We start from the raw sequence: 288,358 nt of genomic DNA on the forward strand, positions 1-288,358 counted from the left end.
GCAGACTGGATGAACCATCTGGTCCTTTTCTGCCATCATTACCATGTTACTGTGTTATGAAAGAGTGATTGAATTATGAATGTTCATGAAGGGCACACAAACAGTTGAAGCCTCAGTGGTTGACGCTACTACTCATAAGTTTCAGACTGGAGCTACTTGAACCCATTTCCATGTGCTACTGTGAGTCCCATCTACGTATGTGCTATGATAGCAGAATCAGTAAGTTAAATAAGAACATATAAAAGGTGCCACGCAGAGACAGACCAATGGTCCATTGAGCCCAGCATCTCGTTTTAGACACTGGCCAGTTTGGGCTACCTGGTAAAACCTGGCACATCCTAATAGGACAGCCCATTCCCTATTGCTCTCTCCCAGAGCTATGAAGTGGAGACTCCCAATTCTATCTGGCCAATAATTGTAGGCCAAAATCACATCATTTTGGAATCAAGGTTCATCAGTAGTCGACAACAGGGAATTTTAAAGTTACACTCTTCGGTGCAGCTTATCAAACTTAGAGACCAACAAGTAGTGATAAGATCACCAAAATATTACATTATTAGTAAAATGATTATTTATTTGATTTCATTATATTTGCCTTTTGGCACTTCAAAGTGGATTACATTCAGGTATTGTAGGCATTTTCCTATCCCTAGAGGGCTCACAATCTAATACTAATTTCTGGCAAATTAATAGTATCCCATATATTTCACAGCACTGCATTAGACACACAGAATTCTACCGTAGATGATATTAGTAGGTAAGCATTTTTTTTTCTACGTTGGTAATCACAGTTATGAAGTCATGCAGCAGAGTCTGGTTACTAAAAGCTGCTGCCCTTGTAATATTTTATACATGTGTTCTGCTTTGATTTCCTATCATGCAGCACATTCAAGTTCTTATCTAATATTTAAAGTCCTGAATTATAATTGGACAATCTTATCTGAGGAAACGTCCAAACCTACACCTTCCTGGCTACTCAAACCTATATATGGAGAGGACTACTAGCTGTCCTGTGTTTTCATTCAGTTAGACTGCACGGCAGGGCCTTCTCTGGGGTTTTGTTGTTTTTTTCTGCCTCTGGGCCTTCACCCTCTAGACTAGAGATCAGAACTTGTATTTTTCTGCTCTCCCAAAGATCCTAGGCAAAACACCATAACTAAGTTGTCTGTTCCTTTTTAAGTTTGCTGCAATTTTTTTTAAACAGTTTTACCAAGACTAATTAATAATCCTATAATAGGTGCTGAAATGGAGATTGACTGCCAGCAGATGCACACAACATGACAGCAATGGCATGGATTTCCAAAATCAACCAAATTCTTCAGACACACTGTAAGACCTCCTGGCAGCTGTTAAGAAAAACAAACAAATCATGAACTAGTGTACTAACAGGACCATCAAAATGCTGTGCCATGTTGAGTAAAATGACGGGATATTTTTCTGCTTGTGCAGGCAATCAAAGCTGGGCTGAACAGTACAGGAAATATCTGTTAATGCTTCTTCCCTTAGAGTCACATTGTACAGCAACTATCTATAGCTGTTTTGCAACTGCACCAATGCAGTGGTCCGCTAACTCTAAAGAAAGTAATACCTAGTAAAAGAACTAAAGATTTGGAAACCTTTAGTCTTGAGGGTAACCAAGACTAAATTGTTTTTGTAACAATTGTGCTATAGGTGCAGAACAAGGAGAAAATTTTAAAACAGATCTTTGTACCAGCGGAACATCCTCAAAAATGAAACCTACCAAGTCTAATATTAGAAGTGGTTCTCAATATAAGTTTTGCATTTAAAGACAAGTGCTGACAAAAAAAACCAGACAAGCGAATCCCTATCAAAATACACATACCCAGGAAAGCGACCACATCTTTTTCCATCCGAGACAGGATTGATCACATGCTTGCAGCTAGAATGTGGATGCTTGCTGCTCCCTGCTATAGAAAGACATTCCAATGTGGTACATCACATTCAGAAGCAGCGTTGCAAGTGAGTCGGAATAATCAGAATCAGTGTTCCTATACTATACTTGTCCAACTTTTTTCTGACTTGAACTGTCTTGACGTAACCGGTGGTCCCATTGGTGGCACTACCATTGATCTCTGGTTGTTGCCATTACAACATACATTCAAGAGACGCAGTGGGCTGACCGGACGCGATGGGGACACTAATCGAACTGGTCGCATTGGTGCAAACCTTGTGAGTATGTTTTAATCGCAGGATTTGCACCAATAAATCGAAGCAATTTTGCACAAGTAGTTTTGCTTTGATTATAGGCCCTGGAGAAAATGCCTGCAAAGGTTTACGTCTGCTTTTGCTGGCCAAAACAACATGCCTAACCCCATCCATGGGAATACCTCCACAGAATGCAGATATAAGTGCACATAGGATGGAAAAATCTGTCATTTTACCTGACTAGAGAATGGGCAATTTTCAAAAATTACTTTTCTATAGGTAAGCTTTTTTTAATTGCTACTGGCCTGACTTCCAGATTTGTTGCTATCCTATAGGCAGACAATGATGGTGGCAAACCTGATTAAAAAAAAAAAAAGGAAGAACAGCTGTTCATATGCACAGCTTATTGCAGGGCCAGCAGAAAGGAAGAGAGGCATGCGGAGACAGCAACTCAGGAGGTAATGCTAGAAACACATGGAGGAGTAGGGGGCTGAAGCATGGTTCTTGCCTGCAGCAGAGGCCAAGGGGATCCCACCGCCAGGCCTCTGGTGCAGAAAAGAGCCACTAATCCGGCATAGTATACAAAAAAAAAAAAAGATTTGCCTACCCTTACAATGAGGCGCAAGATACTAATGGGCATCATCCAAGAGAAAGACCTTGGGATGATCATATCCGATGATCTGAAGGTAGCAAAATAATATGCTAAGGCAGTGGCCAGAGCCAGAGGAATGTTAGGGAGCATAGAGAGAGCTACAACTAGCAAAAAATAAAAATGACAGCAAAGCTGGTGGCATCTTGCAGACTAACAGATTTATTGAGGCATAAACGTTCAAGGACATGAGTCCATTTAAGCAGATACATCTGACAAAGTGAACTCTTGTCCACAAAAGCTTACGCTTCAATAAATCTGTTAGTTATAAGGTACCATCCTTGTTGTCATTATTGCTATTATAGACTAGCATGGCCACCCCTCTGGAAGTTTTGTCAACAGAAAAAAGGAGGAGATGAGGCCTCTGTACAGGTAGCTGGTGAGACTTGACCTAGATATTATGCCCAAAATTTCCAAAAGGATATAGACAGGCTGGAGATGGTTCAGAGAAAGGCTACCAAAATGGTGCAGGGTCAAAACCAAGAGTCATACGAGATGAGACATAGGGATCTAAAGATGGATTCCCTAAAAGAGAAGAGAGACAAGGGAATATGAGAGAGACATTCCATAGTGAGGTGTTGTCATCTGTTTCGTTTCATGCACACGAATGTCTATAGTACACAGTACACCAAGGATCCCTAGTCTCAAAAAAAATAAAAAATCAAAGCAAAGGGAAAGCCAGAGATCCACTGAGGTTCATGGCATTGCGCTAGGAATCAGACTGGGCAGACTAGGTGGGTCCAACCACCCTTATCTGCCATTAGCCAGATCTCAGAGAGAGCCAGTGTTTGAGTCTCACAGCCCAGGTCTGGTGCTGCAATGTCTAGGCTGAGCTGGGTTTGGGGGGGCAAAGAAAGAATGAATTGGGGGGAAAACCCTTCTGGGTAGTTGTGAACAAAGGGTTACGGAGCCTTTCCCGATACAGGTTGGTTCCAACTGATCTGGACACCCAAAAAGGAGTAGAAAACTGCCGGGCAAAAACAAACCAAAACAAAACAGAGTTGTGGGTATGTTGGCAAAGCTATAAATAGAATGTAAATTTTGATGTTATTTTTGCACTTAAAAGCGGTCTCCAAAAAAACAGCAGGCGCCCTATCTGTGACCATCTCATCCTATACACCTCTGACTAGCAGACAATATCTGCAAACACAGATCCCATTCGGTCTAAATAGTACTGCTGTCTGTGTCTTCTAGGCTTTCCTGAGACACAGTCTGCTCTCCTCAAAAGGCAGCCGATGTTCTCATTCTTTATTCTTGGCATGAATGTATCCAGCTGTGCACTAGAAGGGGAGGGAAGAAGGCGGCGGATTCCTCGTGGATAGTTTCATGAGAATTCGTGCACCTTCATTTAATTTATTGGTAAAGTCAGAGTACATCATGGGTCTTTTGCACTTTTTTTTTTTTCGGGAGGGATGGGATGTTTTGTACATGATTTGCAAAGCTTTCATCAATAACCAAAGCTTCGGGACAGAGATCATTATGTACCATATGCCATCTTTATGGCTCTCTTAAACGGCTTCTTAACATTCCATTGTGCTGCAGTGGTCAGTTACAGCACGCATAGCATTCTCTGCATTACTGAGCAATAAGGTAACCAGAGCTCCACGTTTGGAGCTTCAAAACAGCTATGTAATGCTATCTGAGCCTATCTGCTCCCAAGGTAAGGTCTCGTGTGCAGAGCAAAGCTCTTCGGCATTTCATGCTCATGTCATGCAAACATGTCGTGGTGTCTCTCATACATCATTCCAGAAAAGTGCCACAGGCCTTATCAAAATTTCTATTTTCTATTGCTGAAAAGCATACATCCCCTGCCAGAACATGCAAGAGCCATGCCATACATCTGGTATGTTACACAGCAAGGCTCATCCTCCCCATCTTTGTCAGAGTTCTACTGAGCTTCCACACAGTGACTTCACAGACATCTGGGCTACATTCATTTCTTATGCAGGTTTCCAAATACTAGAGAGGAGAGGGACCTTTGCAAAAGTGAAAAAAAATACATTTCAGCTAAGTGAAGATCTAAATCTTAGATGTCTGTCGCCGCAGGTCTACGCTGGTCAAGATGAACGCGTTCTGCATCCAGTTTTAGAAAGATTACTTCACAGTCATCTGAGCTGTCACTGTCTTCTCTCTCCCTTCAGCTCCTCTCATGCAGCAAACCAGGAACAAAGCAAGAAATATCTGGTAACATGCTTCGCTGGCCGTGCTTTAAATATGCTGCAAATAACAGCTTGCTGCTACTGTGAAGAATGACCTTTATAAACCAGAGATACGGATTCGTTTTTTGAGGGGGGAGAGGGGAACTTGCCTTTTACAAATGGCATAATTATGTTTTCTGATGAAACCAAAACTTTATCTATGTAAATAAGGAGGTTAAAAAAACTCCCAGAAACACAAGTAATAATTGTAGTTACAGGGAGGGTCATTTTCCAACAAATGGATTTATCTGCATAAATCCACTTTAAAAATCTGTGGGCGTGGGCAAAAGCCTGCGTAGAGTAGGTGCAGAAAGCACACGCGTAAATCTCAAGCCTGCCGTAGATCTACCCTTCCTACCAATAACGCCTATTTACTATGCATGTAAAAGTATGCGCATAATTGCGTCTGCGCACAAAACTAGCTTTCATGTATGCACATTAACTCTATAGGTCTATTAGGTGGAGTAAACCGATTGCTATCAATCAGTAATTTTGACTGATGAACAAATGATCTTGTTTAATGTGCTTGTTATTTATTTATATTGAACTTTTATATACCGACGTTCGTGTAAAAAATACAAATCACACCGGTTTACAATGAAACTAATTGTCGCATGAGAGCATTACAAAGCTTTTCTCTTGTCATTGTAGACTAACTGAAGTGTTATGTATGTTATTTTTTTCTGCCTGTTTCTTTTCCTTGTATTAATGTTTATATAAATACTTCTATTTCCATTTCAAGATTTTCTGACTTATAGTTTAATTGAAACAAAAAAAAAAAAAAAAAAAAGGTGTAAGCCTGGCAAATGCAGAGATGCAAACCAAACCGATAGAAACATGGAAACGTGATGGCAGAAAGAGACCGCTTCTTGTCTACCCACCCACAAAAACAATGCATCTCTACCACGCCCTCAGAGATCCCCTGTGCTTGTCAGAGTGTAAGTCCTTTGGGCTGTGGCGAGATTGGTACTCTTTGGCTGGTGAACCAGCTAGGCCCTCACCGACAGCAGGCAGCCATGCTCAGGCAGGGGCAAGCACTAGGCTTCACCTTGTACTGATTCAGCCTCTTCCTCTGCAGGCTGAGCCCTTGGGTTCTGAGGCTGGCAGGAGTTAGGAGAGGGTCCCGTAGAGCATGGACTTGGTTGGTCAATTATTATTATTAATTGGCCTTGGTTGGCCAATTATTAATTGGCCAACCAAGGCCAATTTAATTTAATCTCACAACAGCATTCTGCACCAATTGAATAATATGCAATAAACTGGCAGCCCCACATACAGGCCATTACGATAGTAACCAAGGCCAAGGTCAGTGCAGGCAAAGTCAGAATCCAGGCCAGGATCAGGTAACCCAGAAGATAGTCTGAGGGGGCAGGGGCAAGAGCTGGGAGAGACAAGTACTGGAACAGGGCAAGGTAAGGAGCAGGACATGAACAAGCGGCACTGTACTGAGAAATACCAGCATCGCTGGCCATGGTGGGGACATTGGTGTGTACTGGTTGGTAGAAGAAGCTACCGTTTGGAGCCAGGAGAGGCTGGAAAGTGCATCCAAAACCACAGGATGATATAACAACTTTAAATAAAGTTATCGGGCCTACAGTTGAGTTGGAAAACTTTCAGACTACTTGGGGGCTTACTTCTGGATAGTTTGATGATATGAACACTAAGGAGGCTGTGGAATGGTAGGTACAAGACATTTGCTGCTGTTTATTACAGGGTTGCTAAGAACATAAGAACATGCCATACTGGGTCAGACCAAGGGTCCATCAAGTCCAGAATCCTGTTTCCAACAGTGGCCAATCCAGACCATAAGAACCTGGCAAGTACCCAAAAAATCCACTTAAAACTGTTGCCATTAGAAATAAATGTAAATTAGTCTCATGGTTTAAGCACAATTTAATTCAGCAAAGACAAACTCTCTCTGGGAAGAATGGAAAAACAACTGGTGTAAACATCTTGATGATAGTAAGAAAGATTTATATCTGATGGTGTTAAAAAAACAAACAAACTATAAAAACTGTTTCCAATAAGGTAGAATTAAGTGTACTAATAAGGTCCAAGGGTCACTCGGTTGGCTCCAAGAATTGTTTCACACTTTAAAAAAAAAAAAGAATCTAGTGAAGAAAACAGAAATAATCAATAGTGCAACTGGGGGAGGTAATCATTTATTTTGAAGAGAAGATAGCTCAACTGCAATCTGTGTTTGTGAAATATAATCGTGTTTTTGAAGTAGAATCAAAAATCATGGATTTAGCTATCGTTTAGTGCCACCTCAAACCGATGTCTTGGGAGGATATTAAAAAAGCAGTTAACTCATTTACAATTATATCCTTGCCCTTTCTGGGCAATACTTGGACTAAAAGATACTTTATGCGGATTGATAGCTCAAATTATAGTTAAATTATTCGATCAAAGAATTAAAAATGGACAACAGATCCATATAAAAGAATCCTACACTTTTGGGCATTGTTAAGAGTCACTGCCCTATATCAAACCTCCTCTTGTTGGGCAAACTTCTGGAGAAATGTGTAACTTCTCAAATGGCTTGAGGAGTATCTGGAAGACAAAAACATTTTGGATGTCCAACAGCAGGAATTTGGAAAGGACCATTGGACAGAAACCTTATTAATATCACTGTAGGATTCTTTACATCGCAGCATGGGCAGAAGTGAATCCAGTATCCTTGCTTAGTTAAGAGATATCCTTGGCTTTTGATGCAGTTTGTTATGAAATTATGCTTAGGCGTCTTTGGTTTTGCAGAACGGGTGGATCTACACTTGCGTGGTTTTACTTCCTTTCTAACAGAAAGTTAACGGAGGATTCAGATTGGAGGTAAGGGTTCATCCTGGAAGGCAATAGTCTTCAGGGGCTCCCCAGGCGTCTGCTTTATCATCTGTTTCGCAATATCTATCTTCAACCCCTTGGAGGGTTGCTGGCTTTGTTAAGCATACTTTATTTAATCTATGTAGATGATATACAGATTTTTCATTCCTTGTTACTCTGATGGAACACTTCCAGTAGTTCTGTTTAGGAACTGTTTTCAAACCATAAATAACTGGGTGTTTGAAAATGAACGTGTTTTCAATACTCAGAAAACAGTTATTCTCTGGATTGGAAGGAATGCCCTGCCAGGGAATGTAACTTAAGTAGCTCTTGCTGATGACTTATGAGGGGAGATTGAAGAATCTAAATATGTATACCCTGGAGGAAAGGAGGAGCAGAGGTGATATGATACAGACTTTCAGATACTTAAAAGGTTTTAATGATCCAAAGACAACGACAAACCTTTTCTGTTGCAAAAAGATCAGCAGAACCAGGAGTCACGATTTAAAACTCCAGGGAGGAAGACTCAGAATCAATGTCAGGAAGTATTTCTTCACGGAGAGGGTGGTGGATGCCTGGAACGCCCTTCCGGAGGAAGTGGTGAAGACCAAAACTGTAAAGGATTTCAAAGAGGCATGTGATAAACACTGTGGATCCATAAAGTCTAGAGGATGTGAATGAAGAGAAGAGGCATGGGGGTGGCTTGCGGGAATGATGGCTACTACCTGGAGATGAATATCCATATTCAATAAACATACACACGGTTAATGCGACTCCAACATTGCTCTATGCTTCAACGGCAAGAGGAAATGTGAAAAAAAAAAAAAGGATTTGCATCCACAAAAAAGCAGGGGAGTAGCTTGCTTGATACGGCAGTTACTACCCCAAACCAAATAAGCCTGATACTTCACTTTCAATGATATCCAGCATAGTTCTCTGCTTCAATGGCAGGGGGAATGATGAAAAGATTATTTATATTCGGACAACCACCAACAAGGACTGAGTTGCACAGGCTGGATAAACATGCGTGGGAGTAACTTGCTATGACGGCGGTTACTACCCCTAAACAATTAGCTAGATACTTCACTTAGATGCAGCTCCAGCACTGCTAACTACATCGATGGCGGGGGTGGAAGGGAAATAGAACAAAAAAGTCACTTACAAGGGACAAAAGTAACATAAGTATGGGGAAGAAAAAAAAAGTGAAAGCTTGCTAGGCAGACTGGATGGACCGTTTGGTCTTCTTCTGCCGTCATTTCTATATTTCTATGTTATTTTACCTATTACAGTTGAAACTAGAAATCTAGTTAAGACAGTGTTTTTAAAGCTATACATGTAGGTGATTAAAATATTTAACTACTGAAGATTTTAGAACAGTCTTGCAAGTGTTAGTAATTAGTCAACTAGACTATCGTAATGGCCTATATGTGGGGCTGCCAGTTTATTGCATATTATTCAATTGGTGCAGAATGCTGTTGTGAGATTTCTTCCTGGCACTAGAATAAGAGACAGTATCACACCAAAGCTGGGAGAACTTCACTGGCTCCTGATACAGTGGCGAGTTCAATTTAAGGTACTTGTGTCGATTCACAACCTCTTTATAGTTTGAGTAAGCTATTAGGCAAAGCTCAGATCATTTGCTGAGATCACCTGACCAAAGCCCCCGCTTAGAACTCTGGATTGGTGAGTTATACATTTTTTAAAATATATAAGCTTCAGGAGACAAGGTCTAGAGCATTATGTTGGGCCTGTCTTTTAGAATACGCTACTGATTGAGCTTAGAGAGGAAGTGGACTTGAAAAGCTTTACAAAAAGGTTAAAAGCATTCTACTTCAGGCAGGCAGATCAGTAATAGTATTGGTTTTGATAATTTTTAATTGTGCTGCTTATTAATGTTTTTGCTAGTTTTATATTTGGTAGTTTTATTATGTTATTGACTGATTGTGTTTTATGTTGTATTTCACGTGAATTATGAATGTTATCTTTGAAATCTACTTTGAACAATTTATTGGAGGTAGTGGAATATAAAAAAAAACAAATACAAAAACCAGCAACTTCAGCTCTGCAGGTATGAGTCACAGCAGCAGTGTCCTGCATTTTATCTGCAGCAGGGGTGAGAGAAATGGGGCAAGGAAAAGAACGGTGGATGAGGTGAGAAAGCAGGGGGGAAAGGGAGGAGGGTGGGGAGAAAGGGGTGAGAAAAGAGAGGGAAGGAATGAAAGTGTCTGGAGGGTATCTGAGTGGGAGAGAGTGTGCCACCCCGTTTCCCAGCATTTGAAATAACCGAAAGGGCCAGGCATGGCCCCTACTCAGCACACTCTTAGGGGTACCCATCTTGGGTGATTTGAAATGACCCATGTAACCTTTTTCGATGAAAGGTTTGGGGACACTGGTGTAATGGACGTCAGCACCTGAAGGAATCTTCATGATTTGATATTTTTACTATACTAAGTGTGATTTTAACCAGTAAACTGAGTTGATACAAAACCACCTCATAAAAGCAATAAGATGATCTCCCATTTTACGTGACTTAGCTAAGAAAGGCCTGTTTAAACACATTGTGTAAATGCCTATAACGTCACATGTACAAACCATTTGCAACCAAAAGGTACCTGTCTCCTCTTTAAGTTTACAAATCCAATACAGTTGGGATACTAGGATGCTTCCTGCAGATGAAATGAGGACATAGATTACTTTATTCCTGTTTCAGAAGTGACCTGTGTGTCTGATCTGCATCTGAAGGGTGAGTGAAGAACACTGCTTGGGTGTGAACCAGTTCATCACAGGAAAAGATGTGCTACCTTCTCCTTTCCCCAATTACACCATATACGATGTCACCATCATCTGCTCTGAGCATTAATCTTCTGAAGTATATGCACCTGACTGAATGGCAGCAAAAGGTGTCCGTGCGCAGACAGCAGCAGATACATATCTTACTAAACACTGCAATACTGCTTTATTTGTACAATTGATGAAGGACTAAAAATCATGGTTATTTCCTGCACCACATTAATTTAACAAGAATTTTCTCATAGTAAGAGAAACCCTTCAGTCAGTAGGGCCACAACCCTGTTGGTGGTCAATTTTCAAAGGGTTTAGTCAGCTGACATTCGGGCTGATACAGAAAACTTCGCGGGAGAGCCGGCGAGCACCCAGACCACTCTCCTGAGCGAGCGATTCAGGAAGCCCCGGTATGCAAATTAGGTCCTGTGGTAAAAAGGAGGTGCTAGGGACACTAGCGCGCCCCTAGTGCCTTTTTGACAGATGTGGTGGCTGTCAGCGGGTTTGACAGCCGACACTTAATTTTACCAGTTTTGGTTGTCGAACCCGCTGACAGCCATGGGTTCGGAAAATGGACGCCGGCAAAATTGAGCGCCAGACTTCCAACCCGCGGGCAGATTTTTTATTTTATCATCATCTTTGGGGCCTCCGACTTAATATCACTATGATAGTAAGTTGGAGGGTGTACAGAAAAGCAGTTTTTTCTTTTCTGTACACTTTCCCGGTGCCGGTCGAAATTAACTCCTGCCTTTGGCAGGCATTAATTTCTGAAAGTAAAATGTGCGGCTTGCATGTTGCGAGCGCTATTAGTTTCGGGGGTGTTGGACGTGAGTTTTCCATGCGCTATTATCCCTTACTGTATAAGGGGTAAAAGTAGCGCGTGGAGAACGCGCATCCAAATGGGGGCTAACGGTGCGCTCGGCCTGAGCGCACTTTACTGCATCGGCCCGTTTGGGAGGTAGGCACCTAAATTTGCCCCTTTGAAAACTGACTGGGGATGAGCTAATTCAGGAGCATATTTTCACTAGCCCCCTAGATTTAGGTACCTAGAAAGTGGGCAGTTGTAAGGATGGAGTTAGAGCCAGGAGAAAATGGTAGATGCTTAGCACTGGCTTTCAGCATAGGCACCTAACTTGGGATAGTAAATCGTGACAAATTAATTGCATTTCTAAATTTTGGTTCCTAAATATGACTGAAAATTCTTCTAAATTTAGGAAGTCAGTATATTTTGAAAACTAACTCCCTTGAATATGAAAGTTCTACCATATGGAGGAGTAGCTGAGTGGTTAGAGCAGTGCGTGGTAAACCAGTGAAGTGAGAATTCAGATCCCACTATCTCAAATACAAACATCATGTGCCCTCTGGAAATAGTGAAATGCCTTGAATCTATTCTGCTCTGAAGTGCCAGAAAGCAGAATAATAATTATTTGGCAACTCTATTATTGGACTAGAAGTTATTTAAATCTGAGAAATTATCCTAGGATATGAAAGTTATTCATGGCCTTTGCAAAAATGCCTACCCAGCTGCAGAAATAAAAAGCAAATAATTAAAATGCGTAAAGCATAGCACAAAATATTTATTACAAGATTTGGACTGAATTCACAAAGTTAGTGTGAGCAACATTTCCCCAAATCTATTATGATTTCAGCTCATTTTACTTAGCAAACAGCTCCAGAGGCCACTAAAAAAAAATCAAATCCTGCCTCTGCGCGTCAGTAAACTAAATAACAAAGTGAAAAAAAAAATCACTTACAACATACTTTGATCCATTGCTGAGAATGAGTTCTCTCTCTCATCTTAGATTTTATATCCATTTTAAACATTTCTTGGGACTGTTCCAAATATTGTGAAAGATGATTAGCAAAAAGTACCTGACAACTATTGTTTTGGGATAACCTTTCCGGTGAACATACAATCTCTGCTACGAGTGCTGTGTATGCTTGCTAGAACTTTCCGGATGATGGCAGGGGTATTTGTTTGGTGAGGGAGTTATGTGTCAGGGCACATCTTCCAGTGAAATATAAACAACAATAATATCCCCCTTTAGGATCTAGCACTATCTTTTATCCAAACAGGATCCCAGAGTTATTTACAACAATTTTCTCCAAGGAAGATGCACACACCTGCTTCTAGGGTGGACACCAGGATAGTTTTTCCTTTGTATGGTAGATAATATTTGAAGTGAGGATGACCACTGTATGCATTTGAGAAAGACCTGGAGCTCCTGGTTCAGCTTTTAAATACCTGAAGACATGATTTTAACTGAAATTTAGCCAGAATACAACTGGGCTGTTGCTTAGCTTTTATTTTGCAAGTAGAGAGTGGAGTTTTAGTAGGCTGAGATACGCAGCAGAAATTTGCATTAAGGAGACTTTGGGGGATTTTGTAAGCTTTGTTACCCTAAAGAGACAGATTATAGAGCCCTCCCTATCTTTTTCAATGTAATTAGCTACCAAGCATGCAAAGAGAACTCTGATAATCCCTATCCATGCCCTCACTTGGATAGCATCAAAGCACAAGCAAATGCTTATACATCTACACTGTCATTTTCAAAGCCATTTCCAGGGGTAAAACTGTGCTTTATCCATGGAAATGGGCTTTTGAAAATTGCCTGTTGCATCTCTGCATTAGCTTTCAGCTGCAGTAGGGGGAGGTATTCCCAGGGAAGTGGCTGGGGTCTGCACTTACGCTTGTGCTTTTTGCATTTCCAAAAGCATGCATGTAATTTTTCTCAGAAGAATGACTCGAACAAATTAGCAGGTGTCAATGCGTGTGGGTGGTTTTTATGGGATATTTTCAGAAGGGAAAAAGGTACACGTGCTTTCACTTTTACACCAACGCAGGCACTTTTAGAATTCTTCCCTGCACCCCCTACTGAAGGAAACATGACATGTTTGAATACGTAATACAGTGGGGATAGGAGGTCAGATTTCTTTTTTTTAATTATTTTAATGGTCATTACGTCCCCTCTTCAGCTTAGATAAGTTGATGCAGGCAAGAACCATAAGCAGACTGCGTATCTTGTCTGCTATGCAGAAGGATTTGAATAGCATTCAATATGTCTGACACCATGCTTTACTTTTGTGTACCCCTATTCAATCCTCTTTGGAAGATGAGATAAAAGGGCATGGTAAGCACAGCAAACCATGAGAGATTGAAATAACTGTATTAGAAGCCTCAGAGAAGTACATCAATCAACATACTTCCCTTGTTACTGTCTTCGACACACCACATATCTAATGTTATTTATTGTTTCTTGCTATTATTTATGCTTATTCCTTTTATTAATACTGATGACAGATTATTGCCATTAACACTGTTTATACTCATTACTGTTATTCTGTTATGTTACATTTCTCTAATCGTTCTCTGTACCTGACAAAAGGAAATGCCTTGCTTCCTGCACCTTCAAGTTACAATGTAAACTGATGCGATATGTAAATCAAACACCGGTATATAAAAATAAATAAATATTAGATGACATTATCTGCTTTATCCACAAAGGCTGTCAGTAAAGAACATTAACAAACAATTGTAAAGAATGAAGACCATGTGTAGGGTAAAATATCTTTGAAAATAAGAGCATGAGGACCATATTATTTAGGGTCCATTCTCTCTCTATGGGGCGGGGAGAAGGAAAAGCTTAGTAAATCTGGCTATTATGCTGTATATACACTGCTTAGTCCAATTTTAGTTGTAACTTGTGGTTTATAACTTTTTAACAAATAATAAGTTATTAGTGTCTGAAATGAAACAGGGTTTGTTGGATGAGATAGTGACACTATTTTAGTGGGTTCACCATGTTCAGGTTTTACTGGCTTGCTCATCTTTGGACTTGATAATATTTAAAAGTTGATCAATACCCTACAATCACCAGATCAGTTTCTATGCATCCGTTTTAACCATAACCCTAACGTATGTTCCCAAAAAAGTCAGATTTATTAAGGGACCTGGATATTTCCTTTTTATTGTAAACCTCTTGAAAATCCTGTTTCTTCTTATGGTCTTTTAATGTCCAGTTAATTCTTCTCAGCCAGAGAGGTAAGTGCAGGGCTCCGGCCGTTACTTTAGAATGATAGCACATGAGCTAAACAGCCTGGAATGAGTTAACTTGCACACATGGGAGGAAGGGCTGGGCACTGGGAAACAGTGGGTGGGTGGTATTAAGCTCCTATAGTTTGAATGTTCCTAAAAACTGGGAGTGACATCAGCTGACATGATATAAGAGCTTCCTCGTTCTCTCCCAGGGGGTATATATTAAAGGTGCAAGTAAGGAGGCTCGTAAACAATTCTATTCATTGGCAAACAGTGTCAGCTGCTGAGAAATACAAAGTGGGACTTAAACTATAAAGCAATACTTGGTGAGTACAATATTATTCATTAGGTTTTCTACATATATGCATGAGAAAATGGCTTTACTAGCATTTGATAACTCATGCAATTAAGTTTAGTTATTAATAATTTGTCTCTCTATATATAAATGAACAAGTTTAAGGTTAATGAACCAGGCTGTGCTATTATTTTATAATATAAAAAGCATCCTATTACAAATGATAAATGGAATCGCCTTCAAACCCTTTTTCACTTGTTTCTAACAATTATTATGACTATGTACGAACAGCAAAATCAACCGTGCATGTATAGAGCAAGCCAAACAAAGCTAAACATGCTGGGTAACAGAATAAAAAAAAGACCTAAGAAACCGGGATGGACAATACCTTTTTGGACAAACTACTGTCAACTATGTAAAAGCTGAAAAACCAAAATGTGTATGGGGGAAAAAAAGAAACTTTGTTAACCTCAACCTCTTTCCTCTGACAACATATTATATCATTTCTTTTTCTACAGCTACCATGATATTCAGAAGTGATATTGCAAAGCTTGCAGTCATCTTCTGTGGTGTGTGTTTCTTTGCAACATGTGTGGGAAAGCCAGTCAGGTGAGTACACTAATTCACGCTCATTTTTAGAATGGCTTGATCGTCTGGATGGATGTACCTTGATTTTCCTTGCTTCCCTACAGGAAAAGATCAGTAAGTGAAATGCAGTTCATGCACAATCTGGGGAAGCACAGACATGCTGCAGAGAGGCAAGAATGGCTGGAGCGGAAACTGCTGGATGTGCGCCCTGCCTCGGCCAGGGCCCCAGTGGGCGCACAGACTGAAGCCTTGGATAGCAAGACCCAGAGACCCAAACGGAAGGAGGAGAAGTGGAGGGAAATTAAAACCAGGAGGTTATTCCCAGAACAAATGCAAGGACTTCAGAAGAAATTCCTCCGAGACCTTGACAAGGTTTATATAGGTATACCTTCAAAAGGGAGTTCTCACTGAAAAGAGGTACACTGTGTGTCTGCCTGCTTGCCAGTTTATTTTGATGAGTGCTTTCATTAACAAGGCCTATTATTTTTAGTTTTTAAGAATTCTTGGGTTCTCAAAATTTTAGTTTTGAATTTGTATTAAATATTTGCCTGGAATCCAAATGTACCAATACCTTAAAGGTTTTGTTGCTGGCTGTTAAACAGCTGCTTTAAAAGAACTTAAACATGCATCCCTGTTAATGCCAGATCATTGTTATTTGCAGAGTGTGTTTATACACCCTGCACTAGACAATGGGGCCAGTTTAAAATCCATGCAAGTGCTCTCTCGGCTGAATTTATTGAAAATGAGAATACAGCCGAGATGCCCTAGCTGCACATCGGCAATGTCTACAATTAGCACTAGCAGTGCATGACCTCCGTTAGTCTGATGTGGATATCTTCATTCCGATGCAATGCCGCATCAAAAATGAAAATCTGTGCTTGATCTTCTGCTCCTATTAATTTCCATCCTTGCAGAAAAAGCAATCAGAACAATTACTTTAAAAGATTTTTCACCTGGATTTCAGAGTTCAAAACGAGCTCTAGGAATTCAAAAATAAAACAATGCAGTTTATTTTATTTTGAATGTTTATAAAGCACGCTTATAGGAGGAGCAAAAAAAACAAACAACTCATAGTCAAGTACACATTATCAGTGTGAGGTTTCCAAGAATGGAGATCAAAATATGAGGCTGAGGTCAAAGAACTGGGAGGACCAAAAAAAAAAGAAAGGAGGGAGAAATCAAGTAAATGGTTTAAAAAAAAAAAGGGGGGGGGGAATAGTGCAGGTGGAAGGTAGAAGCTGTTTCAATAGGGATTGAAGGAAGCGGAGATGAAATTTAGCTTGATGATGGGGGGGGGGGGGGGGGGGGGGGGGGGGGGAACAGAGCGGAGATGCTAAGAGGCAGTACACAGAGAAGAATGAATGAAAGAAGATAGGAAAGAGCAGACCCTATAAGAATGGAGAAGGTAATAAGAAATGTTAGCTGGACGTGGAGGTCAAGAAGCCATCCCAAAATTGTGAAGGAGGGAGTGAGTAAAGAGCTGACAGGAAGTTGTGCAGAAATAAGGAAGATCAGCAATGTGTGTTGGAAAGAAAAAGGCATTAGCCAGCAAAAGAGAGGAAAAGGAGGAGAAATGTTAAAATACAGAAAATACTCATAAAATGAAAACACTAAGATGTGGCAACAGATAGAACTGTGCGACAGAAAGGACAAAAGGAATCATCATGACAATGTCCACGTTTTTGACAGACAAGAAGCAGGTACTGTAAAGTAGGCTGAAGATTAGAGGCGACAAAATGGGAGAGGAACAACCCTGCAAAGTAGATGAGATTGGTCTTAGCCAGGATCAGTCAGAGGTGCGATCAGACAACCAAGTGAAGGGACAGGGGAGGCAAGGAGAGATCTGAGAAGTGCACAGGAACGAGGAAGGGCAGGACCAAGAAGAGTGAGGTGCCAGAGTAACAATGACATGAAAAATCATAGAGCAATTAGCTGAGGAAGAGAGTATAAGGGGGGACCTAAAAATTGAATTATGAGGAATTCTAACCAAGAAGGAATAGGAGGAAGGTGATGTTGAAGGACATACGGAAAGGGAGGTGCGGTTTGCATTGAACCAGACTAAAGGAAAGCCACGTAATCTAAGTGGTGTTCAAACTGGTCCTCAGCACCCTCCTAACCAGATAGGTTTTCAGGATATTCCTAATAAATATGCATGATCTATAGTCGCATGCATGGCCTCCAACATATGGAAATATATTTCATATATATTCATTAGGGCAGTGGTTCTCAATCCAGTCCTCAGGACACACCTAGCCAGTTAGGCTTTCAAGATATCCACAATGAATATGCATGAGGTATATTTGTGTGTACTGCCTCTATTGTATGCAAATCTGTCTTATGCATATTCATTGTGGATAAATCTGATTTGCTAGGTGTGTCCCGAGGACTGGATTGAGAACCCCTGCATTAGGGATGTCCTTAAAATCAGACTGGCTCTGGGCAGGACCGTGGGCCATTTGAGCATCACTTCTAATCAAAAGGGAAGCGATAGAGCAAGTGAGATGGAGCAAGAGGAAATTTGCATGTGAACAGCTTTTTCAAATATTTTAGACACAAGTTAGGTGAGAGATAGCTTCATAGCTAACAGAACAGCAGGGCCAAGACAGAGTTACTATAAAGTTTAGGGCTTGTTTAAAAATATCAGGAAATTTTCCAGAGAGTGAAAGGAATTGAGACGTGTAATAGGTAGGAATTAGATGTAAGAAGGAGAGGGGGGGAAACGATAGGTGGTCAAAAGTCAAGGGCACAGGCATTATCGTGTGAGGAGGTGATTAAGAGGATAATCTAGAGAAGTTAAACAAAATGTACCACCCAGTGTCAGTGTTCCCATGTCCTCCTCCGCCCCCCCCCCCCCCTCACCTGGACATGTCCTGAAACTTTGGTGTGGACAGGATGCCAAACACAAGTTATGAGATCTGTGCCTGTCTCCCTAATATCATAAGCCTTTTTTTCCTTCAGAAACTAACTCTCCTGTAAGCACACATGGGGAGATTGGTAAATGAACAGAAAATGAGGCCCCTTGTTCTGTTAACAAGGAAAGTACGTCACCTGTGGCTGAAATGCTGCTAATTTATGATTTATCTATTTAAAAATTTTCAAAGCACATATATTTATTTTAAAAACACTGTAAAATTAAAATGTAAAACAAATGACTTTGTTTTACAGAATTGTATTTTAACTACTTCTGCTAGTTTAAAAAGCACTTTTAATATGTATTTTGTTAGTATATTTTTGTACATAATTTATAATTTTGTAAAACCTCTTTTTATTGCCTTTGTCCCAGTCACATGTTTATTAATAAAATGAAAGTATAGATTTCTTTGGAATTGCAGTAAAAATTGAACTGTTTAGCTCCTTGATCTGCCTGTCATGGTTTACAAATGAAATTTTTGATTAGCAGTATCATAACAGCAACAAATAAACAAATATTGTAAACTATATATATGAAATTAACTGTTTTCCTTCCTTCTGTTTCCAATAAAATGTCCCCCATTCCCCACCTTGGTAGGCGGTGTGAAAATGATTTTTTTTCTTGTGGCATTTTGCCTGCATTGTGCTTATTTTGTTTCTTAAGCTGTGCTTGACCCTTGTTTCAGGCAGGATTCCTGCAATAATAATTTGATTTTTGAAATGAATAGAAATATCCACCCATGATATGGGTACTACCCTGTGAAACAGAGGTTTCCTGGATTGTTGCCACAGATCAAGAATGCACAATCCAAAAAAAGAGAATTAAACTGTACAAAGCCCCTGTGAACAGAATCATGAAAGTGCCACCCAATTGATAATGTTTTTGCCCACCTCTGACTTGATCCATTTACGGATGATGTGCAACTAGCCGACTGCTTGCACCCTTCTAAGCAGGCACCTATCATTGCCCATGTCCAACTTTTTCTCAATCATTGCACCAAAAGTGATTGTCTCAAATACTCTGTCCAAAATTCATAGGGGCTTTTATTTTGAAAGGATTCATTGTCTACCCTATTACCAGACAATCTGTTCAAGGCAGATAACAATCAAATAAAATACACAACAGCAAAACAATCAATATAATTAATAAGACATTCAAAAAAAATCAATAATTAAAAGCCTTGCCATATAACTGAGCCTTTAAAGCTTTCCTAAAGCACTTATAGTCTGCTTGTAGCCGCAAATTCCCAGAAGACTGAAGGAAGGCATGAGAACGTGAACATTGAAACCTAGCTGATATGACTGCAGGAAGAATCAGAAGTTGCTGCTTGGGCTTATAGTGGCTGATGAAATAAGGCACACTTGGCACGGTGCATTGGCTTGCCTGCACTTGTGCACAAATGTTGTTGCCAATGCGGTAAGGAGTTTTGCGCACACATCAATGTGTGTGCAGGTTAGCACCCTGCGCTGTAAATTTAATAGTAACGAGGGCATTAGCTATCACCTCATTACAGAGAGGTGTGTAGGCTTAACTCATGTTCCGTTTATGCTGGAAATTTTATTCCTGCTCAGTGATGGAATAAAGTTTCCAGCACTAGTATAAGGGGTTGAGCGATGGGTGGCCAGAGCATCTCTGATGTGTGTGAATCCATGTGCTCCCTCTCTCTTATTTTCTTTTCTTGCAAGAGTAGAAACAAAAACATCACTAAAAAAGGAGAAGAGAAAGCATGGTTTGCAAAGAGCAGAAGGAAATAAGCGGTGTGGGGAAGTGGCAGCTCGGGCATGGTGGCCTCTTTATAAGGATCTCTGGTCCCAGGGAGAGCCGCCCCTCGGCCGCGATAGCTACGGCTGGTGGTGCTCATGCTCCAGTGCTCCTCCTCTCAGAGCTTTTGCAATGCACACCAGGTGCCGTTGCAGGATCTCAGGTACCATTTTTTCCTCCACTAGCTCCAAGGGGAAGGCATTCCACCCTTTCCATGAAAAAAAAAAAGATTTTCTGAAGTTGGTCCTGTCTCCAGCCCCTTGGAGCTTCATACCTCGCCCCCACCTAGTTCCTAATCCACTTCCCAGAGGTGAAGTGAAATTTTTGTAACAGGCCAACACATATTATGGGGGAACAGGATCACATGAGCTCATTTGTTGCTATTTTGAATTTGGCGCCTCCTCCTGCACCCCACCCCCCGCTTCCTATTGGTAACATTGGATGGTGCAGGCTAACAAACCTGCAGGGGAAAGGGGGAGGGAGTTAGTGAAGGGTGATGGATCAGGACACTGAGGCCCCTTGAGGTTGGACTGGGTGTAATTGAAGCATGAAGTCTGCTTGATGTGGGACTCGGCGTGCGGGAAGGATCAGGGCCCTTGATTTTAAACTTGGGAAGAGGGAAATAACAGAAATTTTCAACTCTGCATTTAATGCACATTCATATTTGCATTATGTTAACATGCTTTATTTAGTACATTAACCAATACGGGGGTCATTTACTAAGCATTTTCCCCATAGACATAGAATGGAAGAAAAGCCTTAGTCAATAACCCCGTGTTTGCTATTCTCTACCTTCCTATTGCTCACGTTATTTATAAATTACCCATAAGTATAAATTTCCTTAGTCTTTATGAGGAAATAAGAATTATATCAGAATTAGGCTGATGGCACAAAATCAGTAGCTCCTAAACTTTTTTCCATTAAGGTCCCTCTTTGTGTCCAACAAAACTTTCTGGATACCTATCAGTTTTCCCCATAGGGGGGTCCACAGAGTCTATGGGGACTGCAAAATTCAGGCTTCCAATGGCAACTGCTCCCCCTTGCCTTTCTAAATTTCCATTGGGCTCCCTACTCACCAAGCATATGAAGAAGCTTCTATTGTTTGAGGCATGGCGAAGTTTCTTTTTCCATTGTTGCACTATAAAGGATTTGTTGAGGTTGCTGCTTCAGTTTTTGTCTGTGCATTTCAATTTGTACTTTATGGTCTTTTTATTCTGTATTTGGTGACAGTCTGTCTATGCTCTGCATGAATGACTGAGGTGAGGTATTTAGTTAATATGCAGTTTCTGCATAGCGATTTATAGCAACCTGACTTGTTTTGTTTTCCTAATAGGATGTGCATTGGTGTTTTAAGGCCTGGAGCCAAATTTGCAGTGTTGCATTTTCATGGTTAGGATTCTTATTGTTTTTAAGGATGGCAGTTACTGTTTCAGCATGGGAGGTTTGTACTGGAATTGTAGTTCGGTTTATTTATGGCTTTCTGAGGGCCAAGAACCAAATCCAACACACTTTACAGAAGGTCTGATAACATATGGGCTCCAAGTGTCTTTTGCAGGGGTTCCTCATTGCATCACAGCAGTAGTATGCACATCTATCTCATGCATATTCATTGTGAATAGCCTGAAACCCTGACTGATTAGGAGTGCCCCGAGGACTGGGTTGAGAAGCTCTGTCTACAATTAGGATGAAATGTTTTCTAGTAGCAAGAAACATTACAGATGTCTTAGCCATCCCATTAGCATGTATGTCTCTTGAAAAGGTTTGTAACCATAACTGGCACTTCCCTCAGGTCACACCCAGTCCCAGCCCCACTCCCTTCCACTCTGATTCACCTATCCCCACCCCTATGCACTCCACTATTCCACTTCCTTTTTGTTTACAAATTAAGCCCTGGCTATTCCAAGTTGGGTCATAAACAGGAACCAAAGATTTGTGCACCTTAGGTTCAAAGTAAGGGAGTAGCCCAGATGTAAACGGCTGCAAAATGAACACAATACAAAGATGGTAAATTATAGCTTGTAAGAAAAGGTAAGCAGGAATATAAAGCTGTTGAAATCTAATAGTTTACTAACATGTTCCTTACAGATGACTATTCAGTTAGTAAGAAATTTTGCATCTATGTGCATTGCTTCAGTGAAGAAGCAAAACTACCACTACTTAAAAATAATTTTTTTTTTAAACCTTTATTTATCAAAATGCTGGGGGCAGTCTTTATTAACAGCACACACTAGTGAGGATTAAGAGTATTGGCTACTATGGAATACCAAATATTGCCAGAAACACAAATTAGTAAAGGCTGGAAGATATGATAGGACCTATTTCAAAACTGTTTTTTTTTTTGTTTTTTTTTAAAGAAAGGTTTATGATGGGACTTGCTTTCACTTAACAGAATGGAGGAATAGCCAAGTGGTTAGAGCAGCAAGCTGAGAACCAGACAAGTCAGGATAACACTCCTTAAAACCTTGGGTACAAACATATGGCATCATTTACTAAAGGTTTTCTCCCATTTTGTGTCTCTGGGAAAAATGGGTAGTAAATAGGGCCCTTCGAATGTAAGCCTTTTGTGAACAGGGAAATACCTGCAGTACCTGGTACATGAATTGTCACAAAAGGTGGAATATAAATTAAACGATCTCACAATGCAAATTTGGAAATATTTCCATCTACAAATGTAAATATAAGTTCCTCCAGGGGGCACTTTTTCCTATTATTTTTTGTAAAATGCACGGTCTTCCATTTCAGAAAGCTATAACACAGCCTCCGCTACTACTGATCATACTATATTTATTTATTTAACAGCTTTTCTATATCGACATTAAAGTACACATCATATCGGTTTACATAATAACAAAAGGTGGAAACTACAATTAACAGGGGATTGGGGAGGGACAACTGAAAGAAATCCAATGGCGGAAGCTGTATAAGCTAAGAGAAGGAGAGAAATGGGATAGAGTTAACAAGAATAACTAGTTTAAAAATTTGCTTGATTTACAGATGGGCTGGGGAGATAACAGGGCTATAGGGTAGTTTATAAGGGTTTAGCGGGTTTACTGTGTATTTAGTTTGAAAGGGCTAGAGAAGGGCAGAAGGGAGGGTGAAAAGGTGTTAATCCGGGCAGGCCTGGTGAAAAAGCCAGGTTTTTATACGTATAAGAGAGAGCCCTTTCTCAAGAGAGCTTACAGTCCTGCTAAGGCGCACAGACAATTTTTTTTCCAAACGTGAAATACTTTTAAAAGGAAGCTTAAGTAAAACCTGGCCATAAACATTCTTGGCACCCTCCCCCTGTTTTTCTGGTGCTACGGGTTGAGCCTGCCTCAGAGACGCGGGAGGTGCAGCAGACCCACCCCGGCCTGTTAGCAGCTGTCATACCTCGCGGAACAGCAGAAAGTAACAGACGAGGTGTGCAAAGTAACCACAAACAACCCCCCCCCCCCGCCAAAAAAATAATACAAGCGCCAAGCAAACCCACAACTTCTTTGTTGACCTTTTTAATGACTCCCCCCGCCGGCGACTATGGCGCCCCTTCCTCGCCTCTGTCCGTTGGCCGCTGGGCGGCGTAGCTGCCAAGCCTGACTCTGTCCACGCGCGCCACCAGGGGCAGGTCTTCTCGCGAGAGCCGGCGCGCGCCGGGCCTGAGAGGGAGCGTCGCAGGCGGCGCAGCGTGTCAGTGCGTGCGTGCGGCGGCGGGGACGGTTGGACGTTGCGCGTACGCGCTTCGGCGGTTTTCTCTTATGCCGTAGGTTGAGGAGGAGGTAAGGCGTCGCCCCCGCCCCCCCCCCACGCCGGAGCTGTTTTTGTTTTCTCATTGTTCGGTTTCCGCTGCGGACCGGGGTTGGTCGGTCGATGTCAGCTCTCGGCATAAGAGCTAGAGGTGGAGGTTGAACGTCCGTTTAACCACTTCCCCCTCCCAATCCTTGTCTCGGGTGCTGTTTAGTGCCCTTCCCGGGGACGGGGTGGGGGGTGAAGTGGATCTGCTTCTAAGGCTAGGCCCCTTTGGGGATTGAGGCTTGTTTCCGTTTCTGAACGGATGTGTGCGGAGTTGCAGCAGGAAGTGGCTCATGTCAATGGTATGGAGAGAGTGGGAGGCCTGTTTTGGGAGTGGGGAACTGCTGGGTTGTCTGTTACTATCTTCGATGTACAGTTTTCTGATTGGGGGGGGGCCTAGGGTTCGACGCTGTTACTTTAAGTAGATTTCTAATGAGGTTCTTAAGAAACGAATGCATAAGCATCAGCTACATCTAGAAAAAAGATGTCCTCTCCTCTTGCTATGATGATTAACAAAAAAGGAGTTTGTGCGGGGTGCGTAATGTTTTGCTCTCTTCAAATTAACTTTCAGCCCCAATTCATAGAGTTTTGACTTCAAAAGGTGTTGCATATGCTGCCTGCGGTAAACATCTTTTGACGTTAGGACCCTTATGTCAGTTAAAACATGTCTGTACATGTTTTAGTGATACATTTGGCCTTATTTTTAGTCAACTGTAGTGATGTCTGAGTTGTCACCATTAGCTATTATTGTCCAATGAATTGTTGAAAAGCACTTTTAGAAATTATCAAAACATTTTTTCTTTAAGCCTGAAACTATAATACATTTTGGTTGATTTAGATCCTGTATGATGATCATTCAGTAGATGCATTGACTGTATTTAAGATAATTTAGAATTTAAGGTATTCTTAATTCTTTGTCTGACCCACATACACCATATGTCTTCTGATTTGATAATCTCTTTTTTACCTTATGACCATGGTCATATGATGCTGTTTCTGAACAGGAAGTGCTAGCAGTAATACATTCATATAACAGATGTGGGGGGAGTACCATTCTAAATGTATACCTAAAATCAGCCATAATGACCTAATAGATATAGTCCCAGGTTGGAGAAAAAATGATGCAATCATAGAACTCCTCCTAAAAAAAAATTGTCAAAACTAATAGTATCTCTAATCTCAAAAAAGATATAGTGCGATGGAGAAGGTACAGAGAAGGGCAACCAAAATGATAAAGGGGATGGAACAGCTCCCCTATGAGGAAAGGCTGAAGAGGTTAGGGCTGTTCAGCTTGGAGAAGAGACGGTTGAGGGGGGGATATGATAGAGGTCTTTAAGATCATGAGAAGTCTTGAACGAGTAGATGTGAATCGGTTATTTACACTTTCAGATAATAGAAGGACCAGGGAGCATTCCATGAAGTTAGCAAGAAGCACATTTAAGACTAATCGGAGAAAATTCTTTTTTCACTCAACGCACAATAAAGCTCTGGAATTTGTTGCCAGAGGTTAGTGGTTAGTGTAGCTGGGTTCAAAAAAAGGTTTGGATATGTTCTTGGAGGAGAAGTCCATTAACAGCTAATCAAGTTTAGTTAGGGAATAGCTACTGCTATTAATTGCATCAGTAGCATGGGATCTTCTTAGTGTTTGGGTAATTGCCAGGTTCTTGTGGCCTGGTTTGGCCTCTGTTGGAAACAGGATGCTGGGCTTGATGGACCTTTGGTCTGACCCAGCATGGCAATTTCTTATTTTCTTATATTAGACACTTGCAGATGTGTGTAGCCTGCCAAGGTATAGTTGGCATTTACATTTGTGGTGGCCACTTTGTATCCTGAATGTAATCTACTTGAAATTCACGAAAGATGGAATATAAATCAAAGAAATGAACTAATTAGGACTTCATCCAAGCAAGTAGCTGCAGTGTTTATGGTAAGAAGTTTCCTGTGGCTAAGACAGTGGGTGGCAGACTCGCTCTGCCAAGATTCTTTTAAGCAGGCTACTCTTTATATTATGGTTGTACACTGAGCCGGTAGCGGGAGGAAACTGATGCTGATATTGAGCGTCCATTTCCTAACCCACCCTGACAGCCACATTTCCTGGGCGCCTAATGCCAAACAGGTTCTAGGGACGCACAATTTCCCCCAGTACATTGTTTTTACCACGGCAGCTCATTTTAATATTAAATCGCAAGCCCAGGAGAACTGAATGAGCGCCCGCTCTCCTAATGCGCACCGAATCATGAATGCCCATTTTACGCATGCTGATATTGCATTGGCTTGATAGTCATTATTTGTAATTATCAAAGTATGCAGCCCTATTCTAGCAACCCCCATCTGTCGTCGTTGGCCAGGTTTTGCAGTTTCTACTGGAACCTGGTGTTACGGAGTCCTTTTATCTGCCAACTTGGATGTGCGAAGAGGGGTGAAAGCGGTTTTATCTGTAACAGCATATTTTGAAGTAGTTTTCTTATTTACATAGTTGTACAATAATATACCAATGAATTGTTAATCAGTATTCTTTAAAGAAGAAGGTGTCCTAGTTTCCAAAAATTTCTGTATCTTGCAGTAGTCCTTTCAAAGTGTCTTTGTGGTGATTTATGATTGCAAAAGAGGAAGAAGTCTTCTCTTATACCTGTATGTGAATGCTTTGTGACACTAAATCAAGACATTTAAGATGTAGTAGATGCATTTTAATCATACTAAAGTTGCATCACCTGCGGCTTAGATTTTTACACTTTCAATACCGTTAATTTATTTGATCTTTCATATACTTTTTGTGAGAGTGTTAACTATGGGTTTAGTGAAAATTGCAACAGTTTTCTTTGCTTTTTATTTTAAAATCTGTTTGAAATGGAAATGATCTCTTTTTAGATAGCTGCTAGAGAGGTAGTTGTGTCCCAGTGTTTATTCTTTCTCTTACATTATAGCATATCTTATGTTCTTATGCTGTTTTTGGTCAGACCAAGGGCCCATCAAGCCCAGTATCCTGTCTCCAACAGTGGTCAATTCAAGTTGCAAGTACCAAACATTAAATAGATCCCATGCTACTAATATCAGCAACAAGTAATGGCTTATTATATTAGTTTATGGACTTCTCCTCCAGGAACTTATCTAAACTTTTTTTAAACCCAGCTACACTAGCTGCCTTAACCAAATCCTCTGACAACGAATTCCAGAGCTTAATTGTGCATTGAGTGTGAAAGAAATTTCTTTGATTTATTTAAAATATGCTATTGCCAACTTCATGGAGTGCCCCCCCCCCCCCCCCCGTCGTATTATCCGAAAAAGTAAATAACTGTTTCACATATACCTGTTCAAGTCCTTTCATGATTTTGTAGATCTCTGTCATATCCCTCTCTCAGCCGTCTCCAAGCTGAACAGCCCTAACCTCTTTAGTCTTTCCTCATAGGGGAGCCATTCCATGCCCATTATTATTTTGGTCACTCTTCTCTGTACTTTCTCCAGTGCAGCTATATCCTTTTTGAGATGCAATGACCAGAACTGCACACAGTATTCAAAGTGTGGTCTAACCATGGAGTGATACAGGGGCATTATGACATCCTCCTTTTTACTTGCCATTCCCTTCCTAATAATTCTTGCACATCGCCTGTGTGCCATTCAGTACCATGTTTAGTGTTCTTAAAGTTGAAACCATGAAAAGATTGCTTAAAGCTTCCTAATATAATTGTAGATATGTGTGAGAGCTAAACTTAAATAGTGGTTTAAAATGACTTTTATACTTATCGCCCACTACCGATTATCCCTGTCCCTCTCTATGAACATAGAATACTTAAATAGACAAGGTCCTAGTGTTTGCTCACTATATATTGCACTATACTATAACAATTTTTTATGATTATCATTTCTTTATTTGTATTCTTTTCTTCATTATTACAAATTTCTTTAATCCTTAATACTATATAATAACCTCATTTCACCACAATACCTAAAAAACCCCCCCACATACTCGTTCATCCAGATCATTCCCCATTCATACTCCCTCTAACCCCTTAAAAATTCACAAAATCCTTAATATCACAAATTCAGAGAACCATTCTTATCCTATTTATCACCACTTTCAATACACAGTCGTGAACTATTGAGAACTATATTGTTTTTATCACTGTAAGTAAATACATTTCTTAAATTGATATTTGCAAATATCACCAAACATGCACTTTTCTTACATTCTCAAACCACAATAGAGATTTTATTTCTTCTTTTGTAGAATTTATATGAAATCCAAATTCTTTTACTCTTCTTCACAATTTAATGTCCCAGCAGTAAGTTCACTTTTCATTTGTCCGTGTACACAAAGGATTTATCTTTTTTTTTTTTTTAGTATCAAATGGAGTCCATTTTCCTTTTTAGCTTCTTTCAACCCCAATCTTCTTCACCAGTGGACAACTCTATTAAAACATACCCGACGCCATGGCGTTCCTTGCCACCTGCAGCAGGGGGTCAATTCACAATGATGCTCTCAACGTCACCAATGAACACCAATTCCAAAGCGTCTCTCAGCAGCCCTTATAACTGTTTCTCCGCAGCAGTTATGATTGAATTTCACAAATGGTAAATCCAGCCGCCGTTAGCAGAGAGCCTTTGAAATGCAGAGAGCAGAAATGAAGTTAATTTGGGATTTACCCATTTGTGAATTTAAATCATAACTGCTGCGGAGAAACAGTTATAAGGGCTGCTGAGAGACGCTTTGAAATTGGTGTTCATTGGTGACATTGAGAGCATCATTATGAGTTGACCCCTGCTGCGGGTGGCAAGGAGCCGCCGAAACGCCATGGCATCGGGTATGTTTTAATAGGGTTGTCCATTGGTGAAGAAGATTGGGGTTGAAAGAAGCTAAGAAGGAAAATGGACTCCATTTGATACTAAAAAAAAAAGATAAATCCTTTGTATACACAGACAAATGAACAGTGAACTTGCTGGGACATTAAATTGTGAAGAAGAGTAAAAGAATTTGGATTTCATATAAATTCTAAAAAAGAAGAAATATAATCTCTATTGTGGTTTGAGAATGTAAGAAAAGTGCACGATTGGTGATATTTGCAAATATCAATTTAAGAAATGTATTTACTTACATTGATAAAAACAATATAGTTCTCAATAGTTCACGACTGTGTATTGAAAGTGGTGATAGATAAATAGGATAAGAATGGTTCTCTGAATTTGTGATATTAAGGATTGTGTGAATTTTTAAGGGGTTAGAGGGCTTATGAATGTGGAATGATCTGGATGAACGAGTGTGTGGTTTTTTTTTAGGTATTGTGGTGGAATGAGGTTATATAGTATTAAAGAAATTTGTAATAATGAAGAAAATAATACAAATAAAAAAAATATCAAACCAATGTGATACACTTTGAGTGTCTATATAAACATCTTTAAACAAATAAAAAATTGTTGTGGTATAGTGAGCAAACACTAGGACCTTGTCTATTTAAGTATTCTATATTTTAAAATGACTTTTGCCAGTGACCATTGAGAGTGATAGTTGTAATATCAAATTAGTAGTAATTCAAAATTGAATTCTATTTCTTCTATTTTTGCATGGCATTATATATAAAACTTGATACTGTTCTTTTATGTAGGTTATGTTGCTTCCGGAGCAGTAGTTTGAGGAAGCTTGGCATGGGATGGCAGGACGGCCTCATTCTTATGACAGTAACTCCAGTGATCCAGAGAACTGGGATTGGAAATTGCATAATAGACCTCGTAAACTTTATAAACATTCAAGGTATGTATATGCTTTAGAACTAAAAGACATATTAGGCTCGTCTTTAGATTAAAGATAGAAATTATTAATAACTGGATTTCTGAATTTAAGCAGGATTAGAAAGTGCTAGACAATCTTTTCATAAAGCTGTTTTCCTAGCATGAAGACAGATGGACTCAGGACCAGTGGGTTTATGCTCCCCCACCAGCAGATGGGGTATTCATAAGGACTGTGCATAAAATAGATTTGCATACCTGAATCTCCAGTGTATACAAATGCATCATGTATTTTCATTGTACCATCCTGAAAACCAGTTTGATTAGGTGTGCCTTCAGCACTGGATTAAGAACTAGTGCATTAAGAGAATCTATAAATGTTCACCCATGCCACTGATTATTCTCATTAAACACAAATAACGGGTAATATGGCAATTCTAGTGTTGTTGCTTAGTTGAATGCAATAGTTCTTTGATATAAGGAGAGGCGAGCAAGAATTAGTTTCAGTAGTGACACATTTAATGTGCTTGTAGACAGCATGTGTTATGCTCCTGGCTGGAATTTTTATATCTTGTTTGGACCAGTCAACTGGAAACTGTCTAAATAATGTAAGAATATAGTATTCCTAATACCAAAATATCCTAATTACATTTTATTGTGATACCATTTTTTAGAGGTCTTAATATATGTATAAATCAGTGAGAATATGTTCAGATTTCATACTGTTTTGAAAATATAAACCTACTCTAAATCAAAGTTAAGTCATGTTTGTTTGTTTGTTTGTTTTTTTCCTGTGTTTAAATCACATGGGGTAAAAGCTTTGAATTTGGTGTGTATTGTTACTCTGTGTGTAAAATTCAGGGTCTGATTTACTAAGTTCTTTTTTTTTTCCCATAGACAGAATGGGGAACAAGCCTTAGTAAATCAAGCTCTTACAGGCTAATGTACTAACTTGCAGTATTTTCCAAGAAGCTCATGTGGTCAGCGAGCCGGCACTATTTTGAAACTTGGGGGGCAGGAGCAAGTGGGGATTACTCCTGCATCTAGAAGACCCCTGCTGCTATGGGGTAAGCAGAATGTAGAGGGGGGGGGGGGGGGGGCGCGGTAGTGATGGTTGAATTTTGATGCATTCCTTAGGGCTAACTTTTTTGGGTATCTTTACTGCATGCAAAAGTTGCAACACTTATGTCCACAAGGGGATCAGGGGTCGTGGTGGGATTGTCTTATAGGGCCAGGTATTAAAGTGGGAAGGAAAATGGGCTGTATGGCCCCTTTTAAATCTGTGTGGCAGTTCAGGTAGATCACTGCTTGACCAGGCCAGCCTGAAAAATAACAACCTCATTTGAAGTGTGATTTTTTTTTGCAAAAACAGGTCTGTGAAGTCTTTATTGTATATCCATTTTCACAAAATTATCCAGTAATGAGCTGCTTTGCATGATTTTACATCACAACAGCAAACTGGGGAATCTAAAACTTTGGCATGTGGTAGACCTATATGCAAAAGTTTACTACAGTGTGCAGTTTTGCAAAATTTTTTATAAAAAGGGTTATTGTACAAAACATATTTTAGTGTTTTTATGTATTCTTAGGCATGTGCTATTTTTTTGCATGTAAACCTCATTTGTGAAAATATTGGTACATCAGCCTCATAGTGTTTTATTGCCTCCTCTACTCTTCCCTTTTTATTATTTACTTATAGCAGCTATAATTTTTGAAAAAGAAATATATAAAAATGTGTATTAAATTATGCTTTGGCTGCAAGAGTTGGAGTGCCAATAATCTTTTACTTTTGGGCACCACAATTCTATTTTTCAATAATGCCTAACAAAAATCTAGTGTAAAATTGTCATTCTTTGCGAAATGGTGATTTTCTAAGGGATTATTTCACAAACTTATTTTTCTATGCCTTGAACTCACTTTCCAGGCATTCTCTGTTTAGATACATCTTCAGCTGTGCTCCAAGCCACTAGTTACTGTAGTAGAGAGTTGATGTGTGGTGCTTACAAGCCCCCATCATATTGAACTCCAACATAATAACCTATTGTTTTTCATTTCTATCACTGACAGAAGTGTAGAGGAGTCTATTTCATATTTACTTTTCTTTTACAAGAGATACCAGTACCTTTATCTCAAATCTTTTTAAATTCTACTGCATATATGCATTGTACTTGCAGTGGAAAATGTCTATTGCCAATTTTTTTATATTGAAAGTTTTGTTTTTTTTATTGGATATCAACATAAAAGCAATACAGTGGTGAACAGTCATCCAAACATTTTTTCCCAATATAACCCCCAAACCCACCCTCCCCCTGTTCCATTTGAAATAAAAATTGAAAGTAAATTCCTTTAAACAAAATGCATATAAAATCAAACCAAATCATACAAACTCAAAACAAAATAAATTGTATATACATATATTAGAAGTAAGACTGCTCTGATACAATGACACATCAAATAGTTCTCTCCCTTTATTTTTTGTTTTAATTGCAGTCCCCTCCCCTTTCCCAAGTATTTTGTTCCTTCCGTTCGATGTAAACCGATATGATGTAACCACTAATATCGGTATAAAAAAGTTTCTAAATAAATAGAAGGGCATTCAGAAAAAACTCACCCAACTTGCCTATAGAAAGCACTAAGATAAGACTCAGGTTGATTACCATCCATCCACTGGGAACGTCTCCATTGCACAAAGGGGTCCCAAATAGCCCCTAAAGGACTTTAAACGATTATGGCAAAAAGCCGTTATGTGGGATAAACAGTAAGTATATAAACAACATATTATCCTTTGAATAGAGGGAGTATCTGTATGTTTCCATAACAGGCCAATCTCACTCAGAGTTGCTATAAATATCTGTTGGCAAAGATGATGTTGTATATTGCCATTTAAATAGTGATGTCATAAAAAAAATAACTACTTAGATATTGATAACTATATTAAGTTACCTATTTATAGATAATATAATTATTAGATCTTTATTGTCTCTATTTAGGTTGGGATGAAGGATACTTAATGTACAGTTAAAAAAAAAATCAATCATTTGATATGAATGATTAAGACAAACATCACTTGTTGAATATATCTTAAATAATTTTAAATACAGTTTATCCTTTGTGTGGTCTTTTTCAGACTTTTCAATGTATCTATCTACATTCTAGGTTTTGTAATGGAAAACATTTTTGTGCCTCATTAAGATTGATTGATCGATTTGACTAATCAGTGGGGTCTATTTATAAACTGTTGATGTTTATTATTTACTGCAGCTGATATTATTTTGCAGTAGGGCTGAATGACATGCACTACCACTACAAGGTGCTCCCCTTTGGCCTCTCGGCAGCCCTGAGAGTGTTCACAAAATGCCAAATATTCCATACTTGGGATGATTGATTGGTGACAGGTCCATCACAATTGGGAGGTCTAGAGTCCCTGTAAATCCATTCAGCTTATCCAATCCCTGGGTTTCCAGGTCAGCTTCACCCAGTCAAAACTGATTCTGAGAATTATTCATAGGAGCCTGGATAAGCTCACTTCAAGAAAAAAATGTTTCTCCATGTTGAAGGAACCACATTGATGATGGGCCTTGTAAGGGCTTTACTTCAGCAAGATTGGCCAAGAAGGGCTATGGCCGCATGGCAGCTGTAGTACATGTGGTGCTCTTGACTCATCTGTATATGTGGGACTTCCAGTAAGTCTCTGAAGCCAATGGGATAAGCTCTATCGACCATTATTTCATCAAATATCTGTGACCTCCAGTATGAGAGCAGCCCTTCAGTGGTGAAGGAAGGTGGAAATTCTACAGATACGTTTCTTGCTGTATGTCCCACCACATCAAAAGATTTTCTGCTGACACCTCCAACAAGGCATGGGGGCACACCCTGGTGTGACTTGGACACAAGGACTGTGGTCCCCCAGTAGAGAATCATCTGCAAGCCATTCACTAAGCTCTGAGGACTTTCTCTCAACTCCTCTCAGGAAAGAGAATCTTAATCCAGACTGACAATGAAGTGGAAATGTTCTACATAAATAAGCAGGGAGGTACAGACTCTTACATCCTTTTGCCAGGAGGCCATCCAAAACAATTTGGTCGTAGGCAGAGCATCACAATGTCCATTTCCAGGCCAGCTACCTTTAGGGAATCTAGAATACTTTGGCAGATTGTCAGAGTGTTGCTACTGCATGAGTGATCCTTGAGTCAAAAAATAGATTTGTTGCAAGGGAAAGCTGGTGATCCATCTATTCACCTCTGAGGCCAACAGGAAGGTGTGTGTGTGTGATCGTATATTCCACCTTTCAGCCACTTCAAAGCAGATTACATTCTGGTACTGTAGAAGTTTTCCTGTTTCCAGAGGCTCACGGGCTGTTTGTACCTGGGGCAATGGAGGGTGAAGTGACTTGCCCAAGTGACATAAGCAAATTTGCAGATGACACAAAATTGTTCAGAGTAGTTAAATCACAAGCAGATTGTGATAAATTGCAGGAAGACCTTGTGAGACTGGAAAATTGGGCATCCAAATGGCAGATGAAATTTAATGTGGATAAGTGCAAGGTGATGCATATAGGAAAAAATAACCCATGCTATAATTACACAATGTTGGGTTCCATATTAGGTGCTACAACCCAAGAAAGAGATCTAGGTGTCATAGTGGATAACACATTGAAATCGTCGGTGCAGTGTGCTGCGGCAGTCAAAAAAGCAAACAGAATGTTGGGAATTATTAGAAAAGGAATGGTGAATAAAACGGAAAATGTCATAATGCCTCTGTATTGCTCCATGGTGAGACCGCACCTTGAATACTGTGTACAATTCTGGTCGCCACATCTCAAAAAAGATATAATTGCGATGGAGAAGGTACAGAGAAGGGCTACCAAAATGATAAGGGGAATGGAACAACTCCCCTATGAGGAAAGACTAAAGAGGTTAGGACTTTTCAGCTTGGAGAAGAGACGGCTGAGGGGGGATATGATAGAGGTGTTTAAAATCATGAGAGGTCTAGAACGGGTAGATGTGAATCGGTTATTTACTCTTTCGGATAGTAGAAAGACTAGGGGGCACTCCATGAAGTTAGCATGGGGCACATTTAAAACTAATCGGAGAAAGTTCTTTTTTACTCAACGCACAATTAAACTCTGGAATTTGTTGCCAGAGAATGTGGTTAGTGCAGTTAGTATAGCTGTGTTTAAAAAAGGATTGGATAAGTTCTTGGAGGAGAAGTCCATTACCTGCTATTAAGTTCACTTAGAGAATAGCCACTGCCATTAGCAATGGTTACATGGAATAAACTTAGTTTTTGGGTACTTGCCAGGTTCTTATGGCCTGGATTGGCCACTGTTGGAAACAGGATGCTGGGCTTGATGGACCCTTGGTCTGACCCAGTATGGCATTTTCTTATGTTCTTATAAGGAGTGGCAGTGGGACTTGAACCCTGGTTCACCTCCTGCTGCTCTAACTACCAGGCTACTCCACTCATTTGAAGTTCTGCTTTATGCATCTAAGCAGCTACACATCTGCTCCTGACACTTCTCTACTAAGCTTGAACATCGATCTACTCTGTGTACTCACTGATTCCCCTTATGGCCAGGATTGTCCAGTAGATCCTTTGGGGCAAGGTGAGGATACTCCTTAGCCTGTCCTTGACATATATGGTATCCATATCTCATCTATCTGTCATTTCAGTCTCTAGTTCAACTGGAGATATCTTAGACATTCATCTCTCAGGAGGATGTCAGACTCTGCCATCTAGATTTGCATTGCCGGCCCTTATGGCATGGATGTTTAGTGCAGTGGTCTTCTCCTTACATCTTCCAAAGGAGGTGGATATACTCATTTTGGCTAGAAATCCTTCGACCACAAGTTCCTATAACTTTAAATTGAAAGATTCTCAAATTGGTGTAGGACCGGCAATTTGGATCCTTTTTCCTGTGGCCCAAGGGACTGACTTCAGTATGTATTCCTCTTGTCCTCAGACTTCTGTCCCTCTTCAGTCAAAGTTCATCTTGCTATTATTGCGGTGTATGCCCGGTAGGTGGGAAGATTTTCAATCTCTCTCCATCCTTTGGTATCCAGTTTCATGAAAGGACTGTAGCATTCCAAACTCCTAGTCAGTAAACCTTCTGTGCCTTGGTACCTCTGTGTAGTTCCAGCTCACCTTAATCTACAGGTTTATTTATACCTTAATATTCTAAAAGATTGTTAAATCAAGTAAACTTTCCCCCTGTAAGCCATGTCTATATGGCCAGTGATTTTTATTTTTAATAATGGCGTCTTTCATTTTGCGTGGCACAGACGTTAGTCTCTCCAGTCTACTGGATCAGCGCAGAGCCCTTTTTAAAAATCAACATCACATTGGCCACCTTCCAGTCTTCAGGAATCATGGCTGTTTTAAATGAAAAGGTTACAGGTTAGCAATTTCATGTTTTAGCCATTTTGGAACTCTGGGGTGGATGTCATCTAGTCCTGGTGATTTGTCAGTCTGATCTATTACACCCTCCATTGTCACAGGTATTTTGTTTTAGTTGCTCAGAATCTCCACTATTAAAGAAGTTTCAGGTGCAGGAAGGTTCCCAACATCCTCCTCCGTAAAGGCAGAGGCAAAGAATTCAGTTTTTCTACTATTTCCTCATCCTCTCTGAGCCCTCTCTTGCCCTTCAGTCATCTAGTGGCCCATCTGACTCCCTCACAAATATTTTGCTCTGAATATACTTGGAAAAGATTAAAAAAAAAAAAGGTTTTTTTTTGCCTTGCTGGCAAGTTTTTCTCAGTCTGTCTTGACCTATCTAAATACTGTTTTCCATCTAACTTGCCTGCCCTTATGCTCTTGCCTATTCAGATATTGTCCTCGTTTCCACCACTTCCATTAGGAGGCTGTTCCATGCTGCTGGTTAGACAGAGAAGTATAGTGAGTTGCTGGAGTGCAAAATATGTAGAACAGGAAACAGAGATAGCTAGAAACTGGTTTGTGAGGGACTTATTTTTAACCGATATTCTATTTCCCATAACTTAGAAAAAACCCTTAAGAATATAAGAAATTGCCATGCTGGGTCAGACCAAAGGTCCATCAAGCCCAGCATCCTGTTTCCAACAGAGGCCAAACCAGGCCACAAGAACCTGGCAATTACCCAAACACTAAGAAGATCCCATGCTACTTCAAGCCAGCAGATATGTTTGCCAATAGGAAGCACTTCCTATTGGCAAACAGGACCTCCTTTATGAAGCTCCGGTTGTAATTATGTATTTTTTCCTGTTTCAGTTACAGCCATTTTTTGGGCTCCATTAGGACGGTATATCTTATTTCATACAGTAAATCAGCATGCTAGAAAGCAAGATGCCTGTAGTTTGATTAAAAAGGCCTTTGTTAAACACTGTCAAAGGAGATAAATTCTGACTTCTGGAAATGTGTTTATGAAGTTTCTTCTCATATTTTGTTGTAACTTATATGCTAAAAACAACAGTTCTCAAAGAGCTGTAGCTGGTTCACATCTTCATGGCTTTTTTTTTTTTTTGATTCAGCAATTTCCTCCTCCTTTATACTTCTGGACTGGGATCTGGCACCACGAGCCTTCATTCTTCAATGTTGTGTTAATAGATATGCAAACGCATGCTTTTCTTTTTTTTAAATCATATATCTTACAAAAAGATATACACACGGACATTTTAGAATAGGTGAAAATTGTTGCAGCTTCATATAACAAACAACCACATGATGGCACCATAGTATATAAAATAGAAGTGCACTGCTCGTAGTCGTAATTCATTATAGTTGGACAAATTGTCTGTTTTCAAAATTTAAATAAGAAAAGCAGTTGAGTAATTAAAGAAAAATCAGCTTTTCTTATTTACATAAGTGAACGCAAAACATTCAGAGGTCCCAGAAATGGGAAATAATGACCCAGTTAGGGAACATCAGTGCCATACTGGATCAGACAGAGTTCCATCAAGCCCACTATCCTGTTTCCAACAGTGGCAAATCCAGGTCACAGGTAATTGGCAAGATCCCAAATAGTAAATAGATTCCATGCTACTATCCACAGTGATAAATAGTGAATTTTTCCTAAGTTTTTTTAATTCTTTATTTATTGAATTTTTCAATATTAAGATACATTTCACAGTCAGAGTAATAAACAAAACGTAACATAATACTTCCTTCAAAGTTTAGATGTATATCTGTGAATTTTTATCTAAAATATACATGGTCATAAGAAAAAGAGAATATGATATGGCTTACTTAACTTCAGAAGCAGTTATTCTAGGAAACTTACAATAAAGATTTATCAATCTCACCATAGTATATACTAATTCCCAGCTCATTAGAGTTTTTAGGGTTGGGCATTCAGGTACGATCTTAACTGGATAGGTTGATTAAAGATAAATTTTTCCCCTTGATTTATAATAATACAGGAACATGGAAATCTTAAAATAAATTTAATCCCTTTTTGTTGAGCTTGCTCTCTCATTGTTAAAAATTCTTTCCTCCTAGTTTGTGACTCTCGTGATATATCAGGAAACATCTTTATACACTGACCATAAAATTTGGCTTTCTGGCTTCTGAAATATATCCTAAGTAACAAGTATCTTTCAGAAATAAAAGAAAATTGCACAATGAGAGTAGCTCTAGTCTTTATATCCATCTCAAAAGACTTTTCCAATAGATCGGATAAATCCAGATCTACTTGATTGTCCTGTTTTAGATCATCTAGTGCCTGTTTTTGAGGTATATAATAGATCCTTGCAATTGCAGGTATTGCTTCATTTGTATATTTTAACACATTAACAAGATAACTTTTAAATTAATCTGTTGCAGACATTAAATGAGTTTTGGGAAAATTAAGCAACCTTAACTTTTTCTCCCTCATTTGATTTTCTATAATTTCCAATTTGTCAGTATGTATTTTCTCAGACTTAATTAAGTTTCCTTGTATTTTATCTCTTTCCTTCACTTTAGTTTCTACAGAGTGTACAGAACCTTCTATTTTATCTGTCTTCATCTGATGGGTTACATGCTTGTTCAAAACTTCCTGCAATGTTTTTGCCATACTATTAATAGATTTTTGCATTGATAATAGTAAAGTTCCTATTTCTTCAAGGGTAAAATTCCTCGGGGTGATTACGGTTATTCCAGACACTGATCCTCCTTGAATGACTCCATCTCCTCCCTCTAATGGGGCCTGGGCGGGTACAGGCTGTTGTAAAAACTACCATTTTGATCCCTAGAGTCCATTACTGGACTCTCCGAGGAGCAGGTTAAAGTACCTGCTCCTCTCTGGTCTCGCAGTGGAGTATAGTTTAGGTTGAGTCTTGGATCCTCCAAGGAATCAATCCTTACTCTGATCCCACTTGGTGGCTCCGGTGTTACTGGTGCTCCCGGGGTCAAAGATGTTTCTTGGGTCTGGAGGGAAATCCCCTGCTCCTGGTCATATCCCTCAGCGACCACCCCTCCTGGGATTTCTATGGGAGTTTTCACAAAGCAATCCTCTATTTTGGGTTGATTACCAATTACAGGTGTAGAGGATAAATCCCTTAGCTTTGCCTTTCTCTTTGTATGCGGCATTACAAAGAGGAGGCTCAGCCAGAGTAGATTTTATTTACCCAAAGTAAGGAAGACTGAAGAAAAGAAAAAAAAATCTCACCTAGGATCCTTTGCCTTAGTCCAAATATGAAGTCAGTTCCATACCATAAACTCCTGGCTGCAGAATCGATTAACCAAAAATTTCCTGCCGAAGCCGAGCAAAGCCGTGCACCCCTTAGGCATGCTCGGCTTTGGCAGTGCTCCGGCGGCTGCGATGCGCCGATAGGACGCTGTTCTTGTAGGCGTCCTAGTCAGCTCCTCCCCCGACATCCGGGTCACGCTAGGCAGGCAGGATCAGGTGAGAAGGAAATTCGCTGGCAGGCTATGCAAAGGCAAAGAATCAAAGCTGCAGCAGCTGGGAGCTGTGTGAATGCCGTCAGCTCCTCCCCCGACGTCCGGGTCACGCTAGGCAGGCAGGATCAGGTGAGAAGGAAATTCGCTGGCAGGCTATACAAAGGCAAAGAATCAAAGCTGCAGCAGCTGGGAGCTGTGTGAACGCTGTTCTTGTAGGCGTCCTAGTCAGCTCCTCCCCCGACGTCCGGGTCACGCTAGGCAGGCAGGATCAGGTGAGAAGGAAATTCGCTGGCAGGCTGTGCAAAGGCAAAGAATCAAAGCTGCAGCCAAATTTTTCCTAAGTTTAATAACAGTTTATGGACTTCTCTGGGAATTTGTCCAAACCTTTTGTAAACCCAGCTACACTAACTGTCTTAACCACATCCTTCAGAAATAAATTCCAGAACTTAATTGTGTATTAAGTAAAAACAATTTTCCCCAGTTTGTTTTGAATGTGCTACTTACTAACTTCATGGCATGTCTCTTAGTCTTTGTATTTTTTTTTTTTTTTTTTTTGAAAGAGTAAATAACCGATTTGCATTTACCCATTTTATTCCATTCAGGATTTTGTAGACCTCTATCATATCCCCCATTAGCCATTCTCCAAATTGAACAGCCTTAACCTCTTTAGGCTTTTCTCATAAGGCAGTCATTCCATCCCCCTTTATTTTGGTCTCCCTTCTCTCTCCCTTTATTATTTTGGTCTCCCTTTTGCCACTGCAACTATCTTTATTCAGATGTAATGACCAGAACAGCTCCAGCTGCGGCCTCATCATGGAGCAATACAGAGGCATTATGATATTCTCTGTTTTATTTTCCATTCTTTACCTAAAAATTCCTAACATTTTGTTTGCTTTTTTGACTGCCATTTGACTGCCATTGCACATTGAGCCCAGAATTTCAAAGTATTGTTCACAATGATGCCCATATCCTTTTCCTGTGAGGTAGCTCCTAATATGGAATCTGTAACTAGTTAAATTTTCCCTGTTCTCTGTAAGACATTATTCTACATTCTGTCAATTTTATTGTTACAATGTAAACCGAATTGATTAGTAACTTTGTTGCTAGAACTTCGGTATATAAAACTGTTAAATAAATAACTACTATGTGCGTTACTTTTTCCCATATACATCACTTTGCACTTCTACATATTTCATATGCCATTTGAATGCCCAGTTTTCCAGTCTCACAAGGTCCTCTTGCAGTTTTTCACAATGCCCTTATTCTTTAACAAATTGGATTAATTTTGTGTCATCTGCAAATTTGATCACCTCACTCGTTCCCTTTCCAGATCGTTTATAAATATATTAAAGTACAGATCCCTGAGGCACTACCCTTCTCCACTGAGAAAACTGATCATTTAGTCCTGCTTTTTATTTTCTATCTTTTAATCAATTTGCAATATACAATAGGACATTTGCCTCCTATCCCATAACGTTTTAAATTCTCTCAGTAATCACTCATGGGGCACTTTGTCAAATACCTTCTGAAAATCCAAATACACTACATCCATGAGCTCACCATTATTAAACTTGTTCATTGTACCTGAAGACCTGATCATGGCTTTTAATGCTTTGTTTTAGAGTTTGTACATACAGTGGAATATATTGTTTTAATAGCAGAAATCTCTTCCTTTACATATTTGCTGAAGGAGGAAAAGGAATTCAGGAGGTTGCCCTCTTCCACCCTCCCTTCTTTATACACATTTTGAGGTGAATTTGTCACCACTAAGGTGAGGCTATGAAAATAATCTTCCCTGGAAGATTGATATATCTGGCATTCATATCTCGCAAACATTGAGGAGCTTGTCTTTTTCTCATGACCTCTGAAATTTATAATGTCAGTTTTATAGAGTCTCCATTGGCTGCTTAATTGTCCCTATCCTCAACCCTGCTTTGCTGGAGGGGGTGTGGGGAGGCGGGTTCCTACTTTCATGTATGGTGGGGTTGATGTAGAGCTTCCGGAAGTGGGTGGAACTAAAGATTATAGGCATATTGGGACACCATGTAGGTCTTAAGCCAGTAACATGCCTCCTTGGGTGCTGGGTCAATGTATCCTTAGGCTGGCAGTGTAAGTTGTGCGATCATCTTGTTCATGTGGCTAGATTCACTATAGCAACCTTCTAGAAATCGAAGCTGCCAACTCCCATTGGTACAAGCAGGTACGTGATATTGCGGTTGTTGAAAAGATGACTTTTTCCTGGGGAGCACTGTTGACATTAATCAAGATGGCAGCTTGATTTTGTTGTTCCTTCTCACCGCGCTGTGATTTCAGCCCCTATCACTTTCAGACCCAACCGGTTGCCTACAGTGGTGACCAGCAAGAACGTCAAGCCTGAGATGCAATATGCGATTTCCTCCAGTACTTAAATGATCTAAGACCGACCCACCCACGCTGGAGAAAGTTAGGCCACCACGAGACTCAGTGCTCGCAGAAATTCAGAGTTTGCGAGAACTCATGGAAGCCTACTTTTTTTTTGCAGCCCGGGAGATTATAACTGATGTTGATTGACTGGTCGGTCAGCCTACCTCTTGAAAACAGAGGTGAGTCAGTGCAAAGAGCAACTTGAATCTCTCAATAAAATCCTGGAGCAAATGTGTCACCAGGCCTCCGCTATTGCTGAAATAAAAACAGCGATTGAGGATCGTTCCAATTGCAATAGGAGAAGCAACATTCACATTTTGGGCATCAGAAGGATCGGCAGGCTGATATAAATTTCCTGGAGTCTTTTTACTTCCGAAACTCCTGCATATTCATTTTGCTAAGCCCTTCGAAATAGAGAGGGTGCATAGGGTACTGTCTCAGCCTCTAGTGAATGCAAAATATCCACGGCTTATTGTCGAAAAGAATCTGCGGTAATCCCAAGTCCTAGCTATCTTTGCAGCGGCAAAAACTAAAGCCCTATTGCTCCATGGTTTCAAGAAGGTACTTTTTGTTCCTGATCTGGTGAAAATGACGCAGCATTGGGGTGGATTTTTGGTGCTCGTCCACAGTTGAGGGATAACTGGGCTAAATATGGACTGCTTTATCCAACTCAAATTCGCATCCCTTACAATAAACACACTACCTTCTACGATGATCCTGGCTCCCTGGAAGAATACATCACCACGGTGAAAGAGAGCAACGTGATGACATGAATGCATCCTCTACCTCCAAGGACCTCCTTATATAATAATGTCTTCATCACCAGATTGGCATTGTGAGTCTCTGCATATATATTATAATCATTTTTTTTGGACCCTGTTACTGAAGTCAAGCTGGTGACTTTTCATTTCCTCCCTAGGTAATCAATGCAGTGCTCAATTTATTTTTTTTCTTTTGCTTTTGTGTCTCCTTTATCTTTGCCTGTATCACGCTGTGTAGTACTATGGTTTATAACGCACGATGTCCAAAGTGTAACTTTTCTATTTTCTTAGTATTTCAACTAAATTGATACTGTAGGGCTGGATGCCTGGGATGCTTATGTTGTTGACTCAATTTTTTATGTGCGCAGTGGGAGTTGGACATTAAGCGCTGCCAACTGTTTATTCATAGAACCTCTTTTTGTTCTTTCTATTGTAATCCCTCCGGTCTTTTGTTTTCCTAGACCTGTTTTTGGGTGTATGTGTCTGTCTGTTCTCTTCTGAGGGAATATTTCTGTTTTCTCTTTTCCTTGTGTCTTCCACTGGTCTGTTATTTCTTTGTCATAGCAATGTTTGATATACTCAGTCTGATTTATCAGTAAGATGCCTCATGCTATCTTATGAACCAGTACCCCTCCTATGGTTAATTCTTCTCCTGTAAAGATCCTTATCCTAAATTTTAAAGGACTTAACCACCCGATTAAAAGGAAAAAAGTGCTTGGATTACCTTAAAAAAAACAAAAACAAAAAACTCCAAGGCTGATATTTGTTTCAGGAAACACATTTGTCTGGGAGAGAAGCCTTAAAACATAAACCAAAATGGATAGGGGAGTGCTGCTATTCTGCTTCTCTTAAGAAGAAGAATGGGGTAGAAACCCTTTTTAGAAAGTCTCTTTATGCCAGAATATTGTCTCAGGAAGTGGATTTGGAAGGAAGGTGGGTGAAATCAGAAGTCCTTATTAACCAGGTGTGTCGTTTATTGTTAAACATTTTATGCCCCTAATGTTGACCATCCAGAATTTTTTTAAGGTGCTGGTGACTAAACTGATGCATGGTGGCAATAATTCTTTTGTCATGGGTGGGGATTTCAGTCAGCTATTGGACAGGCAATCCATTTTAAAACCAGTCAGAACCAAAACATTGAATGTCCTTAAAGATTGGCAAGTGGAACTAGGTCTCCTAGATCTCTGGTGTTAATCTTTCACTATTATACTTTCTTCTCCTCCCCTCACAAGACATACTCTCAGATTATTTTTTAATTTCGAAATCTCTGATGCCTGAAATCACAAGTGCAGAGATTTTGCCCATATTGATCTCTGACCATGCGGGCATCGCTCTGTATCTCTTACTGTTTCCTCCACAATGTACATCTCCTATATGGCGCTTCAATTCTGCTTTACTGGAGGACCCGTCTTTTCGAGCACAGCTGCGTACCTCTATTTTGGAATATTTTAATAACAATACGGATGTTCTTACTGCGTTTATAATCTAAGATGCATTCAAGGCAGCTGTTAGAGATACAACATATACATACAGGCTTCACAGACTGCCTGCTCCAACTTAAGTTGAAATACCAATATAATTCCCTGCTTAGCCAACAGGCTGGTCACCAAATTTTCCTCAAAAAAGCTAAATATTTTTCCGATAATAAATCAAGTAGACTCTTGGCACAGTACCTAGCTATAGAGAAAAATAGGACCGAAATCCATGCTATCAAATCAACCCAGAACCAGGTGCCTACCCATGATGATGAGATCAGGAAATAGTTTAAACAATACTACACCTCCCTTTACTCCTCAGAGGTTTCCAATGTGCGCTGCCAGCAGGAGTCTTTCCTTTCCTATTTGCATCATCCAAACCTGAGCATGGCTGACACAACTTTTTTTTTTTTTTTTTTTTTTGGATTTGTCAAAACAAATTAAGGAGATTGATGGGGCAATGAACTCCCTTCCCACTTGCAAGTCACCTGGTTATGGTGTGACAGTTGAGTTCTATAGAGCATTTTGGGATATACTGTCCCCTAGACTTTTGAAGCTATAGCTCCTTTTTTTTTTTCCTTTGGAAAGGCAGAGGGCAGCTTCTCTGAAGCCAATATTGTTTTATTGGAAAAGCTTGGCAGGGGACCCCTTTCTTGGTTCAAAAGTACAGACCATTTTCACTCCTAAATGTGAAGTAAAATCTATTCTAAAGTCCTAGCCACGCGCCTGAATTCAGTCCTTGGGGATTTGGTTTTCTAAACAGAAGGGATATCTTTGCCAGTGCACATTGTTCATAGAATCTGCCCATTCTTGCTATGTCGATAGATCAGGTAGAATGGGTGCCCATTCTTGCTATGTCGATAGATCAGGTAGAATGGGTATATGTTTAGCGTTTTAGACTGGTTTATAGTAATGCTGCCTCACGATTGATGGCAAAGAGCACCCCCTGAGAGTTTCAGACTTACAAGGGGCAAACACCAGGGTTGTCCATTTTCTCCCCTTCTTTTCAGTCTTTCTTTGGAACTCCTCATTCTGGCTTTATGTCAAAATGCAGATGTTCAGGTAATCACACATGGTCTGCACGTTATCTTCCCTTTCTAATCGCTTAACGTTGTCTTCAAATTTTTCTGTCTTTTTTTTTTTTTTTCCCCAGGTATAAGGTAGACTGGGACAAAATGGAATTAATGCTGTAGAACATTTATAGCACACCTCTGGTATTACCTGGATTTGAGTGCAAGTGGCCCCTAGATGGGTTTAAATACCTTGGTATGCACCCCCCCCCCCCCCCCATACTGACCCTTGATGGCTGAAATTAAGTCTTGCCTGTCACACCTTGTTGAGGACACTGCCAGCACATAGTCCCCCCCTTCACATCTCTTGGTGGGGAAGATTAGAATCCATTAAGATGGTCCTTGCTCCACAGATTAAATATATTTTGAGTATGGCACCGGAACCTCTTCCCCAAACCTTTTACAACTCCTTAGATAAGATGCTATCTGATTTTTCTGTGGGCTGGTAAATCCCCCCCCCTCCGAATTGCTATGTGGAAATTGAAACTGACTAAGGAATGTGGTGGGGTAGGATTCCCTGACTTTCACTATTACCAGAAGGCCTTATTGATTCACTATGGTATTAAATGCAAGATCTTGCAGTAATCAATGTACGTTTGTGTGACTTTGTAAATAAAATAATTTTCTTAGATGCATTGACTGGTGATTTATGTCCAGCCACACATTACTTACATTGGATTTTGTTCTATGTGTGTGTGTGTTTGATTAAATGGGTGGTCCCAGAAGAGAAACTCTCTATTTTATCTAATTGGTTACAATTGGAACGGGAGTTTAGCTTGTCTTTCTCATTACGATTACTCTCGGGCGGGGAATTCCCACAGTTGCAGCCACTCATAATGCTTTGCGCATTCTTGATTCCTTGGTAGAAAAGAAATGGAACTTGAGCCACTATGCTTGCCTTTGGGACAACCCTGCTCTTTAATTGATAACTTACTGCTTAATTGGCCCATTTTGGTGGAAATGTAGGATTTGGATGCTCGGACATACATTAGATGAGACTGGTATAGCCTCATTCTCTACTTTAGTGAGTAAGTACAATTTATCCTCCTCCCAGTTTTTCCCTTGGCTCCAGCTGACCCACTGTTTGCACCACTGTGAAATTTCAGTGACAAATTTGATTGAAACCCTAGGTCTCCTGATGTTGTGCTCAAACGTTTGTTGTGCCTCTCATGTATACAGAGAGCTTAGAGATTTTTCTTCCTCCTGAGACTCTTAACTGGCGTGAATACTGGTTGAGTATTATGAACATTTCTTTATCTGCTAGTTTCACCCAATCTTTATACTTCTTTACTCGCTGCACCACATGGACCCCATTGAAATTATATAAGGCCGGGCTAACCTCTAAATCGTGTTGGCATTGTTCCTCTCAAGATGGCACGTTGGAGCATATGTTGTTTGCTTGTAGCAAAATCTTTCCTTTTTGGTCTCAAGGTGGGATTGTGTTAGTAAAATCTTGTCTCTCCCTAATGATGTATCTTATTCGATCATTGTGCTCCATTTACAGTAATTTGTAGGTACTTTATCTAACTCATCAGGTAAACTTTTGGATATTCTTTTAGCAAAGCAGTAGTATCTGTTTTAAGGAATTGGAAGGATCCTCTCCCTTTAAATGTCCATTTTTGGTGGAATACGGTTTGATTTTCAGATATGAAATGTTTGCAATGAGTAAATTTCAGTACAAAGCTAAAATTAATGCTAATTGGAAACCTGTAACTTAGTTGTTAGTGCTTTAATGTTTCGACTAGCATATCTGTTGTATATATGGCAATGTAAACTTCCTTCTTTTGTATTTGTTTTTCTTTCTGTTTTTGTTTTATATGAAAATGCAATAAACAGTTTTGGAAAAAAAAAAAAGACTTCCCTTTGCAAGAAGTCGTATATGTAATGACAGAATTTGGGGGTCCTGTTGGAGCTTGGGCTCAACAAGATAAGTCTACCGGCTTAATTTTTGTGGGGAACAGAGATGACTTGTTCTTCACTTACCGCGTGACACACATGATCTGTATGAATATGCAACCTTTGGAATGTTGATTGCTGACATTACTATATATATATCTGTTAGTATCTATCCCTTGTTAAAATGGAGCCATTTGGTAAAATGGGTATTATCAATTTAAGCAAGTGTTTGTTTTTGGCTTCATTCTTTTTCTCCGTGTTGACCTCAGAGTCTGAGCATGCTCGATGTGCTGCTTCTACGCCTATTCCAAATTTGCATGATGTCATCCAGGATAGTAGTGTAAAACCAAAAACAGATGAGTGGAGGAGACATTAGAATAAAAATGGTAATTATATTATGTGCCTTATGGTAATACATAGCAGAGGCCATCCACAAGCCCTTCAGAAACCCTATGTATGCCAGCACTTCCCAGGGTTGTGCTCACTCTGGCCAGCTTTTTTTTTTTTTAAAGCAGATATTTTTATGCACTCATATTGGCAAATATTTGACTGTAAATTCTTCAAGATCCTGAATTTGGATGGATTGAGTACAATAGAAACAAACAGATTGGGCCTATTTACTCTCCTTTTGCTAGAATAGCTTGTATTTTGTGGTGCTCACAGTGACGTGACTTCCAGTGTGTAGATACTCTTAGCTTCTCAACGAACAACCATGTAAAAGCTTTTTTATTTTATGATACTTTAACATTGTGTACACTTTTTTTTTTATAGGTACTTAGCAAACCTTTGATTATTGTTGGTGGTTTGACTTCTTGTTTTTGAGTAGAAATCCATCTTTATAGTATTACAATATTTATAATGCATGATATTTATATACCAACTTTCTTCTAACTAAATTAATCTAATATTTCATTCATATACTGCTAGGGTGAATGCCTTTCTGAATCCAAAACTATTACAGATCTCACAAAAGGGATAGGTAGAACAGTTTCACCAAATTACTTAATAGATATTTAAACCGTGTGTAAGGAGATGAAGTAACTTGCTCAGGAATCCGTGGCTGATGCAGATACATGTTCCAGGATTTCTCCTAGTTTGTAGGAAGTGGGCTGTTTTTGCTTTATCAGACTTCCTATCTGTTGGCAATGGTGTAACTCATTTACAGGGTCATTTTTCAAAATGCGATGGGCTGTCGGTCATGGTTTATTAAATCTTACAGTTAGCATCATTGGTGTTGACTACAAAAGAGTAGGTAACACATGAAATGCTTCCCTGGTGAGTTTTAGCTGTCTTTTTACAGTCCTGGGCTGATTTTTCTTAATGCAGCAACCCTACAGAAATGGTTTGACTGGTTAATATTCACTAAACACAATTGTATAGCCACAAACAACTTACTTTTGTAGGCCCCTTACTCTAAGGGTCTGAACATAACAGACTCTAATGTGGTATAGGGTCACCTTGCTTTAATTTTTATTTTAAACACCTCTCATATATTTTTATGAATTTTTTCACTTTTAATAAGATCGATGTCCTCACTTTACTGGTAGACTCCCAGCTCTTTATATATTATCGGCTCTCAAGTTACTCAAAACACTCAGATGGCTCAAATTGCTCCAATGCAAATCTATGTGAACAAAAGTATGAATACTCATCCATTGAGTGTCCCAATCCCGACACGATCGCATTTCGGACAAAGTCGTGCCTTAGGGGATAAGTTCCGTTTTTACATAGCAACCGATGAAGTCCGACCATTTCAACCCAGCAGCCGACATCTATGGCTTCTATTTTCTTTTTTCAATCTTCAACCATTTCTGTAGGGTTGTTGCATACATATTGAGGTGACTGGAATACACTGTTGTGTTTTGGGGTATTGTTTTCTGATTTTTCTTAATACATTGACATACCAGGGCTCTATGATGCTGGATTAAAATTTAAGCCTGCCCAAATCTCTGCATGCATCCATTGGTCTGTGAATATGGTTAAACCATTTTTAATCCTGTGATGCTGTATTTGTTTGAAAACTAAAGAAGGCGGAATATAGATTAGATTTCAGCAAGCAATCTGAAAAGGTTTCTCACCAGTGATGATGTAGCTTTTATTAGTGCACAGCATGTTAGCAGGTGACACATGATGGAACACAAGGCTCTTTGGGGGGGGGGGCTGGCAGTTTCCTCCTGCCCCTGTGGGCTTCCAGCTCAGTCTGAACTAGGTCAGGGATCCAGTGCCATAATCATCATTTCAAGCTTCCTGTGGACTCTGCCTCCCCACTAGTTTGTATCTTCAGTTGCTTGTAGCCCAGTTATCTCAGCCAGCAGATTTAGAAAATTTGTCAGAAAAAGTGGTGGCTTTTTTTTGTCCTTTACTCTTTGATTCTATGTGTGTCACAGATGTGTATTAAGTACAGTACAGCTTAATCTGAGGCTTCATATCATGGAGAAGCATGTATTTAAAAGGAAGAACAAGTAAGGAGACTGTATAATAGGCTTAACATGAAAGATAAAGTTACAGATGTGATCAGTTTAAAAATACAATTGCACTCAGACTGCTACAAAGATTTTGAGACAGTCTGGGACAAATTTTGTCTCATCTGAGATTGTATATAAATGGAATAATCCCACTTTTATAGAGATTGCGAAAGATGTTTGCCTAGCCACCTGGCAGCAAGATAAGCTTGACATTCTGGCAAATTTTAGTGTTGAATACAGAGGCATGTATTAAAATGAGTCTTCCTTGTGATGGAAGAAGGTAGCTGTCAACTTTTGAAATGTTGTATTGCAGTCTGCTAAAAACTGACAAGCTCATTGGCCTGGAAATAGCTTCAGAAGATGGTATTTGGCAGTATACCCACGAGCTCTCCCCACACCCAGCTTCCTGGCTGTTTGCCTTGTCTGTCATTTGTATTATCCAATAGCCGTTTGCAGGCAGTGAAAAAGCTGTAGCTGTGCTAACAAACAGGAGGCTGTGAGGTTGGAGACGTCAGCACCGCACTACGCACATTAGAGTAAATGACTGTGAAACGATCATTTGTATTAATCTCTGGAACTGGAAGGTTGTGTTGCCTGAGCACGAAATGCCCTGACTAGCTACAATGGAATTATTATCCTCAGGAGAGAGAGAAAAGAGATCGTACAGCAGATTAATGGTGCAGTGGAATACTGAAAAGATGATGGCAATATTAGATATGCTGAACTTGGCAAGTAATGCCCAAGGATGCTGAACTGGCTTTGAAAGCTGCATTATTTGCAGGAGCACAGTTCCTTTGTACTCTAATTCCAAAGATATTGCCATGCCTTTGTGTTTCTGCCCTGTCGCTGACAAGGAGGAGGTGAGTATTGATTAAGGACTTTTACTAACACAAAGCAGTACATTAGAGTAGAATACATGGGGTTGGTACTCTCCCTTTTTTTGGCTTGCTGGCTTAAATTTCTGGTGAAAAATTTAAATTCTTTAAACTATTTGCTATCCAATATTGAATGAATAATTGTCCTTGGGTTGACTGGCGTTTTATAGATTGGGTGCAGGGGTAGCGGATGGCAGTAGGGTTAAAATGTTTCATAAATTGTTTTTTTGACTGTATCTATCTGTGAATAGTACTTTTCTGCAAGCACAAATATTGCAGTTACTAATGAAAGTGTGGATTTTTGAGAGCATGGGAAAAAATCTCAACTGAATAACTTTTTTTCTAACTTGGGTAACTTCTATCTTTTATGTAAATCAATGATTTTCTCATGAATTTTTAGTAAATCAAGGAATTAAACTAAAGCACTATTTTCAGTCTTTCTAAAGACTGGAGCTTTGTGCTGATCATAAATACAGAACAAGAAAAATTGTATAAATTCAGATGACTATAGTTAGGTATAATGAACCAGCAAATGAATGAACAAGAGTGCTTACTGCTGATACCGCTTGAGACCCATCGTGTGGCGAGAGGCGGTGGATTAAAACTTTAAAGCATTACAGAGATGATCTGATGCCAAGTTCATGATTGGCACATTTAAATAAGAGAGACATTTTGGACATTTGGAATTTTATTATATTTATACACCTTCTCCTTGGATGTAAAGACATAAATACAAGCCATTCTTGGCAGGTTTCTCTTGAATATTCATTGCAAATGTCAGGAAAACCTGATCCCCTTTTTTGACTGCAGATGAATGTATGCATGTTTAAGATATTTAACTTGGAAATCTATACTTTGAAAGCCACAAACCTGTATATTGACTGTTAATGTTCTATTAATTTCCTGCTTGAGTATTTTTATGTGTTAGAAATATTATAAGTAATGTCTTCTTTTGTTAAACACAAAATCAGCATTTTCAGGTTGGAAATATAAAAAAAAAAAAAAAAGTGTTGATGCTATCTTGTATTCTCAAAACCCTATTGGTGCCAGAAAATGGGTTTTGTTAATGCTAAGAACTCTTGTCCTTAGTGATCAGCAGTCAGAGCATTGCTAGTATTATTCGGGCCAATTGGCCGCCTCATTCTAGTTTCTGCTTTCAGCTATGGAATGTTGCTTTAGCATCTTTCCCTGTTCATTATATTTTTAACACTTCCAGTGACTAAATTTATGCTAATTTGATGCTAATCAAGTCATCACTTAGCACCTTCAGAAGATTTCTACAGTTCTATAACACTTTCTCAAGTTTATATATGCTTCCTTCTTTCAGCCTTGCAGACACATCTGAAGATGGGATCTATATAATATCAAATGCTTATCTATTACAGTATCTTTGGATTATTATTTTGTTGTCCAATAAACTATTACAGCCTACAAAGAATGTTGTTAAATGATAATGTAATTGTGTTTGTTTTTTGTTTATAGTACTCCATCTCGTTGTAGCAAAGGAGGAACAGGCCACACCAAAATGAGTCTTCATGGTGCTAGTGGTGGTCATGAGCGTTCAAGAGACAGGCGCCGATCAAGTGACAGGTCCCGTGATTCATCCCATGAAAGGACAGAGAGCCAGCTAACGCCATGTATCAGGAATGTTACTTCACCAACAAGACAGCATCATAGTGGTATGTTGGGTTAGAACTTTCAAATATATTTGTTGGCCAAGAAAAAATTGTCTACCTTGGAACTTTGTAATTCCTATTTGGGTCTGATGAAAAAAATAGAATATACAAATATTCTTTCTGTTTTTTTTCTTTTACATGTAATGTGTATGATTGAATATGTACGTTATTTTCCTACCTACAAAATGCATTTCTTTTCCTAGGTTCTGTTTGTATACTTTTTCCTATATTGCCAACATATAGAGGTCAATAATATTGAGTCATTATCATAACAAAAAGTGAAACCAGTATTTTTGAGGTTCTGATTCAGGAAATAAATGTAAGGTATATCCCAAGCTCTTGCGTACTTGCTATTAAAAAAAAAAAAAAATCTGTATTATGCAAGGAACATCTAAAAAAAAATCAAGCTAGCCTTGTACAGTTATAGGTAGATATCTTAGAGCAAACTTCTTGGTTCTTCCTTTCATTATTCAGATCATAGATGATTATTTGTCCTCCTTGCAAAAAGGCATATAAACCCATAGAGTGGACTTGTGCAGAATCTGCGAAAATATATTACTAGGTATGAGAGGAAAGAGTAAGAGGAGGATTGATCTGCAAGCTGGACAAAGTAAATTGGATTCTCTTCCTAGCACCACTGCAGGACCTGAGGTCTAGAACGGGTAGATGTGAATCAGTTATTTACTCTTTCGAATAATAGGACTAGGGGACACTCTATGAAGTTAGCAAGTAGCACATTTAAAACTAATCAGAGAAAATTCTTTTTCACGCAACACATAATTAAGCTCTGGAATTTGTTGCCAGAGGATGTGGTTAGTGTAGCTGGGTTTAAAAAAGATTTGGAGAAGTTCATTAACTGCTATTAATCAAGTTGACTTAGGGAATAGCCACTGCTATTTATTGCATCAGTAGCATGGTATATACTTAGTTTTTGGGTATTTGCCAGGTACTTGCAGCCTGGATTGGCCACTGCTGGAAACAGGATGCTGGGCTTGATGGACCCTTGGTCTGACTCAGTATGGCAATTCCTTATGTTCTTACCTACTTCTTTAGGATAATGATAGGGTGTGTTGGTTTCGAGTTGGAGGCTTGAAGGTTCAGATTCCAAGATGAGTACCTAGCAAGTGTGGAACAGCCACACCAAGTAATAAAAAAGCTTATTTGCTACTTTAATAGTAAGTGCAGAATCAGGAGAAATGAGAATTAAATTAGTGCCATTGCATTATAATAATCTCAACTTGCACGCCCTGCATTTACACTCCTCCTCAGTCGCCATCACTTCACCACTTTCTCTGGCCCAGCTGTTTAGCATCCTGTTTTCTTATCACCTGTGCTTTCAAGGGGGTGGAGGATGTGATTGCAGTACTGCAATCTCCCAACCTTATTCTTACACCTAAAGATGCTTAAATTCTGTCACAGTACTGGTTTCTACCAGTAGCTTTTGAACTATTGATCATAAGTGATTGAAGAGTAGTAGAGAGGTTTGTATTTCCAGTGGAGTATGTAGATATATCCTTACTAAAAATATATTAAGATATTGTGTCTGAGAGCTTGATAGCCAAATAAGCCATTATATCTGAAATTCTAAAACTAAGCGTTCTGAGCAAATAAAAAAAAAGTGAAATTACAAACACTTAGACTGTTTAGTTTAGGACAGGGGGAGGGGTTCTTGGAGCAGATTTTGCCCTCTTTTTGAGTAGGGTTGGGTGAAGTTTCATTTTTATTTGTTTAAAACTGGAAGTAAAAGGTTGTAGAAGTGTTTTTCTTTGAGTCTGTGCTGTCTGAAAAGAAGACCGTCGGCTTTTAATGCGAGGAGCCGGAGGAATTTTTAAAAAGGTAAGGCCTATCTTTTTTGCTTGAATTATCTAGAGCATTGCTTTACACGGGATGTTCTAATGTAAAACTTTCAAAATATGAAGAAATGTTTCATTTGCATCTGTATATTAATCTTATTGAGACATTTTATAGTAAATTCTACGGAATATGACCAATTGTTTGTTACGTTATCAAGATATTACATGTTTCAGCAAATCAAGGAAGCCAGAGTTGTATTTTTTTTCTGTCTATTTTCATATCTAAAAAAATGAAATTTGAATAGTGCATGAAGGTCTGGGCATTCTTTCTTTTTATCATAACCAGTTGGATGCAAACTATCATGGTTCATCCCATAGATGACCATGGGATGTATGCAAGACAATCCCAGCTTGCATCAAAAGTCATTTCTGTTTTTGTATAAAATATTTAATGCAATTAAACCTGTAATTGAGTCATAGAGCGCTTAAATCCTTCCTTTCTCCAGAGACATCACATAACTTGTTCTTCTTCGTGTAGCATCCTTTCTCTAACAGACTTCATCAGGTAGCATTTGGCCAATGAATTTGCTGCCATGCCTCTTATTGTTGATCTCCATGTTTCCCCTTTTATACACGCCAGTGGCAAACCCTCGCCAGTCGAGAGGGATAAGGGAAGTCACTTTCTATTAGCTGATTACATTGGTTGGCAAGGCCAATTTAATCCCTCCTGGGATTAAATGCTTCACATCTATGGCACATTTGACCCCCAGCTTGCCCTGTCAGGAGAATGTCATGCTCTGGGTCTTCAGCCACAGGTCTGACTCTTCCTACTCCGCTCCCCCTACTGTATGTTTTAAAATGAAGAAAAAAATGTAGCTTATGATAAATCTAAAATTCATGTGTATGTTTTAATAATAAATTTATACTTTTGGGTTTATCTTAGAGTGCTATTATCAAGTCTGCTTCTTTGAGAGAAGGTACTTTCAGAGTATATCCTATAGAGTTTCCTAGAACACTGTTAAGATATGTTTATCGGTCACATCTTCACTGCCCATGGAGATGAAACAATCATACTAACCTGAAGGTGCTTTTTGCAAGATCTGGTTATTGGAATCAGGAAGGTATCTGCAGCTGGGATTTGCTTGCAGAATACAACTTACTTGTCCCAGTGATATTTAACTGGTTAACACCTGGTTGCAGCTAATCAAACCTCATGATTTACAAATTCAGTTTTTCTTTTTTTGGAATATTCTTATTTCACGTAACCCATGTTGATTCTTGTTTTTTAGATCGCGAGAAGGAGCACAGTTCATCTCGGCCAAGCAGTCCCCGTCCTCAGAAAACTTCCCCGAATGGCTCCAGTAGTAGTGTTGGGCTAAGTAGCAGGAATAGTAGCCAGTCAAGTACAGATGGGAACTGTAAAGCTGCTGGGGAGATGGTATTTGTTTACGAGAATGCAAAAGATGGAGCTCGAAGTGTGAGAACTTCTGAACGAGTGACACTGATAGTGGACAACACCAGATTTGTTGTAGATCCATCTATTTTTACTGCACAGCCAAACACTATGTTGGGCAGGTTTGTAATGCATTTCATTTCTTATTGCAATTGAGGGTAAAAAGAATGCAGTAGTTTATTTTCAGTCGTGTGAATGTTTCCTCCCTTTTTAAACATGTTTCAGAAATGATCTTTGTCTCGGTGTTTGTTTCTTTGTCATCATCCTCAAGTGGCTGTAACGGTTTTAGTGTTGGCTGTTTCTGTCATGAGTTTTCAGACTTTTTTTTTTTTTTTTTTAAATATTTTGTTTTCTGAAGGGAAGGATAATCTGACCAGGTGACTATTCTGATATCTGCCCAGCTCTCCAAGGAGAGCCATCCGGCAAGCGTTTTTTTGGCTAGTGTGGAGTAAGGACTTGGTTCATTTACTAGTGGACCTGTATCCACGTTTGTGAAAAAAAAAATGGTCCCCACAATTTGGTCCTAGCTGTCATCATTTATAGACTCTCACAGCAGAAAGGCCAAGGATTTAAAATGCATGGAGAACGAATTGCTCTCATCTTCAGAGCAAGGTTGAGTCACTTTGGCCGAAGTTGGGGGTTAACTTTCACGAGCACTTTTGGTCCTGAACCTATTCTGCAGATAAATGGAGAGCTGTAGTCTTTAGTGCAATCGGTGTTGCATCTTTCACAAACACAGTCATCAACAGAAGGAAAAAAATTGGAAAAAGCCTCCCAGTTACTGCTTAATTTAGTGCTCATGAAAAGTGCCAGCAACAATGCTGAAAACTAAAGTCCGTCATTTAAGCACGGAGCATGTACAGCATGTGCAGTGACGATGCACACCATCTCCCACTGCCCTGCCAGTGCGTCTCAATCCTGTTCTGGAGGCACAACCTCTAAGCATCTCCTGGCATTTTTAACATTTGGCCTCTGTTATGATCACAAGCATCCCATTTCTTTTTATTATGTTTGCAGTTTCTATATTTTTAAATAATTGCATGGATACTTGGATTTTTAATTACATTTTTACAATAAGTATGTTGAGCCATAAAGGTTTCATTTTGCTGTAATAGGAAAGTGTTATTCTTCTCGAGCTTGTGATAAATGTTTGGGGATTGAAGGGGGAATTGCTGGCATTGCAGCAGGATCCGCCTCTGATTCATGAGTTGTTTTCCCAAACCTCCACCACTGGAAGCATATGAGCCCTGCGCCATGGTCCTCAAGGGCTGCAAACTAGTCGGGTTTTCAGGATATCTCTAACGAATCTGGATTATGAGAGATGTGCTTGCATACTGCCTCAAAAGTATACAAATCAATCTCATTGGGGATATCCTGAGAACCCAATCTTCTGCCATGGACTAACCAGAGAGTATTCTATGACCAATTTCTGGAATCAAAGTGTAACTTCTTGAATTTCCATCCATGCTAGGGTTTAGAAATTTCTCTCACATCCCCTGTCTGATTTGAACTTAGATTCAGCAAGGCTGTCCATCTTCTCTCCTTATCATGTACTATGGAGAAATGTTTTGGAATTGAAGATACAGGATTTAACTATAGGTTTAACTGAGAAATTTAAAAACCATAATACTACAGCTGTTTTTGGAGTAATTCTGCCATCCATTACAACAAACTGAATCTTTGTGTATCCCTTTCTCTCTTTGATATTTTGAGAGCAGCATAAATCCAAGCATGTGAGGTTATTTGGAGGTAATATAGCTGCGTTAAAATTAAATAGGCTGAATCCCGAGCCTAGCTTTTGCTACTTGACCTCGCCAAGGTTGGGAGTGCTGCAGAGACAGTGTTCCTAGCCTCCTTGAGTGGTGTGGGGAATGGAAAGTCATCTACTGCCCAGAAGCACCACCCCTCCCTGGCCACACTTGGTGTGAACATGCACCAAGTTTCAAGGAAAGTGCTCTGACCAGGAGTTGTTGCTACGATGGTTGGGCTAGATGGGGAGGGAAGGACCAGGTATTTGTGAATAAGGCTTATGCATCATAAACTGCCTCTGAGCTAAAAGGAGCAGGTTGAAACATCTGGGCCAAAAAAAGTGAACATTTTTTTTTTAGTTTTTAGGGTGAAAGAGGTCAGAAAAATCCGTTTGTTAGTGGAGTGCATTAAAACAGCAGCTAATAGCGGCATTACAGTACCTCAGAACATACAGGATTGAAGTTTTAAACTACCAACATAAGAAATTTTGACTTGACTAGTGCTTTATTCCATCTTTAAACTACACCACTGAGATATTCAGCTTCCCTTCGAAGGACAGTAGTATGCCTCTCCATTCAACTATCCTTTGTCTGGGGTGTCATATGCTCGTAAAAGATGACTGGCAGAGTAGAAAATATTAATTTATTATAGTGAATTTCAGTTTACCATTTGGAGAAGAATGATAGAAGGGAGCCAACAATCTTACCTTGTATTGGTATCAGAAATATGAGAAAAACATCATATGATGTAGAATAAACATGTATTAAAATAACCTTTAGCTGTTTTTTATAACTACAAATTAATAATTTTTAAAGTGCTACTGTATATGTGTAGCAATGTACAGATACATAAAAGAGAGTCCCTGTTTCATGGATCTTCCGAGCTAGTGAAGACAAACATACACGACAGTTAAGAGGGTGTGGGAAGTGTATTTTTTGTAGAGAAGTGTTTAGAATTTATAAGCAGATGAATTTTTAGGTTGGGCTTGAATACGGCCAGAGAGGGAGCATGATGCACTGACTCAGGAAGTCTATTCTATGCATAATGCACAGCAAGATGAGCAGTGCAGAATTGGGAGTTTATGGTGAAGGAGAAAGGAACAGAAACGAGCAACTTGCCTGATGAATGGATTTCATGAGGGGTATAGAGAGGAAGAAGAGAAGATGAGGAACAGTAGCGTGAATGCATTTATAGGAGAGAATGAGAAGCTTGAACTGTATGCAGAAGCAGACAGGGAACCAATGTAGCAACCTGAGAAGAGAGCTTATATGATCATAGTGATGTTGAAGATAAATAGCACAGCTGAAATTTGAATAGATTGTGGTGGAAAACAATGGTTAAATAGGAGGCCTGCTGAGCAAGTTGTAGATTTAGTGAGAGAATGTTAAGAGTGGGTGAGTGTTGTAGTATGTTTAGAAAAGAAGGGGATGGATTTTAGCAGTGTTACAGGATAGTAGTTCCCAATCTGAGGTCCATGAAGCCATCATGGGGCAATCAAGGGGGTAGATTTTCAGAGCCCTGCTCGCCTAAATCCGCCCAAAACCGGGCGGATTTAGGCGAGCAGGGCCCTGCGCGCCGGGAAGCCTATTTTACATAGGCCTCCCGGCGCGCGCAGAGCCCCGGGACTCGCGTAAGTCCCGGGGTTCTCGGAGGGGGGCGTGTCGGGGGGCGGGCCCGGTCGTCGCGGCGTTCCGGGGGCGTGTCGGCAGCGTTTTGGGGGCGGGTACGGGGCGTGGCTACGGCCCGGGGGCGTGACCGCGCCCTCCGTACCCGCCCCCAGGTCGCTGCCCTGCGCGCAGCAGGCCCGCTGGCGCGCGGGGATTTACGTCTCCCTCCGGGAGGCGTAAATCCCCCGACAAAGGTAAGGGGGGGGTGTAGACAGGGCCGGGCGGGTGGGTAAGGGAGGGGAAGGTGAGGGGAGGGCAAAGGAAAGTTCCCTCCAAGGCCGCTCCGATTTCGGAGCGGCCTTGGAGGGAACGGGGGGAGGCAGCGCGGCTCGGCGCGCGCAGGCTATACAAAATCGATAGCCTTGCGCGCGCCGATCCAGGATTTTAGTAGATACGCGCGGCTCCGCGCGTATCTACTAAAATCCAGCGTACTTTTGCTTGAGTCTGATGCGCAAGCAAAAGTAGGCTGATCGCGCTTCTTTTAAAATCTACCCCAAAGTGTACAGCTTTGGAGAAGAACAGCTCTGCTCCTTAGCAGGGAAGGCAGCCTTACACTTCCATGTCAAGAGGAGCAAAAAATTGCAGTCTCAAGAAGCAGAAAATTGTAAAAATGTACCTATTAGGGTGCACGATCCAAGGAAAGAGGAGAATTATAGACAAGATATACAAGAAGAATTCGGCAGTTCTTTCAAAATCACTTCTAAAAGGCAGCATTCACAGTGCCTTGGAAGGAATCACTGTCATCGCTCAGTGTTGACACCTAATGACCGAACATAGGACCCAAATCAGCTGGGTCTAGGGGAGCTGTGGTTTGTGGTCACCGTGATGGCTAGGCTGAGTTGGGTGATGGGAGTTGGTAGTTGTGAATGAAGACTTATGGCATTTTAGTGTAACAGAGGCCAGTTCTAATTGAGCTGAAGGCCTAAAGAAGCAGGAGAACTGTTGGCCCAAAAAAATACAAACCTGTTTCCTGTAGACTGGTTTGGTTGAAGCTGTAGTGTCATGGAAAACATTTTTCTACTTTATAAATGCTTTGTTTTCTCTTCCTCCTATACTGTCATTAAATTATTTAGTTGTTCATTTTTTTTATCCATGTGATTACACAGTTTTAAAGAGATACCCGCCACTGTTCCATGTTTACCTTGTGTATATCATTTGTGTGTCTCTTCTTAATGCACGTATGGGATCAAAAACTAGATTGATGGTGTTTCATGGAGCAGGTACTTAGCATCCTTTAGCCCTCTAGATTACTGTAATTCTGTGGGTTGGGACTTCATTGGATTTATTTATTTATTTTTTTTTAAGAAATTCTTAATGATAGTTTCCCCTTTTGTAAACTAATACAGTATGTTGCTGTTATATCTTGTTTGGCATGAGAATTTTATTCTCAGCATTTTCCCATAGCTCCTTCTCTATATTGTTTTTGGATTATTTCAGTGAAGGTATTGAGCAGGTTTATTTTCCCGATTTGTTAACATTTGGGTTATGAGTGCACAGACAATAGCCTAAACTTGGAGTATAATGAGAATGCTAGGTTTGGGCATCTGTGTTCTGGATAGAGTCAGAAAATGGCATTGATGACCAGGAAATATCTGCCGTCTTCTATAATGTAGCTTAGAACTAAGAAGAGCTAACAGTTTTTGTGTGTGTGTGTAATACTTTATTTTTTTTTAAATAACTTATAGCAGTAATAATCTTGAGGTTGAATATTGCCTGCCTGCTGAGGCTTTGGAACATAAATAGCCTGCTTTAGCCAGCAGTGGCCTTTTGTGTAGGTTGTCATACCTCAGTTAAATTGGCAATACTGTATACTTTGAATCTACAGAAAGTCCATGGTTGTTTCCAGAATCAGGGACAGTAGAACAGCATATGTGATGAGGGCTATGACATTGTTAATAGACTAAACTTGCAGTTAATGCACACTCATTTCACTTTGATTCTGTGGTATTAAGAAAAACCTTTTTTGGTTGGTGTGCATCCTTCAGTCTGAAGGAGCTACATGTATCAGAAAAGGTAGCATTGACTAATTGAAGAGGCCAATTTTGCCATTACCAGCACATGAGGACTCTTGTGCTAGGGCAGCATACACCAGTGACAAAGATCTGAATCTATCCTTGTTAATATCCTTAAAAGGGGATTTCTTTGTGTTCAGAAGTTCCCGTGGTGAGTGCTCACGATGGTTTTGTTGTACAGGATGTTTGGATCAGGAAGAGAACATAATTTCACACGACCCAATGACAAGGGAGAATTTGAAGTTGCAGATGGAATCAGCTCTACTGTGTTCCGTGCAATTCTGGTGAGCTTTCCTTTCCCATTATTATTATTTTTTTTAATTTGTGTAATTAGATTAATGCAGCTCTACTAGGGATAGTGACCCCTGGATCCCAAATGCCTTAAAGGCTGGCTATCGGGATTTCCACAGTGAACATGTATTATTAGGATGTATATTTACATGCATTTGGACCAAGAGCCAGACTTAATTGTATTGAAATAAAGATCATCAATAATGGTGTTTTTATTGTATATTGTATATTTTATTGTATATTGTATAATCTTATTTTAATGTATAAAATAAAGCAGGAAAATGCTACATATGAAAGCTCTGTCATTTACAGAATGGGAGGAATCCTTGATGAAATAAAATGTAGTGACTATTCTTGCTTGCACTATTGAAAGAAAGCATAAACACTAAACATGCACAATTAAGTGACGCGTAACCCATATAACAAGTAAATTGCTGTTTACATACTCATAACTTTTTAAATGCCACCTCACTGGTCTGGTTTTCAGGATACCCACCCAGAAGATTCATGAGAGTACTGGCAAACTTTAGAATGCAAGGATGGTCCATATGTAGTTGCTAAAGAATTTTTGTTTCAATTGCATGCTCTGCTTACCCATAGATGTATTTGTACTTCATTTTGTATACCTTTTTTTAAAATTTTCATAAGGATTACTACAAGACTGGAACAATCCGCTGTCCTGATGGAATATCTATTCCTGAACTCCGAGAAGCCTGTGACTATCTGTGCATCTCATTTGAATATAGCACTATCAAATGTAGAGATCTCAGTAAGTATGGCATTTGGTGAGAGAGACTGAATCATAGCTATGAAGAGAGAACTCATGGGAGACTTCTTATTTAAAAAAAACCACCAGGTGTATGTGGTGAAAATGCTTGCCATTTAATATTTCTACCTATACTGTCCCTTAAAGAACTCCTAAGAACAGATGGGGTGGGTGTTTTTAAACACCATAGTAGTGGAAGACTTACATATTAAAGACAATGTAAAAATCTGCAGAGGGGAATCCTTTATTTTTTGATTGGTCCCATACGCAAAGCTGAAAGGGTGCTTGGATCACTCTTCTGGCAAGTACTCTTTGGGTACTTGCCAGGTTCTTATGGCCTGGATTGGCCACTGTTGGAAACAGGATGCTGGGCTTGATGGACCCTTGGTCTGACCCAGTATGGCATTTTCTTATGTTCTTATGTTCACGCATGGTTTCATTTTCTGTGATAAATCTGAGAAGGGAGTGTAGAGGGTTTACTTATATTGTAACTTTTGGCATATCCAGAAGTATTGAATCTCCAAAATCCTTTAAATACTGTTTTATTTCACCACTTAAAATAATGTTGTCACATCTCTGCTTAATAAGCCCATCTGTGCTGTGAAGAATGGGTATTGTTTGAGCCCTGAAGGTTATAACCTGGGGCAGTGCTTGGGCTGTATGCATGATGCTTTTCCTGTTTAAAGTGGTGAAATACAATACTATTTTTATGGACTCTAGAAATGAAATGCTGGGAAGCACAAGCCCAGAAGCACTGATGTGAATCCCCATCGCGTTCCCATTGCAAACATTTTAACTTTTATTAGTCAGAAAAAGGCTCATTTGCTTTGAAATTTTGGGATTTTTCTACAGTGTTTATTTGTGAAGATTGGTTGTTTCCACCCTCTTACGTATGAGGGCTCGGGAAGATTTAAAAAAACAAACCAAAAACCAGCCTACATATTGAGAATAATTGAATTGCTGGAATTGTTTTTGCCAGTTTTAGTTTACTTCCTTGATTGTGTACACAACAAGAAGGTTTCCAACAGTCATTTTTTCACTGGTGTATATATGTTTTTTTAATTCTCAGGGAAAATAAAAACTGAAAACAAAAGTTCTTAACAATGCTAATAAATTGACTGATAAGTTTTTACAAAGTAAATAGATTTAGAACTTTATATTTTTTATTGTACATTTGAATTGATAGAGCGACTGCATCTTCGCATTGCTTTATATTCCTATCTACAGTTTATAAATATCAGCAATTGAATAATATAGATGTATTCTGGCATGGTAAACCAATAATCTGATACTTTGACACTTATTAAAATGTTTTGCCTTTTTTAGTCTTATTGATATATTATAGTACAAAAATTTGTAAGCCTTTTTAAAACATCACATTCCATATTTTACATTGTTGCACATGTACACAGGCAAAGAGAGGAAAAAGCCCTCTAAAAAAAGTGTATAAAAATCCATACAATGGTTAAGGGTTAATATATTTTAAGTCTGACCCAAGCTTTGTAAAGCCATTTACCTGTTCACTATTCTAAGGCTATATACAAATTCTTAACCATTTCCAACCATACAAAAGTACATATGCAAACCAAACCACCTCTAAGAAGCTAGCACTCTGCCCACTGCCACCCTCTACTCCTCAAGGACCCCTCCTGGGCCTAATCCTAAACTCAACAGCATCAAAAGCCAACCTTGCTGCCCTCCCCCCACCGAGATCTGGGAAGGAAACAAATGGGCCTTTAAGCAATTTACAAAATTTCATATAGTTCAGTTCATTTCTAGCCAACATTGTTCTACTGTTCCAAGGCAGAGGAGCTGCTGCTGCTGTAAAGGCATATTTAGAATTGCTGCTAGCTCTATGAGGATTCTAGGCAGGCCTCCTGAGATGCTGTAAGTGCTCATCCCAGTAAATGGAGGCTAGTAACCACAACAGTTACTGTTTAAAATGTCGAAGATTAACCAAGATAGTATACGGGGCACATTTTCAATGCACAAAGTCTGTGTTTAAATGTGCTGAACAGATGATGATCCATTGCCTTTACCAGCAAGAACAGCTTGACAGTGAACATGGCAAAATTATGAAAAGGTTTGTCCAGCCAGGTGGAAGTACTGACGTAGCTTGAAACTAATCCAGCCTAGATTCAAGGTCTCCAACAGTCTTTCTAGAAATGTGAGACACTGCTGTTGAGAGCAGCCATTTTGTAGCAGCATTTGCTACTCTATTGATTTCTGCTCTCTTCACTCTAGAGTAGACCACATTTTATATCACATTTTGAGCAGTATTTTGGAGCACTTGTGGTAAAGAGAATAATAAATTCAAGAGCCATTGAAATGCATTTGAACACATTTTTGCAGAAGTGAATGAAAGAAATGTAATTGTATCAAACTGTGGTACTATCCTAATGCCAGAAGAGCTGGCCTCCGAGTTCTTGCCATTCATGGGGGCAAAATCACCGCAGTTTCTGGTAGAAATTGAAGATTTCAAATAGTAATCAAGTTCTCACTGTTAAGGTATGGTTGCTGGAGGATGGCGACTAAAGCTTGTTGTTCAGCTTTCACTTGGACACTAAGCCGTTTCATGATTTTGACATAATTGTTTTTAAAACCCCTTGGATGTTGAGTTGGGATTTCATGGTGATGTTATCCGTCACTCAGCTAGAGTTGAGAGCACTAGTGCTTTTCATGTATAGACCTTTAGGCAAGGTGCCATGTATTTCTGTGAAGGAGGGTTCAAAGAAATGTTCAAATCCGTGCTTTTTTTTTTTTTTAATTATTCTGATATAGTTTTAGAAATCAACTTTCTAAAGCTGCTTTCAGATTTTTTTTTTTTTTTTGTGGTTCCCCCAAATCTTTGTCTTGATTTTGTTTCAGGTGCCCTTATGCATGAGCTGTCAAATGATGGTGCTCGAAGGCAATTTGAATTTTACCTGGAAGAAATGATCCTACCACTCATGGTAGCCAGTGCCCATAGTGGGGAAAGGGAGTGCCACATTGTGGTGCTTACTGATGATGATGTGGTTGACTGGGATGAAGAGTATCCTCCCCAGATGGGAGAGGAGTATTCACAAAGTAAGTCGCGTTTTTATTGCCACTTTAAGCATTTATCACCAACTTACCAGTAGCATTTGGGCTGAGCCTCAAAACTGCTGCATGCATAGCAGGGACCTCTTTTTATGACTGAATAGAATAGACCCCCATGCTTATATTTTAAGGTATGGATGTTTCACGTGGGGTTCCTTGGGAATGTACAATATAAATGCATGATACTGGGTAGCCGTAAAGCTCCATGTCTAAGAAGCTGAGCTAACTTTCATTTCACCCCATTGCAGGCAGGGTAATATAGCATTGATTTCTCTCGGAAAAACATGCCTGCAACTCCATGCATGCAGTGAGATGAAATCAAGACTGGTTCACCGTGTATAGCTGGACACGGGAGGCTATATGGTCACCCTAAGCATGAAGAATCCTTTAAAAGAAAGGAAAACTTTATTTTGGGGTAGAGTTTATAGTGTTCCTTTCCTTGGGAGGGTGATAACTGTCAGAAGAAGCTGAAATGGTAAAAGATGTGACTCTTAGATTTCTTACTGTTAAGAGGCTCAGTGAGGGATACAACTTATGTACAACTGATCAGAAGGTGATCCTCTGCAGAATGAGATTCATACTTTAACTTGAATTGAAGAAGAAGCCTGAACAGTAGATTTTGTATTAATTAAATGAACATATCGCAGGTCACTAAGGCATCTGCAGTCACATAGCAGCAGTATATTAAGTGTCCAGCAATAACGATTTTAAATGGCATTATCATTTTCTTCAAAGCTTTTCACAGTTTTGTTACCCATCTCTTCCCATTTTGTAAATATGTTGGCTCTGTGTAAGTATCCACTTTCTCTTAGGCTGCCCAGTAAATGTTGAAGAGGCATGTGTGCATACAGTCTTTCGATGGAAGAGGAGATTGGGAGCAATGGGCAGAAACTAATAAAGTAGCCTTATACTTTCACAAGCATGAAAACTTCTCAGTTTCTCTAGCTGAGCCTGAGGTCCTGTTATAGGAGGGGGTATCCTTGGCAAAGTGGAATTCTGATGGGAACGCAGAAGAAAATAAATGTCAAAAATGCATTTTCTCCTGCAAAAGGCTAAAGTGCTACCTCGCTGTGCAAAGGCAAACCAAATTTCCATTTGACCTTTTCCTAAAACTGTTTTAGACGAAGATGGTTTCTTTTTTTAAAGAATAGAAATAAAGAAATAGGGTGGCTTCTGTTATACCTAAAATTAACATTTCGGTGTGGGATAATCTGCATAGAGCATCAGTTTTTACCCTAAACAACTTGCTGGGCAGACTGGAGGTTTTTTATATTTAAAAGAAATTTTGGATATTTTCAAATTGTTTATATATCTTGAGCATATATGGAGAAGTAAGAAATACAAAATTTTTATTATAAGACATCAGCACTGAACAGTTGCAAGCCTTGTTTGAATATAGTTTTGTTTTGTTTTGTTTTTTTTAAATAAAAATGGAACCAGTGTTTAAATTTTGTTATTTTCTTACAAACCAGACCTGTATGGAATGGAACTGGTTAGTTCTAAGTTAAGATAAACTACTGGACAGTATTGTAGTTTATTTTGCATTTTAGATATGCTTGAAACCAGATCCAAATTAGAGGCCACAAGGAGGGACCTGGATTTGATTCCCCGCTCAGGTGGTCTGCTCCCCAGACCATCTCTGAAAGCTGAGGAAGCCGCATTCAGAGTCCCAGTCATCAGGCGAGCCAGATTTAGGCCCCATAATTGCAGTTTCAGAGGGAGCCCTGCCACATGGCCGCTGGCTGAGAACTGAGTTGAAATGTCCTCAGCCCTAGATTTGATTAGAGCTGGAAGGCAAAAGAAGCAGCAGGAAAAGGCTGGGGTAAAAATTCTTGTTGAATGAATATTTGCTTGCTTAACCTTATGACACCAGTGTGCATGCAAAATACATTTTTTCTAGATAATTGTTGTGTCAATATGAACTACCATACTCTGGTTAAGCTGCAGTGTCATAATTAATATTTGGTATTTAAATAATTCTATTGATGCTGCATTTTTTTCAGTTATTTACAGCACAAAATTATATAGATTTTTCAAGTATATCGAAAACAGGGATGTTGCCAAATCTGTTTTGAAGGAGAGGGGCCTTAAAAAGATTCGACTGGGTATTGAAGGTAAGCTACATTCTTTTGATTCTAATTTAGATGTTGACAGTGGTGTATGTTTTGCTTGTATTAAATTTGCGGTATAATATTAAGAACATAAGAAATTGCCATGCTGGGTCAGACCAAGGATCCATCAATCCCAGGATCTAGATATTAGTTCTTGCGTTTACCTTTATTTTCTTAAAATTGTAGTTGCCTCTGAGTTGGTATGCTTTTAAGTCCCAGCCTACCCTTATTGAATTTTCTGGAGTTACAAATTATCCATCCTCACTTTTGTACTATTGTGTGATTTCAGAGCAGTTGAGTGCTGATTCCTTCCACGAGGTTTGGTTTGAGCCCATAGCATGTCCCTTGTGGTTAAAAAAAAAAAAAAAAAGGCATACCAGGCAAGGAGCATTGTTTTTATATTTCTCAGAACAAGCAGGATGGCAGTCCTCGCGCATGGATGACATCATCCAATGGAGCCTGGCAAGGACAAAACTGTTTCCCTGGGCACCTTAATTCCCTTTCTTCAAAAAGGGGATTGGCTAATCTCTCTCAAGCTGAAGGATGCCTATACCGACATAGGTACTTCTGGCAACCAGGAAATATCTCCAATATGTATCTCCAATCTGTTGTTGGGGCTAGCATCTGCCCCATCTGTCTTCACAAAATGGCTTGCTATGATGGCAGTGCACCTACGCAAGCTGGAGGTGCATGTGTTTCCCTACCTGGATGATTGGCTGGGCAAGAGTGCTGTCAGGCTGGAGCTGTGGAATCGATGCACAAGACCATCTGGGTGTTGAAGTTTCTAGGGTTTGTTATTAACTATCCCAAGTCTTACCTCAGCCCGCCATTACCTCATTTAAAGTTTATTGGAGCTCTGCTAGACACAACTCAAGCCAGAACCTTCCTTCTGCAACAAATGTCTGCAGCCTTGATTACCAGAGCAGTGGAAATTAAAGAGTCCTACATCAGCGTGGCACATGGTGAGGTTGTTGGGCTTCATGCCGTCAACGGTGCCTGTGACTCCCATGGCACGTCTTTACATAATGAACCTTGAGATCTCAGTGGCTTCAGGCCACTCAAGATCTGAGAGAGCGCATCCGAATCACCCAGCTGCTAAGGGACTCTGTACTGGTGGCAGGACAATTCCAATTTGGAAAGAGATGCCCTTGATCAAATTGGCCTCACGATGGATGTGTCCATCCTGGACTGGGGAACTCATGTAGATCTTTGTATACAGGGCTTTTACTCCACCTAGGAGCGGTTGCATCAGATCATTCTCCTAGAGCTCTACAGGTTTTTCCATATCAGTTTTCCAGCAGAGATTGTGTCCAAATGTACACTCAGGTGGAGATTATATTACATAAGCAAGCAGGGAGGTATGTGTATGTACCTTCTATGTACAGAGGCTGTCCAGCTGTGGAGGTGGGCTTTCTCTCACAGGATGGTTCTCAGAGCCATTTCCCTGGATGATATAGAGAATGTGTTAGCGGACAGACTGAGTTGGTTCTTATTACCACATGATTGGTCCCTGAAGCAGGGAGTGGTGAAACAGATTTTCCGCTGTTGGCTAGACTTCTGCAGCGGATCTATTAATATCTCCTTGCAATAGGAAGGTCCCACACTTCTGGTTCAGGCAGAGGGCATATGGCAAGCTAGCCTCAGATGTCTTTGCTTCCATTGGGGTAAGGGTGTTTTGTATGTGTATCCTTTGCTTCTGCTGGTAGCGAAAGCCTTGTTGAAACTCAAAGAAGACAGAGGGATCATGATATAGACCCCTTTTGGCTGAGATAGATCTGATTTCCACTCTTATGGGAGATGTCCATCTGGGGAATTTCCCAGATCTCATTACTCATCCCAATTTCATCCCCGTCATTTACAGCTTGGATGTTGAGAGGTTGATTCTACAATTCCTTGATTGGTTGGAGGATATGTGTCATGTTCTTTTAGCTTCAAAGAAGGATTCCATTAGTAAGACTGAAGTGGAGGATGGCTTAAGGCATGATATGAGCAAAAGGCCTGCGCCACACAAACTGCTTGCATACCTCCTGAAGTTGTCCAGGTACTGTCTCAAGACCAACTCTGTTAGAGTCCACCTTAGTTCAGTTGGCACTTACCATTACTATGTAGTAGGTAAGCTATCTCTGTATAACCCCTAATTGTCCGTTTTCATGCAAGGTGTGCTTCATTTGAAGCCTTCTGCTGTGTCGAGGGACCTCAGTGTGGTGATGTCCCAGCTGATGAAAGCTCCCTGTGAGCCACTGTGCTCCTGTGACCTGAGATACCTTACCTGGAAGGTTGTATTTTTTGGTGGCGGTCATTTAGTGTGCAGTGTTGGTAAGCTTCACAGCCACCTTCTACCAAGTATTACTATAATAGCTGGACCTGCATATCCAGCCTAAGGTGGTCTCGAATTCCATCTTAAACAGACAATTGCCCTATTTTCCCCTAGACCACATGTCCACCAAGGTGAACAAGCACTGCCCAGTTTAGACTGCAAGAGACCCAACTTTCTTTTGATCCAAACAAGCTGGGACTCGCCAGTGCCAAACTGTCTTCATTTGGCTAGCAGATTGCATCTCCTGTTATGCTCATGTGGGATTGAATCTGGTGGGCCATGTCAGGGCTTATTCTGTCTGCCATGGTAGCATTGGTGGCTCATCTGGGATCAGTCCCCATAGAGGAGACCTGTAAGGCTGTGATGTAGAGTTCTCTCCACTCATTCACATTGCATTATTTGTCTGGACAGGGATGACTGATGTTTGGCCAATCTGTCCTTTGGAATTTGTTTGAGGTGTAGAACCCAACTCTTAGGGCCTGTTTTAGCTCCAGGCTGCCCCTCCTTTCCTTTAGGTTTCGCATAAAGTACAAAAAAAGGTTTGTTGCCAACAAAAATATTGTTGTGCTCATTAGCATTAGTTTTGTTGTTGTTCCTTTTACTGGGGAGAAGCCTGTAGCTAGGAATGACCCATGTGTAAGGAATGCCATTCTACTTGTCCTCAGAGAAAGCAGAGTTGACTACCTCTAGCAGGTGTTCTCAGAGGACAGCAGGATGGCAGTCATGAAACCCCATCCACCTCTCCATGAAGTTAGGTGGTTGTTCCTTCTTTTTCTCATTTGCTTAGAGACTGAAGGGACCTTGTGTGGATGCATAATATAATGGCATATTGTGAACATTCCCAGTGAGGCTCAAAGTTCTAGAAATGTTGAGTTTTTCCTTGCTGGGCTTGATCAGATAATGTCATCTATGTTCTCCTCTGAGAACACCCATTACAATAACTCAGCTTGGTTGCACTGTTCACATTAGCAGGTTTGTGTACAATCCACCAGGAAGGACCAAATATGATTCAGTCAACCCTTTGTAATAGAGATAAGTTATCTCTATGAGATGGTGAAATGATCAGTGGAGCACCTGCATTTAATGCCTATTTAAAGGTTAAAATAAGACATTGTTGCATATCTAGTTTTGATTGCTGGATGTTTTCAGTTTAATTTGGTTCTTTTGACTGGTGACTAGAGAGATTCACTTTTGTTTTAGCCAATGGGTGAATTGTAACCCTACTTACAAACAAGTCTACCATTCAGAAATGTTGTTGGGGGATCTTAGATTTTTTGCAAGATACGAGGAAAATCAAAAAGGACAACCTAGTGCAACAGTGTGAATCAAACATAGCTATTGTTATTACAAAAATAAAACCTTGTTTTTTATGCTTTGTCAGGTTATCCCACGTACAAAGAAAAAGTAAAGAAAAGACCAGGTGGCAGGCCAGAGGTGATCTACAATTATGTCCAAAGACCATTCATTAGGATGTCATGGGAAAAAGAGGAAGGGAAGAGCAGGCATGTCGACTTCCAGTGTGTGAAGAGCAAGTCTATCACAAACCTAGCAGCTGCTGCAGCAGACATTCCCCAGGACCAGCTGGTGGTAATGCACCCAACACCACAAGTGGATGAGCTTGATATTTTGCCTAATCATCCACCACTGGGTAACAATGAAATGGATGCTGAGGGCCAGAACCCATCGCTCTGATTCAGACTTGGTCAACAAATGGCATGCTTATCATTGCACTGCAGTTACTACTTTCCTTGGTCATGTGTTGAGCGTAACCAGACATCTTAAGGAATTGCAGTGTGGACTTTTTTAAAGACCAAAGGAGTAAAACTATCAAATACTATGGTTCGTTTATGTATTCCTTTACTAGTGGGTTTGTGATGTTGGTTCTTTGAATACGGGACTGTTTTCCTCACTCATTAAACCTCTCAGCCCCTATCCATCTAAAACTATGGGAGTTGATGACTATTTAAAGTGGGGTTTTGTGTTTGTTTTTCCTGTTACACAGTAAACTAAATGCAGATTGACATTGATAGTAGCACTTTATACTTGGTTGGGAGTTTGTAAAGCCATTTTATAGTTTTAATGCACAATACAACCTTGAAAGAAAGTGCTTCTATCAAATCTTTGCTCTCAATGTAATTAAAGGTGGAGTTAAAACCTTAAAGTGATTTATTCTATAAGGATGAGCACAAAATGAACTTTTCCTACCACAGGTGTATTCTAAGTTATCATTCAGCTATCCATTTTGACATCCTGTACAACTCTGCTTTAAGCTATCATATGTTTGCATTTATTTCAAACTATGATATATGGTTAAGGATTGTGAACAAGTGATGTCTAGCTGAATTTTTGGCCTTCTATCACCTATTCCTTAAAGCATTTATTTATTAAAGTTCTCCATAACTGAGCTAGGATAGGGAGGTGAGAATTGTTCACTCTTCATTTATTAAAGGATTGCAAGTTTTTCATTGAAATAAAGTTCCATTATTTTAATATTTGGCTCCCGTCTTAAAAAAAAAAAATAAAGCTAAAATCTTTTCAGCTGTAGTAAGTGGTGTGGTTATCATCAATGGATTCATTTCCCAGTATTATGAGTTTTGAGAAATTGATTACTGCCAAGAGATGGAATATGAACACAGAGCTGCTCCTGTACAAGCAATGGTGTAAGACTGCTGCAGTTGTATTTTGAGAAGCTTTTAACCCTAAGAACAGCAGCTCTGTGGGGCAAACACAACACTACCATGTTCTTTAACTTTTGGCTCTTGGCTTATTCTGCTGTTTTTCATCTCTTGTTCTGAACTAATTTACAGAAAACATCCTTTGTAGGGAATAATCTGTGCTTTGCCCTATATACTGTTATTAGCAAACAGTACTAAGACCTTGCTTTACTCAGTCCATTCTTTAAAAAAAAAATAAAAAAAAAAAATCCAGTAGCCATAGGGCTGTTTTATAGCCTCTAACCTAAGCCCCAGCTTTCATTAGGAAGCCAACTGTCCACCGAGCTTAAAGGAGTTCTGATTAGATCTGTAGCAATTAGCGTGGTTAAATATAGAAATTAAATTTCTCCTTCATGCCTGCTGTGAAAAACACAAGTATAAAAAGACTTGAGCTGATTCTGTCTCAAGATAAATGGGATTTCCAAAGTGGGGTGCTGGTGGTATCAAATTTATTTTATCCAAAAAATACAGCATTATAGAATAAAGGAAACATTTTATTTTAAAAATATTTAACTAATACATTACACTTTTTACCATATTTATAGTAAAGAATTCTTACAAGAGAATAAACTGCTTTATGATACAAGTAGTATAAGAAATATCCACATGGAGACCTTTTTTTGTAGTGTAAAAACACCATTACATCTGAAATGACCATTGCATATAAAAACTACTGCTTCCAGTCCTTATTTGCACATGATTTAAAAAAAAAAAAAAAAAAATTCAACACAAGAACATAAACCAAAATATACAATTAATGCCAGCTATACACAACTAACCAAATCAATGATGCAAGAACACTGTAGCAGAATGATTTCCACTTTGTCTGAAATTACGCATGGTACCTTGACTTGTGTGCTCCAATATGGCTTTTATGAGATTTGTACATAAAAGCAGTTCATCTTGTAATCCAGTAATTTTCATGTACTGAAGAACTCCACCAAGTAATGCACTTTGATGCTGGAAACCCTGCCGAAGCAAGGTATCGTGCTCACAGGGGCCATGGTAAGTCACTGAAATCAACAGGGCCACCAAGACCTGCATCAGCCTCCAACAGACTCATTATAACTGCCATGGCAGCTTCATCGTTGCTGGGACTGCTGGAACCTGGATCATTGTCAATCATGTCTATACCCATATGGGAGTTCTCACCTGTAAGTAGAATAAGGAAAGTTTGGATGTTGCAATTAATGCAAATTAATGCAAAGTGCTTTTGAAATTACTTTTATATCTAACCATTTATAGTTTAGGGTTGATTTTCAAAAGGGGTTAGGTCAATACCTATATACTTTAAGAATTAAGATTTTTGTTCAAATATTTAAGTAGGATGATATTACACAATCTGTCCCTAAGGATCTATGGAGTTAACAGTTAATTTGATACTTTGTAAACTCCTGTTCCTTAGTAAAATTTTTTTTTTTAAATGGAACCCATAAGCTACTAAGAGTATTAATGCAGTGGCTAGTTTTCAGCAGGGGGATATAAGTAGTATGTAGAAAAATGACCCTGCTGTCTGGTTCAACTGTTTTTGCCTTTCGCCAAGACATGATTCATCTCATGCTGTAGAAAAGGAAATGATCAGGTACGTAGTAATTTCTCATTATAGTACATGAGTATATAGCCCCATAGTTGGTTGGTTTTCTTTCCCACTACCTACAGTTGCAGCTCCAGCATGCTCTATACTGTAGTATCCCACCTTTATTTTTCCTTCTGGTCTTAGTTAAAATTCTCTATCCCCTTACCCTATTTTTCTTTGTCATGATCAGCGATTGATGGGTTTCATGTGCTCTTAGGATAAACTAAAGCAGCTAGTCTGCCTTTTGCATCAAATCATGGAAGCAAAGTAAAATAAAAAGGAAAAAGGGTTAAGATTAGAGAGACCCACCCACCTACTGTAAAGAGACTGTCTACCAAAGAAATGCTAGAGAGGGTGTTCTGCTTGGTGCCATTCATGATCGTGGGCTGAACTGTCTTTAAAGAACCTCTGGTACAGGGAAGCAGTTTAAGGGTACAACATTCCCACGCTGTACATGCATCTTGTAATGGTTTGCCATAAAAGGGATAAAAAAATAACCTGTTACTCCTAATCCCTATCCTGCATTATTAACTCAACTCCAAAAAGATGGGATTTTAAACTTCACTTAAAGGTAGAGAATTAGTTACCAAGCATAGAGGAGCTATCTGAATATGGATAACCGGGATTATCTGGAATCTGCCCAGCCATGGAACCAGCTGAAGAAATGTCCGGTGTTCCTCCATTTAAAATCTGAACAAAAGGTTAAAAAGAAAAAAAAAGAGTCATTAATACTTTGTCACCTTGGAGCAAAGGAGTAGCCTATGAACCATGGAACAATCAGAATCCAAATCCTACTGCTGCTCTCTGTTTAGTGTAGGCAAGTCACTTTATTCTACTCTTCCTTGCCTCAGGGTGAAACAGATTGTAAGCCCTCGGAGGATAGGGGCAATACCTATAGTACCTGAATGGAATCTGGTTTGAAGTGCTGAAAAGTGGAATATAAATAATGTTATTTTATTATCTAGACTTAAAGCAGATCACAGTATTACCTCACAAGCTCCTCGTACTATTCCTTCAGACTAGATGTAAATACAAGTTGGTAGGTTAAAAGCAGCACTCCCACCCTTCTCGGGATTTTACTAGAGGAAGTTCATGTCAAATGAATCTGATGCATGATTGGGTGACAGGATCAAGGGTAAACACTGCTTTAGCTAGATTTCAGCAAAGAAAAGCTGTCCTGCATCCGAGGCTCCTGAGAAGGGTGGGAGTGGGCCCTAGAGGGCAGAACAGATTACAGCTTGGGTGACTGACTGACATGACAGGAAGGGCTTGCAAATGGAACCCAGTCTGAGGACAGAAGCATGGAATGCCTTGATTGGTTCTGGGGCTAGGTATGTTCAATAACTCTTTGCAGCCAGACAACACAGTCACTCACACAGACAAGTGTTTGCTTCTAACCTTTCTAATATCTGCACCTGAATGGACATGCCTGAAGGAGTAGAAAGAATGAGAGGTGACCTAGCGAACGTTGAAGAATGGTCAACGGGGTTGGCAGCTGGGATTCAATGCCAACAAGGGCAGACGTGCAGCAATCCAAAGGAACGCTGATAGTAAAAAATTGATGTGCATGGATGAGGCAAGAGACCTCAGCGTGGTGGTGTCGGATGGCTCTGAAGATAGCAAAACACTGACAAGGGGGTGGTTAAGACCAGAGGGATACTGGGCTGCAGGAAAAGGAGATGGTAATGTCCCCTGATGAGGCCACACCTGAACTACTGTATCTCCAAAAGGGCAAGATGGCAGCAGGCCACAGAAAGGCAGCCACGATGGTCTGTCTCAAAAGACTTACCCCTATGAGATATAAATATGGATGCCCTGGAGGAGGGACAGGGCAGCTGCTGCCACAGACGTTTAAATGGGAATTGAGCCTTTTTCAGTGGAAAGGAAGATTTAGAACTAGGGAACATAATAGGAGGGGTGATGGAGACAGGGCAGACCCTCTCGGAAAAGGTAGCGTGAGCAAGAAGGGGCATGGGATAAACAGAGTGGACATGAAAAAGGGTAACCTGCACCGAGTGGCAGTTACTACCCTTAACAGAAGGCACAGGGGTAACCTGTAAGAACAGCACCCCCCCCCCCCCCCCAACACACACAACAAAAGTGCTGGGCAGACTGGATGGACCATTAGTTCTTTTTCTGCTGTCATTTACTATGGTTCAATGAGTTACGAGTAGCAAACTTTAGTATGTAGCAAGGATGAAGAACTGTTTTGGTATTTTTTTTATTTCTCAAATGATCCTCTCGCCTACTTCTAGGTTCAGTGGAATAATAATTTTTTTTCCCTATTCTATCACCATTATGTGTTGTCAGCCTATCCACCATGTGTCAGATTTGGCGGAAGTCTGACTGAAGACAAAAGCCTTTACTGTGCCACATTAAAACAAACAAACAAAAAAATCTTTCTGGATTATGCCGAGGACAACCCACGCAGGAGCCAAAACAACTGAGATGCTGCTGCTTGCCTCAATAAATATTAAATATAATATAATGACTTGGTCAAAGCCAAAGCTTTTCTGATGCTGAAGGTAATAAAAGTCAATGGAGGATAACTAGTTGTAGTCCAACCTGACTGCACAAAGCTATGTTTAAGCCAATGTATTTTGATGTTGCTGTATTTATAGAGGATGTACAGGCCGAGAGTGGTGGTGATAGAATCCTTTGCCGGTAAATCTTTTTATGTGGCAAATGCATACTTGTCCTAAAGAGCTAATGCTGGTTGAAAAACTTGTGTGTGTGTGCCTGGAGTTGTACAGGTGGTAAAGTATGCCTATATGTTTATGTGCGCAAAAAGAGAAAGTTGCACACGATGGTTACTATAATAATCATGTAGCTCCTGGCTCTCTACGGTTTATCAGCACAGAAATGAACAAATTCTTACCTTCTTGCCTCCAGGAGAAGATGTATCAGGAGGTGGTGTACTGGTAATATTCAAGGGACTAGAACCACAGCTTGAAGGGGATGACCCTCTTATCCTATCAGACAGGGTACAAACAATAAAGCAGATTACTAAATCGCAATGTCAGCAGGACTTTATATTGTAAATCTACAGAATTATTTACAGTTATAGTATAACATGATGCAGAGTAGTTTATAATGGTTGGGTCTCTATAAGGCTTTCTGCAAATACCCCCAGTAGTAAATTAGACTAGGATACCATTTTTCTAGTCTTTCTCCCCCCCCCCCCCCCCCAAAATAAGTTGTGCAGAGTAGACGCTTTACCGTCTCTAACACATCTGCTGTGCCAGGGTTCCTGTATCTTTTTCACCACTTTATCCACTGCCTGCTCTACGGCAGCAGCAGATTGTGCCATCAGATGAGATATCGAATGTAGTAATATCAAAGAATGCAGCATTGTCTGTTGTAAATCACCGTTGCAATCTTACTCAAAATATATCCTGGAAAATGGGATGTGCAGCCCTTAACTTTGAAGTCGAAGTTAAGAGCTGCATGGAGGAAGACAGAGTTGGTCTCTGTACATCGGTGCTCAGAAATTACTATCTCCACCTTTAAATTCAACACGTACAAAATGGTTTTTTTATATACATTTTTCTTTTGCAAATAAACTCTTGAAAAATGTCATTATTGGTGGCCTACAATATCAATAGAGGGTTTTTACACTGTGACTGATGATTATACTCCAGCCCATTTATTTATCAGGAAATCAGAAGTCTCCATGCCTGAGAAGTGCTATAGGATGGTCACCCACAACCTTGACATCATGGAGCTTATAAATAGTCATTTAGGACTCCCTCGCATGTCCCGATATGACATTTACCCAATCAATGCTGGAGTAATTGAAATCTCCCGCTATTTTGATGCCAATTTGTTAGCATTTCATAGTCTTCAACCTGGCTAGGTAGATGGGCAAATACCCCCATCACACATGGGATTTTCTATTCGTGCTTTTTGTCTCCTGCAGGATTTTAATCCTGTTTGATACTATGCCATACTTAACATAGCTCCTCCTCTTGAACTGGCCTGTTTTGATATAATTTCTAGCCTGGTATCAATGTCCCATTGGTTTTCCTCCTTCCATCTATGGCTTTTATAACTTTTTTCATTCAGTACCATACAGCCCAACTTTCCAATTTTAAGTTTTAAGACTTCTGGCATGCACACTGAATTCTCTCTGTGTTTAATTGTATTCACAAACTGCCTAGCAGTTTGAAATATATCTGGGTATTCTCTATTTAAATGCACCTGGCCTACTTCTGCTTCTATCACAACCTATCAGGATATTCTAATTTTCCCGTTTTGCCAGTGTCCTTTGAAGGCATCTCATTTCGAACCATAAACTTCTCAGCAATTGTCGGCTTTCCTCATGATCTACTTTAAAAAAAAAAAAAAAAGTTGCTCTCCTTGTTAAGCATTGGCAGCTGGATTCCACTCTTGTTAAGGTTTTTCCCCGAAATGTTGCCACTTCCTAGCAAGGCTAAAGCCCTCCATTCTCTGCAGCATCACTTCATTCCCACATTGACAAGCCAGAGCTCTGCCTGCATGTGGAACAGGGAGCATGTCTGAGAATGCGACCCTGGCTGTTCTGGATTTCAACGGTCAGCCTTACTGTGGCTTCCAGAGCCTCCTTCCTGCCCCTTTTTTTGTGTCATCGCTGCCCACGTGTACTGCCACAACAGCCAGATCCTCCGCAGGCACTGTCTAAAATAAAGTGTGAGGTCTGCCATCTTTGCAGCAGGCAGACAAGTTACCAAGCAATCCTCATGACCACCAGTCTCCCATCTAACTAGATTTCTAGCGACTGAATTGCTAACTGTAACAGGTGGCCTAACCCTTCCCTCCTGAGCATATGTCCCTGTAGAAGGAAGGCAGCTTGAACCTTGTCCTCAGGAGTTGCACTACGCTATGATTTCCTACTACACCAGCATGATGCTCTCCAGCCACTACCAGAGCAAGTAGGACCACTCTACTATGACACTGAAGGTCTTTCTCTACATACTTATCTCTCAGCTTCTCCAAGTCTGTCACCCTAGCTTCCAAGAGAGATTGGACTCGTTCTCACAGAGCCAGGAGCAATTTCCACCAGGTGCACACATGCAAGTTTCTCCCCACCAACGAGTGGATAATCCTATCATACATGTGACACACTGGATCGCCCTCGTCTTGCTGCTGAATTACTGTCTGCATTTTCTTAGGGAGTTAATTATGTAAGGTTGCTAAGGGAACAGGGATGCTTAATCTAATGTAAAGTCTCTCAACCAGGAGACCAGTGTTCAAGTCCCACTGTGACCTTGTGACCTTGGGCAAGTCACTTTACCCTCCATTGCCTTAGGTACATACTTAGAGTGTGAGCCCTCTGGGGATAGGGAAATACCTACAGTACCTGAATATAATCCACTTTAAAGCGCTGAAAAAAGTGCAAAAAGCAGAATACAAATCTAAATAAATAAATACAATGTATTTGTTATATTTTATATTAGTTTGTTAATGACCAGTTTGAAATATGTCATCAATGGATGGCTGGTCTCTCCTGGGTGCCAAGTTATCTGCAGTGCAGAGTTTGCTCAAAAGTCATTGCTGAGTGCATTCATCTTGTCTTTTGTTCACACTGATGTTGTTATTTCATCATCTTATACTATTGCAAATCTGGATTTTCATTTTAAATTTAGAGACGGGGAGAAAGGCGGAATTTAACGTCCCACTCTCCATCCGTCCTCACTTTCCCCAAACTGGTTGCCCCGTCGTCAACATTGTAAGTCAGCAGCTGCAGACGATCATAATTTAACCTCACGACATAAGAGGTTTTGTTAGACGCAGAGCTGGTTTTCTTCTCCATTTGCTAAAAAAATGGATCTTTTTGTCCCTGTACGAGAAGCGGGCGGAGACCGGTGTGAATCGCTTCTTTACCTCTGAATCTCCATGATTTCTTCTGCTATCATTCTTCCTATCTTCCCAGCTCCTGCTCTTGTACCCCCTGGAATACCAGGCACAGTAGGATGGGGTCTTTTGGTACCGCCTACAATATTAAACAAATTGTTTGTCGGACAAGATCGACGAGGCAAAGGCACCACATCTGCAATATGTTTGTCTATTTACAGCATGAAAAGGACTTGGGGGGGTGGAGAACTGTACAGTGTCAACAGTTCTTTTCTCTGCATGAACGTCAAGTGGGAACACAAAATACAGCTCTTGCAAGATTGGTAATAAGGTATTTTTACAGCTCTGAGAGCAACAATGCTACATGCTATTAAAGGGAGGGAAAGCATTTGAGAACCTGTAAAAGAGAAAAATATTTTTGGTTATCCTTAGACACTGGCTATAGCTCTGTCTTTATTTTATACTGTAAATTCTCGCTCATTTTCTGGGTCGGTCTCTCACGTACAGGGCTCCTTAGTTAAACCTTATGTTGTTTTATGTTCTGCCTTTCCCCGATGAATCAATTGCATTCTCTCATTCTGCTCAGAATGTCTGCACTGTTTCCGCCTTGGTTCTCTTTGACGCAGTAGAAGTCATTGGGCAGACGATCATGTAAAGCCGCTCTCTCAAATACAGAGGTTACGGCAACAGAGCCTCTTGCTCAAAGTTCCCGTAACATACTTTGAATTTAAGAAATTCATCTGCTAATGCATTTTAAAAAGGAACGGACCATTCGAGCTGCATTCTCTCGCTACATTAATGTGTGGATGAAGCATTCCATTCTAGAATCTGATTGAAAATCAACTTCAGTGTCTTAGATCTTAACTGACTCCTAAGAGATATATCTATTAACAATTACGAGACTGTTTATTCCTGAATTGGTATAATCATAAATTACCTTCTCCAGGCTGCAAGACGCTGCTGTCCATACTATGCGGAGAACCTGCTAGTTGAGGAAACGTAGGGTCCCCACCATCAAGTATATTGGCACTGTAGGTGAAACAGTGAGGTCACCATTAGAAGAATAATACAATCCCTATTTTAAAGAACATAAGAAAATGCCATACTGGGTCAGACCAAGGGTCCATCAAGCCCAGCATCCTGTCTCCAACAGTGGCCAATCCAGGCCATAAGAACCTGGCAAGTACCCAAAAACTAAGTCTATTCCATGTAACCATTGCTAATGGCAGTGGCTATTCTCTAAGTGAACTTAACAGCAGGTAATGGACTTCTCCTCCAAGAACTTATCCAATCCTTTTTTAAACACAGCTATACTAACTGCACTAACCACACTAACCACATCCTCTGGCACCAAATTCTGGAGTTTAATTGTGTGCTGAGTAAAAAAAGAACTTTCTCTGATTAGTTTTAAATGTGCCCCATGCTAACTTCATGGAGTGCCCCCTAGTCTTTCTGAAGCTCTGAATAGGATAACACTTTCAAGTATTAATTTGCGTGTGTAAGTGACCCTCTAGATTAGAAAAAACAAACAAACAATATATTCCCAACACAAGGGACTGCAAATCTGAACCCAGGGTCAAGTCCTAATAGAATTATCGAGAGGCTTAATTCTTCTCCTCTACGCAGCAAGTGCACACGTAATGACTTCCAGATGTTCCCTTGTTCGGCTCCTGGACCAGGTCTTCTGCACCCTGAATTGGCTGGGGCTGGGAATGCCAGGGAGGGCATTCACGGCCCCTTGGCAAAGGGGGTGTGTGTGTGTGGGGGGGGGGGGGGGGAGGGTTCATCCTGTCCATAAAAAGTAACACCTGGTGGCTGGATTTAGAGGTCAAGGTGCAGGATTCTGGAAGGTGTCCTGGATGCATAACTTGCTGGCCTTAGGACCATTGCTGCAAAGACCAGGCTAGAACAGGGGAAAGGTCTATTTAAAAAAAAAAAAAAAAAGGGGGAGAAAGGTCCAGGCCAATTGCAAATGAGAGCCCATAGCACCAGAATCCCTGCACTGGTTCTGACTGAGGAACTAGCAAGCCAAACAAGACTTATGCATCACAAAAAGCGAGCCTTCCATAGATAAAGGTCTCAGGTTACTGCTGGAATCTGTCCTGCCTCCAGGAGATCGTGATGAAAGGAAACGGATCCTTTTAGGCCTTTTTTTTTTTTAATATGCAAACATTTTTTTTCAAAATGTTTCCCCCCTTTTTATGTCCAATCAGCTTTTAAAGACAGTTGCATAAAATTAAAACGGAACTGAAATGTCACTTTAGCAGATGGAAATGGCACTTACGAAACAACTGTGTTGGTTGAAACAATATATTCTACTTCTTTGGTCCATGGGTTCATGAAACTGAACCATCGACTACTCAGCGTTATAAAAGAACCATCTTTAATTTTAAACTTGTAGCAATTGGTTGTTATTTTTTCTCTGGTCTGTAAAACTGAAAGAGAGAGACAAAGGGCATTGGATTTCGATCTTCTACAGTCCCAGCTGATACGTCCATTTTTTTTAAACTGGAAGCTAGATTATAAATCAGTAGTCTTTGGAAGTTAGAGAGGCATTTAGAGTCCTGAAGTCTATAAATCAGGCATGAAAGAATAATGAAAGCTAATTACCCAACATCTTGAGCACACAGCTTGCAGCAAGCAGAAAAATAAAAACCGCTATGAATGAACAGGCTAAAATTAGCCAGCCTGAAAAAAGATGTTTAAGCATCTGCACAATCCCTGCGGTTAGTACCTTGCCATACGAAACATAAAAATCTCTAACACCGGACCTTTCAAAGTCTGAAATTTAACATAAAAATATTTAAGACAAAATAAATAGGCTTTACGTAAAACACATTTACCACCCTATAGGCGGCTGAACTTATGCATGCAGGGCCTGTATGTGTATCGCTTTATCCCCGGCAGGAGGTGGGGACAGAGCTCACAACTATACAATAGTGAGCTCCATATTCAAAAGCCATTTAGAAGGACATCTTGAAAGTTATCCGTCTAAATGGCAAATCTGGCATATTCAGTCACTTATCCAGCTAAATTACAGCCAAATAAGTGGTTACCCGGCTATAGTTTAGCCGGATTAAAAGAGAGGCGTTCCGGGAGGGGCTGGATATCAGGTATATCCGGCTAATGTAGCAGACCTAACGTTATCTGGCCTTGGGTGACCGGATGACACGCTTCTCGCCTGGATATCTCGGACGACATCTGGGTAAGTAGGAAAAGGTATAACACAACCCCCCCCCCCCCAATCCTCATACCACCCGCTGGCCCGGGACCCCCAAACCATAGAAATGTTCTCTTAACGCATGCCCATGAGCGAGCTGCCGGGCCCAGGCCCCCACGTCTAAATATCACCTTCTCACCCCCTCCCCCTTCCCACTCACCGCCACCTCATGCTGCAACCTTCACCCCTCTCTGTGCCATGCAATCCCGGCCGCTCCCCTGCCTTACTCCAGCGATAAGGCTGCAAGTAGACGCTCACAGTAAATGTCGCTGGAGTAAGGCAGGGGAGCGGCCAGGATAGCAACGCGCAGAGATCCCAGCATTGGGAGGAGGGGGGGAGGACTGGAGGCCCGGGCCCAGTGGTGCTGATGTGCATGCATTAGGGAAACATTTCTAGGAATTCGAGGGGGGGGGGGGCAATGGGGTCAGGAGGCCCGGCATTTTTTTTAGGGGACACTACTTACCCAGCTATTTTTCCATTTTTGAAGATATCCGGATAACTTTACGGGCTGTATTCCTACAATGGCCGATTAGGGGTAAGTTGTCTGGCTACATGTATTCAGAAGGCCTTTCAGCCCGCTGAATGTAAGGATTAGGTTATCTGGTTAATTTTACCTGGAAAAATTGTCTGCCACCTGGCGTACTGGATATGACCCCCCTCATACTTTTGAATTTTCAAAAAGTGTGCATAGTTTTGTGTTTTTTTGTTTTTTTTAAGAAAAAAGTATGCAAACCCATTAGCCACTGTAAATGGCTGGGAGTAATTTTTATGGGATAATTTTCAAACAGAAAAAGTGCAGTGTAAAGGCTGCAGGTAAAAAACACCCACAGAATTTATGCCAACATGGAGAGTTACAAAATTGCATCCGATAGGCCTGATTTTCAAACGCATTTACATGCCTAAAACTGGGTTTTACATATTTAAGGGGGCTTTGGAAAATGTGCTGCAGTGGATGCCATTGAAGTGTCAATAGGTTTTACCTGCATTATGTGCACTTTACCTGGGCAATTTTCAAAAGCTATTTACCCATGTTTAGTTCATTTACACACAATGCCTCTGAAAATTCACCTGTATATATCTCCTTATTTAGGCAAAGCAGCAATATTTCAAGAGTACAGAGCTGCCAAAGTGTTAAATGATGAGACACTAAGGAGTGGAAAAAGAATGGTTTCTTGCCCTTGACTGCTGGGGAAGGGTTTACAAGCAGACGTTTGTGTTTTGTTTAAATAGAACTGGAGGTGGAAGGCTAAGGGGGGGGCATAAATCTGTACCGCTCACAGGTCCGCCGCAGTTTCATGACACGAGAGAAGTTCTGCCTAGCCAAAGTGATACCAAAGCAAAAAAACGGAGTCACTGGGAGCAGACAAGAAGCAAGACCTCATATCAAGGAGGGAATCTTAATAGAGCAGGCAATACCTACTTCAGTGTCTGAAATTCTTATAGGCTCTGTCATCTTGTTTTGCTTTTTATGTAAACATTTAGTGATACATAAACTCCCCCTTCCTGAGACCTTCAGGTACATGCAACTCATCATAGGATCAGCCACTCCAGTGGGCCGCTAGGTAGGCATTCCCCACCGTCCTATGGGATGGTAACTTTTAAACAGCCGTGCAGGTGCACACGTGTGTGCGTATGCTGGCTCACGCTAATGGATGCAGCCACTTTTATAAAACACACGCGTGCATATGCGCGCGTGATATAAAATAGGCAGTATGCACACTTTTATATGGACACGTGCAAGTGTGTGCACATACTGCCTCTACTGTTTAAGTGGTGGTGGGGGGGGTGGGGGGAGGCTTCTGATACATGTTCACACTGACACAGTCACCAGTTTGCCCAGTTAAATGATAGGACTTCTAATAAACATCCCTTTTACCCCATTTGGTCCCAAAGCTTAATATGTCGCTAACTAGCCTTTTTTTTTTTTTTTTTTTTTTAGAGCACCATCCATAGCAGAAGTAAAGCTATGTGGTAGGGGACCGGGCACGGGCTTGTGTGCATTAACACGTACGTGCAGATTTCACTGAGAAATCTAGGAACGTCCATGCCCCACCCAGGCCATGCCCACTTCTTGTGCACGTGCCAGGAGATACGTGCATACTCATGCGGTTTTTAAAATCTGTGTGCCGTGCGCCGGCCTGACTTCTGAGCATATCTCCTGGTGCGCGTAGGGCTTTTAAAATTCGCCTTTAAATGTTTAAAGCGAGAGGTTTTAAAGGAAAATATGTTTTAATGTTTTCCCCCCATCAAGGATTCAGGCCCATCTTAAATTGATAAGTGCTAAGTAGTAGGGGTTAAGGAAAGACATCCTGAATCCATATTGTGACAACCTTTCCAGCACACTGCATGAAATAGTACATCAAAGCCCAAAAGCTCTTAAATACAGACCCTTTAACAATTGCTTTCCTAAACATGTTCATACTTCCAAATACATGAAAACAAATTGTTTGGTTTTTTTTTTTTACCTTGCTTATGACATTCTGCAAGATGCCCTATATCATCTTGGTGAAAATATTCATAACAAGATGTGCCTAAAAGTTCTTGTGGTAAATATCCCAAAATAGCTGTAGCCCTGAATAAAAAAAAAAAAAAATGTAAAATCGGTTATGAAATTAAAAGTATATATATATATAAATTATGTTTACTATAAAACATCCTACAGCAAGTTTTATAAGGAAAGAATATAAAATAAAATGTTTGGAGAATCTTACCTCTGATCTACAAATACAAACTTCCCATCTATTGCGTGCCGAGAAACGTACTCGGTAGCTTTAACTCTAATTTCGCCGTTGATGGGTTGTGGAACTATGTGGGGATGCAGGCGTCCGATGGCAACCAGGCAGCTCAGATTGCAGCCTTCGCTGTCTGGTTCGTTGTCTTCATCTAACCCCATCTTCGTAGGCGGCCAGCTTTTCAAATACCCGGTGCTATGGATTGTGCAGAAGCTTTTGCGGTCTGCTGCAAAGCAGAGGGCAAGCATAAATCAGCAGAGCTTTCAAAGCATGCAACGCTGTGCAAGGTCGCTCCCTGACGTTTGTGGGAAGAGAAGAGCTGGTTCTGGCTCTACAAATGCATATAATGGATTTAATACACCACCACCGCCAACTCCTGCTCGTCGCACACATCATGAATTTATCACTTTAAAAAGGGTCGTTTCTGCACCTCCATTCTAAGTAAATTGTTTTTCTTGGAATGTGTCTACAGTCAAAATGAATCCCAGGGCAGCACAGTCTTTATTAGAACTGCTTTGAGTAACTCATAACCCTTCACACTTAAGACAAGAAATTGTACCATACTAAATAAAACAAAACAAAACCAACCCCAGAAGATTTGCTCTCCAGAAATGTTCAGTCTATATTTACCCATATAGTTGGGGAAAAGAATATTTTTTTAGAACACAACTGTGTGCACATTGGTAACTTGAGTCAGCAGTTCGGGATTTCCTGTCTTAATTTAAGAATAGTTAGCCTGCTTTTGTTTGGAAAGGAGACTCATATGTTATTGTAGTATATTAAATGTTACCCCTGTATATATATTCCTGATGTGTGTGTGTGTGTGTGTGTGTGTGGGTGGGTGGCGGGCGAGGGGTTAACACGACATTATTATAAACCAGATAGGTCACTCTTTCTGAAGCATGGATGCTACACCACGTTACGTAACATCCTGAAGTATTAGCTGGTACTTTCCTTTTCAGTATTTACTTGATTTTTCCTGGGAATTTCAATGTTACAAGAACAACAACAACAACAAAAAAAACCCCAAAAACTAAAAAAATGGTTATAACATACAGTAGGAAAAAAAAAAAAATCAGAAAAGTCGTTTTCCCACGGATTTGTTTTCGTTACGATGTTGAAATTCCCAGTAAAAATCAACTGAAGACTGAAAACGAAAGAGCCTAAGTGTTCAGCTCGTGGCACATTGGAAACAGGTCAAAGTAACCCCACACACGAAATGTTATGCATAGGAGCTCACGAGGCAGGTAACCAGGCGCAGCGTTTATCAAACGCGAGGGTGCGGACGGACGGCTCCCCCGCGCCTCCCTAAACCCAGCTGCTGTTTTGGGGGGGGGGGGGGGGGAGGAGGAGGGTTCCCCACCCCCCGGGTCTTCCCACTTGCGCAGTTTCCTGCAAGCTCGGGCGGCTTCAACTTTTGGGGGGGGGGGGGATGGACAGAGCTTACCTTTCTTCTTAGAGCAGGTGGAGGAAAAGTCCTTCTCCTCCACCTTCACCGCCGGCCGATTGCATTTCATCCTGCAGAAAAAGGAACGCCTCGCGCCGGAGCACAGCCGAGTCGGCCCTGGTGCGATGTCGGTCTTAACCGGCAGGCCAGCTGCACAAAGCGGAAAACAATCTTATGCAGGCGTGATCCGAAAGCGAGGGCAAACTCAACTGCGCTGAACTTTTCAAAAGTGAGGGAAAAAACAATTATATACACACACACATACACATACATACATACATACATGTACCTGCGTAAATTGTATTATATGGATGTTTAGTGGAAAAAAAATTATATATATACACAAACACACACACACACACACATACATGTACCTGCTTAAATTGTATTATATGGATGTTCGCTGAAAAAAAAAATTCTATACATTAGAGAGAGAGAGAGATTCAGAGAACATCCATATAATACAAACAAAAAAGGGGAATTACATTAAAAGCATGATATTACACGGCGAGAAGGAAGTCATTACATTACTGGCAAATTCACATGTACTGCGTAGCTACATTAAAGTCTTTAGACAGGTCAGATTCTACGCGTCTTCTTCCTAGGTTTTGAGGGTTAGTTTCTTTGCAATTGGTCAATATTAATCGGGGGGGGGGGGGGGGGGTCAGCCATATTTGTAATGGGTACCAGAAGTCTAAGTAGTCACGGATTCCTTGTAGGCAGGAGGAAAGGGTATTCCACACAAATCTGGTGCCGCGTCTCCGAAGGCACCAGATCTAGTTTTTTTCCAGTCGGGCTATTTTAAGGGGCAGGGTGGTTAGCTGTTGACTTGAGTGGAAGTGTTTTGCTGGGCGATACCCTTTCACCTCTTCAGTCAGATACAGGGAGACCCAATGTCTTTCAGTGCCTCGAATGCAACTTTGCAAAAAAAAAATTCACAATTCAGCAGTGCGACTGTTGCTAGACTTTCGCTCATGAAACTGTCTTTCTGGTCCTGAAATCTCTGCACTGCTTCCCAGTAGCATTCTAAGGCCAATTTAAAATCCTGTCATTGGTCTTTAGCCATGGATTGAATTTTAATGGTAATATATATCAAAATAGTATTATACTTAATTGATATTAGTATCTAATTTGCTTGATTATTTTATTAGTTGTATGGTTTGTTTATTGGTTATGTTGTCCTTATACATTTATGTACCCTTTTGATATGAACATTTTCTGTTAATTTGTACTCGCCTTAAGCTACGGGGAAGACGATTTATACAATAATAAAAATTCTGCCCTAATTCTACAACAGGCAGTGTACAAGCTATGGCCAGCACTTAGCATTCTTAAATTACATTTTGCCATAGAAGCACACAGTGATCCATTACTGTCATAACCCTACTCATGCCATTTATAAATGATACTTAAGCAGAAAAATAAACACAAAAAAGGAGAGTAAAATGCCCTAATACTTCAAAAATGAAGCACTTCTCACTTTTAGCATCTATGAGTCTTTCCCGAGGCGCAGTGTCCGACGAAGAGAGCTGTTCCTTCACTTTGGCAATATCTTTAGGATGCAGGTAGTCAAACAAACTCTGACCAATCAGATCATTCTGTAAAAAGAAACAAAAAAAAAATTAGTTTTTCAAATCCTGCAATACAAAAAAAAAAAAATTCATCACAATGTGAGAGAGATTTTAGAGCAGCAGTTTGCTACCAATCACCTCTCTCTGTGAAAGGGTGGGAAAGACAGCAAAATACCAGGAAATATCAGAGCATGCAGTCAGCAAGAAGAAAAATAATTAGAGCAGTAAGACTGAATTTTATGAAAATGTAACCAGCAATTAATGAAAGAAAATATTTACAGCTGGTTTTCAAACCATTTTAGAGAACCGAAAAGTCTCCAGCAGTCAGAAGCCCTGAACCTCACAGCTGAAACAGTATTGCGTTTAAACAGGAGGTTGAATCCTATTTTGGCAATGGGGATTACATCCTGCCCTCAGTGTGGCTGCTACTGTACAGAGGGAACCTTCCTCCAGTAGCTAAGTCTCTGTGCAACAAGCAGGTTGGCCATGCGCCTTCCTGATAGGGTTGTGCCCACATTTGAAAGAAAGTGAAAAATGAACAAAAAAAGTCATTTGTAAAGTATTTTGTGTACCATTTTAGAACACCAGGCTGGGGGGGGGGGGAGGGGTTTATCCCCCCCTCCTGCATAGACACCCTTCTTAACCTATCTGCCATTTAAATAGGACAGGGGTGACATCCCCAGGGTCTCCTGTCACACTGCTGCTGGTTTTCCAAATGGCTCCAGCCCGAGATCACCTGCTGCTCCTAAGCGTGAACTGCCAATATTATACAGCCATTGAAATCTGCTGCAATAGATGTATCCAGTGTAGAAAATTAGCCCCTTTAGCACAAAGTTACCATCATTTCCTATACTCTAAGGGGAAACAAAGCGTGAAGTCGCTCGTGATAGTCACGTGTTGCAGTCTGTAATCTAGAAAAGACCGCAGAGCCTTACCTGACTGTAGTTGAGGATCTTGAAAACAGATTCAGAAACAAATAATATCTTCCCTCTGTCACAGCCCACAACAAAGAGGAATCCGTCTGCTGCCTAGCGAGGAAAGACGTGTCAGTTACTGGAGAAGTCACAATAAAACTTACTGGTCTATACAAAAGGTGCATTGCAGGAAGAGCAAACGTAGGCGTGTGCCTTGCCCTTATTCTGAAGGGCCCACCTGTCACTAACTGGAGTGCAGTTCAACTTCCACGCCGTTCGGATCTCCGGCCCTTCTTTAGTGTGCAGTAAAGCGCAATGGCCAGACCAGGCAGCCCAAGTGGGTCCGGCCTGCTCCAATGAGTGCATTTTCAAAGGGGTTCCACGGGAACAATCAGCACAGATGCGCGTACGTAGCCTGCGTTCGCGCAATTTTATAAAACATCAGAAGTACACACGAATTTTCGGTTTCGCGGTTCAGACATTTTAAAATGAGCAAGGTTTAAAGTTCTACTTGACAGGGTTCTTCTAAGATGAACGTTTTGACCTTCACACAAAAGTTTATTATTCAAGCATTTAACTCTCTGGCGAGTTTGTGTCATCAGGAACTCAGCATCATCTTGCCTTTTGTGATTTATCTTGAATTTTTTTTTTTTTTTTTGCATGCCACAAGTCGAAATGCATTAAGTGCCAGAAAAGGCAAAAATGAGCTAATCTGTTTGGCCAACGCATGCCGTTTGGTCAAGTCAAGTCCTAACTTGCAACCACATAAAAGACTTTTTATTTAAACACATATAAGCTTGATTTACTGAGCATTTTTCTCAAAGACCCACAATAATGAATCTGTCTTGGTAGATATTGACCAAGTAAAGCTCTGGATGGTTCTCATCACAGAAAACAGCATGAATTACTGCCGAATGAGCTGAAATTTAAAAAAAGTATACATAGTATTTTGCTTTGATGAGCCATTCAGAGTTGTTACAGGAATTCCAGCTATAAGTCCATCAAAGAAAAAAAAATAAATAAAGCTACATACCCTGAGGATAAGATGCTTTAGTTCATCATCTGACAGAAAAGCAGGCTTGTAGTTTGCTTCTGTGTAAGGGTTTGTGGCACCTTAAAGAAACAAAGAGACACAGTAGTTCACCAGTGCACACGGACAGGTTTTGTATCATTTTTTTTCATTGATCGGGATCAGGTGAATTTCAAGGGGGTAAACTTCAGGACCGCACGCAGCCTTCACATGAAGTCTGTGCCTGATCGGTTCACTTGAAAGCAAGTTACTGTGCTCCTGGATAGAAAGATCGAACCATTAAGGATTATTCAGATGCGGTGAAAAATGCTAAAAAAACAAAGAGAGCCTTTAAAAGGTTTCTGAACTTGTGGCAGCAGATCCCCCAGTGTGTCTGGCAATGCATTCCTTCTGGCCCACAGTTCTGCCTCCATCTTCCAGCTCGGGTCAGAACCAGTCCCGGGATTCTGGCCCACCAGCCTTCATTTACAACTACCCGGGGATTTTCCCCTTGATTTCAATAAGGCCCTGCCAGGTCTGAACACCGCAATAATGCGTCTGAGAATAGGGGTTTATGTACCGGGGCAGCTTCCAGAACACCTCTATCCTGGGCCCTTCGATCCAGCCACCAAATGTCAACCTCAACGAGGATCACAAATCCCTTATGCCGCAGGGGCTGGGAACGCTGCCTCCACAGCGTCCCCAGCCAAGCTGGAAGACCTGACCTCGGAATTAAACCGGAGACGTGACCAGCAAGCCAGCAGGTCGGCCCCTGGAAATGCACTCTTAATTGTACTCCCAAGGTCCTGCGACTCCCTTTCAGCTAGGCCTGGCTTTAGAAAAGTGCCACGGGAAGTACGTCACCGACAGCACCCCCAAGACTATGTTCCCCTCCCCCTGCCCCAGAAAGAAAAATAAAATAACTGCAGAAGATAATGTTTCCAAAGAGAAATTATTAAAATAAAAAAAAAATACAATAAATACAGCTCAGGAAATTAATTTGCACCAAAATATACACAAATTAATTTAAACTTAATAAGCTTAATTTATTAATTGAGCTTTTATGACTTAGTTTATGGTTCATTAAATTTAGCGAGTTTCAAAAGGTCTGGATATCAGGGGAAAACAAACGAACCTCTCTCACCATATGATAAACGGAGTGTAAAATCACTCATCTCCCACCCTTTATAAACACATTGACAAAAGAGCATGCAAAGCTCCTTAGCAATGGCCTGGCAGTATGGCTTATCCAGCAGCACAGCAGCTCTCAAATGAAAGCACTTTACCAAGGGTTATTAATGAAATATTGTTCCCAAAATAAAATGATCCCCACATCTGGAAACCAAGTGCACTCTTCTGCAAAATTAGAAGGCCACGAAGGGAAAATCTCTCTCTCGGGATTAATGGTGGCATCCAGTTTAAGCAACAAGAGCAGTATATTCTTTCAAAAGACTACAATCGGGAGAAAAATCCCAGTTGGATTCATGTACAACTTACCGCGTAATGTTTTCATATGCTGAACAGCCATTCTGAGTACAGTAAGTTTATCCAGCTTTCGAGACATAGCGTTGCATGTTGGGACTAAGGAAGCCAATTCATCAATGAAACTATTCATCTTATCTCTCCGCCTTTTTTCAATCTGACTGTGAGCCTCCCTGAACAAGAAAAGATTTTCTTAGGAAACAGATTCAACTTTATAAACCAATTCAGCCACGATAGGTGACAGCAGACAAAAACCAAAAGGAGGCCTCCAGTCTACCCGCTTATAATGAGAATTACTTACAGGAGACTCGCATTACTGATAGATCTAATACAACCATATACCCCACGGCAGCAAAGGTAGTACCAAGGTCCAGTTTGATTTCAACAAGATGTGGTTGCAGCACAGACCCTCCACTATACAATTCCCCCTACACCAATATAAAATATGCCCAAACTAGAAAAAAATAAATGCACAACTGCTAGTGAAACTTTTCAGATAGCTAGGCGATAAACTCAAGAGCTTTCAGTTCTCAAAAGAACAGGATTTGTTTGGTGCAGGTAGTTGTAAAATGTTTCCGGCTGGTCCATGGAACTAAAGCATAGAAGAGGGATTTCTGCATGAAAGAGCACAGGTGTCCTATGACAAGTCACGATAAATGGAGGGTAGCATTTTACATGCAGAGAAGGCTGAGGGTAAGCAACAGTCAGAAAAAAAATCATAATCCAGCATTTAATAAAATTAGGAAAAAACTGCTCACCGAGCATTTTTGATTCTACCCTGTTGGTCGGTATATTCCAATCTAAAGAAGGAGAAAAAAAAAAAAAGTACATAATTATATGATCATCTCCTCCATAATTTCAAGTGCTATATTGCACTCTTAGTAGTCAATATGTTGTATGCATGCGCTTCCTTTCTCTATGTTTCAGTGTCATATAATAGTTATACGTGGGCAGGAAATACCATAAAATAAAAGGATTATACTTGAGCTCCTTATAAAGGGAACAAAATGTTTGTAGCCATATTATTCCAAGAAAAATTTGAGATTTTTGTTTTTTTTTTCAAACAGGGATACTTGATACTGAACCAGCATGAAACATAGCTCAAAAAGGAAACCTATAGACCACTTTGGGGTTTTTTTTTGTTTAGTTTGCATTTTAAAATAAGTACACAAATAAAAGTGCATTTTCAGAGAGCATAAACACAGTTTAAATTCATCGTATTTATTCGACTCCCCCTCATAAATTGAACCACTTTGAAGAATTACTACTAAGGGCAGAACTAGTACAATTTATTTATTTACTGGGATTTATAAAAAATTATCTATTTCCAATGGAATTCCAGGCAGAGTACAACAAAAAAGAATACATCATACAATATTAAATATAGCTTGAATAAATGAAAAAAAATATTCAACTCCTTTAACCATTCAAAAACACAGTTTCCACAACGGACCAACGGCAGAGAAATACAAGGGACCTGGGTTTGATTCCCAGATACTGGCTCTGCTTTTCGGGTCAGTAGAGCTGGAGGATCCTGCAAAGGCATTACTCACAGCAACCCTCCCCACTATGGGGTGGATGCAAGGGATCCCGATTATACAGCACCAGCATCTACAGCTGGAATTCAAGGATTGAAGGCAGAGGGAGAGGGGAAGGAACTATTAGGGGAAAATTAGACAGATGTGATGGCCTCCGCTTCAGACCCTGCCCCTAAGCCAGTCAATGTGCAGTGGAGTGGGGCTGAGACAGGGTCTTAGTGAGCTGGCAAGCCAAGTGTGCAGGAATGTGAGCCAGGGCCAACACACGCAGCCCATCATTGCAACCATTTAGTTTATTAGTCCAGAAACTGTGCCTGAAAGTATCTGCATCAACTTTAGAAATTCTATTTCTTCAGATTGTATCATCTTATACTGGCCCAGCCTAAGAATTATATGAGCTTTGGAGACTAAACGGGTCTTGTACTCAGATAAAAAAAAAAAGGACCTATTTGGTCTTGAAAGTTCATGCACCTCATCTTTGGCAAAATTTTTTTATTTTTATTTTTTATAAAATATCCCTGGCTGCCACGTAACTGATGAAGTGGGCTCTTGTCCTTGAAAGCTTATGCCTCAATAATCTGCCTCAGTAGCATTTTCACAAAGAATACAGTTTGTCGCCTCTACACAGTTGGCGGGTCATTCATCAAACCGCGATGTGTCGGAAATCGCGTCGTGGTGATACGATGCAAAATTAGGGGAAGGGGGAGGAGTGTGAGCGGGGTTTGGGCGGAGTTATGTCCCGGCAGCGCCGCGGGCGATAATGCTTTCTATATTAAATCGCCGGCAGCACCGTGGGAAGCAACTACGCCTTTTCCCGTGGCGCTATGGATGCGAAACTGTGCGGCCGGTGAAGACACACCGCCGCGATGCGGCCGGCTGCACAGTTTCCCCCCCCCCCCCCCCCCCCCCCCCCCTTTTTGTTCGCGCGGCTCCTCATTCTGCTAGAAATATAGCAGAATGATGAAATGTAGGCCTTGGATTTTGTACACTCCTGTACCTTCCATGTGGGTCATCTTTGTCAGTGTCCATACCTTCACTGCAAAAAGAAAAAAAAAAAGAATTCTGTTAACCGGTGCTCTACTGGAGTCCATGTTTGGTTTACCAACGATTTCAAAAGCGAGTTTGTAAGAGAGAGAATGTCTCTCATCCTAAAACTAAGGGCTTTAGAAGGTGAAAATAATTAGTGTCCATAGTAGAAAACGCCGATTCTTAAGACAATCTATCCTTTTTTTTGGCTCTGCAGCTTCCTACTGCTCTATTAGACTTCCAGCTCTAAAAATAGAGGCTATGACACCATGAGCCTTCATTCAGAGCTACCTGGGAATTTTTCACTCTTTCCCATAATACCCAGTCACTGCAGTAACAATCCCCAGTAAGAGACCACATAGCATTGCTCCCATCAGAACCTACCGCATATAGAGCCTGAAATCCCATCCATAGATATCACTATTGCGATGTGGCTGGGATTCGTCTATCACCTCCCCACCCCAAACTACCTTATTACACCTTCTGCAAGGGCTATGAATGCCGTCTTTCAGATTTGCTCAGCCCGGGATCAGCCTGAGTGACAGAAGCTGGGTCCAGCAACTGAAACCAGTTTTCTAGTGTGGCGACAGATATGACTGCTACTAATCAAGCTCTCTTAAAATCCAAAATATTCTCACCCACTGTACTTTTTTTTTTTGTTTTTTTAAATGACTTGAATCAATTCATAAAGAGGTATATGGGGGTATTTTATATTTATTCTAATATTGGCTGATCTGAAAGTATGGGACACGAGTTATTTTTGGTAGTGTGCTATTGCAAAATTTGCTGGCACAATAAACTCCGGAAATGTGCAGCTTGCCCATTGCAATGATCTCTTAGCCCTAAACAGCCCATGTGTCCACAGGAGGAATAGCAATACAATTTCCATGACGACATCTAACAAAAAATGCAGACTGTGAAGCAGGACAAGTGGTTGTTGTTTTTTCTTTAATTTAAATTAATATTTTAATAATATCACATACTTGTATGCACCACACTGGAAACTCTTTATCCTATTTAAGTTGCATATAAGGCTGCATCAAACTGGTGAAATGTGTTTGAATAAAAGCATATTAGGGCGGGAGAGAGCAAGATGCCAGCATGAAGTGGGATGTTGAGAGACGCTGTCCACAATTTTTTTGTGTACTTTAAAAAAAAATAAAATTGTATGGCTCCCAAGCATAAGGGGAAGGTGAGGGTTTACCTCCTCAAAGCATCTCACCTCGCTGGACAGCCTTTGATTGCTTCCTTCATGTCCCCGGCTCCTGATATTAGTACGGGCAGTGATGACCCCATTGTGGAGTTTCGCCAGGGGAAGAGGTTTCCCTCAGCCCCTCCCCCCCCCATGATCAAGTTCCTTGCTGGTGTTCAGACGCGACTCCACCCAGCCGGTCACTGCGGCGTAGGAAGATGACAAACTCCCGCTATCCGCGTGGGAAGGGGCCCACGGAGGTATCAGCGACCCGCGGGTGTGGCTCTCATGAAGGTGGATATTTTCCAGCATTTCCCCCCCCCCCCCCATCTTTTTGTGATTTCTGAGACAGGAATGGCCGAGGCTACCATGATTCAAGACCCTCTTTCTAGGAGGGTCGAGTCACTGGAGACTGCTTCAAGGTGTTTCAATCTTTGAATTTCCCCAAGGTTATGGGGGGAACTCCCAATTATGACTTTTTAGAAGATATTTCATGGACATTTTGCATATATCTACAGAGACTATTCCCTCAATTGATAAGGCTAATCTTTTTACAGTCTTCTCCCTGCTCCAGTGTTTAAACGAACCGGGGTGTCTCAGATCATCCTGCTTCGTTACATTTATCTCAATTTTTTGGAAATGTCTATCTATGAGATTAATAAAACATGCTAAGTTGCTTCATTTATAACTGATTCTGATCAAAGTAAAGTTATGTCTTTGACCTTCAAATTATGAAAGCATAATTTTCATGGCGAGGCTGTGAGAATATATATATTTATTTATTTAAAACTTTTATAACCCGACATTCATTTGCACATCACATCGGTTTGGTAGTTAAACGAAGACTTGGAAAGGGAGAGGAAATTAGAAATTTAGGAAAGTTACATAATAACAACATTTCGGGGGGGGGGATAGGTTATAGGTGCAGGGTGCTTCTGATACAACAACGATGCATTTTTAGATATGTGGTGTCTTAACATTGGGTAGAGATAGGAGAACAACTTTGTACAGGAGTTAGTGACTTGTGAAGACTGGATTGGGGGTGCTTGATTGGGGTGGCGATGGAAAGGCCTTTGTGAACAGCCAAGGGATCTATCTGGGATTACTCAGAAGAGGAGGCAGGATGCTTTGGCTCTTGCAAGCTTCCTTCATCTTGTGCTATTCCCTGTAAATGTTTTTATCAAAAACTTTGTTCAGAAAGTTATATTTTCTTCTCTCCTGAACAGTTTAAATCCTTTATAGATGTCAGAAGAGTTCTAACATCGTCGCCAGCTCCCACTTAGAACCAGCAGGCTTGATTTTATAATTGATGCAAGAGATCTGTTTTCTTGCTAAGGTCTTTTCTTTTATATATATATATATTTCTTGGGGAGTTCTTTTTCTTTGCTCTCTCCATCATGTTGTTTTTTTTTTTTTTTTTGGGGGGGGGGGGGTAATGGGATAATATGATTAAATGCATTATTGTTAATTTCTGTACTTATAATAATTTCCTCTATTATTCCCCATTCATATTACCATGCAAAGTGTCTTTGCTTTGTTACATATAAATGCTGAATAAAAATAAAGTTAAAAAAAAAAAAAAAGCATATTAGGCTGTGGATTTGCTCTAAAATAAATCACATGCCCTGGTTCCTACAACCATTCGGGACGTCACTTATACCAAATCAATAGTCCCAACATGGATAATGTTAGATTGTCTTTCAACTCAAGATGTCCAATTTCTCCAATCCACTGGGGAAGCTCATATACATATCCCATTACTGAAGCCCTGTATTAGAGCAAAAAAGTATTACAGCTGGCCTTGTTCTGGGATCTGCTAGGTTCTGGAGGGCTTTCAGTATCAAACACGTTCAATGACCCACTTGTGTGACTAAGGTGGATTGCTCGTCTTTAGACAAAAATATTTTGTCTCCACCTATGTACGGTCACACACATGGCGACTTCTTTTGGAACTAATTCTATAATTACTTACATTGCTAAACACAAACACTCATGGCCACTCATGAATTCCTAAGCAATGACTCTTCACCAAACCACTATTTTTTATAAGAGGAAATGTAACGCTCTTCCCTCAGTAAGACAGGCAACTGGCTGGAATTCTGCCAAAGTCGGTGGAAATGCTGAATGCACCAAGGATCAGACCCAAAGTGCTTTTGTTTCTGTAAGACGTTGTTCTTATGATCTGCCCCATGGGACAGGGCAATATGGCCCTTTATGTATATCTCCCTCAATTATTTTCTTGGATTACTTTAAACTGTGACAAAGTAGTTAGAACATTTATATTTGAACTAAAATATAGAAAATGCATGCATGTTTACTTGTGTGGGGTCTGAAAATGTATTTCCTCCCCGTTCATCTGACAGTAAACAACACGCAAAACAAAATACAAAATGCAAGGACTTGGTTGCATCAGCCCATGTCAAAATCATGGAAATTAAGGGGGGTGGGGAGAGTGTATTTAAGTGAATTTGCACTGGTGTGCCAGAATATTAATTTGCTGATCAGCACTTCCTCCTCAAAGAGGTGTCATGTTCTCATCGCAACAGGTGTCTCTGTGAAACGACTACTGAAATGCTCTATAATAAAACAACAACAAAAGAGAACGTAGATAAAGCCTACGCTGCTATATATCTCCTAAATAAAGGATAATGAAGCGTGAGAGTGTACACACACACACATCTGTAATATACTAATCTCCTCCAAAGGCTTGTAATGCAAACAGGATCCATTTTCTGTAAAAGGCACCAAGTACATGATATTCAAACAAAATAAATATTAAAGACAAAAAAAAACAACAAACTTAAACAAGGAAACTTTTTCAAGGTATGATAAAACTAGAACCATGATTACATGCTCTGCAATTTCATTAATTGCATTCACTGTACACAAATGAAACAAAGCAAATGTAATTTTCCTGGTCAAACAGGACTTCCATTTTATGCCAACTGATTTTGATAGAAAGATAAAAGCGATCACAAGGCAATAAAAGGACAGCTATATTTTATAAAAAAAAAAATAAAAAGAGGGACGGAGAAAGTTAAAAAGCGGTTTACGTATTTATCTACTTACTCAAAAGAAAAGCCATCAAGTCTGAAAAGGAAAGAAAAGAACAAAATTAAAATACAAAAAAAGTACAAAAATATTCTGCCAACATACATTTATCACCGATTTAGGACTCCGCTTTTCTTCCCTGTTTAATTAAAGAAAAAGTGATCTCTGTATTTTCTGGGAAATACAAGGTAAAAATAAGGAAAATATAAAGGAAGGCAAGCTGATTCATGCCCAGCCTTCTGGTAAGAGTTTAATTAGGGATGGCTGAATCACCAGAGGACACAATTCCAGTAACCATGGCTGGGACGGAGCTCCCTCGCAGGAAGATTACCATGTGCTAGCAAAAGTGGAAATGGCCAGTCATGTTACCGGTGTGGCTTTTCCCAGCTCTTATGTCTGAGTCCCAGAGTGCCCATAAGCTAGGCGACCACGACTACCAACTGCAGGGAGGGAGGTCTCCACCTTGATATTAAACAACTGATTATCGGGACTTGGGAATAGAATAATAATGGACACAGCCTTATTGGACTGGTGGATAACCAACAATCAAATTCCTACCTGAGCCACAACAGAGCCCTAACACATTAGCGAAAGAGAACCAAGAAGGCAGGACAAAAACGAGGGTCAGTGCATCGCCTCTGAACTTTCAAACCCGCTACTGTCGAGCACAGGCCTGGTCGTTCCAAAAAGGCAATTATAGTGAGGGGTTATCGGTCAGCCCGCAGCCTCCACGCCAGGCTGACCGCCCATCTTGCAGATGAGATAACTGGGTCTGTGGCCTCACCAGGGCAAACTCAGTACGCCACCAATCACGTCTAACGTGGTAACCACCATGCTGTGCAGTGAAATCAGCCACTTGCTTATTGCGCTTGGCAACCGACACAGTCCATAGACGTGAGCACCGGAACCAGCGACGAGGAATGAACTCGGGCCATAAAACATCAGTGCCGGGCATTATCGACATGAGAGAGGGGGAGGGGGAGTTCAGGGCGAAGCACTAGGAGGGTCTCAATGAGAGGGAGATGAACTGGTGGTTTCAAGTACCCACCCATATTTAAAAAAAAATAAATATATACCTACTTCTGCACGGAAATCAGTTTTTTTACACAAAGAATCTTTATTGTGGGTAAAAAATGCACGCGGGTTGATAAAAACAGGTAGAAGTGCACGCTTTCAATGCACGGCTGAAACTTGCATGCCTGTATTGGGGGTGGACGCGCGTATTTTTCATAACCTGCGTAGACCAGATACGCTCAGGCTGTAGGGACACGGCAGTAGATCCCTGCACGTATACGGGGCCATGCGGAGTTCTTTGAAAGTTATCCTCCTCAGGGGCTGTAAGGCGGTGCAGGACCCAGGGCCTTCAGCTGCTCTGCTCCCAAGACCTGGAATGAGGTTTCACTCCCCATCCGCCTGGAACCGCACCACCTCACGTTCCAAAAGAAAGCGAAAAGCGCGGCTGTTCAGCCAGGCCTTCCCTCACTTAGCCCATTAGGGAGTTACAATTCCTTCCCTAGCCCTGGACACTGCCGCTGCTGCTGGAAACTCAAAAAGAGCAGCAGAGAAGACTACCAGGCCAAAATAAATGTTAAAATGTGCACTGCGACGAACAGTTTTAACTGGATGTTTAAAACTGCATATATTTAGAGATAAGAGACGAAACAAAAGCTGGTTTTGGTTGACTAAAAAGTTCTGTGTTCTGCATTTGTTCTTTCGAGTTGAAAGAACTGGCAATGCACAGGTTTATCAGGAAACAAAGACCAAACCAGGCCATTTCATTACAGCAAAACACTGTATTGTGACAAATTTGTGCACTTTGTGCTCTGCTACACTTGTAAAACGCCTGGAAAGCACGCACTTACTGATAGTCTGTGGAGCTTCCTTTTCTCTTCCGGTTACACTCCATCCCAGTCGTTCCAAGAGAGGTAGAAAGGAGGTCAGTGGGACCCGGCGACATAAAATCGTTAATTGTAGAAGAAATGTCCATCCTCTGGTCAGCCATCGGATCATCTGCAAATTGCCAAAGAACATGGATTCGCTCAAAAAAGACTTTCCAGCTGAAGTCAAATCTAGAGCAGGTAATACGAACCCTGCACACACTCACCTCCTTCTGTAAACCTGCTAGCAGGATAATTGCATCGTTATAAAACCAGTTGTCTTTATGAAACGTTATAGCTTGTGCCACTTAAAAATTTCCATTATCCAACAATGTAACAGTACAGTATTAAAGACTACACTACTGCGGCACATAAACAAGATGAAGTGTCTTGAACGAAAGCCACACGTTGCATAAAAAGGTAACTATTTCCAGTCAAACAACCAGCTGCCTTTGTGCTGTATTAAGGTTAAATTGCAAAAAAAACTGCTCAGGTCACCCAAATTTGGGAATGAGAAATATTTTTTTGGCAGAAAGGTGTTGGTTGATTTAGGACTCTGAATATTTTAAATCACCACCGGTAAAACACACAGGACTCCAAGGCCTTGCATGTGTCAGAAATACTGAACAAACACTAAACTCGCACACAAAGAGGTCGGCCCCTCTTGGATTTGTGTAGCATTAGCAGCTTCATTGCCATAGGCAATGCTCAGTCGCTCTTCTGACATCCTTAGTATCTGGAATTAAGCAGAGGACAAGCTCTGAGCATACTCCATCTGGAGAAGGGAACCTGTGATATCTTTTAAAGCTCCTACACAACTTTTACATTTTCTGTTGGTCTTGAAAAGATACCGCAACCTGCTAGCATAGGGTTCGGCAGCTCCAGTCCTGGAGTGCCGCAAATATGGATATCCTGAACACAAGACCTAACCAAAAAATATGCACAAGATATCTGTACGCACTGTCTCCATTATATGCAGATATTTCTCTCGTGCATATTCATTATGGCAATCCTGAAAACCAGACCCATTTGTCGTTCTCCAGGACCGGAGTTGCCTCTCTCCGTATTGACTCCAAATTTTCACTGTCTGTGACAGTTGCTCAAAACTAAAAAGGCAAAACAAATACCCATGCAGGCTCCTTTAAACTGCATAAAAATCATTAGGGAAACCGATATAGAAACGAAAATTTCATTTATAATGCAAAATGTTATTTACGTTTAACTCGAAAAAAGTACCCAGGAATGGACAGAGGAGTTGGAGAAGCATCTCAGGTACGCTGAAAACAGAAAAAGGGTCTTGCAAGCAAAAGTCTGTGGCAAAAAGCCTGCAGTGTGGGCCTCATAGTTAAAGCGGGTTTTCAATAAACCAAAACATGCAATCGTGGGCTTATGGGCTCTACTGCAGTTTTCTATGCAGCCAGCAGATGAGTGTAGAAATAAAGTTAAACCACCAGGGAAAGAAGGGGAATCTTGCTACCACCTACAAAAACACACATCAGATCATGCATGCCACACCTCTAGCACAATTTGTTTCCATGCCACTGCTGCCCATCAAGACTTCACGGATTACAAGGGCAAAAGAAAGCCACGCAGGGTGCTCTGCCCTAGCTTCATACATGGGTACCAAGGTGGGACTCAGCAAACTTGGCTAGCACACTTTTCTGGTATTGCCTAGGTCTGTACGCTAGCTTGAGCAACTGAGAAGTGTGCATCCACAGTCCCAAGGATGTCCACTGCCTGTTTCAGTAGAGAAGAATTTGCATGCACGCACAAGTGTATGGAGTGCAAGGCTTATAATAGGATAAGAGATATAGACTGTATATACATATTATAAAGAATCATGTAGGCATAAGGGCAGGACGTCTTTTTAAAAAGCTATTAAACAGCATAATCCCTGGTGAGAAAAAAAAAAAAAAAAAAGCACATGCCCTTTTAAAAACAAACAATGGTCGCAGCATTCAGAGCTTCCTTCCCCCAAGGGAGAAGCAGAGTTAAAGCCAGTGTGGGTCTGGATTTAGGACACACGGCTGCAGAGTCCCAGAAGGAGCTCTGGTGCATGGCGCCCAGCTGGTTGCACATAAGAGGTTCGGGATGCCAGATCCTAGCCCTGGTAGCCCAAAAGGAGCAGGAGGAGACTGCTGAGGCAAAACGACATTTACAAGGGAAATTAGATCCACTTTATAAAACCAAGGGAAGGCTGCTAAATACGATTCAGTGCGTTCAAGAGGAAGAGATTTGCTGCAGTCAACGTTCCTATTTTCCCCCCACAAAACGTACAAATGTTTTAAGCGCGCCAAACATTGTTTGCAGAGACACAGATAGGAGCTGCATGGCTTGTTGTAGGCGCCTAACCTGAGCTTGTGCCAATCTGCAGCAGGAGTAAATGGTCCAAGGACTCCAGAAAACATGTAAAAGGCATAAATATATTTAGGTGAATAAAGCTTTGCACACATGCCTGTGGGTGGAGTGGAACAGTTTTAACTGGAATATCTATGGCAACATCTCCTGGGTGCTCTGAATGGCTTTTTTTTTTTTTTCAGGCCTTGACCAGTATTTTCTTTTTTGTCATCTCTCTCTCCCTAGCAGTATAAGCAGAACTATGATAACAGATGGGCAAGAGCTGAACTGGCAGCATGAGCTCTTCTTACCTGAAGACTATTTGAAATCCTACATCCACCAGTATGGAAGGACAAGCCTACTGATGAGGCAGATGCATCCAGTCACCTTAAAACTTCTTTCATGCCCGGTTGTTGTGTTAGTCGAGTTCTTTCAAAGCCTAGACATTAGGAAAAAAAAAATGTCATGTAGGCCACTCCAAAAACTATTTTCTGTTCCTATGTTCCCAATAAGTCAACAGGTCATCCCCAAAATTACAAGCTCGTCTGGGTACTTTTCAGCACTACAACGGCAGTCAAACTACACTGGAAAACCAAAGTCAATTTATTTATATACCAATAGGCTGGCAAGACATTTCAGTTAACATTGCCCTTAATTCGTTTTAAATGGAAGTAATGCCAAGATTAGTGGACCTTGCCTCACCGAATCCAGATTTCAAGGCAAGAAAATGGACCTTTTGAGCTGTACTAGAAAAAAAACCAAAACCAAAACCCAACCCACATGTTGAGGTAAAATAGTGAAGATGTTTAAGACAAGACAATGGACATTACTTAACTTCATACAAAGCACAAATGTAGAAGACCAATTCTGAACATGGTCAAACCTCACCACTTAAAACTACAGCATCAGAGTAAGGAAGCAGAAACTGGAGTTAGCATTGCTTCTTCCTCAAAGAATCATCAGTTGACAGCTTTTTTAAGATGTTGTACCAAGTTATAATCTGCTCAACAGCCTAGGTTGTTCTTTTGCATCTCTTTGGGCACTATAGTGTACATAGCGCAATACCAAAATACGGGGTATATTTACTAAGCTGCAATAAGCATTTAACATGCAAAAACAGCGGTTCTTGTGCAATATATGCAGATCGCGATATTTTCCTTAAAAAAAAAAATTCCTATATTTAAATGAGTTGCTTTGCATTCATAAAGTTTGCAAATACATACTAGACACCTCATACGTACCTAATTGTAATGCAAATAAACATGGCTTGCCTCGAATAACGCAAGCCATTGTATTTCCTGAAAGGTTAGCTACAACTCAGGAGCTGGAGCTAACTTTTCTCGAAGGTATTGGGAGGCTAATGTACATTCTGATGCCTCTCTCCTGAAACACCCCCCACCCAAGGCCAGCTGGTGCCATTTTCAAAGATGGTCCAAAGTCTAAGGCTGTGATGGCGAACTCCAGTCCTCAAGTGCCACAAAGAGGCCAGGTTTTCAGGATACCCGCAAAGAATATGCATGAGACAGAGAGATTTGCATACATGTAAATCTCTCTCTTGCATATTCACTGTGGACAGGTGGCCTGTTCGTGGCACTCGAGGACCCAAGTTTGCCATCTCTGGCCTGAAGCAGTGCTCCAGGTCCCACTAGACTTCCAGGGAGCTATTGTAAGCTATGGGAAGAGGGGGCAGAAGGGTGACCTTTTGTGAAATGGGAAGAGGGTAGGGCGTTGGCACACAACTTTGCTATTATTTTTTATTTATTTTGCTTTTGGGATTGCCTCTAGAGGCATCAGGGGAGGGGAGAAGGGGGGGGGGGTTTGCTTAGAACCGCTGCTGGCCCATTTACACGATGGCTGCCCCAGGCAGAATGGGGTTGCAATTTGTTTCCCTTTCCCCGTGAGATTTTTCTCATTGAAAAAATAAAAACACGGACATTCTGCAGGGAAGCCGCCACGGTATTTTGCCACGGAGGGGAATGACCCCCCCGTATGGCGTTTTACCATGGACCCTGGTATTCGGCCCCTCCCGCGGTAAAACGAGGAGCCTCTAAGCTCGTCTCCATAGTTTGGGACTTGGTATCAGTAAGAGAACTCCAGCAACCCCACCACTTCCAGCCCCGATGGGCCCTACACTGCCACGAGAGGCTCAGAGAAAGTTATCAGAAGAAGATTGTTTAATAAATTCTCTTCTCCTTCGGTGGGTCTATGTTTTAGAGTGGCACAGCTGTGGAGAGCATTTCAACCTAGCTGGCAAACATTTTTTTTTGACGCTGCTAGACTAAAGTGCTCTAATATATTTTGCAAGAATCAATATAATCATGTTATTTGAACTCATTTCATTATCTCTGTGCTCAACCCTGCTTATGATAAAAATGAAACAGCTTCGTAACAGTAAGCAAACAATTTAAAAACTAGACCACAAATGCTATAAAACTACATATGAAAAAGGAGAGAGGGCGCGGCAAGCCAGATGGCATTTTGCTGTGCAGTGTAACAAAATAAAAAGCAGGTAGTCCACAGTAAAAGTGCGATAGCTAATTTAATCAGAGCTCCAGCCGAAGATTTCATAGAGAGTATAACTGATCTATAAAAGCAAGACAAGGTCCCATCACTGAACCTGACATAAGCTGCGTTTTGTAACAACGCTGTTTCAGGTGGGAGGTAACCACTCAGCAAAAAATCACACCAGTAAACTCTTTGCATAAAGAGAGTGTCAGCTACAAAATACCACATTTTCCTGCGTTCTCCCCAGAGACTCTCCATCCCCACACAGACAAAACAAGCCCAAATTCTATTAGCAGGACAGAGCCCAGGAGTTGGGTCTAGAGCTACAAATCAACTAATAGTGCCACTCGCATATGCTTTAGAGGCGAAAAAGACCTCGAAGTCCTGAGAAAATTACAAGCAGCCCCATGCAATGGTGGCTCTCTCTCTCCATGGCAGGGAGCCGCAGTCACTGAGCGTATTTGCCAAGCTTGGTTTGGCTTTGCCATGCCAGACTTCTGCCCTAGTTTTGGCTTGGTGCTACCTCTAAAGTTCCTATTTTTATGACAGCGAGTAAAGATATGGAACGAGCAAATAGGAAACTCCTTGGGTAGAAAATTAACAGATTCACATCAAGAAACATGATCATCTTAGTTAAATATACTTCTAGAAGATCCAAGATGGCGGCATGTTAGATCTGGATCACTGTATCTTTCCCACATGCCTTTTCTTTTTTTTGACCTTGAAGAGTTTCCATTTCTAGCTGGTCTATAGGAAAGGAAAGGAAGACTAGAGCACAGGTTTTTCCACATCATCACCTGTTGGTCCTATGGATTCCTTTCTAGTTGCAGCATTAACTCAGGCTTCTACTCGCCTTACTCCCAGGGGCTGGGTCACCTAGACAGGACTCCTCTTTTATTTATTTATATTCTGCTTTTCACACTTTTTTTCAGCGCTTCAAAGTGGATTACATTCAGGTACTGTAGGTATTTCCCTATCCCCAAGAGGGCCTACAATCGAAGTGGTGTTGAACTATCACCAGAGTTTGACATGTCATTTATTTCAGAGGGGAGTAGGCTGTGCCGAGCAGCTTCGCCCTCCTGGGTATTGCGGTGCAGTCTGATGATCTGGCCAGCAGTCATGAGGTGACAGTGCCATCTGGAGCCAGTTCAATGAGAGAGGAAGATCATCCGCCAGCCAACTTACAAATATCAAAAGTAAGAGATCTAGGAGTATCCATAGACAACAGACTAAACCTAAAAGCATTTATTAAGCAAACAACTAAAGACTGCTTCCACAAACTACACACATTAAAAAGAATAAAACCCCTATTTCATTTCCATGATTATAGAACAGTGCTCCAAGCAATAATCTTTGCGAAAATAGATTATTGCAACGCTATACTACTAGGCCTCCCATCATCCCATACCAAACCTCTCCAAATGATTCAAAACACGGCAGCAAGAATCCTAACTAACAAGAAAAGAAGAGATCACATCACGCCGGTCCTTAAAGACCTTCACTGGCTGCCAATCCACTTCAGGATAATCCATAAATCCCTAACCACAATCTTCAAAAATATCCATGGACTAGCTCCACTCCATCTACAAATAGCACTTAAAAAACACTCCTCCAACAGACCCACTAGAGAAGTGTACAGAGAACTTCTACAGGTACCACACGCCAATACCACCCAACACATAACCCTGAGAGACAGGGCCTTCTCTACAGCAGGCCCCTCACTATGGAACTCAATCCCCTTAGAATTACGACAGGAACCATGTCTTCCAACCTTCAGAAAGAGACTTAAGACATGGCTGTTCAAGAAAGCCTTTCCGGACTCTGACTGATGATCTCACCAAATACAGAAAGACGGTCTATCTCCCACTAAACTGATTCGGACATACCAAACACTACACATTCTTATTCTTGTTAAATTTCTATCGTCTTATTCTTCTTCTTTTCCCAGTTAGAACCATCCTTGTTTTATTGTAACTGATTTTTTCTGCGCACTGTTATAACTTGTTATAATTTGTAAATATATAAAATGTATACTCATGTTATATTTATACACGTTTATAATGTATTGATCACCCCTGTTTTATGTAAACCGACATGATACGAATCTCCGTGAATGCCGGTATAGAAAAACTCAAATAAATAAATAAAAATCCTAGTGGAGTACTGCAAGATCTAGTGATGGCTAGCTGGCTCAGGGACTCTGAGAAGCTGACGTTTCAAGCAATGCTTTTAAGCCTGTTTCTTCAGGTATGCGTTCAAGTTTGAATTTTCCTGGAACTTTCCAGCTTGAAAAGCTTCCTATAAAAGTCACTTTGGATGAAATCTGGAAAGCCATTTCCACTATGAGGAAACAGCTGTCAAGACAGATTTCTCAATTTATGGTACAGATTGAATTAAAAAGTCAAGGAGAGGCATATGAAGATCAGTGCAATGTCAGATCAAGAGAGAAGAAGTGGAGAATAATTGCAAGAAACTAAGAGTTTGGAACTGCTATTTAAAATAAATAAATAAATAAAATAAATCAGCCAACCATTGTGTAAAAAGGTTGATAAACTTGAGATAGCATGGATTTTTCCTTATTGAGTAAAAGAGACAATCAAGTATCATCTTGACCTTGGTTGTTAACTTTGCTTTGGATTCAGATGCAGAGCTTATCCTGCAAACAAACCTTAGAGGTCCCATTACAATTGTTAAGCGAATCTATAGTCCGCATGGAAGGATGCATTTACTATATTTAAGGATAGAGATATTCTAGAATTGAAAAATAGCTTACGTGTCTTTCTGGATTTACCTAGAAAGAAAAACAGGATTTTTCATTGCATAGATCGAAGGTTTTGCAGATTGGTGCTTCCTTATTCATAAAATAGCCTGCAAATGTCTTGTAAATCATCAAGGGGCGAGATGCATATTTTTTGAACTCGGTCAGCTTTTTGTGTTTCTCTGTGGTAAGCCATTATCCCTCATCTCTGATGTAACTTGATTTTGATGACATATTAATATGGAGTCTTCCTTAACCCTGCCTTTATTTCCTCAAATTGTATTTCCTTTTGGATTATAGTAAACGCATCCTTCCATGTGGACTATAGATTTGTAATGGTATTTGCAATTGTAATGGTAATCGTAATGGTATTTGCAATTCTAATGGTATTTGGGACCTCTAAGGTAGTGATGGGAATTATAAAAGCTAAATTAATTGCGTAGATGGGCCATAGGGTCTTTTTCTGCTGTCACATTTCTATATACAGTTTGTTTCCTTATTTATATTGGTTAAATTGTGCTTTTCCGTTCAAGATTATTTTATTTACTAATTATAATATTTATCATCCGCCTATAAAAGTCATATTCAGCGAAGTATAGTAATTCATATATATTTTGCAAAATATTAAACTGAACCTGCTTCTAGAAATTGTCTGGTTAGCCTACAAAGAGTTGAGCACATTAATGTTCAGTGTTCTAAATGTCAATACCTAAAGGGATTTTTCTTTTTTTAAAAGTTACTTGGTCACCCCCTCTTCTCCACGTACCTGCCACCCACTTTAAGCTTTGAGAAAAAGTTGACAATTTTCCTCCCAGCATCTGTATTGCTTACAACCGAGACTGTGTCCCTGGGAAAACTTTTTTTTTCCCTTCGTCACAAGTTAATAGCTATATTTACTGCCATGAAATAGTGCAGGGAGCTATAGTGATAATCGTAGAGTAATACAGTTGAACATGCTGACCCGTGGCTTGTAGCTAGCATGCTAATACAGTCCAATCAAGCAAAGACTATAATTTAACCTTTTCAGCATGGGCTTCTGAGATGCAAACAGTTGCTCTACTCTTGTGGTGTTGAGCAAACACAGTATTCCAAAGTACACGTTTGTTTTGTGGTTGAGGATTTTCACAACTTAAAGTAGGAATTGCACATGAGCCAAAAACACCCCACAACTATTTAAAGAAACAATGCAACCATGATTAGCTTTATTAAATGTCTTACATGGTTCTAAAAATAGAAGACAAAGGTTTAACAACATTTTTACAAAACCAGTACCTTTTGTGGATGAGACCTTCATGGCCATGGAAGTGTATGGACAGCACCATCGCCAGATAATTCTTACATTGGTCCTATGAAATGACGTCAACATGCAAAGAATCCAGTTTGACAGGACTGGTGTAACTTCGCATTACATTTTCATGAACAGATGTTTTACAAAAAGTCCTTTCATCACTTCAGCAGGAAACTAGTCCCATTTTGAGTCCTGGTACTCTGCATTACTATTAAATCAGAACTCTTAATAGCCAAACCCATTTCTTGCATTGCTCGATTCATTACAGGAAAAAAAAAAAAAAAAGACAAGATAGGCAATGCATGAATGGAATATTGTTGCAAGCATCAATGAACAAGAATAAACCTTGTATGGCAAATCAATGCAAGAACTATGATTTCTGATAAAACTTAAGTACTTACAACTGGTTTTAGCAGGGACTTGTCAACCTGTATTTAATAGGCATGAACTAGGCTACTGTAAATAAGCAAACACTGACTCCTTCCTTAAGAAGTGAGATCTCTTGGTTGCAATATAACCGTCCTCTTATTGGATCAGATGCACTAAAGGGCTTTTCCCATCTTATATCTATGGGAAGAATGCTTGGTACATCTGTCCCACTGATTCTTTTTTTGAATCAATAGCTTTTATGCATTACTCCTGGGGGAATTCTGCACACAATTCTTTTAAAATGCTGCAGATTTTGTTTAAATAATCATTGTCCAAATAATAATTTATAATGCAATAAGAAAAAAAAGTTCTCACTCAAGGATGCATAGCTTTATATATATATATATATATATATATATATTTATTTTTTTTTAGCAAATTTTACATAAGAAATTAAGATATGCCATGCTGAGTCAGACCGAGGGTCCATCAAGCCCAACATCCTGTTTCCAATAGTGACCAATCCAGGCTTCAAGTACCTAGGCAAGTACCCAAACATTAAATAAATCTCAAGCTACTATTACTTATTAATTAATAGCAGTTTATGGATATTTCCTCTAGGAACTTATCCAAAAACATTTTTTTAAACCCAGTTACACTAACTGCTGCAACCAAATTCTCTGGCAATGAATTCCAGAGCATAATTATGCGCTGAGAGAAAAATAATTTTCTTCGATTTGTTTTAAATGTGCTACTTGCTAACTTCATGGAGTGCCCCATAGTCCTTCTATTATCTGAGTACATAACCGATTTACATTAACTTGTTCTTTTCATGATTTTATAGACTTCTATCATATCCCCCCCCTCAGCCGTCTCTTCTCCAAACTGAACAGCCCTAACGTCTTTAGCCTTTCCTCACAGGGCAGCCTTCCATGCCCCTTCTCTGCACTTTCTCCAGTGCAGCTATATCCTTTTTTAGATGCAGTGACCAGAATTGTACACAGTACTCAAGGTGCGATCTCACCATGGAGCGATACAGAGGCATTATGACATCCATCCTTTTATTTGCCATTCCCTTTCCCATCATAAAAACTTGCCTCCCTCCCCCAGGTTTTCGTCCTGATTTGCTTTGAATCCCTCCCCATGCTTGATCTCTCCCTCCCCTTTGGGTCAATCCCCAGCTTTGCTCCCTCCTCCCAACTTTCTCTCCCTGTCCCCAGGCTGAAACACCCCTCCCACAACAAGACTCTGCTTTCTCTCCACCCACTAATCTTTAACTCCCTCCCCTCAATTATCTCGCACCCTCCACCCACCAACAAAAACCCTGCTTTCTTTCTGTCTCCTCCCCAACTTTCTTTACCCTGCCAGGCTCCCAGTTCTCACAGCTTTCCCATCCCCCAGCTCCCTCTGCCCCAGGATTAAACCCCACTCTCCACCTTCTTCCCAACTCCAAGCAAGGCCTCCAGCTTTCTCACTGCCCCTCCCCAACAGCCTCGGTCCCCTCCTCAACTCTCTCTCTCTTTCTGCCCCATCAGGCTCAAAAAACAAACAAACAAAACAAACCACAACTTTCCCTCCCAGTAAGACTGCCCCCAGCTTTCTCTCTTTCTGTTTTCCCTCCCAGCAAGGATCCCAACTTTGTCTGCTCCTTCCTTCCCTAGGCTTGACCCCTCCCCTCCCCTCCCCCTTTCTCCAGCTCTCTCTCTCCTGCCCCCAAACTCCTCTCTCCTTGTCTTTAGTCATACAGGGAAGCCAAACTTGTGTACACTAACACCTCGGTGAGCAAATCAAGGTCAGAACTAAAAAGTAAAAAGTGAAAAAAAAACAAAACAAAACAAAAAACTGTGCCTCTAGCATCCTTTAGAAGTGTTGAATTCAATATCAAAATATTTTTTTACATTCTTTAACAAACCTAGACATGGCCATTTTTTAAACTCCCATTTTGCTGCATTACCCAGAAAAATAACAAAAAAAAAAATTACTCTTGCTTTAAAAAAGCAAAGAAAACTGGATAACATCTGAGATTATTCTCGTGTAGATTTGCAGCAGTCTAAAATATATTTTGACAGTAATGATTCCTGATGAGTGACTTAGCCTCTGTGTTCCTCGGCTACAAAGTGCATTGATGCCGCAAGGTCTCTCTCCTAATGCAGTGCACAGAAAACGTAAAGGCACAAGCTTCTTTGGAAAAAGAACACTAGGCCTGCCCAGCGCGTGGGTACGTGAAGCTTGCTCTGGGAGGAAGAGCTGCTGGAGTCGCAGGACGCATGCGTGCCCAAGTCTCGACTCTGCACCGGTGCCTAAGCAAAGCCAGTTGACCTACTTTTTCGCTCTGACCTTGATTTGCTCACCGAGGTGTTAGTGTACACATGGTTGGCTTCCCTGTATGACTAAGCTAATCATGTGACATGATGCAGTAAAAAAAAAAAGGATGAGCCATAGGCATTTCTCTTGGGGTTTTAAAGAAGAATTAGTGTTTTGTAAACAAGAGGGAAAAAAAAAAAAAAAAAACAGTGAAAGGTGTAGGTACAGAATGGAGCTGCAAGAATGAGATGCACGTGACTGGCACAGTTTTGCATCTGCTTTGTTTCCCAGGGCAGCTTAATGAGGAAATGGCCTACCTGGCAGTCTTTCAAGTAGGCCCTTGAAGCGTCTTGGCAAGGGACTCCGGGCCATAATTGGAAGATGTTAGCTGTATTTACATCTGTGGGTGTTAATGGTGTGCGACTGAACTAGTGTTGCTTTATTTCATGAAGGTGTACACTGTATGTTGCAGTTTATAGGAAAAACGACATTTTGTACTTTTAAAAGCACCAAGAAAGAATTTGACTGCAAAGTGAGGACATGGCTAAAATTTAGAGACAATATGAAAGCTCTTTCCACCTAGAAAAGGGATTTAAAAAAACAAACAAACCCAAAGCTCATCTGTGATGCTGAGCTTGTCGACAAGGAAATTATATTTCACTTATTACTGGAATATATTCTTCCTTCCACTGAAGGCAGTGCTCTCGAACCCAAGTTATTGAAATGGATACCGTACAGACTCAGCAGGCCATCCCCCGAGGGGTTCACCCCTCCCCCCTTATTTCACAGGGATGAGGAAATGTATTCTCTAGGACTGCCAGCTTTCTGGATCCACGAGTGTCAACGCCCTCCAAAATCCATATTTCCTGCTTGCAGTGGAAGTCATTAACAATTCAACACTAACCAGGTAAAGAATTATTGTAAACATGCAGCAGTCCTTTGATAGGACTAGAGATGCAGTAGATAAGCTGAAAATTAGAAGCAAAGAGTTGTATTGGTTTGGGGCCAAAATCACTGCTCAGATGAATGTAGAATGCAATCTTTACTCCCATAACTAAAAAAAAAAAAAGATAAGATTTATAAATGTCTAGCATAAGAGGATTAAGATATTGCATGCACCATCCCTACAGTAAAATACAGAATGGTGTTCAGCAACGCTGCTATCAAGACTTTTAATTGTATCATGTGTATTACCAGAAAAAAAAAACGTGATTACATTTCTTGGCAGCCCAAGAAATGCTGCAGTAAATGGCAATCATGGAGGAAACTTTTTTATCTGGGAAACATTCTGGATCTGAAAGCAGTATGCTGGCATTAACCATCCATGGTTGTGCATGGCAGTGCTTCATACACCAAGTTATTTTATCCTAGAGTTACCAGGGTTCTTTCAAAACCTCCTTCTTACAAACAAGAGAACTATAAAATAAAACAGCATGAAACTATAAAGTATAGTCCACCCCAACCAGTGTCCCTATCTGGATCAGATTCTCTGGACCACATTTCAGAACTGTGAAAGGCTGGTGCGTCCATTTTCAAAATATTTATTTTATTTTTTTGTTGTTTTTATTTACTATAACTGACAACCTACCAGAAGGATTACAATGCCAGAGTCGGAGTTTACCATAGCCATATGCTGGAAACAATCCCTTCTGCTGATCAGCAGTGTCAGCTACATCTCACCCCTTCCCAGGAGTTAATGGAAAAAGCCCTGGTTTTGCTGCTTCATGGCACAGATGCCCCATATTCCAGGAATGATTAGTGGAAATCCTGGAGTCTGACAATACCCAGCCATTTCCTATCAAATCTTCCTCTGAACACAAAAGTTGTCCTTTAAATAAAGTACCTAAATACAACTCAAGAGGCCAGATCTAAGACTAAACCCACAACTGATCCCTGACTAGTAATAATAATGACAGAAAAGGTCTAGCACTTAAAACAATGCATGTCTAGGGATAAGTTATGCAAGGTGCCCAGAGTAATTAGCGGATACTGCTGGGTTAAGGATTTGGTGAAGGCAAATCACAAGTCAGGGTGCAAATCTCATGGAGAGAGGGCAAGGGGGTGAGAAAGTTAGTCGGAAAGTATGGAAGTAGTAGGTTTTGCTTAAAAAGCAGATCTTTGAGAAAAAAACAGTAGAGAAATAAGATAGGGAGAAAAGAAAAAAAAAGGCGACTGTGATGGCAAACAAAACCAGAGAGTGCTGCAGGTCTATGGGCCGCATAGAAAATCCTGTGCATGCCTGGAAAGAGTTCTTCCTCAAACGCGGAGACAAAACGGTCACCAATATGCTCATCAGAGAAAAGGAGCGAGGAATGGCATCTTTTTATATCTCTCGTCAAAATAAAGAGACGTCATCACCCTCAGGGCATTAATTTGCATCAACAGCATAGCTTTCAAATACCTGCATTTTGAAGGGAAATATGAAGGAGTAAAAAAAAAAAAAATGGAAATCCTAACATTGTTCAATATTGAACTATGAAAATAAGAATGTCAAATGCCACAATTATTAGTAATAGATGAGAAAAAGGACAACTTCCTCCAGGTAACAGAACCCAGATGTTATTGAAGGAAAGCTTGAAAAAGCAGGGAAGACAAGGGAGGAACCTCCATGAAGAAACAAGTATCTTCCTTCAGGAGTGGCCAAACTGAACTGGATGTCAGGATCTCCACGATGAACTGGATTTCAGGATCTCCACGATGAATATCCAAGAGATAAGATTTGCATTCAGTGGGAGGTAGTGCATGAAGATCTCTCTTGGACATTCATCGTGGAGATCCTGAAATCCAGTGCCGTTTCTGGCTATTGAGGACTGGGGCTGGTCACCCCCTGAAGGAGATACTTGTTTCTTCATGGAGGTTCCTGAAAACCAGCGTCACTTGTGGTTCTTAAGGACTGGAGTTTGCTATCTCTGTCCTAGGGAGTCGGCGACCGATGGCCAAAGCAGAAAACTCAAGGTGGAGCAGAGGCCTCTGTCAAGCCTTCTACTGACCGAGGACCTAAGATGGTTGCTCTTCTTTCACAGTAGATTTTGGGACCTAACAGAATCTGATAAAAGTAAAAAAAAAAAAACCCAACGAAAAGGCATTTTAAATGTTTCTTTTGGAGTGAACAAGCAATTCTAAAAGCCTCACTATAGGCTGAATGTGAAGATGCTAATTTAGTAAAATGGAATAATTATCCCTTACACAGTACAAAGCGAGGGAGGGAAGGATGGTGATTCATCATTACAATGGTGACTAAGAAATATAAAATTAACCATTTCAAAAAGTCAAGGTAATTTGCTTTTCTCTGCAACAAGCATCTGTTTTGCTACCAACGGGTGAAAACTGAAGAGCTCGCGTCAACTACAGTGGCCACTTTCACCGACCGCACTGGACAAAAAAGCAGGTTTGCAAAATGAAATCCTGTATTGTATGAAAAAGGAGCAGTGCCTCCCACTCTCTGTAAAATTGTAGTGAGTGGGAGGCTGGGAAGGAAAAAGAAGAAGAAGAAGTGAAAACGTTTTATCCCAGTTCGTCTTTTTAAACAGAACGGTGACGTTTAAAGCCTGAGCTCAATGAAGTAATTAGCTGGGTTGAATGACCCGTGACAACCCCCGCTTCTCCTCTCTGACTTGTCAGATTTTAAAGCCGGGCATGGGGAGCTCCTGAAGAACATCCAAACCATAGCTACGGCCCAGGAGAAGGCGGAAGCTTTAACTGCACACGTCTGCTTTAAAAAATCTGCCTAGGGGGGGGAACAAAAAAATAGTTTTCCAGCTCTTGGTACCCCCTCCATATCCCCCAACTTCCTTTACGTCATTGCTGCCAAATATTGTTTGCGTGTGAATGGGAACCACTGCTGCTTTAAAGGTTTGGTCCCGTATTCCCAACCAACGGAAAGGCAGAGCTTGCAGCCAGGGTCAGTAGTAAAACTCTTACTGGCATTGATTTTAGTGGGGTAGGTGAATGGCCCAGCAGTAATGTCGTGCGCTGCTAAGGTGGGTAGCGCAGGTTCGATTCCCAGGCCCAGGTTCCTTGCTCCTCGGGTTGATAAAGCCTTGGCTGCACCTTGCAGTCAACATTTGCAGCACAGAGAAGTCCCGGAGCCGCTCCAAGGCAACGCCTCCACTTGCCAACTCGTGCTGGGCTATGGAAGGAACCGCATCCGTGCCTCTCAACCAGGGGGCCTGTTGCTGCCATGGCTGCTAAAGGCTTTATTAAGACCCTACTGAGCTGGAAGTCAAATGGAGCAGCGACTGAGGCAGTGGCAATTTCAGTAGATCGGAAAAGGCTTTCAATCAGCCGGCATGGTTTGTTGTTTGTTTCCCCCCCCTCCGATCATGTTTTAGAAACACTTTGTGCAAGTGATATGTTTGCTACATGGGACCCCCTCCAGCAAGGTTATTGGTCAATAATATTCTTTTAGATTCCTTTGCTCTAGGTAGGCAGAGGTACTAGACAAAGGTTTCTTATCTCCACTTGTGTTTAATTTAGCATGAGAACCTGTAGCAATTACTATCAGTGGTGACAATGTCAAACGTAAATTGTCCATCCATGCATATGACAAGCTAAGCGAGTTAGAGGTTTCCATTCCTAAAATTGTAGGACACCATTGCTTTGTTGTTTGATCTCTCTGGTTACAAAAATCAGTAGATTAATACTGGAAAAACTGGAGTTTTATATCAAGAAAGTACCTTAATGTGGTCAGCATTATACTTACTGGTGAGGCTATTAAATGGCTATTTGTTTAGAGCACGTCACTGCAGGTTTCCGTGTCCACATCTCTCACACAAAACACTGCAAGGACAATTTTGAAACTGACCAGGGAGCGTGCAGGTCACACCTACGGACTTGCAAGCTAATTGTCAAGAGAAACTCCAAACGTTCCCTTTGATAACTCAGGGTTTGTGTCTAGTGCCAGATTAAGGTATGGGCAGCATAGGCACGTGCCTAGGACACCCAACAAAGGGTCCCAAAACTCAAACCACCCCCTGCAGATATCTGATCACTCCCCCCCTCCTCTTGTTCTCCCAGGGACAATTCTCCCCCCCTCAGTCCTCTGCCTGTGGACATCATAGTCTTAAATCCAGCCCTGCCATGTCTGCCAAAATAAAATCCTTACCCCCCCCCCCCCCCCAACTTATCTCTACCCTTTTCCCAGTACCCAAAAGTACATTCACTGTACTTCTGGACGCTGAGGAGTGGACAGTTTTCAGCAGAGGGATTTTACCCAGGTAACGGCTTCTTCATATCTGGGAAAATTCCTTTGAATGCCACCCTCCCCATGTCATTGTTCATAAAACAGCCTGGAACGAACAAAAATCTTCAAACTCCATGCTCAGGAAGAGAATCAATATTGGTTGGGCCACATGGACAGCAGCACTCAAATATGTTCTATTTCTGTAATGATAAGGTCATTTTGGACAGTGGAAGGATGAAGGATATACTGAACATCCAATGTGAGCTTTCATTTGGAAAGAAATATTTCCACCAATTAATCTATTTAAAACATTTATAGCCTGCTTCATCCAGAGTTCTGAGTGGAGAATACATACATAAATCTACAATCATTTAACCAGCATAAAAGCTCACAGAAGCCAGATACTGCACAAAAGACCATAAGATGTTCACCCGTCTATGCTCAAACCCAAAGAACCAGAACAATTACCATAAAATAAAATTAGTTATAGTGCCCAAAAGTTCTGGACAAAACAAACAATGTTTGCAAATGTTTTCTGGAGGTTTTAAACGCAAGCCTCTGTCCTCAATCGTTCTCCTTGGAGTCTTAGCAAGATGAGCTGCGTGCTTCGAAGGCACATCAAGTAAAGACTTTTGCCTCAAGAAACAAAAAGGTAGGCGATCTAGAAAAAACCGTTAGGACAACAAAGGAGGGTAGATAGATGCCAAGGTCTTCGTCAATTCTTTATTGAAGTGGAGATGCGTTTAAAATACTGCGGCCCGACTCTAGCCGAGTTTCGTAGATACGATTCTTCTATCGGCTACCGGATCATGGTCTCCACTCCTAGGTAGCGAAGTGCAAGGAGCTGGTAGAAGAGTCTTATCTACAAGATTATGATTCACTTTTAAAAGAGATAAGATTTACTGTCATTGCAGATTACGTATGCACGGATTTTATTGCTATACAAGCCCACAGCTTGCTCAGCAACCCTGAGTCCAAATGAAATAAACATATCTAAGCCCCTGAGGCAGCGTTGTGTGAACGGCGAAACTCGGCCAGAGTCGGGCTGTAATATTTTAAATGCGTCTCCACTTCAATAAAGAATTTATTTATTTATTTATTTATTATTGTTTTTGTTATACCGAGTTTCATGATAGGCATCACATCAACCCGGTTTACAAATAACAAGGAGTGTAAAGCATAACGTAACGTAAAAAACAATATTTTCAATAAGAACCTTGAACTTAAATACAGTGAATCAGAAAAAGGGGAAGAGGAAAGTTACAAAAAACAAGGAAATAAACTGGGATGGGAAGGGGAGAAATTGAACAGCACAATATTTACATTTCAGCCTATTGATACATTAGAATAGCAAGTGAAAAATGAAACGGTACATAGGTAATCAAATGAATAAATATGACAGTTGTGAATGGTAATAGTATGATAAATATTCAGCAGGAATTAGTGAGAGAGGGTTTGAGGTTGGTTGATTCGTGTTTACATTCCATTATTGCATACGAGTTAGTGCTAGTGAGAGGAGGTTTTATTCAAGGCTGGAAATGCTTTTTTGAAAAGCCAAGTTTTTAGTCTTTTCCTAAATGTTAAAGAGCATGGCTCTTGTCTCAAATCAGGTGGGGATCGAGTTCCAGAGAGCTGGACCTGCTGATGAGAAGGCTCTGAGACTCAAGGATTTATGTTGGTAGGTTTTGGCCTTTGGAATTTGGAGTGACTCTTTGTAGTGTTCCCTGATAGGCCTGGCGGAGGTGAATTTTTAAGTGGTATTTGTAGGTCAAGTTGCGTGTGTTGGTTGATAGTTTTGTATATGATGTTAATGGTTTTGTACATGATTCTATAGTGGATCGGAAGCCAATGGAGGTTTTTGAGAATAGGTGAAATGTGGTCAATTTTCCTGGAATTTGTAAGGACTCTGGCTGCAGAGTTCTGAACCATTTGTAAAGGTTTGGTTGTAAGAAGCTGGGAGGCCTAATAGTAATGAGTTGCAATAATCTAGTTTGGAAAAGATTATTGCTTGCAAGATTGTTCTGAAGTCCTGAGTGTGAAACAGCGGTTTTATTCTTTTCAGGATATGTAATTTGTAGAAGCAATCTTTGGTGGTTTGGTTAATGAATGTTTTGAGGTTGAGACGATTGTCTAGGATGGCTCCTAAGTCTCTTACGTGGGTTGTTTGAAGGAGTGTGGGTGGTTTAGGAAGTGTGTTATTGTTTTCCGGTGATATGAGCAGGAATTCTGTTTTCGAAGCATTGAGTACAAGGTTTAGACTGTTGAGGAGAAGTTTAATTTCTAATAGGCAACTGTCCCAGTATTCCATTGTTTTTTGAGATTGATTCTTTTATAGGGATTACGATCTGTACGTCGTCTGCAAAAAGGAAATGTTTCAGGCTTAATTTTGTTAGTAGTTGGCAGAGGGGTAGCAGGTAGACATTGAAAAGGGTGGGTGAAAGTGATGATCCTTGCGGCACTCCTCTATTAGAAGGGTGGTATTGGGATTCTTTATTATGAATTTTGACTCTGTATCCTCTGTTTTCTAGAAATGTTTTGAACCAGTTTAGTGTGGCACCTGTTAAACCAATGTTTGCCAGCTGTTTTAGAAGAAGGGCGTGGTTGACGGTGTCAAAGGCCGCCGAGAAGTCAAGGAGGATTAGAAAATATGCTTGGCCTTTATCAATACCAGAGAGTAGGTAGTCCATGAGTGAAATTAGTAGCGTTTCGGTGCTTGCGGCTTTGCGAAAACCATATTGGTTTGGGGACAGAATACTGTGGTCCTCTAGGTAGTTGGATAGTTGGGTGTTTACCAGTTTTTCCATGATTTTAGCTATGAAAGGGAGGTTGGAAATAGGGCGGAAGTTGTTGGGATCACATGCATTTAGATTTGGTTTTTTTAGCAGTGGCTTGATTGAGGCAGTTTTTAGGTCATCTGGGTAGATGCCATGTGATAAGGAGCAGTTTATAATATCTGCTAGGGTTTTTGCTATTGTGTCCGGGATAAGAAGAAGCATTTTGGTAGGGATTTGATCAAATGGGTGTGATGACGGTTTCATTCTTTTTAATACATTTTGTATCTCTGTGATTGTGATGGGTTCAAAGGCATTAAGCTGGATGTCTTTATTTTGGGGAAGATATGTGTTATCTGGAGACGTAGTGTTTGGAATCAGCTGATTAAGGAGATCCGATATTTTTTTGTTAAAATGAAGAGCCAATTCGTCAATTCGCCAATTGAAAAAGACATTGGCATCTACCTCCTTTGTTGTCCTAAGACTTATTACCTCTGCAGGCAATAAGAAATACTGCGGGTTAGTACACCACCCCTATCCCTAAAACATGGAATTACAGATCTTCTTATTAAAAAAATAAATGGAGATTTGATACTGATCAAAAGAAAGGCTTCCTCCATTAAATAAACGGACTTTTGTAGTCACCCAGGTTCTCTCTTATTAGCACAAGATATGTGAAGGTCTGAATAAACCTGAAAAATTCAGAATAAATAAAAAGAAGGTTTCCTCCCCCAAGGCTAGAAGTGGAAAAATTGGAAAATGGTCCAAAACGTTTCCAGTCTTCTTCTGGGCCATCACGTCTCTAGCTCTAGGGGCGAGCGAGTCCACTACGATGCAATAGCACACTCACAAATTTCATTCTAATGCAAGGATTCTTGGCACAGTTTCCCCCCCACCAATGTAAGATTAAAACAGAAGTAAGATGAATGAGTTACATGGTATTTTACAACGATCAAAGACAAAGTAAACACAGAAGATGTTTCCACAAGAGCGTGCCTTGGGGGGTATTCTGTTCTCCACAGTAACAGCGGCTGCAGGGTATGGTGGCCCTGAGAGAGATAAAAGCAACGGACGTTTGTTTGATTACTTCAGGATTCAACAGGGAAGGCTTTTTCTATTCTTTCACTGACAGACTCTGCTGGGTTTTCCTCCAAGCTTTGCCAGCATCATTTGTATTTGAATTTCTAATAATTCATATGGACAGAGTAGATGATTACAAGATGTGTGGCCAGTAATCCGTCAGGTTATCACCACTGGTCTAATAGCGCCTTATATTAAGGGGAACTTTGGATGTTTTACAGGGTTTGTTTGTTTTTTTTGAGCTTTAGAAAAACGTGACACGAGATTTTTTTTAAATCAGAGACCATTTCTAGAGTACCTACTTTAGTTTGTATTTTGAGTGTGTGGATTTAGCTTCTTATTTGTTTGTTATTTTACAAAAGTAATCAAGAGGTCGTTTTGAGCAAAGCTATCTAAAAACAGAGGTTGTAAGCTGTGACGCACACATGAAGAGGCCAGCAACAGCACTTTGATATGGTCTGAAAGATCTTAGTTTTATATAATATTAAATAAAAAAACCCCTTTTCTATGTCCTACTTTGCATTAACTTACAAATTGCTTATTTTAAATATTCAGTTACTGCACACAAAACCAAGGACTGAGACGCACAGAATGGCACGGTTACCAGTTCCTAAAAGAATTATTCAAAGCTCTGCATGGCAGTGAATAGTCACTAAAAAGGGACCGTCCAAGAGCTAGGAGGAAGATGTACGTACGTATGCCATGGCAGCTAAGAAAGTTCAATGCACTACTGTTTCTAGATCCATGCAAACCGATATGATGTTCACACGAATACCGGCCTATAAAAGCTTTTATATAAAAATAAATAAATAAAGTCTGGCTTCATCCTGGACAGCAAGACTTGCCTCATGCCCTCCTGTTGAGGCCTTCAAAAATTAAAACTCTTGCCGCCATGCACTGCCATTTTGGAAGGGCTCTTCTTCGTGGCAGCGATTCTTCTCTCAGCAATATATTCTTCTGAAGGACTAACTTATTATTAGGCACTCATTCTACAGGCATTTCCCTTTCCTCCTTTTAGAACGAAATGAATAAAATCGCACAAGTCAACTAGCATGCTGCTTTCTACTAACAATACTTGTATCTCTACACTGCGCCGTATTTGTGATTTTACCCAACAAGAATTAGATCAAGAGATTTCATACAAATTTAGATTATGGTTACTCCTTACGGCACTGTTAAATTTGTACTTTGTCAGGACTAGAGAAAATATAGACAATAAGCATCCTGCACCAAGAAGCCAACCAAAAGTAGTTTATCCTATTTAAAACCCATTTAAGTGGCAATAAAGTCTCCTGCAATCAGACTTTTCTTTCCAAGCACATTTACCTAGCAGTCAAAGTCAGCCCTTCCTCTACAATTTCTAACTTAATCCCTCAGACGTGCGGCACTTTAATTGTGCGATGGGGACTGCTGCCAAACCATTATAATTTATTTTCTCTAGAAGAAAAAAAAAAAGTTTTAACTGTATTGAAAAATTACTAAATTAAGAAACCAAATTTGGACCCCTATCTCTTTAGTAATGGAAAAGCCATTTACTTGCCAAGGCAATTGAAACATGTAAAAGAAATCCAGTTTGCTTATTGTAATGTCATTAAAAATATGCTGAGTAGAAGATTACAGCTATACAAAAAACACTTTCACAAACTACGTACCAGAGATGACAATATGGCCCAGGAGACAAATTTACATTATCCTGAGAAAGTGGATATAGAATGATTTAAATTTAATAATAGTGTAAAACTCAACGTTTCCTAGGCTGAATAACGTCAGCTATAGAGGATGAAGCCTCTATAGCCAGCTCATACGGCAGGACTATCCGTAGATCACGAGTCCTGCCTGAACTAACACTTAATGTGCGAGATGTAAATCTAGCTGAGACATTTCAGAGACCCACTCTGGTAGCATTAATGCTAACGTTCTGACTAGAGAAGTTCTGTGAACACAAAAGGCAAAAAAAGATTCAGGTTCAGTGTTGAATAGATTTAAATTATGATCCAGTCCAAATTAAAAATATTGAGTTTTTAAACCCAGAAATAACAAATACAACTTGTTGATCTAGGGGTTACGTTTTTTTGTTTTTTTTTACGCAAGCCTTTAGGAATTTTATCAACGAGGTTAAACAGTCCCCACTGAAGGATCCTCATTTATTAAGTTTGTTTCAAGCAAGTACACAGAATAAGCTCTTAACTGAGCTGTCCCCTTATGAAGCAGTTCATGCCAAACATAAGCACTGGTCAGATCTCCAAGTGACCAGGGCTCTTTAGGAATGTAAAAAGTGTCCCACAACACTGAAACACACAGAAATAAATATAATACATGCTAGCACAAATCACAAAGCCATAGTGGATCCCACAAAAGCAACACAGGTTACTCAAACTGAGATTCCAGCGTTAACATTTTATAACTAGCTAATTTGTTATTCAGACAATATTCACGTTTAGCTTTACACGTCAAAATTCCTTAAAAATACATTTCCTATAATCAGTCTGGAATATAAAATAAAATGGAATAGAAATAGAAATAGTCAGAGCTCTTCAAATACTGCATGATTACTATGTAATTTAGTATATGACAAAAGAAAAAAAAAACACTTAAGAAATAATTTAGAAGTAATTAATTACTGACAAGGAAAAGAAAAAAGGTGGCATATGAAACAGACCCAGCGGAGACAAAAAAAAAAAAAAGCAGAGCTGGAATTCAAGAAAGCAAGGTAAGGACAGAAGATTAACAGGAAAGTGAAGGTAAAGCCTGACTCAATAGGTCTGCAGTGCTGCATCAGGGGGGGCAAACAGGCAGAGCAAATGGTTGTTACAGTCATTATCTGCCGTTGTATTTCAGGAAGGAGGAGAAGACGCTCTATCCAGAAAGGAAAACTACTTTCTGATCTGCATAGGTCAGCAAACACGCTATGGACGCTTGCACACAGCAAGCTCATAACCCTTCCGAAAGTAAGCTAAGAATAAAAAACCAAAAATCTCCAAATAAAATCCCCTATTTTATAGATTTGCATCAAAGGCATGCACAAATACACTATCCATATTTCATTGCTGGTAACCAGAAGACTGGCATCAATGTCTTCACAAGCTAGCCAAGAAAGAAGGGACAACTAGCTCACTGCATAGATTTATACAGTAAAACTTCTAACACAGTCAGACTGCCCAGCCTATTTAATGGTTTCTCCCATTTTGCATTTCTAGGTTTATCTTTCATACATTTTATACGCTTCTGTTTCTAATCGCATGTAGCTTTCTACACAGAAGCTTACACAAGGTTAAAAAAATAAAACCCAAACCACACACACACACACAATATTTCCAAGAGGGGTAAATGCATTTTTGTGATGGCGAAAGGAGGAAGTGGTGTTCATCCTAAATTTTAACAAGTTTAAAGGAAAACGAAACAGTTTGTGTTCAGTTCCTGAAAGTGCATTGCGTTTTCTTCAGATATCTGTACAGAGGCCGTGTCGCTTTTGCTGGATGATGTCCTGGGGACCTGCGATCGAAGCCGAGCAGCAGGCCTAATGCTACTGGATTTCCAGGGACCTTGACGGTCGGCTTTTATTGTACTTTATTATTCCTGGGAATCTAGCACAGTTTATTATGACAAGAACAAAAAAAAAAACCAAGAGAAAATCAGTTTGGGAGAAAAAAAACAAACCCCCAAAACCTCATTTTCCCTGAGTAAATATCAGTTTATTTTGGTGGACAGAAGCCAGGACAGTCTAACAATATTAAGCAGATTCTCCCTCCCACCCAGTCAGCAGCATTCCCCTCTCAACACCCTCCCCCCCGCCCAGCTTGTCCCTCTCCCCACCACTGGAACACCATTCCTCCTTACTGGGGGTCACTGCAAGCTTCTTCTCTCCCTTGACAGCAGCTTACTGAGGAGGCAGCACTGCATTTTGCCTGCGTCTAGGGGACAGGGAGGGCTTCAAACATTCACAACACCAGACAGCAGGCACTTTGGCTGCTTGGGGGTGAGAAAGCATAGCATGGGCGGCACCGGAGGGGAGAGTGCGCTTGCTGATGGGGAGGGGGGGAGGGACTCGAAACACGCGCTCTGGCTCTCACTGGTTTGCAGCAGGTGGCTGGAGGCCTCGCAGTTCTGCATCCTCAGCTCTGGTCAGCTTAAAATTAGGGTTCAAATCCCACTGCTACTCCCCTGTGTCCAAGGTCAGGGGAAGTAGCAGCGGGATTTGAACCTTGGTTTGTAGTGCACTGCTCCAACCATCAAGCTACTCCTCCACTAGCACAGCCAATCTGAACTTTTGATAGTAAAGCTTACAACTATGTGGATGATGCTCTGCTCATTCTACTAATGGATCCAGAATCAGCACAGCTATTTTTAATAAAAAAAAAGGGAAAAGGAGAGAGAGAGAGAAGAGCTAAGACCATGCCTCACAACCATCCAAGAATGGACCAAAGAAATCTCCATTTGAACCCAAACAAAATGGAGGCTCTTTACATAGCAAAACATGCAGACACGTCCCATTCAATACCCATCATCTCCCATTAAAATCACAAGTAAAAAGCCTTGGAACTCACCATGCTCCTACAAATGCAGGCAACTGTAAGGAGCTGCCACTTTAAGCTACGTAATCTAAGACGACTGCATCCTCGCATCAAGAAGAAAAACCTGAATCATGGCCATCCATGCCACAGTAACCTCACGGCTGGATCACCGTCACACACTGTAGAAGCGAGGGTTTGATAGGCAAGACCCTCCACTAACTTCAGATAATGCAGAACTCTACTGCTCTACTGATAGGATGCAAACTGCACCAAATTAAAAACCAAACGACATTGATTTTCAAGGCTGTGAGAGGAGACGGGCCTAGTTACCTGACAGAAAGGCTATTCTTGCCCTCATGATTACTGAGATCCTCAGCAGATACCTCCATAACAACTCACTCACCAAAAGAAAAACCAAAAGAACAGATACCCGCCAACAATCATTCTCGGGAGCGGCACCTGCCCTGAGGAACTCCCTCCTTGAAGAGCTCCGAAAATGCATAGCCACTCCCGTTTCAGCCTGGCTCTCCTGCCAGGCCTTCAACGTCAAACCCTAACTGCCCCTCACCTTAGAAATCGGCAGGGCAGGTGGAACTGACACCTCTTCAAACCGACTCCAACGAACATCTCCGAGCTCCTCAACCTGCCTGCCTATTGACACCATGTAGATTTTAAAACCTCAGCATTGCTGTTGACTTCTACGCAAGTTCCTGGAGTATATTTAAGTCTAGGTGTTATTTATCTTAAAATTTACATAAAAGTGTTTTGAATCTGTAACTAGTGATTTAGCTCTAGTTCCATTCTTACTATGCACGTTCTATTCTAAATTGCTCCTATGGATTGGACTGCATGCCGTCTGCCTTGGGTGAGTTTCTTATTCTAGAAGGTGGGTAATAAGTCCTGAACACAACAGCTCATTAAACACATTCCTTGGATGACTAACACATGCACGGAGCCTCCTTACTCGCTTAGGGCTGGAAAGGAAGTCTCCTCCACAGCTAAACTCCTTGGGTGCCACTTCTGTGCCAGCAGGAGCTGCCCATGGACCACACGCTCGTCTTCCACTACAGGCTCCAAAACCAGTAAGCAATGGCTCTGTGGCCGCCATATCCGGCCAGTCAGCCATCGGCTCCAGAACATGTCATTCTGCTCATGGGCTTCCACGGGGCTGCTATTTTATGCACTGCTCATTAACAGATTCCATCTGCATTCCAGGTGTATTTTGTCACACAATAAAGCTGCCATGGTATTCTGACAATCCGATAAATAGTCTTTGAGCTTGTTTTTAAATAAACAAACACACACACACACTACTACTGCTGCTTAGCATTTCTATAGCCCTACACAACATACACAGTGCCGTACAAACATACAAAAAGACAGCCCCTGCTCGACAGAGCTTACAAGCTAATACCGGTCTAAAATATTTGGTTCCTAATGCTCTGCAGACTCTAGAGGGTAAAGCCTGACTTAGAACAAAACGGACTCTGAAAACCAGATCTAATACAGCAGGAGGTTTGGCTTTGGTTATGAATAAGGTTAGAGGACACAAGAGGACAGGACCACAGGATGCCATGTAACATTGTGTTTACGCAGACACAAAACATCCACCAATGGAAAAAAAACGCCACATTCTAAGAGTCTAAACAAGAACAAAGAAACCACTTTACAACTGTGTAATTTTATTAGAAAGCTGAAGCCTTACAAAACCCACCAGCTGTTCCCCCTCTGGGTGACTGACTTATTTACTAACACTGGAATAGGAAATGAATGAAAGAATTGTATCCAATGCAGGGAAATGTACCCGTTTGCAGCTTGATAGCATTTTCCACGAAATTTGTTTAGACTGTTACAAAATATCTGTCTTGCATGGACGACAGGAACTTCCTTTGGGCTCTACCGCAGCGTCATGGGAATGGACAAATGTGAACAAGAAAACTGCTGATTACAGAAGTCTGCATTTGCAGTTAGCTCCTTGGGAGAATATTTCAAAGGACTGACGGCACTGCATTTGCACTTGACCATCAGTGCAGCAGAGCAGACACCTGGGACTCGGCAGATGATTCCTCCCATCAGTACCCAGAAAAAAGAAAAAAAAACCCACCCAAAATCCCACAATTTCTGTTTCTCATAGTTTGGGAGTCACCGTGAGGTGTCCTAATATTTCTGTTATCATATAGACTTTAAATTATGCAAAAAGTTAAGAAATTGACTAGGTACATCTGCTTTCTAGCTTTTCTAAAGAGGAAATGTGTATTGGGTTTTTTTGTTTGTTTTTTACTACATGTTGTAGATACTGCTGAGCAACAGACAAATATACAGAAAATGCTGCCATTCAATGTTAGAAAAAAACAAAATGCAAAAGATTAGTTAAAAAAAAATATATATATATCCATCCATACAAATATCACAAAATCCGGTATGTGATGTCACTCTGTTATGACAGGGAAGAGCGATAGAGTTAGCACACGAGGAGATTTGCTCCTTCAGACTGTGCACGTCATCCCTGGTGCGGAGCTGGAAGGCTGCAGGTTCCACGTCTGAACTTCCTTGATCAGAAGACTATGCCATACGCCAGTACTGCACTACCAGAAAAAAAGGTGGTACCTTGTGTTTTGAGTCAGTCTAATGACTCTTGATCAAATCCAGAAAAGTCACCTAATTGTAATTACTATGAAGACCCAAACAGGGGCTACAACAGGCACTGACAATGTAAGCTTTGTACCTTTTCTACTAGAAATTCTAAAAAAAAAAAAAAAAAAAAAAAATTCACATGCATATTTTTCTACACATTGCACATATTTCTGTTTGAAAGAAATGATTTTCTAACACAAAGCAGAGGTTCATTGGAGACATGAAATGTTATGCAAACAGAACTTTAGAGGATAAACATGCAGTGCTACTAAACACCCAGGTTTACAAGGAATTGAAAGCAAATCCAACAGGATTTACATGGTTTGGGAAAATCCCCAATTTAAACTTCAATTTCTGACCACAGATTTGCAAAGTGGTGGCTCTCAAAAAAAAACCAAACAAACTTCTAACCGATGTGATACCCAGAGGGATCCTCACAGAACCCCTGCACAAGCTGCAGAACTTTGGGTCAATAGGTGTTGCTAAGAGTCAGACCTACAGTGCTCCCTGCCCATCTTCCTGTCACACCATCCCAAGAATTCACTTCTTTTGTTTAAAAAAAATAAAATAAAATAAAACAACAACACAAACAGCTCTGTGTGGCCTCTTACCCAAAAACAGAAGCCCAGTGCCATTCTCTGGGTGTCACGAGTGACTCTTTCACTGGGCCATGGGTTTAAAATACAGTTATACTAATTATAAAATATTCAAGGTAAGTTTACATTAGTGAAGCAGTAATTGTGTAGCCTGCTAATTAAGAATCTTGAACTAATGCTGTGATGTGGGGGAAAAATTAACAGAGTCACAATCTGTATGACAAGATGTACTATTTGTAGGGTCCTTCGTTTTCAGTTTAAACCAATTTTTAAACCATAAATTCCCAACAACAACAATCCGTTTAATCTGATTTTCACCCTAATTTTAGAATGATTAAAGAGCAGCTCCAGAACTGTAGATGCAGTGACCTGAAGACTCCAGCCACTGCTGGAAGTCAGTGTGGGCCAAGGTACCTGCAGCGTTTCAAGTCCTGACCCTGCACCAGCAAAAGCGCTGGCCCTCCAGAGCCGCTGATGTGGTGCCTCAAGCCCCCCTTTCCCTTCCCTCCCGGCTGCCAAAATGCCTGCTGCTTGGTGCCACCAGTGCATGCCTACCAGAAAGTCCCCTGGCCCCGCACAAAAGCAGGAGTGCAGTGCCGCAGAGCACCGGAGCCTCAGCAAAGCTGCTGCTGAAGGACAGCGAAGCCTGGAGCCATCTCTAAGAAGGATGAATGCAGTTGCGATAGGGTGGGGGAAAAGAAGAGAGATTCTCGGGGTATGGGGAGAGAAAGGGTCAAGCTAGGCGGGGGATGGGTTTAGAGATAGGAATGCTGCCGAGTGGGAGAATCTGCTCTATAGTGTTTTATTGTCTTGGCCTCTGTATATTAAAATAAACTCCAATAATTACTTAGAAAAATGATGAGATATTTTTGCCACTGATTTTCTCCTGTTTTTATTCTTGTCTTAATAAACCCTGATAAATTCCCAGGAAAAATTAAAAAACTGAAAATGGAAGGGCATCTTGGATGGCAAAGGCTTCCCCTGCCAAGAGGGGTGGAAGTTACAGGACAGCAACCACAATGCAACTGGCTCTCCGAACAAGGTGCCAGCTAAAGGGGCAAAGTGCCTCTAGAGGCGGGCAGTGCTTGCTGGACACATCCTTACCCTTCAACGTGCCAGATATCTTTGACCCCCCAAAAGTGTACATTACAGTCTGTGAGATAAACCCTAGAATCAAACAAAATTTTAAATAAAAGTCCTTTTGCAGATTCCTCTTATGTCTGGACCAAGGTGTTGATACAACCATGTATAAAGATTTTGTGGCTTCATTTCTATTAACCATTTTCTGGTTATAAGTTACTGAACTTACAATCCTAATTTTCTAGGGCATGTTCACATGTCAATATTAGTGCAGAATGCAGCAAACACAATGCAAGGCGAAAGATAGGAATGACCAATCCGCGCATGGCTGGTTTCTAAATGCGAGGAAAGCCCAGTGCATGCGACAGCACAGCAAGAGCACACATATGGGAGATTCATTTTTCATAAAGTCAAAAAAATACCAAAAAATGTTCACATTTGTAAATAGTTCCAGATATTTTTTAAGTCAAGCTGCTCAGAGATCACTACTTTAAAGCGCACAGTTAATCTAAACATTGAATCTGTGTTTTGAGTTCTCTAGTTCTCAGTCATCTCTTGTATTCTGTTGTCAAACTTGGAGGAGACAAGGTCTGGTGACATGCTGCTGCAGGAGGTCAAGATGTGGTGGAGGCTATAAGATGGGAAGGGACTGAAGTGTGAGGGGAGTGCAGCTGGTATCGACTTCCTACTTCTCTTACCATTTTTGCAAACTAATAAGGCTTGCAACAGCAGCTCTGGGCAGCGTGCGGTGGAACACTGTGGAAGAGCAGGTGGGGAAGGGAGTGCTGCTGGCAGCTCCCAGGGGGGAGAGGGAGTTGAGATGCAGTGGAGGGAGCAGGTACAGTGGAGTGCAGCAGCAGGAGCTCCAGGGTGCATGAGAGACGAGGAGGGATGGAATGCTATGGCAGCTCCAGGAGCCAGGGAGTTTGAGCAGGAGAAGTGGAAAAGACTAACTTGGCTCATTTTTTGGCTTGCTCTCTGCATAAAAATAAAATAAAAACAACTAAATCTGACCCAAAATGGGAACACACTTTAGAACATCTGGTCAAGTCAAAACAAGGCATAGGACTCTAGTATTGTAAGGATTGCCTTCTGATGTTATAATTCAATATTATTAAATGTTATCAAGTAATGATACAGAATTCAGCGCTCCAATTTTCTATAGGTCCAAAGATGACCCATGATGGGTAAACTGTAGTTCAATAAAACGGGCTTCTTAAAATAAAGACTGTAGGAAACCATACATCAGTGAAGAATTGCCCAATGCCAGCAAACATGCTCTTAATAAAGAGGCTTTGGGTTAGACCAGCTCCTGACATCTGCTTTGTCCGTCACCACAAAAATGATTCTTGAGTCACACAACACGCCCAAGCCCAAATTCCTCTCACGGTGCTTCCTCACCCCACTAAAACAACCGGCTTTCGGCAGCAGGTGGCCCAGGACCCAGTGCCAAACCTGCCCGGTTTGCGAAGGAGACAAAGTTTTTCAAACGCTTCGCATCATCTCGGTCCCACCACAGGAACCCGACCAACTTTGCGCGGAATGAAGGGGGGGGGGGGGGGGGGCAGGGTCCGAGCACCAATCAAGCGAAACCGAGCTGTCAAATCATAAAACATTAACGCACTCTTCTGCCACCCCCCCCCCCCCCCAGCCAAAAAAAGAGAGGGCGCGCAGGCTTGGAGGAGAAGACCCCCGTTCATATTTCAAGTTCAACGATCCGAAAAGAAACAGAGCCCCGGTCTGAGTTGGGGGGGGGGATGGGACGTGAGCTCCAATCCCCGGCCCCGTAAAGCTGCACGCGATCCCGCGGCGACAGGTCAGCCTCTGCTCGGCCTGCCAAGAGATGATCTGCCGCGGGAGCGCACCCATCCTAAGAAGGAGGGGGACCCCCACCCCCGGGCGGCTGAGCATGCACACACGAGCCGCGCTGCTCCTCTCCATCTGCAGCGGACAGCATCCCCGCCCCAGCACCCGCCGGTATGGTGCCCACGAGCAAAGCTCCCCCCTTAACTGCGGGGCGAGGAGCGGAAGGAGAAGGTAAGAACAAGTGGCACTCACCCGCCAAAGGGCCGCGCGAACTCCCGGCGCAGGGGCAGGAGCGAGCAGGCTTGGTAAACAGCCGCCGTCCGTGACCTACTTTCTGCCTTCGCTAAATGTCGCACCACTAACCTACTTTTCAACCAATGACGTGCGCCGGCGGCCCGGCGCGCGCGCCCGCCACTCGGGGGGGGGGGGGGGGGAGGAGGGGGAGGAGCTCCGCGGCGCCGCGGCCAATGGCGGGCGACGGCCGGGCTACCTGCCGGCCAATTGCGTAATGGGCTTCCTTTATTCCTGCCTGCGGTCTTCCAGAATCCTAGAGAGAAGAGAAGGAGGAAGCGATCACGTGACTCTGCCCCCTTTACCTCCCCCCCCCCCCGGGGCCTGGCGCTGCCGGGGCTTGTGCCGGGACGGGAAAGGCCACCGGGCTCTCGGGCGCGCTCCTCGGCGTCGTGGTCTCCCGCGCAGGAGCGGGCCCCGGGCTCTCTCTCTCCTATTCCCCCCCCCCTGTTTCATACTTGCTGGGGGGGGGGGGCATAGCGACTCCCTTTGCGAGAGCTTGGAAAACACAATCCTTACTTCGCCCTCCCTTTCTTCCCCCGCTCCTTTGGAGGCGCTTCCTGGCATTTCCGGGCTCCTGCTTGTGCTTGGGGGGGGGGGGCTTGTCAAACCTGACCTGGGCCTCCTCGGGGGTCAGGCGTCCTTCACCCCGGTAACCTTCTTGACGTTTGAATCCGTTCACTTCAAGGAGCTTAGGGGACGCGTGCTTGAGGGTAATAAATGTTTGCCAGCCCTCGTTTATCCCCCATTGAGGGGCTGTTTTAGGCGCATTGGGCAGAGGGGCTTCAGTCAGGGCCCTGTTCGTTTCCATGGTAACCGTAAAGTGTGGGGGGGAGGGGCCTCTCAATGCTAGGAAATGTAGCCTCATTTAAATAAAATTTGCTATAAGCTATGGAAAAGGTAGGTTATTGTTCTCTAGGATCCAAGCCAAAGAGGGTGGCATCTTCTTTTTCTTTTGGCTGAGAACCTGTACAATAGTACTAATGCCCTGCCAGGGGTGAATTAGAGGGGCAGAAAAATGGCTGAAATGCAAGTGTGGGCCAGCAGCAGATGAAAAGCCAGGAAGAATACTGCTTTTTATTCCTATCTAGGCTCGATGGGAAAAAGAGAAGGAAAAAAGATAGGGGCTTATTATGGGGGCAAGGGACACAAACGGTTGCCTGCCCCAGGCACTAAAATGTTTAGTTATATCTCTGTACCCTGCAAGTCGACTCCATTTGGAGGACACAACTTTTATTTATTTGATTTATATTCGGCCTTTCAGACACTTCAGAGCAGGTTACATTCAGGTACTATAGGTCTTTCCCTGTCCCTAGTGGGTTTACAAACTGAGGGCCTGCTTCATGAAGGCTTTTCTCCCATTCTCTATCGATGGGGAAAATGCTTGGTACATAAGGTCCTAACAGGGTCATTCATTAAAATGTGTTAGAGCCCTAACGCTTGCGACAATACCATAATGCAGGCGTTATTTATTGCATTGTGCGTCGACCATGCAAATTTCCAAAATTTATTCAGGCGGGAGAGTGGAGTAGGTAGGTAGATAGAGCGCCTCTAGGGTGGCACAGGTATTAGTCATCTATAGCACTATAGGAGGGTCATCTGGTAAACTTGAGATGAGGTTTTGGTGGTGGTCTAGTTACTAGATGACCCTCCTAAACTGGTATAAATAGACAACTAATATGAGAACCTCATAAAGAGTCTCTCTTGTGTGCAAAGCCTAAAATAGCACATGTTGCAGTAACTCAAAGATTTCCCTAAATGCACCTCTTTTTTTTTTTTTTTTTTATCATGGGCATTATGCTTGTGAAATTTATAGCATTTTGATGAATCTAGGGGTAAGTTTGTATCTGAGGCAAGGGAGGGTTAAGTGACTTGCCCAAGGTCATAAGGAGAAGCAGTGGGATTTGTTATTTAATGTTGCTGTTTTTATTATGTATTGGAAGATGGAAGATGTTTTATTATGTATTGGAAGATGCAAAAAATAAAGCTTCTGCCTGGTTGTCAGAAAAAAACTTCTCTTGTGATTGGTTGTTGGTTAGTTATCCTGCCAGTTTTACATGATGCTTTCTCAGAGCGTGGATAGTTCCAGAACAAACCAAAGCCACCAATTCCTGCTCTAAACCATTCCTTAAGCTGCACTAGATCCCTCCTCATGCTTTACGCACCTTCCAGCCTATCTACCCTGTCGCGGATTTTAGTATCTTTTGTAAAAAGGCCCTGTCCCAATATTGCTAATGAAAACGTTGAGCAGAACTGAAGACCAATCCCTGAGGCACACCACAGACAACCCCTTTTTCCTCAGAGTGTTTACCACTATCCTTTATTGCCCCCCACGCAACCAGTTTCTAACACATTCAGTGACTGTAGGTCCCATACAGAGGAACTTGCTTTGCTTATAAGTCACCAATCTGTGAAGGATTTCAAAGGGGTGTGGGATAAACATTGTGGATCCATAAAATATAGAGGATGTGAATGAGGAGAAGAGGCATGAGGGTGGCTTGCGGGAATGACGGCTATTACCTGGTGATTAATAACCTTATTCAATAAACACACACGGTTAATGTGACTCCAACATTGCTCTATGCTTCAACGGCAAGAGAAAATGTGGAAAAAAGGATTTGCATTCACAAATAAGCAGGGGAGTAGCTTGCTTGTTGCGGCGGTTACTACCCCAAACCAAATAAGCCTGATACTTCACTTGGAATACATATCCAGCGCAGCTCACTGCTTCAACGGCAGGGGGGAATGAAGAAAAGAGGATTTATATTCAGACAACAACAGACAAGGACTGAATTGCACATGCTAGATAAATAAGAGTGGGAGTAGCTTGCTTATTGTGGCAGTTACTACCCCGAATCAATTAAACCTGATACTTCACTTGGATACATATCCAGCGCAGCTCACTGCTTCAACAGCAGGGGGAATGAAGAAAAGAGAATTTATATCCAGACAACAATCAACAAGGACTGAATTGCACAGGCTGGGTAAACAAATAAGAGTGAGAGTAGCTTGCTTATTGCGGCGGTTACTACCCCTAACCAATTAGATACTTTACTTCGATGTGGCTCCAGCACTGATCTCTGCATCAATGGCAGGGTGGAAGGAAATTGGAACCAAAAAGTTACCAATAAGGGCCAAGAGTAACAGATGAGAAAAATAAGCGTGAAAGCTTGCTGGGCAGACTGGATGGGTGATTTGGTCTTCTGCCGTCATTTCTATGTTTCTATGTAACTTGCCAAAATCCAAGTACACTACATCTTTCAGGCACACGTAAATACAATAATATAACTCTGATTTTGAGTAAATTACACGCTACCAGTACACTACAGGATTCAGTATAAAGTACTTACTATACTCCTTTGTATAATTTACAATAGTGATTTGACTTGGCTTGGCACTAGATTGCACCTCTACATGCCATCTAGGAATCTCTGCTCAGCACAAAGAATTATTACCTGTCCCCACCATTAAACAAGCACTTTTGGGTGAAGTAAGGGAGAGCTATATCTGTGACTGGACCTAGTTTTTGGAACAAAATTATGGAAGCACTGAGATTAGCAGTCAATAAAAAACAATTTAAAAAAGGACTTAAAATCTGGTTGTTTCAGCTGACATTTAATAAATAAGAATTTATTTTAAGAGTCTGTCAACTTTTGTCAATGCTGTTTTGATTTTTAATTGCAGGTAAGATTTTAAGATAGTCAAATATTCCAAAGATATGTTTGATGTTATTTTATGTACATGATGCATTTGTGCTGTCTTGTCAGTCTTAAGTTTATGAATGTTTTACTGTGAACTGCTTTGGTCTAAATCGATATAGAATTTTTTTAAATAAATAAATAAATAAAATCTAGTGCTTTCCCTTGAACTAAAGTAGCTGACTAATCCACTTAGAAGTGCCTAAAAAGTGGAATATAAATAAATAAAATAACTCTGATCACCCAGTCAAAGACATTGATTAGATTTGTCTGACGAGACCTAACTCTGTTAAAAACCATGCTGTCTCAGATCCTGTAATCCAGGGGAGGCAACTCGGTGCTGAAACAGTTCTGGTTTTCAGGATATCCACAATGAATATGCATGAAGTATATTGGAATGCACCGCCTCCATTGGATTCCAATAACTGCTCTATTCTTTGTTTTAGCAGCAATATGGTTGCCAACTGGCTTCAAATTTACTAGATAGGGTTGATTCAAGCCTAGATTTCCCCATTGCATGCAGGGAATTGTAGTCCTGATTTCCTTATTGCATTCCTTAAGAAAAGTAATACCTGTGAAAGGGGCTGGGTGACAGCTCCTGCCACCTCACAACATTTGGTATCTGTTTTTAATAGACCTCAAGGTAAGTACCCATGGCAAAGGCTGCCTAATGGGCACTTTAAGGTCTGTTAGTTTAAAGAGATCCTGGGAAAACAGCCATGACAGGCTGCCTTGGCAGCCCCTTGCCACATTCACCAAGGCCTTGTATTAGGTCCATAAGAAAAGTAAGACTACAAGTGTATGCAGTGGAGAGATCTCAGGACTAGATCATCGCTGTTGGGGAAATCCGGAGCAGTTGGAAACCCTAACCAGGAATTCCATTTATTTTCTCAGCCCTGAGACCAGATTAACTGGGCTGCAATTCCTGGCTTCTCCTTACTTCCACTTCTGTGAAGAGCAACCACAGCCTCCTGGCTAATTCCTTGCAAACACACAGCCCTCCTAAAATCGGGTGCTGTCTGCCTCACTTCCATTCCATTTTGGAGCAGCTTTCCCGTGGTCCTTTTCCAAACCCTTCCTCAGAGAACACTGGACAGAAATATTTGTCAAGTAATTCTACTTTCTCCTCCTCAGCCTCTACATATCAACCCCTTCATCTTTGAGTTTTACAGACCTTCTTTTGTACTTATTCCTATCACTAATATATCTAAACCAAAATCTCATCCCTCTCGTACCATAATATCTATTTTTTCTTCCATCTGCACCTTTGCCCTCCTGATTACTTGTCCATATATTGTCACTTGCCTTCCCCCTCTTGTTCTTTATAAATGTTATTTTTCTCCTTACCTTTTCAGCCACATCTTTAGAAAAATGTTCCTCTTTTTTTCCCTTTCATAATAAAATCGTGTGTTGTCCTCCGTTTCCCTGAAGTCCAGGAACCTCACTTTTGAATGAACCACCACTACCCTGTGCTCTTATACTGAACCCACACCATTTGGTGATTCTGGATCTCAGGCGAGCCCCCACTATGACATCAGAAGTGCTCTCCTCCTTTATAAGCACCAGGTCCCCCTCACTTGTCTGTTCCATTACCATTGCTGTAATAGTTTTGGGTGGAAGAGAACATCAGACATGGGATTAAGGTCATGTACAAGTGCTTCAGGTTAATGGAACACATAATCTGTTTTATTTAAAGAGGCACCAAAGCAAGTGAATTAGAGCCCTTTATGTCAGTGACATTTTGTTATATGTATTGGACCTATAGGGAATCTTATGTGCCTTGTTGAGAAAGCTGGAAGAATACGCTCGATCTGGATATAAGGTGAATACTAGGAAGTTGGAAATAATAGCTTTCCATAAGGATGTTATAAATCCAGGATCATTGATTAGGACCTGGGGCAAATTTCCACAGATATTTGCAACTCATTTTTACAGAGCGGAAATAATAGCACGATGAGGGAGTGTTTCAAAGCAGCTTTTTCTGTATGCACAATGCATTTTATATGTTTTCCTTGTTGCACTGCCACCCTGTGTGCTTTTATTGTTTAACTTTCTTTCAGGCCGATACAGTAAAAGTCGCGGGAGAGCGCCTGCTCTCCCGGTGCGCGCACAGGCCACTCTCCTGTGCGCGCGATTTAGTATTCAAATGAGGGCCTGTGGTAAAAAGAGGCGCTAGGGACACTAGCGCGTCCCTAGCACCTCTTTTTTGATAGGAGCAGCGGCTGTCAGCAGGTTTGACAGCCGACGCTCAATTTTTCCAGCGTCGGTTCTCAAACCCGCTGACAGCCACGGGTTCGGAAACTGGATGCCAGCAAAATTGAGTGTCTGGTTTTCAACATGGGAGATGCAGGCTGATTTTAAATTTTTATTTTAAATTATTTTTTACTGTTGGGACCTCCGACTTAATATCACTATGATATTAAGTCGGAGGGTGTACAGAAAAGCAGTTTTTTCCTGCTTTTCTGTGCACTTTCCCGGTGCTGGCAGAAATTAACGCCTACTTTGGGTAGGCGCTAATTTCTGAAAGTAAAATGTGCGGCTTGGATGCACATTTTACTTACTAAATCACGCGGGAATAACTAATAGGGCCATCAACATGCATTTGCATGTTGCGGGCGCTATTAGTTTCGGGAGGGTTGGTTGCTCGTCGAAAACGCGTGTCCAAATGTGGGCTAACTGCGCTCCACTGGAGCGCACTGTACTGTATCAGCCTGTGGATCTGCAGGCATTTAACCCTTGCTCCCATAGGTCATTATTTATTTATTAAAAATTTTTAGGGTTCACTGCAAAGTACAAACAATAAATAAAACAGCTGCTGTGTGATTCTTTTGAACTTCCTGAGTAGACTTTGCATGTTCTGCATTTCCTTACTCAGTGTTTCTCCCTTCCCACTTGGTCCTTTGGACCCAATGCATTCTGGGACAGTTAGTTCCTTTGGAGGCACTGCTTCAGTTTGAAAATGGGTGTTAGGAAAGGTAGCAGCACCTTTGGTTTTCTCTGGCTCACAAACTCTGTGGAAAGCATTGCTTTTCACCACTTCATTATGAACTGTACTAAAGCATTCAGAGAAGCTCATTACAACTGAGATTATAATTCCAGAGAATTTGTGCAGTTACCTTTGACTGCATTTCATCTCAGTGAGTGTTATGTTTATTCATTGTTCTAACAAATGTTTTGGAAGTTAAGAACTGAGTTTTGAGTATCTAAGGTTGGATCAAGGGTTACCTGGCTGTCTAGGAGCATAAGGAAGAAAGGATGTTCCTGCCAGGACCTCACAGAGCTTCTGCAGGGGCTAAAACTTTCAGTTTTCTTGATTCCATTTCTGCCAGTTATACTGTCAAGCTCCCTTGTTTCAAGGGCTTAACTGATAAATCCATAAAAACATTTACACATCTCTTAGGGTTTTCCCCCAAGATATTTATTGGCTTTAATCCCTCAATAAAATAGGCCCTTATATAAGTCCCGTTTTTGTAAGCAGCCAGTCTTTTCATTAGAATGAGGATTCTTACAAGAAGCACTAGCTGTCACCTGTTGAAAATTGAAAGGATCCCAACCCGAGAACCCTCCTCTTTCACCCCAGCAACTCTTCCTCTTTTTTTTTTTTTTCAATCCCTTCTACCCCTCAATCTCCAGGCACTTTCTGTCTCCCAACTTGCCCAGCCCTCTGCCTACCTCTAGCTGCACAGCTCTTTGCGAGGTCGGTGCCTCTGAAAGCCGAGCCCGACCCCAGCACATCCCCTTTCCCACCCCCTTCCACTGCCTCCAAAACCCATCACTCCGGCTGCCTCCCTCCAAATCTGCAACCATCCTGCCCAAAGCCCCATGGCCTTGCACAGAGCACACACTCTTTGGAAAGTCTGCCCATGTGTGGTCCCTGACGGACAGATGCCACCGCAAGCATCCAAGCATAATTTATGTGTAGAAGAAGATCCCAAACATCTAATAAAGGAAGTCAGATTTCAGGTATGGCTGGCTGAGGGTAGCCGATTTAAATCAGTTCTAATTGTTCCCATCTTAATCGTTCTTTTCCTTCTCCAGTACTTTGACTAAGGTATCTTGCTTATGGAAAGCGGTAGGTTTCAAGCAGGCCTATTGATTTGAAGGAATAGTTGAAAACTGTAGGGAAGCAGTATGATGCAAATAAAGTGGAGCATTATAGTAATTAAAGGGGCCTGGCATTATGCAACTGTATAGTAAGATGCCTTTCAGTCCCTTCTCTTTAGACCTTGAGTGGGTCTTGAAAGCTGGTGTATTTTTATCCACATTGACTTTCTTTCTTGTTTATTCATTCATACTTAAAAATAGCCTTTGAATAAAAGAAATGTGTTCATGTTCCTGGAGCCAGAGGCAAGATTGTCCTGCTTAATATTTGCTTTTCTATGCATCATTGGCCACTGCAGCAAAATAAATAAGTAAATAAAAGCATATTATTTCTTTTTTACTATTATTGCATGTCTCGGTGACATTTCTAAACCCATCAAAGTCGCTGGAAGAGGAGCACCAGCCGGGCTTGGAAACCCTCTGCCTTTTTTTCTTTTTTTTTTTAAAGCTGCTGAGGTAAGTTTCTAGCCCCCGTAGGTGATGCATGTTTGAACGTGTCACAGGCTGACTTCTCCTGCCAGCCTGCTGTTCAGGTCTCTCACTTCTTATTAGCATTCCCTGAGATTGCACGAAGAAAGACCAGAATACAAGAGGTCTGAGAACTGGATCTTTTTATTTTGGGGGGGGGGGGGGGGGGTTCCCCCAGTCATATGATACTAGTAAGTGATCACAATATAGCTTCCTAAATCTAACCAATCTGACTGTCTTTGAACTTGACTTGTAGACAACATTACTACCACATTCCATCAATTAAACAGCACAAGTCTACTGTTCTCATGGAAAAAAAAGTTAAAGTCTAATTGCACTCAGTTTATGGTTTATAGACCCATTGAAAGCTGCATAAAGAAGCATTTGTTTAAGGACACAAAATCATTTTGGCTATGCCTTTGTATTTGCATTGTCAATGTTCTGTACTTTGAAACATTCATTTTGAAAACATATTCCATTTTCATTGTACCTTTATTTAAAAAACAAAGAACAATCACTGGCTTTTTATCATCTCCCAAGCATTCAGCTAACTGTATCTGTTGCTTTTCTTCTTTTTTTTTGCCATCCCTGCCTCCTCTATTTGAATGGTATTAGTCAATGTCTCTAATCATTTTTTGGTCACCTGATATATGACCTTGCATTTATCTATCTTATTTTGTGTGTGTGCACAGAGAGCCCAAAATAATTGGTACCTATTGAATTTCTGAACATTGTGACATGTCTTGTTTTTCATTGGGTTGTATTAGTCCTGTAAATGCAACACAACAACTTTTCTGGCCTTAAGCCATGGGACAAATACTTTATATTACCAGCTCTTTGGTATGCAACATTTTGGTCATACCCACCTGTCACAATGTATGGGTAAGTTCATTTCCTCATTTATAAGCCAGTTTGATCAGCATTGTTTTATAACATTTTGCACTTTTAATTCATATTGGCTGGTTTATCCTACTGGTAAAATCAACCATATTCAAAGTACACTATTCTTTAGTGTCTGTTCTCCTAGTCTTTATAAATAAAGTTATAGCAATTTGTACTCTAAATCTTAAAACGATGTTTTAAAAGTCCAATTTAGCTGTCTCACATATCCTAGTCCATAGAGTCACTTATGGTTGTCACAGTTATCTAATAATTTTGGAGTTCATAAATCCTTATGTACCTTTGATTTCCTCAGAATCTTTTGGCAGTGATTGAAATCACCGTGAGAAACTGCACCATAATAAATACCAGCATTCACTACTAGACACAGTTTGTCATGCATCACTCCTTTATGAGCAGCACTGCACATCAAAGAGGACAAAAATAATCTCAGCGTTAAAAAAAATATGAAGCACTATTCTCCAGTAAATTTATCCTAGGGTAGCAAGCACTAAGCACCTCAATGCTGAGCAAACTAGCACAGGAAAAGGAGACATGGAAATACATCAAGGACCACATATGGCCATGAGCATAAAACTATGCATAAGCTAAGTAAGATGGACATGATATCTCAGTACCTGCCTTTCTTCTCAATCAGTACAGCCTGCTGACTAAAAATAATTTGCATGAACTGGTGTGAATATTGCAAGGCCATGATCATTTGTTCATGCCCTTGTGATTAGTTATAGCACTACACAAACGTAGTAATCATATGGTTTTCCTCATTGTCTGAGTAATCATGACAGAGGCTCTAGCATCAGTAATAACAGCCCCACTCCAGTTCCCCCAATCTAATCACTACATCCATCCAGTGCTGTTCTATGGCATGGAATGAATCCTCCCCACACTAATGTCGATATCATCCTTCATAATAGAATATTTATTTTATTTTTTTTAATTTATTTAAAAGTTTTTATATACCACAAAATAGGACAGTAGTCTGGCCGTCTAAGCGGTATATAGAAAAACATTCATAGTTCAACGACAAAACAAGCAATTATAAAATACATCACATTTACATTAAAATTTAGTCTTGAAAACAAAATCTCTGGAGTAGAGGGTAATATTTATTTATTTATTTATTTAAATTCTTTTAATATACCGATGCTCAAGACCAGGTCTTATCGTACCGGTTTACAATAAACTAGGGGGTAAACCAGTTAACACTGAAAGCAAAAGTTACATTACAACAGGGAATGTGGAACAAGGTTGTTAGAAATTGTTAATCTATCCCTTTTTTCTAACTGGAGAGCAGTGCATGTAAGCAGAGAGTAATTGCTTACATGGTAAGAATTAAATTCTTTGGTATAGTCACAGACTATTCTTTGGAATAGTCTCCCTTAATTTTGAAAGGGGATAATGAATACATATCTAATATGTTGTTTGCTGCTTATTAGATAGTCATGTCATAAATGTAAAAATTACAAAAGAAGCATAAATATCCACTTATCACATTCAGCCAACACCACAAAAAAAAAATAAAAAATGGAGAAATAGGAAAAAATATCCCAAACTGCTGCAACTCAAAAAACTTCTTAAAAATTAGGTGGATATGGTATCTTGGAACGTGTCAAATGCCATAGGACTTCAGCCCATTTTTTAAGGCACTATGGGGTCAATTTTCAAAGCTGGCCATATAAGTAACTTAGAGTTAGATTTTCTATCTTCACGGGGGGGGGGGGGGGGGGCAAAGCGGGGGTCGGGCCTGCGAAAGCCGGCAGCGATCGCACCACCGCGGTGTTATCACTGCCGGCTTTCACACCCAATAGCGCCACCATGAAAGGTGGCGCTATTGGGCGCGCTGCTGGCGGCGATAAGGGGTCTTATCTTTTCACTGCCAGCAAAGTTTCCGCAGGTGTCGGCCCCAACGCTGCCCCAACTCCTCCTCTTCCGGTGCTGACGCTGCCCCGATTCCGCCCCTATCTAGCTATTGCATGCGATAGGGATAGAAAATGACCCCCTTAGCCAGTTAGAACCTACCCAGCACAGTTATGCCACTGAATATGCACATATGACTGAGCACTTAGCCATATAAGTCTGACCAGCTGAGATTAGACCTGCTCTATGGCACGTCTTGCTCAACCATACAATGTATGCAGCTAAGTCCGAATATCAGCAGTTAGCTGCATAAGCTGTATGGATAACTCGCTCCACCCTGATCCATTCACTTCTTGCCTAATTTTTATGTGACTAACATTTTAGCTGTATAGGGGACTTATATGGCTAAGTGGCGGCTGCTGAACTTGCTCACATATTCAGTGGCCACTATTTAGCTGCATAAGTCCCATTTATCCAGCTAAACAGTGCTGAACGCACTTTGAATATTGACTTCTTTATGTTTAATCATTTACCATATTATAAGGAAGTTTGTATTACACAACAAATAGTAATTTTTTGTACTGCAAACTGTGTAGCCAACTCACTTTTAACAAAATATAATTCCTGTATTTATAATATGTCCAAGCAAGGTGCTTATCTGGAAAAATCTCCACAAGACGAAGAGGTTAGGAATTTTTTTTTTTCCTATTTTCTCCTATTTCTCCATGCCTTTTGTGGTGTTATATGTCATAAATGTAGAAATGTGCTAATTTCTTTCTTTTTCCCACGTTCTTCAGATAGACATAAGTGAAGTCAAAACCTTCATGTGGCTTTGACAGAAGTGATAGCAAAGAACTAATAGCAGCTTTCAGAGCAGGAAATGAGAAGTGGACTAGTGAGTTTTGACAGGCGGATGGAATTTCACCATAAGGACAGGTTGCACTATCTGGAATGGCCCTATATGATCTCATATTGGCTGACTACCAGAGTTTAAACTTAGAACACCCATTTGTAGCTGGGAAAGCTTCTGTGAGTTTCTCAGGGAGCTTCCCTGTGAAGAAAGGGGAAAATTAAGCAGAACGGTGCATGCCCAAGGATAAACCTCTTTCCCTTCTAATGTTCATGAACCCAACAGGAATATTCATTATTCTATTTAATGATTCTTAAATGCTAAGTTTTGTCAAAAGTAACACAGTTGCAGTGTTCCAAACCAGCTACAGGCAAATTGGATTGTCCCGAGCATGGGTGTGTCTGATACATTTCACAGGATTGGGCTAACGAATGTGTCATCTTCGTTTTACAAAAATATAGGGAAGGCTTTCCCAACAAGCCTTCGAGCTGACGTGCCATGGTGTCACACAAAAGACATGGGTTCTTTAACGGGAAGCTTGAAAAACCATTGGATTTGGGGAAAAGCTAAGACAAGGGAAAAGCAGGCTGTTCTCCTTGGCTCAGGCTACTGAAATGTTTATTCAGGAAGAACTTTTGCCACAGGCACAGAATGGAAATCTCATGTCCTTGCAAAGAATCTTATAATTAATTTCTATTCTTTGGAAGTAAAAACAGTTATTGTGCTGAAATATGGGTACATTTTTGTTGCTTGCTCTTTCTGTATTTCTCCTGGTGGGTTTACATGTACTTGGATATTACAATATTCTTTAAAGTGATGAATTAGAGCCGTGGCTGCATCTCAGCCAGATTCTGTTGGCGCAACCGTAGACAACATAATGTGCAGAATTTAATACAGAATATTTAATAAAATGCTATTTTAAAGAAAAAAAGTTCTGAGCACAGCTTTGAATGCAGGCTACAAGTTTGCAATGGAAATTATTCATGCCATAACCAACTCTTCTTGCACATCTCTGGTATACATCTCACGCAAAAAATACAATGAAAAATTAAATCAAATGTTAAACACAATAAGAGGGTTATGTCAAGATGTATTCTGATGGTACAGTGAAGACTATGAATATTTGTATCAATGACTCCCTCTTTCTCCCTCCAGGTAATACCAACTTATAAATTCCTCAGTAGTGCTCAGTACATGATCCTTGTGTTTGCCGTACACATTTGCAAACTATTGGACGAGATGGCATAGAGGAAATTTTGATTCTAAGAATAAGCTGTTTTACTGCATGAGTAAATGGATTGGGTAACTTTCTATCCAGTATGGCTGTATGTGCAACAATGGCTAGTTTTAGGAGAAAACTGGCTGTGTTTATGAGCACGTGGATTCTAAGGTAGCATAGCAGCGCAAAGGGTAAGAAAATCAAAAGAAGACTGAATTCCATGTGATTAAACGGTATGTGAGGTAAAATGAATAATATCTAGGCAAGATGCACCTTGTAAAACTGCTTACACAGATGGCAGATGGAATTTGATGTGGACAAGTGCAAGGTGTTGCATGTAGGGAAAAATAACCCTTGCTGTAGTTACACGATGTTAGGTTTCATATTAGGAGTTACCACCCAGGAAAGAGATTTGGGCATCATAGTTGATATTACATTGACATCGTCAGTTCAGTGTGCTGTGGCGGTCAAAAAAGCAAACAATGGGGCAGATTTTAAAAGCCCTACGTGCGTAAATCCAGCTGGATTTACACGCGTAGGAGGGTTACGCATGCCGAGCCTATTTTGCATAGGCCCCGTGATGCGCGCAAGCCCCGGGATGCGTGTTTGTCCCGGGGCTTTGTGAAAGGGGCGGGGCGGTGCGCACAACCTACGCCTGCCCGGAGGCAGGCGCAACTTGCATAATAAAGGTTAGGGGGGGGGGGTTTAGGTAGGGCTGGGGGGCGGAAGGAAAGTTCCCTCCGAGGCCGCTCCAATTTCCGAGCGGCCTCGGAGGGAACGGGGAAAGCCATCGGGGCTCCCCTAGGGCTCGGCGCGCGCAAGGTGCACAAGTGTGCACCCCCTTGCGCGCTGACCCCGGATTTTATAACATGTGCACAGCTGTGCACACATGTTATAAAATTGGGTGTAGATTTGTGCATGCCGGGTTGCATGCACAAATCTACGTCCGCGCATAGGTATTAAAATCCAGCCCAATGTTAGGAATTATTCGGAAGGGAATGGCAAATAAAACGGAGGATATCATAATGCCTGTTTTTCATTCAGTGGTTAGATGGGTAAATGTGAAATGGTTATTTACTCTTTCGGATTAATCAAGGACTAGGGGGATCTCTATGAAGTTAGCAATTAGCACATTTAAAACGAATCAGATAATTTTTTTTTCACTGAACTCACAATTAAGCTGTGGAATTCATTGCCAGAGGATGTGATTAGGGCAGTTGGGGTAGCTAGGTTTGAAAAAGGTTTGGATAAGTTCCTGGAGGAGAAGTCCATAAACTGCTATTAACCAATAGGGAATAGACACTGTTTGTTGCCAGCATTCGTAGCATTATTTAATGTTTGGGTACTTGCCAGGTACTTGTGACTTGGATTGGCCACTGTTGGAGACAGGATATGGGCATGATGAACCCTTGGTCTAACCCAATATAGTATATTTTATGTTCTTATGTTCTAATTGTTACACATCCTGTTGGCCTATAAATGGCAAAATCCAAAATATAGATGCTTATTCCTAGTAGTACCATAGGAGATTACCACTCCACCTAGTGCAAATGAAGAAAATGTTCTGCCTTGGAGCATGGGCACTAGAGGGGTTTTAAAAAAACTTTCTTTGGTTCTTACTGTAAATTCAGAGCTTTACTAATTTTCACTCATTAAAGGGATTTTCCCAAACTCTATGTGCAAGCAGGGAAAGGGTTTACAGCCTATTGAATCTTTCTTTTGTGTGCCATTGTCCTCTGCAATGATAGAGGACCTGCCTGAAGCTGAATTGCAGAGTATTTTATTTGCTTTCTCTCTTACTGCCCTTTCCCAGCTCTGGAAATATCTTTTTAAAAATGAGGAAGACCTGCTAGATTGCATGGCCTCCCCTCCCTGCAAATCATTTGGATTTGGTATCCAACTTTTTAAACAAGTCATTCACTCAACGTGGGGTGCAGTGTATTTGGATGGCAGCAGGCAGTAAGAGATCAGTAGCAGCAGTAATATTTAAATTTAAAGCAATTTGAAATAAAATAAATGCTAAGGGCTAATCTTAAAAATGTTTTCCAGAAGGCGAGTGCTTTGACTCATTTTATACTATAGCAAAGACGTTCCTTTTAAAGCAACAGGCTATGCTAGTGGTTCATTATTTTGCAAGTATCTGAGACTCTAAACTTGTGCATAAATCTTCCAACTCTATTTAGTTTTTTTGAGATGCAATACTAATACTAATCTCAGTTTGTACCTAAGTTTTGTACTTGATCCATACCAGAGAATCCTTCATGCCTATTGCGAATGTTCTCTAGATCCTCGGTAACTGAGCTGAACAGGATTTGGCAGCGCTATTATAGAGAGTAGGTGAAGTATGTCAAGTTTATCTCTATGGCAACCGATACTCTTCTACTGCCCCTAGTACCCTTCAGTACAGAATAAAGGCAGGCATGCCCACTGCTACACTGGCAGTCTGCTTAAAGCACATTTCTAAAATGCATCCAGCTGGGCTGGTTTTACCTGTCCTCTAGAAGTACTTACTTTCTTCACAAGCTGGCTGGCTGGCCATCCGTCTTCCCTTATTCAGAGTCTCAAATGTTGGAGATTTCTATGGAAATAAACAGAGATGGAAGGAATTCATTTCTATTGGATACTTTTTGCGCAGAACTAAATGTCAATAAACAAAAAATAAAATCATAATGTTTTGTTGGGCTAATTATTTCTTGACTAGCTCTCGGAGGTTATACTCCCTTTATCAGCTCAAAATAAAATGAGCACACCAAACCCATGAGTCCTCTGCACTAAAGGTTTTCTCCCATTTTTAGGCTGATCCAATACAGTGCGCTCAGCTGAACGCACTGCTTAACCCGTGGTTGGACGCGCATCCACAACCCGTTACATCATAAGGGGATTAGCGCGTTCAAAACACGCGTCCAACCCGCCCGCAAAACTAATAGCGCTCAACACATGGAAATACATGTTGATGAGGCTATTAGATATTCTGCCCAGATCCCCCCAAAAATGTGCGCTCAGACTGAACATTTCAGAGTAACCCAGCTCTGCAAAGAAAGCAGAGAGCTGTACTGCAGCTCCTCTGATAATCCTATTCATGCAACAGGTAACGTTTCAGTGAGTACTTCTACTCACTTTCAGGCCGATACAGTAAAATCAGCGGGAGAGCCGGCGCTCCGAGGCGAGTGCCCTCTCTCCCAACGCGCACCCAGGCCACTCTTCTGGGCATGCGATACAGTATTTAAATGAGGGCCTGCAGTAAAAGGAGGCGCTAGGGACACTAGCGCGTCCCTAGCGCCTCCTTTTTGACAGGAGAGGTGGCTGTCAGCGGGTTTGACAGCCAACGCTCAATTTTGCCGGCATCTGTTCTCATACCCACTGATAGCCACAGGTTCGGAAAACAGACGCCGGCATAATTGAGCGTCCGTCTTCCAACCTGCGGGCCGCGGGATGATTTTTAATTTTTTAAAAATTGTTAATTGTTTTTTAAATTTTGGGGCCTCCGACTTAATATCACTATGATATTAAGTTGAAGGGTGTACAGAAAAGCAGTTTTTTCTGCTTTTCTGTACACTTTCCCAGTGCCCGGAGAAATTAACGCCTACCTTTGGGCAGGTGTTAATTTCTGAAAGTAAAATGTGTGGCTTGGCTGCACATTTTACTTTCTGTATGGCGCGGGAATAACTAATAGGCCCATGAACATGCATTTACATGTTGTGGGTGCTATTAGTCTCGGGGGGGGGGGTTGGCCGCGTGTTTTCGACGCGCTATTACCCCTTACTGTATAAGGGGTAAGAACAGAGCGTCGAAAACGCATGGCCAATCGCGGGCTAACAGTGCGCTCCACCGTACTGTACTGCATCGGCCTGTTTATATTGTGCTGGAAATGTTCCTTTTAAAGCAGCAAGCTATACTAGTGGGTCATTATCTTCCAATTGCTTGAAACTAACTTGTGCATAAATCTTCCAACTGTATTTCATTTTTTAGAATCAATTCTAATATCTACTTTAATTTTTAATTCTCTAAGTAAACTGTTACTAATATTGTACTAAGTTACAGAATGTGGTTACACTTTGATACCTGCATATTTCGTGTGTCATGCTTGTGCCAAAGGGAAAACGAAACTCTTCCGCTGATTTTCCAGTCCTCATGCCAGAGCAGTCAGGTGATTTTTGTCCATTCAAATGGATGTTAGAAAACCAGACCTAAATCATGATGCTGTCAAGATGACAAAAAAGTTTGCTTGTCAAGACTGAAGACTCCTTCGACATTATGACTTCATCAAAATGAATTCATTACCAACAGTGCCCTGAGGGTTGATAGGATATCTTCTGGAAACAGAGCCAAGTGTAAATATAGGAGAAGATGAAAATAGATCAAAATAAAGCAGCAAAAGGGTAGAGGTGAGGACATTCCAGGGAAAAAAAAAAAAAAAACAACAGAGGCCCATTTTAGAAGGAAAAAGATTTGTGTAGTACTTCCCTTTAACACTGACAATGCCAGTGCCTCAGAAAAACCCACATAAATCAGAGGGCAAGATTTCAAGATTTGCTTCTTTGTTGTAAAATCCTCTGTATCACAGAAACGTGGGCTGAAGCAGTGCCAACTTTTCATGCACCAGGAAATTAACCTATTTGCAAGACTTGCTGATGAGTTCTACAAGTGAATAACAATTAAGCTCCCTAGTCAAGCAGTTTCCGGAAGGGCGTTGTCTGGCTAGACATTGCTGCCTCTGCCAATTGGAATAGGAAAGCAATTAGATTTGGCTATACGGAAGAGAAATCTCTCCAAATATGTTTATAAAAGTTAGGAAGAAACCTAGTCAGACAAAGGCATACTTTCTCTGGCACCCTGAATAAATAAAACATTCAGCTAGATTTGCAAGATAGTTATTTAACAGACATTTTTCTTTCAAATTTCTATTGTAGAGCTATATCACAGCATCATATCTACCTAGCTGGAACATATCATTTCTCTGATTATATACTTGTACTCACAGTAACATAGTGTAGACAGCAGATAAAGACCAAATGGTCCATCCAGTCTCTTCAGGCAAACTGTTATGAGTAGTAACTGCCTCTCCATTCAGGTTGCCCCCATGCCTTCTGTTATGAGTAGTAACTGCCTCTCCGTGCAGGTTGCCCCCATGCCTTCTGTTACGAGTGGTAACTGCCTCTCCGTGCAGGTTACCCCCATGCCTTCTGTTAAGAGTGGTAACTGCCTCTCCGTGCAGGTTACCCCATACCTTATGTTAAGGATAGTAACTGTCGCTCCGTGCAGGTTACCCCATGCCTTCTGTTAAGAGTGGTAACTGCCTCTCCGTGCAGGTTACCCCCATGTTTCTGTTAAGGGTAGTAACTGCCTGTACTTTTAGTAACATAGTGTAGACAGCAGATAAAGACCAAATGGTCCATCCAGTCTCTTCAGCAAACTGATATGAGTAGTAACTGCTGCTCCATTCAGGTTACCCCCATGTTTCTGTTAAGGGTGGTAACTGCCTCTCCGTGCAGGTTACCCCCATGTTTCTGTTAAGGGTGGTAACTGCCTCTCCGTGCAGGTTACCCCATGCCTTCTGTTAAGAGTGGTAACTGCCTCTCCGTGCAGGTTACCCCCATGTTTCTGTTAAGGGTAGTAACTGCTTGTACTTATAAGTAATATAGTGTAGACAGCAGATAAAGACCAAATGGTCCATCCAGTCTCTTCAGCAAACTGTTATGAGTAGTAACTGCCTCTCCATGCAGGTTACCCCCATGCCTTCTTTTAAGAGTGGTAACTGCCTCTCTGTGCAGGTAACCCCCATGCCTTCTGTTAAGGGTGGTAACTGCCTCTCCGTGCAGGTTACCCCCATGCCTTCTGTTAAGGGTGGTAACTGCCTCTCCGTGCAGGTTACCCCATGCCTTCTGTTTAGAGAAGTAACTGCATCTCCGTGCAGGTTACCCCCATGTTTCTGTTAAGGGTAGTAACTGCCTCTCCGTGCAGGTTACCCCCATGCTTTCTGTTAAGAGTGGTAACTGCCTCTCTGTGCAGGTTACCCCCATGCTTTCTGTTAAGAGTGGTAACTGCCTCTCCGTGCAGGTTACCCTCATGTTTCTGTTAAGAGTGGTAACTGCCTCTCTGTGCAGGTAACCCCATGCCTTCTGTTAAGAGTGGTAACTGCCTCTCCGTGCAGGTAACCCCATGCCTTCTGTTAAGAGTGGTAACTGCCTCTCCGTGCAGGTTCCCCCATGCCTTCTGTTAAGGGTGGTAACTGCCTCTCCGTGCAGGTTCCCCCATGCCTTCTGTTAAGAGTGGTAACTGCCTCTCTAGGCAGGTTACCCCATGCCTTCTGTTAAGAGTGGTAACTGCCTCTCCGTGCAGGTTACCCCCATGCCTTCTGTTAAGAGTGGTAACTGCCTCTCCGTGCAGGTTACCCCATACTTTATGTTAAGGATAGTAACTGTCGCTCCGTGCAGGTTACCCCATGCCTTCTGTTAAGAGTGGTAACTGCCTCTCCGTGCAGGTTACCCCCATGCCTTCTGTTAAGGGTGGTAACTGCCTCTCCGTGCAGGTTACCCCATGCCTTCTGTTAAGGGTGGTAGCTGCAACTCTGTACAGGTTACCGCCCCCCCCCCCCCCCCCCCAGTATTTAGTAATTCACAGTATCTACCCCTGCCCTTTTGAAGTCATTTACTGATTTTGCCCATACCACCTCTTCCGAGAGGGCATTCCAGGCATCCACTACCCTTTCCATGAAGACATGCACTCGATAATATAAAAGTAAAAAATGGTGCTAATAAAGTTGAATGTTTCTGTTTATCACAAGTTAGCCCAGTTTCAAGTTGTGATGTTTAGGAATGTTCCAGGGAAAGGAGAGGACTTCTAGATGAACACAGTGTAAACCATCTGGCTATCCTCATTTTCTGCCTCTTTCTAAGGCCTTCCAGAAATGACCAAGGACTGGAAAGGGAAAAATGAATTCTTCAGTGACATTTTTCTGCTGCTAGGGACAATAATCCCCTTTCCTTTCAAGTAACTCGAAATTGGTTATTTACTCTGTCAAATAGTACAAGGACTTGGGACCCTCCATGAAACTAACTGGCAGTAGATGTAAAACAAATTTAAGGCAGTATTTTTTTTAGCCAGGGTTGCTAACTGTCAGTGAACTTACTGACAGTAAAAAAAAAAAATATATATAAGAAAAATGACAAGCCTAAAAATGAATGTCAGTAAAAACAAACGTGTGTCGGTAAAAATATTTTGGTTTTTTAGTAAAAATCTGGCAGACTGTCAGTAAAAATCATTTTCATGAGTTGGCAACCCTATTCAACACACAATTAAGCCGTGGAACTGGTTGCCCCAGATTGTGGTCAAATTAGGTTTAAAATATGTTTGGACATGGTTCTGAAGGACCAGTCTATTCGTGACTATTAGCCAGGTAGTCTTACTGCTAGGAGCGACAGGAATGGGCCTTCCTATTAAGATTTGTTGGATGCCTCCCAGCCTGAGTCTCTTGCACCACAGTATACAGCTATTACTGAGTCCTGGAGCTGGCCACGGGAGTTTTAAATTATATATCAGTGTTTCCCAGTCCTCTCCTGGAGACGCACTGACCAGTCAGGTTATCAAGATTGCCACAATGAATATGCATTGCATAAGATAGATTTTCATACAGTGGAGGCAGTTCATGCAAATATATGTCTCATGCACATTCATTATTGAAATCCTGGAAACCAGACCTGTTTGTGGCACTCCAGGATCAGAGTTGCCTACCCCTTCCATAGCTTATAGCAGTGATCTATTGATTGGTTCTTGATAATTAAGGCACTGCTTGTCATTAATTAGTGTGTAGTCTGTGAGCTACTCAAGTAATTTCATGCTAAGAGAAAAAGTGAAGTCAAGACTGTCTATCATCAGCAATAGCATTGCCTGTTGTAGCCTTCAGGCCATGGAGTTCTCATTCATAATGCATTTCAATGGCCTTGTTTTTGAGGTATTTCTATCAGTTGGAAAGAAAGGCGATGAATGATATACTGTATATATAATGGTGGCACTTTTGAAGTTTATCATAAACAATACAAATCTTTTCAGAAGTTGTGAGTAGTTAGGTAATGTGCGCCTCTTTTACTAGTTGAATCCCCTGAAGAAGGCGATAGCAGACGCCGAAACATTGCCAATGTTGGGAGTTGTGCAGTGTGTATAAAGTGGAAGGCAGCACTGACAGAAGAAAGAAAAGAGTTTAACGCTGTTTTCCCGGGAGTAGAAGAGCGTGTGATACGCGATGGATAACATCCATCATGAAATGAAAATAGTGGAGTAAAAAATCGAGTGGTTGAAAGACTGGATCACCGCAGTGTCGGAAAAACGTAAGATAAGTGGCTACAAGTGATTTGGAAATTCGAGCACTTTTTATTAAGGGTTTTTAGAGTTGATGACACACTATGCATGATTGAAGCAATTTAAAAAAAACAAAAAATTTATGGGGAAAGAGTAAATGAGGTGATCTTAAGTGCCATATACACAAAACTGGTTGCAGCCCTTTGTGGGCAAGAGCCAGACGACTGTAAGTGCACATTATTTCTGATACGATTTCCCTGAAAATACATTATTTAAATATTAAAAATCAAATGGAGTAAAAATTGGGTTCCTCATGAGTGTTGTTTAATTTTGTATGATATACTGTATATACATGGAATTTATCCTCAATATGCTTGGTAAATTTTCCAGGTGCAAGCAGCTCCATGAAGTTAACAAATAGCACATTCAAAACAAATCACTCAATACACAATTAAGCTCTGGAATTCATTACCTGAGGATGTAATTAAGGCACTTAGCAAAGCTGGGTTTAAAACAGGTTTGGATGCATTTCTGGAGGAAAAGTCAATAAACTTGTTATTAACCAAGTAGACTTATTAGCGACTACTTCTCACTGTTTGGGATCTTGCCAGGTACTTATGACCTGGATTGGCCTCTGTTGGAAACAGAATACTGGGCTTGATGGATCCTCGATCTGACCCAGTATGGCAAATTCTTATGAAAGAACATGCACTATTTACTTTATTTTTCAACTTTCAAGCCCTGCACTTCATTCAGTCCTTGGCATGCCCTAGCCTTTTTGCAATTGGTAAAAGAAAACTGTTTTCTATTAACCATTGGAAGGCTCTGTTCCTTTTTTTTTTTTTTTTTGTCTTTTCTCAGCACAAAACTAAAATGAATAATTCAACAAATTAAAACCTAATAGAACATTCAGCTCCTCGGAGGAAACAGTGTGCGGACTGTGGAACAGTGAGAGAGATGAAGTGTCGGCTAGTTTCCAAAGCTCTCCCTTTCACATTGCCTTATGTGGTTGAAGTACACTAGGCTGTACTCTGCTGACACACAACGTTATCTCGTCACCTTTCCAATGTTGTCTAAGTTCTTGTCAGATTGTCTCTGGATGGTATTCATTTAGGTTTGCTGTGGCTCTCGAATAATATTGGGTATAATAGCATCCAGGGCTTCTTAGCAACAGCTGACTCCACAACTGCATCTCTTTCCCTCTTACATTTCTTTATTTTGTTTTGCGGTTTGTTTGTTTTTTTGCAATTAATTTTTTTTTTTGCTTGTGAATGATGCTAGATTGAGTGCTCTGCATTTATCCACAGATCAAGCAGAGCGTGGACAACAGCGGCGAGCAGTGCAAGCTTCCCCAGGCTGCCCTTGTAATGGACTCCTTCGATGAGACTGCCCAATTATAATGCCCGATAGTGATGGTGGTTTTTCAGTGATGTGTCCACTGGCAACTGGACTACCAACACCAGACTAACACAGATAATAATGGCTTTTGGTCACTAGCAAAAAACTGAATTTTAACCCGTATCATAGGTGAGAAAGACTTTGTAACCCTGTTTGTCCCTTGAGCCATCCGGTTACTTCTCACTGATATTTGAAATGGTCCTACTATCTTTAGGATAATTTTATCAGGAACTAGCGTCCAATGATAGGTTTCCAGTTTCTCATTAAGGGTCTCTTGTTAGCTCTCCTTCACTTGTTGAGACACACTTTCTTTTGAAATAATAATTTAAGAAAGGATTCCCAAGATCCCCTGAGATCCTGCTCCAGCATATTGCCGACATTACCGGATAATACCTTTCCATTATCCACTGGTCACTCATTGGTAGGACTGTCACCTGGACCAGATCGACTCCAGAGTAGTTAAATTATTAAGTTATTCAGAATAGTTAAATCACAAGCGGATTGTGATAAATTGCAGGCAGACCTTGTGAGACTGGAAAATTGGGCATCCAAATGGCAGATGAAATTTAATGTGGATAAGTGCAAGGTGATGCATATAGGGAAAAATAATCCATGCTACAGTTACAAAATGTTAGGTTCCATATTAGGGGCTACCATCCAAGAAAGAGATCTAGGTGTCATAGTGGATAACACATTGAAATCGTTGGGAATTATTAGAAAGGGAAGTTACAAATAGATAAATGTGAATCAGTTATTTACTCTTTCAGAAAATAGGACTAGTACATTTAAAGTAGTACATTTAAAACAAATCAGAGAAAATTATTTTTCTTTCAATGCACAATTAAGCTTTGGAATTCACTGCTGGAGGATGTGGTTAAGCCAGTCAGCATTCCTGGGTTTATAAAAGGTTTTGACAAGTTCCTGAATGAGAAGTCAATAAACTGCTATTAATCAAGTTGACTTAGGGAATAGCCACTGCTTGTTAGTATTTTGGTGCTTGCCAGGTACTTGAGGCCTGGATTGGCCACTGTTGGAAACAGGATGCTGGGCTTGATGGACCCTTGTTCTGACCCAGTATGGCATGTTCTTATGTTCTTATTTATATCACCTGTCCAAAAAGCCTAACTTGAACCAGACACACCATGGAGGCAAAGCAGTCAATCCAGAGGAAGGAGGGAAGATGACTGTTAATATAGTGACCCCCTACTGGCCAAAAGAGCAGCATTGAACTAAACTTCCCGCTAGCTCTCCTGGTCCTGAGTTACTCGGCCATACTGCCTGGTATGGGGATATTAAAAAAGAAAAAGAATGTGTGTCTGTGTGCGTGGAATCGGGGAACTGAATCAAAAATATAAAAGTAAATATCCCTTTTATTCAACATTCAGAGGCATATCATCAATGATACACCTATTAAGGGTTTGACCTCTCCTATTATAGTGAAATGTGAAAACTTTCTGTAGATGCCTCTACACTGCAAATTAGTGCCATCTGTTCTTTTACACAACAGAACAAAAAATAGTTTTCCCTTATTGAATCAGTTACAAATTATAGCTGTCTGGCATTTCTCCATATTCTAAGTCGTGTCAGTGTCATTCCATAGCTCTTAAAATAGCAAAAGCAATTTTAGTCAGTCCTTGAGCTGCACTAAACTATTGCTTCTCCTTAAAGGCTGTAATGGGCAGAGAGAGGGAGGGGGTAAAACATTGCCAAATCCAGATCCTGAACAGTACCAATGGCAGGGCAACTTTAAATATATTCAGTGACATCACAACATGCTCCGACATCCCTGAGAGTTCAATGGCACGGAACTACATAGTAATGACTGCAGAAAAGGACCAAATGGTCCATCCAGTCTGCCCAGCAAGCTTCTTATGGTAGAGATCTGCTGCGCTGTGCAGGATACCCCCATGTTTCTCTTAAGGAGGTATCCTGCACAGCGCAGCAGTTATTCCCAAGCCTTATGATAACCCATAAGAAATTTACTGCAAGCAACATTGTTACTGGGTGAGGAGCCTTCTTGAAAATTCAGTGCTGCTTGTTCTGCTTTGCTTTTGGACTTGGCCTTAGAAGCAGTCCTGGTCTTTTTCCCTAATGTCTGCATATCAGTACCCCAGACTGTAAAAGTCAAGACCCGTGTTGGTTGTCGTCCGACTCCAATTCCTCTTCCACCCCCTGCTGACAAAGTGATGTAGTTGCGTCAAAAGCATCAAGGCTTATTGGTTAAAGGTAGTAACTAGGAAATTAGGATCAGAACAAACAGATTCTAAAAGTCAGGTGCACGTGTAAAGAATGAGGTGGGGGTCAGAAATTGGACGAGGTGGTTTTCCATTTTCTTGCCATGTCTTATTCCATTTAAAGAACTCTAGCCAAGTCCTACCGATTCTTATAACTTGCTTCAGTTCCTCAAGTTTCCATATCATTGTGTTCATCTGATTTCAACCATGTGATGGCACAATTGTTGGTCGCTTTTATCCACAGCCAACATCACTGGTGGCAGTTCTTAGCAACTGGCTATTGAGTCAGTCCTTATTATGGACATGTAGAACCTTTTCTGCAGGCTGATCCTTCCTCTCCCACCACTTCCTCTTTTCTCCTGCACAGCATCCTTGAGTTTCCTAGCTGCAGGCATCGTCTGGAAGAGTGCAGGAGGGAGGGGACAGTGGCACCCACTTGAGTATGGAACCCTATGCAGCTGCACAGATTGCACACTCCAAAAGCCAGCCCTGGGTACATACAGATTTCACTGCTATGCGTGGCATGCTAAAAAATTGCCCTCAGTGTGATTCCTATCGTAACTGGAACACTAAAAGTGACATCAACCCTGTGGCTCCCTATTTGGGTGGAACATTTTGCCACCAAATACCCACTGGGACATACAAATTGCAAGGGGGCTTATGTGTTTTCTTGCCAATAACAAACTTATCCATTAACCAAGACCTCAACAATGTGCCTCATCAATGACTCTTGTCCCATCCCCATTCTGGGAATGTGCTGCCATCCTCCTAAAATCTCACCCAGACATGGAAGAATGCTGACAAACTGAAAGAAACAATGCTGGTTTCTCAAACAAATACCCCATCCAAGATCGAAACGTTGCACCTCCCAACTCTGGCATTCCTCAAAGACACTGGAAAACCATCATCCACTTTAAAACATCAACAGGCTAATGTGCACATTTCTTTTTTAAATGGACGAGCTGCAGTGTGATTGGGCCCAGGCAATTCCAGCCATGGACTATATAATGAACCCATTTAATCTGTGCTCCTTCAACGGAGGAATATCAAACCTACATGAATTTCCACCTGAAGCCTTTACATGGCGATGGACCTTCACATTGACATTTAGCTCTTGTACACATTACCCTATGGTAAGAGTAGAATAAAATATGTTATTCTAGAATTTCTGAGAGTTCCACAAGTAGCCAGGACATAACCCTTAACACTCTGTGCTGCTGACCCGGTAATTCCCTTTGGCTAATCCAGGGATACATGCTAAAGGGGTCTGGATTCCTTGTGCACCATCTGGTAAGAAGGTTGCTCTAAATCAGATTGTCTCCTTCTATTTCTGGCATCGTCTTATCAAATTAGCAGCACAGGTATAGTGTGTGAATGGGTTGAAGACACAAATAACATAATCCTCTTGTCTGCCCAAGAGACTAGAAAACCTAAGTTCAACAGTTGACCTGATACAATTTTTACTTCTAGGTTAATCAGCTATGGAGTGCAAGATCCTGTTCTCTGCTAAGATTCAGCTGGAGTAGAGGGATGATGACACCTCTGGCATGAGGCCACAAGCCAAATGAGCCCTTAGCAAATCCATAGCCTCCCTCTGCTGGTTCCTGCATATAAACAGGCAGTTTCGCATATTTTTGTGATGGTAAAAAAAAAAAAAAAATAAAAGAAATAGAATAAGAAGCAAGTAGCTGGAACAGATGGAGGTAGAGCAACTTGGAAATCCGTCCTCTCTTTAAAAGAGAATCTTGATTTATGTTAGGCAAATGTTTGCAGTTTTCCACCGTCTTCCCACTAAAAGGGACATTCTCCCATAACCGGGCAGCCCAGACATCCGTGGGTTCCTATCCGCCCCCACCCCAGCCTCGCTGGACTCCCCCACTTAAACACAAAGAAAATGCGACACACAATTTGGATGCAAAAGCCCCCGCCATTTATTAGAACCCCTAACATTGGAGTCTAATTAAGCACCGAGTCCGTTCAATAATGTTTAGAAAATTGCGGCCAGGCAGGTGCCGGTGCTGTGGGGTTTCACGCCAAGCGAGCCCCTGGAACAGGCATCGTGACTTCCAAGAACCGGATGGGGTCACGGCTTGGACTGCCACAAAGCGAGCCCGCTGCCGTATCCCATCAGCTGGAGATCCCAGCCCAGCTGCCACAAAGCCCCTCCCCACGTAACAGCCTCAATCTGTCGAGCGCCGGCCCGACATTGATCATCCCTGGCAAATGGGTGAGGGCCCCTAGGCCTCTCCTGTACATATTGGCACCTCCCAGCCTCCTTCTAATGCTTCTGCATTTACAAAGGCATTCTAGACTTGGTCGCTGCTGCCGCAGGGGCTCGGCAGGCGAGAGCGTGAAAGCATCTTCCTGCCCGCGCGTGATTAGCACCCCCCAAACAATGGCTCCGGCCACCGCATCGGGGTGAGAAACTTCTGCATCGCTTGCAAGAGCAAATCATTTCCCAAGTTCGACAAGTGTGCCTTGTACGGCGCATCCAGCTCTGCGCAGTGCCCGTCCACCCATTTATGTCACAAACGATAACCACCCTGGAGTTGTATGGCTCTGCTTACCTGCCGGTTAAACCTGGCATGGTATCTACCCCCCGCCCAGTGCACATCAAGATATGCCAGAGTATGAGCTCAGACCAGCAGATTTTTGTGGACGGCACGAGGAGGCCAGGCGGCTAAAAGCCCTTCCTGATTGTGTTCATCAGAGCGATGCCTTTGCCTGAGTCATTGCCACCAAGGTGAATGATGATTAGGTCAGGCGGAGCTGTGCTCACTTCTCCTTGACTGCAACATGGGCCATAGTAGATGCGATCGCATGCCTCCTCGACCTTGCCAATAAGTTGTGCAATCTTTCTGCAAGAGCCCAAGGTTGTGACCGAACTTCCCTTCAATAATGGGCTCTTCTCCGTGCATGCGTGATGAATGACTGGCCGACGATCCGCATCGAGCAACACCGGACAACAGCTGCAAGTGAAATAGAAAACTAGGTCATGGCACCTGCCTGGCCGGGTGCAAGCGCTTGGGAACCATCCTCATGCCTAACGTATGACACCAAGCACTCGACCTCCATCGATGCTGAATGAGTGAGTGCCACAACATTTGCTCTGGAGCCCCGCCTCTGCTAGGGCTTTCTTGAACATTGCCAAAAACTGACCATTCCCTTTTGGACATATGGCTAGGTATCACATTATGGCTGCTACTGGGCATGTCTCCAGATCCCTGACTGCTGTCAGTGTGATGACTTGGATACGGGCACTCTGGTCAGTATTAGACTGCCTCAACTTTAGGTATAGGGTGCCATCTGTGATGCTGACGTCCTCCCTCAGCAAGCCACTCGGCTGGGATGCCTTACGCGATGGTGCCGCAAGCTTGCTGACGTGCAGGGCACCGAAAAATTCCAGCGCAAAAGCGACCCAGAAAAGCGCATTCTCAAACTTGCCAGTAGCTACTGCAGGCAAGATGTGCCACAGTTACAGCAGATCATGGGTTAGTGGTCTCCGAGCATCTTGCCGAAGCAGAGATTCTCTAGCCCAGCCTAGCATCACACTTTTCACCGCGAATAGTGCTCAACGCGACCTGTTTCTAGCTTTCAGAAAAACACTAGGGCCGCAAGGTGCGAACAAACCATGTTCCTGGACAGTCCCTGCCGCTTGGCATGAACAGTGCATCTACTCCAGAGATCCTCTGGAACCGAATGACCAGACCTGCAGTTTGCAATGAGAAATGCCATCACTTTGCTGTAGTTGCGGATGTATGAATACCATGTAGCTGGAGCAAGTGATCTTCACGGCATCTCGCGCGCTGTCCAGTTCCAAAGGATCGAAGCTCTTCCAGGTCCTCTCTGCTGTTCGGTTTAGCTTGGTGACAGCTTCCAGAACAGGGACTACTTGCAATGAGAAAGAGTCATTGCACATTCCAGGAATATGCTTTGTTCGCGCAACAATGTTCATGCATAGGTGGCATAAAACGAATTCCCTCAGCAGCTCTGCTACCAGGAGGCACTTAGAAGTCTGAATGTTAACTGATTGAACTACTGCCTTCTGTTAAGGGTAGTAACTGCCACTCCATGCAGGTTCCCCCCATGCCTTCTGTTAAGGGTAGTAACTGCCGCTCCATGCAGGTTCCCCCCATGCCTTCTGGTAAGGGCAGTAACTGCCGCTCCATGCAGGTTCCCCCCATGCCTTCTGGTAAGGGCAGTAACTGCCGCTCCATGCAGGTTCCCCCCATGCCTTCTGTTAAGGGCAGTAACTGCCACTCCATGCAGGTTCCCCCCATGCCTTCTGTTAAGGGCAGTAACTGCCGCTCCATGCAGGTTCCCCCCATGCCTTCTGTTAAGGGCAGTAACTGCCGCTCCATGCAGGTTCCCCCCATGCCTTCTGTTAAGGGCAGTAACTGCCGCTCCATGCAGGTTCCCCCCATGCCTTCTGTTAAGGGCAGTAACTGCCGCTCCATGCAGGTTCCCCCCATGCCTTCTGGTAAGGGCAGTAACTGCCGCTCCATGCAGGTTCCCCCCATGCCTTCTGTTAAGGGCAGTAACTGCCGCTCCATGCAGGTTCCCCCCATGCCTTCTGTTAAGGGCAGTAACTGCCGCTCCATGCAGGTTCCCCCCATGCCTTCTGTTAAGGGCAGTAACTGCCGCTCCATGCAGGTTCCCCCCATGCCTTCTGTTAAGGGCAGTAACTGCCGCTCCATGCAGGTTCCCCCCATGCCTTCTGTTAAGGGCAGTAACTGCCGCTCCATGCAGGTTCCCCCCATGCCTTCTGTTAAGGGCAGTAACTGCCGCTCCATGCAGGTTCCCCCCATGCCTTCTGTTAAGGGTAGTAACTGCCGCTCCATGCAGGTTCCCCCCATGCCTTCTGTTAAGGGTAGTAACTGCCTCTCCATGCAGGTTCCCCCCATGCCTTCTGTTAAGGGCAGTAACTGCCGCTCCATGCAGGTTCCCCCCATGCCTTCTGTTAAGGGCAGTAACTGCCTCTCCATGTAGGTTCCCCCCATGCCTTCTGTTAAGGGTAGTAACTGCCGCTCCATGCAGGTTACCCCCATGCCTTCTGTTAAGGGTAGTAACTGCCTCTCCATGCAGGTTACCCCCATGCCTTCTGTTAAGGGTAGTAACTGCCGCTCCATGCAGGTTACCCCCATGCCTTCTGTTAAGGGTAGTAACTGCCGCTCCATGCAGGTTACCCCCATGCCTTCTGTTAAGGATAGTAACTGCCGCTCCATGCAGGTTACCCCCATGCCTTCTGTTAAGGATAGTAACTGCCGCTCCATGCAGGTTACCCCCATGCCTTCTGTTAAGGATAGTAACTGCCGCTCCATGCAGGTTACCCCCATGCCTTCTGTTAAGGATAGTAACTGCTGCTCTGTGCGGGTTACCTCCATACACCTTGTTCTTCATTTCCAACCTTTAAGAATCCGCAGTGTTTCCCAAGCCTTTTTGAATTAATTTACTGTTTTCATCCTCATCTCCTCTTCCAGAAGGGCATTCCAAGCATCCACCGCCCTCTCCATGAAGAAATATTTTTTGATGTCGGTTCTGGCATTTCATTTCATGACCCCTGGTTCTATTGATTGCTTTCCAATGGAAAAGGTTTAAGGATTGTGCATCATTAAAACTTTTCAGGTATCTGAAGGTCTGTATCGTATCTCCCCTGCACCTCCTTTCTTCCAGGGTGTACATATTCAGATCTTGCAGCTTCTCCTCATAGGTCTTCCGATACTGACCCCAAACCATTTTGGTCGCTCGTCTCTGGACCTGCTCTATCCCGTCTCCATCCTTTTTGAGATACATGCTCCAGAAATGAACGCAATTACTCCAGGTGAGACCTCGCCAAGGACCTGTACAAAAGAAATCGTTGTGGGGTTCAAAAAAAAGGGGAGCAGGGCATGGGTGAGCTGGTGGGTGGGAGTAAAGAGATGTGACCAGCCCTGTTTACAAAGCCTGAAAGCACAAGAAGAGATCTGTGAGGGTTTGGTAGGAGTACAGCCCTGGAAAGAAAAACCAAAAAAGAAGGTAGTGGGTCGTGACAACTTGAAGGAGAAAGGTGGAGATCTGGAACAATTGTGTAAGGTGAAAGTACATGTGTGGGTCATGCGTGCGGGGAATCCACTTGGAAAAGGAGACTAGACAGGGCAAGAGGGACAGCGATCAGATCATTTGTACTAGATTTGTTTGCACTGTACTACAAAATCTTTTTAATGATTGTGTAATTTGCATGTTAAAATGTTTTAAATGCCTGCTCTTAAGACCATCTAACATGACTTTAATGCCAAAGCATTTTCCAAGCATGCATGGTGTGATGCCTGAGAAGAAGCCATTAAGGCTAGACAGATTACGGTGACATTTTTTACAGGACTAAAAGGGTTTTTTTTAACCATACACTCTCTTTCCTTGCACGTGGCTACGTACACTGAAGCCATCCCCTCATTCTTTTTTCTTCATCTGTAATTGCGAGCCGCTTCGAGGATCAGGGAAAGACGAGATGTCGAGCAAGATAATCTTTTCACTGTATCTGGGTCTCCGCGTAGCGCTTATTGTGTATTATTCTGTACTCTGTGCGACACGAATGGTTTTTTTAACTCAAATGGACGCAGGCTCACTGCACCATTTCTATAAAACACCATTTTAAATTAATCAGGTCATTCCAGCCTCATGCATGGCTGCCTGTCAGGATTTTATTCACTACAAAAGTCTAATCTGATTAATTGATCCAGCCATATGGATGCATATAAGGCTTGCATTAGATCCTATGTTTTTTATGCTTAGCTGGTCAAATTTATTCTGTGGCCACTCTGAAATATTTTTCTAAGATCCAGCTGGGGCAGAACACAGAGAACACGGAAACCTTGATAATGGTGGTCTAAGAGAGAGGCTGGGAAATGGAAGATGTCTTTCACCAAATTCTGAATTATCCAATGTAGATCATTTTGTTCCTTTTTCACATTCGCTCTATAGATGGTAGGTGGAGGCAGTTCATCTCTCTTCAGTAGGAAATATGCAGCTAGAGAAATGCCGTAGGTCCCCTGCCCTTGTGCCACCGCTATTAACTTTCCGGCCTGCAGACCACCCCAAGCGTTTAATGATTAAACTCAACAATTGTGACCCCCCCCCCACCCCTCCCAGAACAATCCTGCAAAAAACACATAATTGGAAACAAGAGAACAATTTCAAAAAGTCGGTTACATGGCCAAGAACTGATTTACCCAGGTAACATGGCTTTTGGAAAACTGCCCACTGTAAAAGCCCCTCAAGCAACAGGCTGCAGAGGACAAATATGCTCACACTTTGCCTCAGAGTTGGTGCAAAGCCCGTGGGTAAAAGCACCCACAGATTTTGCACCAAAACATAGTTTTTAAAATTACCCCCATAAATTTGTTTCACTTATATAAATAATACGAGGGGGCTGCGTCTCTGCTCACGTCACTCGCCAACGGGCTCTCCGGTCTAGGAGAAAAATGCAAGCTGAGTGGGGCAAGTGACTTTGCTGAAAGGAAGGGGTGAGGAGAGCGCTATAGAATTCTCCACCCCACCCCCTCCTTTTTGGGAACCCCCCAAATTTATCGGGGTCTTGTACTTGCTCTGTTGGGGGTGGAGGGATGGGGGTAAGTGCCCATGTTTGGAGGTAGCATTCAGTGGGGGTGGGTGAAGGTGGTGTTGGGGATAAGGGGTACAGGTGAGGGTGGAGTATATGGAGGTGAGTGGGGTTCATGTATGTAGTGGCCTAGGTGCTATGGTGTGGGAGAGGGCGTGGGAGTGGGAGTGGGAGTGGGGTGGGGTACATGGACACTTTTTACCTCTTGAGTTCTCTACATTTTCCCCTTACCTTCCCAACTGTATGGGAATGGTGTGAATGTGTTATGGTTGTGTGTGATGGATGTGCAAGGGGTATTGGGTAGTGAATGGAGTGTGAGTGTGAGTGTGTGTGTGTGTGTGTGTGTGTGAGGAACCCTCCCTCCCCTCCTCTGTGTGTGTGTGTGTGTGTGTGTGGGTGGGTGCGAGAGAGTGTGTGTGTGTGTGTGTGTGTGTGTGTGTGAGAGAGAGGAACCCTCCCTCCCCTCCTCTGTGTGTGTGTGTGTGTGGGTGCGAGAGAGTGTGTGTGTGTGTGTGTGTGTGTGAGAGAGAGGAACCCTCCCTCCCCTCCTCTGTGTGTGTGTGTGTGTGTGTAGGTGCGAGAGAGAGTGTATGTATGTGAGTGTGTGGAACCCTCCCTCCCCTCCCCTGTGTGAGTGTGGCGGTGCGAGAGAGAGTGTGTGTGTGTGTGTGAGAGAGAGAAAGAGAGAGGAACCCTCCCTCCCCTCCTCTGTGTGTGTGTGTGTGTGTGTGTGTGTGTGGGTGGGTGGGTGCGAGAGAGAGAGTGTGTGTGTGTGTGTGTGGGTGGGTGCGAGAGGAACCCTCCCTCCCCTCCTCTGTGTGTGTGTGTGTGTGGGTGGGTGCGAGAGAGTGTGTGTGTGTGTGTGTGTGTGTGTGTGTGTGAGAGAGAGAGGAACCCTCCCTCCCCTCCTCTGTGTGTGTGTGTAGGTGCGAGAGAGAGAGTGTGTGTGTGTATGCATGCACTTTCTCCCTCTCTCCCACTGCACTCCCCATTGCCCCTTCCTCACCCATGTGACAGCATTATCATGGTTTACTACAAGTGCCAACTCTAAACTTTCAGTTGCCAGATTTGTGATTTAATCAGAAGAGGATTTCTGGTTTAGTTGTGTTTTTGGGGCAATTACATTTTTCAGAGAAAGAGCTACAAGGTTTTTTTCTATCATAATTAGAACTATGTATATTTACGTATTGGTGGCTAAGATAATTATAGAGTGCTTGTGCTGCTAGTTCTATTGTTCTCTGGGGAATTACTATAATATGTCCAATTGTCAGGTTGCATTTAGCCTGAAAAAAAAGTCAGTGACTATGAATTTAGGGCAGATCCAAATTAGGGATTTTACAAGTTTAACCTATCCCTTTATTTCTGTTCACCCTTTGCCCACCGTCCCCTTCTATTGTGGATGGACAGAGTAGATAGTCTTTGCATATCGAGCCAGGCAAGCTTGAGCAGTTTATGACTCACCTCTGATGCACATCCGGGCTCACTTGACATATGAAGGGGTTGGGGATCATACCTTGCACAGTTCTACATTCAGATGAGTCACGTCTGAAGGGGGGGAGCCCGTGCCGTCTCTAAAGCTCATGAACTGCAGCATCTTAGATAATGCATTTCTTATGTAGATCCAGTCAAAGATATCCCAGCCTGCAAAGAATCTCCAGCACCGATCTGGAGTCAGGAGCTCTGCATTCAAGTGATGGCGGCAAGAATGACTTGTGACTCCCGCCAAGGTTTCATGCATTCAGCCCTTCATTGCACGTGTTGTGATCATCTGGGGATTAATTAGCAGTAGATTTTAGTTTTTAGTAAGTGAATATTGACATCTGACATGAAATGGATAAAGTCTGGGGTGACATGGCACTGCTAGCAGATGGATCGCCCTCATCGTGAGTTAAAGAACATCTAATCTTACAAACCTCTCTTTCTCACAGCGAACCAAAGCTGGTCCTGATTATGTCACTAAATTCGAGTTGAAGATCTTGTGACTTCTGTATATCATGGCTGGGAAACTGAGCGGCTTTCTTATGGCACAGTGCCACAGACAGATGTTAGTTATCTCTTGTTCTATTTCACACAGAAAATATCTCTCTAAATCCTCCTAGTATATTGGAGCTGGCTCCATGGTTGCCAGGTGGAGACCTCGAATTTGAGATCTGGGCCGGCAGGATCTGTGGCTGGTGAGGAAGCAGCATTCAGGGCAATTTGGAAGGGGGAGAGAGTCTCAACCATTGCTCAACTGTGACACCTAGTGGCCAGACTTAGGATTCATATTAGCAAGCTTAGCAGAGAGCTGCTGTTTGTGTCTCCCACCCCTCTGGCTGAGATAGGTAGGAGGAGCATATAAAAACAGGGGGAAACTTAACCCCAGGAGTAGCTGTAATGAAAAACCTCCAGATGACATAGTCCAATAGATGCCAATTCCAATTGAGTTGGAAGTCCAAAAGAGCAGGAGAAATTGCAGGGACAATGAACAAAACGATACAACATCCTTCTTGTTGTATCGTTTGGGAGGTCTTGTTGCTTCTTGATGCTTGCTACAGGTTCTGTTGTTTTGCCCTTATTAATCTGAATCTCAATAATCTGTAAGCATAGCTTGCATTTGTTACAATATTTTCTACATAACATAAGAACATAAAATATGCTATACTGGGTCAGACTAAGGGTCCATCAAGCACAGTATCCTGTTTCCATCAGTGGCCAATCCAAGTCACAAACATTTGGCAAGTACCCAGACATTAAATATATCCCCATCTACTACTAAAAACATGGCTATTTAAAAACGCTTATGATCTAACCTAAAAACTGCAGAACACACTGATCCACAAAGACCTTAAGAACAAAAGAATAATAATCAAATCACGAAGGTTAAACCTAATGAGAGAAAAGAAGATCTCAAACAACACTCCGAATATAATTTGAAGATCATCAATTCAATTTAATACACCATATTCTTTACCTTAGACTAGATCATTTATTAATACACCCTAGTTAACTTCATTTGATAATATTAATGCATGTCCCAGCACACTGAGTTGATGATTTCAATGTAACAACTATGATGCCCAGATCTTTTTCCTGGGTGGTAGCTCCTAATAAGGAAACTAACATTGTGTAACTACAGCAAGGGTTATTTTTCCCTATATGCAACACCTTGCACTTGTCCACGTTAAATTTCATCTGCCATTTGGAAGGCCAACCTTTCAGTCTCACAAGATCCTCCTGCAATTGATCACAATTTACTTGTGATTTAATTACTCTGAATAATTTTTTGTCATCTGCAAATTTGATAACGTCACTTGTTGTGTCCCTTTCCAGATCATTTGTAAATATATTAAAAAGCATTCATCAATTACTTCTTTGACATTTTGTTTAAAGTTTAAATGAAAATTCAATAAAGAAAAAAATTGAAAAAAAAAAAAGCACTGGTCCAAGTACAAATCCCTGAGGCTCTCCACTGTTTACCCTTTTCCACTGAGAAAATTGACCATTTAATCCTACTCTCTGTTTCCTGTCTTTTAACCAGTTTGTAATCCACGACAGGACATCACATCCTATCCCATGACTTTCTAATTTTCTTAGAAGCTTCTGATAAGGGACTTGTCAAACACCTTCTGAAAAGCCAAATACACCACATCTAACAGTTCACCTTTATCTACATGCGTATTCACCCTTTCATAAAAATGTAGCAGATTTGTGAGGCAAGACCTCCCTTGGGTAAATCCATGCTGGCTGTGTCCCATTAAACCATGTCTGAATATATGCTCTATGATTTTATTTGTTATAAGAGTTTCCATGATTTTTCCGAGCACTGAAGTCAGGCTCAGTCTATAGTTCATGATAACTTTGATGAAATGGGGAAGTATCTGGAAGAAGAACTAGAAGGATGGCAGAACAGAAATGTGGAACAACAATGGACCAAAATAAAAGGAGCAATTACCAAGGCAACTAATCTATATGTCAGAAAAGTAAAGAAAAGCAAAAGAAAAATGAAACCTATATGGTTCTCAAAGGAGGTAGCTGACAAAATAAAAGCTAAAAAAACCAGGGTTCAAGAAATATAAAGGATCCCAAAAGGAGAAACACAAGGAAGAATATCTGATGGAACTGAGGGAGACAAAGAAAGTAATCAAGAAAGCAAAAAGTCAAGCGGAAGAAAGGATTGCCAAAGAGGTAAAGCGAGGTGACAAAATATTTTTCAGATACATCAGAGAAAGGAGAAAAGTTCCAAGTGGTATAGTGAAATTGAAAGGTGGAAAGGATCAAAGTGTGGAGAGAGACGAAGAAATGGCAGAAATATTAAACGAATACTTCAGCTCAGTGTTCACTAAAGAGGACCCTGGAGAAGGCCCGTCGCTAGTTAACAAGAAACTGGAGGGGAGTGGAGTAGATGTAACTCTGTTTACAGGAGAGAATGTATGGGAAGAGCTGGGGAAACTGAAAGTGGACAAAGCCATGGGACCTGATGAGGTCCATCCCAGGAAACTGAGGGAGCTCAGAGATGTGCTGGCGGGTCCGCTGCATGACCTGATCAACAGATCCCTAGAAACGGGAGTGGTACCGAGTGATTGGAGAAGAGCGGTGGTGGTCCCGCTTCACAAGAGTGGGAGCAGAGAGGAGGCTGGAAACTACAGGCCGGTTAACCTCACCTCGGTGGTGGGAAAAGTAATGGAGTCGCTGCTGAAAGAAAGAATAGTAAACTATCTACAGTCGGGAGAACTGCTGGACCAGAGGCAGCATGGATTCACCAGGGGAAGGTCCTGTCAAACAAATCTGATTGACTTTTTTGATTGGGTGACTAGGGAATTATATAGAGGAAGAGCACTCAATGTCAATTGTTCCTATGCTTCTCTGCTCTCCTATTGGTTTTTTGTACCCCCTACCCTTCCCCTGTTACTTGTAATTTCCGTTGCTTTTGTTCCATGTAAACCGAGGTGATGTTTCGACTAACATCGGTATAGAAGACTCTTTAAATAAATAAATAAATCAATCTACTTGGATTTCAGCAAAGCTTTTGATACGGTCCCGCACAGGAGGCTTGTAAATAAAATGAGAAGCTTGGAAGTGGGTGCCAAGATGGTGGCCTGGATTGCAAACTGGTTGATGCACAGAAGGCAATGTGTGACGGTAAATGGAACTTACTCTGAAGAGAGAGCAGTGTTAAGCAGAGTGCCGCAAGGATTGGTGTTGGGACCGGTCCTGTTCAATATCTTTGTGAGCGACATTGCGGATGGGATAGAAGGTAAGGTTTGTCTTTTTGCGGATGATACTAAGATCTGCAACAGAGTGGACACGCCGGAAGGAGTGGAGAGAATGAGACGTGCCTTAAGGAAGCTGGAAGAGTGGTCGAAGATATGGCAGCTGAGATTCAATGCCAAGAAGTGCAGAGTCATGCATATGGGTAGTGGGAATCTGAAAGAATTGTATTTGATGGGAGATGAAGGACTGATATGCACGGAGCAGGAGAGAGACCTTGGGGTGATAGTGTCTAGCGATCTGAAGTTGGCGAAACAATGTGACAAGGCGATAGCTAAAGCCAGAAGAATGCTGGGCTGCATAGAGAGAGGAATATCTAGTAAGAGAAAGGAAGTGATGATTCCCATGTACAGGGCCTTGGTGAGGCCCCACCTGGAGTACTCTGTCCAGTTCTGGAGACCATATCCCCAAAGGCACATAGACAGGATGGAGGCAGTCTAGAGAAGGGCGATCAAATAGGTGGATGGTCTTCATAAAATGACTTATGAGGAGAGATTAAAGAACCTAAATATGTACACCCTGGAGGAGAGGAGGAGCAGAGGAGATATGATACAGACTTTCAGGTACTTGAAAGGTTTTAATGATTCATGGTCAACATCAAACCTTTTACAATGGAAAAAAATCAGTAGAACTAGGGGTCACAATTTGAAGCTCCAGGGAGGAAGACTCAGAACCAATGTCAGGAAGTATTTCTTCATGGAGAGGGTGATGGATGCCTGGAATGCCCTTCCGGAGGAAGTGGTGAAGACTAAAACTGTGAAAGATTTCAAAGTGGTGTGGGATAAACACTGTGGATCCATAAAGGCTAGAGGATGGAAATGAAGAGTAGAGCCATGGGGGTGACTTGCTGGAATGTTTACTACCTAGTGATTACTACCCTTACTCAAAAAAAATCCCTTGCACTGTTAATGCAACCCCAACATTGCTCTCTGCTTTAACGGCAAAGGGAAATGTGGAAAAGTGGATTTGCGTTCAGGTAACAACCAAAAAGGACTGAACTTCACAATCTGGGTAAATAAATAAATGTGGGGTAGCTTGCTTATTACGGCGGTTACTACCCTAAACCAATTAAGCCTGATACATCACTTTGAATGCATACTCAGCGTTACTCTCTGCTTCTACAGCAGGGGGTAATGTGGAAAAGAGGATTAGCATTCAGACAACAACCAACAAGGACTAAATCTGGGTAAATAAATAAGCATGAGGGTAGCTTGCTTATTACGGTAGTTACTACCCTAAACCAATTAAGCCTGATACAGCACTTTGAATACATATACAGTGCTGCTCTCTGCTTCTACAGCAGGAGGAAAAAGTGGAAAACAGGATTTACATTCAGGCAACAACCAACAAGGACTGAACTTCACAATCTGGGTAAACAATCGTGGGGGTAGCTGCTTATTACGGTGGTTAATACCCTAAACCAATTAAGCCTGATACATCACTTTGAAAGCATATACAGCGTTGCTATCTGCTTCAACGGTAGGGGGAAGTGAGGAAAACAGGATTTACATTCAGACATCATCCAACAAGGCATCGATCTGTGCAATCTGGGTAAATAAGCATCGGGGTAACTTGCTTGATGCAGCAGTTACTGCCCTTAACCATAAGCCTTATGTTCACCTTTGATGCAACTCCAACATTACTCTCTGCATCAATGACAGGGGAGGGCAGGAAATTTGAATCAAAGTGTTACCAACAAGAGCCCTGAAGTTGGTGGTTGGTGAAACAGATAAGTATGGGAAAATAAGTGTGGGAGCTTGCTGGGCAGACTGGATGGGCCGATTGGTCTTTTTCTGCCATCATTTCTATGTTTCTATATTGATGGAGGTGCCATGAATATCATGTAGTAGCTGGGGGTTTCAGATTAAAAATGATGTAGGAAAATATAGCAGCAAATATAAACTATACGTGCAGATTATTCATATTTGGAACAACAAAATTAGCCCATTATAGCTCTGCAATTTCCTAATTTTGCTTGATCAATCACAAAATTCCACTATTAATAAATCAACAGGTAGGAAGAGGTATATTGGCAAATTCTCACAAGTTTCAGTTTTCTGGTATCCTTACTCACACTCTGCAGCAAATTAAAGCATTTCACAGAGCAAAAAAAGCAAGATCCATTCATCTTCCTCGCTGACTAAGAACACTGACAAGAAACAGCCTCTTTATTGCCACCCCCAGACACACACACATTTTTCCCTTGGATGGAAAAGACCAAGACAGCTCAAGGACAAATACTGAAAGAATTACGTTTGAGGTTTTTTTTTTAGGTGAGGGGGGTTGATTGTTCTAACATTATATTTTTAATGCTCTCTTGGGATGGAGGGTGCATCTTCTGGTTGTTGATTTGTTTGCAGCTGACTGGGGAGGGGGGGCAGGGTGGGCACAATGCCTGAAACTGGGGACCACCAACACTCCATGGGGATGATTTTCCATTCAAAACTGCCCAATGTGGTATCTTGGGAAGTTCCATTCACACATCACATGACTGCCTCACATCTTGTCACTCCAAAAGCCTTTTCTTTCCGAGGGAAAAATAAGCTACATCTTTGGAGGGAAAGAGACACTCTCCAATTACATTTAAAACTGAACACATGGCTTCATGCAGTACTTATGAAGCTAGAGTTTTACTTAATATGTCAAAATATTAAGTTGCAAACCCTAAAATTATTCATCTCTTTATGAAACAGATTACTACAATTTTGCTTCAGATTTCATGTTGAACCAAAAGCAAATGAAGCACTAATGACCTGATGGTAGAGGCTTTGACATCAAGAAGGCTCAGTTATTAGCATGGGAGACAATAGCTTCCAGTTGCCAGGGTAACATCATCCGCACACTCCAAATTACTGTACAATAAAACCAGCATATACTTGGGAATCCACCTCTGGTGGGACTGACTCAGGCTGACTCAAACTGAAGGCGGCCACAAATGAAACCCTTGACTGTCGCGTGAAGTCCTACCCTAGCACTGAGCTGGGATATCATTCACAATGAAATTATTTGCAGAGCAGTGAACCTTGTCAAAGTCAGTCTAAGGACTGAATCAAAATAACTTTAATTTTCCTTTTGAAAACAATGCTCTTTCCCTCTCCTCCTCATCACTCCCCCCCCCCCCCACCACACACACACACATATTTTGATGGTCTGTAATACTTTTATCTGGATTTAAGTGTGTATTTGGCTGTGCCATGCATCAACTACCATTTCTGTAAAGAAATATTTCTTTAGATTACTCTTGAGTCTCTCCCCTTTCCTCCTTATCCCATGAGCCCTCGTTCAAGAGCCTTCTGTCCTTTGAAAGAGCGCCATCTGTGCATTTATTTCCTGGAGGTATTTAAATGTCTCTATATCTCCCCTTTTCCTCCTTTCCTCCAGCATATACATGTTTAGATCTTGAACTCTGTCCTGATATGCTTTATGAGGGAGACCATTGACCTTTTTAGTAGCTGCCCACTGGAACGACTCTATTTATATCCTTTTGAAGGTGCAGTCTCCAGAATGGTACATGGTACTCCAAATGAGGTCTGATCAGAGACTTATTCAGAGGCATTATAACCTCCTTTTTCCTGCTGGCTATTCCTATCTCTATGCACCCAAGCATCCTTCTGGCTTTTGCTGTTGCCTTGTCTGTTTGGCCTCTTTAAGATCATCAGATAAAATCAGCCCTAGATCCCACTCTTGTTTTGTATACAGAAGAACTACACCCCCTATACTGGGTTTTTGCAATCCAAATGTATGACCCTGCATATTTTAGCATTACATTTTAGCTTCCAAACTGTAGACCATTCCTCAAGCTTGACTAGATTCCTTCTCAAGATTTTCACCCCATCCAGGCTGTCTACTTTATTGACCGTTTTGGTATTATCCTCAGAAAGGCAAGCCTTTCTCAATATCACTGACCAAAATGTTGGAAGGCAACCAGACCGAGGACTGATCCCTGCCACACATCACTGGTAACCGCCTTTTCCTCAGCGTGAATCCCGTTTAACACTTCCCTTTGTCGCCTCCCATTCGACCAGTTTCTAAGCTAGACCGTCTCTTTAGACCCATGCCTAGGATGCTCAGTTTGTTCATACATCATCTATGCAGAACGGTGTCAAAGGTCTTGCTGAAATCCAAGTACGCAATATCTAGGGCTCTCCCTTGGTCTAACTCGTCACCCAGGAAAAGAAACTGATTCAATTCATCTGGCAAGAACTACCTCCTGTGAAACCCCCCCCCCCCCCCCCCCATTTCTATATCCCCCACTCAGCTCAGGCCAGCCAGTGCAACAATAACCCTAAATCTGACCACTAGGTGTCACAATCGAGCAATGACTGAGAGTCCCTACCCCCCAAGGGGTTTGAATGCTACCTCTGCAGCATTACCAGCCCTAGCCAGCCAGGGGAGCAGAGGCCTGGCCTGAAAATTTTGAACCCAGGTCCACCTGCATGGCAGTGCACAGAACTTGCTACTGAGTCTCTGAACAGCCATATATTGGTAATTATCCATTCATTTGTAGTAAGACCTACAATAAAATACCCATTAGGGATATCTGAAACGACTCCTTAAGGCAGAAGGAGAAACTCGTAGGCTAGTGGAAATATTTCACTGTATACCACAGGGTGTTGGTTTCTTGTTAAGGCATGGCACGTTTCTCTTTTCCACAGCAGCTTCAGAAAAGTGTGAGTGCTTCATGTGCACACATTGACCGGGGAACTCTAGTACAAAATCTGGCCTTGGCTGTATTCAGTCAGTTCCTGCTTAAAAGCCTTTGCTGCTTAAAGCAAATGGGACACAAGGGGGCAGAGTTGTACAGACATTTCAAATTCTGTGCCCGCACGTGCTTAAAGAGCAGAATTACAATTTAGTTGGGTTTTTAGAATAATAACCTGTTAATTTGTGCACTCTGCTGGCTAGCTACCATGCCCATGCAAATGCAGTTTTCATGAGTTCTCTGTTGGATATTTTGTTTGTCAGGAATGCTTTGTTCATCGTATTTATTTAGAAATGAACTACGTTTCTGCAACGCTGCTGAGGAAGATGTCAGGAAGGCGATGCCTTCTCTATGCCAGTAAATAGTGTGGCTGCCATGTTAGTCCACTTGGATGCACAGAAAAGGTCAACAAAAGAGCTGCGGCATCTTTTTATTGAGCAGACTCAGTACATTTCTGACTAGCTTACAGGAACTGCACTCCCTTCATCTCGGCAAAGCAAAACGAGCAGGTTAGTGCAAAAGAAGATATGGCGCAAATACACAGGTGTTGCATTACTCTGAAGGTGAAAGGGGGTGAGAAGGAAAAACGTGGCTGATGTATTAGCAAAGCTTTCTTACCACTCACCTCTCTGCTATCTGCACACGGTAATGCAACGCATGCTTTGCTTGTGTGTTACTTTGCATTAACCTGCTCATGTTGCTCTGATCTGATGGAAGGGGTATAGTTCTGGAAAACTAGTGAGCAATATAGTGTTTGCCCAACAAAATGTATCGCCTTCAGCTTTTTGTAAACGCTTTAGTTCTGTCTATGCCAGTAGAACACCGGACAGCATAAAATGTTTACCCATTTACTGCAGGAACTGGATGAAGTTTGAACAAGAACACAAGTAACCTGGACACTCAGCTGAGTGATAGGATGCTGATTGTTATTATTGATTACATTGAATGTTAATTTCAATTTTGTATTTTTTATTCTCTATGCAATGTATTTCTAATGTTCTATCTATGTAATTCTGCATTATTTTGTATTGTTTTTGTTTGAAAAGTACTTTATGAAATGTAATTTTTCTATAACTGTTGTAAGCCACTTGGAGTGTTCCGTAAGGACTGATTAGGCCATATATGAATTTCAGAATAGAAGATCTGTTTAGTTGTAGCTCTCTCTGTTTATCAGTGTTCAAAGCTTAGACAACGGCAGTGCCAGTGCAGAAGGGGGGGATACGTGGCATGCTTTATCCAACTTCAAAGCAATGGACCATGTCGGCATAAATGCAAAATACTTTTTGTTTCCTCTGGCTATAAATCCAGGATTGAGCTGAAACGTTCCATAGTGGGAAAGGCAGCAGTGAAAGTGTTACCATCTGCTGCAGCTTCAAGTGCGACTTTTTTGTTTGCAGCAGGTGGCGTGGCCAGTTCTATAGTCTGTAACACTGCGACTGTAAATTATAAAATCTGCAGACTTCGGACAGTACGCCTGGTGCATATAACAGCCCAGTCGAGTTCGCTGGGGTGGGCCCCCACGTTAGTTGTCCAGTCTGTCGGATGGCAGCTGACTTTTGTTATTATAATTCACTTTGTGGGCAGCAGGGCCAGGTGAATGGCTTAAATCATGCTAGGATCAGGGGGTAGGCAACTCCAGCCCTCGAGGACTGCAGTCATGTCTGGTTTGGATCCCAGTGAATATTCATGAGACATTTGCATGCATGCAGTGTAAGAATGTGGTTAACTTGCACGTCTTGGTACTCTGAAAACCAAACATGTGACTCTTGAAAGATCAAGGTGCCTTCTCCTGCAGAACAGAGAAGAAAAATATCAAGTCTTATCCGGCTAACTTACATAGCTGGCTATCTTTAAATATTTGCCTCTGACTAAATCAGAAACAGAATAAAACAAGACTTTGGTAAAAAGTTAAAAGAATAGAAAGTGAATAAATAGTAAACAGAAAATAGTGAATCTGCCTCATCTCAGCCTATTTGCTTTGGCCTCTGTATCCTTCTGTGAAATGAGTCAGTCCTGCGCTGTGTATCAGCGGGGCTCAGTTTGGCATCTTCTCTTTTCTCACCAGAATACATTCGCCTGCTAAAATCTTTCAGCAGTTACTGAAGCACAAGGAGACACATCCTTTTCTGCTTGTGAAGAAACTCTTTTGAAAACAGAACACAGGGTGCCTATTCTGCGGGAGCCGAACATCTTGCAGTGCTGTTTAAAATTACATCTTTCCGAATCTGCAAAAAGAGATTTTATGCAAAATGAAATATGTATTCAGAATGCATATGGAAAAGACTTCCATGGTTACTAAAACACGAAATGCTATTTGGAAAAAAAAAAAAAAAAACCGCACAAAAAAATAATCCAAATTGACTTTACTTATCTCAATAATAAAAATTAAAAAGTAAGTGCTATTCATACTGGCCAATGCTATATTGTGCGCTGACCTTTTGCATAGGCTGACGCGTGTTTTGGACACGCTAAGTTAAGGGGATTAGCGCGTCCAGAACACATCCAAACCAGCGCATAGCTAATAATGCTCATCACATGGTAAATTCATGTAGATGAGGCTATTAGTCCCGATGGAAAAAATCACCGTGCGCCCAATGTGCATGTTTAACATGGAAAATTTAAAACCAGTCCTGGCATTCAGTTTTTATGCATTCCGATCCATCTAAAAAAAAAACCCCAAAAAAACCAACAACCCATAAAGCCACAAAAAAGCCCAAAATTAAGATACTAAATAGAAGAACCACGGGACCAAGCGTAAAAAGTTTTTTTTGCCAGTGGTCAGTTTAGGGAAATGGATGCCCATTAATTGAGCGTCTGTTTTCCTAACTGGCGCACAGCTACTTCTCCTGGGCGCCCAATCTAGCGCGTCCTTTTTAGTGTGACCCCCACCCCCTCTTATTTAAATGCTGGGCGCGCGTTAGGATAGTGGGCGGTCAAGCATGAGCACCTGTTTTACGCCAGCAATATTGCATCGACCTGTTAGTGTGATGGAAGGGAACAAGCGTTACCCATTTGCATACAGATGTCCCAATAGGATTTCTCTAAGAATGTCAGGACTACATCTCCAGGACTGACTCGGCCTGTCCCCTGGGGCACGGCACATTATGGCCTCATCCTAACTGTTTTATGTTTCTTAAGAATCCGATAAGGATTTGCTCATCCACAGGTTCACCCAGCAAATACTCAGGCCGATACAGTAAAGTTCGCGTGCAAAGGCCAGTGTCCTGTGCGCGCGAATCAGTAAAACAAAATATTTAAATTAGGGCCGGCGGTAAAAAGAGACGCTAGGGACACTAGCGCGTCCCTAGCACCTCTTTTTGGACAGGAGCGGTGGCTGTCAGCCCAATTTTGCCGGCGTTGGTTCTCAAGCCCGCTGACAGCCACGGGTTTGGAAACCAGATGCCGGCAAAATTGAGCATCTGGTTTTCAACCCACGAGCCACGGGCTGATTCAAAAAATTATTTTTTTTTACATTTTTTTTATTTTTAACTTTTTTTTTTTTTTTTTTTTTTTTAAACTTTTGGGACCTCCGCCTTAATATTGCCATGATATTAAGTCAGAGGGTGCACAGAAAAGCAATTTTTACTGCTTTTCTGTGCACATTTCGGGTGCCAGCAGAAATTAGCGCCTACCTTTGGGTAGGCGCTAATTTCTGAAAGTAAAAATGTGGGGCTTGGCTGCACATTTTACTTTCTGTATCGCGCGGGAATAACTAATAGCACCCGCAACATGCATTTGCATGTTGCGGGTGCTATTAGTCTTGGGGGGGGGGGGGGGGTTGGACGCGCGTTTTCGATGTGCTATTACCCCTTACTGAATAAGGGGTAAAGCTAGCATGTCGAAAACGCGCGTCCAAATGCAGATTAACAGTGCACTCCACCGGAGTGCACTGTACTGTATCGGCCTGACTGTGTGAAGGACCGGGAGGTTGGGTTTCCTTTCTTTCACCCTTAGAGCTGGATTTGCAGACTTAATCCAAATGACACGATTACATAGAAAAAAAAGCCTTTCTTCCTTATTTCAGGTTTCTTGTTACCTTATCAAGTCACTGCAGGTTCAGAGCTATGTAGAGTATTTGGGAGGTAATTTCCAAAGGCGTTAGCATGTAAATGTAACATACTATCGCAGCAATTTTCAGAAGCCAGTTTACGTGAGTAAATCCTATGCACAACTCAATGGCATTTCAAAAGCCCAGGTACTCGAGTAAAGTGCATTTACATGTCTAAAACCCAATTTTACACATGCAAATGCTTTTAAAAATCAGGCCCATGGAGTGTATTGGTTCTCAAAATCTAGTCAAGAAATATATTGTTAGTCCAATAAAAAGGTATCACCTGATACCCTAAATTAAAGATTAACAAAAAAATATGTATGCAGGTTAATCCAGTACCTGACAAAACATCAGGGCTGGATTTCTCTCTTAGGCACCCATAGGCACGGGGAGGGGAAAGTCTCCCTCTGAGGATGCCAAGCCAGATGAGGCTTCCCACTGCACAGCCTGCCTCTCTCTCTCTGTCCCTCTGCTCAGCAGCATCCATCCTCTCCTGCCTGTTCACCCTTCTCCTCTGCTGCTGCTGCTTGCAGCTCCAGGCTCCAGCGCAGGCTGCACTGGCTCTCCTCCTCCAGCTCCTGCACTCGTGTGTCTGGCCGACTGGCTCCCACGCTCTGCTCTCTGGGGATCACATCGGACTGGCAGGCAGTGTGACGCATGCCATGGCAGCCGATGCCCTCTTTGCCTTCCGCGGCATGGAACTTAAAGGTGCGAAATTGGTGACCTCGAAATTTGGCAGCATTGTCAACTGCCTGCATTGCCTCTGCAGAAATCCTGGCCTAGTACCACATCCGCACAGGAGAGAAGAGCTATAAGCAACGATATCAATACTTCACCATGCGGAAAGAATTCTCCTGCTGCTTAACTCGCCTTTAAGTCATTTCACAGGTACTAGAGGCCTCAGGTCCCAGAGCTGAGAAATGGCTTTCCTTAAAGGTATACGATTTCAATCACACCAAATTAAGCCCAAACAATATGCCAGAAACCTCCAAACTGTAAACACATCAAATCCAATGGTAACTGGTGCAATTTTCTATTCAATACCAAACATGAACCTTCTACGCAGTCTCAAAAATTCATTTTGTAGGACCTCTAAACTTGATGAGTTTGTCAATCAGATGGTGTTTAAATAACCGAACTGCCCGCAGTGCTCACAGGCATGAAATTATCTGCACATTTGTGCTAAGTCAATGGTTTTTAAACAGAAACTGGATGACGAACAGCACAGCGGCAACTCTAATCTGCAGCAGGAATGGGAGGGACAAAGAAGGAGGAACTTTCTCACGTACCTTTTTTGCTTCTCGAATGAATTTGCGGTGAGTAAGAAAGGAGATTGGTGATGCTTTTGGTCATTCTTACTGCTGCCTGACCTGTTCTTAAGCAAATAAAGGGTAGTGCATTACTGCTTTATAGAACCTTGATTTCTCCACAGGAAACTGACTAGTGCCAAGAAAAGCAGGGGAGATGGGAAAATCTGCAGTAATTAAGTGGGATTACGTGCATGTTATTACATTTTAGATATCTTGCTTTGTAAATTCCCCATAACCAGGGCCTATTTATTCCCTGTGCTTTGCCTTCACCCCCCTGCCAGATGCAAACTTTTCTCCCCATATCACAGATCTGTGTACTCTTGTCTTCTCCCTATGACTGGGTTTGCTAAAGCTATTTCTGTTACTAAAAGAATACAATTTGGCAAGAGGTTCATAGTTTTTTATGCTTTGTATTTAAAAGGACTCTGATTGAAGGCTCTGTTCAACATCTTTGTGAGCGACCTGGCAGAAGTGGTAGAAGGTAAAGTTTGTCTGTTTGCAGATGATACTAAGATCTGCACCAGAGTGAACACACCGGAAAGAGTAGAGAGAATGAAAAGTGGTGGAAGATTTGGCAGCTGGGATTCAATGCCAAGAAGTGCAGAGTCCTGCATCTGGTGTGCAGCAATCCAAAAGAGCTGTATGTGATGGGCAGTGAATGGCTGATGCACACGAACTGGGAAAGGGACCTTGGTGTGATAGTGTTTGATTATCTGAAGGTGGCGAAGCAATGTGACAAGGCGATAGCTAAAGCCAGAAGAATGCTGGGCTGCATAGAGGAATAACCAGTAAGAAAAAGGAAGTGATGATCCCCTTGTACAGGTCCTTGGTGAGGCCTCACCTGGAGTACTGCGTTCAGTACTGGTGCCCGTATCTCAAAAGGGATAAAGTCAGGATGGAGGCGGTCCAGAGAAGGGCAACCAAAATGGTGAGGGGTCAGCATTGGAAGACTTATGAAGAGAGGCTGAAGGATCTGAATATGTATACCCTGGAGGAGAGGAGGTGCAGGGGAGATAAGATGCAGACCTTCAGATACCTGAAAGGTTTTAATGATGCACAATCGTCAAATCTTTTCTGTTGGAAAGAAATCAATAGAATTAGAGGTCTTAAAATGAAACTCCAGGGAGGACAACTCAGAACCAATGTCGGGAAATATTCCTTCGTGGAGAGGGTGGTGAATGCCTGGAATGCCCTTCCAGAGGAGGTGGTGAAGATGAAAACAGTGAAGGGATTCAAAGGGGCAGGGGATAAACACTATAGATCCCTAAAGGCTAGAGGATGGAATTAAAGCAATGAGTGCATGGGAGTAACTGGGGGTAACTTGCTGGTGTGGCAGTTGCCACTCTTAACAAATAACAGTATGAATGAAGGCTTAATGCAACTCCATCATTGCTCTCTGCTTCAACGGCAGTGGGAAAAGGGGAATTGGATTCAGACAGCAATCAACGAGGGCCTTGACTTTACGGTTTGGGGAACAAATAAACATGGGGGTAACTTGCTGATGCAGCTTTTACTACCCTTAATCACTAAGCCTGATACTTTTGATGCGGCTCCATCATTCCTCTCTGCTTCCTTGGCAGGGGTTAAGAAAAATTGGATTTGGACAGCATCCGAGGGCCCTGAGGTTTACGGTCTGGGAAACTGATAAGCAGGAGGGTGACCTGCACAGTGCAGCAGATACTGGCATAAGCTTGCTGGGCAGACTGGGTGGATCATTTGGTCCTTTTCTGCCGTCATTTCTATGTTTCTATTTGGCAACAGAAAATAAGTTCAGAAGTCGAGGTCTCTCAAGCAAGCTCCTGGAATGTTATGCTGCTACTTAATCCGTTCTCTTGATGTGTAAGAAGAGACTCAATGTCTCTGTGACACAGGTTGCAGCAAGTCCCTGCTGGACTGTGGTAACAAAATCCATCCATTCATCTCGCTCTATAAATATCCATCCATTTTTTTACGTATGTGTATATAGTAGAAGACGGCGGATAAAGGCCATTTGGCTCATCCTGTCTGTAATTCGAAGGAAAGCTTCTGACATAAAATAATGCCCCTCTACCTCTACAACATCAAAGGCACCATCAGAGCATAGCAGGAAATCTACCTGAAATGGAGTCAAGCACTGTTCAGGCAAGGATCCAAAACCCAGCAGCAAAATGCCAGGAAACAAACGGAGATCATTTTAAATGCCACTATGTTTTTTTTTTGTCAGGAAAAGAACTTTACATAGGCCCTACACACCTGGGGTTTGTCACTGCAGAGACCACATCTGGGCTAGACGGACATGTGGTCAAGCCCAGTTTGGAAATTCTTGTTGGGAGAAAAACCCCACTGAGACCCACCCTGGGTAACTTTCAAAGCCATTTGCATGCACATAAAAGTATCTGCAAAACCCAGATTCGTGAATGGTTCTATACACTCAAAAGATAAGCTCTCCGGGAGGGGGGGGGGGAGGGGAGGGGATGGAGGAAGGGAAGGCAGAGTTGGGGTGGATTTGGGATTTACATGCATACATTAATTTTAAATGTTACTCACCCCAAACTTTGGAGGGCGCAAGATACATGTAATTTTATGTAAATTAATTAACCTGCACAAATTATGTACTGCAAAGAGTAGGGGTAACGTGTAGGTTATTTGAGATCATTTTACAAGTAAACTTATGCACTGGTGTAACTTAGGCGCTGTGACAATGCAGAGACTACACAGGCTGCATAATCCTTGTGCTCTTCTATTATTTTGGTTCTGGAAATTTATTAAAGAGTTCAGTCTTGGGGTGTTCACCTGTAGGCAAATACAAAAAGAATCATACTTTGAGGAGGTCAATTTTCAGACTAGTCACATTGGTGCAAAGTTTACAGGTACCTTTTACCTGCAGACTTTGCACCAAATTCAAGGGAAAAGTGAATATACTAAGACTTCTGCACCTGCTTTTTGAATGGGTAAATAATGTGGAAAGATTTGAAAATACTCTCTACAGGTGTACATAAGAACATAAGAACCTGCCATACTGGGTCAGACCAAGGGTCCATCAAGCCCAGCATCCTGTTTCCAACAGTGGCCAATCCAGGCCATAAGAACCTGGCAAGTACCCAAAAAACTAAGTCTATTCCATGTAACCATTGCTAATGGCAGTGGCTATTCTCTAAGTGAACTTAATAGCAGGTAATGGACTTTTCCTCCAAGAACTTATCCAATCCTTTTTTAAACACAGCTATACTAACTGCACTAACCACATCTTCTGGCAACAAATTCCAGAGTTTAATTGTGCATTGAGTGAAAAAGAATTTTCACAGATTAGTTTTAAATGTGCCCCATGCTAACTTCATGGAGTGCCCCCTAGTCTTTCTATTATCTGAAAGAGTAAATAACCAATTTACATCTACCCGTTCTAGACCTCTCATGATTTTAAACACCTCTATCATATCCCACCTCAGCCGTCTCTCTCTTCTCCAGGCTGAAGAGTCCTAACCTCTTTAGCCTTTCCTCATAGGGGAGCTGTTCCATGCCCTTTATCATTTTGGTCACCCTTCTCTGTACCTTCTACAGTGCAAATATATCTTTTTTGAGATGTGGCCACTGGTATTGAACAGAGTACTCAAGGTACAGTCTCACCATGGAGTAATACAGAGGCATTATAACATTTTCGGTTTTATTCACCATTCCCTTCCTAATAATTCCTAACATTGTTTGCTTTTTTGACTGCTGCAGCACTCTGAGCAGACGATTTTAAAGTATTATCCACTATGATGCCTAGATCTTTTTCCTGGGTGGTAACTCCTAATATGGAACCTAACATCGTGTAACTATAGCATGGGTTATTTTTCCCTATATGCATCACTTTGCACTTGTCCACATTAAATTTCATCTGCCATTTGGAAGCCCAATCTTCCAGTCTCACAAGGTTGTCCGGCAATTTATCACAATGTGCTTGTGATTTAACTACTCTGAATAATTTTGTATCATCCGCAAATTTGATAACCTCACTCATCATATTCCTTTCCAGATCATTTAGATATATATTGAAAAGCACCGGTCCAAGTACAGATCCCTCAGGCACTCCACTGTTTACCCTTTTCCACCGAGAAAATTGACCATTTAAGCCTACTCTCTGTTTCCTGACTTTTAACCAGTTAGTGTGTCAGCATATGTTTAATTGCAAGCGAATGATATGTCTGGAAGAGGCATACCTGAAGAGAAGGGAGAGCCAGATGAAGGTTGAACCAAAGTCACCTATCTTAGTGGTATCTCGGCAAGCAGCTGTACCAATGGAGGAGGCTCAGAATCAGGAACCCAGGAGAGAGGTGTAGGGCCGGGACACAGGAGCAGGACTGAAGGGCTGGATGAAGTGCAGGAACTAGGCCAGATGAGAGCTTCCGAAGGGCCTATCCCAGGAATTTGCTGTACAAGCCGAAGTGTCCTTTCTTGCTGTCCTTATAAACTTTAGGTAACCATCACTACATCACTACTGTTCCAGTCCGTTTTAGGTCATTAGTGGTCACAAGCCATGACCACATCTAGGCTGTTTGGTGGCCAGTGTAAGGTGGTCTCTTCAGCTTTTAGTCAATCCGCTCTCACATCATTGAACCCAGCATCATATCTGGGATCAAGTGGCTCCACTGCTGACAGTCTCAGTAGGCAGGCCAAAGACGACACAGACATGGAAAGTGAAGTGACCTCTCAGCACACCATTTGAGATGATCCCTCCACAGAAAGGTTGAAGCTCATTGGCTGGCCAGTGCAGAAAACAGACTTTTTTTTTAAGAAGCTATTTAAATGGTGCCTTCAGAGTCAGACAATTGTCTTTGATAGAACATCGCCTTTTCTCTACATGTTATTGTGTTATCAGATAAAGCACCTAATAGAACATATGGCGTCTTTTTTTCTGTTGCCCTTCAAAAAGTACATTTTCCCCTGCCTGCCACTGCTGTTGGAAAAGAGGGGTCATTGTTTTCCGAGCCAGGGGGGTTAACGGGATTAAAGAAACAGTGTAAGAAGCATGGCCATAGTGACACTTCCCTGCATTGGGAATGCTGAATGCTAGAGAAATAGAAGGAAACGTGGTTTTCATTTGGGGAGGGGGGTGGGGCATAAGAACCTTCAAAGATGGCAGTACGCATTGGCCAGGACGCCGATGCCTACCCCTCTCTAAAGCAGAATAAAATTTGAAGAGAGGAGCTGGAATAATCTTTATGGAAAAGCCCTAGTGAGGTGCTGGACTTCTCACTGGGGGCGGGGATGAACAGGAGGGAGAGTCCCGGGGGCACTCCAGCGCCCCCTCTATCAATGCTTTCTGAAGAATTTCGGATTATTTTTCTCATTCTGCGCTCAGCCGAACACAGTGACAAACAAACAATCTGTGGCTGAATCCTGTTCAGCCCCTGGCTTTACTTAGAAAAGAGTGAGTGCACTTTACAGCCAGGACGTATGCACTAGCCACTAGGTACAGCTTTCATTCTAAACAAATAAGAATATTGGATGAAAAACATAAAATAATGCACGCAGAAACAGAAAGCCTTGAGAAGAGAGAGTTGCTACAGTTTCTGCTTTTGCTGGCTAGCACAGCATTGGCCTCATATTGAAAAGTCTGTGTCCCTCATTGAACTTAGTGGCTGCTATCCCTACTTTTTACAGCTATGGAAATGCTGACGATTTGCTAATCATCCTATATGTAGTTTGGTTCCTGGTATTACAAAAGAAGAAACCCAGTTCTATCAATGGTCCAGGGGCACCCAGAGTGCCATAAAATGTACCTGTACATGGTCAGGCCACAAAGCTCTGATTCTTGCGATTACTGCTATTCCTTGAATAACAAATTTGGTTTTTTATTTTCATTTTACTGGCGCTGAAGCTTTGTGACAGTAGAGCAGGCTCTTGAGTGAAGTGGTGTCCTGAAAGGGCGGCCTTTGTTCACCTTTGTCAGAAGAAGAAGCTGCTCCGGTCTGACCTATGAATCTTCATGGGCTTGTTAAATGATGACCTTTGCATGTTTGGCATACTGCAGATACCTATCCCGAGAAACGCTTATTCAAGCCGCTCTGGGATGGACTGGCTGGGCTTTCCAGCACGCACTTCTGAAGGCTTTTGCAAACATTCTCTCATGGGCGTTTGGCAGGGGCCAGGACATCTACTTTTAAGTATTTAAAGTGACTTGCCTTTCAGCCATCAGTTAGTGATCTGTGAAAAGACTGTAGTCTTATAGACGAGGACCTTCGTTTTCAGTTTCTATTTTATTTTTTCCTGGAAACTTAGCGTTTATTATAAAAAAAAAAAATAAAAAAAAAAAATATATATATGGAAGAAATCAGTGGGAAAATATGTCATTTTTCCAGGTAAATATCAATTTTCGTTCTTGCTCTAATAAAGTCCCAGAGAATGTAAAATAAAACTTGAAAATGAAGGTCCCTACTTATAGGTATGCAGATATACCTAAATCAAGAAATAAGTCGTTTATAAGTAGGGCTTCTGATTTTAGGTTTTAACCGATAAACCCTGATTAAACATCCCTGATGTAAAAAAAAAAAATGTAAAAAGTGTTTATTAGCTAAACAGCAGAAAAGCACCACTTCCCCTCCTCCTCTCTCACCCCTCCTGGATCCTCTGCTTTCTTTTTCTGCCTTCTCCATGTTAAGGACTCCTCGGCTGCACACATTTTTATATTTGATTCAGCCAGAAAAGGCATCCAACATTAGTACCTGCGCCGCAAAACCACCAATAAACACCGATGTTTGGACCCCAAAGGACCCCTAATTAGCTGAAAAATAAACACCTATTTGTACAATTTATAAAGAGCTAAAATCAGAAGCCCTATTTATAATGCAAAATATAGGTATGACGCATTGAAGACAGACTGTTGTCACGTAAAGAGTTAATGCTAATATTTTAAATACTAAGAGGCCAATATTTAAATCTGGCCGATTCTCTATTAACCGGACAAGACGTATCCGGCTAACTTACACGGGATATTCAACAGCACAGCAAAGCTGCTGATTATACCCGGACAAGTATTAAAGTTATAGTCGGATAAGCGTAGCCAGCTAGACCTGCTTTGGGCCACCTCTGAATATTGCTACTTATCCATTTAAGTTAGCTGGATAAGTAGAGCCGCACACTTACACCTGCTGTCCTTCTAGATAACCATTTAGCCAGATAAATCTGATTTATCTGGCTAAGTAGAGTTTGAATATGGAGCCCTTAGATTCTAGCAAACAGGAAAAGTGAAAACGTGAGATGGTAACACAGAATTTTACTCTGTAACATTTATTTTTTTGAAGAATTACGCAGACTGAAAGACTGACTTGAAGCTTTTTATCCACTGAAAGCAAAAGACATCAAAAGAGTGAAATGAGAGAAAGCATTTAAGCTTTAGGGCAGCGAGCTGAAGTGCCCCTCTCTGGACCAGGACTCCACACCCTGGTGCCTGGATGGAAGTCGTAATAAAGTGCTCCTGGTTAGGAGACCGTCTAAGCGTCAAAATGTTACTGACCTCCTTAGCCAATAAGCTGGGAAAGTGGCCTTGAACTGCAAGACGAATTCTCTTCAACTCTCTGGGAGCACTTTTAAGTGTTACAGCGAGAAAACCGTTTCAAAAACAGCGTGAGGAAAACTAAATGGGAACATTATCTGAGGGGAAAGCAGCAGTGCTGAAATGACTTTAGTGGCCTGGATATTTTCAGCCTGGAAAATAGTAAAGTGACGTTAGCTGTTCCTGCACCCTGCTGCCCAGAGGTTCCCGTAGCAAAATCATCCTTGCTACTGAATGGTGCGCCTAAGGGGGGGGTCTCCATCACCACAGGGAACAGCAGCCACCTATGATGCCAGTTCCCCCCCAAAATTGTTATCCTCTAATTCCTCATCTCTTCGCCCTGCATGGCGATTTGCAAAGTCGCTGTGTAAAACGAGGACCATCTTTGTACCTTCCTGCTAATATCTGTGCAGTTTACTGGTTAAAATAACTCTCGGCGCACTCAGTTTCCCTCTAGAGGCTGGAAAATACAAAACCCCAGGGAGCCATATCTTGTATGGCGGATGTCACTGGACAGTCCTGGCCCACTGATGACACCAGTTAAAGAACGCATCTCGGATTTTGCATTTCATGTTCAACCCGTGTGTTAAAATAAAAAGTTATAAATCACTAACCTGGGTCAGAAGTCACAGGGGCAGCCCATCTGCTAGCAGCCTTTTCTGAAGTGACTTCTAAATCACCAGTGAGACACTGTTGCTTCTTGTCACACATTGAGATTTTGGAAACAGCAAGCAGCACCTGTTTAAAAAAAAAAAGAAAAAAGAAAAAAAATAGAGTCCTTTTTTCATATGTTTTAACTTTGCCCAGCAAAAGCGGGAACAGCTTCTGCTATCACCGCAGGAATATATTTCTGTATATGGAGCAGCATTCCCTACTGTCTGTAAATTTGTTGACAGTCGGTAAATAAAAATGGACAAAAAAAAAAAGATATAAAAATAATTTAATGTCAGGAAAAACGTTTGGCGTGGGGGGGGCCTGTCTCTGGTGCCGTGGGCTCAGGCTCTGTGAGTCGGGGATGAGATCTCGGGGTTAATCTCATCACAGGAAGCCTGACTATGCGCCACCTGCTAAGTCGTAGGTAAGTGAAAAAGATCAAAGTTTTAAGATTCTTAGTGAAACAAATGTCTTCCTGAGTGGCTAACTCTGATATAGAGGTTCACCAGCACCGCAGGAATGCAGCTCCTTGCACACGCAGTGGGCACTAATATGGCAGCCTTAGTGGTAAGGGTTTAATGAAGAGCGCTCACTGAAAAAAAACAAAAAAAAAAAACCCAGGATGGGTGGTAAATGATGCCCTTTCTCTGCAATCAAACCTTTCTACAACTTAGTGAATCGGCTTCTTTGAAGGAAATTTTCAGCGAGCTGACATTAAAAAATGTGCTTGTACCCATGAAAGTTAAATATCTGTGCATCTTTTCCCTCCCCCGATCTAAACTTGCATCCCGGAAGAGACATTTTTTTTCACCAGCTAAACAGAGCCAGATTCTGCATATGTAACCTCTGTGCCTCTAACCTAGGGATCTAGCTGCCTAACTCTGTGGTTAGACATCTCGAACCCTTTGAAAAGTGATCTCAAACTACAAATTAAGGACTGATGAATAAAACAGACATTGCGTCTTTCAAAATCACAAGCTTCGAAAGTAAAGTGGTTACAGGGTATGGTAAAAATCTCTAAAACATCTCTGGTAGGTCTTTAAACTGATTAGTTGGATACCTTTTGCAAATTGGAAAATCACTGGGGACCCGAATTAAAGTAGTCTGAGGAATGAGTTGCCTCATCATATGCTTGTGTGCTTTTTCTCTTTCTTGTGGCCTTAGTCACTAAAGATTCTTTATTTTGCATAGGAACAGAATGGGGGAAAAGTCCATTTCGAATGAGGTCTGTAATCTGAAACCCCCATGCTTCTTCCTTTATACAGGCCGATACAGAAAAACCCACGGGAGAGCCGGCTAGCGCCCGCTCTCCTGACACACGCTCAGACCACTCTCCTGGGCGCGCGATTCAGTAAAAAAAAAAAAAAAATGTAAATGAGGGCCCGCGGTAAAAGGAGGCGCTAGGGACACTAGCGCGTCCCTAGTGCCTCCTTTTTGACAGAAGCGGTGGCTGTCAGCGGGTTTGACAGCCAACGCTCAATTTTTCCGGCGTCTGTTCTCGAACCCGCTGACAGCCACGGGTTCGGAAAACGGACGCTGGCATAATTGAGCGTCCGTCTTCTGCCCCGCGGGCCATGGGCAGATTTAAATTTATTTTTTTTTTTTTTACTTTTGGGGCCTCCGACTTAATATTGCTATGATATTAAGTTGGAGGGTGTACAGAAAAGCAGTTTTTTCTGCTTTTCTGTACACTTTCCCGGTGCCGGCTGAAATTAGCGTCTGCCTTTGGCAGGCGTTAATTTCTGAAAGTAAAATGCGCGGCTTGGCTGCACATTTTACTTTCTGTATTGCGCGGGAATAACTAATAGGGCCATCAACATGCATTTGCATGTTGTGGGTGCTATTAGTTTCGGGGGGGGGGGGGGGGGGTTGGCCGCACGATTTCGATGCGCTATTACTCTTTACTGTATAAGGGGTAAAAATAGCGCGTCGAAAACACACGGCAAAATGCGGGCTAACTTTACTGTATCGGCCTGTAAGTGTGCACTGTGTTTAAACTTTCCCTAAAGGAAAAGACAATTAATGCTATATTTTATTTGTTTATAAATAGGGAGGATAATTTTCAGTAGCCTGCCTATGGCTAAAGCCTGTGGGAATGAGGAACCCAAATTTTCAAAGCTAAGATATGCACAGAAGGTTGCTTTGAAAATTTCTGGGTTTTACCAGTGCACATGTACGCAGGTGGGCAGGAAGTAATGCCTGCTCCTAAGCAGGTGCAACTTGTTGCATGTACATTTACGTGCATGCTTCCAAAAATTGAAAGCACGTGCATAAATGTTTTCCGGCTCCACCTCCTGAAACACCTATCCTGAGTGTAGAGAAAAGCATTCATGTAATTGAGCTATTTCCTGCACAACTCTTCGGATGATTTTCAAAATTTGATTTATAGGTATAAACTGGGGTTTATGTGCGTAAATCCTTTTGAAAATTAACCCCTTAAAGTATACGGAAAAATAAGAATATATACCTCACCATAAAAAATACTCAGTTGTACATTACAATTAAGAACATAAGAACCTGCCATACTGGGTCAGACCAAGGGTCCATCAAGCCCAGCATCCTGTTTCCAACAGAGGCCAATCCAGGCCACAAGAACCTGGCAAGTACCCAAACACCAAAAAGATCCCATGCTACTGATGCAATTAATAGCAGTGGCTATTTTCTAAGTCAACTTAATTAATAGCAGGTAATGGACTTCTCCTCCAAGAACTTATCCAATCCTTTTCTAAACCCAGCTACACTAACCACATCCTCTGGCAACAAATTCCAGAGTTTAATTGTGCGTTGAGTGAAGAAGAACTTTCTCCGATTAGTTTTAAATGTGCCACACGCTAACTTCATCACCACAGGGAATAGCTGCCACATATGATGCCACTTTCCCCAAAAATGTTATCCTCTAATTCCTCATCTCTTTGCCCTGCATGGCGATTTACGAAGCACGTCCGACTTTGAAGTGGCACTACAAAGTCGCTGTGTAACAAGGAAGATCAACACACAAGATCATCAGTCAGACAAACGTAACCGCCTTCCATAGGGTCCTACCTGTGCAGAGCAAGGGGCCTCCTCTGAGTACTGCAGAGTCCTTGGAAAAGTTACTGGAGCCCCAGGACATGGATCTTCCAATAGGGGGTGGAGGTGGGGGATGCTCTGCCCCCTCCCAGCTGACATCATCATCAGGTGCCTGTTAGAACCCTGAAAAGCCGCTGTCATTGGTGCGCAGCCAGGCTCAAGGAGAGCAATACCCAGTCACTCAAAATTAAAGTCCTCACATAAGGATTTGTGGTTCGAAAACAAAACGACATTTACAGACGCAAAATGAATGATTCCAAAGAGCAATATGCAAGGAATGAAAACAGTTATGCAAACCTTTCAATGAACAAAAGGAACACAATGGTTGCAGTGGTTTGGAATCCCACAGGCTCCTTTACACTCTGAGACCTCGCCAGGAACACACAGGAATCTTCTACCTCCCACTCAGGTTTGATCACACAGCAGACCAGAGGATAAGGTCCCCTTCTGCCTGCCCCTGGGCTGGAATAGTTGTCCCCCTTGGATTCCTGTTGCGGGTTCTTTTCCTTGAACTTGCTGTTCAGTTACACCAACCCAGTGTTGAGCAAACACATCTGCTGGCTCTCATCCCTTCCCTCTCCAGCTCAGGATGAGAGCCAGCAGACGTGCTTGCTTTCCCTTTTGCCATAAAGGATCCTTCTCACTTCTCAGACTCCCCTAAAAACACTGTCGGCACCTGTATGTTTTGGTAGAAAGGATCCACTCTTTGGAAGTGGGGTACGCGCACTGTTATACTCCTCTTGCCAGAAGCTTTAACATTGCTAAGAGCCTGATATACCTTATATCAGGGGGTGACAAACTTCAGTCCACAAGAGCCATAATAAACAGGCCTGGTTTTCAGGATATCCACAATGAATATGCATGAGATAAATTTGCATGCAATGGGTGTATGCAAATTTATCTTATGTGTATTCATTGTGGATATCCTGAAAACTTGACCTGTTTATGGCTCTCGAGGACTGAAGCTGGCCACCCCTGCCTTACATGAATAATAAATGTTTTCATGCCTTTGTTTCAATGGTAAGTCTTAAAAGGCAATTTTCAGGAAAATCTAATTATCTTTCCCTAGTGGAAAACTAGAAAAGAACACCAATAAATAGCATCAATAATCAAACCCAAGTGATAGGGTAAATTCATCTCCAAAGTCACAACTGTAAAGTTTTACACAACTCAACAAAGAAGATCAACACAAAAGATCATCAGTCATACAGCTCTTAACTTCAATAACCGAAGTTTGTCTTCTGTTCCCTAAGACAACTGTGGCTGGAGAATGTTAGAGGTAGCATTCACAGCCCCCTGGGTACGGACATCTAAGTCATCATGCAACAGAGATACCTAGTGGCTGAGCGTAGGGTTCACATTAGGGTTCTTGAGGGAGCTGCAGCTTACAGTCCCCGGCCAAGGACAGTTGCTGTGATGGCTGCGTTGAGTTGAAAGAGAGGGGGTGGGAGTGAATATAAAACAGGGGGTCTATGTTCACTTTTACAAGCTTGTTTTTCTGTGCACTAATGAGCAATGAGCTGTTTTGCATAGTTTTACATCTCATTACCTCATTAGCATAGGTTTTGTATGAAAACTCTTGGGAGCTAATTGAGGCCCATTAAACGCACCGTTAACATGCATAAACGAGATTGTGTGCACTAGCAGTGCTTTGAATGTGTGTTAATACTTCCGAAAGCTCGAGGGCACGCTAGAACATTGGCCGCGAGGAGACAGAGCACATGAACGCTGCGAGGGCTGTTGCAGCTTTTGTTGCTGTGCTGGGTCCGGAGGCCGCGAGGCTCCAGATAGTTAGATGCCCTTATTTTCAAGCTGTGCCTTGCTTTCAGAGGTTAAATATTCTGCTTAGCCATGTGGAAGAAACTGCGTGCCAGGAATTCACGTGCTCTGTAGCTGGTCCTTAACAATTGCAGAACGATGGAATTTAAAGCTTGCCGCCTGCCCCAGTGGTGCCTCCCCTAATTGGCAAGAGGGCCCAAACGTCAAGAAAAATCTAGGGTCCTATGCATAATCCTTGAAAAAATGCATTCTTCTTCACTTTGTACTGTGAGCAGACCAGCGATTGGGAACTGCAGGAAAATACTATAAATCAGAATAACAGTTTCATGGGACTCCCTGGCCCACATTTCCTTTATCTTTAGATGCTCCTTCAGAACTGGGAAGAAGCCCACTTTGGCCTCCTTAAGGAGACTGTTACCAGCTCTGGCACCACAAGTGATTGTACCAGTTCGGAAACAATGATCCTTCTGCTGGAAGTTTAGGCAACGCCCCCTTGGCAGTTTGGGAAGTCCAAGATTTATAGGCTTTCTAACCACTTGTAAACTGAAGCATTCGTTGCCGACCAGCTATGTATTCATGCACCTCCAAATTTGTTCATACCGAGTAATAATCCAGTGTCTGAACACAATAAAGGTCTCCACTGCAGCATACAAAGCTACAGGTGCTCAGCTGGACAGCCTCAGATAAACATAGACCTATTTATTTATTTATTTACAGAGTATTACCTTCTGAAAAGGACATTTTCAGGTCAGATAGGTTATCGTAGAAAAGCATTACTGCTATTCAGGTTCTCAGAAAAGGAATTGCACAAAGTAATAATAGTAATAGGACGGTCTTGCTTTCTGTAAAACTGAATCGAATGCTCGGCGACTCCTACATCAATGCTGGACTGTGGCAGGCGTGCATACGCGTGGCCTTTGGGCTACATGCATGTCACATACCTGGTAAGTATGGCTGTTATTGAGCATGCATTTCTACAGGAATGATCATTTCTAGCTTGCAGATGCTTCAGAATGCTGCAGCCAGAATCCTGACAAACTCCAACCGAGGAGATCACATCACACCCATTCTCAGGAATCTCCAGTGGCTCCCTGTAGGCTTCAGAATCCTGCATAAGTCTCTCACCATTATTCATAAGACCATACACCATCAGCACTCACTCAACCTACATATCCCGTTACATCTGCACACTTCTATAAGACCTATAAGGGAACCCTTCACGCCCCCACCACCAAATCCACCCTTCATACATCCACCAGGGAACGGGCCTTCTCCACAGCGGGGCCATCCATCTGGAATACCATGCCTCTGCTGACCTCCTCCTAATTCCTTGATCCTGGAAAGTCACAACCTTATCCATTTGTTAATCCCCTTCCAGTATTGCCACTGCACTGCATCGTAGCCACTCTTACTCCTGTGTATATAATTTCTATATTTATAGAGTGTTCTATATGTGATCCATGGCTCAACCAGTATTTACCTTGTTATTTTGTTAAACCTCTGTCATCTGCACTTTCAGTTACAATAAACAAGGGGTTGTGGAAATTTGGGTAACTTATCTCCTTCCTTAATGTTAATGTTATAATAACCGATATGATAGGATATGTCTCATGAATGTCGGTATAGAAAAGAGTTAAATAAATAAAATAAATGAATAACTTTACTCCACAGATCTAAGTAGTGATCCTCAGCAGGGGCCGTGCAGCCCAGAAAGGTTTGTTTCACTTTGGGGAAGGGGGGGGGGGGGGTTTCTGGCCAATTTTTGTTTAATTGAGGGAGCGATGCTCTTTTTTTTTTCATTTTCGATAGTGCATGCTATTTCCCCGAAACCAAAAGGAAAAAAAAAAAATCCAAATTTCAGTTGGATTTTCTTTCATTCCATTTGCAGATGAAATGAAGGCATTTCATTGCGTTTTTCATTTCACTTGCAAATGACGGCGCCTGCCTAATGTTCACCTTGTATCACTCAAACTCTTTACCTCTCGGTCATTAATTCTGACATTATCCAAGCAGCTCCCCCACAATTCCCCTCCACGCCTCGGTGCGGTCATGGAAGTGAGCGGCCGACGAACACCTTCATACACCTGCTTTAGCAGAGAATGGGTACTGCTGGCCCCACGTGGGCTACGGTGTGACAAATGGCATAACTGGGGTACAATTTGTATCTTTAACTTTTGTGTTGTATTAAAAAAGCATTTGCATTTAATTTTTTCATAGAGGAGGGCTGCTAGCATTGATTTTCTAGCCACAGTCAAAGAAGTAGAACTCAGGGCCAGTTAAAGGGCGTTAGGTATCCTAAGCAAACCTTCAGCCTTGCACTCTACCCCCGACTCCCCCCCACCCCCCAACACACACACACACAAGGCAGCTCCAGCATAACATTCCCCACTGTCTCACTTGGGTCTTTCCACCTTCTGACCCCAGAGAAATGTAAAGGATGTCATTTAACCTCTGCTTTAGGGGATTATCGGTGATGTGCCTTAGAGCAGAGGTTTATTAAGGGCCAGGGGTTGCTCTATCTTTAAGAGAGTGTTATGAGGGAGAACCACTAGGGAGGGAGCTTTCTTGGGGCAATACAAGATGGTGCCTCACTTCCTTGCTTGGAGAAGACGCTGAGGTGAAGCCAGGGTAGGGAAGCCTTTCCTTTCCTATGGCCAATCAGCCAGTGCCCAGCAAGGCCATGGCTCCAGGACTTCCAACATTAGGCCCCTGGAGGAAGACCGGACTAGCAAATTAGTTAGAATCCATTCCTGTACCAAGGAGGAGGATGGATAACGATTGTGAACACTATCTGCTATCATTTCATGAAGAAGATGGACTAATTCCTCTATTGTATTACACTAGCGTGGAGGACGGAAGGAAAAGTTGTGCTCCCTGAGAACAACTTTTTTTTAGAGGGAGAGTGTTTGGTTGCTATTGCTGTTGCCGCTACCTCATCTGTCAAGGTCCAACGACCTCTGATGTAATCAGTGAATTTTTAAGATTTCTTTATGTCCGACTGCTGGAAACCCCAGACTGGAAAATACAAGTTTTTGGTTGAAGATACCTTTGGGTGAGATCCTCCTTAATCCTGAAGTTTGGGTTTATGAGAGGCATCTGTCAGTCCATGGAAGAAGGTAGGGGAGGGTGCAGTCAGAAGAGTCACAGAGCGGAAATAAGTGTTTTCTGGTGCTTTCCCTGTCCAGGTTGAGAAATATGGCCCTGGCCCTAGCCTTGGCCTCGGTGCCAGGTCCACCACACCATTTTTGTATTTTGCACATGCAGAGACTGGTTTGAGGCTCCAAAACCAGCATCAGACACTCTCATTTTAGGTGTCCCAAAAACGGGATTACTGTTATGATGTCTTGCAAACTGCTTTGGGTTGTCTAAGGAAAGAGATATAGAAGTATAACATAACGTGCACTGCAGGCACATGACCTCAGTCCGGACTCTCTGCCAAGCCCAGCAGCCCTGGGGGTTCATGGGAACTTGTGGGGAGCATCTTAAAGAACTACAGAGCTAATGATGACTTCTTGTCACATGGGGGCAAATGTTCCTGTTTTCAGTGAAGTTTTGGAAGGTCTTTCGCAGAGGGCACAGCTTTCTCTGAAATGTACACGTTGCTAGCTTACGGTCCTGTATTGTTAATATACAGGGAGGCCGTGGGATGTTATCAAAGCCTGGGTACCTGCCGGTACATGAGATCTCACCTGACCACCTTTGAAGAAGACTAGAAAAGTGCTGGAAAGATTTATGGCATTTCACAAGCTGCGAGCTGAGACAATGGCACCTTTGTGCCTTCAGAGCTTTGTTATGAATTGGAAAAGTGTTTTGGTACCAAACCCTGTAATCAGCTTCCAGGGCTTTCCTGGCTCTCCTACTCTATTGCACATCCATCATGCTGAAAATGGCCCAGAAGTTAGGCAAGGGCTAGAGGAAACAAAGAATTTACAGCTGGAAAACATTCTTGTTCTCGTTCTCTGTGCTGTGTTGGAATAAGAAATCTGATCCGAGTTCATTGCTCAGGCCATGGTAAGAGTGAGTCTTGGATTCATCTTTGGAAGCTGTGGTCATGAATACTGTTGGAATGTTTTACTGCCCAAGACCAGTCCAGGGTATTCTGTTGTATACGCACACATTGGTTCGGTGGCTGGATCGTGGTTCTAGGCCATATTTAATTCATACCACAAATATGGGGCTTGAATGCATGCGTCCTAGATAAGCTACTGCGAGTCACAAGCTGAAATGCCCTAGTATTGTTTGGGTCTGCTTGTTTCAGGAGCTGCTGCTTCAGTCAGTGGGGCGGGAATGCCACTGCGGAAACTGCTGTGCGCTCCCCGTAGGCCTCTGACGGGCTTATAAAGTCATACGGCAGATGCCCTTTCTGCTTTCACTGATTGGACCTCTGTTCACCTTTCTGCTCGAGTGAACACAACTTCGTGACTTCACAGCTCAGGAATTAGGCCCAGCGTACAATGCTGCTTGTCCAGCAATTGTCTGCAGATTAAATGAAATGACTGTTCTTGTACAATGTGTCCACATTGTGCTGAAAGTTTACTGCTCAAGTGACCTGCTCTCTTCCCTGCTTGCCTTAACTTTCTAGTGGCCAGAGTGTCGCTAGCGTTCATGAACAAAGTGGCCTGAACCACTGTGACTGAAGACTTAGAAAGTGTGTATTTAGAGCTTGATTCACCAAATTCTTTTACTATAGATACAGAATGAGGGAAAAGCATTATTGAATTAACCCCATAAAAGAGTTCCTTTGTGACTGGAAAGTAACCTGCTAACTTGTGTAGCCTTAGATGTTTAATTAAATGAAAGCATGTGTGAGGCAGCTTGAAATATTAGAGGCTGAGACACCAACAGCAGAGCAGTGCCTCCAGGGCCAGTGCTACCAGGTTGCAAACCATGCATTAGCACAGAGCGGCAGCTTCTGGAGAGTGATAGCAAAAAGAAGCAGCAGTCACAGCACAACTCAATGAGTCAGCAGTGCTTTAAATCACTTCATCTTTACATTTAACTGTGCACAGTTATACTGCCATGCTAAGTTCTGCTTTTCACCCTGCTTTTATTTTTGTGTTCTAGATTTGACTTTTAAGTTATTAGATAGACTCATTTTGTTCCTACACTTCTAAAAGGACTCTGAGCTGCTAATTTCAAATTCTCTATTGTTATCAGGAGCTTAGGACATGAGATTAAATTATCTTCGGCACAGGAGAATGCAATAAAGTAATAGTTACTAATTCATGAACTATCCCTTCTCTTGCCTCTGCCAGCAGCTACAGACATTGGAGATGGAGCTGTTTAATTAATAAACTGTAGCGGTTTTCCTGTTAAGGCTTCCCCTTTCTGCTTTAATGTTCACTTCGCCTTTTGCTTTGCTCCCTAACTGCAGCATTCTTACAGGCCCATGCAATATAATGTTCGATGTTATTTCCAACTTTGGTTCTATGTAAACCGATGTGATATGTATCAGTACGTGAACATCGGTATATAAAAGCTCTTAAATAAATAAAATAAATAAATATGGGCGCCTAGAAAACGGGCTTTCAATGCTGTGTGCCTGCTTTCCTAGCGCTCGCCCAGCCACCTCTCCTGGGCATGTGATCCAATATTGAAATGAGGGGGGTCAGGCTAAAAAAGAAGGCGCTACAGAAATGTGTGTATCCTTAGCACTTCCTCGGCACTGGGTGACCAGGAGAGGTGGCTGTCGGCGCGGGTTAGGAAAAACGATGCTCAATACGAGCATCCAGTATTCTCCCGCTACCGGCACAGTATACACGCACAAGATACACAGCCTGGACCGTCTGTCTTGTGCATGTATGTTGGATCTGCTTCCTATAGTTCTTCATACTTAGTATCCTGATGATACTAAGAGGAGGAATCACAGAAAGCGGGATTTTTTTTGTTTTTTTCCAATGAGTCCTTCAGCGCGGCAGACCTTCTCACCAGCCCGGGGCTGGTGTAAAATTTGCCACATTGCAATGGGCACATTTGGCCACGCGGGAAAGTTTTCGAATCATGGGGATTAGCTAATAGCCTCATCTACATGTACTTTACATGTGATGAGTGCTATTAGCTTTGCTGGAGTTTGGACGCGCATTTTGGATTTGCTAATCTCCGTATTGCATCAGGGGTTATGGACGCTTGTCCAATCATGTGTAAAGCTGAGCACACGGCTTTACACGTTACACGTGTTAGAGAATGTAACATGTTACACATGTTAGAGAATTCCCAGGAGATTTGGTGATTTAAGAGTGCCTCCCTGCTGCTGATTTGTGAATGAACTACCCCCTTATTTCTCTCTTTACATTTATTTGATTTATATTTCACCTTTCAGGGTCCTCAAAGTATATAACATGCAGGTAACTGTAGGTATTTACGCTCTTGTTACTGCTGAAAGATTTAGCAACCCTGAAGGGAAGGGAGAGTGATAGAGGGGGTTGCAGGGAAGGGAAGCTACAGGAGAAGATGGGGAGCCACAAGGGAGGGAGGAGGTAGAGAGGAGGAAGGAAGGGGAGAGGGTCAGAGGCTGGCCACAATGGAGAGAACAGAAGAGAGGGGGATAAAAAAATGGGGCACAAATGGAGAGACTGAGGGGGCATGAGTAAGACAGAAAGATAAAAGCCTGCAGGGCTAAGGGAAAGGGGGAGACAACTGGTTGGAGAGGGGGTGAAAGAGAAAGAAAGATTATGGGCAGGAGTAAAATACCATAAATGGAGGGTTGTGATGGCAAGATGGAGGAAAACCGTGGAGATCGAGGGGTTAGAGGTGCATGAGAGGTGGGCGGAAGAAGCAAAAAAAAGAATGATCTCCAGATGCTTCTGCGGGTGCCAGGTCCCTGTCTCAAAATGGCACCGGCCATCCCTATCCAATTTACAACTTCCCAGCTTACTCTGATATCGTTCAGTTTATGTCAAGGTAATCATTTGGATTTCATGATTGACTGAGCTTCCTTTATTGTTGCGAGTAGTCCTGCAGTGGTTTCTATTAATTTAGGACCCTCTCTATTCATTGTTACAGAAAACTGTGCCCTGAACGTGGCCCCTTAATGATTGTGATTTGATTGTATTGTTGCATCTCACCTAGGTTAGGTGAGCAAGTGTAAATTATTTTATTTATTTAAAAAGATTTGCACGCTCCAATGTTCATAACAGGGAACAAAAAAAATACATTCACAAAATCAAAATATAAAAATGCACAAAAAATACAAAAGAAAAAAATGAGAGACAATGCCAGAGAGCATTCACTGAAAGGTGAGTGAGGAGGGTGTCTTGCCTTAACAGTGCCTAGGAGTCAGATTCCAAGGCACAGTGGAACAAAAAAACTTTTTAATGCCTTCTTAAACATTGTAACTGTAAGTAAGTGAATAAATAAATGTGAGCTTCTCCGCAGCCCCTGTCTCAGGCCACATGCCATGTGAAGATGTCGAGTGATAGTCATAGGGGAAGGGGATAACATGACACAGATCCCCCAGCCCTTTGTAATAGGGCCATTATGAGACTGTGGTTACTGGATGATTAGGGAAGGCCCTGGGAGCATGCAAACAGGAGGAGCAGACTATCATATTCCGGGTGGCGTTCTAGTGCTAACATTTGGCCTACTGTTATGACCCTTGCAACATTATGGCAGAAAACCGAAGATATTGTGGGATATGGCAAGTAAAGGATCAACTGGAAGAGTCCTACCAGCACAAGGCCCATTTCTCTTTGTATTCCTTGTGTTGCTCCCTCAATACTAATGAGCACTACCCGTCACTGACCTTTCTGTTACGATGTTTATTGATATGTAACCTGCTCCATAGGCCTTCTCACCTTAGGGGAGGGGGAGTAAGGGGCTGGAAGTTCATATTGGTGGCAGAGGGACCTGATCCTGTACCAGCACTTGGAGCATTTGGGGGTGGGGCGCTAGCCCATACCCTACCTCCCAAACTATGCCTATGACCCGCCCTCCTTGGAAAGGGGAAGTCCCACATCCGTACCCTGAAGATGGGGGTAATAGGTTCTGTGGATTGGGGGACAGGTTTCAACCTGTAGGGCCACCAAGAGCATCACCTTTTTTTAGTTTACCAACAACAAACAGATTAAAGGTTCCAAACAGAATAAAGTTTGCTACAAAAAAAAAACAAAAAACCAAGTCTCAATAGTTACAAAAAAATAGGTACAGTCCAAGTATGAAAACATCCAAGCAAGGGGAACCCATTCTTCAGTTTCAAACCTCACATAAAAGCAAAATAAATCAATGTGCAACCTCTAGGTTTTCTCCCAGAAGCTTTTTAACACTTTGCCCCTGGAAAAAAGATAGAGAGAGTCCTTTTCTTGTTTCTCAAGCTACTCACAGCAGACCAGCTTGCCCAGGGCCAAATTCTTGCACGGTTATCTTGTGGTCAGATTTTCTTGAGCTGGCTCTATGTCACTTGTAGAAGAGAACCCCATCCCTTTCACAGATCAACCGGAAAACCCAGAGCAGAGTCCATCCCTCTGACTAGATCTTCCTAGCTCCCCACAAGATGAATCACTTGACTTCTCAGAATTCTGTCTTCAAACTCTTCCAAGCATATATTCCAGAAGCACCCTGCCCGGTGACACCTGGAGTCACCATATATATATAAAATCACTCCTCTCTGACCCATGACACAAAACCTTCCAATTCTGGAATATTCCTGGTATTATGCACTAGGAGGACCTGGTGCCTCTACATATAAAACAAACATTCCTATGGGAAGTAGAGTATTGAGGTGCCCTTCTGGCAGAGAATTTACTGGAGGATCCTTACGGCTCTACTCATTGTGCATTTCTCCCCATAGAGACAGAATGGAAGCAAACCCAAGTGGGGTAATTTTATTACAGGCCACATACATTTGCAGACTGTGATGCACCAAAGTTACATCGGTTTTCAAAGTTAATTCACCCAATCCTGTCCTGCCAGGACTCAGTATGAAAGAGGGGCTTCACCAGCGATGAGGCAGGCACCATTTTATACAGAGCCTGGTGCTGGGCAACCCTGAGGCCAGTGCAATTTTGTTCAGGACTGGTGTAAGAGTATTGGGCTCTCTAGACAAACCTTTGTTCATGCATCCCCCTCTCCCTAACTTACCTATTGGTGGCAGCTCCAGCAGAAGTGGCACTCTTCTGTAAGAACATCAGCTCTACACAGCACCCACCTGTGGCACTCTAAGAGCCTACCTAGTTTGCCTGGTGGACAGACCCGCCCTGATTTTGTTGTTTGGTTGTACAACAAGATGGCGGCAGTCTCAGGGCCTGCTAGGCTGGCACTATGTTTGAACTGGGACTCTGGGACAGGAGCAACTGGGAATCGCTCCTGCCCCTTTCTGCTTCACAGATCCCAGGAAGAGGATAAGAAACCTCTGGGGTAGGGTAAATGGCAGGAGTATTTTTGCTGTTTTGCAGCTCTCAGTTTTATATGGGTGCCTTTCTAAAATGGAAGTAAAAAAAAAAATTCAGGGGTTTTTTTTGTTTTATTTTAAAATGAAATGAAAGACGTGTTCTTCATTGCATTTCTTATTTTGTTTAAAAATGAATGCACATCCCTAGCACAGTTAGAAATTTTGCAAGGTTACCAGATGGCTTTAGGTTACACCTAGGGTGGGCTGATTCAGCCTTGCTGTTCCCTGTTGCATCCATAGTAGCATGACAGATATGTTTCTCCATGGAGAGGAAGCTCCTGGTTTTCGTTGGGAAATCAAAAAGTTTCCATGCACGCCATGGGGCAGAACTAGGAATGACTCAGCCTATCCTAGGTGACATCCTAGAGACCTTGTTCAATAACCAATTTTTTCCATCAGCACAGGGAGAGTGATCTTCCAAGTTATTTCCGTGGGTGAAACAGTGCTTCATCCGCAGAAATGGAAAATTATTTACCCTACATGAGGGTAAAAAGAACCCATGTAGGACCTGTATGCAAGTATTTTTACCCTCAGGGAGCAGAGGTGCTCCCAGGGGGCAGGGAGTTATACCTAGGTCACAGCATTTCATGCAGGAGTAACCTGCACCTTGAGTTGCTTTCAGTGTTCAAACTGATGTTATCATGAGGTTTGTCTTTTTTTTTTTTTTTGACAGCGGTGATGAAGACCACGAGTGGTATATGTAATAGACAATTATAGGAAATTAAAAATAAGCATCTCCTGCTCACAGAACTATACCGACTCATTTTCTACAAGAAGCTTTTCAGTTGTTCTTAGGCAGTCTTGATAAAAACCCTGCAGAGTATCAGTGCGGCTGACCTGACGTGCCACCTGTTTACCATGTGATAAGATTCATAACTAATCCGATTTTTCTCCGACAGGTGGAAAAATTGGGTACTATTGTGAAATAAGCTGATTAAGTGCTCTCTGCCTTATCCATCTGCTGTTTTTTGTTATTTTTTTTAAATATAGGCACTTCCAGACATGAGGCTACTTTTCAGCATGTCAGCGCTTGTGATTGTTCGGAAAGAGTAGAAAACACCCATGAATGGCTAGCAATGTTTGGCTTCAGGGGCCACAGCACCCTGCTTATGTGTATTTATTTTTGCAAGGTCCATCTGTACCAGTTTGGATAAATTAGTTCTGACCTGTTGCGCATCAATAGTTTCAATGTCCTTCGGCTCCAGATGTGCCTAGGATTTTTAATTAGAAAGATCTTTATAACTTTCCAATGCTAGCTTAGTGCTATTGCATGATTTTCTTAGCAGCTTGTCAGTCTTCCTTTGTTTCATGTTTTTCCTGCTGCTATTTTTAAATGTATTCTTTAACAGTGTGCTAGGTGTAAGAACACCGCCTAATCTGATTATAGACAAAGCTACATTTGCCATTTACAGACTGATTCTGGTGTCCTCCGTCCTGCAGAATTATTTTGATGCCAAAGTAATATGCGTGCACAAATCAGTATATCTAACATATATATAAATTTCATGGAAATGTTACCATTGTTTTCTTACTCTCTTCCATTTAGATGATTTACATGTACTATGTTCTAGCATAGTACAACAGAGGAATTATTGGTCCATCTTCTTCATGAAATGATTGTATATAGTGCTCACAATTATTATGCATCTTCCTCCTTGATACAGGAATGGATTCTAACTAATTTGGTAGTCCATGCTTCCTCCCAGGGGTTCTGTAGCACCTCCAAGGAGCCTAATATTGATGTCCTGGAGCCATGGCCTTGCTATTTGGTCACAGGACAGGAAAGAAAGACTTCCCCACATTTGAAGGGCAACTTTGTTGGTAAAGAAAGCAATCAGCTGTGCATGTACAAAAAAACACCCAAATCCTCTCTTTAGAGACTCACAGTTGGTGCTTTTCTTTGTCCTGAAGCATGATAGAATAAATTCAGAACTCTTAAGAAGAGAAAGTACAGGGAATACTTTGCATCCCACTCTGTGTAGAAGTTTGAGGCCAATGACCTACAGTGCACCAACACTTTCTCAAGTGTTAACACAACAGTGCTTTTAATGTGCATTATTTAACTCACAAGAGTTTTAATGCAAAGACCTAGCACACCATTAAAGACCTATGCTAATCAGACAATGAGATGCAAAACAGCTCAACCCCTATCAGCCAGTTAAAAATAACACATGTTAAAATGGAGGATGGAGGCTGTCCAGAGAAGGGTGACAAAAATGGTGGGGGGGGTCTCCATCAAATGACTTACGAGGAGAGGTTGAAGGACCTAAATATGTACACCCTGGAGGAGAGGAGGTGCAGGGGAGATATGATACAGACCTTCAGATACCTGAAAGGTTTTAATGATGCACAATCAACAAACCTCCTTTGGAAAGAAATCAGTAGTAGAACTAGAGGTCATGAAATGAAACTCCAGGGAGAAAGACTCAGAACCAACATCAGGAAATATTTCTTCATGAAGAGGGTGGTAGATGCCTGGAATGCCCTTCCGGAGGAGGTGGTGAAGACAAAACGGTGAAAGAATTCAAAGGGGCATGGGATAAACACTGTGGATCCCTAAAGGCTAGAGGATGGGAATGAGGAAAAGTGTGCATGGGGGTGACTTGGTGGTGTGGCAGTTACTACCCTTAACCAATAAGCCTTCATAGTGTTGATGCAACTCCATCATTGCTCTCTGTTTCAATATTACTCTTTGCTTTAACGGGGGGGGGGGGGGGGGGGGGGGAGAGAGGGAATCAGACTCAGACAGCAACCAATGAAGACACTAAATTTAAGGTCTGGGAAAACAAATAAGAATGGGGGTAACTTGCTGATGCAGCTGTTACTACCCTTAACCAATAAGCCTGATACTTTTGATACTACCACAAGCTTGCTGGGAGACTGGATGGACTGTTTGGTCCTTTTCTGCCATCATTTCTATGTTTCTAAGTAAAAATGACCATAGACTCTGTAACACAAAACGTTGATCTACGTCTTAGGGAAGTATGATTAAGTTTTTGTGATAATACCCGTGTCATGGCACTAACTTTAATACTAGTAAATTAATGCAAAGCTCATTTGCTTGTCATTAATATGGGTCATTAAGTAACCTGCATTAATGGCAAGAATTAAAGCTCTTTATTGCATTGGGTCCTGATCTGATAAGCGATTTCCCCATAGGTACAAAATGGAAAAAAAAACCTTACTAAATCAGGATTTTGGTCTTGCAATGTAAAAAGACTCACAGCCTACCCATGGACCTACTGCCATTAGCTCAGTTTAATGGGCATGAGAACACAGAAGTACTTATGCTCTGCATATAAAATGCTTTGAAGTCATGAAATGGTAGAAAAAGTAACACTTTAAAATGTCTATAAACCCTTTGCCAAAGGTCTAAGTTCAGGGATTTACAAATTATTACTTTGTCAAGGTGAAACGAAAATGAAATATATGAGACAATGGGAAAATTATTTTGAAATTGATCTTTCGTGGGAACAATGGGAGTTGACATGGAGAAGCGCAACTACAACCTCTAGCAAAAATTAAATTGGTTGCATAGGGTGTGGGAAATATATTGGATGGAAGCACTTACTGCCCTTAGAAATAGCAAGTCTGAGCCATTGGAACAATTTGGTATTCATTTATTAGTAATACGAACGCAGAGGCTACATTATTTTCTTAGCCAGTGCAAAAATATTAATTTTGTCTCTTCTATCGATAGAAATATATTTTCTGGCTGGTTCAACTTTACAGAAGTTTGTTCAAGGAAAATGATTTATTTGAAAGTCAATATTTGACTGTACAATTTGATATCATCACTCAATACAATTTAATTAACAATAAAATATCTAGAAATGAGGCGAGGTAAGAAATATGGAAGACAAAATGAAAGAATTGTTAGGGTTTGGTACACTGGCTATTCTTCAGAATCTGAGGATTATCTTTAAACCCCACCACCAATGGGTTAATTGTTCCATGCCAGCTGCAGCACTGTCTCTGTGAAGAAATATCTTCTAATGTTACTTTATTTTCATTGTATTCATTTTGTCCTACCTTTATAAATCAATACAACTTAGCCAAAGTGGTTTACAAGAAGATGACCTCAGTCTTCAGTATAGCATAAAATCGAGAAAGCATTAAATAAATACAATGCTATCTAATAACCCTATGACACCACATACAGCTGTAACAACATAAACCAGCAAACATCAAAACTCCAGGCCATCCCAACTGGCCTGGGCCTGCCATTGTTTCCCAGAATACAAACTCACTTGAGCTCAGTGAGGGTAATTCTTTAACAGCCCGCATAGAGCTGATGTGCATGGGGGCTTCGGCTCTAATGCTTAAAGCAGACTTAGGTGCATAGGTCTACATTGGAAATTAGCAGGACCGCGAGTACCTTAGCACAGCATAGGCATACCCATTTATACTTGTATGCGATCATTTACATGCAGAGCTTCGAAAATCCAAAGCACACGAGTAAATGATTTCCCAGCCCCAGCTTCGGGAACACCTCTTTGCAGTACGCAAAAAAGTACACACAAATTGCTTTTGCACGTACGACCCCCAGGGTAACTTTCCAAAAGCCCATTTATGACCCCCAGTTTGAAGAGAACACTCATTTTATCTGGCGATCTTTGGGGCCGATGCAATATAGTACGCTCAGCCGAGCGCACTGTATAACCCGCAGTCTGACGCGGGTTAAATAGGCGCTAATCCACCCCCTAATGCAATAGGGGGATTGGCGCCTATTTAACGCGTGTCTGACACGGAGTGAATGAGATAGCGCGCATCACATGCAAATGCATGTGAATGAGCCTATTACTCATTCACTCCAATGCAAAAAAAATAAATGTGCGTCTCAGACGCACATTTATCGCTCAGATATTAATGCCTGCCTGGAGCTGAGCGCATTGAAAAGACATACAGATAAGCAGAAAAAACTGCTTTTCTGTACTTCTTTAAAAGTTAAAAAAAACCCAAAACCTCAGCTGCCGGTAACCGCGGAGTCACATTAGCAAGGAGGCGTTAAGGTTGCGCAAGCAACCCTAGCAGCTCCTTACTAGCGTGACTCCCTAATTTACTTATAGCATGGCGCCTCCCTTACGGGCGCCATTTTCCGCATTTTTTTTATAGCATCAGCCCCTTTGTGACACCATCAGAACAGGAATCTTGGAGACGCAAACTCCACATCTACATGCACAGGGCCACCGACATTTCTTTCCCCTTTTCTAAAGCCTTTGTTTACAGGCTATCAACCCATCTCAAATAAGAGGTTTGGTATACACACACCAGAAGCTGATCCTAGACTATAGCACTGATTCCGCACCTTTCCCTCCCTTATCTTGCTTTGCTGTAGGCACGCTGGATTGTATTTGTGTGCAAAGCCAGTGTTCCTAATAAAACAGCCACAGCTGAGTGAGGGCTACATGCAATGTGCAATATGCAATGCACTGTAGAGATCTCACATCAAACAAACTGAGCTTTCAAATGGCCAGTTTGCCCTATGTGGAACAGAAGACGCGTAGTACAAAAGGCCGGATTACCTTATCTCCCCAGAATGTGCAGACTAGTGTATAAAGGAGATAGTTGCTTTTGTCTGCTATTCTCATTACAAGTGAAGACCTTGTAAAAGAAAACGGATGGTTCAGAATTCAAAAGAGATGCATGGATCTTTCCCAGGTTGATAGCAATCACGGCCACAGTACTGGCATTCACATTGCTGAATGAAATCTTTTCCTCTATGAGCTCCTGTCTAGAAAAGAGAAACGCAGTTAATTGGTTTCTTGCGCGACTGATGCCAGTCGTTAGTGGGTTGGCTCGCTCTCCCCCTCTAGTCAGTAAATTTAAGATATATCAATGGTGCCTTTCTTTGTCCAGCGAGTACAATATTAAGTTTAGTAACAACTGCTGCCGGCGGTGTATGTAATGCTGAGTTTTCCTTTATAGTTTGTTAGTTTGGAAAAGTAACCACATGTAAGGATAATTAATTTTGTAAGAGTTTAGGAATGAATATGGTCTGGCCCCCATCTTTTGTCTGCCCTGTGCCAAAAGGGAAAAACCAGAATGGGGCCTGGAGAGAACTTGGCTCTATGCACATTTCTAGAGGTGCCAAGTTTATTTTAAAAATCGAAGTGAAAGGATTTCTAAGCAACTAACTGATAAATTACAGGCCAATTGATTGGTTCAATCTCTTTTCTGTAGAATTGCATGAAGATTTTCCCTAATATCCGTTCAACCATAACTGGAAACATTTCAGGTTTCCTTAAGGTGGGAGTTGAAAACAGGCCTTGGGGAAGCACAGAGGTCGATACTCAGAGCATTTGTCTAGCTAATGTTTGAAGTTAGCTGGAGAACACACAGCATTTCCACATTTTCCCCGTTCACTGGCTAAATTTTAGTGGGACAAGTCACTACCTTGCTAAAACTTAGCCAGAGGAAGAGGTGGTGCAGAGGGTGTGCTGGGGACATAGCTGAAATTTAGCAAGAAAAATGAAAATACAAAGAAAAATAGCCACAAAACAAGAAAACGAATAATAAAAAAAAATGATAAAAAATTATTAAAATCAGCCAAGCAATATTTCCCTGCACATCCTTGGTAGTCATCAACATTCAAAAAATGTACATATGCGCTTCCATATTTGGGAGGAATCTTATTTACACACTTCAAAAAAAAAAAAAAAAAAAAGGGAGGAGAAAGGAGAAAATCCACCAAAGAGAAACATTAATGTTACATCCTAGAGGCATTCTTTAAAAAAAAAAAAACAAAAATCACAGCCCTGTAAAAGAGATTCTGTGTGTCTGGAAATTAATGCTGGGCTTGGAAGAACATGTTGGTGTCGGAAGAGATCAGTCAGCCTGTTTCATGTCTGCATTCTAGTGTGGTGCTTTGGCAGTCAATAAAGACATAAAGTTTTTAAAACTAAAGTTTCATAATAGTATGATGAAAAAGGGAGTGTGCCCTCCTGTCTAATTTCTCTAAATGGTAGGTATTAAAATGAAAAGGTTTGTCTTCATTACAAATCTCCGGCTCTTTTTAAGCCTTCTGGTACAGATTTTAGTATTTTAATCATTTAACAAGTTATGCTAAAATATTATATACCTCAAACCTTTTAATTGAAAAACATTTTTTATTCTATGCAAAGGCAAAATCAATGTTTAAACACATGCTGTAAGTTTTTATATGAAATAATAAAAAAAAAAAAAAACAATGCTTGTTGATAGAATAAAAATGCCCCTGCCAGGGGCATGTAATTCAGTCCTGCCCGTGTGCTTCTACGTGGCGATATGACTCAACTAGTCTGCGCTTAATCTCACATACATACACACACACACGTGCACATATACAAGTAATATAGGGGTCCGTATCTTAACATCCAGTTCAGCAGTGCTGTCATATTGAACAACAAATAAACCTGTAACGGGCCAGGGGCTCGATTCTCTCCTGCCTCCCACCCCCAATTTCAGATAAAGACCCCCCCCTACCCCCAATCCCCTTTACCGGTACTGTAAAGGACATAACATGATGGCCTCCCTCCCCTCGGGACCCCTCCACCCACCTGAATTACAAGTGCTGGGCCGGCACCCAACCCCTGGACCCTCCCCCAGACCCGCCCTCCATCTCCTTGATATCATTATGATCTTTGCCGGGAGCTCTCGGCATTCCAGTGCTGACGGGAGTGTAAACAATGGGTAACTTACACTTCCAACATGGATTCTTACAGAAGCAGCGCTGGAATGCTGGGAGCGGGTAAGTTAATACTTTGCTCCTGGCAATGATTATAATGATACTGGGGGGATGAGGAGGGGTCCCGGCCCAGCACTTGTTCTTCAGGTGGGAGAGGAAGGCCTTAATGTTATGCAACCCTACCAATAGTCACTAAGGTTCTTCATTAGGTTATAAGAACATAAGAAATTGCCATGCTGGGTCAGACCAAGGGTCCATCAAGCCCAGCATCCTGTTTCCAACAGAGGCCAAAAACCTCTTTCTGGATGGTTCCTGCTGGCCAGGGTTCACCCAATATTCAGGGAGTTAAGAACATAAGAATTCTTGCCCTCTGTAAGAGGGTAAGGTACTAAGAGGGATGAGATAATGCTTATATGGCACTCCTGTGGGTTGGCCACTAGATGTCACTAGGTCTCTATAGAGAACCTTAAGATCATGAGCCTTCCATCCCTCATCAGCCCTTCTCACCTGGAGGGATGCGGTTGGATGTCTCAACCCTACTTAGCCCAACCATTTTAGAGCTCAGTGGGATCAGATTCAAGAACAGTGAGGATGTTTAAGTTTTACACTCTGGTGAGGCCCTTCCAGTTTCACCCTGGAGTTTCAGTGCACTCTCTGCCAGAGGGTCCTTCTGCTAATTTACAGAGAGGTATTTTTATTTCCAATTCCCTTTTGGGGCAAAAGGGCTCTCACCTAGAGGACTTGTGAGTCCACGCTAAAGCCTAGGTGGGCAAGCACCAGTGACGGATCCTGCTGCGAGAGACAGTGATAGCCGAGGATGTATCCAGTTTTACCTTTTGGAAGTTTTTTTTTTTTTTTTACATGAACAGTGTGGGGAAGTTTTTTTCTGATCCACCCCTCCCCACTGGGATGCACAGCGGATCCCTTTTTGACTTTTCCTCCCTGAGAAGTTCTCAGTAACAAATAAGAATGAAAGAGAGAGACCGGGAGACCCCAATCGATCTCCAGACTCTTGGGACCAGGATGGGCTGGGTGTCCAGGAAGGAGATAGAGTCAGGTAGGATTATTTTGCTGTAAAGTTGGGGACCCCTCCACTAGGAGTCCAGCTGGGTGAGCTTTGTGCAATAGAAATCACCATGGGAGCTCTACCCAGACGCCTGAAATAAAAGGTCACATATCTACAGAGAAATACACATGTACCTACAGTCAGATGTAACTTCAACATTGTGGACTAATGGACATTAATTTGATTATTACCAATCAGTAAACTTTCTTTTAACATCCAGGAGCTGGTCCTGTTTGATTTGTTCCAGCATATCACCCCATGGGATGCACCTATCTACTCACACTGAAAGGCACTAACATCTGGGCCATAAGCGAGAGCTTCCCCCCATAAAAAGAATTCACCATGGATAGAGAGACAAGCAGAGAGGTGAACTGCTAGCTGAAGCAGCCTTGAAGAAAATAAATATTTTGTGTGCCGTTGGGGCTTAAACCCCCCAGGAAGAGTGAGAGATGCAGGAAGAAGATTAGGATGATGTGACGAGGAGGTACATCCCCTTCACGGGGATTGGGGTTAGTAAACGTTTATATAAGATGCCCCCTGACATCTGTTAGTGTTGTCTCTAGAGTCCTGAGGATAGAGAGCGCTTGTGAGGCATCCAAAGATTTCTACAACAAGGAAGGATTCAGAGTTGGAGAAAAGTGCTAAGACCTGCTAGTGGCCTACCAGAGGGAAGACACCCTTCTAAAATTACTAGAAAAGGCAGTGCTATCTCAACTGGAAAACCTCCTAGAAGGCAATGATATTCTGTACCCAAACCAATTCGGATTCAGAAAAGATTGCGCAACAGAAACTCTACTAATATCTTCAATGGACCCTGTACTACTAGGGTTTGACCATGATGAATCTTATATCCTGGTTCTAAAAGACTTACAAGCAACTTTTGACACTGTGGACCCTACCCTACTATGCCACCAGATGAGAAAAATTGGAATAGAAGGAAGTGTGCTCAAATGGTTTTCTTCTTTCCTAGCTGACAGGACATTCCAAGTCAAACTGGGCAACCACATCTCTGACACTTTCCTATTGATGCAGCTGTCTCTCAAGGCTCAGCAGTATCAGCAACATTTTTTAAGATTTATATGCTTCCTTTCTGTACATTACTAGCAAAACTAGATATCAACTTCTTATATGCAGATGACATTCAGTTCTACATTCCTTACACCAAATCAATTGACAATACAGCATCACCTTCAACATACAAGGCAGCAATACAGCATGAACTGACAAGGCTTAAACTAACACCAAACACAAATACAACTGAAATTGTATGGCTAAAGAGAAACCCCTCCACAGAAAAAACCACCACCCCTTAACCTGGATAATTCTAGGAATACAGATCGACGAAAACATCACAATGTAAAAGCACATAAACAAATTAATTAAAACCAGATACTCCAAACTGAGAGTACTACATTGATTAAAAACATTACTAACATTCCAGGACATGTGTACTGTGTTACAAACACTAATTTTCTCCAGTATAGATTACTGCAACTCCCTATTAGTAGGTCTCTCTTCAGGTCATCTTAAACCACTACACAATGATGGGAGTTTAAGTTGAAAACAATCATCAGTGCTGTTTGCAATGGACTTACGGGACAGGTAAGAGCTAAGCAACAGAGAGGGCCCAGAAGTTAATCTCTTCCCCCCACCCCTGCCTCCCAGAGGGAATGCTGAGCACTCAGAGATTTGGAACACCTTTTAAAGAAATGAGCTATTACAACTGATCTGAGATGGGAGCCCTTGGGTCCACAGTCTGGATATTCCCATCCTAGGGAGCTACACATAATGTGAGATGGTCTGACACCTGTGGAAGCTGAGTGACCCTCTCTCTGGGTAGGTTCAAAAAGAGTTTGGGTGACACAGGTGGTGTAGTGGACCCGGGTCTAGACGCTAGGAGGGGTGCGCAGGAGTCCTTAGCTCTCTGACTGCTCTATTCTTTCTGCTTCTTCATGCCCAGTTATGGAAGAAGAGGACTCACTCCAAAGCATATTCCAGTAGACAGAACTTTACTTTACTGGTAGTACCAGCAGTCGGCGCATAGACTATGGTAATAGAGAATCACTGATTAGATCAGGGTACATTGGCTTACACAGCTATGCCGAGATGACTTCAGCAGATACCAGGAAAGTTAAAGGTGTAAGTATTTCCAGTTAGGAGACTCATTTATAGATATTTCTTCCCTTTTCCATCCAACAGCTCAAAGCACTAATAGTACAATATCACTTCTGATAGGCCACTATACGTCCTTCCCTTTAGGAGGCCATGGATATCAGACTCCACATCAAGACGACGTCACAAGGCACTTCCAGGGCTCCCTGCTTTTTACACAGTATCTCTTCCCCGAGGATCAGGAAAATCTGCTCATTCCAAAATCTTTTTCTCCCAGCTCCCTTCCAGGCTTTCACCCTTCTGAGGTTCTCCACTCTCCACCTTCTGGGGCTCAGGTCAGGCCCCCTGGTTGTCCTTCCTTGAAGAGCCACAACCTTGAGGATGAAAGCCAGTGCAGTGCCCTCTCAAAAAACAGAGAGGCTGAACCCACTCCCTGCCAAAATCCTAAATCACCCATTTTATACTGAAAGACAAGACTCTCTGTACAAAACCTTCCTCCCCAGCCTTCTTAAAGGGAAACTTCCCACCTGGAACAGCAGGAGCCACCTTGTGTTATTCTACCCAATTGCCCCTTAAATTTCAGTTAACATGGAGAATCAAGGTTTGCTTTTCTGCGGGCTACTCACACTCTATAGAAGCGTCCCAGGCTTCTCCCCCACCCAGAATAGTTTCAGGGTCTTCTTGGTGATGGTTAAGGCTCCCGTTATGGGAGACCCATCATATATTTTAAGAATATATATATTTTTTAGAATGTTCAATTTCTAATAAAAAATTAAAATATGTTAAAAATGTGATGCAGTGCTGTGGGTACTTATCCTTGATGAAGTCACTCTTCATCAAGGATAAGTACCCACAGCACTGCACTGCATCACAGCCTATGTCTGATGCAGTTTTAAATCCTGTTTCTGTGACGGGGGGGGGGGGGGGGGGAGCGAGCACTTATACTCCTCTAGTAATATGGCGTTCACTTCTAGCCCAAGGAATAGCCTGAGCTTATCTGAAATTAAATACAAGCATAGGATGTGATCATCATTCTGGGACTTTAACAACTCATCAAAACGTAACTCAGTGCAACTCCTGTGTAGCTTCTGTTTTCACCGGCAGCATCTCCTACATTCTCAGCGCGTCAGGTCATCGTCTCCGACTGTAGAGTCTCCATATTGGAATTTAAACAAGTCTTTATCTGCAAGCGGTGTGGGACTCTGTCTGGTGTGCAGGTGTGGCAGATGCTGGGTTGTGCTTTTATACACTGCACTGTTTACATCTTTATCCTTTGGAACTCTTCGTGTGACCAGAAGAAAGTGGAGCCAGAGCTGGACGTGTTAGAAATACCTGGGGCTGAATTATCCCCTCAGTCTCTTCAGGCTCCAGAGAGCTCTCACTTCCAGAAATTCAGGATTTATTGACTAGCAACTGTTGCAAAAGGGTCTATTTGGGAGAGATGAGGGGAGGGAAAAATATTTAGCATAGTTTCAAGAGAACAGCTAAAAAGAGAAACAACATGCAACCCAGACCGAGGAAGATCTTAAAATTATGTTGTTTGGGGCTTCTGACCAAATTATCTCAAAATATTTTAGGTGATACCCTTTAAGCACAAATACAAATTGCATGATTGAACAATGTTTTTGGAGGTAGTTCACCCTGCCTCTCTATTGTGCCTCCTGCAAGATTTCTGTCTCTGCATGATTTACAAAAATCTTTGTAGGCACATCATTTATCTTTGATGTTGCTATAGAAGGCCACATCCCTCCGGCTGCCTCAACCAGATACTAGCTCTTTTACATGCTAGTCTTATGAGAATTAATTATTTTTTTTTTTAATATGCCCTGTGTATTATTGATGCTGGCATCCGATAGTGTGGAACAAGCCCCAAACTGAATCACAAAAAAGCATCTCACAGCTCAACAAGAGAGGGTTGACTAAAGGTTGTAGGGATTATTCAGATCACACAATGTTAAAGCTTTCCTTTCCTTCTGTCTTCTGATCGAGAATGTGCTTAAATTTTATACAATATTTCATATAGCTACAGAACCAGGTCCAGAATCATTGGAAAATGAGCAAGCCATGTTCAGCTAGTATTTGAGTTTAAGAGAATATAATATATGCCTGCATGTAATGACATATTACGTTTGGCAATAATATCATCTTGTTCTGTTTCACTGAATCTGTATGCCTCTGAATGCTTAGGGGGTTTGTCATCTGAGGAGCTTAAGTTTTGCTTACTGTGCTACAGTCCTGCAGGATGGAAGATTAAACTTTGCATTGCATCTCCACCCTGAAGCTTAAAGCTTGTTCTCACCAAAATCTACAGTTTGAAAACAAGTCTGTTTCCTAAGAAGGTGCAAGCAGCAAAAGAGAGAAAAAGAATGGCTTTTCAAACCTCGAAATTGCAGGCCCCAGAAGATCCCGTCAGTAAACTGTCGAGGGACATTGTAAAGTTTAGTTCGTTTGTACAATATCAATCGACTGGTGGGGACAGGCTCATTCCCACAGAATGCTATATAAATAGTGGTTTTAAACATCTAAACATTTTTATTTAAACAGGCTTTCAATGATTAGTATCTTCATTTCTTTTTTTTTTTTTTTTGCCTCTGAAATGGTTTACCCACTTGTTATCTTAATTGGTTTTATTTGCTTTTTAAATCATTTAACTGTTTGCAGAAAATTGTTTATGCCTATTTTGATGTCCTGGTCTTTGTGTGTTATTTTATTATGTATGTATGAAATTGTAAATTGCCTAGATCCTAAGGCAAGTAGGCGATTAAGACTATGAATACTTAAGGAATTCTTCCTTTTTCACCCCAGACACATGATAGAAGAAACCCTTTATTCTATCTGTCTCAAAGTTTGTTGCCTAAGCTAGTAGGCCATATACTATTTCTTTATATGATTAAATCATCATCTAAAAAAGAAAGGAAAATATAAATGTAAATCCACTATCAAGAGACCTTCTCCTAGTGTCCATGTTGGGGGTTATGCTGTTCGTTGACTTTCATTTCAGTCAACACTAAATGAAGGCTCAGGAACGCTTTTGTATAACTCTTAAGGTCACGTATATCTACGAAAAAAGAAAATTGCTTTCTTCCAGGTGGTAAAACATATTGGCATTGTTCGGCTTGTCAGGCCTACAGCTACCTTTTGATGTCTTGTAAATAGGGGGGGATCGGAGTGTCTCTGGTTCTGCAATAAAAGATCTCATTAGACTGCCAGGCTTGCTCTTTGCTTGACTGTTGTGAATGTGTTGATACTGGCTTTGTTTTACTCACTCTACCTTGTGCATGTTGTGCACTGTGCCAGAAGTGTCACTGTTCTGCCAAAATGATTTTCTTCCTTGCTTGCAAACTGTTGTCATACACAGCAATTCAGGAGGACGACCTTGCAAAATGGTTTCTTCTGCCGCTAGCTCCTTTCAACTGCTGATTTTCTTTCTCTGGTTCTAGCTTTCATTTTTCCTCCTTCTCTCCCATCCCAGAAACCCTACGATGCACTGGAAAATCAGTGTGGACAAATGATCTGGAAATGCCATGGGTTTTTTTTAATACATAGAAGGTGTTGTACTTAGGCCCCACAAAGCAAGGACGGTCTCTAAATGTCTTAGTAACCCTGGGGAAGACTATTTAGATCAGAAAATTATAGCTGCAATACTGGAAACCAAATATAACATACAGATGAGCTTAAGGATAATATGAAATGATTGCTGGACTCTCTACTTTTGCTTCTGTACTTTGATGGCCTAATGATCCTGCTTCTACCCACTTTTTAGTGAGAAGCATGATCTACTGCCTCATGGTCTTAATGCAAAAAAACCCAACAACAAACTACTAATCAGGAGTACACAGCTCTAAATTAAAATCCCAGGTCTATCACTAGCTCTGTGGACTTTGGAGAAATCATTTGATCTTCTTGAATGATGGCTCACCCACCTGTGGCTGAGTAATGGATAATGTTCTTCTCCCGTTCTCTTCTTGGAAGCTTTCACATGATTCATGCATTAGAAATGTGCTCAATGCGTCCTGTCCAGCTATGTGAATATCTCTGGAGCAGTAGTATCGGTAAAGTACATTGGGATCATGTTTGAATGCAATAAGGCCCTTAATTGCATACATGGATTGAAGAATAGGGTCACTGGGCATATTTTGATTAACTCTGAAGACCAGCCCTGTTTGTGAGTGAGATTGGAGTAGGGAAGGAAGAGAGTCAGGTGAAGATGTATTAAGAATAGTATTTGTAAAGAATAGATTTTCTCTCCTTTCATGGGCACGACAAAAAAGCCAACAGAAGTAATAAACCATGAATTGCATTTCTGACATTTCGAGGGAAATTTTGAATCTCCATGGGCCTGCAAGCCACTTATCGAAAGGAAACTCCCTGTGGAGTTTCCCTTTCAAAATACGGTGGCAGGCTGACCTTAAATCTGTGCCCTGTGTTGTAGACAGCTGTCTATCTACCAAAATCTCTTTTAAAAATTGCCACCTCCATTTTGATGCATATACTGTATTTAAAAATGCCAATGTCGTTTTCTTTTATTCAACACATGATTTTATTTGGCTCTGTACATGACATCTCCTGGCCTGTTACCCACTGCATCTAATTAACTCCATTTTCACAGCAGTTAGAATGGTAGTACCCATAATTTATATCAACTGAAGTGCTAAATGTACTGTTAAAAAACAACCAAGAGCAGACATGCTAATTAGTGTATTCACATCTGAATGTATTTGCATATTCCCCAGATCTTTTGGGTTTGCATAGAGGAGAAGAACCTACAGTAGTGTGATAATGCTAAGTGGCAGATTTTTACATTGTGTTTTAGAATGTACAATTTATATTTTGATTATCTTTGAACAAGTGATGCTGTGGTTGTGAGTAAAATACGTGAAATGCTTTCCAAAATGCATGATGTGCATTCTCACCATGATGCTTTACTTCTTAACCACAGCAACCAAAACCTTGAAAGTTCAGAACCAGTAAACATTATGGACCATCTCAGTGGTTCCACTTGAAATGGGTAGAGGTACTTCGTTCATTTTGGATTTTCCACTAAGAATCAACCATCACAACTGTCGTCCTTGGGTCTTATTCAGTAAATCCCATTGTGTCTTGGGACTAGTGATAGTAAGAGTGGGTGAACATGCAGAAACAAGTCAGAGGAGTCTTGAGGAATTAGAATGGAGAGGTTATCTTTGATATTCCCAGTGCTGTGGGGATAAATGGAGAATGTGTTTCTAATACTGTTCATCGGCTGCATGGTTCTCAAGTGCACTAGAATTACAATGAAAAGCTTGTGAAACCAAAGTAAAATTGAGACATTTTCCAACTTGTCAATAAATACTTCTATGCAATAAAGTAATGTAAGCCTTAATGCTCTGGGACATGTTTATCCAAAAAGCATGTAAGAATGGTTTGTACTAGTTTCAGTATTTCTGCCCATAGGGGAAAGTTAATGCGCCTTTACTCTGGTTACAGCCTCCCTTTCACTCCTGACAGCACAATCTAAAAGGGAACGTGAGAAAGATCAATGTTTATATCTAAGCCTTGTTTACTGGAGAAAGCTTGAATTAAATAGTGTGGTTCTATTGCTAAATCATGTTCCCGTTTAACCTACCAGTCCCCCAACCCTACCTCCAAGAAAAGAGAAAGGGTGACCAATGAGTGTTTAAATTGGGCAATAAAAAAAAAAATAAAACTGTAGCCCTTTTTTTTAAAAAAAAAAAAAGAAAACCAATATGCCTGGCTTTTTCCTTCCACTAGTGGATCTGTTCGCGTATGGACAGCAGAAATTACAGAAAATCACAGACCCCCAGCTCTGAATCCCCTGGGTCACCGTCGCTCCCCACTGGGCAAAATGTCCACAGATTCACCAACAGAAAAGTCTCTTATTGAATGTAGACAGCAATAATACAGTAAAGCACCTTACACCCAAAGTTCCTTTACCTGAAAACCCCCATTATAGGAAAATATCATGGGCTTCAGTTATCTGGAAATATAACTTATCCGAGTTACGCCACTGCATAGAGCCCTGCTTAAACCGGGCAGATGGCACGTGAGCAATGTAGCAGGACTGTCACCAGCTTATATTATAGGCCAACTGAAACCATCATTTATTATAGTGCATTCAATAAACCATTGCACTTTGTTCGGACATTGTTTTCTCTGTTTCTTTATTAACATAAGGGAGAAGTTATCTGTAAAATCCATCACCTGAAACAACCATAATCACTACCCTTTTCAGATATAAGATACTTTAAATTTATATATATATATATATATATATATATATATATATATATATATATATATATGCAGAGATCAGATCTATGCAAATATTTTATAACATGTTTATGATATAGGTACACTTTATAAAATACATTTATCTTTAACCCCACAACATACGCGCACATATCTGGCTTACGTGCAAATACATGCAATGCGTTGAAATCATGTATAATCAATGCTTTCGACGTGCATATTTTTCCTGTTTTAAAAATGTACTTGCATATATTTTATGTGCAAAAGTAAAGTAGGACTTACTCTCGCTAGTCCCCAATTTATGCACATAAATCGGCCAATTCTAAAATATGCACATGTAAATGAAATTAACCAGTTTACCAATTAGTTCACCAGTTCACCCAATCCTTCTCCAGATAATCAAGAACCTCCTGGCTCTTCAGTTTGAACTACCCACATCTCCCACCCAGTCATTACCACATCGTAAGCACATTTAATGTCACTTACACCAGCTAATTGCCAACCTGCTAAAGGTGCACATGTGTCTTTTAAAGCAGCAAATTACACATGTGTTGGTCCTGCCCTAGACCACCCCTTTTTATGTGCGTATATGTGCACATGAAAGTGAAAATATGCTCTTACTTTTGACATTTATAAAATAAGGAATCCATGAATAGATGCTACTTCTACATGTATATGCTAATTTTACGTGTGTAACATTTTTGAAAATTCACCTCACATTTCCACAGAGACTTTTTGGATTTGCATATATATATTTATACAGTATATAGATGTATATATACAAAGGGGCATAGGATAAACACTATGGATCCCTAAAGACTACAGGATGGAAATGAAGAAATGAATGCATTGGGTTAACTTGCTGGTGTGGTGGTTACTATCCTTAACCAATAAGCCTTGATACTGTTGATGCAACTCCATTATCGCTCTCTGTTTCAACTGCAGGGGAAAAGGGGAATCAGATTCAGGCAGAAAATGAGGGCCCCGACTTCTATGGTCTGGGGAAAAAAAAGCATGGGAGATTAACTTGCTGATGCGGGCGGGTTACTACCCCTTCCCTCAATAAGCCTGATACTTTTGATGCAACTCAACATTGATCTCTGCTTCAAACGGCAAGGGGTAACGGGAAATTGGATTTAAACAACACAACCAATGAGGGCTCCGACTTTACAGACTGGGAATCTTGTTAAGCATGGGGATAACCTGACAGTGTGGACAGATGTTGCCGTGGGCTTGCTGGGCAGACTGGATAGGCCATTTGGTCATTTCTGTCATCATTCCTATGTTTCTATATTGTATATGTAGACTTTTTTTTTGCTTAGTTTGATTGCATTTCAAATGCTTTATCTCTTTTTTCTGTGAGATACATGAAACGTATGATGCATCAGATTTGGAGCAGAAAATTCCAGAAGCCACTCTTAAGATATTGTGCAAGTATTCTGACATATTTAAGAAGAGAGATCCCACCCCTGTCGCAGAAAATATTATCCTTTCTGATGTGTTCTACTATTTCAAAGGTAAACAGTATACTGTCGCTTAAGGGAGTTAGCATTTAGGCATCATATTTGTTCACGTACGTAGGTAGGCTGTTGTAATATTATATGATAAGGTTGGCTCATCTCTTAAGCAGAAGAGATGACTGGGCTTGCTCTGGTGCATTACCTTTCAGCTTGTGGCACACTAGCTGCCTTGAAGCAGAATGAGCCTCTAGTGTGAGAAACGAAGTGCCATGAAACCTCTGTGCTAAAATATTTTAGCCATAGGCCCAGAATGAGAGAAATCTTTTCTGAAAAAGGAGCAAATTCTGTACAGTCAGCAGACTTGAAATATGTATCTGTTTCAGCTTACTTCGGAGACGATAATTAGGAAATGTTCGTTGTCTTCATTACATCTAGAAAGAAGATTCTGTTATCCTCTGCATTTCGCTAGGGAGCCAGTTGCTCTCCTGCTCTCGAGATTGAACCTCTTACAGTAATGTCAGTGTTATAATCGCTTTTCACTTGTTCGATTTAAGGACATTCAGCCTTTCTCTACAAATCGGCCTGGGCTTATGATTGCGCAGACAGTGATGTGAAGGCTTCTCAATATAATGCCTATAATCAAGCTATAAATTGAAAGGAATGGCTCACTCTCTCCCGTCATACTGACTCTATCATGACTGGTTAATTTATTCTCAGACTTGGATCCTTGAATCATTTATGTCAGTTTGTGTGAAGCGTCTTACTTTATCTAGTCCTATTAAAGGTTTTGAACTTTAATTTTGGAAAGGGATGGGGAGCAGGGAGGGCTGAAGCGTTGACTACTCTACTCCCTTTTAGTAGTACCATTGGCATTTCAGTAAATGAAGTTGACTGTTCACCTCCTTTAGAACGTTAAAGGTGAATTTTAACAGCCCGACGCGCACATTAATTAGGGGATGCGCGAATGTATCAGGCTCATATGCGCCGCCGAGCGGATTTTAAAAGTTGCCAAGATACAAGTGTATCTCCCGCAGCACGCGCATCTCGGAAGTTTTCCAAAAGGGGAGGGGTGGGGCATTGGCGTTTTGGAGCGTGAACCTGAGATGTGCGTGTAAATACTTAGGTGATCTGCCAGGCGGCAAGGCCCCCTGCCTCGTTACTTTACTTTTGCTATGGATGACGTGTAAAATCTGCGGGGTTTTAAGGATCAGGGCTAACTGGGGGGAGTGAAGGTTATTAAACTAAGGGGGTCTGAAGGACCTCTCTCTTAACTGGGCGAATTGGTAAAATTGGGAATAGACTCCGTGCACCCCTATTAAAATCCCCTGATTTACGTGGTAGATGTGGCATTTGCGCGCACCCCACTTAAAATTGTGCGTGTGGCCAGGCTACGTTATAACATGCACGCATGTGCACACATATATTATAAAATGACCGCATCCCTGGCGGCAGGTCAACGTATGTCCACCAACGTGCGCCGGTTTGAAAGTTACCATCTTAATCTTCATTGTCACGGGTTTTACTGTCAGTGCAAGTATTTGTCTAAACCAGTTCGCTGAATTTAGATCCATATGTAATTAACAAATTATTCAGATTTTGAAAAGGACTCGCGATACAAAAGTGCTCCCAGTCTAAGCTCAGAAAGCTCAGCAGAAACAGTTTTGTTCATGATGTTAATGGAGTGTGCGTGCATACAGTATCCTTTTGGAGAGAGGCAATACAAATGAGTTGTAATCAGGGCTTAATTTGTAGACAGAAAGGAAGTGGAACTGTGAGTGTGTGAGATGGGCAGGACCAGCAGGTGTGAACTCTCTCTCTCACACACACACACACACACACACACACACACACCTGAATCCAAAGTCATGAGGCTGTCCTTGTCTCAGGTTAAGCAGCTCCAACACCCTCTGATCTTCTCTGCTTCCTCTAAGGGTTGGTGGGGGTCCATGAATGATCCATGCAACTACTGGCTCTGTTCCCAGGGGAGCTAGAACTGATTTACACTCCCAGCTCTGCGCTGCTTTCTTGGGTCCCAGAAATAAGGTGGAAGAATGCTGTTCTGGGTTGTTCTGCCAGAAATTAGTCCTCAGTAAAGGACATAAAAAAGGGTTTAAATTAGCATAAGTTTGAAAGTTGTGAGCCAGTGGTGCCATTCATCAGGACCAGGGTTAAAGCCTTAGCAATTGGCACCACTGCTCACAACTTTCTAACTTATCCTAATTCAACCCTTTTTTGCATCTGTTCTTTTCCTTTGCAGTGTCTGCTTCAGTATCACCTTTCCCCCTTCTGTTCCCCTGCAATGCAGGAGAGGAGAGTGTGTGTGGGGGGGGGGGGGGGGGGAGAGAGGGAAGGAATAGGGAGCAGAGTGGATGTTCTCTTCAGATTCAGCCCCTCCCTTTCGGGCTGCCTGGAAGGGAGGGGCTGGAGCAGAACATAAGACTTGCCATAATGGGTCAAGTCCAAGGATCCATCAACCACAGTATCCTGTTTCCAACAGTGGCCAATCTAAGTCACAAGTACTTGGCAGGATCCCAAGGAGTAGATCGATTCCAAGCTGCTTATCCTAAGAATAAGCAGTGGATTTCTGCAACTCCACCTTAATAGTGGTTTATGGACTTTTCCTCCAGGAACTTATCCAAACCTTTTTTTAAACACAGCTATACTAATAGCTTTCACCACATCCTCTGGCAATGAATTCCAGCGCTTAATTATGCATTAAGTAAAAAAATATTTTCTCTTATTAGTTTTAAATGTATTACCTAGGAATTTCATTGTGTGTCTCCTGGTCTTTGTACTTTTTGAAAGAGTAAACAACTATTTAATATTTACTCATTCCATTCATTTTATAGACCTCTACCATATCTCCCCTCAGTCATCTCTTCTCCAAGCTGAAGAGTCCTAACCCTTTAGCCTTTCCTCGTATGGGAATAGTCCACCCCCTTTATCATTTTGGTCAATCTTCTCTGTACCTTTTCTAATTACGCTATATATTTTTTACGATGTGGTGACCAGAACTGCACACAAAACTCATAAGAATGTAAGAACATAAGAATATAAGACTTGCCACACTAGGTCAGTCCAAAAGTCCATCAAGCCAAGTATCCTATTTCCAATAGTCGCCAAGCTAGGTCACAAGTATCTAGCAGGATCCTAAGGAATAGATAGATTCCAAACTGCTTCTCCCAAGAATAAGCAGTGGATATCTGCAACTCTACTTTAATAATAGTTTATGCACTTTTCCTTCAGGAACTTGTCCAACCCTTTTTTAAACACAGCTTTAGTAATAGCTTTCACCACATCCTCTGGCAACAAATTCCAGAGCATAATTATGTGTTGAGTTAAAAAAATTATTCTCTTATTAGTTTTAAATGTATTACATACTAACTTCATTATGTCCCCCCTGGTCTTTGTACTTTCAAAAGAGTAAACGATTAACATTTCCCGTTCTATTCCACTCATTTTATAGACCTCTATCATATCTCCCCTCAGCCATCTCTCCTCCAATCTGAAGAGTCCTAACCTCTTTAGTCTTTCGTCATAGGGGAATTGTTCCATTCCCCTTTATCATCTTGGTCATCCTTCTCTGTTCCTTTCTAATTCTGCTACATCTTTCTTGAGATACGGTGACCAGATCAGAACACAATTCTCAAGTTGGAGGTCACCCATGAGCAATACAGAGGCATTATGATATTTCTGTTTTATTCTCCATTCCTTTCCTAACAATCCTTAGCAATCAAATGTGCTTTCTTGGCTGCTGCAGCACACTAAGCAAAAGATTTCAATGTATTATCAACAATGGCACCTAGATCCTTTTCCTGAGTGATGACTCCTAAATGTGGGAACCTTGCATTTTGTAGCTAATATTTTGGGTTCTTGAGATATGGTGACCAGATCAGAACACAATACTCAAGTTGAGGTCACACCATGGAGCAATACAGAGGCATTATGATATCCACATGTTTATTTTCACCCTTAAAAAAATGTAGCAAATTGTTAAGGCTAGACTTCCTTGGCTAAATCCATGTTGGCTTGTGCAATTAAACTATGCCTATCTATATGTTCAGCAACTTTGGTTTTTTATGGTAGTTTTACCATTTTGCCTTTCACGGACTTCACGGATCACCCTTTAATCTTTTTTTTTTTTTTTTAAATTGGTGTTACATTGGCAACCCTCCAGTCTTCAGGTACCATAAATGATTTTAATGATAGTTTACTAGTTTCCAATAGCAGGTCCGCATTTCATTTCTCAGTTCTTTCAGCACTCTGGGATGTATTGTCCTGCTGCTCTGCCTCTTAAGTCTGAAAAGAAATGCTGACACTGTGTCCCACCCTGTTCCCCCACAAATTAAGCCCTGGTTGTAATAACTGGTTTTATCAACAAAATTCTCAATATTAGTTTTTAGATGATTGATTTATATCCTCATTTCACCCACTTCAAAGCGGATTACATTCAGGCATTTATTAGCTCCTACCTTAAGCCAAGTTCTGCCCTCTCTTTTTACCTTAATGCTGTGATTGCTATGAGCAGTCAAAATGAAAATGGAGGGTTAGACACGCTCTGCAGTAGTGGTATAGCTATCAGGTGCTGATAGTGGCTCATGGCACTACAGCCACACAGCACAGAATACGGCATCCCACATGTCAGCAGCCTAAAGATGCTGGCACTGGACTTTTGCTTTTTCTGCAGGCACACAATATTGATATTTTTATTTTATTCCACTTATTAATGCTGATGGACATCAACAGGCCAATGCACATCTTTCCTTCGTAAATGGAAAATTAAAGACCAGTCACAGTGTGATTATGGCCATGCAACAAACCTTGACCCATCTAGTGAACCACTGTAACCTCGGTGATCTGTGCAACTTGGGGAGGGGGGGTTAATGGGGCAAGGTTAATCTATATATTATGGAATGGAATGTAGGATGGTTCTTCCTGCAAGGGTGAGTGGGAGGCAGGGAAGGAAAGGAAAGGAAGAAGTAACATTAATTAAAGACAAGCAGATTTTGTTCAATAGATGCATAAAAATCTAATATTAGAAGGATGTATGTTTTCTCTTTTCAGAGTTATATTTACCTTCAATCAAAATTCCTGATTAGGCCCCCCCAAAAAATCTGGATACATAAATAGCATAAAAGGAATAGTCTAGAAATATCTCATGAGTCCTGGAAAAGCCCAAAAATACAGATTCCATAAAGCCATGATAATTATTTAAGCAGTGTGGGCGATATCTTCATGGGACAAGAGGCCACCACCTACGGGTAAGGAAGGTGAACGAACAAGTGAGTTGGGTTTTATTGGAGCCACAGAGGAACAAGGAGCACCTTAAAAACCTTACTTTCAAGTTGAAAAGCATGCCATTCACATTCCGGGGCTGGATGTTACTTAGATTGAGAAATCATCACTTACAGCAGCTGGGTACATCCACCTGCATTCTTTCCTGCCTCTCTCTGGTGCGCATCAACGCGGGTTATTAATTAATTTAACTGTGTGTGTTTTTCATGTATCCACCCTTCCTCCTGAATAGAAAAAAAAAACCCTTCACTTCTCTCCAAAAAGGAGGAGAGTTTCACTCTCTTGATAAATCATAAATCAAAGTTGCATTTATGATTGGGTGTTTCCATACTTCCCCCTCTGTGCACCTGAAGTATAGGAGACACGGATGCACCTCCTGCTCGAGGCTGCTTCTGACTCGGAGCAGAGGTCGCAGGCTGGGTGCAGTTCATGGACAAGTTTGCACAGGGCAGATGTGGGTGAGAGGAAGCACCAGGCTAACTGCGAACACTGGGAGGGCAGCTCAGAGCCATGAGCTGAGCCGGCTCTGCAAAACCTGTGTTAAAGGATACGTTCCCAACAGGGACGTGTTTAAGAAAAAACTTTACTTTTTGGTTTAATTTTATTTTTTTGTTTCTGAATGTCAGCGCATGCTCAAGTGCAGAAATGAAATACAACGTGGGGTCTGGGTTTTTCGGATTGTAAATGATACAGACGACAACCACAAATATCACTTGTATTTTCAATGTCATTTTAAATGGCTGCAGATCTCTAAATCTCACATTATTATTGCTCAGCCTGGACAATACACACAGTATGCAAACGTTTTGAAGCTGTTTCTGTACAATTACATAGCTCAGTAAGTGGCACATGAAGTTCTTTGTTAGGTTTGTCCCAGCTCATAAAAAAGCTCGTAAATGGTGTAATCCATTTATTTATTATTATTAAAAGCATCCGTATTCCACAAGTACAATAAAAATATTGTTGAATGTGCCTCACAATTTTATCAAACATAATCCAATAAACAATAAAACAGAAATCTGGGAGGACAATTTTCAAAGTCATTTCCATGGTTGGCCATTTCCTTTGTCAGCTTGGCAGTTTCCTCCTGCTCAACTGGTACCAGCCCTCTTGGACTAGGGCACTATGAGCCTTTGTTTGCAGCTACCTGAGTCATTTTTCCCCTATTTTGTATCCTGTCCCAATCCAGTCATTGCAGCAAAAGGTCCTGGACCAGGGGCCATGCACCGGTGCTCCTTGAAGAATGCTGCAATCATGGGGCCCGAGACTCGCTCTTCCAGGAGCCTCCAAACCATCCCCAGCCCGGACTGGACCAGAGCAGGGAAATGAACCCAGGTTCTCCACGAGGCAGTGCACATCCTGTTATTTATTTTGCTTTACAATTATAGACGTTTCCTCTAGTTCTACTGGTTTTTCTTTGTAGGGATTCTGTCGTCTGATATCTTATCTAACTCTGCCCCTTTCAAGGACTCCAGATGCAGTTTGCATTCATACGATGACAAAGGATATGGATTGGGATGATCCAAATTTGAAAGCTAACCTGAATGAGTCAATTTTCAGTTTAGTTTGGATCATCCAAACGGAATGCTAACACAAAATGCAGCCATGCCTTTGGGCTGCAAAAACACGAGTGAGCAGTGGAGTATAGGGGCGAAGTCCTTCTGTGCATGAAACAAGAGCAGGATCTGGGGGTGACTGCATCTGATGATCTCAAGGTGGCTAAACAGTTAGATAAGGCAATGGCAAATTCCTAAAAGATGCTTGGGTGCAAAGGGAGAGAAATGGTCAGCAGAAAAAGGAGGTGATATTGCCCCTGTATAGATCCTGCTGAGACTTCATTTGGCATATTGTATGCAATTCTGGAGAATGCACCTTAAAAAAAGATGCAAACTGGATGGAATAGCTCCAGAGAGTGGCTACTAAAATGATCGCTGTAAAGTATATAGGGACAGACTTAAAAATCTAAGCATGTATACCCTAGAGGAAAGGCAGGATAGGAGAGCTAGAGAGACATTTAAATACCTCCAAGGTATCATTGTACAGGAGATCATAAGATGAGGGTAAAAGGGGGTAGACTTAAGAGTAATCTAAGGAAATATGTCTTTAGAGAGAGGATGGAACAGCCTTCCAGTGGAGATGAAGACCATATCGGAATTCAAGAAAACATGGGATAAGCACAGGGAATCTCTGAGGAAGTGGTAGGGATTGTAGAGCTTAGCAGTTAGTGTGGGTGGGCTGCCTAAATAGGTCCTATGTTTTATTTTCTGCCATCACATTTCTATGAATGGGCACAATCCCATCAAAATTCCAACTTTCTTTTAGCTCATTTGGTTCAGTTCCATTAAAAACTATGGAGCAAGTAAAGCTAGGCAGAACAGAGCCAGTTGAAGACAAGACAAGGAAGAAGCAGGAACAATCATATTTCAGCATCTTTTCTATCAGTATATTCCAGCTGACAGCTGCTTGGATTGACTTTGCCTTTTCTTTTATATGAAAGTGAAACTAAGAACACTTTAAGCAACCAATGATCATTTAATTTTCAGTCGTTCCTCTGTTGGATATTAGAAAGAAAAGACAGATATTTTGAAGTTCCTAAGTTCCAGAGCTAAAGAAAAGATTCAAAGAAAATCATTAGATTTAAAGGGGAAAGCAAGGTTTCATTGTATCCTAGCTGTGCTGCTAGCAGCAGGAGAAATTGTAATCTCTCTGGGAAAAAAAAACTTTTTAAAATGTGTTTTAAATCTACTACTTATTTCCAGGAGTGTCTGTACTGTGGTGGAAACCCATTAATCTACATGTTCACTAAGAACATATAGATTAATGGGTTACAATCAAAGTAGTGGTAGATTTATTTATTTATTTATTTAAATTTCTTATATACCGGCATTCGCGATGGGAGTCGCATCATGCCGGTTTACAAATTACAAGGTGTGACAACAGAATAAATACTTAATAACTTAAAAACATTAACATGTGATAGAAGAATAAGGTAGCAGTTACAATAAAACAGGGATAAAATGCAACTTGGAATGTAGAGAAGGCAAAAGAGATTAACAATGAGATGGTAGAGATGCATCATTAATGTTCCATAAAATATGTTGGTTTCTCAGTAGGAAAAGGAAAGAGGAAGTAACCTATTTAAAGAGAAGTGAACACATGCCTTTGGACATATTCTAAGATTAGCTGTCCCATGAAGGCAGTTTGAAAATTGGCCCTGACATGTCATTAACAATCCTAGAATTCTATTTCCATTGCTCTCTCTTTTTATCTGTTTTTTATTCTTGTATTTATATACGGCATTATAAGTTACACACTGTTAACAAGTTCCTACTAATTTAAACAGATTGAAAATAATAAAACAATGAATATGGCTTGTGGAAAAAACACCTTCTCTATTGATTGAGTACTACTTTTTTAAAAAAAAGTTAAGGCCCAAAAAGTTGATTGACTTGTTAGGCTTTCAATTAGTCAGATGCAGACAATTTCACAATTGAACAAATACTTTGACCTTTCTAATCTATCAGGTTGTGATTATTTTTCTGTCTGCTTTCAACAACCATGGGCTCCTTTAATCAGCAGCTGTCTGAGCATCTAAAAATGAAGATTATTCACTCTTACAATGTAGGAGTAGGCTATAAAAAAATTCTCTAAATGCTTCCAGCTAGAAGTATCAACTGTCAGAAATATTGTTAAGAAATGGAGTGAAAGAAAGGGGTGCCTAACGTTTTTTCTCACAACTGTACAATCTACCTGAGTAATGGAAGCATTTGGATATAAAATGAGTTGCACAGGAGCCACACAGAGGAGGAGTAAAATTTGAACCCTGGTCTCCAGCTTTTTGTTCTAACCACTAGGCTATACCCTCTTTAAGTCTAAGGAACAGGGATGTATAAACCTTTTTGAAAAAGGGTCAGGCTGGCCTGGTGGCAGCACTATGCACTGCCAAGCAGAGGACTTGGGTTAGATTCCTGGCCTGGTCAGGACTGAAGAAGCCACAAAGGCAGTGTTCATAGTCCTTGGGACTGTACAATGGTGTCACTAAGTGGCCAGCTTTAGGCCCCATCAGAAGGAACCCTGATGCTTGTTTCCCAGCTGAGGAGTTTTGCTGTCATTACTAGGCTGTGTGAGTTGGAAGGGGGGCAATCCCAGTTAGTTGTGAATGAAGGCTCATGGTGCCAGATCCCAGCTCCAGTTCCAAATGAATTGGAAACTGCCAGGTAATTAAAAAAAAAAAAAAAAAGTTCACAAACCAATTTGGCAAAGGGCCAGTTCAGTGAACCTCTTACAAAGAGAAAGTGCCATTGCCAGCAAACGTTTACAGTTCATCAGTGAAAAACGGACTTGGATCTGAGCACAACTAGGTGCAAAGCATAGATGCCAGCTCCGTGGGTGCTCTGGGTGCTGGAAATGAGCACTGCCAATATCAGATCTGCCTTCAGTCTCTCCTCTCGGCTGCTGTGGGTCTCGGTGACCGAGGAGCTGACGTGGGAAGCAGATTTGATACTGGAGAGGCTAAAGCACTCCAGAGCCTACGACGTGGAAATCCATCCCAGACTTCCAATAATCCATATCAGAGCGCAGAGAGATGGCGAGATCTTGGGGGAGAAATGCATGGTTTTAGTCAAACCCAAGTCCATCTGGGTCAAGCCTCACTTTGGAAAGTCTGCAGGTCCCTAATAGTTAACGTTAAAACATTTCCCACAAAACATGCATTGTACATGCGACATTATATATGTAAGCCAGAGAATTTCTTCCTTTATTTTTCTTTTATAAACTCGCCAAGCGATACGGGGTAGAAAACTTTGCAAAACACTAATGTTTTATGTATAAGAATTTGATATACAATTCTTCAGGAACCCTCATTAGAAACCTGTAATTGATACATCTACACTTGTACTTTTAAGCTGTATACTGTGTAAAAAGCACTGCAGTCATTCTCTTGGGATTTGACTGGTTTTGTCATTTGAACCATGTAATGGGAACTTCAGAAGAAAAACTCCTCAAAGCCCATATTCAGAAAAGTGCCTGGAATGGTCCAGCACAGTCCTGGAGGCCAAGGCAAAAAAAAAAGTCAGAGTACAGAGGAACAGAGAATCCCCACACACAGAAGCAGGATTGAAAACTGTCATTTGAGACAAATGTCAACAGCTTCACACTACAGAAGCCAGGTACGGCCGGTCAGTGGGGGAACCAAAAGATAGAGAGATCTGGAAATGAATTTTGTTGTAATAGATTCATTATGGGAAAAGAAAAACAGATCTGCAATTTTTTTCCCCCCCACAAACCTGAAGAGTCTATAATAAAACTACTATCCTTGATTTGTCATGGTATTTTAACAACAACAGAATGGCCGCTTAGCTTTAGCCCTTATGCGGAAAGGATTCCTCAGCATGTTCCCAGTTAGGAACGTCCCCAAACAGTTGAGCGCAATAAAATTACCTTTTGGCATTTAAGACAATGCAAACTGAAGCACTGCACCCTAAGATTCAGAGAAATAGGGAAAGTTCCCTCAGAGTAGACCTGCTATTGGTGAGGCTTGACAAATGCTATAGATAATTAAACAGAGAGAGAAAAGTAAACAACAACAAACAGGAGAGTTAATCATTTATCCGCACGGTCAGTTTCTACACTGCTGCTGGAGTTAGCTGAAGGAGGACATTGTTACACTATACTGGATACGAGATGCAGGTTTGCTTTCTTTCTTGGCTTGAATGCACAAAATTAGCCGGCTACGGTTAATCAGTGAAGAAATGTACCTATTGGAGACGGGCCAGCTTTGCTGATACACGATAAGAACTTCTGATTCATTCCTGATCACCAACACCTAAAATCAGGATGAAAGTGATTCCTGCATCCTAAAGTCAAAGAGACAGAGAGATGGGTGAGAAGGAGAGTTATGTTATTTTATTATTTTTCAACTTTTTTTTTTTTTTTTTATCTGGTAGTATCTTTCTGTTCCTTTGGGTTGCCAGTTCAAACACAACTGGACTCAGTGTTGGACTATGGTGACATGAACCTTCATTGAACTAAAGCAGGACAAGGGGTTCCCCTGTTATATCCCCTCCCAACTTGCTTCTCCCAGCCATTGAAGTGACAGTCCTTGGATAGGGGTCACAGAGCACAGCTCCTTCTGGAATGTAGTAATGTAGACCCTGCGTCTAACCATTAAGATGGCTAGGATTTTCCAGCCGCAGCTCTGCCCATCCCGGGGAGCAGAGTTCAGACCTGGGCGTCAAGGCCATGTCTTTCACATGGCAGCATACAGCACTGGCAATGAGCCACTGTGCCATCCCCATCTATAAACCTCTAGCAATAGGTTTTCTGTCACACGGCCGAAGCTATGGGGTAAGGATGATCCCTGCAGGGCCAATGCAAGGGTATTGGATGCCCTAGACAAGGTCTTGCACCTTCCTCTCACCAACCCTTACACTCTTCCACCATTGGCAGGATCTGCTGGCAGCCCTGGGCTTCCTTCCATGTTTTTGCTGCTTCCCAAAGTGTGGTGACCAACTAGTTCACCTAATGGAAGTGCTGGCCCTGCTTCTGGGCCTTTTGGTTGAGAGTGAGGACTTGTACTACATGGAGATGGTAGGAAGGGATGGGGGCATTAATGCCCTGCCGTCAACCATAATAGAAACAGAATGCTGTCATGACCATTGCTCTAGCTGGAGGATGAAACCTGCCAGCAAAAGCAATATTTAGCTCATGAAGTGATTTCTATACTTTGAGGATTCGTATAATGAAATGTGGCTTAGGGAATGAACTGTGAGGGCTATTAGTAGACATGTAGACAGTCACATTAAAACAAAATAAATCTCTTGTCTCTTACACACAAAAACACACTGTCTTGCTATAAGAAATTGTTTTTTTTTCTTAAAATAATCTGATCCATTAAAGCAATTTATGGATCATTTGACCCATGGAGCTTCAGTGCGAAAAAGTGCAAAATCATAATGTTGGGATGTAAGATTCATTAGCCATGTATCAATTATTCAATTGAATATGTCTGGATTGTTTTATGTATTTTTTATGAATGATACCTTGTTAACTGCCTAGGAATGTCAATAGGCAGCCTACACATTTTAAATAAATAAATTAGAAGGACAGGAACTGAAAACTAGAATGAGATCTGGGAGTAATCTCAGATGACATGAAGGTAGCCAGTCAATGTAATAAAACAACTGGGATAGCTATGCTAACATCATCATCATCATCATCATGAGGGCAGGCATGATGGACATCCTCCAGGCAATGAGGAAGGACACCACACTCTGAGCTCAAAGTAGACAACCAGCACCACAACCGTGGGGTTGGAGATGAAACAGATGCTGGAAAGCTGCCCATCTATCATCCGCTTTGGGTACCACTTCTCTAATTTACAGCAGAATATTATTAAAGAAAATCAGATGTTGTCTAATAAAATGGAGCAATCAGAAAATCAAATAAGGGGAAAGAATCTTAGATTCATACATTTTCCTACAGACCCTTTGGTTCCACCCAGGGATATGTGGGGAAAATCTCATTCAGATTCTGAAAATCCCTGAGCAAACACTTCTCTGGTGTCTAGAATATATTATTTACCGCCATTCACTTCTCAAAAAGTATTCCAGGTTCTAATTCTGGCCTGTATTACCAGAATTAGATATTACTAACATCTTGGAAACAACTCAAAAAGGATCAGGTTAAACCATCCACATTAAGGGGTAGATTTTCAAAGGGTTACGCATGTAGGTTACACGCGTAACCTCCAAAAACCTACCTCAGACCCCCTTCTGCGTGCGCTGAGCCTATCTTGCATAGGCTGCCGGCGCGCACAAAGCCCTGGGATGCGCGCAAGTCCCAGAGCTTTCCTGGGGGGCGTGTCGGGGGCGTGTCGCGGCCGGCGCATCATCGGGGATGTTCCGGGGGCATGGCCGCAGCCTCCGGACCAGACCCCGGACCGGACCATGGCGTGCCGGCGGCCGGCCCGGTGCACGCAAGTTACGCCTGCCTCAGGCAGGCGTAACTTGTGCAAAAAGCTGCGCGGCTCAGCGCATGTAGGCTGCCAATTTTGGGCAGCCTTGCGCGCCCCGACCCCAGATTTTAACAGATATGCGCATAGCCACACGTATCTATTGAAATCTGGCATACTTTTGTTTGCGCCTGGTGCGGGAACAAATGTACACACGCGCGTAGTTTTATAAAATCTGCCCCTAATTGTTTCCTTTCTGTTGGAGTTAGATAAGGAATGGATCTTACAGATGTTCTTTTGACATTGTCTAGAGTTGTTTATGGACTTTAAAAAGTCAGTGCTTTTCCAGATTTAGCAAGGTCCACTCAAATGAAGAGGAAACAATTTCTTCACCTGAGGCCCCAGGTTTTACACATGGGAGTTCTTTTCCTATTAAAATACCAGAATTCTACTTATGTTTTTTTTCTTCTTTACAGCTTTAATTTTTTGAAGGATAAAGTGTCATCTTTTTCTAGCTCTTCTCCAGTAGCTCCTGAATGAGCGCATATGTTTGTAGCCTAATTTGATCATATACTTATAGCTTCCTATTTGTCAGGTCCTATTTTCCTTTATTATGTGAAAAATATTCCTGCAGGTGTGAATAGATCCACATATTGAGGACTTAATATGCGGAACATTGGTAGAATTTATAGTTTATTTTTTATTGTTAGTTGATTATTTCCTTTATTTCTGCTTGTAAATTTAAGTATCTCTTTAAATGTAATGTGAAAATTTAAAAAAAAATCTCTTAAAATGTACATGTTATTTAGATTTTTTTTAAACAATTACCGTTATCTAAATTTAAACAAAAAAAAAAAAGGTGAAAGATTGGCCTGCAGAAGCTTTGGAGGACAATAAACTAGGCATTTTGAAAGACAATGAGAGGACTCTGCAAGCATTTCATAGGGCGAATCACCACTGAGGTTCTCAATCTTTAGCTTCCAACAATCTTTGTAAATAATGAGTAGATCACCACCTCGTCCTTTTCTGCATGGTTGAGAAACACATGAGAAACCAGCTGGACACATTTGGTTCAAAATTAAAACATCAGAATCTAAGAGCCAAGATTCAGTGATGCAAAAAAAAAGTCTATTTGTCTTTCAAGGATTAAATCATGAATCAGCTGGTATTTTTTTCTTAATGGCTTGTACATTAATAAGCATGCGGGAAATCTTATTAGATGACGGTTCAAGAAGATTCGCTTGAATTGGAGTGAAGTAAGATGGCCAATGAGATGCTGAAAAAAGTTTAGCAAAAGAAAGACCACCATACCTTCCTTGCTTGATGATTGTCAGAATTGATAGAAGGTGTGTAGTTTAATGCGTTGTAAGCGTCCTTGCCTTCCTCGGTGGCCCTCAGCATACACAAAGGAATGCGCAAAGGAGTGTGCGCAGCACCAGCATGTGGCACCTCTGGCGTTGCACGTCGGCTCTTCACCCCCCTGATTCAATGACATCATGGGGGGGGGGCAGGGCCATAGGCCTTTGACGACAGCTGGGCTGGCGGCAGCGGCGGGAAAATCCAGGGGTCCGTGTCACTTTCACAGAGGAGCCAATAGCTGTAAAATGGCTCGTCGTGTTGGGGAGAGTGCTGACAGCAGCAGTGAAGTGTCCTTCTCCAGTGTTGCACGCCAGCTCTTCAGCCCCCGATTCGATGACATCAGGGGGGGGGGGGGGCAAAGGCCATCAATGATAGCTGGGCCAGCAGTAGCGGCAGGAACATCCAGGGGTCAGTGTTCATTCTCACAGAGGAGCTGTAAAATGACTTCTTGTGCCGGGGAGAGTGCTGACAGCAAAGAACTGGGGGGAAAAAAAATCCAAGAACTTTTCTGAGTAGCATATCTGAAGTTTGAGAAGGACGTATCAATGATTTGTCTACTGGATTGAGATCCGTGATCTGAAAGATTTAAGTTAAACCCATACTTAGAAGAATAGTTTTGAAGGAGGAAGGATTTGTAAACACTGAATTATGAAATGGAATATTGACAGGGATTGCACTATGCTTAGCACAGCTCGTTAAGTCCTTTGTACACTTAAATTGTGTGTGTGGCGCAGAGTAACTCCTTGCCTGTAAATAAAAGCCAGACCAGTTGGAACCGCAGCTATTGAAGCTGTCTGTAGTCATTTCAGGTCTTGGCTAAAATAAATCAGTGAAGCTACGGAGAGGATTTGGTCACCCTTACTTTTGAATACTTTCACCTGTAGACCTGTGCTTACCAACCTTTTCACATCTAAGGCATAAAATGTTGCCTGCCACACCAACCTCCCTGGAGCAGGCAGTGTGGATATGGAGACCACTTGGATTGCCAAAAGAAAAGCTAGAGAAGCACTGAAATCCCCATCAGTCTCTCTTCCAAATTTTAAAATAAAGGGAGAAAGAGGGTGAAGACACATATGAACCATCACAGTGCACCATCTCTCTCTATATGCAAGTGAAAGGAGACGTTGGTGTTGGTGCAGACAGCTGGCTCCATGAGTTACCTTGACTGTTGAATGCAGCTGCCAGAGCTCCTTCACTGTTGCTGCTCCCAATACTCAATGTGGTTAGTGCACTCCCCATCTCATTCAGCATGGGGATAAGACAGAGGCTGGAATGACTCAAAGAGGGGGAAAATAAGGAGGTGCTAGGTGCAATGTGTGGTCCACATAAAATGGGTCCCTGCAGGCTGCCTATTGATTACCATAGTCCAGAGCTCATGCTGTAGCTAGGAAAGAGGCCTAAATGCTTACGAATGTTCTCAGAAAGTTCTTACAAGCTTAAACACCATCGCTGCTGAGAGGTGCCGAGAGCAGATCCCAGGTGCTGGCGTTAATCTGAGCATCAGGCAGTGGTGACTTTTCCATGGCACAGCAGATCATGTCTAAAGGCGCACACTGGTTGGGAACCACTGTGCATTACACCATCTGCTTTCACCACAATTTAAAGAATTCTGAAGACCATCAGAAACTATTAAATAAACAAAAGACTTAGGTTTCATCAATAACTTGAAAAATGTGTGCACAAGTATTGGACACATGGTAACAGTTATAAAAGGTGTTGAATTAGGACAAGATTTACATTTTTGAGTAGTGCCAGTTGCTTCTTATGTTCTTATTGTTAACGGTTCAACCCTGGCTACTGTCCATGAATTCATTTTCACATAGATTATTTTAAGACAATTGATCTTATGAACTTACCTCATGCTTGGATCTGAAATGGCTGCACAGTATTTAGACTGCATCTCCACTCCATCTGTGAGTGCATCTGGATCCCAAGTATTTACAGCACGACTTCATTCTGAAAAAGCAGAGAAAATGCCAAACTGCATACAGACGTTCAAACACACAGCTCCGCAAGCTCCAGTGAGGCCACTGGGACAGCTTCTGGGCACAGCAGAGAAGACACATGTATAAGCAGCTCCATATCTCCACGAGAGGGGGTATTTTGGAGAACATAGGCCCAGCAACTGCTAAACTCTCATCAGTTCCCTGCTCTACACAAAACTGCACATTTCAGACTGGGTGCTCCCCTACCCGTGCCTGGCACACACTCGGGTTTCCTGGTGAGATGCCACTTTCACACTTCACAGATTGGTGGTAGGTCACATAGTACACCAGGACACACACACGACACTGTAACAATGTTTCATCGCAATACCTTACAAACATTCATTGTGAAATATGTACATCTATGTTTGCGCGAATTACTGCAAGGGGGACAAAAAAAAAAAAGAAAAGGCACATCAGTGAGAGGCCGAACTATGACTAATATAAACCTGTGATTCTGAAGAAAAATATTATCAAATCTCCAATTCACTACACCCAGAACCAAAAGCATTCAACTGTAATACCTTCCAGTGAATTTTTACTGCAAGCACAAATAGTTTTAAATTATGCCCGAGCACCCCAATTACCAATTGTAAAGGGAAAGGAGAGAGGCGGGGAGAGGAAGGCCAACATGGGAAGCAAGATAGTTTGACAATATTGTATCCATTAGCAGTCAATCATATTAAACAAGAAATACAGATGCAGGTAAAAAGAGCTATTGCCAGTAATATCCTGCAAGCACAAAAATCAGCCTTACAATAACACACAATAGTACAACTGTAAAGGTGAGCAAAGGGGAGAGGAGCAGGGAGGAGAGAAGAGGGAAGAGCCAAGATAGGCAGGAAAACAGGGATACAGGTAAAAAGAGCAATTCCCAATAATACAACACATATTTATTACAATATTTATAAACTGACTTCCTGAACTTAAAAAGCCCACCCAAACCAATTAACAAAAAGTTAAAAACTGAATATACAATGCCTTGTGACAACAAAACTGAAACACAGTCAATAAAACAAACAGGGAGGATCGTCACCAATAGAAGAGCAATATCCTTTCGCCCAGTTACAGCATATTGCAAGCACAGATATCAGCCTAATATTGCAAGCACAGATATCAGCCTAATATTGCAAGCACAGATATCAGCCTAATATTAAGACAGAGCAGCACAATTACCAATTGTAAAGGAAAAGGAGAAGGTCAAGGTAGGAAGCATGACAACTGTCAATAAAAACAATGACCAAAGTAATAAAACACAAGGAATGACAACAAAAGTATAAAATAGCCAAACTGTCAATAAAACAAATGTGGAGGACTGACACAAATAGAGGAGCAATACCTTTTTCACCAAGCTGTAACTTGTAAAGAGAGAGGAGACAACGGCCAAGGTAAAAAGCAAGACAGAGATACAGGTTAAAAAAAAAAAAGAAATTCTAAGTACAAATATTAGCCTTATATTAAAAAACACACAGCACTATTACTAATTGTAAAGAGCAAGGAGAGGAGAAGGCAAGACAGAGATGCAGGTAAAACTGCTCCTTTTACTTGCATCTCTATCTTTCTGCCTGCTTTAGCTTTTCCCTCCTCTCCTTCAGTGCAAGGCTGTGATATTAACACACAACATCACAATTATTCATTGTAAAGGGAGAGAAGCAGGGAGCGCAGCCAAGGGCTAAAAGAGCAAATCCTAATAATACAACAGGTAGTGTATACTGCAAGCACAGATAGCCTTATGAGAACACCCAGCAGCAGAATGATATCCTGCAGAGGGGGGGAGGAGGCTGCCGAGGTAAGCAGGAAGACAGAGATGCAAGCAAAAAGAGCAAATCCTAATAATACAACAGGTAGTATGTACTGCAAGCACAGATAGCCTTATGAGAACACCCAGCAGCAGAATGATATCCTGCAGAGGGGAGGAGGCTGCCGAGGTAAGCAGGAAGACAGAGATGCAAGCAAAAAGAGCAAATCCTAATAATACAACAGGTAGTATGTACTGCAAGCACCGATAGCCTTATGAGAACACCCAGCAGCAGAATGATATCCTGCAGAGGGGAGGAGGCTGCCGAGGTAAGCAGGAAGACAGAGATGCAAGCAAAAAGAGCAAATCCTAATAATACAACAGGTAGTATGTACTGCAAGCACAGATAGCCTTATGAGAACACCCAGCAGCAGAATGATATCCTGCAGAGGGGGGGAGGAGGCTGCCGAGGTAAGCAGGAAGACAGAGATGCAAGCAAAAAGAGCAAATCCTAATAATACAACAGGTAGTATGTACTGCAAGCACAGATAGCCTTATGAGAACACCCAGCAGCAGAATGATATCCTGCAGAGGGGAGGAGGCTGCCGAGGTAAGCAGGAAGACAGAGATGCAAGCAAAAAGAGCAAATCCTAATAATACAACAGGTAGTATGTACTGCAAGCACCGATAGCCTTATGAGAACACCCAGCAGCAGAATGATATCCTGCAGAGGGGAGGAGGCTGCCGAGGTAAGCAGGAAGACAGAGATGCAAGCAAAAAGAGCAAATCCTAATAATACAACAGGTAGTATGTACTGCAAGCACCGATAGCCTATGAGAACACACAGCAGCAGAATGATTATCCTGCAGAGGGGGGGGAGGGAGGCTGCCGAGGTAAGCAGGAAGACAGAGATGCAAGCAAAAAGAGCAATTCTCATTACTAGAATAGGCAGTTAGCCTTCACTGACCACATGTTGGAAAGGAGAGAGCACCAGCATCGATTCACCTACGGAAACGGACAGCATTTAACCCTTTAACGCTCTATACTAGCTTGGTAAAATAAAATGCAGCCCTATTCTTCACTGTCCTGTCCACCCCGTGGGGAGGAAATAAGAACACCTTAGGAAACGTTATCTAAAAATGCCATTTTAAAACTTGTTCTATGCCATATTACTTTTTTAAAAAAGCAGTTAACAGGCATGAAATAGCAAGCCTTCAAACGTATTAATATGAAGTAATAGCAAGCATACAAAACTGATATAACCTTTCCGCAACAATGCCCCGAATCCACACTAACCTCCTTTCTCCCGTTTGAGAGTTGGCAAGAGGAACCGACTCCACTCAGAAGAGCAAAGCAGCAACGTTCCTTCCCTTCCCCACAGTCATCCTGGTCAGTCTTTCTGCTTCTCCCTCCAAAATACGTTTGAAACAGATGACCTTTTCACCTGGTGAAAACTGGACAAAAGTAAAGGACTCCACTCAGAAGCCTAATTTAATGAAAGCAGGCCTCTTACTCTCTGCCTTTATTCATTGTCTCAGTCTGTGCATCCCTCTCACTCACGCACCCAACATGAGAACCAATTCCCTGTACCGAAAATGTCCTGCCATATTGTCCTTCAGCTACTTTCTGCTTCTTAAGCAGCAAACTTTCGCACAATCTTCTTTTAATCTGTCCCTGCTTTGATGTACCTTTACTTGGGGGGTTGGAGCAAGAAGAGTGAAAAGGAAGCAAGTCTTACCTTAGCTCCGCACAGGAACTCTGTCCTACCACTTCAATGGCACCGCCGCTCTGCTCTCCTTTTATGGGTACTGGGGGGGGGTCACATGACTGTACCATGTGACTCAATGACATCAGAGTCCACGCCCCCCATCTCGCCTCTCACTTGTTCTTTTACTAAGGTGAATGTGTATGCAGAACAAGTATATTTGGGATAATTGTAACAAGAGCAATTTTCCTGGGACAAATATACCCAGATTGATTGTAGTCAAGACAGGTGTAGCTGAAACAAGTTGAGTAGCCTAATGGTTACAGTAGAGGCTACAAACCAGCAAAACCTGGGTTCAAATCACACAGCAGATTTTCCTGGGAAAAGTTTACCTGGACAAGTCTACCCAGAACAATTGTATGTGGGACAAATGTACCCAGAACAATTGTATGTGGGACAAATATACCCAGAGCAATTGCATCTGGGATAAGTGTGTCCAGAGCAATTGTACCTCAGACAAGTATGTGGTGTGGCAGTCAAAACAGCAAACAGAATGTTGGGAATTATTAGAAAAGGAATGATGAATAAAACGGAAAATGTCATAATGCCTCAGTATCGCTCCATGGTGAGACCGCACCTTGAATACTGTGTACAATTCTGGTCGCCGCATCTCAAAAAAAGATATAATTGCGATGGAGAAGGTCTACCAAAATGATAAGGGGAATGGAACAGCTCCCCTATGAGGAAAGGCTAAAGAGGTTAGGACTTTTCAGCTTGGAGAAGAGACGACTGAGGGGGGATATGATAGAGGTGTTTAAAATCATGAGAGGTCTAGAACGGGTAGATGTGAATTGGTTATTTACTCTTTCGGATAGTAGAAAGACTAGGGGGCACTGCATGAAGTTAGCATGGGGCACATTTAAAACTAATTGGAGAAAGTTCTTTTTTACTCAACGCACAATTAAACTCTGGAATTTGTTGCCAGAGGATGTGGTTAGTGCAGTTAGTATAGCTGTGTTTAAAAAAGGATTGGATAAGTTCTTGGAGGAGAAGTCCATTACCTGCTATTAAGTTCACTTAGAGAATAGCCACTGCCATTAGCAATGGTTACATGGGATAGACTTAGTTTTTGGGTACTTGCCAGGTTCTTATGGCCTGGATTGGCCACTGTTGGAAACAGGATGCTGGGCTTGATGGACCCTTGGTCTGACCCAGTATGGCATATTCTTATGCTCTTATATGACAAGTGTACCCAAAAGAAGTGTACCTGGGACAAGTGTATGCAGAACAAGTGGCCCGTGAGAAGGGCACCCAGAACAAGTGTACCCAGGGCAAGTGTACTTGGCACATGTGCACCCGATATAAGTGTACCTGGAACAAGTGTACACAGAACACATGTACTTGGGGGTCACATGTACCCAAGAGAAGTGTCACTAGCACAAGTGTACCCGGGACAATTGTACCCATACCAAGCGAACCTAGGAGACGTGTACCCAGTACAAGTGTCCATGACAAGTGTGCCCAGGTTTAATGTGCCATGGACAAGTGTCAGCATGCAAGACCTTGCATATTTGACAACCTGCAGGTGAAGCTTTTCAAGTCACCGTAATGAATGCAGAATTCAATTCTCTGTGCTTAAAATCTGGATTTCTTGCAGATAAGTGCTCCACACTTCTACATGCATTATTTTATTTGCACAAAAAATAATTTTAAAAAACTCTATTATATCTGAGCCATCCACATGATTGCATCGCTTTATGCCATATTAGACGTTAGTCATTGAAATATTTAATGCAGTCTGCTGGGGCCATTCTTTGGAACCACCCACAGCATTTCAGTTTTAATGGGATGCATATTTCATCCAGGGCTTTAATGTCCAGCATTTTCTGTAGGGGAAAAAAAAGCTTGCAAGCCAAACCTTTTTGAGAAAGTGCCCTGGGCGTTTTGTCCAAGCCTAAAAATGTGCATTTTCAGGCACGAGGCCCAGGCTGCTTTTTGGCTTGCATAGATTTTTTTTTTCTGTGAATTATTTTTGCTTCTAGAAGTTACAGGAAATTATAGCCTTACCCAGTTTCAGTATTGTGCCAGAAAACTGACCCACGGGGCTTTTTTTTTTCTGTATTTCTTTGGTCTGATCCCTAAATCTGGCTCTCAAACTTCCCATGAAGTGCCTGGGAGGGGGGGACTTTTCACTGAAGAATTCCTTTTCATTTTCTGTGATTTATTTAGGATGTTGAACAAGGGTGAGTATAAATTATATCCAATGGCGCACAGAGAAGTAAATCACTTCATGTGAACTTGGGATACTCTGCCATGATGCAGTCAATCTTCTAATAGGATTGGATTTAAAATGTGCCATCGGCAAAGGTTCCATGCAGAAAACAGCTGCATTCTTGCATGTAACTTCCTCTGACAGGCAAGTGCCATGCCTTGCATCTCAGTCAGGGCTTCACCTCACCATTTGCCCAGTAACATTACACAGCAGGGTTTTACACTTACTGCTTCGGTGCGAGCATGCTCCCTTGTCACCGAATTAGATCAAATTAGAAATATTGGAAAAACAGAAAAGAAACGACGAATTGCAAGGAAAGAGGTTTGGTTTTTTTTTCTTGCCTTTAGGACTGCAAATTGGACCAAAGGCAGCTCTCCCACAAGTACCTTTGATGGGGGAAGGCCATTTCCAAGACATTAAAAAGCCCTGCCCGAGTGGTTCTGAGCCCAAGGCAAAGCTTGAGAGCCCTGAGACCAGCACAGTGCGCAGAATCTGCCGCACTCTAGAAACCATCGGTGTTACTAATTATTGCCAGTCTGTGCATCCCTCTCACTCTTCTGAGGGCGACAGACGTTTCCTGGCCGTGAATGCCAATCAGAATGGAAACTTCCTACCCCAGGATTATGGCACAAGTCTTTTTTAGGTTTATAATTTGTGTTTGGACCCCAGTTCTGCTGCTGCTGCTGCTTGCTGACAGAGTTTAGCCAAAGTTCAGTACGCAGGCCTGTAGGGAAATGTTGGGTTTTTTTTTTTCGGCTGGCTTTTATGTTAATACATTTTGTTTCATGGGTAAATAAACTAAGTCTTTGCAAATATTGAATGATAGCTGGCAACCCTTCAGAACTGAAGGTTTACTTTCCAGTAGGTGCTAGGAACACACCAGGAGCTTTGTGAGCCGCTCTCTGCCTCTTCCCTATGGTTACAAACAACACTTCATGTCCCAGCTCCTTCCTTTTCGCCCAGGGTCCCTCCCTCGGCACTGCCTCCTGGAACTCGCACAGCAAAGGGAGAGCGGTCAATGACTCCCACGCGCTTTTCACTGTCTCTCACATCTCCTTCGCCTTAAAGAAAGCCCCTTCTATAACTAAGAAACATAACACTTACCTGACAGATCTTGCACGAAGCAATATTTTAGGTACATAAGAACATGCTATACTGGGTCAGACCAAGGGTCCATCAAGCCCAGCATCCTGTTTCCAACAGTGGCTAATCCAGGCCATAAGAAACCGGCAAGTACCCAAACACTCTTTACTAAAACAGTTTACACTTTCTGTTTTTCCATAGTTGCACTGCTTACAGTCTGGTTTGAGGTTTCCAGTTCAGTTTTTGTCTGCACATTTCTATTTCCACTTTACAGTCTCTCTGTTAGGAATTTGGTGAAGGTCTGTCTGGGTTTGGCATGTGTGAACAAGGTGAGGTGCTCTGTTTGTAGTTTTTGTGTGGAGATCGATAAACAGCCTGGTTTGTTCTGTTTTGTTATTAGGAGGTGTTTAGGGCCTGGTGTATTGTAATATTTGCAGTGTTGCCTTTAACTCACCGGTGCATAAGGAGATTTTTCACTGTAGCCATCACCAGGCTTCCTTAGGCAATAAGCAGGAAAAACTAAAAACATCTGATCAATGAGGTTGAAGAGAAAAATATAAGGGAAAAATTGTTCAAGAAGGCTTTTGATCCAGACACCAATGCCTTCTTGCTCTGAGACTATAAGAAAAGTGATGAAGCACAGTGTGTGTGTGTGTGTGTGTGTGTGTGTGTGTGTGTATATTCTCAACAATGGTGCAGCCTGCACCCAAGCATTAGCAAGTATCAGACTTTAATCCCACCATCTGGGCTTGCTGGTGCATTTCTCTTGTTTAGCATGGGTGGGCAGGCTAACTGACAACAGAAGGGATAATGCGCAGCTAACTGAACAGGACAGGGCCATCCTTGCTTCCAGGGGATTCCAATGACACAAAGCAAGAAGACTTGGCAGATCAACTCCAGATAGGAGTGACGGGAGAGCCTAGGATCAGGGGAGGGCGAGCTCGTCAGAACCGGGAATGGTGTCAGAAGTCCTATTGTGTGTGTGGGAGAATTATATCATCTTTGCAATTGAGTACATTGTCTAACGGCTTAGGCCCTTCAGTGTAGTGGTTAGAGCAATGGACTGGGAAGCAGAGAAACCACGGCTCCCACTGAAACCCATTTGACCTTGGGCAAGTTACTTTACCTCCCATTGCCTCAGATAGGTACTCAGAGAATAACTTTCAAACTAATGCACACGCTGGCACATACACATGTATATGGCTGTGTGTAGTTTTGCCATAGTATTTTATAACCCACGTACAGGACATATGCGCCTTTTAATAAAATGCATTGTATCTGCATTGGCCACTGTTGGAAACAGGATGCTGGGCTTGGTCTGACCCAGTATGACATGTTCTTACCCCTCAACATATGCGCAATATATAGGTTTACGCATGAATACATGCAGCGAGTATTTCAATGCATTGAACATGCATACTTTTCTCTACCTAGCTTGCATATATTTTATGCGTGAAAGTAAAGTAGGACTTACATATAATCTGGCTTTTCGTGCAGAAGTCGGCCACTATAATGCGCGCGTCAAGGAAATTACCATCTTGGCTCTTCAGCCGAACTCCCTCCAGTTCATCTGCCCTTCCCCCACCGGTCAATAGCACACAGTAAACACGTTTAATAGCACTTACGCCAGATAATCAGCAGGTGTAAAAAAGCGCGAGTACATTGGCAAATGTTCACGCTTGTCGTTTAAAATAGCAACTCACGCCTACAAAGTGTTGACTCCGCTATAGAAAAGCCCTAGACCACCATTTTTTTGCCTGTGTATATGAGTGCGCAAAAGTGAATATAAGTTGCATATTTCCTACTTTTATAAAATACAGAACACCTGAGCAGAGGCTACTCATCAATGCATTTCGTTAATTTTTATGCAGGTATAGCTCTGAAAATGCACCTGTTATAGATTGTAATCTGTTGGAGGGAGTCCTGCTTGCATCCAGCAGTGCTATAAAAGTGATAATATTGTTAACGTTTACAGCAAGAGCGACCCTGTCTTCACAAAAATCTGGCCACAGGAACAGAATGGAAGAAGTCTTTAAAATAAGGACCCTGCTGTAATTTCCTCCCAGTCGAGTTCATGTTAGGTTCACTAAAGAAAAGCTGTTGAAAACAAATTTTTGTAAAGTCAATAAAAAGATGCGAGCCCACAAAATAAGGACCCCGGAGACCGTGTGGTAATTACATGCATAGGGATTGTGCCACCTGCCCTCTGGGCTCCTCTTGGAAACTGGGGGGCTCCTTTATGAGCTGCAGTGCTGTTCAGGCTAGTGATAGGGTCAAATCGTCCCGTGATGAAATTAACGCCCTGGCGGTAAGACAATAATTCATAGTGCAATTCATGCACTATTTAATAGAAGGAGCAGACCTACACCAGTGCTAAGGTATAAATCACACTGGGAACAGCCTCAGGCATGCTGGTGGTTACAGGGCCTAGTGGGGAAAAGCTATTTCCCAGGTAAGAGAGCAGGCAGCTGAGAAGCCAGCAAAACTGTCCTGAGTGTGGGCAGGTTTGTAAGGCCACTGTCAAACTCTGAAAAAAACATTTTATTTTTCAAAAATCAGGAATTTATTAAATCTAGGTGCAACCAAATTTGCCCTTGCAGTTCATCAGCGGCAAGTTTGGAGCACAAACAAAAATCTCTAGGCAGGTGGCGTTTTTTATGGTAAATCTCATTGAATTGTGTGGGGAGATTTGCTGTGCTCTTTCAGTTGATTTACATACTGTTAGAATATTATGTACATATTTATATATAGTAACTTAGGAGATGAGGGCAAGTAAAAGCTAATTGGCCCATCCAGTCTGCCTATTCTTTATGGCCTACATTGGTAAGCATATAGTCCAGCCACCAATCATAGAAGCTTGACTCCTTAGGGCAGGGGTTCTCAACGCAGTCCTCGAGACACACCTAGCCAGTCTGGTTTTCAGGATATCCACAGTCCATGGAGGCAGTGCATGCAATCCATCTCTTGCAGATTAATTGCGGATATCCTGAAAATCCTACCGGCTAGGTGTGTCTCGAGGACTGGGTTGAGAATCACTGCCTTGGAGGGCGTGGCTCTTTATCCAGTGTTATTTCATATCTGGATGGGCAGACAGGATAAGGCAGTATTGGGTCTCTTTCTGCTGTCACGTTTCTAATTTTCTCTCTCATTTTACCTCCCTTGTTCTATAACAATCTTTGAAGAAAACTTATTGCAGCACGGTGAACCCAGCACGAAAAGGACATTTATTATTCTCATTTGAACTTGCTGTTGCGGAGTCCCTGTTTCATGTCAGCCTTGTTTCCGAGAAAGATAACCTACAAGCTTGTTAAGGACGGCCATGCAGCAGATATTTTTTCCATTATCTAAGCATGGAAGATGCAGGAGAACTTCTGAAAAACGAGTCCTGGACATTCTACAACGCAGACATAAATCTTTGCCTTCCTAGCCGGTATTTTAAGTGAAGCGCTAGCTGGACTACAAGAGCTGGCAAAGATTTACCTGTCGTGCTGAGGCAATGGAGAGGGCAGGTGAAAATATTCTGTCCTCTGAGCAGCCGAGGCAGCTGGCCAAATCCTTTACAATTACAAATTTCTCAGGGCCCCACAAGCTAATTTGAGATCACAGACGGATATGATTCGAATTATAAGGGTAAATTTGTTACAGAGCGAGGCAAGTAAGCTGGGAAGCAGGTGAGGAGTAAGAAGCCAGGCCACAGCTTCCCCGATTGCTACAGTGAGGACAGGTGGGTTAGGGAAGGAGCTTCCCTGCCAAAAAAGCAACCACTAAATGTGTCTGCTTAGTAAGGACCAAGTGAGCAGTCTGTCCAAAAAAAAAAAAAAGATTCAATTAATGTAAACTTTATGCACCCTCAACTGTAAAGGATAAAAATAAGAGAGGGGGTGGGGGGAGGTCATTTACCTGGCACCGTCCTCCTACTCCTGTGGGCCTCCAGCACCACTGGTACCAAGGCTGCGAGCTGGCATCCACCACTCTTTGGCCGAGGGCCACGCCCCGGGGCTCCTTCCGGAACCTACATCCAGGCACAAGGTTTGGCCTTTGAATAAGGACCGCGATGTCCTCTGTAAACGCTTAAGCTTCGCAGCCTCTCCAGCCAGAGCCGGCCCGCCGAGCGTTAAAACCCGGCTTCGGACTCTCCGCACGGTGCCTGCCACTGAGCGCAGGGAGGTTGAACATTCACGCGAGGCGGAGCGGGAACTTTCATGCAGAAAAGGTTGAAATCAGGGAATGGACAAGGGAAATAGATGCCAGTCTGGAAAATACCGTGCTTTGTGCATAGGATTCCTTTAGAGTTCCATCTCTACAGGACGAGGCGAGCTCTCGGGGCAGTTATTGAATAAAAGAGTGCCCAGAGCAAGGGTTGGTTTCAGTGTTCTCCCACGTCCTGCTTGCAGGCTCACAGACTGACACAAAAGGGTGACGAGGCCCCCCCGCGGCTTGACACCTAGGCCAGGCTCCCTCTTCGCCACAGCCCTGGCTGATCCAGCCTTGATTTTCCACTCATTGCATAGTTTCTGTTTCTTAAGAAACAGGGGAGTTATCTGCCCAACTGGATTGTGCACAAAGCTTCTATTAAGTTTTGCCAGCCAAATTCCATGCCCAGGTGATATAATAATCCGGCCCTGGTTTTCCACCTCGCTTCTCTAAGCAGCCTGGTGCTTTAAGTCCTACAGGATGCCTGGCGAAGAGTGAAGGCCCTGCCGCCAGGCCGGCTGGTGCCTTCGGGGGGGGGGGGGGGGAAGAGGGCTGTCTCCCTCTGACCTTCTGGCTGACCCCGGGAATGGGGGCAGTCCCCAGTCCAAAGTGCTGACCAGCTGCAAAAGAAGGACCAGTTCCAATGACGACCTCCTCCTGCCACTCCCTGGCCTGGCCCGCCGGGTGATCACCTGCCCCTTCCCATAGCCCTGGCTGAGTGTTAGAACACAAGGAGCTCCTGCACATACTGTGCATATAATACCTTGTGCTTGCTAAGTGGACAGAATACATACTTGGGAACTCTAGAAGAGGGCTTAGCTTCTCTGGGTCACGGGATAAGGTCTTGCCACGACACTGGCATCATTTCCACGCTCTAGCAGTAGTACCTGTGCTTCTATACTAGGACGATTGCCTCCTAAAATTACCAACAGGTAGCATGAAGATGTAGCTGCTACATCATGCATGCAAGAACTTACCATGGCAAGAAAATCAGATGAGTCTCATTTCAAGTTGTTGTTTTTTTTTGTTTTTTTAAATAAAGAGTCAATGCATTTTTGCCCTGCTACCATTAAAGTGATTTTTTTTGATGACCAAAAAGGCATCTTCACTGTTTCAGCACAGCAGAGAAGGGCTAAATGAGACCAGAAGGTCCAGTTTTTGTTACTTGCAAGATGATTATGGCGGCAGAGCAGTATTTTCATTTTTTCTTTTTCATTTCAGTTTTTGAAATTGCAGCAGTGAGACGGCCATAACATTTTGACTCATGCAGTTAGAGTTGGGAGCTGTTTGCACTGCTGAATGAAAGAGGTCAGCTTCTGCTCGCTTGCCGCTCTCTGATGTAAGGATCGCCTTTAAGGCAGAGACGTACCTGACCATCACTCTCAGAGTTTTCTGGAACCTCCTTCATTGATTATCGTGACACAGAAAAGGGAGTTGAATTAGCACAAGTCTGAAATGTGAGCACAAGTCTCACTGGTCAAGGCCTGATATCTCGGTCGGCCCTTCAATATGAAGGTAAAAATAAAATAAAATAAAAAATATTAAACTCTAAAATCTGCAGGCATTCTGCTTTCCATGCTTAAGCTTGGTTTCCTAGAATAGCACTCTAAAAGTAATTTAAACCATCCTCGCAATGCCGAGTGATAAATAACTGGAATTCTGAGCGCTATCCTTTTTTTTTTTTATCTGCCTTGGATTCCAATTTAAGGAATGTCTTCATACTCAAAAGAAGAAATAAAGCTTGTGCCTAGCCTAGCAAAGACAAACTATTCAAACACGTAAGACCTGTGGAAGCCAGAAGTGTGTGGCATTTTGAAATGCCGGGTCAGGAGAGCACAAAAGCCCAGCAGGCGGCCACTCGGAGTACCGTGGCTCTGTGACCTCGGCTTCGGCAGTAGGCGCCTTGTTAAGAAAGGCCATGGCTGGGGGGCTCCTGCCCTTTTGAGCGTGCGGCTTTTGTCAGCCTATTACATGATTTTTAAGATGACAAAAGTGAGAAGAATGGCCGAAGGCCTGGGCACTGCATCTCTGCTGACCTGGGCCCAAGCTTCACAATATGGCGAGGACATGAGGACAAAAGGTTTCCAGCCCTCTCATTGTGCCCGAGACCTGTTTGGCGGGGGAACACTAGCAGGCCCAGCGCCCTATGCTGTCAGGAGAGATTTGGTGCTTCTTTCAGAGCCAAGGGGGAGGGATGAATTAAAACACTTCAAATGGCTAATGAAACTAAATCTGTATCACCAGCCAGATCCTGCTGACATAGACCAAGGTGAATGACTAGTGGACTGGTTCCTGTTTAAGTGTAGAATCAGAGGTCAGCAAAAAAAAAGTTGTACATGAAACCTTTTTAATGGACTAACTTAATACATTTGAGCCTAATTTTTAAGATCAGGTAGGTAGTTATTGTTGTGTGTCCATGTGGCCGAACGTGGCTATTCTGTTTAAGAATGAACTGTTATAATTTACTTGTGCATGAAAATCCCTCTTTCAAACGTTTTTGCCTTGAAGCTTCGGAGATGGCGCACCAGCTCACAGGCCTGTGACTTTCAGCAAGTCGAAGAGCGGGCTAGACAAATATTTAAATCTGGAGAGAGAAGGAAGCTCCGCATATTTTCTGGGCAGCCATGGAAGGATTTCCAGGAAAAGCATGGAAGACGTTAGAAGTTAAAATGCGAGCACTTGCGAGACAAACAGTAAAATCATTTATCATCGTTTTCTTCTGAACTATACGAAGAGTAGAACTGGCTTATTGAAGTGATGTAGGCGTTTATGGAACCGGGTTTAGGATACCAAAAATGTTAAATGTGCCATTTATAGTTTCCTGGCAGATAACTCATACAGTTGCGGGTCCTTTGAAATGTTTGATAACCCAGGGACGTTATTCAAAAATAGGACTTTTTCCCCAAGCTGCATCTATGGAAAAAATAATTCCTTATTGGATGATGCCCTTAATCATGGAGTATGTCGAGGGGATTAGACTGTAGTATTGTAAAATTCTGTCCTTGACATGGCAATAAAATCACTATTGTGTATATCCATCTTCTATTTATATACAAGCAGGGTTTATGTTAACTTCAATGTGGAATTTTTTTAGAAACATAGAAACATATAGAAATGACGGCAGAAGACGACCAACGGTCCATCCAGTCTGCCCAGCAAACTTTCACACTTATTTTTTCATACTGATCTGTTGCTCTTGTCCCTTTTAAGTAACTTTTTGGTTCTATTTCCCTTCCACCCCCACCCTCGATGTAGATAGCAGTGCTGGAGCTGCATCTAAGTGAAGTATCTAACTAATTGGTTTGGGGTAGTAACCGCAGTAATAAGCAATCTACTCCCACGCTTGTTTACCCAGCCTGTGCAATTCAGTCCTTGTTGGTTGTTTGAATATAAATCCTCATTCATTCATTTTACTTCCAAAATGAGATGTTGGAAATAATTGATTTTTAAATATTGTTGGCTTTGTCTGCAAAAAATGGAGGTTCACTTATTGCTGCCATTGGTAAATGATACTATTTTGACTTCCAAAAATTAGAGAATATTTTTACATATGAATAATTTGCATAACCTATTTTTCTGACTCGTAACTGATTTAAAGTTACTCTGTGAAACTTGGCAGCTGCACCATAGCTAGAGAATGCAGCACTCTATGCTGGACTAGCAGACAGGGGCCATCACCCATTTTACCAAGCAGAAAACGACGACAGATCTGTCACCGCATCCCACCTCTGTCGGTTCAGTCAACACCCCTCTCAAAGATGCGTACTGTGGTGCCGCACTATCTGCACATCCCTAACTACGGCCCATTTCAGAGTGGTGCAGATAATTCTGCACTACAGTACATTTTCATGGGATGAAGCTGATCGTCTTCTGTTGGCCATCATATGCTTCTTGTATGCCTGAGAAAAAAAATGCTGCATGCTGAGTAGCTCCAGCTATTTGTTGATGTCCAAGGCACAGGAATTGTGCAGGTGAAAGGCCTAAATGAACCCCTGCTTGCAAGCCCTGGTCATTCCAAATTCTTCTTTCATGGCAATGAAATATCTTGAGTTTCAGTTCACATGGAAGGAAGGATTCATGGCTCTAGGGTCGGAGAATGTGGTAATCTACCTTTATGCAGACCTGCTAGAGCTCTCATTTTCCCCTCCTGGCACTTCACCTAGTCTATTATATTCTTCTGTTTCATATTTGTACTCTGCCTTCTACATAAAAATGGCCTGAAGCAATTCACAATATGACTAGCATATAATGCAGCAACTAGCAAAAAATTCCAAAGTCCATCATAGACGCCAAGTACCTGATTCACTAGTTCCTATAGACACAAAATGAGAGAAAAGCCTTAATGAATCTGGCCCTTAAGTTAGCAAGTTATGCTAGTGACTGGAGTAAGACTACCAAACTCGTATGACTTGAATCTTAATGCAAAACTCTAACTGTGAAAGCCAAGAGGATGAAACCAGCACTTCACCTATTGTAAGAAAAAGTCATCTTTAAATGACATGAATAATATACACATTAATAACTCTTAACTAGAAGCCAGACCTTGAACTAAATTACACCTTGCATGTTATGACATCCATAGCACTCAACTATGATTTAATTATCAGTTACCTTCTGGTGTCTCTTTCATTGTAGGCTTGGAATTCCTGTAATCAGGAGGTATAAAACTCTGCTGAGGCGCAGATTTTATCAACCACAAAGGGAGGGGGATGGGGAGGAGACTTGAAGCTCTCAGTTCCTGAATTTGAGTTCACCAGCGTGGCACCTCCTGCTTGTTTTCCTCATTCGCGTTGGGGAGCCTGTCATGTTATTTTATGGAGAAGGGCGTCTGTATCCCATGACCCACATATAATGAAGTCATGCCAGAGCTAAACGTTTGCATCCGCAGATGAGATCCGGCCTTCTCCAGCCTCATGTTTCTGACCCTTTGTACTTGAATCTTTTGGGTGATATGAACATCTAATGTTTTAGTCCCAGTCAGAACACATTTTACATGGAAAATTATCCCCTTACATACACCACTTTGCTTTACACATCATTTTCTTGCTGGTTGAGAGTAAACAACTCAGGTGGCAGGAATAGTAGAAGACTTGAGTTTTGAAAAATAAAACATTAATGGAAAATAAAGAAATGTTAAAATGTTTCTCTAGGCTGCTCCATTTGTGTTCACTTATAAGGTCAAGGTGGTCTCCATGGTAAAAACAATTAGGTATAAATAAGGTAGTATTGGTCTAGAAAAAACAATAATGGATATCAGAAACATTTGCATTGGGCATCACTGAAGATACATTTCTTGTTATTAATGGTCTGTCATAAACCCTGATGTTGTCTTTGTTTTGCCTTCTGCTCTCGATTTCAGAGGTGACTGCTAATCAGTAGACAGTTAGTAAAAGTGGATTGCCAAGATCATGGCACTTCCATACAAAGCATTAGGGTTTACAGTTACTTTCATCTCAGCCAAACCGGCGAATGCCTGTTAGTTATATCATGTGTCTTTGATCACACCACGTGATCCCCCTTCATTACAACCTAACATCTAGCAGTACCTTAGCTTGATGGGAATCCAGAAGTCAGTAAGCTCCCTAATGCCATGGTGATCCAGGAAAAGACCAAAGAAACCCTTTGATAGCCAGGTCTGTCTTCCAGGGGAAGAATTAACCTTAAGACCCCAAAAAGGTTTTGGTTTTCTCCATGGACTCTAAAGTGAGCCATTCCATATTGTGCCAGTGTATCAATAAACAGCTCGTCCCTATGGTCAGAAACGTATGTGCCTTGCAAAAGGAAAAGGTTAGCGTTTACATTTGCAATGGGCTTGATTAATTTACTGGTATACCTGCTTTGTTAATAAATTGTCACTGTTAAGATGTTACCTGTTTGTAGGGTTTATGGATCCTCATCTTTCTGCTAGAAAAGTGTATTGAATGTTGTGGTCTTTATCAGTAATTTTTTTATTTTTTTTTTTAAACGAAGGCTTCTTGCTACCCAATAATTTGTATTCTATGAGCAAAGACTTGCAGAACTGTAGAGCGCACTAAGAAAACTCCTGATCTCAAGCAGTTATTGAATTGGAGATTAACCTCCTAGTTAACATACTATTAGTTTTACCACAGAAATGTTGATTTGTATGTAGCATACTGTAGCCCAACCAGTTCTGACTATGGTTGATCAATTATGTCAGCCTGCTGTAATTCTGCTTACTGCATTCTCTTTTAAGAAATTGCTCGCGTACAATCACTTCTGCTCTCCATCAGACTTGCTGAATATGCTCTGGCAGCACATAATGAAGCACCATCCAGTATGCAATTGAGAGAGAGCACTTTCAGAACAGAGTTCTTAATGCACAATGATCATCTAAAGACTAAACAATTTTAGCAAGCCTGCAGTCTGGAAACCACCCACAGAGTTACCAGGCCAGCAAAACCGATGTTCAGACTTGAACGGCTGCCACCCCTTGACAGTTAGCTCAGCCTGCAGTTCCCTGGCATGCATGTTCTCTGTCATTTCAGTTTATTGCTGATTAATTCATAACAGACACGGGCTTCTGTAGGGTCGGCCTTCTGTTTCTATCAGACGCCACAGGTTATTGTGTGTTTTTAACCTCCCAGGCTCTTCCTAGTGGTGAATTGTTACTGCAAACATTAGTGAAATATTTATAGGCGTCTGATAGAAGGAAAGGCCAGTTCACAGGACAGATCTGTCATTATACTTAAAATCTTCCATTATCATTTGCACAGTGAAGGAAAAAGGACAGGAGAAAAGGTTACAGCATAGAATCAACTTTAATCTGAACCAGACTGGACTCTTAATGCAGTCTATAGAAGTTTAAGTGAAATCTATTACTTCTTAAATTTAGATTTGCAAAACCTAAGGCCATTACTTCGTGGTAGAACTTGGTTCATGTCGTCTCATTTTTTTGTCATCACTTTTCTCTGCCATGTCTCCCACTTAAAAAATCCATCCTAGCTTGCCAGTGTTTTGTGCTGAGTCAGGCCTTCTGCAGGTTCTCTTACTAGGGATGTGCGTTCGTTGCTTGATTAGTTTCATTCATTTTGGTGGTACATATGATTCTCATGAATGCATAGTAGGCATGCAAAACGGATGGTATGCGCGTATGTAGGCGGCCACCCACATACGTGCATACCTTCAGTTTTGCGCGCCTACTATGCATTAGTGAGATATGCGTGTACCGCCAAAACAAATGAGACGAATCAGCCAACGAATGGACATCCCTACCTCTTATTGACAAGCAGCAGTAGCAGGAGGACCCTAATGGGAAAGAAAAGAGTCCCCCTGCGGTTCTTTTGTGTGATTCTTCTACCACCATCAGTGGGAAAGGGTGAATAGAGCCCAACAATCAATTTGAAAAACACCCACAAGGGCCCCACTGCCAATGAGGCTTGCATAGTAATGCAGATTACTCCTACTACTGATTCGGGCAAAGTTCCTCTCTTTGCAATATATTAGTGACTTAGGCCTTCAGTGAGTTATGGGGTATTCCCAACAGGTACATCAACTGCTATTCTTTCCCAAAATTTTCTCCTACGGCAAATTCACTGTTATCTACCAGATATTAACAACTCACAGGAGCAGTTTCTAACTTTATGCATTTAGATTTTTTTCATCACTGTTCTTGATTTAAAAAACACCTTAGTTGATCTCTCCGCTCTTTCCTGCCTACTCCCCTTCCCCTCTCCCTTTTCTATGTTACTTCCCTTTCCTTTTCATTATAGTTGATTGTAAACCGGCATGATATGTCCTACGAATGTCGGTATATAAAAGTTCATAAATAAATAAATAGAATGTTTAAATTGTTTTCTTTCCAGTTTGACTTGCTGAAGGGCGTGTAGCTCCTGAAAGCTCAGTCAAAAGGTATCAAGGTATATTTGTTTTATTTGTTGATCCTTTAGTTCTGTGCCTTCTCACGAACGAATATGGCCATCACATTGCTGTCTGGCATCATGCTGAAATCCACGCTACCTTATCATCATCGAGTTTATCAAAACTCTTCGTAGACGAGCTGTGTTCTCTGACTTTCCTTCAGTTGATTGTCTCCATTATTTAGCTTGATGGTACATAGAGAAGCAGTCCCTGAAATGTGAAATTTCAAAAGTCTTTAGGTTATGTCCTTGCCCACACCCACAGTTGCATATTTTTCCCACTCATATTTGGATATCAGAACTGTGGCCTATCCACTGACACTTTTTTTCCCCCTGAAAGAATTTAGCGTCATCTTATTTTCTCCTTTTTACATATTTTTTTTTTCTGGGTGCTGAACTCAACATCCCAGTTGGGACTTAGAACATTTTCCCAGCAAAACTTTATGTGTTGTCTCAGGTCAATAAAAATGATCATATCCTATGTTTTGAAAAAAAAAAAAAAAAGCTACAAGACGTCCCCGTGCATCTTGGCAAGCCTGAATAACCCCTTCCATGGACTTTTAGGACTGCTCCCATTCTCCAGTGCATAAGCCATTATCAGCTTTATTACAACCTGCAGGAGTCTCATTATCCCTTTCACAGACAAGGAAGAGTCATTCTGTAAACATCAGCTACATCTGGAATTGGTAGGAGGAAGGAACTGACAAATGCTCATTGTGTGACATCAGTGCAAAGTATGGGCACTTGATCAGCCTGTTATCAATAAATTCAGAAACACCTGCACAATTCAAAAGAATTAAAGTGGAGCAAAAGCATCAGGGCACCTGTAGAAAACCTCAATTACTTAGAAAAGGACAAGACAAAATGAACTGCACTCGCGTCTCCCAAGCAAACTAACCACTTTTTTCATGACTATACTCTTACCTTCTCCTCGATTGATCAGTTGCTCTCATCCTCACCAGAAAGGTATAACACTAAAGGTACCCCGTAGTCTTGCTGATGCTGGAACTCAAATCTGGAATTGGAACTGGATGGGAAAACCTGGAAAAAATATTTGGTCTTCAACTTTCCGTCTGCACCAAAAAGGGTAGAATTAACGGTTAAACTACTGCACAGAGCCTATCGTACACCTGCTTTTTATGCTAAGATCTTTCCGAATGCTAGCTCGACCCATCGGAGGGGGTGCGGGGAAGTTGGTACCTTTATTTACAAGTGGTGGCACTGCCGCGTGGTGCGATAGCTTTGGTCTCGGGTTGCACAGGAAGTGGCCAACATTCTTGGTTTTCCCTTGTTGGGCCTTTTGGGGTGCTGGGACGGCTCTTTGAACCCCTGCAAAACACAGGATGCTGGTGGGCCAACTGCTGCTGGCTGCGCGCCTCACGATTGCCACATTTTGGAAACCTACTGGAGCCAACAGGTACAAACAATGTTGGATCGGGAGACGACGTGCTATGATCTAAAGGGGGACATCCTTTAAATATGATACTCTATGGGGCGTTAATCACCAGTTTCGTAACTCTTTGTCTTCGTTCTTTCGCTTTTACAGTAAGTCTGTACCGTTTTATATTGTTATGTCATTCGTTATCTGTATGTCCGAAAATGTAAAATAAAGAGTTAAAAAAAAAAAATGGTATAACACTAGTGGCTCAGATGGCAAAATACACCTCTCTCTTACTCTGGAGAAACTGCGCTCCATATTTCCAGTGCTTGTCAGGTCTAACAGCTCAGAAAGACTTAAACCAGCTCAAACAGCATCGGGAAAGAAGGGAAGGTGAGCCAAGGTGCCCCATCTGCCCGAACTTTACATTCCCTGGAACACTTCCAGCAGTACAGCACCTGAAAAGGAGGAACAGGATGCACACAGATGATAACATTTAGCATCCTCATCACTGACAGCATGTGCGCCATGACAGCACATGCACTGCGCACACCTTCACACCTACCAGGCGAGTGTCCGCTGAAGTATTGTTACGCTATTTGAAGTTCTCTGGGATGCAGCCTGAGCCCTCAGGGCCGATGGAAGCAGTAGGCACTGGCAGATTAGGAGACCACCTAGAGCACTACGGTATTAGGGGCAGCAGGAAGACCTGGCCGGCCTCAGTCAGGCTGGCTTTGCCCTCCCCTGCCGCCCGAGCAGGAATGGATAGACATGACCCAGGAAGCTGGGCACTCATCTCTGTCCCCCCTGCCCTGATGTCGCACCTGAATCCGTTGCTCCTTGGCGTGTGCACCGACACAGCAGAGAAGCGTGCGCCGAGTGCTCATGCGGCAGGACACGGGAGCAGGGTAAGCGCGGGCAGGAAGAGGACTGGCAGCAGACCGGAGGACTCCTTACTTCTGTGGCCTGCTGCTTTGCTGCCCGTCTCGGGCCATTGAGCAGGGTGGAGTGCAGTCTTGCTAGCTCTGCCTTCTCTTCCGCCGCCGCCTTCCTTGCTTGCTGTGCGACCCCTGACCCTAGAACTAAGGGACAGGAAGAGAAAGGGGGCTGCTGGGAAAAAAAGGGGGACTGCTGGGAGAAGGTGGGAAAGACTTGCTGGGCATGGGAGGCTGGAGAGGGGGGGGGGCCTTCTGGGGATAGGGGACTGGAAAATATAGGGTTGATGGGGTTAAGGGAGAAAGAAGGATGGAGCACCTGGGAGGGGGATGGAAGAAAGAATGAAATGCTGCCTCAAAGCCACTGCTGATACACAATTGGATAATTGGGGTGGGGACAGGGATGGAAGGCTGAAGGTTCACCTAGGGGACCTAATGTCCTTGCACTGGCCCTGTGAGCACTTGTAGCTTGACTTCCATCATTCTCATTTAGCTCTTCTGCATCCCCCTTGCTTGCCTTCAGAGCAACATTCTCTGACTCTGGAAAGTGGTGCAAGACACAAATGGGGCTTTGGAGTCGGATGGGGAGATAGGAAATGGAGAAAGCTATTTTATTCCTATAACCATACATTCCAGAGTCTGTGCTGAGATAACTATGTGTCTGCATGGCTGAGGATAGCTGCTTTTACCTCACCCCTTACAAGTCGCAGACATGTGGTTAGCATAGCACGAGGCGAACAAGCTCCTGGCTCAGAGACATCCACTTTCTGGTGATGCCCCATGTGTGATAAGAGCATGGTACTCACTAATCCACAGAGGTGATGGAAACCAGACCGATAGTGAGCCTGGGATCCAGCTGTGCAGGTGCCCGGAGCCTTTGTCTGCACTGAGGAGATGCACAGACACAGCTATCACGAAAGTTGTAATTATGTGAAATAAACTATGATATAATGCAATTAGACAGATGACTGCAGCTGCTGTGGTATTCTCTGAATGTGCTCACATGGTACCAGGCCCTTTATAATCAGGCCACCCTACATGGTTGGTAAACGTCCCGCAAAAATAGCAGATTGACAGTGATCGATGTATGCATAATTCGGAGAAAGGCGGGAGCATAAGGTCCTAGAGATCTGCTCGGCCATGTGCACGGTGAGACCTGTGATATAGGAGGAAAGTGTACCAGTGTCAGCACGGCACCACGAGATAATCTGGAAGATATGCAGGCTTCTGCTGTTCTATTTCCAAGCCCGGCTCCGTTTTGGCCTTGGCCCAGGCCAAAATAAACCTGATTGTCAAGCACAAGGCACCCACACAAGTTGGTTCTGAATATCGGGATTCTTACGCAGCAAAACAGAGCACAGAGTTATGAGCGTAAAGAGCGTGCCGGTTACGTGCAGAGCTTTTGGAAACGTAAGTTAGGCGTGGAACTTCAGAATGTCCCCGGATCAGCCCCCTTTTTTTTGCCAAATGCATGTGCGTTAGGAACTTCCACAAGTATTTTTAGGTGCCCAAAGATCCACTTCAGCCCACAAAGGTGACTTATGTGCACAGCTCCTTGTTTTTTTTGTGCCAAAGTCCCAACTAAGGTTTTGGAAATTTACTTCCCACCCCCGCCCCAGTGTTTAGCCAAATTACTCGTCCTGCACAGTCAGGCTTGGCAGGTACATTCCTTCTAATTTATACATGGTTTGCATTTCACTGGACTTTGTCTCAGTGACCTGAATTTACAGTGTTTCTTACTGCTCTGCTCAGAAGGGTAGTGGGGCAATTTGATAGTGGTGGGAACAGTTCTGACCATGAACACTGAAAGACGAACCTCCCTTGTCTTGGAAGGCAATGGGTAGAAGAGGTATTTATTTTTCATTCAATGAATAATATATAAATACAATATATTTTATTTCTAATGCTTTAAATTGCTGTGCTTAAGATCACATAACCACAACTGTGTCATTTGATGACTTACCCCTCTGCCAGGAAGCATTTACTTTTCCTTTGTCAGTTCAAAGTTTAAGCACATAAAGCGCTCCAGATGCCCTGAAATACAGTATTAGCAAATCCCAGCTCCAGTGGTTTGTAGGAAATGAGCCGGTGGGCTCAGTCCAGTTCCAGGAGCCACAGCAGAAGCATTCACATGGCAGCTCCTATCAGATAGCAGCAGAGCTCCAAATTTTAATGCACACTTCATCGGTAACTTGTAGCAAGGACATATGAGAGACTGTCCGGATGAGAGCTGGATTTTTTTTTTTGCAAATAGCGATACATTTTGTTGGTCCAAGATAAGAATTATCCAAAGACATGCTTGAGTTTTCAAGGCTACATAGTCCGCCCACTTCCCCCCTTCAGCAGGGACCTATGTGGATCACATAGTAAATGATGGCAGAGAAAGACCCAAATGGTCCATTCAGTCCGCTCAATAAGTTGCTTAGGGTAGTAACCGCCGCTAAGGCTGGATTTCAGCACAGGCAAGATAGGTCTATGTGCCTTGGGCGTCAAATTCTGAACGTGATCAAAACTTGGCCTCCCCCCCCGCTGCTTTCTGATTCCCAAGGGGAGGAGAAGAAACCTTGCCTGAAATCCTCTGCCTATGGGCATCATCATCTTAAATCTGGTCCTGACTGTGGCTCCCTGCAGGTTACCCCTGTGCCTTCTGTTAAGGGGAGTAGCTGCTGCTCCATGCGGATTACCCCCATGCGGAAATGTTACACCCAAGGTTAACGGAGGTTACCCAGTGTCCCTCCTCCAGCCTCTCTAGGGATCCACAGGGTTTGTCTCATGAATTACATTACCATTGTTAGCTTCAACCATTTTTGCGTCACTCCAATAAAAGCAACCACAACAAAGAGCTTGGTTTCCTCCAGGACCAATATGGCTATCGGAGCGCTGCTCTGCAGCCCAGCCTGAGATGGATGCCCCTTTCCCTCCCTTGATACTTACTCGATCACTGGAACGACTCGCTTAAGAGGTGGGCTTCCTTCCTCACCCCAAAGCGCGTCTCCCAAAGAGTGAAATGACAGGAGTGAGCTTCTAAATGAAACGCAGCAGAAGGCAGTCACGTTCCGGCTGGTATTTTAGGATCTTCACGTTTCATTCTTCAGATAGTAAGTGACGAACGGGCACACAGAATGGAAGCAACAGTATAAACAAACCTCAGTACCAGAAACCACACATTATTATGAGTTTCCTCAGGCTCCTTTATGAGATAGAAGACTTCGGGCTTCCCTATCCCCTCGGCGTCAATCAGCCATTGAAGGAACAAGAAAAATCTAAGACGTGTGTTGTGGTTCCTGGCAGTGAGACAGATCAGTAATCATACATGCTGTTTGGACACTGTGTGCTCACTTGCTTTGGATTAAAAAGAACTATTAAAATAATACTTTTTCCTTCTTTCTTTTTTTTTCCTTTTTGAGGGCCACAGTCGATATTTTGTAATAGCAGATAATTAGTGCACCTCATCTCTTCCCTTGCGAGAACTGTTTTGATTTGTTTGCTGCTACTGCCTGTCACCTTCATGGCATGTTTAATGCCCCTGTCATTCTTTCTCCTGCTAATTGCAACACATTTTGTAAAATTAAGTCTGCATCTTGCTTTAAAGTCCCGGGTATCTACTGTTGGGAGAATGATCTCGGTCTCTTGTCTTCTATTGGATGAGGCTCTTTGATATAATTCTGAGTAACCTTAATTAGCAAATTAACACAGAAAATTTCAGCCAAATGAATGGCATCATTCTGTGACCTTTTCCCCTTTCATTGTATTTATTTATTCATTTTTGGTTTACTGCAGCAGTAGAAGCAACCGCTGTATCCAAGGTCATCAGACTTCTTTGAGGCTATTGCACTAGGTACCAACTCCTTAATCCCAGAAGCAGGAGACAGCATGCACCACGACCCCAGCCATGCACCCTTCCTCCTCCCAAAGACCTACAGTATGCCGGGTCCAAGAAGTGAATGATGTACAACCCTCTTCCAAGATTCTCTTTCCTGGATGACAAAGGTCTTTGGAACTCCCAGGGATACCAACGAATCCTATATGGATTGGTAGAATATAAACGATGATAAATAAATAAAACAGAGTGTATCGTCTTCAAGAAACACTAAGGTGATCACCTCAAAATGAGTCAGTATAGAAACCACAGAAACTGCAACAAGAAGGTTGAACCTACCTGGAGCCCGATTAATCCCACCACAAAGAAGAATGGAGAAAACTATTCACCTGATGTTGATGTTCCCAAAACTGCAGATTGCCTGGTGCACCAGAAAGTACCAGGACCATAAATTAGCAAATTCATTCCCATCTGTTCAGCAGTTAAGAAGGCCCACTGCTGCTCTTTAAAGCAACAATACAAGCAAAAATAAAAACAACAAAATGCTTGTCACTAATTCAGTAAGCACTTTAAAGACATAAAATCATTCCACTCTCACGGTTTGATTCAGAATTTTTAATTCAGTTCTTAAGGTGACGTTTCTGTTTAAAGGTTTTGATAGCTCTTTATACTTGGCCATGTCAGCCATTTTGAGTCTAAGTAAACAAGGTTACTGCTCCTCTGTTAGAAACATTTGATGTGATCAGGCTGCTACATCTGAGGTATATATTTGAACCTTTTTGAAAACCTTGTTAACCTCCTTAACCTTGAAAACCATCATACTTTTGTAAACAGTTATGATGGCGAAACCGAATGACGGTATATAAAACGTGATAACTAAATAAATAAATATATATATACCTATAGCACAAGCCACTGAAGAGTAGATTTAAGGAAGGACATATATTTATAAAACAGTTGAGGTCTCAGTATTAGAAGTGACTAGTAGGGCAAAAAAGAAAGGAGACCTAAGAATTAGAGCAAAAGAAACAAAGCCATAGAATAGGTAAGGTGATATTTATAAAAATTTAACAAGAAACTACTGCTTTAAAGCAATTTATAAAGAAGAAAGCAGCTCATGTCGTAGTTTTATTATGGTCCTGTGAACCAAAGGTACTCCATAGTATCCTGAGAGATTAATAAGACCATTTTTGTTTGAGTGGTGCTTTTGTTAAACTGTTAATTATAGTGAGGCCGTAATCCACGTTGCTAAGCTACTAGGTCAGTGATTCTCAACCTTCTTCGCCCTCAGCCATGCTAACAGACAGTCAGGATTCAATGAGCCACAATTGCATGCTCTCATCTTTCGGCTCCAGAAATCCAGCTCTGTTATATTTTGCCGTTTCAAAAGTTCAGTGGCACGGAAGAGTCACACAAGAGAGCAGTGCTGAGTCACGTGTGGCTTCTGAGCCAGAGGTTGTGTGATACCATGCTGTCCCGATATCTGCTCTCAGGTATTGCTTCCAGATGGTCAACTTAGTGCACCATAAGGTGGCATTGTTTCATGTAAGACTTGGGATTTAAAGTCTTGCAATTTTTGAAAAAAAATACCAAAACAAAGAGTCCAAAACAAATATTACAAATGAGATATGAGTGGTGTGTAAGACTCATACAGTATCGTTTCACCTGCACCTCTGGACAGAGCTGCATCTCTGAAGGGCAACAGCCGAGAAGTACCACAGATATCAAAATAGTTTAAAAACGAGTCCCTTTTTCATATTTAACATCTCATAGCCATGTTCAAGCATTACGTGCCTCCAGGTCTGGTTATTTCCTCTTCATTAAGGCCTGGCGGGTTGAAGGGCCCAAAATGAAGTACTGCCAGGGCATTAGCTAACAGGTAAGATAAGGAGCCTCGCTGGGATCAGCCGTGGGGCCATAATGTGGCTGTGTGGCTGGTCCGGCATGGCAAGAAGGGGGAGGTTCTCTTGACCGTGTCTGCTGATGCGTTGGCTGATGTGCTGAGGAGGAGGCAAGACGGCCTTGCCGTGGCCTAAGAGGAGGCAGTTTCCACAGCGACTTCCTTTTCTCCGCTGCAGGCCTAAAGAAGCAGAAGTAGTCGCCACGTCTGAAAGAAGCACAGGAACCGCCGCCGGGATCACCGGGGTAGAACTCTACTCACCACTTCCACAAAGACGTGGCTAGGCTGTGTGCCGCCGGCCTGAGGAACTAGCAATCTGAATCGAGCCCCGAGCGCGAAGGAAAGAAGCTAGTTTTCGTACAGAGAAAGTGAGCACATGAAGGGGAGAGCAAGCAGAAATATCAGCTTCCAACCGAAGAGTGAAAGGGAAGGAGCCCCCAGCATGTAAGAGCGAACAGCGGCATCAGTTGGAAGGCAAGGTCTTCTCTCTGCAGCTTAGGCGGCGCTGTGCAAGATGGAAGGAAACCATGTGCCTGCCGAGCCTCAGGAGGAGAGCATGGTCTCTGCAGCGGCAAACAGGTAGAAGGAGCAAGACGCCAGCTCCTAGCAAAGAACGGCTCCCTGTCTACAGTGCTGCCAAAGAGTGCAGCTTCCAAAAAGAACACAAGGTCCAGACAGGGTCAGGAGCAGGCGGTGGATCAAGAATGCACCCAGGCTGCTGGGCAGCATGAGGGCGACCTGGAAAAGCTAATTCTGCAGCTGAGGTGAGCTAATTCTGCAGCTGAGGCGAGGCACAGAACGGTACACAATGGGTCTGCGATCAGGGAACAGAATGGGAACCACCAGCTCAAAAGAAGGAGAGCATGATTCGGGGGTTACCTTCCCAAGGTACCATGCCAGTCCAGAGCAATACAGATGAGCAGTCACCTCCAGATGTGCTCCTTAATGAGTCCTATGGGGGACAGGGGTGAGTTGAGAGTGAGTTGGGGCTCTGTGAGGATTTAAGCAGAGGGGATATTCAGGGTTCACAAGACAGGGAGAACCGAAAAAGGGTGCACAGAAAAGGTGAGGCAAAGATGATGAAAGGAATGAAGGCTTAATTTAAGCTACTGGGCAGCAAAAAGAAAAAGCGGCTCAGAGGAGCATTTAATGTAAGGGACTCCTCAGGGTCTGAATCCTCCACTGCTAGCGATTCAGAAGTGGAGGAAGGGCAAACAGACAAAAAGGTAGGGGAGGAGGCTAAGATAAAGCAGTGGGGACCAATATTTGGGTTTTCACATATTAGCCAGCATTATTGGGAAGAAAAGGCCCGATTTGCATGCAGGTCTAAAGGCTGTGGGGTAACCTGCATGGAACGGCAGTTACTACCATAAAAAGCTTGCTGGGCAGACTGGATGGGCCCTCTGGTCTTTTTCCGCCATCACTACTATGTTACTATGTTATCCCAAGAATAAGCAGTGGACTTCTGCAACTCTATCGTAATAATTGTTAATGGACTTTTCCTCCAGGAACTTGTCCAAACCTTCCTAATCCAAACTACACTCACAGCTTTCACCACATCCTCTGGCAACGAATTCCAGAGATTAATTTTGCATTGAGTAAAAAAATATTTTCCCTTATTAGTTTTAAATGTACAACTTAGTAACTTCATTGTGAGTCCCCTGGTCTTTGTACTTTTCAAAAGAGTAAACAACTGATTAACATTTACTCGTTCCATTCCACTCATTTTTTTTTATAGACCTCTCTCATATCTCCCCTCACCCGTCTCTTCTTCAAGCTGAAGAGTCCTAACCTCTTCAGCCTTTCTTCATAGGGGAATTGTTCCATCCTTTTTATAATTTTGGTTGCCCTTCTCTGTACCTTTTCTAATTCTGCTGTATCTTTCTTGAGATGCAGTGAGCAGAACTGCACACAGTACTCAGAGATGAGGTCGCACCATGGAGAGATACAGAGGGCATTATGATATTCTCCATTAATTTCCTAATAATCCCCAGCATTCTATTTGCTTTCTTGGCTGCCACCACACACTGAGCAGATGATTTAAACGTATTTTCAACGTATGTCGTTTATTTATTTAGTTAAGACATTTATGAATCACTCTTCCCGATGAAGGAACACTCAAAGCGATGTAAAAATCAATATCATAATATACATCAACTAAAATTAAATTAAAACAGAACAAAAACCTGCACACACTATTAAAATACTTAAAATGTTGAGAGTGTATCTGCTGTGTACCTCACCTATTAGCCCCTTCAATACCCTTTAATTACTGTTGCTGCTCATTAGCCTTGTTTTCAGCCCTCTTTGAAATTTCAAAAGATCTCATTCTTCTCTTAGCCCCCCCCCCCCCCCCCCCCCCCGGGGAAGCTCATGCCACAGCTCTGGAATTTGCTGTAGTAAAAGATCATTTTTATAACCAAATTTTTCTAAAAGGTTTTACTGGTGGTAACTGCAGCTGTTCAAATCCCTGGAGATCCTTCTGGCTTTGCCCAATGTTCCTGCCCAACCTGTGGAAGGGTCCAAGGGAGACCTCTGACTCCCTTCTACTTGTCTGGCACCAATCCAGCCATTTTACAGTTTGAACCACACAGAGCCGAGAGGTCTCGTGAAACTACATGGCCCTGTGAGGTTCAAAACATGACGCATCTAGAAACATAGACATGATGGCACAAAAGGACCAGATGGTCCACCCTGTCTGCCCAGCAAGCTTCTTATGATAGCATCTGCTGGGCCATGCAGGTTACCTCCATACTTATCAGTTTCCCAGACCATAAAAGTCAGGGCCCTTGTTGGTACCTGTCTTATTCCCCATTATCTCTTGCCGCTGAAGCAGAGAGCAATGATGGAGTTGCATCAAAAGTATCAGGCTTATTGGTTAAGGGTAGTAACAGCCGCACCAGCAAGTTACCCCCAAGCTTATTTGTTTTCCTAGACCATAGAATTCAATGTCTTTGTTGGTTGCTGCCTGAATCTAATTCCCCTTTTCCTCTTTTCCCCCCTGCCATTGAAGCAAAGAGCAATAATGGAGTTGCATCAACAGTATGAAGGCTTATTGGTTAAGGGTAGTAATTGCCACACCATCAAGTTACCCCCCAGTTACCCCCATGTGCTTTTTTCTTCATTTCCATCCTCTAGCCTTTAGGGATCCACAGTGTTTATCCCATGCCCCTTTGAATTCTTTCACCGTTTTGTCTTCACCACCTCCTCCGGAAGAGCATTCCAGGCATCCACCACCTCCTGTTGTGGGTTCTGAGCTGTCCTCCCTGGAGCAGCACCAGGCAGGTAGAAGGAGGTCAGAGGTCCTTCAACAGGTTAACAGGAACATTGTCTTTAGCTAGCAGGACATCTCCTTCCCCTCTCTGGGTGTTTCCAGGTGCTTTTTAGGCCCAGCTAAGGCGAGCGTGGTGTCCTCCCCCGCTAGGAACCCTGTCTGTTTCTAGACTGAAGTGGTCGTAACTTTCTTTTACCTGTCTTCTTCCTAGGACTGGGGCCCTGGGTGGTTGTATTGTGCTGCTGCTGGCTTCTCTCCATTTTCCTAGCGTGAACCGTGTGGTCTCCATCAAAATATATACATTTTAAAAGAAGGCAATTTCGTTTTGAACTTTCATTTTCAAATTGCAGCAGTCCCCTGGTTCATCTGATGGATGCTGTCATGAACATGTCTTTCCCGTCAAATCAAATCAAACATGTTTGTGCACCCAATGCTTAGAACTGTTTGTCTTCAGTTTGGGATTATAACCAGAGTTCTCACAGGTCTTTGCAACAGACACCTCACACTGCAGGGCTTGTACTGAAACATCTTACGGTCATCCCTCCACTCTCAAAGGCCTGTGATGGAGACAAGTTTTGTCTTGCCTAGTATGACATTTTGGAAACATGACAACCGAAGGCCAAGAGGCTATTTGTTTTTTGTTTTGTTTCTGAAGCAGGGTGGATGTCTTCTGTGCAGTCGAGCCCAGTAGGAAATTGAAAGGACGGCATTGCCGCAATGCACGACACAGCAGAGCTGTCTCTCATCAGGCAGCGCCCAGGCAGAACGGTAAATATAAACCATTCAGTTCTACACTCTCTCTCTCTCTACCATCTCGGCCTCTGTTGTACACAGGGCGGGGAGAACTTGTCCATCGAGTTCCTGCTGGCTTAAAAAAAAAAAAAAAAAAAGCAGGATCATGGCGGCTTTCATTTGCGCAGACTTGCTCAGAAAAGTTCAGCAGCTGCAGACCCAACGATATCAAATGGCACGGAGGGGAGGCCTCAAGTTGATGTCACGATGACTTATAATAAAGTTTTGCAGCCAATGTTTTTTTATTCTATTCGATTTGAACCTACTAGTTAGAGCAGAATAAGAGGTCTGATGTTTTCCGTACACAAAATGCTGAAATCGTGGCACACATTTATTTGGTGCATATTCGTTACAAGTAAACTGAAGTAGAGCCCTAGGAAGGTTGACCATTGACAACCTGGGGAGGGAGGAATCAGGGTAGTAATGCACCAGAGGGAGACTGGCAGCCCACTGGGGTTTGCATGCGCACCTCCTGGCCCTGGAAGAACCAAGGAAAGAGAGAACAGGAGAGCTGAAGGCCATAGGGACCGTGCATGGTTTTATAGCCCCCCTCCCTCTTCCTCTCTGGGTTTGTCCCAGGCTTCCATAATTTCTAATACTGTCCTCGCCTCCATCTTCTCCACCAATTTCTTTCAGTTTTCATTGAATGTTTATTTTAGTTTGGTCCATTAAAAAAACAAAATGAAAGGACATGCTCCCCCACAGCCCCTCTGCAGATCCCCCCTCCCTTACCCCTTTTATGGCTCTCTCAGGCTGAAAGGATCCCCTGTCATCTTCCTAGGACTGGTGGGGCGGCGTGATTTTGATTTTTTTTTTTTTTGCTGAAATGAAAAAAATAAGTTTCAGTTTTTCAGAAGTACCCCTATTTCATTTGAAACTAACTGAACCAAAAATGGTCCTTTTTCAGTGCAGAGTCCACTTTTGTTGCAAACAAATGAACATGCCTACTACCATTTCTGTAAGGAAATATTTCCTTACATTACTTTGCGTCTACCTCCTTTCATCCACCTCCCACCCAGAGCCTCCTTTCCTTTGAAAGAGATCAGCTCCCTCTGCGTTTATTTCATGGAGGTATTGAAGTGGTACTACCTGCACAGTCTCCCAGGGCATGCCATGGCTCTCTGCTGACCTCAGACAAGTACGTCATCGGGCTTGCACCATCCTGCAGCACTGCCCTCATTTTCAGTCTGCTTGATATTTGTTTGCCACAAGCCTACTTCAACAAATAATTTAGCTCCTATGATTTCACAGACAGGACATTTACCTTTTTTTTTTTTATTCACAAGTATTTTTCAGCAGGGCTGCTTGCAGATTCCTATTCTTGTCTAGAAAACTATATTATTTTTTCTATTGATTTTTTTCGTACAAGTGGATATCTAAACAACTTGCCTTCTTATATTTTTCGGATAAAACCTGCCCATGCGAGGATATGAAAGAGAAAGGGATAGCATTGGTTTTCTATGTTTACAGTCAACGTTAAGGCTAACACTGCGCTCACCGTGATCAGCAACCCTTCGCGGGTGAGGAAGGTCGTGTTCCGTGATGGTCCTATCTGTGAGCGTGCAGATGGCCGATCCGGGATCGGAAGACTCTGTCACAGGTTGGGGTGGCGTTGGACCGTTCCTTCGCTCTCTGCGGCATGCTGTTTATCTGTACAGAACAGGACTGCCGCCTCCCCGCCCGCATCTCTGGTTCATGCACACCGTCCTAATGAAAACAGAAGGCTCTCTCATTTTTGGCAGCTGATGTGAAATAACTCGCAGCCTTTATTGCTTCCATCCTTCACAATTTGTTTTCTTCTCCATTCAATGCATTACGCATTTGCTTGGTGGGTTGCACGAGAAGACGAACTATCAAACAGAAGAAAATAAATACATTGGATTTGGTGAAATATGACTGCAGGGTTGCCCACACCTGTCATGTTTCAAAAATGTCTCCTGGCCTGTTGGAATGATTAGTAATTTCAATGATATCACAGTGACCAGCAAAGGAGTCTTTTCATCCAGCTTCCAAACTGTTTGAAAAAAAAGGTAGAAAGGTAGAGGCTACAATGTATATCAGAGGATGCCCAAGCATGTGAACTGTGCTATTAAATGCAGAATTAGGTGTGATGATAATGAGAGGGTTTTGTCTTTTGCTTCTTAGAAGAAGATCATTTCAAACATTTTTACAAACCTTTTGTAAGTTAGTACTGAAGTTTTAAGGTGGAAACACTACTTTTCAAAAACACTGCAGAGAGTAAAAGCAAGTTTTGCAATGTGGAAGACTAATTCTAGTCTCTTTCCCAAGGCGGGAGAAGACTTTTTAAGTGAGTGTGTGTGTGTGTGTGTGTCTCCTGACAATTCGTATTTGCCTGACCTTCTATTACCATGTGTTCCCTCTCATAGCCTTCGATATCCTGACTTGTTGGTTACTTTCCACGCCTTCCATAAAAGATGTATATCTGCAGGAAACCTAATGATGGGCTTTTTCCCTTGCGGGGCCTGGGCTATGGAATTCGCTCCCTGTCGAACTGCGACCCATGCAGGATTATCGTCTCGTCAGGAAGTTGTTGAAGGCTCGTTTGTTTGTTGAGTTAAGTGCATAGTGTCCAGTATTGTACCATGAACAGATGGTTCAGTTTCAAGTTTCTTGTTAGGTGTTTTGTTATTGTTTTATAAGTGTTTTGTTTGGGATCTGCTTAAAGCTGTTGCACCAATTAAAGTAGAATATCAATGTTTCTAAATACAGATGTTCAGGGGAACTTTTTTTTTATTGATGTTTCATCTGACGTTTATATTTCCTTTTTCTCTAATTGAAATGAAATAAACATAAGCCCCCCCCCCCAAAAAAAAACCAACAGAAATAAAGGGGCCAGTTTCCCCCACTCCCTCCACCACAAAAAACCACGGTGCCATGCATGATATTACTCCATCTGTGGGGGTCGAATAAGTTGAAATGGAGCGAGAGCAATCGCCCTGCCTTGCCAGGACCTGGTTGTCAAAATGGCGCCAGCCACCCCTGAAGTTGGCGCTAATTCATTGCTTGGCCAATGTGCAACAAAATGGCATTGACCACAGGGTTGGCTGGCGCCATTTTGACAACCAGGTCCTGGCAAGGCAGGGCGATTGCTCTCGCTCCGTTTTCACCTTTTCGACCCCAAAGATGGAGCGATATCGGGCATCCAGAGGGGGCGGTAGGATAGGTCCCGAGAGGGGGAGAGAGGTTTGATGATGGTGGCAGTGGTGCCAGCAGCAGGGGGTGCATTCCTTGGGAGGGGGGGAGGAGGAAGGAGCGTTTGTTTCATTTTGAAACGACACCAAACAGAGTGACCCGTTGAATTTTCATGTCATTTCAAAATGAATGCACACCATTTGTGCCTGGTGTGCTAACTACACCAGATTTCCAGTATATACCAGGGGATCCAAAAGGATCCTGTCCAGGGTGTTTCTTTAATCCACGTACGTGGGGGTCACGCATGCCCCAGAAAGTAGTTGTGCGTGCAAACTCTTGTTTGCTCTTTTGCTATGTTTCTTTTCGTACTTTGAGGGCAATATTAAGGGAAAATCCAGTTCGGTACAGTGACTGTGATGGTAGGTGCTTAGCCGTTTCCTTTCCAAAATAAAGTGATATTTTTAACACCCGTTAACAGTGAAAAGAGGACGCAAATGTCGTTTTCTGTGCCAGGGTTTTGAAGTTTCTCTCATTAAAAAAAAAAAAAAAATGACGTTCTCCATCCATTTTCCAACTTGCTACTACTCTGGATGACCGCCATATCTTTGCCACTTTCCACCTACGTGGTTAGCATCCCCGTCTTAGAAATGACAGCAATTGCATGCAAATCTCTGGAGCTGCCTTTTGTATTCGGACTTACTTTGGCAGGAGGAGATTGAATCTAAAGGAGCTAATTTTACTAGAGAAAGATTTCTCCATGCAACAGAAACAAAAATCCCCCCTCCCCCTTTTTATTTTATTTTTTTTATTCTTGCAGGAAAACTGTGACTTTTTTCCTTGACTGTAACTGGGTCATAGCCCAAGAACCCTGCATCCTTTGTTGCTGCACAGTGCCTGCCCTTCTTTAGTGCTACAAGGCCAGTGAATTGGGGAAGCTGCTGGTGCCCTCTGGTCCCCCCACTCGGCACTAGGAAGCTGTGGGATTTCACGGCGACACAGTTGCCTGGGGACCAGGCTAGAAATGTTCCAGTTAAGCAAATGACGGAGAGGATTCTTAATTTCCTCATTTACTCTCAGGCACTCGGGACCTTGCTTTCTGCCTTTATTCAGATTTGAACTATTCAAAGCCCATGGTATGTTGTGATTGCTACTGAACTGGTTTCCCCATGAGTTATTCCTGAGGTCAGCTCCGTGGACATAATAAAAGTCAGGGCCAGGAATCAAATCCAGGTCCCCCGTGTGCTGCCGCCGGGTTAATGGACCGGCCCTCGGTAGATTCATTTTAAAATGTTTCAGGTCCTTACCCTTGTGCTGAAGGCTGCTGGATTCTGAATTAAAACAAAATCTTATCTGGCGTTCACATGAAACTAAAAAAAAAACAAACAAAAAAACCCCCAAAAAATACCGCACACCTACTTTTCACCGTTCAAAGCCATTGTAAACTGTCTTTCAGAAGTCAAATAGAGGAGTCTTGAGTATTCAGTGTAAGTTTCATTGAAGAATTAAAAATCTATTATTAATTAACTTACTTATTTTAAATATTTCTAACCCATCTTGCTTTAATACTAGAACACAATAAAATACACATAATACAAAATAAACTGCATTGAGCATTAAACAAATTACAAAAGTGATGGCGTGCCCATGAAAACGCAGAATGCAGAGGATAAAAATGCTGGAGGTGCTGATGTGTTTGGAAAGCTAGGAACGCAGACAGGCCTTCCTCAGCTGAGCTGGATCTGCAGTAGGTCAGCCGTGATCAATAAACCAAGCAACCATGACACAACAGCTCTCGAGAGCCAACAGGTTTACGTAAGATCAGGGTCCCACCCTATTTTTTCCGTCCCCTGGAAATTGTTCAGTGCAACCTTGTAAGAGATATCCAACTCTTGAGCTTTTTATTGACATGGGTGGTGTTTACATTCCTTGGGTGTATGTCAAATGATTAATGTACAGGAAACATTCCCATAGGCATGTGTTTTAACAATACGGGGTGAATTGCCAGCAGACCAGCGGGCTTGCCCTTTATACTAAGATCAGCAGAGACAGGAGTGGCGTGGCTGCATCAGGTTTCCAAGAAGAATGGGGAAACGTGCGTGGCGCGAACACGGGGACAAAAGATTGGGTGCTTAGGTCAGCCCCACAAGTCCTGGTGGCTGTATGGGATTGTGGTAGGGCTTGGTAGTGGATGACGGCTAGGGGCCTGGGTGTTGGCCTTGCAGGAACAGGGAAGATGGCAAGACTTGGGATGGCCTGCCAAGGGAGGTGGTGGGGGCAGGCAAGATGGCAGAGTCTGGACGTGCTTAGGACAGATGGTGGGGAGTAGTGGTGGTGGTGGAGGCAGGCTTGGGCGGGAGTGAGTGGGGAGGGCTGCTGTAGGCTTGGACGATGGGAATTTGTCTGCTCGTCTCTCCATGGCAGCAGAGAACCAGAGAGAAAGCATCACAACTGGGTGGACTGGGTGAGCCAATTGGTCTATATCTGCCATGATTTACTGGGGTTACAGGACACTTAGGTTAAGAGTCATTCTAGAAACATAGAACATATCAAGTAGGTAAAGGCCCCCATGGCCAATCTGGTCGGCCCATTTGCCCTTCTGGTTGGAGTATCGCAGACCTGACTGATCTCGGGTTTCACTCCTGCTTCTCTAACGCTTAAGGATCTTCTGGGCTTACCCTATGCTTTCTTTAATTCTGATGCTGTGTCTGACTCCTTAGTTGCTGCGAGGTAGATCTGAATCTGAAATATTTTTTTTTTTAAAAGGAGACAGAAGCCAAAATATACACCGCGATGACAGCGGTGTATGGAGGCGAGTCCTGATCTGGGAATTTTTGGACAATTTCTCATTTTTGCATCCGTTCCCCGAGTTTTGTAATCTGCAAACCGATCTGAGTGCAAATGTCAGTCCCTGTCAGTGAAAAGAGTGGTTATGGGCAAGAGGGGGGTGGGGGGAATGGGGAGGGGGGTGATGCCCCCAAAAATGCTCCAGGTGCTAGCGCTGAATTGGGCTCCCTCTGCACCCCAGCCCAATAATATGACCCCCCCCCCCCCTACTTCTTGTCCTAAATAAGTAGGAAAACTATGCCTATGCCGGGTTCCTGGAAGACTAAGATACGAAAATCAACCCAAGCTGAACAAATAAAAGAGCTGGGTCTGTAGTTTAGCTTTTACCCATCCTGAGGATCCAGAATACGGGTTCTTGTCTGTGTGCACTGAGCTAGGAGCCCCACTCCCTTGGAACAGGATCACCGAGATCCCAAAACAGATGTTTATTTCAATTCTGCACAGGCCACAGGACCAGCATCACCCAAAAAAAAAAAAAAAAAAAAATGTTCATGCACTGGTTCAGCACCCAAACCCAGAATAACATTTTTTTTCTCTGTCCTAGGGTGCACTGAAATGTTTCGCTCCCCACTGCCCCGGCTGATCCCCTCACCTCACCTGCCCAGAGCCAGGGGGGGGGGGGGGGGGATACTGTGTGTGTGTGTGTGGGGGGCTAGAAGCAGCAGTCAATGACAGAATTGGCGTTGGCCCCTGCGCCGTGCTCACAGGCCCCCCCCCCCAACTCCTGCGGCGGAGCACATGCCGGGTCACGGGCTCCCCATGCCGATTCCACCACCAAGTGCCTTGCCGCTGAGATCAGCTACCTCCCCCTATTAATGCAGCCCTGTACGCAGCTATCAAAATATCTGCTTTGCTGGGAAAATACCAGACAATACAAAGAGGAGCTTTATAGTATATTTTTTTTAATTTTCAAACCCCCATGTATTCCGTGGGCAGTGAAGAGGGTGGTACCAAGCCTCTCCCAGTACAAGTCTCTGCATGTCATTTGTAAAAACACAACAGATTAGTACTGTGCCTTAATAGAAAGAGGAGTGAACTATCATTTTATAACTGGATGAAAAACTTTAAAAGACAATTTTAAAAATAATTAAAAGGAAATGTCTTTGAAAAGCTGGAACACGAAGGCTCGGGGGCGATCTGGATCCGTGCAGCTCTTTGCACTTGTTCGGGCAGGTAGTGTGCCAGGGTAAGTGCCATTCTGAAATAAACGATTTAATTAGCCACCATTAAAAGAGAGGAGGAGGCCAAAGGAGCATTGGCTGTGGCATCCATTTCACATTTTTCTTTTCTCTGTGATAAAAAAAAAAACCCCCCAACAAAAACCCCACCTTCCTGGGCAGGGCCGTGGTGGCCTCTTGTGACATCTGATTCCAGCGTTGGGGGGGGTCAGCGGGTGAAACCTCCGAGGTGCTTGGGGATCTTTTCAGAACTTTGCATTTTGGACCAGAATTTTCTTGAAATTCTGAGTCAGTGCGGAGACCTTGGACCTCTTCACTTTCGATGCACATCCAGCATGGCTCTCTGCTTCAACGGCATGGGAGAAGACTTATACGTCACGCATATCCAGCATAGCTCCCTGCTTCAACGGCAGGGGAGAAGAAAAACAACCAATAAGGGCTAATAACATAGTCTGGGTAAAACAAATAAGCATGGGTGCAGCTTGCTTATTGCGGCGGCTACTACCCCTAACGAATCAAGCTAGATATTTCACTTGGATGCAGCTCCATCACTGCTCTCTACATTAAAGGTGGGGGTGGAAGGGAAATAGAACCAAAGAGCTAAGAGAAACAGATAAGTATGAGAGAGAAAATGTGTGAAGCTTGCTGGGCAGATTGGATGGGCCATTTGGTCTTCTTCTGCCGTCATTTCTATGTTTCTATGTTTCAATATGCACAGGTCCTTTATTGGACCCCCTTTTCCCCCAAAATATATATATTTTTTTTGTATTAATGTTTTCAGCCTTTGGGTCCTAGTGGTGCTCTTTCTTCAGACGATGCGAGGAACTCTGTAGATCTTTGGGGGATTTTTTGGTTTAAGACAGCCAAGAATGCCTGGCATTGTGCTTCCTCCTTCTGACATCATCTGCTTACAATTTTAGATAGGGCTTAATTTGCTTTGATGCACTTGGTAATGATAAGATAATTAATATTTACAATTGCAGCATTGCAGCCTTTAGGCTGATTAAGAGAGCACACATTGCCTAATTTCTGGTTTTTGTGCTGCGGCATTGCAAAAGCTTTCAAGTTTATTAAAATTGGCAGTGCAGAAATATCATTACAATTTTTAGTTATGATTTATGTTTCACTCCTGAGGAGTTATGAACGCGTAAGGTCGTAAGGCAAGGTGTCACCTATTCTCCTGCCGCTAGAAATCGGGGTAAATTGGGCAGGGAGGAGGGGCACCTCTGCGCTGGACCTCCTTAGAACCTCATTGCAGGCATCACACGGGTACACACAAAGCAGCGCTGTGGGATGAAAAACCGAGAAAGAGAAACAGGGGATATGGGCCATAATCAAGCCTTATCTTTTATTACAAAAAAAAAAAATGTGCAACTCATAAGAAATGAAATGTAGAGCCCTACGGGCCCTCTGCTAAAAGGAACGTACCATATTGGCAGGGGGGAAAGTAGTAGTTTGGTGGGGAGTAGCTCCCCCATGTGGAAAGGCGTAATTGGCGAGGTCCCGGTTCTATAAAATCTTGTGACACCATTCTGAGGTGCGGATTCTTGGCTAGGAGGCAGGCCGTCTCTCGTCCTGCTACTTGTTTTGTTGCGTTTTCTTTTGGGAAAGGACCCTTAGGCCTCAGGCAAGGAGACCTAGAACTGGAATGCCTAAAGGGTGCATTTCCCCCACCTTTAAGGTTGCTTTCTTTTGCCTTTTTCTTTAGTGGGTGAAGGAAGTTTCATCCACCACACCCTCCTCCCCCCCTTCCTTCCTCATTTTTGGCTGTATTTTGAAACTGGTCTTATTTTTAACCATCCGAGTGCCCCGAGAATCCAGGGACTCGGGGGGGAGGGTTCAACGCCGTGAAGGAGTCTGGCACTCTCCGAAGCAAAAGAAATTCATTGACCCGTGGAAGGTCACAGAAGGAATGAATTCCCATTTAATTCTGGGGAGAGGAGAAGTGGGACCAGCGGCCCCCATCCGGCATTACCCACCTTTATACACATCATCTGGATACTGGAGGGGGGAGGAGCGGTGGGAGGGGCGCCAGCAAGAAGTAAATTCTGTACCACTGGAGAAAGGCATGAGGCCTGGGGATTTAATTTACGTCATCTCAAACTGGGTTTGAGAATCCTAGCCACCACATTTTGGGAGGGAGATTTGAAACCACCCCTACAAGTCTGCAACTGAGAAGGATCAGGAATGAAAGAACAAATCAAAAAAAAAAAGTTATAAAAGTTACAGATTTATTGGAGCGGCCAAAAGTGTAAATGGGCAGCAGTGAACAAGGATTCGTAAATGAATATTTCATCCACTCCCAGTCAATTATCAGCAAAGTTAAGCTGAAACCATCATCAGTTTGCAGATTCATTACTACTTGTTGAGCAATGTTCAGGGCCTTGGAGAATAATCCCCCCCCCAGAGAATCCTGGAATCAGTACAGGATGTGTGAACCACAGAAGTTCCGTAATTTAAAGGCATTTCTTGGGGTCCTATGATGGGGCTCCATAAATATATTAAAGCAACTGCAGAACACAGACAGACCCCAGTACAGGACTAAGGAACCACTAATTAGAAGTAGAAAGCTGCAGACAAAAACCGAATTCTTCCTTGCTCTACCGTCCATTCCAGCCTTACCCCGCCCCCTCCTGTCCCCTTCAGCTGCCTGAGAAGGGAGGGGAGCAGAAACAGCAGGGGAGGGGCTGTAGCAGGGAGCAGAGTTGCTCTTTTCTGCTCTGACTTGTTCCAGCTTCTTCCTCTCCCCTCCTGTTTTCTGCACCACAAGCTAAACCCTGGGAACAAAGCTGAAATATCAGGCCCTGTCAAACCACTTTGAAAAAAAAAAAAAGAAACCTAGCACACCAAAATAAACAAAGCCATGGTAAAAAGCAGTACTTGTTATGGCTGTTTCTTTGTACATACAAAAGATGTGAAGTAAAAGTGATTAAAAGCCCTGGTGACTGTGATTTCATGTGGCTGTGACTGCACCCCCAGAAGCTGCCACCCTAGGCAGTTGCCCTGCCTGCCTCATGGTTAAGCCAGCCCGGGAAGCTTTGCTGGGGGTCCTAACTACTTGAATTGGAGCAGCAGGTCTTTCTTAACTGGGTGGGAGGGAATACACTTCAGGGTTTCCATCATGGACTTTAACAAACCACTCTTCGCTTTCAAGTGGTGCTCCAACAATACATTTTACTGAATATTCAACATCTTCAGTATAGTGGCAATCTGACAAAGTATATTTCTTAGGAGCTGAATCCATCTCTTCCATCTGTACATTCACAGCCATTCTCTCGCTTACTGCAGATAAACCGATGCGCCTGCAGGCCGTGCGCCCGTAAGTTTACCACACATCCAACAGGCAGCTTTGTAAAGTTTCCATAGATCGGGCGCTGCCTTTCTCTCCCCTGCTGTACCTATGGACAGCATTGCTTTTTTTTTTGTCGAATTGAGTATTTGAAGCCAGACAAACGTGGTGAGGGCTGCCCAAGGCAGCCTTCCCCACAGGAATACAGCTGCAGTCAGGAGGAGATTGCCCAGGGGATGCCAGGATCCTATGGGCAGCTTGGACAAGGTGCACCCAAAAATAAAGAGGCCAGATGCCTGAAGAATATATTTTGACAATACACACCCCCGCTTTGTGCTTATGACAAAAAACATAACGAAGAGTGAAGGAGGTCCATTGACCCTATTTGTTAGAAATATAAGGAGCAACAAGTACAACAGAGGCAGATGCTCTCTAGATGGTGTTTTATTAGATTGCACCTTGCCTTGAGCTGTCTAGGAAAGGGGTGGGGGGGGGGGGGTCATTTCAGGCCATCAGAAGTCAGGGGAGTGATTGGAAAGGAAGTCGTTTCAAATACTCATCTAAAAATATTTAAAGTGACAGTAATTACAAGTCATTACCTAGGTGAAGGAATTCTTTTACATCAGAGTATGCGCTTTTGCAAGACAATGACACACAAGAAAGCCTTCTCCTGCTGAAGGCGGTCATTGCCCTATCTAATCCGGCCAATTCACCCTGTGAGCTGGTTATATTCTAAGTTCACTGTGTGAAAGCTGGGGAGGGAGGGTCATAACACCACCGCCGAGCAGAACGTTATACGTAGGGCGTTTGTCGCAAACCTTAGCAGGCGTTTCATTCTAATTATGCATCTGTGAGACCGCGCAATAAAACAAGGCACTTTGTAAAAACGTTCAGGCCCGTACAAAAACATTTGGCAAATATATGACTACAGCAGGGCTTCCCAAACCTGTCCCGCAATGAATATGCATGAGATAAATTTATTTATCTATTTATTTAGAATCTTTTATATACCACCTATACAATTCAGGTAGGGCAACACACAATCATGTCGAAACTAAAAAAATATATATAAAAGCAAATCAGTACAAATAAAACTAAAATACACAGCAAGTACACCTTTTAAAAAAAATGCAGAGTAAAAGAAGAAAGAATTGTAAAAAGTGCAAAGTAAAAAGCCATGGAGCGTTTAAGCTGTCAAGCCTAGAGCTTGTTAAATGCAATGGAGCATAAATATGTTTTTAAAGCCTTTTTGAACTCTTTTGTGTTTGATAAGAGTCGGAGAGAATCTGGGATGGAGTTCCCATAAAATGGGGCCTGCCACAAAACAGGCTCGTTTCCTAGTCTCGCTGACTCAATAGTCGGAACTTGCAAGCAGTTTTTGTCGATGGAGCATAGGTGACGTGGGGGCTGACATAACCGTGGCGAGGAGCACAGCCAAACTATTGAGGGGGTTGTGTATTAAGTTATGAATAACTGACAAGACCTTATTACTGAATGCGTTGACGTATTGGGAACCGGTGAAGTGACTGAAGAGCGGGGGGTGATGTGACCTCTGCGATTTGCGTTGGTAACAAGGCGAGCAGCAGCAGCATTGCGAACCAGCTGAAGAGGACGTAGGGTGGTATCTGGACGTCCTAGGTAAAGCGAGCTGCAGTAATCTAAGCCTGCCAGAATTAAGGCTCGTGATACAGAGTGGAAGTCATTAGGGTATAGGAGAGGTTTTAGTCTTTTTTTAGTGGAGATTATTGATGAGAACCTGACACTGGCTTCCAGTAGAAGCCCACGAGAAGCTTCAAATCATTATGCTTACTTTTAAGGTTCAGAATGCAGTGCGACCACCCTATTTGAAGGAGAATATGTCTGGTTATGTGCTCAGATACGAAGCACACAAAGTCCTGGGAGCAGCAGATGAATGGCTACTGAGAACATGCAGAAGGGCTTTCTCCAGAACTGCTTCCAAGCTGTGCAGCAGTTTACCAGATGTATTCAGATTACAAAAAGATGATTTAATTATTATAAAAGCATAAAAAACAACTTGGATATTTCAGCAGTTTTATCTAGGCAGCAGTTAAAAGGGGTGGCAGAGATGGATGAATAACTAGAAGGAGATGGGGTGTAAACAGACTTCAGCCACAGAAGGAATTTTTAGTAGCAAGGCCAATTGAAATATATGAAGTGGGAGCTACGGGGTTGAAGATGTAGATTTTATTAGTGGAAAGCTCTATAAGTAATCTTGGATTTTATTTATTTCTTGAATGGTATTGTTTATATTGTAGTTTTTTTATGTATAACTTTTTTTATTCTGTTTTCATTGCGTGTAAATTGCCTCGAGCTGAATGTAGATAAAGCGATTCCAAAATTGACATAAATAATAAATATTCATAGTAATAAAAGCATTTAAGAAAGCAATACCTTAAAAAAAACATTTCTAAAGGATATAGAGGGCAATACTCAAAACCTTTTTTCTAGTAAAAAACAAAACAAAACCCATTTACCTATGGAAATCGGGGTTTTGAATATTGCCTCACCCACCCACACAGGTAATCAGCCACGGACTGGGTCAGAGTGCCCCCGGTTATTTTCAACTACACGCCTTGTTTCTGACCAAAATATTACTGGACAGTGAAAGCATGCACAGTTCTCTGCGGGTAACTTTTACTTAGGCTATAGTGAAAGCATTTTTTCACAGCAACCTAGTGGAATCATTCAAATGTATTAGGGATCTGTTGTTTAATCACACAGGATCCTTCGATTGATTATCGCCCCCTGATGTGTTTATTATTACTTACCAGGGGCCCATCTACAGGTCTGTGAGACACATGCAGGGTGCAGCTGGCATCTTTATAAAATAAATCTAGCAAGGGGAATTATTCTCAGATTTATCTTTCTATCGGTGATTCCCCCTTGCTTTGGGGGAGGTGGCGTCACAGTGAGAGACCCGCACTTGGTCCTAATTTTAGGTCCTGTGCCTGGGTTATTATTTCGCAACGGATCTCAACAATCAGGTGGGACTGCTGCTTTAAGGGAGGCGCAGCATTTTATTTTGCCGGTTAAAAGCATTTGTGCCTTAGTCAAACAGTGTGGTATTGTATGACCCAGTTCCTACAGAATAAAGCTCTTAATAAAAGAATGGACAGGCATCTGAATTCATATTCCTGAAAAACTGGGTCGCTGTCACCTACATTGATTGCCTGTATTACATGTAAAGCCAATGAGTGCCTCACAAGCACTCGGCTTTATTAGGATCGGAATGTGCAATAGTGAAATAAAATACCGTGCCTGGAAAAGCATTAACCTATATAACACAGGAGAACAATAGAATGGGGGAAGAGAGCATTTCTCCTACTCTTAAGGTTCACTTAAATCACACTGAAAGGCAGGATCACGCCTTCTAAGAAACCTGAGTGCTTCATTTATTTTTTTTCTATTTCATGCTTAATGACCTCTGCATTCTAACCAGACATGAACCAACGTTGATAAGCAAAGCACAACAACAGAAATGTGCTCACCTTTGAATAAAGGAAGATCTCTTTGCCCTATACCATAGCGTATTCGAAGCAAAGTCCGCAAGGCCCATCTCGGCTGTCCAGTCGATATCGGTGGCCTAACAATAACTGGCATTACCTTAGTTACTACCATGAGTCCCCGTTATATGCCCTGAAAGTCATGGTATGCATGTAGGTTCTTCTGTCTCAAACATACTAATTGCCCTTAGTCTTAAATTCTGAGCTCTCAGCAACTGATTATCTGAAGGTGGAGTCTTCTATATAACTCAAAATTGGAGACGTGAACCCCACAGATTGCACAAAATCTCTAAAGGCATTCCTTGCCTTGATAGCAAATTGTATGAATCTGCCACTTTGACTTTTAGAATTAAGTGTCAACAAACAAGTTGAAGGTGGTACCTTTGTACTGTACTAACTTAATACATCTCCGACTACTTTTCAAGAGTTATCCTTGCTTCATTAACTCACAGCTCGATCCAGTATCGTCCGCTCGAGGATTGCCCGTCTGTAACGTGCTCGTAGCGCACAATTCGGGCGCGCAAGGCAGTTCGGCGATACAGTGTCCAGTTTCACGCGTCCGTATCGCTTCTGAAAACAGACGCATAACCCTTTCCGCACCCGGCATGTAAATGAACGAAAAAGCTGTATAATGAAGGAATTAGCTATTCCCCTGCGATACTGTAACGGGCGCTGATATTATCTCCTCCGTAACCCGCTGTTCTGCCGCGGCCTTAACCTGCTAGTTTACCGCCTCCCCCTAGTAGGAGTTAGTGTAGTGTAGTGTAGGGTAAAAACATTGCTTACCCGCCCTGGTCCCGTCCGGTCTCCTGCAGCCCCGTCCGGTCCGGACGGGGCTGCAGGAGACCGGACGGGACCAGGGCAAAAAAAAACAAACGAAAAAGTAGCAAGGCTCGGGCCTGCTATGGTAAGTTTAAAAAGTGTAAAAAACAAAAAACCTGTGTGCTATATAAAAAAATAAAACAATTTTAAATACCTGTCGGAGGGCCTTGGGTCCAGGCGGCCGGTGGGCGGCGGGCAGCCATCAGCGGCATCCGGTAGTCCCTTCTCCCTTCCTCCCTCCCTCCCCTGCCTGGATGAGCGCCAAAATCGCACGGGCGGGTCGGCAGCAGGATCCGGGAGCGGCGGGTAGGCAGCAGCGGGGTCCGGGGGGTCCGGGGCAGCGGCGGCGGGGGGGGGGGGGGGGGCGGCAGGGGGGGGGCGGCAGCAGGATCCGGGAGCGGTGGGTAGGCAGCAGCGGGGTCCGGGGGTGGCAGCGAGATCCGGGGAGCCAGCAGCGGCAGCATGTTCGATCGCGCAGGCAGGTAGGTGGCAAAGTAAAGATGGCCGCCTGCACGGGAAAATCGTGCAATTGGCCGCTGAAGACGTGACGTCACGACGTTTGGCGTCACGGGGTGTGACGTCACGTCTTCAGCGGCCAATTGCACGATTTTCCCGTGCAGGCGGCCATCTTTACTTTGCCACCTACCTGCCTGCGCGATCGAACATGCTGCCGCTGCTGGCTCCCCGGATCTCGCTGCCACCCCCGGACCCCGCTGCTGCCTCCCCGCCGCCCCCGGATCCTGCTGCCACCCCCCTGCTGCTGCCCCCCCGGACCCCGCTGCTGCCTACCCGCCGCTCCCGGATCCTGCTGCTGCCCCCCCCCCCCGCTGCCGCTGCCCCCCCGGACCCCGCTGCTGCCTACCCGCCGCTCCCGGATCCTGCTGCCGCCCCCCCCCCCCCCGCTGCCGACCCGCCCGTGCGATTTTGGCGCTCATCCAGGCAGGGGAGGGAGGGAGGAAGGGAGAAGAGACTACCGGATGCCGCTGATGGCTGCCCGCCGCCCACCGGCCGCCTGGACCCACGGCCCTCTGACAGGTATTTAAAATTGTTTTATTTTTTTATATAACACACAGGTTTTTTGTTTTTTACACTTTTTAAACTTTTTTACACTTCCTGGTGCCTGTCATTTCAAATGTCATTTGAAATGACAGGTACCAGCGCACCCAGGTTACTGTATAGGCGCTGTTACAGCGCCTATACAGTAAAATGGGTTGCGCGGGCATAACCCTTCCCTAACGCTTCACAGCCGCGGCATGCATTTGCATGCGATTAGAGGAGAGTATCGGGGAGTTAGTGAAGAGAACTGTGCGTGCGGGGGGGAAGGGTGCGCCTGACACTACCTCACTGTTTTTACCGCGGCCTTACTGGATCGAGCCGTCAGTGAGATACAGTGCAGTTGCCCTGAGTTTAATACTTTCCTGCATATGCCATTATAGCTCAGGAAGGAGAAGGGGTGGAGAAGGGCTGCAGGAGGTGATGAGACAATGTGACTTTGCCCTTGAAGGGGCTTACATCTGATAATTGATGAGGAAGTCAATGTCCTTATTAAGTCCTTTTGTGTTTGTTTCAAAGTGTTTGATCATCCTAATTTGAAATGGTTTCCTTTCTTGTGTACTCATTATGTTCTCTTTAAGTACCTTGATTGTGCAGTCGTTAAGGGGATGATCTTCCTTTCAGAAGCAATCATCTGCTGAGCTGTTCTGGGTTTTTTTCTTTTTCTGTAATGTTCTATGTTGTCTATGAAGATTAATTATCGATTTTTGGCTTGTTTTGCCAATGTAGCATCCTTCATATTTTTTGGAATTGGCTCATGTACATAACTTTCATAGAGAAGCATGAATGTGAACCTTCTATTCTGAATGTCTTTCCCAGGTAACTGTAGGGTTCTGGGATCTAAGGTGGCACAACTTGCACTGTGGTGTCCTGCAAGATTTTTGTGCCATTTTCTTTGGTTTAGATTTCTCTTATGGGCTTATTCCAACCACAACTGTACCTCAGAAAGCACAGAGACAAGATGGAAGCAGTCCCGAGAAAAGCAACCAATATGGTGTGGGGTCTGCATCAAAAGATTTATGAGATGAGACTGAAGGACCTAAATATGTATAACCCTGGACGAGAGGAAAGATATGATACAGACTTTTAAATACCTAAAAGGTATAACTGATGCACAAGACTCTAACCTTTTCCAATGGAAAGGAAGCTGTAGAAATGGAGGTCACGCTATAAAGCTCCAAGAGGAAAGACGAGAGAACAATGTCAGAAAATATTTCTTCATGGAAGAGGAGGTGGGTGCATAGAATGCCCGTCCTCTCCACCCCTCCCACCCTCCACCCAAAAGAGGCGTGAGAACTGTAATGAAATTCAAAAAGGCATGGAATAAACAATGAGGGTGCCCAGTGGCTAAAAGATGGAAATGAAGAAACAGAATAACCTGTGCTAACTTTAGGTGTAACATTTCTGCATGGGGGTAACCTGCACAGAGCGGCAGTTGCAACTCTTAACAGAAGGCATGGGGATAACCTGCATGGAGTGGCAGTTACTAGGGGTGTGCAGGGGAAAAATATTCTTTTTTTTTTTTTCCGGTTCATTTTCAGGAAGGTTTTTTTTTTCCCCACGAATTTTGGTTCTTGGAATGTTTGATTTGTTTCATTCATGTGAAAAAAAAAAAGAGCCAAACATTAAAAAAAGAATGGCCAAAAAACAAAAATGGAGCCTCCCAAGGCCTTCTGTCGCTCCCACCTATCAACCCGGAAAAATGCTGGGGCAAGGATCACTTCCCCCACCCCCAGCCACCACTTACCTGGTCCAGTGGAGATTGCTAGCGAGGCCTAGGCATAGGCTGGGGATGCGGTAGGTCACTGCGACCTCAGCCTTCGCCTATGCAAACCCAAGCCCAATTCCTGGGCCTTGGCCTAAGCTGGAGCCTGGGTTCATGCCCACCGCCGCGGCCCAGCTCAGAGGCCGGGCCCGTTTGCTGAGGTGAATGCACTGGGGGTTAATTAACTTTGGCGCAAGCCCAGCAGACAGTGTCAGTTGAAGAAGAAAAGAAAGAAAGAAGAGGGATATAGTCAGAGCTGTTCCGAAGCCTGGGCCTAACCCCAGGCCGAGGCCTAGGCATCGGGACCCAGCCTCTAGGTCAGGTTCGGGCATTGGGCTTCAGTCTGGGCCAAGGCCCTGGTGTCAGGATCCGGTCTCTGGGCCAGGCTGAAGCATTGGGCCTGGGCATGGGCTCCAGCCTAGAGCAAGGCTCAGGCATCTCGACTCGGCCTGGCTGTTTCCAAGGATATGCAATGGATCTGATAAGTGATTGTTCGGGGGGAGGTTTAGGCAATGAATAAGGTTTGTTTCATTCGGGAGCCCTCGATTCGTTTTGGGGCCCCTCGAACGAAACGAATTGCTTTTCTTTGTCGTGTCTTGCGCATGCGTTTTAAACAAAGGCACATCCCTAGCAGTTACTATCCTAAAGAACTTGCTGGGCAGACTGGCTGGAATATTTATATCTTTATCTGCCTTCATTTACTATGTTTGCAGACTCAGATTTGCATTTATTGTATTCAATCACACATGAATACTACTAACTTATGGGTTGAAAGAGTGCATTTTGGACCAGCTTGGTGGTTCCGTGGCAGTGCCATGCATTGCCACAAGGAAAGTCCCTGGTTTACTTCTCGGCTTGGGTCTTTTACTCCCTGGGATGACTTGGGCTGGGGATGCTGCGGTGAGGGGGGAATCATGCTCAGCTGCTCAATGGAATTAGGGTTCCCTGATTGCAAGGTTCTGAATTGAGTCCTAGTGCGCGTCACCGGCCACTGCCGCGATGACCAGACTAGAGAAGTGCTGGACTTGGGGAAGGAACATGGTCTCAGGCCTGGTCCTGATTGAATGGAGGCCCAAAGGAGGAGAAGTAAAGTACTGGGTCTGGAAAAAGAAAAGCTCAAATATCTTCACTGGGGACGCAGAGAGGAGAGGGAGAGAAAAAGGACCAAGGATGAGGGGTGGGAGGGGCAGGGCCTTGGAGGTCAGGGGAGGTGGTGATGAGGGGCAAATCCTGGAATGAAGGGAGAGAGGATCCAGAATCGGTCACAGTCTCTGGCTCCCTTGGTATCAATCCTACTTCTCCTCACATCTCCACCCCTCTCTAACTGCCTCTCGCTCCTCCTCAAAAAATCCTGCATGGCCCTCGCACAGGAATCTATGCCTTTTCTCTCTCAGCCTCCTACCCCGAAATCCCTTTTTTCTTGCACATAATCACACGTATACCCCATTCTTTTCACATGCACGTCTCCCCTTTCACCTCTAGCCCCTTCAATTAGTCCCCAGTCAGTCCCCTTCTGATCCCACCCCCCCCATAAATCCTCACCCTCCAGTCAATCTCCCTATCATCTCACCAGCCAATCCCCCTCTTCTCCCTCCCTATTTTCCCCCAGCTGATCCCTTAGCCCCTGTTCACACTCCTATTCCCCCCAAACAGTTCCACCCTTCCCCTTTTCCCATGCAGCCGAGCAGGCCGGTGGAAAGAAGGGCAAAGCATTGCTGCATTAGGCCATAATCCTCCTCCTTTGCCACCCGAGGCCTCTGGCACTTTGAATGCGCAGAACACCGGTAGCAGGCTTCAGCCTCTGGCCTGCTCTGCTTCACTACGGCGGCATCTGTGGCTTGCCAATCCCTGCTGGTGCCGATTCGGCTCTTACAGCCGTCTCCATGCCACCACCCAATATGCCTCTTTCTGTCCGTGTCTTTCAGATTAGGTGCAGAACTTTTCTGTTACTTGTGTAACCTCTGGTTGACTGGATAATTTTGCATGTAAAATTACTGCACGGGCACAGGAATACACGGCCTTCCACAGTATACCTATTGTCAATGATTCATCCCGCTAACCAAACATTTCCATCCTTCTGTCCCTATTGCAAGACTGTTCAACAATTAGTTAGCAAGAAGTTTGACTTTGTGAAATTTAGAGTTATAATCTTAACCCTTCCCTTGCAAGCATTATCTGTATATTAAAAGATGAAAAGC

At 42.3% G+C, this 288,358-nt stretch overlaps 2 protein-coding genes and 2 long non-coding RNA genes across 10 annotated transcripts; 2 read left to right on the plus strand and 2 right to left on the minus strand.

The window, feature by feature from the left end:
• Positions 1–250: 250 nt before the first annotated feature.
• Positions 251–23,790, minus strand: LOC115079533. Of its 2 annotated transcripts, none has more exons than XR_003853313.1 (3): positions 23,690–23,790; positions 1,844–3,340; positions 251–1,346 (listed from the first exon to the last, which is right to left on the minus strand). It is a non-coding gene; the product is annotated as an uncharacterized LOC115079533 (long non-coding RNA). The 2 variants fall into 2 exon arrangements; XR_003853314.1 differs by lacking the exon at positions 23,690–23,790 and adding an exon at positions 8,296–8,356.
• Positions 14,823–15,555, plus strand: LOC115079534. The gene is made up of 2 exons (XR_003853315.1): positions 14,823–14,976; positions 15,464–15,555. It is a non-coding gene; the product is annotated as an uncharacterized LOC115079534 (long non-coding RNA).
• A 26-nt stretch (positions 23,791–23,816) lies between the features above and the next one.
• On the plus strand, positions 23,817–71,945 carry BTBD10 (BTB domain containing 10). Of its 5 annotated transcripts, none has more exons than XM_029583171.1 (9): positions 23,817–23,957; positions 29,568–29,713; positions 51,971–52,167; positions 55,247–55,532; positions 61,020–61,122; positions 61,778–61,898; positions 64,764–64,961; positions 66,977–67,087; positions 70,783–71,945. In XM_029583171.1, the coding sequence occupies exons 2-9, from the start codon at positions 29,613–29,615 to the stop codon at positions 71,091–71,093; spliced, it is 1,428 nt and encodes a 475-aa protein (XP_029439031.1). In that variant the 5' UTR covers positions 23,817–23,957; positions 29,568–29,612; the 3' UTR covers positions 71,094–71,945. The 5 variants fall into 5 exon arrangements, with proteins under 5 accessions (XP_029439031.1, XP_029439032.1, XP_029439033.1 ...); XM_029583172.1 differs by lacking the exon at positions 23,817–23,957 and adding an exon at positions 24,120–24,272; XM_029583173.1 differs by lacking the exon at positions 23,817–23,957 and adding an exon at positions 24,481–24,504.
• Positions 71,946–72,553: 608 nt separating this feature from the next.
• Positions 72,554–132,183, minus strand: ARNTL (aryl hydrocarbon receptor nuclear translocator like). Of its 2 annotated transcripts, XM_029583169.1 has the most exons (19): positions 132,056–132,183; positions 103,231–103,358; positions 100,568–100,715; positions 98,724–98,744; positions 94,434–94,472; positions 92,657–92,698; positions 91,914–92,071; positions 90,441–90,520; positions 89,429–89,521; positions 88,403–88,520; positions 86,923–87,072; positions 85,455–85,701; positions 85,209–85,315; positions 81,808–81,958; positions 80,461–80,552; positions 79,554–79,662; positions 76,570–76,663; positions 74,279–74,381; positions 72,554–73,267 (listed from the first exon to the last, which is right to left on the minus strand). In XM_029583169.1, the coding sequence occupies exons 3-19, from the start codon at positions 100,705–100,707 to the stop codon at positions 73,107–73,109; spliced, it is 1,905 nt and encodes a 634-aa protein (XP_029439029.1). In that variant the 5' UTR covers positions 100,708–100,715; positions 103,231–103,358; positions 132,056–132,183; the 3' UTR covers positions 72,554–73,106. The 2 variants fall into 2 exon arrangements, with proteins under 2 accessions (XP_029439029.1, XP_029439030.1); XM_029583170.1 differs by lacking the exon at positions 94,434–94,472.
• Between the last annotated feature and the right edge of the window lie 156,175 nt (positions 132,184–288,358).

This window comes from Rhinatrema bivittatum, chromosome 17, assembly GCF_901001135.1.
Source record: "Rhinatrema bivittatum chromosome 17, aRhiBiv1.1, whole genome shotgun sequence".
Classification (NCBI taxonomy): domain Eukaryota; kingdom Metazoa; phylum Chordata; class Amphibia; order Gymnophiona; family Rhinatrematidae; genus Rhinatrema; species Rhinatrema bivittatum.

Excerpts from the sequence above, each read along its gene's own strand:
- ARNTL (XM_029583169.1), bottom strand. The coding sequence starts at position 100,707 with ATGGCTGACCAGAGGATGGACATTTCTTCTACAATTAACGATTTTATG. Across the intron at positions 81,959-85,208 it reads TGCAGAATGTCATAAGCAAG|TTTTACAGACCAGAGAAAAA; the intron begins GTAAAAAAAAAA and ends TCTCTCTTTCAG. Across the intron at positions 76,664-79,553 it reads GAAATCATGGAGATTCAGAG|GATAAGAGGGTCATCCCCTT; the intron begins GTAAAGAAGCGA and ends CCTGTCTGATAG.
- BTBD10 (XM_029583171.1), top strand. The coding sequence starts at position 29,613 with ATGGCAGGACGGCCTCATTCTTATGACAGTAACTCCAGTGATCCAGAG. Across the intron at positions 55,533-61,019 it reads CCAAACACTATGTTGGGCAG|GATGTTTGGATCAGGAAGAG; the intron begins GTTTGTAATGCA and ends TTTGTTGTACAG. Across the intron at positions 67,088-70,782 it reads GATTCGACTGGGTATTGAAG|GTTATCCCACGTACAAAGAA; the intron begins GTAAGCTACATT and ends ATGCTTTGTCAG.